Here is a 288,358-nt window from a genome sequence, read left to right as displayed (position 1 = left end):
CTATGCCCTCCTAGAGTCTGCAGTCCTCTCAGAAACAAACCTTTGTTCTACCCACCCAAAAGTGGGCTTATCTTCAAAGGTCAACTTCTTCCAGGATTTAAGATAGGGTAGAGCAAACAGTACTTAGAGTAGCCAGCTTTCCAGTTTGCTTTAGAGCTGAGCAAAGAAATGACTGAGAGTACAATCCCAGGGCCCAGGCAAGTCTTGCTGAAGAATCCAACCTTAGGCCAAGGTACAGGGGCAAGGGAGAAGAGAGAGAGAGTACCAACATTTCTTCATGAACTTCATGAACTGGAATCCCAATTGTTAATCAACAGCAGCTATAAGCTCTAAGATGTAAGATTCCAGAGAATAGTAAGGAGGGATAAAAAGATTTTCTTAAAGGAGCACTGCAATGAGCAAAGAAATAGAATAAAACAATAGAATGGGGAAGACAGGAGATCTCTTCAAGATAATTGGAGATATCAAGGAAATATTTCATGGAAAACTAGGCATGATAAAAGAAAAAATGGTAGGGACTTAACAGAAATAGAAGAAATTAAGAAAAGGTGGCAAGAATATACAGAAGAAATTATACAAGAAAGATCTTAATATTACTGATAACCATATAGTGTGGTTACTGACTTAGAGTCATACATCCTAGAGATTGAAGTCAACCGGGCCTTAGGAAGCATCACTAACAATAAGCCTAGTGAAAATGACAGAATTCCAGTTGAACTATTTAAAATTCTAGAATATGATGCTTTTATAGTGCTATACTCAATATAACAGCAAATTTGGAATCAATGGTGGCTGCTAGATTGGAAAAGGTCAATTTCTGTTCCAATCTCAAAGAAGGGCAATGCCAATGAATGTTCAGACTATTGAACAATTGTGCTCACTTCCCACACCAGCAAGGTTATTCTTAAGATTCTGTAAACTAGGCTTCAGCAACATGTGAACTGAGAATTACCAGAAGAGCAGGCTGATTTTCAAAGAGGCAGAGCAACTAGAGACCAAATTGCCAACATTTGCTGAATTATCAAGAAAGCAAGGGAGTTCCATAAAAACATCTATTTCTGCTATGCTGATTATGCTAAAGCTTTTGACTGTGTGGAAAACAAAAAAAAAATCTGACAAGTTCTCAAAGAGATGGGAGAGCTAGATCATTTTATTTGTCTCCTGAGGAATACATATGTGGATCAAAAAGCAAGTTAGAATCAAATATGGAACAACTGATTGGTTCAGGATGGGGAAAAGAGTATAACAAGGCTGTATAGTGTCATCTTATTTAATTCATATGCAGAGTACTTCATGCAAAATGCCAGGCTGGATGAATCAAAAAGTGGAATTAAGATTGCTGGGAGACACAGCAGCAATTTCAGATATGCAGATGATACCGCTCTGGAGGAAGAAAGTGAAGAATTAAGAAATCTCTTGATGAGGATAAAAGAGGAAAGTATAAAAGCTGGCCTGAAGCTAATATTAAAAGAACTAAGATCATGGTATCTGGTTTCATTACTTCCTGGCAAATAGAGGGAGGAGAAATGGAAACTGTCAGATTTTATATTCTTAGGCTCAAAGATTACTACATATAGCAACTGCAGCCATGAAATTAGAAGACACTTGTTCAGTGGAAGGAAAGCAATGGCAAATCTGGACAGCATACTAAAAAGCAGAGACATCACCTTGCCAAAAAAAGTCCCTATAGTCAAAGCTATGATTTTTCCAGTAGTAATGTATGGCTTTGAAAGTTGGGCTACAAGGAAAGCTGAGCACTGTAGAATCAATGCATTAGAAATGTGGTGCTGGAGAAGACTCTTGAGAGTCCCTTGGATAGCAAGGAGATCAAATCAGTCAACATTTAAAGAAATTAATTCAGACTACTTATTGAAAGGACAAATACTGAAGCTGAAGTTTAAGTACTTTTGCCACATAAAGAGAAGACAGGACTTATTGGAAAAGACTCTGAGGGGGCAGGTAGGTGGTACAATGGATAGAGCACAGGCTCTGGAGTCAGGAGAACCTCAGTTCAAATCTGATCTCAGATACTTACTAGTTGTGTTGACCCTGGGCAAATCACTTAACCCCAATTACCTCTGACAAAAATAAAAGACTGATGTTTAAAAAGATTGAAGGTAAAAGGAGAAGGGGATAGCAGAGAATGGGATGTATAGATAGTGTCCTGGAAACAAGGAACATGAACTTGGGCAGACTCCAAGAGATAGTAGAGGACAGAGTTAGGCATGACTGAACAAAATATAAGCTCTAAGACTTTGGGGGATCTCTTTCAGAAGGTAATCAGTAGATTTTTTCAATTTCTATTTTACCCTCTGATTCTAGGATATCCAGGAAGTTTTCATTGATAATTTCTCAAAATATGATGTCTATGTTCTTTTTTTGATCATGGTTTTCAGGTTGTCCAATAATCCTCATATTATCTCTCCTTGATCTGTGTTTCATGTCAGTTCTTTTTCCAATAAAATATTTCATGTTTTCTTTAATTTTTTTCATTCTTTTGATTTTGCTTTACTTTTTCTTGACATCTCAATGGGGTCATGAGCTTCCATTTACCCAGTTCTAATTTTTAAGAAATTATTTTCTTTAGTAAATTTTTATGCTTTCCCCCCATTTGGCTGATTCTGTTTTTTAAGGAATTCTTTTCGTCAGTGGATTTTTGTGCCTCTTTTACCATTTGGTCTATTCTGTTTTTCAAGGTATTATTTTCTTCATTATTTCTTGTGCCTCTTTTTAAAATTTTTTTTAAAATTTATTTATTTAACTTTTAACATTTATTTCCACAAAATTTTGGGTTCCAAATTTTCTCCTCATTTGTCCCCTCCCCCCCACCCCAAAACACCGAGCATTCTAATTGCCCCTATCACCAATCTGCCCTCTCTTCTATCATCCCTCCCTTCCCTTGTCCCCATCTTCTCTTTTGTCCTGTAGGGCCAGATAACTTTCTATACCCCATTGCCTGTATTTTTTATTTCCTAGTAGCAAGAACAGTACTCGACAGTTGTTCCTAAAACTTTGAGCTGCAACTTCTCTTCATCCCTCCCTCCCTACCCATTTCCTTTGGAAGGCAAGCAATTCAATATAGGCCATATCTGTGTAGTTTTGCAAATGACTTCCATAATAGTCATGTTGTGTAAGACTAGCTATATTTCCCTCCATCCTATCTTGCCCCCCATTGCTTCTATTCTCTCTTTCGATCCTGTCCCTCTCCAAGTGTTGACTTCAAATTGCTCCCTCCTCCCTGTGCCCTCCCTTCCATCATCCCCCCCACCCTGCTTATCCCCTTCTCCCCCACTTTCTTGTATTGTAAGATAGGTTTTCATACCAAAATGAGTATGCATTTTACTCCTTCCTTTAGCGGAATGTGATGAGAGTAAACTTCATGTTTTTCTCTCACCTCCCCTCTTTTTCCCTCCACTAAAAAGTCTTTTGCTTGCCTCTTTTATGAGAGATAATTTGCCCCATTCCATTTCTCCCTTTCTCCTCCCAAAATATTTCTCTCTCACTGCTTGATTTCATTTTTTTAAGATATGATCCCATCCTCTTCAATTCACTCTGTGCACTCTGTCTCTATGTGTGTGTGCGTGTGCGTGTGCATGTGTGTGTGTAATCCCACCCAGTACCCAGATACTGAAATGTTTCAAGAGTTACAAATATTGTCTTTCCATGTAGGAATGTAAACAGTTTAACTTTAGTAAGTCCCTTATGACTTCTCTTTGCTGTTACCTTTTCATGGTTCTCTTCATTCTTGTGTTTGAAAGTCAAATTTTCTTTTCAGCTCTGGTCTTTTCATCAAGAATGCTTGAAAGTCCTCTATTTCATTGAAAGGCCATTTTTTCCCCTGAAGTATTATACTCAGTTTTGATGGATAGGTGATTCTTGGTTTTAGTCCTAGTCCCTTTGACTTCTGGAATATCGTATTCCATTCCCTTTGATCCCTTAATGTAGAACCTGTGCTAGATCTTGTGTTATCCTGATTGTATTCCACAATACTTGAATTGTTTCTTTATAGCTGCTTGCAATATTTTCTCCTTGACCAGGGAACTCTGGAATTTGGCCACAATGTTCCTAGGAGTTTCTCTTTTTGGATCTCTTTCATGCGGTGTTCTGTGGATTCCTTGAATATTTATTTTGCCCTCTGGTTCTAGAATCTCAGGGCAGTTTTCCTTGATAATTTCATGGAAGATGATGTCTAGGCTCTTATTTTGGTCATGGCTTTCAGGTAGTCCCATAATTTTTAAATTGTCTCTCTTGGATCTATTTTCCAGGTCAGTTGTTTTTCCAATGAGATATTTCACATTATCTTCCATTTTTTCATTCTTTTGGTTTTGTTTTGTGATTTCTTGGTTTCTCATAAAGTTATTAGCCTCCATCTGTTTCATTCTAATTTTTAAAGAACTATTTTCTTCAGTGAGCTTTTGGACTTCCTTTTCCATTTGGCTAATTCTGCTTTTTAAAGCATTCTTCTCCTCGCTGGCTTTTTGAACCTCTTTTGCCAATTGAGTTAGCTTATTTTTCAAGGTGTCATTTTCTTCAGCATTTTTTTGGGTCTCCTTTAGCAAGGTGTTAACCTGCTTTTCATACTTTTCTTGCATCTCTTTCATTTCTCTTCCCAGTTTTTCCTCCACCTCTCTAACTTGATTTTCAAAATCCTTTTGAGCTCTTCCATGCCCTGAGCCCATTGAATATTTATTTTGGATGTTTGGGATACAGAAGCCTTGATTTCTATGTCTTTCCCTTTTGCCTTGTTATTCCTTATCGAAAAGGAAGGGACGAGATATCTGTTCACCAAGAAAGTAACCTTCTATGGTCTTATTTTTTTTCCCCCTTTTCTGGGCATTTTCCCAGCCAGTTACTTGACTTCTGAGTATCCTCTCCACACCCACCTCACCTCCAGATCTGCCCAGCCAGCACTTGGGGTCTGATATTCAAATACTGCTTCCCAGCCTTAGGGCTTTGGCGGGGGTGGGGCTGTTATTCAGTGTGGGATTAAGTTCAGCTGCTCAGGTTGGGGCAGGGCTGCCACACAGGGCTCAGTTCCCTCAGGGGATTTATGTGGAGACCTTCAACAATGGATCCGGGCTCCTGCCTGCTTTGGGAGCCCCTGTCTGCTGCTGCCTCCACTGCTGCCTCCCGAGGGGGCCTGAGTTATGGGGACACCCCACTCCCTTCTCTGTGAACTGAAAAGACCCTCTCACTGACCTTTGGCACCTGTGGGTGGAGGGACCTGCGCTGCTGCTGGAGATTCTGTCCCTGAAGCCTGCTCAGATCTGCTCCTCTCAGTGCCCTGTGGCCAAGGCAGGGCTGGGCTGTGCTCCAGGTCCAGCGCAACGGACCTTTGGTGTTAGTTTTTCAGGTCTCTCTGGAATAGAAATCTCCTCTGCTCCGTTGTTCTGTGGCTTCTGCTGCTCCCGAATTTGTTGGGAGTTCTTCTTTACAGGTATTTTATCCGCTGTGGGTTAGGAGCTAGCATGTGTGTGTCTTTCTACTCTGCCATCTTGGCTCCTCCCCTCTTGTGCCTCTTTTACCAAGCTATTAATTGTCTTTCATGATTTTCTTGCATCACATTTCTTTTCTCAATTTTTCCTCTATCTCTTATTTGATTTTTAAAATTCTTTCTGAGTTCTTCTAGAGTATAAGAACAATTCACATTTTTTCTTTGAGGTTTTGCATGTAGCCGTTTTGACATTGTTGTCCTGTTCTGAGTCTGCATTTTGATCTTTCCTGTCACTCTAGTGACTTTCTATCATCAGTGGGTTTTTGTTGTTGTTGTTGTTATTTGCTCATTTCCCCAGCCTATTTCTTGACGTTTAACTTTATGTTAAAGTTGGACTCTGATTTTGGAATGGAGGTTGCACTGTTCCAAACTGCAGTCTTTTTTGTGCTACTGTTTTCAGAGCTAGTTCTGGGGGTCTGTAAGTTTTTAGTTCTTACAAGTGCTGTGATCTAAGGAGAGGTGTGGTCACTGCTCACCTGGCTTCTGCTCTGATCTGTTGGTGACCACAAGTGCTCTTTTCCCTCTGGTACTCTGTGATGAGGGTCCCTGTTCCTGCTGATGTTTCTCCTTACCCTGGGACTGTAACCTAGAACCACATATAAACAGTGCAACAGAGTCCTGTTCCCAGCGTCAGCCCGTGTTGGACTGTGTTCCACTCTCTCCCTAGTGAGAGAGACCTTCCTGCCAATCTTCAAAGTTGGAAAATTGCTTCACCCCATCCTTTTGTTGGTTCTGCTATTCTAGAAGTCATTTTGTTAAAGTTTCTTGGAGGGGAATTTGCAAGAGCTCAGGCAAGTCCCTGCCATTACTGTGTCATTTTGGCTCCACCTTGATAACTCACTTTTAAAAAGCATTTAAAAGTTTTTTTAATTTCTTTTTTTTATCATAACCTCCACAAACGTGAATATTTTTATATACAAAGGTAAGAAAAAAAGAATTATGTGTATGAAACCATGAATCTATATTGTGCTTATTTTTACACATATATTAAATTTAATGTGGTAATATTGATATTGCCCTGCTTTTTGCTCCCTTCTGAACTTTCTTCTCTTTCTTTCTGTGTATTTTAAAAATATTTCATTGATACCCTTTCTTTCCTACTTGAAGTCTCACAGAGCACTTTATATCCTTCATCTCATTTGGTTCTTATGACAAGTGAGGTAGGTACTATTAGCCTCATTTTATAGATGTGGAAACTGATTCTCAGAAAACTTAAATGATTTGCTCAAGGTCAGGATTTTAACCCAGGCATGTTTTCCTGACTTGAAGAACAGTGTTCTGTTCACTATGGTACACTGCCTTTTATTTGTGTCAAAATGAAAGATATAGCCACAACATATGGGCCCTTCTGTGACATCCCCTTCTGGGCCCCCTTTGTCTAGATTGGAAAACATGCCATAGAATACATTAAGTCCAAAAAAGAGTGGTCAGCTCTAGCAAGGCTCCATAGTGACCTCATGGACTCCTGAGCACAACCCTCTATACTCATGAAGACACCAATTAAAAATCTTTGTCATCTGAAGACATTTTCTTTGGTGCAATTGCTTTGCATAACAGTTACACCTATGAATTGGTGTGGTTTAGACTCATGCCCACCCTGGGACAGCAAAAACTGTTGTGGTTTCGTGATGTGTTGTGGTGAAACTGTTTCAAAGAATTCAGAGTCAGACCACCTCTAATCCAAGTATACGCATTTATTGAGATTGACGCCACTCATAAGGCAGGCTAAGTTCCAAGAGAAACCAGCAACATCAGAGAAAACAAGATGGATTTTTATAGGGCAAAGACATAATTACATAGCAGAAATTATGAATATTAGAAAGGCAGGAGGAGTTTGTTAAGAGGTTAGGTAATAGGGGAGGAGTTCTGGCCTCAGTGAAACTTGCATGTGATTATCCATGATGCATACAGAAAAATCCATTTAGAGGGGTATATTTGTATGATAACGCTATTATAATAAGCCTCTCTACATCATAAGTTCATTGTAGGTTAGTTCTTTACTATTACTGCACAGGTGCCTACTTGGGGAAAATCCCTTCTATTATTTTGGGGTCTACATCCTGCTCTGGCATCCTGCTAGTGCTGTTTTCCTATTGGCTGACTATTGTGGTCCTGTCTGAGGCAGATGGATGTGGCTGTGGTTGAGTGCATGGACACATTGACTGTTTCTGTGGGAAATATGAGGAATGGGTCTGGGGGCAGTGGCAGTGGCTAGGATCCCATCACATGGACATGCCTGCTGTTCTGTGAGAAATATGAGCTCCTGGACACACTTGTTCTAGTGAGCAGTGAGGCATATATGAAGAAATTAGAATATTGAATGGGGGAAGGGGGTGAGTGACTAGAAAGGGGCCTGCTGTTCAGCGGGGCCTATAAGGAAGTTAGAATATTGGGGCTGTGGGCAGCTTTATTAAGATTCCATCAGATTCACAGTAGACAACACACAAAAATATAAGTTTTAGAAGCACTTCTAAAAAAGTTTGTGTGCCACAATCTACTCTCTTATAAAGGTTTCTAGATTTAAAGCATCTCAGTCTACCCAGGACTGGATAAATCTTATCTTGTTTTCACCCACTGACAGTTTTATTCATCATCCATTCTAGCTATTTCTGGTTACAAATCCATTTACCCCCACCTTTGGCCTCCTCTCCCAGAGGGGAAAGGGGCCAGGTCTTACTAGATTTGTCTCTTTCTAGGTTAAGTATTTCAAGAGACATACTCCTTGCTCCTGGAAAAGACACAGTCCACTATTTGAGTTAAATGATTACAGAAGCTAAGAGGGAGGTTGATATACAAACTGTGTACTGGTTACATTTCAGAAATTGTCCCTATTTTTCTCACTGTTCCCTAAGCCCTTGTTCTTGAGGGAGCTTGAGAAGGACCACTCATTATAAATGGACTATCAAAATGGGTGACTAGAAGACTACCAGATCTCATCCCTAAGACCTTCTTTTAATTATAGAGCTGGAAGGAAGATGCTAGGCCAGTCCCCTAAGATGTGGGATCTGAGACCCAGAGATATGAAGAGATTTGCCCAAAGTTACACATTCAGTTAGTGGTGAAGACATGACTATCAACATGTTCAAAACTGAACTCATTATCTTTCCTTCAAAACCCATCCCCTTTCCAAGTTTCCCTATTATTGTCAGGGGTAATACCATCTTCCCAGTCACCCAGACTCAAAACCCAGGTGTCATCCTTGACTCCTCATTCTCTCTCACCCTGACCCTACCCCCACCAGCCAATCTCTTGCCAGTCTATTGCTTTTGCCTTTGTTATGTCTCTGAAATATGCCTCCTTTTTTCCTTTGACATGGCCATCGTCTACTATAGGCCCTTATCACCTCCGCTTCATATGCGTCAATAGACTGCTGATTGTTCTACCCCAAATCTCTCCCCACTCCAGTCTAACGACCATTCAGCTATCAAAGTGATCTTCCTCAAGTGTAGGTCTGAGTCCCTCTCCCCACCATTGAATAAACTCCATTGGCTCGCTATCACCTCCACAATCAAATTATTATCTCGAGGAGCAAGTGCCACCTTTATTCTACAGGAAGTTTTATTTAGTCCCCCCATTTGCTAGTAGCTTCCCCTTTAAGATTATCTTATGTTGCTGAACAATTTATAAATAAACAAGAGAGAACAGTGTGAAATGTAAAATGGATAATTTTAATTACATTAAATTAGAAAGGATTTGTACAAATAAACTGATGTAGCTAAGATCAGAAAGAAAGCAGAAAATTGGGGGGAGCAGGATTTTTTATGGACAGATTCTCAGATAAAGGCTTCATATCTCAAATATATAAATAACTTTGTCAAATCTATAAAAATACAAGTTGTTCCCTAATTGAGAAATGGTCAAAGGATATGAGAAATCAGTTTTCCAATGAAGAAATCAAAATAATTTATAGTCATGTGAAAAAAATGCTCTAAATCATTATTGATTAGAGAAATGCAAATTGAAACAATTTTGAGATATCATTTTACTCCTATCAAATTGACTAAAATGATTGAAGGGGAAAGTGACAAATGTCAGAGGGAATGTGGAAAAATTGGGGGGCTAATTCACTGTTGTTGGAACTGTGAACTAATTTAAATATTTTAGAGAACAGTCTGGAATTATGGCCAAAGAGTTATTAAACTGCCTATACCCTTTGACCTAGCAATACCACCACTAGGTCTGTTTCCCAAGATAATTAAGCAAAAAGGAAAAGAGCCTATATGTTCTAAAATATTTATAGCAGCTCTCTTTGTGGTAGGAAAGAACTGGAAATTGTGAGGATGCCCATCAGTTGGGGAATAACAGAACAAGTTGTGGTATGTGATTGTGATGGAATATTACTGTACTATAAGAAATGATGAGTTAGATGATCTTAGAAAAACATTGGATAGATTTGCATGAATAATGAAGAGTAAAATGAACTGAATCTTGTATATAGTAATAACAATATTGTTTTAAGAACAACTTTGAGTGACTAAGATATTTTGTTATTATAAACACCCAAATTAACTACAAAGGACATACAAAGGAAGGTGCTATGTGCATTCAGAGAAAGAATTGGTAGATGGAAGTATTTATAGAATGGTTTTACATATATATGTATATAAATATATGTAAATATACATATATATTTGTGTCTAATGGTAGCCATCTCTAGGGTAAGGAGGGAGGAAAGGGAAGAGAAAAATTAAAAAATGAAAGTTACATGATAACTTTATTATATATTTTAAAAGAATAAGGGCAGATAGGTGAAGTGGATAGAGCTCTGGCCCTAGAGTTAGGAGGACCTGAGTTCAAATCTGACCTCAGATACTTGATACTTACTAGCTATGTGGTCCTGGACAAGTCACTTAACCCCATTGTCTAGCCAAAAAAAAAATAGTAAATTGTACATAATAGATTTGCAGTTTCATAAGCAATCATCTTTTAAAAACTTTTACTATGTTATGGGAACGCTTGTTTTATTTTTTAAGTTCAGAATGAAATTAATAAAATGAAAAAAAGATGACCTTATATTTACCTTGTATTTATCTACTGTGCACCTACGTATGTATGTGCTGTGCTTCCTGTTTGAACACAAAGTCTTTGAAAGCAGTGACCTCAGTTTGGCATTCAAAGTCCTTCTGCTCTCATCCATGTCTCTTGTCTTTTTACACCTTGCACCCCTCTCACCTTCCCCCCACCCTCACCCTTCCATCCAGTGATATTGGTCTCGTTGTTCCTCCACCAGGCATTTTCACTGGCTATCTCCCTCTCCTGGAATGTTCTCCCTATTCCCCTGCCCCCCATCTTCCTTGACTTCCACTTAAAATCCCATCTACTACAGGAAGCCTTCCCCATCCCCTTAGTTCTAGTGCCTTCCCTCTGTTGATTACTTACAATTTACTTGATCTATAGCTTGTTGGTAAATTGTTGTTTGCATATTGTCTCTCCCATTAGATTATGAGCTCCTCCAGGGCTAGAACTATCTTACTTTCTTTGTATCCCCAGTGCTTAGCCCAGTGCCTGGCACATAATCGGTATTTAATAAATGTTATCCGCTGACTGAAACTTGGGTCTCCTAGTTCCACATACTTTCTGCTGCACCACACCAAAGACTACCCTAAAGTAGGAGAATTTAAGCCTTCAGCTTCTGGAAGAGGTTCAGAAGCAGATTTCAAAATTGGATTTTAAATAGTATTGTTTTATCTATAAGAATGAACACAGAATAGGTTTTTGGGCTTGCTTGCCAAAGTCTGCTCTTTTTTAAAAGAAAATTTCCAAGTACAAATCACCTTAGGCTATTAGAAACTGGATAATTCTTACCATCATTCCCAAAACATTGCAAGTTTTATCCTTCTTCCCTTTATTGAGCACCAGGCTTCCAAGGTCTCTACCAAACTCATTCTACTGATTGCCTTCTCCCGTGCACCCTCCTAGCCCAGTTTTTGAACTCGAGAGTTTTAAGAGCACAAAGCATAGTGTTCTCAATCACTGTTGCCTTAGGCCATAATATTTCCTCTAAGGAACAAAGACTATAACTTTTTTTCTCTTATTTTTCTCACATATTATGCACTTTCCCTTTAGTCATCCTGGTTTCTTTGCTATTCCTCAGACATGATGCTCCATCTCTCCTTTCTGTATGCTTGCTGTCCCCCATGTCTAGAGTACCCATCTTCTTCAACTCTGCTTTTTGGAAATTTCCATTGTCTTTCAAGATTCAGCTCAAGTGCCATCTGATTCTGAAAGCGACTTTCCTTGGTTTCCCCCATTTGCTAGTACCTTCCCCTCCAAGATTATCTTATATTTACCTTTGTAAGTATCTTGGACTTACCTATCTGACACACATTGTCTCCCTTGTGAGAACAGGTCCTAGAAAGTAGGAACTATTCTATTACTATTATTAGCTGGACAGACCCTTGCCCAAATTTTATCACCCATCTTCTCTCCTACTCCTAATTCACTGTTAAAGCTGGAAGAAACTTTGGAGATCAAGTCAACACCTTCATTTTATAGATGAGGAAAGAGAGATAGAGAGAAATAAAGTGACTTGTCCAAAATCAGTTAGTAAGTGGTAGATTTCAGACTTGACAGCAAATATCTTCCAAAGTATTCGTTTCACTCAGGATCTTCTTGGGTCCCAATGCCTAGTGGGTGGGAATGAGGAGAAATATATTAATACTTCTGTTTTTGCTTTATCTTTACAGTAAATATCCATATGAATTAGCATTAATTAATTATTACAAGGGCAGTTATCAGTACCAATTCATATTAAGAGAAAAATCAGAAAAATCTACAATGGGGGCTTGAGCCAATAACATTAGGGAAAACCCCATAACCTCTTAGGATTATTCTTTGGCCCTGAGGGGGAAATGTAGCCAGCCATAGTCTGCTAGTACCCTGCCTGTTAGTACTGTGGGTTGGAAGAGTAAGTCATCTAAAGACTTACCTCTAAACTCCAGATATCCAGCTACCATGATAGATAAGACAGATAAACTTCCTGACAAATATTTCCATTCCTATTTGAGCCAACAATTAGGCTGCTTCCATTGGTCAATGACTGTCCTTCTGTAAAATGCCTTCGTAGTGCCCAGAAATTTGGGAAAACTTGTAGGAAGTAATGTAGACTGCAAAGGTAAGCAGAGCCTGGAGAACAGTTTAGAAAATGGAAAACAGTTTGGAAAGATCGCATGACTCCCATCCATGCTGTGACCAGCCATGATTTAGAGGACTGCCATGAAAGCTGTGTTCTGTTCTGGGCAGACAGGTGTAAGAGGGTAGTCACAGAATAAGGCACCCATTGTCAGACAAGCCAGTGGACTGATTTTTTTGACTTAATTGTACATCTTTGTTATAAGCGAGGCGGTCTATGTGAGAGGACAGTTGAGGGAAGTGACAGTATTGGGGTGGGGTGGGGAGGGGAAACATATCAATAAAACATTTATTTCTTTAAAAACTGCCTAGTCTAATAGAAGCTACATAAATTACCATAGAGTCCAAAGGCTCTTGGATATATATTTCTCCAGGGGGGTCAGCAAATGGGTATTGGGTCTAGGATTCAGGCCTTAAATTTAATAATAAAAATGATAACATTTATATAGGCCTTCAAGATTTACAAGGCACTTTACCTGTTATATCCTTCAGTCTTCACAATAGCCTTGTGAGGGATCTTAATTTTTATCCCCCTTTTACATACAAGGAAACTGAGGCTAAGAGGTTAAGTGACCTGCCCAGGGTCACACAGCTAGTAATCTGAGGCAGGATTCAGAATGGGATCTTTCTTGAGTCCAAGTCTAGGGTTCTATGCACATCATCATGTAGCTGACTAATTTATAGGGTATTACATTTTGTAATGTAATACAAAATACATTCTTTCAAGGAAAGAAAATAATAGAAGAGGAAAAAAAGGGCAACATTGTCATAGGGCACTGTTTCCCAGCTTCATGCTACAACTCCAATTAAATCGCCAGCATTCTGCAGAAGATTCTAAAGGATCCTTAGGAAAGATTCAAAGACACAAGTAATTTAAGTCATTCACCTCTATGTGTCTCAGTTTTTTCATATGTAAAAAGGAGGAGGTTAGATTTAACCATCTCTACCTACTATTCTAGAATCCTATGAAACCAGAGGCTGAGTATGCCTGGACAGGGTACTTCCTGGCAAATCACGAGGTAGGGAGAAACCCTGCTGGTGTCTCTCTCTTCCTGTTTCACCTTTCTCTTTATCCCAACCATCTAGCCCACCCCCTATCTTAGAGCAATTGCGTGATATCTAAAGACAAAAATGGTGCCAGGTGAGTCTTCTTTCCTACTCCCCCATCCTAAGTCACTGGTCCTTGAACTTACTTTCAAATTACCTAAATAATATAATTCTAGTTTTCAAAAGGAGGAAAAAACAGTGTACTTCTGTAAGTTTGGTTAAATTCACAAGGAAAGGAGAAAGCAGCCACAGTGAGAGTACTAAGTGATTTGGACTGGACTTAGTTGTCAAGGCCTGTGTTATCCCAAGAACTGCTTAAAAGTGTCCTAAGACACTTTTGTGTGTGTGGATATCACTCTGTAAGATTTATGTTTAAAAACTGAAGTGAAGGAATTTGGTACTCACCTTTCGTCTTCCAGTTTTTGCTATTATAGATGCAACTAGGGTAGGTTTTACCTCCAAAGAATTTGTTGTAGGCCTCCAGCAAAAGAAATAACAGAACTTAGCATCTAGTTAGCAAGAAAAATGTTAAAATGGAAAACTGAAAGATGATCTGCTTGCGGATACCATTTTCAAATGAGATAATATAGATTAAGCACTTTGCAAACTTTTGAGTACTATATATAACTTCTGCTATTAGTGTACTTTTCTACTCCTCCCCCAACATAGCCAAATCCCAGGTGAACACCTCCCTCAATTTACCCTTCCCTGCTTTTCCACACCAATGTGGCTTCCTCAAGTAGTAGCTACATAATTCCTCATGGTCCCTGAGCTGCAAGAAATGATGAAGACGATGAATACAGAGCAGTATGGAAAGACATATACAAACTGATGCAAAGAGAAGCAAGCAGAGCCAAGAAAACAATATACATAATGATTATCACAATGCAAATAGAAAGAATGAGTACAAAACAATTGAAATAAATGTTGTAGTTCTCAAGAGAAGAATTGCAAAGGATTCACAACCACATGAAAGAATGCTCCAGATTTCTAATAAGAGAAATGGAAGCCAAAACTGAGGTTTTATCTCATACCCTGCAAACTGGCAAAGATGACAAAAATGTTTATAGTCACTGGTAGACAGGGTTGTGAGATAGAAAGCATACTCATAGATCATTTGTGGGTCTGTGAAATGACATGACCATTTTGGTACAAATGGTACAACATTCCAAAAGCAATTTGGAATTATGCAAATAAAGTGAATAAAATGTCCATACCCTTTGAACCAAAGACTCCATTTACTGGACTTATACCCCAAGGAAACTATTGATAAAAAAACGGAAAGTTTCCTTATACACCAGAATATTTATAACAGCAATTTTTGTGATGGCAAAGACTTGGAAACAAATTCAGTGCCTATAAATTGGGGAATGGCTAAATAAATTGTGGTGTGTTAATGTAATGAAATATTACCATGCTATAGAAAATGTGTGTGAGGAATACAAAGAAGCATGGAAAGATTTATATGAACTGCTGAAGAGTGAAGTAAGCAGAGCCAAGAAAACAACAGACACAGTGTCTACAATAATGTAAATGAAACAAGAAAATGCATGTAAAACAAAGATGAATATTACAAAATTATTGCAATATTGCAATAATGTATTATAAAATTATAAAGTAAAACTCACATCAAGAACTGAGACACCCCTAATCCTCACCTTCATGAAAGTAGGAGGTCCACAGGTATTGCATACGGCACTTTTTCAGTGTATTGATCAATTGTGTTGGCTTTTTTCCTTCTTATTCTTTATAGAATGCTATTTGTTATATAGGCTAGCAATCTGAGAGGAGTAGGAATAGAGAAGCTGGGAGAAACTATGATGATATACAAAACAAGATATCAATAAAAGCTCATTTGTTTTTTTAAACAATAAATATTGCAAAATTACAAAGAGCAAGCTTAGCCGCAAAGAAGGGATTGAGGGGAGATGTCTCCCCATTCCTTTGTAGAGGTAGAGGGTTAACAGGTGTGAAGCACTGTACATAATGTCAGATTTTTTCAATGTGTTGATCTGTTTTGATGATTCTTTTTTTCTTCCAATTTTTCTTTAAAAAATTTAATTTGTTATAAAGGATAACTTTCTAGGAAGGAGGAATATAGCGGCAAAGTTAGATGACATTAAAACAAAAGATATCACTAAAAAAAATTTTTTTTTTGAGGAAAGAAAAGTATGGCTACGGTCTAATGGTATTTCCTGGGATAATGTTGTACAAAGCACCTTGAGAAGAGCCAGGGGGCTGGAATTAACTGGAATCACCAAAACAAAAAAAATTATGAGGTGGTTCTGAGTTGGAGGGAAGATGACTGATTCTGTTTTGCACAAGTAAAATGTGAGATAATGGCAATCAGGTAGGCAATATCCAGCCAGCAGTTTTCCAACTTTAAGTGGTCCCATAGTTCAAGGAAGGCTGTGTGTTTGGGGGGAAAGTGTGCTAGATTTGAATGAGAGGGCTGATGTTCAGTTTTCGCCTTTGTATTTATTGCCTGTATGACCTTGAGCAAATCACTTAAGTTCTTTAGACCTCAGATTCCTCATCTGTGAAATGAGGTTAGATTAGAAGATACCTGAAGGTACTTCTAATTCTAAATCTAACACCTTAGTCTCAGGTCTTTCCAGGCAATCCATGGACTCCAATTCTTCTGGAGGACCACAACCCATCTCCCTCCACCTACAAAGGTCTAGAACAGTGGTTGCCTCTTCCATGAAGCTTTCTCTGATCTCTGTTTTCCTTTGACTTGCCTTAAATTTATTTTTCATGACATTCTGTCTGGACCTCTCCTTTGCACTCATCACATTTCTCCCTGTCCTCATCATATTTTAAGTTCTTGCCCTTTATCTTTCCATTCCCATGACTGGCACACATTTTTGTGTAGAGAGCTTCCAGTGAGGAATTCCTTCTGCCAAAAACAGATTAGCAACTGTTCTGCAATTTATAGTCTTAAGAGAGTTGCCCAAGGTCGCATACCAGAGAAGGGACTTGAACCCAGGTCTCCTGAACTCCCAGGGCAACCCCCAACTATTTTATGGTGCTTCTCCCCTAATACAGGTGCTTAAGGATCTTTGGAAGTGTGAGAAAATGAAACTTTTTTTATTTGATCATGTACTGGGCCTAGAACAGTGTGATGTGCACTTTAGACTTAAATAAACTATGAGTCTAGTCCTCTCTCTACACCCAGGGCATCATTTAAAAAAAAAAAAAAAAAGGATCATAGCTATTCCATGAGCCTTCTAACTTAGAGAAGGGAAATTGTCCTTACCTTTCTATTTTTTTTTGTTTGCTGACCAAGGTGAACTAGACCCATGTATATTATAAAAGAGCCATGGTCTAAGACTGGGGGGTGGCAGAGAATAGAAGGAGAGCAGGAGAACCAAGCAGTACTACAAGGCTACAATTGTCTAGGGCTGGTTCAAGGACAGATTGTGTCAATGGTAATGTTTGTCCCTGATGCCCCTTCATCCTTCCTACCACCCACCCCTCCAGTATCTCTCCTGCTTCTAGTATTTCTTTCAGGCAGCAGAGTCCTGGGGGCAAGCTATAAATTGTCACTCAAAATTCTGAGATTTAACAGGTCATGGCTTTCAGGGGTAATCTATCCAGAAAAGTTTTCTATCCAGAAAACAAAATAACTCAAAGGAAGGAATTCCCTAAAAATGATCGAATTTCAGGTAAACAATAGGCGTAACATTTGGGGAGCAGAAGAGTTTTCTCCCATCCCCCTAGTCATACTAGGTCACCTACATTGAAGTTGAGCCTGTCTGGAAAATGGGACTTTCTAGCTGCAGGTTGTATGCAGCATGATGCTGGCTGCTTGGCTCCTTTCTCCCAACCCTGTAGAGACCTGGGACCATTACAACAGAAGTACAGTCCCCAACCAGGCTTGAGAGGAGAAAGAAAGGCTTGGAGGACACACAGACTGGTTGACCAATAATCAAGAGTTGTTCATGGTCACTCCCAAAGTATCTTTGGGTAAGGAATGATCTTGTTTTCCTAGTCTATAGAGAAAGGGGTAGGGAGGGATGCAGGCTACCCCAGGCAAAGCAAAACAAAATAAAACAAAACAAGACACCTGAGACTTGGTTTTCAGCACTAAGAGATATTTAATCCTATGATTCAAAGTCACCATGAAAAAGGTGTTGGGTCTTAAGTCTTTAGATGAAGGTGGAACACCACTCCCTCAAGCATATGCAGATCTTTTGGGCTTCTCGTCGAGTGGCACCAAATGCCAGCATGAGCCACATCTGGAAGTCATCTTCTTTCTTGTGCATGAGGAGGAACTGGCCCAACAGTACGTATGCCTGAGAAGAAGCAGAAGGATGAGACAAGGCAAGAAGGAAGGAGCTGGACAGCATCATTTGAAGGAGAATCAGCCTGATTATTAATAGATGGAGGGTAGCTCTCAGAAACAGCTGAGTCCCAACTCTGAAAAATGCTGTGTGACTTTGGGTGAATCATTTAATCATTTAACTTACATCCTAAGACTATAATTTGGAGAGCAGATGCCAATATTATTGATAGAAAAGTATCCTTACTAGGCTTTTTCTGTGCTAATGAAATCATAGGTCTCATGCACGAAACAGACAAACATCAAAATTATTATTCTCTTTCTTCCCCAGAACATGAGACCATGGGTGTAAGTAGAAACCAGCAGGGTACAGTGATTAAACCCTGATATGGTTTATGGGGGGGATTGTGCCCTCTGCTTCTCTGGTGGTGTTAAGAACTGGTTAGAAGCCCTCTTTTTCAGGGATATGACCATCATTGCATTTTGGGTGACTTCCAGATGTGTCTCTCAGGCATGGGATGAGATGTTTCTATAAACTAAAATACCAAGACAAACACAGAGGTAATTAGATGCCTACCTTTTCCATCCCTTTCCTGTCCAGGAGGTGATCCTATTTGACTGGAAACATGATATAGCAGAAAAGAATACTAGACTGAGAAGAGACTTGGGTTCTAGAGCTACCTTTGCCACCAATAAGAATCACTAATATTTATATGGTACCTTAAGGTCTGCAAAGCACTTTACGTATGTTATCTCATATGATCCTCACTCACAACAGCCTAGGAGGCAGGTGCAATTATTAGCCCCATTTTCCAGTGGAGGAAATTGAGGCAGACAGAGGTTACATGACTTGCCCAACTAAGGGACTGAGGCTGGATTTAAACTCAGGTCTTCTTGACTTCTAAGTCCAACATTCTATGAGCCTCTCAGCTGTCATGTGATACTAACTAGTTGTATGACTTTGGACCAGTCATTGTACCTAACTGTTCCTCTGTTTCTTGGTCATCTGTAAATGGAACCAATATAACCTGTCCTTGTCCCTCTGCCCTCTGTTATCTCCCTAGTATTGTAAGGATCAAGTGAGTGTACATGAAACCTCTTTGGAAGCAGAAGACCCTATTAAAATAAAAGATATCAGTATTTTTCAATCTTTCTTTTCCTTTCTCATTTTCTACATCCTGGAGTGAGTTTGTTTCTTTTAGTCAAATGAGATAGAATATTTGAAGCTACTTCCATCTCTCCATAAAGAGTCTCTACTAAACTAAAACCAAATATAAAATTAAAGTTTGACATATGAAGTATTGGTCTCTTAGGTTGCCTGTTGCTTACTTAGGACCTAGGGATTGTGGTTTCTAATGTTACTCCAAAGGATACATTATCATCTTTTACATGTCTTTCTGCCCCGCTAAAGATCATGCACAATTTAGAAAAGAAAATCTCCCACCAAATTATATACCCCACTCCTGTCTGGCAAAAGTTAAGCTTAAGGGCATATGTTATACAAAGGCTATATTCAGCCACTTTTTTGATAGAAGGCATATTTCCTATGGTGTTGCATGGCATAATTACAAAATTATGCATGCTTATGTGGTTTTTAAATTATCTTATCAATGTCTACCATATTTTCTATGGTGCACTTTATTGAGACACTTTGTCAATATTCATGTAATTCCCTGCCTCCCATTCATCCTAACCACTGGCAACCTTATCTGCTCATTAAAAGGTTCCTACCCAAATAACTAATGCTGCAAATGCCTGGTGGTACAGACAATGCATTTCACCTCTTCATTCTGTAGCTGGGGAAGGAATCTGAAGTCCAGTCCCCTGAATCTACAATGCTCTGGCTGCTACAATCAGTTGGACATTACAAGTTGAAGCCTCAACCAGACTGACTCTTGGGGAAGCCAGGGAATGTTTGGCATGTGAGACAAGAGGAAAACTTTCCAGGAATGTCACAGGAAGAAGGCATTCATCTTGTAGGCTCTGTAGCCAATCTGCAACCTAAGACTGTATTTTTTTTCTTTTTCTTGTTTCAATCTGCATAACCAATCAAATAAGCTGAAAAGAAAAGTTAACTTGCATTCTCAAAAGGGGTTTAAGGAAGATGAAGTCTGTTTCTATCTATGGCTCTTGGCAGTTAAACAGACTCCCTCCAATTCTGATCCTGCAACCAGGAGATGAATAAGCAAGTCTTTCTCTCTATGGGATAGGAAGGCCAAATCCAGCCACAGGAAGTTTGAGGTTTTACACATATGTCTTTCAATGGAGTTACCAAACGTTTGCTTACAACATAGCTCCTTGGCGGGACTGGTTCAACTTCTACAAAACAAGTCACACAGTGGCCCAAGATTCCAGGCAGATTTTCCAGACTCTTATCTCCTCTCTAATTCCCAGAGGAGTTCAAGGAGGATGGGTCACCCTAGAGACTCTGGACAAATTCCCCATGGATTAGAAGGAATGAATTGAAGATTGTTAGAGCTAGGACTGTGCTATACACTATAGTGAGATTCAGAAGAAATATTAGGATATAGTGTCTGCCTGCAAGAAGCTTATAGTCTACTTAGGGAAATCTGATAGGTATAAGGATTACTGTAAAATAATGAGACAGATTTCCATAGATAAAACATGAAAATCAAATGAAAAATTAACTAACAGTACAAGTGCTTTGTACCATCCACCTTCATTATGGAGCTAAGGGAACTAAGGCTCTGTACTTTTCTTATTGGTTAATTTGATTATATCAACAATGCGTTTTAGGCCCTGTGCCAAAGACCTTTCCCTCTAGAAATTTATATTCCTCCCACCACTCTCCCTGAGTCGCTGCCCCAAGTCAGATATGGAATAAAAGTCCAAACTTCTTAGCCTGGCATTTAAGACTTTCTACTACCTGGATTCAACTTACCTTTTCAGCCTTATCTCTCATTTCTATCCTTCCATGAGCCCTCCCCTCCCCTCCAACCTCATTGATCTGCTCTTTTCTCCCTAAATACATTGCGATTCAGAGTCTTTGTTCTCACCCTACCTTCTCCTCTCCATTTAGCCCACTCTTACCCAAGTTCTTTAATGTTTTCCAAAATCATTCCAGTCCATGATGTCTCCCCCTTTTTTGACCTGTGATACTTATTGCCTGCATCACTTAATGCTGAGATTGTTGATTATCTTTTCATATTTGACTTGGGGAATTTGCCTCATGACTTTGTCATCATAATCTATATGTTTCCTTTCTCCTCAACTAGACTGAAAATTCTTCAAGGAAGGGACCATATCAAAATACATCTTCAGCACTGTGTAGTTCAGTGACCTACATAGTAAGTGCTCAAGAATTATGTGCGGAAAGAGTGATTCTAAAGAGTTACAAAGAAGGAAGAAGGTTCTTATGGTTGAATCTATACTCTACAATAAAAACAATTGTGGTATTTACTCAAAGTAGCTTGAAAGTAGATGTAACCCACCCCAAATCTGAACTTCTAGGTGGTGCAGTGGATAGAGGACTGGGCTTAGAATCAAGAAGGCTCATCTTCATGAGTTCAAATCTGGCCATAGACACTTACTAGGTGTGTGACTTTGATCAAGAAACTTAACTCTGTTTGCCTCAGTTCCTCATTTGTAAAATGAGCTGGAGAAGGACATGGCAAACCACTCCAGTATCTTTGCCAAGGAAACTACAAAATGGGGTGACAGAGAGTCACACATAACTGAAAAACAACAAGAACTCTGAAGTAATGGGGGAAGTTCAGAATCTCAGTGTTGTTAGAAGAGACATGAGAGGTCACCTAGTCTGACCCATACCTGAACAAGAATCCTTCCCTACATACCCAACAAGAGGTCATCCTATTTCTGCTTGAAGACCTCCAGTGAAGGAGAACACACCATCTCAGCAGGGCACCTTTACTAGTCAAGAAATTTTTTCCTTGCCTAATTTTGCCCAGACTTCATCTGCAGCTTTTACCCATTGCTCCTAATTCTGTACTCTGGAGAACAAACAGAACCTTCTTGTATGTGACAGACCTTCAAATACTTGAAGAGTGATCATTGTACCATCTTTCTAAATTCAGCTTTTTGCAGATGTTATTAACAGTGGTCCTGAACCCAGATATTCATGCCAAGATATACTAAAAACATTTCAGCTTTCCCCAAGACTATCCAAGGAGCAAAGGAGAGAAAATCCTCTCTCTTCTGCCTATCTCCAGAATTCTCTTTAATAGAAAGATCAGATTTTAAGAATATCTCAAAGAACCAAGTGCTTCAATTGACATTTTGCTAGGATATATGTATATGTGTGTATATATACATATATATGCATAAAGAAAGTAGAGATACTAGAAGATATTGGAGAAAGTAGAGATAAAAGTTTTATTTCAAAGTTAAAATCTATGCCTTAGTTGACATGTCTGGCCCTTTTAGTGTTAAAGTGGGAATGTGAAAAGGACTGCATCGCTTATGGCCAGTAGTCTCACGCCAATCAGTAAAGCCATTTCTTTCTATGGTCTTTAGCAATATATAATGGGGGATACAGTGAGGGGTGAAAAGTTATAACTGCAGCATGTCCACAGGTGAAATAAATATTTGCCTGTGTGGTATAATTTAAACGTCTGTGAAGGCCCCATTAAATAATATCTTCCCTTCTGGTGCCTGAAATTCCACTTTCTTTATTCTTTCACTTTAAGAATGATCTTCTGTCAGACTTCTGTAAGATAGCTACTCGTAACACTGAAAGTATGGAAAAGGGGAGAGAAATAAGAGGATGGGTTCATGCCAAGGTAAAACTTTACCTGCTTCATAATTTTGCTTAAGGTTAGAAAAAGAATCATCATCAATTTCAAGTCAGACACACTCAAGGGTCATTGATATACTAAATGACAGAGGTTAAATTCATTTTCAGTGACTTCCATCTTGGTTCATGGTAATTTTGTATTGAAGCACTTGTTTATCCCAGGAACTCTATGGCCTATTATTTGCTTTTACAAACCAAATGAATTAATACTAATTTTGTTCTAAGAATTTTAGGTACAACTTGAAAGTAACGACCATTTTCAGGAGTAGAGAATTCCAAACTCCTTGGAACCAAGACACTTTATTTTTGATTCATTTCCCAATCTGCCAATTTTCCCCTACTCTTAACCCAATTATCTCTCCCTCACTTCTCCCCCAAAAGATCCTATTAAAATGCTATATGACATCTTTTTTTCTTTAATACTTGAGATATCTGTGATTTCACTGGTACAGTTACTCCCTCTTTGTGGGCAAGCAAATTGATTACCTGGTGGCCAGCCTTTTAGTAATAAGCACCAACTAATTTATCTGGCTGTCTTTCCAGCTTTGTGGGATCTTCCAGAGCCTATACACCACTGGTATAGCCTCTGAAAATACTGGATCATCTCTTTACCACAGTAAGGTATTGGGATCAGACATGAAGGGAGGATATTTTATAAAGAGAATGGAAATCAACTTTGTTTTGATGTTTTCATGTTATCTCACCTTGAAATAACAAAATTATCCTGAGGGAATGGTAAAATCCAGTTGGTGATGGCTACTTGCCCAGAGTCTTGGCAAACTCCCTATTATACTGTTTGGATATTATTCTCTTTTGTTATGTCCTTTCTGTAAGGACGCAAGAGTCTAACAAATGAGTAAACAGCCTCTAGGTTAGATATATAACGGCCAGTGTTGTTTAATTGTCTGCCTTAACGTATCTGAATACTAAATGCATCTGCTTAAGTATTTATGTATTGATTCCTCCATTAGAATTCGGGAGGACACAAGGCATGTTTTTTGCTTTTCTTTATAATACAGGCATTTTGCATAATGCCTGGCACATATAATGCCTGGCACATAGTAAGCACTTAAGAAATGCTTGTTGATTGACTAATACAAACCCAGGCTGAAATACTCCTAGGCAAACCATCATTTAAATAGACCCTTAGAGATAGTGCAGCAAATCAGTAAAATAGACTAGAAGCAAGGTTTCTCTGCTAATATAATTTCTAATATATAAAAACAGCAAAGGCTGCCATTAGGAGAGGGTGGATAGAGAGGAGGAGAAAGAAAAATAAACTGAATGAGTGATGAGTTAGAGGAAGAGAGACAATTACCTTCTCAAAACCACTTTCTATCAATCTGACTGCTAGGTCTTTATCAACTCCATCCACAAAGGCAACGCATTTCTCTCCTATAGGCTCTCCGAGAAAGGTTCTTAGTTTGGTTGATATGCAGCTGGTCATTCTCTGTAACAGTGAAGACATTAGAAGGAAGGGGGAAAAAGTATAAGCCCATGCGCAAATCTCCACAGTATTACTAAAAATTGCTGATCTAGAGTTTGGTAAAATAGCAGACAGGTTGTATTATCCATAGACACTGAAAATGAATAAAGGAAGGGAATACAGTTATCTGCTCTGCATCGTGACTTTCTCCATTGCAGTTTCAATATATTGTGGGTTGGTATAAGAAATTAAATGAGAATTTTGGGGGAGCTTTGCAGAAGCCTCAGATGACACACGAAGGCCAGCAGAAGTTTAGAAACTCAGGAATGCATAAAATATATGTATCATCTTGTATAATATCAACATATTTTACCTTTTAATACCATAATAATTCAGACTTCTTCTATGGTACAAAGGGAGAGTCAAAAAATTTTATGCGAAATTTTCCAGATGACTGGTACATGGCCAAGTCCCTAAACACATATCCCCCCCATGTTGAAGGGATAACTGTAATTGCTTCTTTATTATTCTTCCCATTAAGACACAGGGGACTTGGAGGCCATGGACTTGTTGCTGTTTTTTTTAATACTATCAGTGATTGTATTTTAGTGCAATTGGTTTCCTTTGTGTAATCCTACAGATTTAATTTTGTGTAGTTGAAGACATCATTCTGAGAGAAGTTAGTCTAGTGACTGCCAAAAGGGTCTATGACACAATAAATAAATACTCCAGTGTTCTCAGCTAACATCATACCCTCCCCTCTTTGCCTCTTACTTTCAAATCCCTTTCTTTTCTGTGTCCATGTAATTCACCATCACCTACACAACACCCCCACACATAGCCTGTCTCTTCTCTCCCATCCCTAAATTTCCACATAAAACTCTTTAATTTAGTGAGAGTTTCATAGTGCTTCTCACTGAAGGTATGCACAAAACCCATTAGGAAGAGGTGGGGTTTTCTCAACTATTTGATTTTAGAAGCTAAGGCATCTAAAAGAGGAAACATCCTCTACATAAACTAGCCACCAAGGTGTTATAAATGATTATAGACAGATCATCATATGGCAGCAAAGCTTAAGTAATCAAGATAAATTGTGTATCCCTAAGAGAAACATTCCCAAGTTGAGTCCATTTCATATATCTCTTTAGCTCCCATATAGGAATATCTATAATTGTATCCTGGACATCATTTTACCTAAATGAAAAGAAACATCAGCACCAGATATCCAATGTGGATTGTAATACAGACAGACATCCACAAAGATAAATATACATACCTATACACATACACACCTATACACATTAACACCACACAACATTTTGTGGAAACAAGATGTATGTATGTATGCACATGTATGTGTTTGTGTGTAAAAATCGTTCTGAAAAAAATGAGAGAGAAGCAAGATGGCGGAGTAGAAAGACACACATACACATAGCTCCGAACCCACAACCCATAGAATGGCTACAGGGAAGTAACTCACGGCGAATTCTGCACCCAGAGGCCACGGAACATTGGAGCGAGGGAGATTTCTGTTCCAGAGAGACCTGCAAACCTCTCGCGGGGGGTCCTTCGCACTGCGGACTGGGCGCCGGGACTGGGAGCTGAGTGCAGCCCTGCCCCGGCCGCGGCACCAAGAGGAAAAGATCCGGCCAGACTTCAGGGAGGAGATCTCCAGCGGCCGCACAAGTCCCTCCACCCACAGGTGACGGGGGTCAGTGAGAGAGTCTCTTTGGCGGGTTGAGAGGGGAGTGGGGTGCCCCCATGGCTCGGGCCCCCCCCCGGGAGGTAGAAGCTGAGAGGCGGCTGCAGACAGGGGCTCCCCAAGCGGGCAGGAGCCTGAATCCATTGTGGAAGGTCTGTGCATAAACCCCCTGAGGGAAATGAGCCTGAGAGGCGGCCCTGCCCCAACCTGACCACCTGAACTTAATCTCACACTGAATAGCAGCCCTGCCCCCGCCAAAAGCCCTAAGGCTGGAAGCAGCATTTGAATCTCAGACCCCAATCGCTGGCTGGGAGGATCAGGAGGCTAGGTGGGTGTGAGGAGAATATTCAGAGGTCAAGTCGCTGGCTGGGAAAATGCCCAGAAAAGGGAAAAGAAATAAGACTATAGAAGGTTACTTTCTTGGTGAACAGGCATTTCCTCCCTTCCTTTCTGATGAGGAAGAACAATGCTTACCATCAGGCAAAGACACAGAAATCAAGGCTTCTGTGTCCCAGCCCACCCAATGGGCTCAGGCCATGGAAGAGCTCAAAAAGAATTTTGAAAATCAAGTTAGAGAGGTAGAGGAAAAGCTGGGAAGAGAAATGAGAGACATGAAGTCAAAGCATGAACAGCAGATCAGCTCCCTGCTAAAGGAGACCCAAAAAAATGTTGAAGAAAATAACACCTTGAAAACTAGCCTAACTCAATTGTCAAAAGAGGTTCAAAAAGCCAATGAGGAGAAGAATGCTTTCAAAAGCAGAATTAGCCAAATGGAAAAGGAGATTCAAAAGCTCACTGAAGAAACTAGTTCTTTCAAAATTAGAATGGCACAGATGGAGGCTAAGGACTTTATGAGAAAGCAAGAAATCACAGAACAAAGCCAGAAGAATGGAAAAATGGAAGATAATGTGAAATATCTCATTGGAAAAACAACTGACCTGGAAAATAGATCCAGGAGAGACAATTTAAAAATTATGGGACTACCTGAAAGCCATGATCAAAAGAAGAGCCTAGACATCATCTTTCATGAAATTATCAAGGAAAACTGCCCTGAGATTCTAGAACCAGAGGGCAAAATAAATATTCAAGGAATCCACAGAACACCGCCTGAAAGAGATCCAAAAAGAGAAACTCCTAGGAACATTGTGGCCAAATTCCAGAGTTCCCAGGTCAAGGAGAAAATATTGCAAGCAGCTATAAAGAAACAATTCAAGTATTGTGGAAATACAATCAGGATAACACAAGATCTAGCACCCTCTACATTAAGGGATCGAAGGGCATGGAATAGGATATTCCAGAAGTCAAAGGAACTAGGACTAAAACCAAGAATCACCTACCCAGCAAAACTGAGTATAATACTTCAGGGGAAAAATTGGTCTTTCAATGAAATAGAGGATTTTCAAGCATTCTTGATGAAAAGAACAGAGCTGAAAAGAAAATTTGACTTTCAAACACAAGAATGAAGAGAACCATGAAAAGGTGAACAGCAAAGAGAAGTCATAAGGGACTTACTAAAGTTGAACTGTTTACATTCCTACATGGAAAGACAATATTTGTAACTCTTGAAACTTTTCAGTATCTGGGTACTGGGTGGGATTACACACACACACATGCACACACGCACACATACATAGAGACAGAGTGCACAGAGTGAATTGAAGAGGATGGGATCATATCTTAAAAAAAAATGAAATCAAGCAGTGAGAGAGAAATATTTTGGGAGGAGAAAGGGAGAAATGGAATGGGGCAAATTATCTCTCATAAAAGAGGCAAGCAAAAGACTCATTAGTGGAGGGATAAAGAGGGGAGGTGAGAGAAAAACATGAAGTCTACTCTCATCACATTCCACTAAAGGAAAGAATAAAATGCACACTCATTTTGGTAGGAAAACCTATCTCACAATACAGGAAAGTGGGGGATAAGGGGACAAGCAGGGTGGGGGGGATGATAGAAGGGAGGGCATGGGGAGGAGAGTGCAATTTGAGGTCGACACTCATGGGGAGGGATAGGATCAAAAGAGAATAGAAGTAATGGGGGACAGGATAGGATGGAGGGAAATATAGTTAGTCCTATACAACACAACTATTATGGAAGTCATTTGCAAAACTACACAGATTTGGCCTATATTGAATTGCTTGCCTTCCAAAGGGAAGGGGTGGAGAGGGAGGGAGGTAAAGAAGTTGGAACTCAAAGTGTTAGGATCAACTGTTGAGTAATGTTCTTGCCACTAGGAAATAAGAAATACAGGTAAAGAGGTATAGAAAGCTATCTGGCCCTACAGGACAAAAGAGAAGACGGAGACAAGGGCAGAGAGGGATGATAGAAGAGAGAGCAGATTGGTCATAGGGGCAATTAGAATGCTTGGTGTTTGGGGGGGAGAGGAGATAAAAGGGGAGAAAATCTGTAACCCAAAATTTTGTGAAAATGAATGTTAAAAGTTAAATAAATAAATTTAATTATAAAAAAATAAAATAAAATAAAAATCATTCTGTGTTGTTAGAGTATGTGACTGCTTACATAATGCAAATGAAGACCATCAAAAGGTCTTCTGAGAAGACCAACCTCTACCATCCATTTCCCTGAGTGTCTGAAATGCCCACCATTAGAAATTATTCTTTGTGTGAGGACATTATGTCTCCAGAAGGAATCTTGTTAAAATATACCTATGAACTGGTAAGAGTAGCACACTGACGTTAGCTCTCATGATGACATTATATCATAGCATGGAGCAGGACCTTTAAGGGGATAGGGCATAGGATAGATACATTATGATATCGGGAAAGGTACCAAGCATAGGACTTTGCAGGGAAGACTTTTGCCCAAGAGATGCCTCTTGGATGCCCAAGAAGGCCAAGAGGCAGCATGAAGAGCCCTGGATTCTGAGGCAAATGCCAATATCAGAGAGCAGAAGACTGATGAAAGAATACCAAAATTTTCTTCCTCCATCATAATTTTCACAGAATTACAGAATTTGGGGGAAGGATGTCAATGGAAATCCAGTCCAACTTGTATCTGAAAGAAATCTTCATTGTGACATTTTTGACAAGTGGTAATCCAGTCTATGCTTGAAGACATCTAACAGGGAGGAATCCACTGGCTCCCAAGGTCTCTCTGGTAATTACCCAGGGATCTATGCTTGACCTTGTACCATATGAAATTTTTATGGGTAAAGGCATAGATGGCATACTCATCATCAAGTTTGCAAATGACACAGTTTGGAGGGACAGCTAACACACTGCATGACAAAGCCAGGATCCAAAAAGACCTTGGGTGGACTGGGGCATGGGACTGAATCTAATAAGCTGAAATTCAGTAGGGATGAGGGAAGAGGGATGAGTCTTACACTAGGATGTAACAAATCACCTTCACCAGTATGATTATGGTTAGATTGTGGTTTGTCTAAAAAAGATTGGAAATTTTCTGGATTAAAAATTCAGAATGAATCAAACAAGGTGATGCTGGAGTAAAAAATGTTAATGCAACCTTAGTCAGCATTAAAGAGACACAGTTTCCAGCCATAAGGAGGTGATAGATAAAGTCTCAATACTCTGCCCTGATCAAACCACATCTAAAGTATTATGCAATGTTCTGGACACCACAATTTAAGAAGGATATGGAAAAAAATAAAAGGATGTCCCAAAAAGTACAGCCAGGATGAGGAAGGGCCTTGAATCAGTATTATGTGGAGGATCGACTGAAGAAACAGACTGTTTAGTCAAGAGAAAACTCAGAGGGGACATGATTATCATTGCCAAGTATCTGAGAACCAATTACACATCAACCACCCTTGAAACAGCCACCAAAGTGATTTTCCTAAAATACAGGTTTGACCACGTCATTATTTCTACTCAATGAACTCTAGTCGATCCATTATTCCTCTGGCTAATTAAAAACTCTTCACGACTTTGATTCACCCTACCTTTTCAGACTTATTGCAAATTACTTCCTTCCATGAATTCTATAGTTCAGCTAAAGTGGCTTCATAGAATTCTACTTTTTGACTCCGTGTTCTTGCATTGGGTGTTCCCATGCCTGGAATGCATCCACTTCTGCCTCTTGAAATCCCTGACTTCCTTTGACACTCAACTCAAGCACTGTTTTCAACTGTAGGGACTTTCCTGATACCACTCTCCCCCCTTGCCTGCTGCTAGTTAGTACCTCCTCTGCCAAGGTTACTTTGAATTGGTTTTATATGTGATATGGAGTATGGCACTTGACCTCACTCTTCTCTTTCCCCTCAGCTGGCTCATTCACCCAATCTGTATTCATCCTAGTGGATTAGAAATCCCTACAGGGGATTGCCATGCTGCTATGCTGGTACTGGTAGGGATAACCCTGGTAGGTGGAATACTCTCCTGCTCTCCACAGTTCCAGGTCACCCCCTCCACCAAATTTGCTCCTATATGACAAATTGTCCAAGATGACATCATTAACCCTTTATTAGAAATATTTACTAAAGAGAAGGCAAAGCAAGAACAGTTCCAAACATAACACTCCACAAAGCTTGGTCATAGTCTCTTATCAATGCGCATAGCATCCAGGAAAGAGAGTGGGCACAAATTTACAAAACCATACTATCAAGGCACATGAGTAGAGAACACATTTGTCTAGGGCAAATGACCGCTCTAGACCACATGCCTTCATGCTGTTAGTGTTCCTCAGAGGTGGTCTGCACCACAATTCACTGATGGTCAGTCATCTTCTCAATTTTTTGTTCTCTTACTTGTCAGGGTTGTTTCTCCGTTGAGTGCTACACTCTCAAGCCTCCTCTCTTTTGGTCTGCCTATCTTTTCCAGCCACAACAGAAACTCTAATCTTCGGAACTGCACAGTTTTTCAAAGTTTGCTCCAATGGATGGACTCTGATACAATATTATATTCTTTCAGCAAAAGTTCCCCTAAGTCAGAGATCTCTAGAACTTTTCAGGTTCACTCCCTTGACTTGGCTCTGCTGGATTTCTACCTGCAAAGTAGTAGATGGCACTGTGGGGAGAGGGCAAGGTAGAGCATTTTCCCTTCTACTCAGCCTTTTTTTTTCCCATGAAATAACACTTTTTCCCAAATTTCAAAGTCTTTCCTTCAATAGGCAATTTCCAAGCAGCAAAGATCTGGGCATAACATAAGTCTTAGGTTGCTTCTCAGACTGAGATGAGGATTCTTCTCAGATCAACTGAGTCATTTGTTATTGTCCCCTGTGGGATTTGGTATGGACCAATCTATTGCTTCAGAGCAGGGTCTCTTGGGTGAAATGACTCATCTTTATCTCATAGCGAAAAATTAAAATCCACATTTCTGTCAGCCAAGCCACAAAGAAGCAATATAGTTATCCCATAGTCATGAAATAACTCTAAGTGTCATTGTTTCTCAACTTTAACCTCAGAGTCCTCCCACCAGTTACTTGTAAGTTGGACTTTGAGAAACAAGACACTTCCACCATTCTTTACTAGATGAATGTCTTTTCTCTGCAGGGCTGTTGTTTTTTTTCCCCAATGTTTCTCATATAGCTGTTTTACTAGTTTATACCTCTCTCTTTCAATCAATAAGATTATCCCAATCAGAAAAGAGAATTACCTTACAGTCATACTTACATACGTGCAAATTTTCTCTTGATAGAATGTGGGGTACTTGAGGTTAGGAACTATTTCAAATTTGTCTTTGAAACCTCCAGCAATAAGATTAGCCCTGCGCAGCTTAATATATGTTTGCCAATGATAGATTGGTTGGTTTGTGTGAAGGAGGATAGACTCATTCTGTTTGGCCACAGGGGGCAGAAACAGGGGCAAAGCATAGAAACTGATGAGGCAAATTTAAGTTTGATATCAGGAAGATCTCACCAACAATTAATGCTATTCAGAAGTGGAAAGGGCTATCTCAAGAGGCTGAAGAAACACTTGTGTATATGATATTGAGCATTCCTTTCAATGGGTCAGACCAGATGATGGTGAGACCATTTCCAAGTGTCAGATTCTATGATTCTGTGCTCTACTTTTGGACAACTCTAATTGTGAGGAAGTTTTTTCCTTCTTGATGTCAAGTTGAAATTTGCTTTCTGCAATTTTTTCCTATTTGTTCCTGGTTCTGCTCTTTGAGGTCCAACCAGAATAAACCTAATTCCTCTTCCATATAACAACCCTTCAAATACTTGAAGATGGTTGTCAAGTTCCTCCTGAGTCTGCCTTCTCCAAACTAAACTAACTTAGTTCCTTAAATTGATTCTTATATGACATAAGATTGAAAGCCTTTCACCTGGTTGCCCTCTCCTAAATATTCTCCAGTTTATCAACATCTTTTCTTTATCTGTGGTGTCCAGAACTGAACACAATAATTCAGATGTGTTCTGACTATAACAGAGTATAGTGGGACAATCACCTCCCTATTCCTGGAAGCTGGGTACCTGTCTCCTTTTAATGCAAACCAAGATTGCATTAGCATTTTTTTTCTACCACATCACTCTTACTCATACTGAATATGTAGTCCACTAAAACCCCCAAATCTTTTTCAGGCAAACTGCTGCCTGATCATTAATTGTACGGGTAAAGCTAATTTTTTTTTTTTTGCACATAAGGATGAGGCTTTATATTTATTTCTACTGTATTTCATCTCATTAGACTCAGTCCACACAGCTCTAACCTAGAGAAATCTTTTGTTTAGATATTATTCTAGTTAATGCCAATGTAAGTTATCTGTCTTCTGACCTCATCATTATGTCAGTTGCTGGGTGTAATGAAACTGTTCTCTCCAAGGTTAATTACTAAGATCTCTCTTAACTATCAAACCTAATGGCTTTCTTCACAGTCCTTTCATGTGAAATCTTTCACGATACCACAGGAATTTTATAATGTTGACACCGCCCCCTCCTAATCACTCCTTTCCTCCTCCCTTGGTTTTTATGACATTGCTTTCTTCTGGTTCTCCTCCCACCTGTCTAGCTAAACCTCAGTCTCCTTTGCTGGATCATTTTCTATGCATACGTTTATCTCAGGGCTTTGTCCTGGCCACTCTTTTCTTCTCTCCATTCTCATGAACTTTCATGAATTCAGTCATTATTTCTATGCAGATAACTCTATATATCCAGCCCTAGTCTCTCTCCTGAACACATCTATTGGTTATTTCAAACTGGATGTGTCTCATAAGCATCTCAAACTCAGTATGTCCAAAACTGAATTCATTATGTCTTCCCCTAAATCTTTTCTTCCTTCTGAACTTATGTATTTCTATTGAGGTAGAGCCCTCACCATTCTAATTACTCAGAATCACAACATTGGAATCATCTTTAACGCCTTGCATGAGGGGTGATTCCTCATGTGCAACCAGTTGCCAAGACTCAGCCTCCAAATCTCCTGCATCCTTCTCTTTTCTCTTCACACAGTCACTACTTTAATTGACCCCCTCACCTAAAGTATTACCAAATCATTTAGCTTCTCTGAATCTGTTTGCTTGTCCGTAAAATAGTTTATAATATGTATACCACCTACCTCAGAAGGCTTAAAGGAAAATGTGTTGCAAAGTCAAACTGCTACAAAAATATGTTATTTTTAAGTATGAGAAAGTACTTTGAAAAATGTTATTCACTATGAAAATGTGGGCTGTTTTTATGCTCCATTGAAGTGCCTTAGGAGTCAGGAAAACCCTAGGTTTGAGACCGGCATCTTTTTACATACAGGCCATGTGATCATGGAAATGTGGTTTAACTTGCAAGAGTTTCAGGAAACTCTCAAAGACCAAATGGCAAAGTAGGAAAAGTGGGAGCTCTCTACATATCCTGGAAAAAAAAATTGGTTTTTATATCATGGCTAGATCATAGCATATAAACAAGTCTCAGGAGATATCAAACTGGTAAAAGAAACAAATAAACAACAACGCTGATGCTATATTCCTAAACCTAGTCTACTCATCTTACAAATAGATATGACTTCAAGAATCTCTTCTTACACTTAATAGTTGTATGGACATGAACAAGTCACTTAACTGTCCTCAGCCTCAGTTTCCTCATCTCCAAAATGAGGGTAATAATAGGCATAGTACTTAACTCACAGGATTGCTGTGAAGCTCCGTGGAAATTATGTCTGTATAGGGCTTTTAAAAAAGTCTTAGTGGGTGCAGCTAGGTGGCACAGTGAATACAGTACCAGCCCTGGAGTAAGGAGGACCTCAGTTCAAATCTGGCCTCAGACACTTGACATTTACTAGCTGTGTGACCTTGGACAAGTCACTTAACCCCAATTGCCTCACCTCCCCCACCAAAACAAAAATCTTAGAGCCCTATGTCAGCTGTCATACTGGTGTTATTGCTTCCTAACCCAAGCATTTGTAGTCTTTGTACATCCTCTGCAATAGCTCTGACAGGCACCTGATGCCCTTGCTGTGTTCGTCCTTCATTTTCAAAGAGGACCATGACATCAGAGAAATGATGACTCCAAAGGAGGTCCACCACTAGGTTGCTTCAGCTAGACCAGGTAATATCCCTATTTTATGATCATTGTTTTCTTTTACAAAGGGGTATTTATGGCAAGGATACAGCAAGAATAAAATTATAAACATCACCCCCTATTGCATCTGGAAGCACACTTTCCTCCCTCATCACATCTTAGTCTCTGGAGAGTGGGTTCAAACTTAGCTTAGTTCTATCATAACATTAGTCCCACCCAAGTTCATATTCAATGGAGGCATCCCTAAGGTCACTCCTTGCTGCTTGAGGCATTGCGGGTTACCTGTAAAATCAAGATTTTGGGATGCCAAGATACTGTGACAATATCCCCATTAGAATTTACCTGAGTTCCCACTTTTCAATCCTATATCTTCCCTGCAGAGCTCCATTCTTTAAATGAATAAGGATTAATCTTAACAAACCAGTCTATGTTAATAGATCATAACACATTAATATTATCATAGAAAAGGGAAGGAAATAAGCATTTATTGAATGCCTACTATGTGCTAGGTACTGTCCTAGGTACTTTAATAACATTATCTAGTTGGTCCTCACATCAACCCTATGAGGGAGGTGCTATTATTATTCCCAGTTTACAACCTAGGAAACTGAGGCAGGTAGAGGTTGAATGATTTGCCCAGGGTCACACAAGTAGTAAGTATCTGAAACCAGATTTGAACCCTTCTACTCCAGGCCCAATACTCTATGCATTGTGCCACCTAACTACCTCAAGATAAGATTTTTTCCTATTTTAACAGTGACCTTCCAAGGCTATACCTTAACCAAACACAACAAAAACAGCCGCAGCTAGCATTTATATACAGTTTTTAGATTTGCAATATGCTTTACATGTACAGGTGGATCTCACTTTACACAAGTGGGCCATTCTTCAGACCTCTACTTAAAGTAATTTTTAAGCAATATAAATTGGCCCCTACCCATCCAACTTCACTTAGTCTATATAACAAAGGGAAACACTAAAGAATACCCTTTATGTAAGTCATAAAATGTACTAAAATGCAGGCAAATGTTTAACATTTGTTTAACAAGACAAATTTAACAAATATTAAATACTATAGCATGATAATAGAATTATGAAATGGAAGGTAAAGATAATGGCAAAGTATGCACAAAATTGTAAAGGACATCTATGTGACTGAGTGCATAGAGTGCTTGGAGTCAGAAAGTCTGTTCCTGAGTTCAAATCTGGCCTTATTAGTCGTGTCACCTTGAGCAAGTCACTGAACCGGGTTTGTCTCTCAGTTTCCTCATCTGTAAAATGAGTTGAGAGAAGGAAATGGCAAACCACTCCAGTATCTCTGCCAAGGAAATTCCAAATGGGGGCATGGAGAATTGGTGACTGAATAACAATAAAAATGCACAGTACCGCCCAGTGAAGTTAACATAGGTGTGCTGCTGCTTCTCCAGCCACTGCACTCAGCCTTCATCCCTGGGGCTTAGCTGTACAACATTTTTTACAAAGACATGGAGAGAATTTTGGACAATGGCTCTCTTTTTTTCCCTCATATATCTGACAATAACAAGCAACAGTATCCTCAACTATTTGGATTCATCTTTTCAATATAAGAAAATAGAAATTTGCTTAAATGATGGAACGCTTCTGCCAGCTGTTTTGTTGTGAACATTTTGACCTTGATTCTGAAGCTCCCTCTTTTTCTGCAATCTCTGCCACTTGCTAGCAGCTCAATCAACTCCTGTTTCCATAGTTCTCCATGAGACTCAATCACCTCCCCCATCATTCTCATTTTTTTGAAATGTGGATTTCTTTCAGAATTCTTTACATAAAGTGGAATTTGAGTAATGCAAATTTACATAAAGCTAGAACCATCCATATTATTTCATTTGGGGAATTTCCTGGACGATGGCAGATGGATGAGGAGATGATTTGAAGGGACAGTGGTGTAGTTTTCATTGTGCTTCCAGTCATACCATTAGGTGGAGGTGACTATCTATTGCCATCTTGCTGTTTTGGTTTTTTTTCTCCTATTTGACTGTACTGCTGCATGGGCAGTAGGAGGTCTAAGAAGCTAAACCCAACTGGATAAATGAACTAATTCCAGCTTCACATTCAGATCGTCTGACTCAGCAGAAGTAAGGTCCTGCCCACACTGCAAGGGGCTGCTAAATGAGCAGAAGCCATCTCAGGGCTCCGGGCCTGTTATGATTTCTCTTGGCCTCCTTCAGATTTATTCTTTCCTTCCTATTTGATTAAAGCAAGGAAAGCGCTAAGCGTGGCATTAAAGATTAAGCAAGGAGATCATGTACAACAGAGGAATTAATTGTGGAGAAAACAAGCCACTCAGAAGCTGATTTGGAGGAAAACTGGTTTGGTTCTTGGCATGTCTGAGTTCATCTGCAAAGGATGAGCAGTGAAAGCTGGGACTCACACAGGCTAAGAACTTAATTAAGGAGCCCACCAAGCAGCGCAGATTAAGGAAACAAAAAATCAGCAGTCTATTGCTACCAGACTAAAATGCTTAATGAAGATTCCTCTCCATTCTTCCTGTCCCCTCTCCCCACTACTCCTCTCCTCCTCCCTATTTTCCCCAATATCCAGGAAAGGAAACTTAAATTTCTAGGTTATTTTTTTCATTATTCTCCTGTTCTGGTCTTCCTTGCTTTCCTAAGAGGAAAATGCAAAGCTGGGGGTGGTGTCTACCAAGGTCAACGTGGCTCTTCCAGATGTCTGCAAAGAAGGATTTTTTGTTGTGAAGGTATAATTGGATAGTTATTTCATTTATTCATTCAGCAAACATTGTTTTCTGTTTATTGGAGAGAGAGTTCAGTTTCAGTTTTTCTTTTCAGGGTTAAAATACACAATATAAACTTCCTACTTTTCTTGCTGATTCACAGCATGGCAGCTTGGTGAATTCTCAGTAGCGGGAGGAGCTAAATAGTTCCTTCTTTCTGACTAAATGTATGCAGGGGGAGCCTATGTGCATGGGATGGGGGAGTGAGGTTGGCAAGGAGTACAAGCAAGCTGTGGCCCTGGTGCAGGTGCTAGACCATTTGTGGGCAAGGTATCCCTCTAAATTCAGGAAGTAGTAGGTCTTTCGAAACCATTAGGATGGCTGACTGGCTGGCTTCAGAGAAACATGATCAACCACAGGGAACAGCCCGAAGAAGACGTAGTTCAGTTGTCATCCCCAGAATTCTGCTGTATGGGAGCCAAGTTCTCAAAGCCACTCTAATGGGTGACAACAGATATTTCATCTCTCACTTTGGGCCATTTTCCTGGAATTCCTGTATTCCTCATTTCCCTCTTAACTTCCAGCTAAAACCCACCTTCTATGGGAAGCCATTCCTTGGTTCTCTTAATTCTAGTTCCTGCCTTGTGCTGGTTATTTGTCATTTATCCTGTGTATAGTTTGTCTGTATATAGCTATTTGCATGTTTTCTTCTCCATTAGATTAGGAGCTCCTTGAAAGCAGGAACTATCTTTTACCCTTTCTTTCTATCCCCAGCATAGTGCTTATTGTATACACTATAAAATAAACATTTATTAAACACCTACTATGTGCCAGGCACTGCTAAGCATGGGCACATAGTAGACTAGCACCGTGCCTGGCACTTGGTGGGCGTGTCTGATAAACATGTGATGCAAATTTAAAAAAATACACTGTTAAAATGTTAAAGAAAGTAGATTTCCAGGAAGGCAGTGAGCAATTATTTTTTTAAAGTGGGAGGTAGGTCAAATAAATTTGGGAACCTTTGACATACATGATCCCAGCAATGCTTTAAATTGGGTATTACACTGAACAAGTCACTTAACTTCCTTGAACCTTAGTTCCCTCAACTATAACATGAAATATTTAGGCTAGATGGACTCTGAGGTCCTTTCCAATTCTAGATCTGTGATGCTATGATCCCATTTTGCAGATAAGAAAACTGAACCTCGGAGATATCTCAAGGAACTTTCCTGTGGCCACACATTAAGTGTCATAGTGGGATTTGAACGTGTTTCTTTCTGACTCTGAGTGTAGCATTTTAGAGTACCAGACTTGTGACTACACAAAGATGTGAGTTCAAACACTGTTGCCTCAGGCTAACTGGGTAACGCTGGGTTATTCACTTGCCTTCTCAACCTCTGTTTCCTCATCTGTAAAATGAGGCTATCAGTGGCTGCTACCTCATAGGGTTGTTGTGAAAATCACATAAGGTAAAGTACTAAAACAAGCTTTATAAACCTTAAAATACTGTATCATCTTAGGGAGTAAACATTTATTAAGCACCTACTATGTGTTAAATATTGGGGATACAAATAAAAATAAAGATATTCCCCCTACATTCTAGAAGAATATAGTCTAATGGGGAAAGGTAATGCACCAAAGGAAGCTAAAAAGTGGAGGAGGTGGGGGGAAGGAACCCAGCTGGGTGGGGCATGTTGGAGAGTTCCAAAGCATACTTGGCCCAGCCTGGGAGTGCAGCCTTACTCCCAGACCTTATCTCACTCCTGATCTGCAGGGTAGACTTGCTGCTCTGTCTCTGATCTGCTCTGTTTCTGACCTGCTCTGTTTCTGATCTGGTTCTCTCCTAGGCACCCTGATGCCGACTCCCCTCTCCTTGGGAGTGGCCACATTGAGGCAAACATTGGAGGATCAGCTTCACCAGCTGCAGCTCAGAACTCCTGAGCTCAGATGAGTCAGCCCCTGGCTTAAAGGCAGCAGGGATTACAGGCATTTGCCAAAAAGCCCCTTAGTAACTTCTTTCAAAGTGTCTGATTTTCTAATAACCTTTAGCGATTTTTTGCATTACAGCAGACCTAATCTACCCGTTCTAATATATGTCCATCTTTAAGCAAACAAGCCAATGCTCATGCATGGGGGAAAAAACCTTATGCAAATAGAAAGATGATTATATGACCTGATCTAAGCAGAGCTGCTGCTGTCACTCAGTGAGACTTCCATTGGGTGTCCATTCTTTTTTCATCTAAGTCTTCTGACTTCAAGTCCAATCCTCTTTCCTAATTCTCTGTCTTGTTTTTCTGCCAGTTTCTCATTAATTCAAAAATTCATAGTTTTACAGTTAGAATGGAAAATAAAATCCTTGGAGCAGTTAGGTGTTACAGCAGATAGAATGCTGGGCTTAAAGGCAAGAAAATTCTTCATGAGTTCAAATCAGGCCTCAGATGCTTACTAGCTGCTTACCCTTGGTAATCATTTAATCCTGTTTGCTTCCGTTTCCTCATCAGTAATATGAGCCAGAGAAGAAAATGGCAAACCACTTCAGAATCTTTCTCAAGAAAACCCCAAATGGGGTTTTGGACATGGCTGAATATGAGTAGACAACAACATAAAATCCTTAGATTACAGACTGGTCATATCTAATCCAAGTTAGGCCAAGGTGGGCAACCTGTGACCCTCTAGGTCCTCAAGTGTAGCCCTTTGACTGAATCTAAACTTCACAGAACAAATCCCCTTAATAAAAGGATTTGTTCTGTAAAACCTAGACTCAGTCAAAAAGCCAAACCCAAGGACCTAGAAGGCCATGTGTGGCCTTGAGACCACAAGTACCCCATCCCTGTGCTAGGCACTGTGCTAAGCACAGAGACATGAAAACAAAAATGAAATGATCCTTGTCCATAAGCAGCTTACATGGGCACCATCTGAGTCAGCACAATCTGCCTATTGACAAATATTTTCCAGCTACTGACCTTCAAACCACAAAGGCCCAATGCAAATGGCTTTCCTATGTGTAAAATGGACACTTGGTTGTACAGGTTGTTTTGGTTTGGTCTGGAGTTTTGTTTTTTTTTAAGAGACTATGTCCACCATCCTTTTCTGACTGGGCACTGTCAATGATTCCTCTAATTTTGGAAACAATAATCAAAATCCCCTTCTTTTTACAGAATCTTAAGAGTTGGAAGAGGCTTCAAAGACTAATTAGTCTAATTAGAGATCACAGAGATCAGCAAATCCAACCTTATTTAATGAAAAGAATTAGAACCAGTAGGTGAAAGAAGTAGAGAGATCAGTTTCAATTTTAAAAAGAAAAACTTTCTAATAATTGAAAGGTACCCAAAGTGAAATGGGCTACCTCAGGAGGTGGCAAATTCTCCAACACTGAAGGGCTTCAGGCAGAAGCTGCATAGTATAGAGACAGCATAGAAGGAATACCCATTCAGGTATGGGTTGGACTAGGTGACCTTGGAGGTCCCTCCTATCTCCAAGATTCTATGATTCCAGTTCCTACCTCAAGCATAACTCCTGTTTAAGGAAGAGCATGTTGTATGTTAAAGAGAATACTCAATTTGGATGGAAGAGACTTGGTTTCATAACCCTGCTCTGCCCCTTAATAGCTACACAATACTGGGCAAGACACTCCTGACAAGCGATCACCACATAGCTTCCACTTTATGGGCCTGCAGTGGTGAGAAACTTTTTTCCCCCAAAGGCAACCCATTTATTTTTAGAGATCTCTAATTGTTTAGGACATTTTTCTTTATGTTGGACAGAAATCTGTCTTCTTTTTCCTATTTATTGGTCCCAGATCTGACCCGAGGCTAAGCAGAAAAAAGTACAATCTCTCTTCTGCATGAAAATCTTTTGAAGATAGTTAATAGGTTCCCTCTCTCTTAATCCTTTTCTAAGTCAATAATGACCATGTATCTCTTGACCAAGTACTTTCCCCATAACAACTTTGTAAAGTAGGTAGTTATGATTTTCCCATTTTATGAGTGAGATAATTCCAGAGGAAGGAAGTAACTTGTCCAAGGTTGTGTAGCTTGTAAAGGCCTGGGAAAGGTTATGAAACCAGGTCTCTTCTGTGGGTCTCAAGCTGGCTACTCTCTAATAGATAACATGCCCACTCTTTAATTCCTTCAACCAATTCTTGGATGACATGTTTATAGTCCTCTCATCATCATGTTTGTCTTTATTTAGATTACTTCAAGCTCATCAAACGCCTTCCTAAAATGGCCCTCAGAACTCCCAATGTTGTCTAATCAGCAAAATGAGATGACCACTATCTTTGCTCTACACACTTCATTTCTATCAACGTAGCTTAATGTTTGCTTTTTCTCATTGCGCTGTTGACTGGTACATATTAATTCTGTGGTCAGGAAAACGAACTGGGCCTTATCCACAACATTTTGAATTCTCCTGTATTTATTCTGTGACCCAATGACACCAGCCTCTTTGTTTTTCCTCAAATAGAACCCTCTGAATCCTGACTCTAGGTATTTTCTTTGGTTGTCCCCTATGCCTGGGGCTCTCTCCATTTTTATCTTTGCCTCTTGACTTCCCTAGATACCTTCAAATCTCAGCTAAAATCCTACCTTCTGCAAGAAGCTTTTCTAGTCAGTCCTCCCTAACTTCCAGTTTTTCCTATATAGATTTTGTTTGTACATAATTGTTTGCATGTTGTCTGTCCCATTAGACTTTGAGCTCCTTGAGATCAGGGACTGTGCTAAAAAAGCCTTTCATTGTGCCCACAGACCTTAGCACAGTGCCATGCACACACCAGGCATGATATAAAATACTAGTTGGATAACTGGCTGAACTCATATTCATTCTTACTACATATTTAGTAGGCTACAACATGATACAATGAAGGAAGAGCAGAGTGAAGATGTGACCAAAGAAATACGAGTGAAGAAAATGGGGTTGCCATGTGTTGAACTTGTGCCCTCCAGTGATAGCCTCACAATGTCAAGATAGAAGCAGGGACTTCAAGAATGGAAGGGAATATGCAGTTATATAGCACTTACAGGCACTGTGTAAATGCTTTATAATTGTGATCTCATTGGATCCTGGGAGGTAGGTGCTTGTATTATGTCTATTTTACAGTTGAAGAAACTAAGGCAAAGATTAAGTGACTTTCCCAGTATCACACAGCTAGTAAGTATCTGAGACCAGATTCAGTATCTGGCCTTCCTGATTCCAGGCCCAGCTGCTGCCACTAAGAAAAAGGACGTGGACAGTGGGTGCCTAGGACTATAGTCATGAATGGATCATGAGCTACATGCTTGGGGGAAACATCTATAGGCATGAGATAATAATCTATAGGCATGAGTATATCTGAATAAACAATTAGAGTGGTCTTTTCTTTCCACCCTGTTAATATCTTCTTAAATCATTATTTAGTCATCCAAATATAAGCTGTCTTTCTTAGCATGCATCACAGACACATCTGATAAATATCTGTCTTTTGACATGTGTTGTCTTCCAATGCATTGATAAAAATATTGAATATAACCATGTCCAAAGACAGAAACTTGCGGGCATTCTACTAAAGAGATTCCTCCAGATTGACTGGGTATATTAATCAATATTATTTAAGCAATCAGATGAGATAATATTTGTAAAGTACTTACACACAGTGCCAGGAGAATCATATGTGCCTTTTCAATTTTAATACAATAAGCATTTATTTTTATTTATTTATATTTAATAATATTATTTATTTATTATTGCTATGTGTCGGGTACTATGCTAAGGGCTGGGGGCACAGAAAAGAAAAAGACTGTCTCAGTCCTCTGGGAGCTTAAAATTGAATGGGGGAGGGGGGTGGAGGTGGTGGCAGAGATAAAGGAAAGGAAGCTGAAAAGAAGGGAAGGGACACTGGTATGAAGTTCCCTGAAGTGGAAACCAAGCAGATCTCCTGATGGAAAATGAAGAGTGACTTGAAACATGCTAAGCCCTCCATAAAGGAAGGCCTTGGGGAAAGTTTATTGCTCCACCCTCCAACTCTCCAATCAGAGGGAAGAAGCAACAGAGGAAGCTGAGGTGCTGAGTATCAAATCTGAATCAATCAGCACGGTAATGAGATTTCAGGTGATGATCTTAGTAGGGAGTGGGGAGAGAGTGGGGCATGAAATTCTGTAGAGTCAAAACCAAGGAAAGCCAATGATGGAAGATAAAATGTTTAACAAATATTTATTCCCTCCCTCTTCCCTTTCCAAATTGGTTTTGGTACGTTAATTAACTTTGAGCCCAGTTACAAGTATAGATTTTTAAAGGTAGAAGTGATGTTAGAGGTCCAACATACTTTGCCTAAAAAGGCAGCATGAGACAGAAAAAAGAATACTGAATTTGAAGTCAGAGGACCTGGGAAAATCTCCTAGTTCTCCCTATTTGATCTCTCAGAGTTTCATTTTCTTATCTGTAAAATGAAGGGTCTATATTGTTTCTTTCTAGTCTTAAACCTGATCCTTTAAAGTTACATGTTTTGCCTGAGAGCTCATCCAGTCCACATTTCTTCAACTTGTCTGCAAAGATACTGGCAAAATTTTGAAGGAAAAAAAAACCTACCTTACTGAAATTCATCTATGCTATACCTATGGCATTTCTTCCTCCCATTAGTTAGTAACCCTGTCAAAAAAGAGCAAGGTCTTTTTGATTGCCTGACTGAGAGATTGACTGATTAAGCTTTGGAGTGATTGTATTTCATAGGCAAGGCCCCAGGTAGTTTGATCAGGTAGATAATTTTTCAAAAGCCCAGGGATAATGGCCAAATTTTGTCTGCTTGATAAGTCTTTCCTTTACTGTCCCCAGGAGAAACATCTTCAAGAACAGGTAATGAGTGAGTGAACCTGGGCACATAGATTTTAATAGAAACAATTCACAGAATTATCTTCTTACCTTCCACTGTGAGACACTGGAGAGAAAGATGATTATTGTTTGGAATAGGCTGGGTTCAAGATTAACCAGGGTGTGCCTGGAACCAGAAGGAGGGGGCAAAGTAGGACCAACAGGTGTTAGGACCACACACTTTTGAAAAAAAATGTCTAATACCTTTTATTTTTACCAGTCATTTCTGGAAATGCTCCCCTCCTTCCAAGAACTGAGCCTTTTTAAAGTAAAAGAGAAAAACAGTTAAGTAAAAATACCCTATTATGTAGTGATCACTTGGATAACCTTTATTACATTTTGCCCTGGAAAGATCTGCTTTTGTGTTAAGAGGGAAGCAGTTATGTTTCATTTATCTGTTTCTCATTATCATTTTTATAGTTACTCAAAACTTGGCTTCCTTTTAGTGACTTTCATTTACATTATTTTAGTCATCATGAAAATGATACTGTTCTCCTGGTTGTTTTTTTGTTTTGGGGGGGTTTTTTTGCTTTGCATCAGTTCATATAAATCTCCCATGTTTATCTGAATTCCTCATATTCCATTACAGTCATACCACATTTCCCTATTGGTGAGTACCCACTTTACTTTCAATTCTCTTCACTGCCACAAAAAGTGCCAGAATGAATATTTTGACATACCTATTGTCAAGATGACAAGATGAAGGGAGTGGGATAGAACAGATCTTGCTGGTAGATGTTGTGTCTCCTGCATGAGCAGCAGGAGGAAAAGAGGATAGATGGGATAAAAGAACTTATGCAATCAAAGGTTTGTCTTTAGGGAATGAGAGCAACTGCCCAGCAAGAGATACGATCAATTCAATCAGGATAAATTGGGGCATATTTGCTACAATTTTAAGTTCCTTGAAGTGAGAAATTTGATGTGAGGTTCAGACCAAAAGAGAAATTGGATTCACTTGGAAATGTATGGGGTGGGAGGGGGAGACATTTGTGGTAATTCCCCAGAGTTGTCCTAGGTTAAAGATTCCATTCATTCTCTACAGAGTAGATACAGAAAGCATTATACCTTGGTTAAAAAGACTTAGTGAGGTGTGGACAGTTCAGGTAAAAGTGTTAGGTCTATTTGAAGTTTGAGCTGGAGAATTTGGATAAAGCAGATCTGTGGCCAGGGAGTCAAACAGATTTCCAGTTCTTTTTAGGAACAGAGAAGAATAACTGCTGGGCTGGGAGACAGTGAAGGCATGTAGTAGATGTGGTTCAAGAAACCATGAGAGTGAGGAAATGCTCAGTCAAGAACAATGTGTCTGGGCTGGGAGGATAAGAAAGGGCTTTCTGAAAGACAGGAATTCTGTATAACCTGGTCAGGAAGCATAAACTGTTCAAGATCACAACAGGGCTAAGGGGATGTAAAACAAAGCTGGAGATGTAAAACAAAGCTGGACCAGTTTTGAAGGACCAGAATAATATGCAAAGAGAAACGAAAGAACTAAACTTGGGAACACTTGCTCAAATAAATACTAGGAAGTTAACTGGGGTGGTCAGAGAGGGGAAAGGTAATAAAATACAATTAAAGGGAGAAGGTGGAGAGGAAGACAAATAAGGTGGAATTGATATTTTACATCCTATGGAATAAAGCTCTTTGAGGTCAGGGGCTGTTTTATTTTTAAGTCTTTGCATTCCCCATGCCTAGCAGCACTGTACCCAGTTCCTATTAGATACTTTATAAATTCTTGTTGATTGATGATGGTAGTAGAAAAATTAAAAGAAAAGTGGAAGGTAGCTGGAGAAGCTATCTCCTTTTTAAGGAAGGAAACGTGCACTTTGCTAAGCCTATTGTAAATATTATCTTGTTTGATCCTCGTTTGGTCATGGGAGGTAGCGCTATCATTTTCATCATTTTATAGCCGAGGAAACTGAGGTAGACAGAAGTTAACTGATTTCTTCAGAGTCATACACAGCTAGTAAGAGTCTGAGGCCAGATTTGAATTCAGGTCTTCCTTGTCTCTAGGTCTGGCTCTCCATCCACTGTACCAGTTAGCTAACTTTTCTCAGAAGGAACTTGAGTGAGCCCTCCTACTGAGGTTCTCCTAGCTGAGGGAAAAAGAGGAAAGATAACCTTTAGGGAAATTCTAGGAGATAAACAGCAAAGGGGGGAACTGAGGACAACTATCCCAGTAGAGAATGATCCCAAGAAGACTTTTCCCAGTACTCCAATGGATCTATATTCTTACTGAGATGGACATTATCTCCAGGGATGCAGACAGAAACCTATCCACGCCTAGTGCCTCCACTATGGGACTCTTATACATGTCTTTCCATAAATCTATCACATAGTGGATCCATTTAAAGTACTTGAGACCTTCCTCTAGTACTCTTTGAGGTGAATGCCAATGGCTATTACATGCTATTGTGACTGGCCCATCTCTTTTTTTTCCTCTGGCAGTGCAATAGATGGCTCTAGAGTCAGGAAGACATGGATTCAAATCTGGCCTCAGATACTTACTGGTTGAGTGACCCTGGATAAGTCATTTCAACTATTTTTGTCTTGTTTTCCTCAACTGTAAAATGAGTATAAAAATAGTGCTTATCTTACAGGGTTATTGTGAAGATCAGATGAGATATTTGTAAAGTGCCAAGTGCAGAGTAAGCTCTATACAACATGCTTACTGATTCCAAGGTCCCATTCAGCTCAAAGCCTATAAATCTCTGAATCCTATGAACTTTTCCTTCAGAATACCTCACTTATAATGTGTTGCAGTCAGTTCACAACTACCATGTTACCCCTCCATAGCCCTTTGGGTAATTCTTCATTTCCTCACCTGGGATTCTTTGATGCAAGAAACTTTCAGTAACTTTAGGTGACTCCAAAAGAAGGAAACTCTCACAACCAAAAAGAGACAAAAAAGAGTCTCTCTCCTCAAGGAGCTTGTAATTCAGCAACTCATCTTTTCTTGAGTTCAAATCTGGCCTCAGACACTTATTAGCTGTGTGGCCCTGGGCAAGTCATTTTACCCTGTTTGCCTCAGAGTTTCCTCATCTGTAAAATGAACTGGAGAAGGAAATGTCAAATCACTCCAATATTTTTGCCAAGGAAACCCCAAAAGGGGTCATGAAGAGTCAGACAAGACTGAAAGGACTGGCGAACAACAAGTAAAAACAGAAACATAGAATCATATCACAAAAGGCTAGAAGCATAGTCTAGTGGGATCTAAAGGAAGATGAACTGGAGAAACAACAGCACAGATTTCAGACCTGAAAGATTAATTTAGTACAGGCCTCTCATTTTTCAGATGGGGAAACTGAAGCCCAGAGGTGCCAAGTAAGTAGTCACTTCACTTGGGCATTTGCCCAAGGTCTCACAATGCTTAGAACCAGAATTTGAATGAATGTTTCTGACCCCAAATAGACCTCAGTCTTTCCAGCATACTACCATGCTGCCTTCCAAGGGAACAAGAAGTTGAGTTTGTGTTCTTTATCAGGAACTGGGTAGAAATTGAATATGGGCTTTGGTTTTGTTTTTTTTCTTTTTTTTTTTTTTGGTGGCAGGTGAGGGAAGAATTATAAACCTGCAACAGACCAAAAACAAAAAACATAACAGACAGTCTATGTATGAAGATCAATAAACTCCAGTTCAATAAACTCCTGAGTTCAATGAACTCCAGTGGTTCCCTATTGCCTCCAGGATCAAACACAAAATCCTCTCTTTGCCATTCAAAGTCTTCTATAACCTACCCCCACTCCTACCTTTCCAATCTTCATGAGAATGTACTTTGAAAGACACCTTAGAGTCATATATATGGAGCTAGAAGGCTCAAAGGCCACATCTAGTCCAACCTTCATATTTTACAGATAAGGAAACTGAGGTTCAGGCAGGTTAAGTGACTTACCCACAGTTACTGCAGGAGTATGCCTGAGTCAAGATTTGAAACCAGAGCCTTTGACTCCAGATCTCACTAGCTCTCATTTTTTCCACTGAACTACATTCAAGCTATATAAATATGAAATGTTTATTTTGCATTTTATATGTGGATCAAGATGTTGTCTCATTTTCCAAACATGGCTAGTTGGAGATTCTCCTGTCCCCCTGCATGAAGAAACTTGGTATGGAGGACAGGAAGGTTTCCTGAAGAGCAAAAACAGAAAGTGCTGTGTGGACCTGGATTTTGTCAAGACAAAGCATGCTTCTCTCCCTGGGTTTCCCTTAGAAATCAAAATTTTAAAATTTCCCATTGCTCAGTTCCCTGTCAGTTTTCACTTACTATCTACTTCTTCAAAGGATTTTATGGTCTAGTTGGGAGAAGGCATTTGGGAAATGTGAGGCTTTCTCGAGCACTGCCATCATTTGGTCATAAGATCACTCACTACACTGCTATGGGCTCCTGAGATTAGATTTGTTCTAAGGTCCTTCTGCCTCTGACATTCTATCTCATGCCTGAGTAGTAACCTCAGTGTTAGGGTGACCAAACATCCTTTTCTGCAGAAAGATTATCTTACCTTTGGGGACTTTGGTAGTACAAAAGAAATTCCACTTTAGAGTTGATGAGCCTGATTCCTCCTCCAGCAAGAGCCAGACAGGCGTGGCTATAAGAATATGTACCTTCACATTGAGGTTTCAGGGCTGCCTCTGGGCAAAGAGATTTATGATTTATCCAAAGGTGACTTTGACAAAGTACAGTCTCTCCCTCTTCCCCCAAGTCCCTAAGTGGGTTCTTTCTGCCTCTGGCCACTTAGGGAAGAAAGAGATAAGATTAGTCTTTCTGGTGAAGAAGACTTAAAAATATTGCTTCTACAAGGGATATTTGAATTTTAAATGAGGGTCAAGTGGCTGCATACGAGATAAGGAAGAAGTGGGTTCTAGTTCCATCTCTGACAGCTGCTGGGGTGTGACCCTTAGCATGTCACTTAACTTTTCAGTTTCCCAGGCCCTGAGACTATAATGTTGCATAGCAGATGCTGGTGTACATTGGTACAAGGAGTTTTCTCATCAGGAATTCCCTATAGCAATGAAATTATAGGTCCGGTCCCCTCCCCAAAGAGGCCAAAGGGGGGGCTATGCTTAAGTGAAACGATGCAATTCTGGGCACAGGGCACCTGGGTGAGGAAGACATATGAGAAGACGGGGCAGGGAGACTTCCTAACGTCCTTCAAGTCAGAACAGTTGGGTCACTTGCCCATGTACATCTTTTTTTTTTTTTAAATAGTGGAGGGCAGTCAGCCCCAAGAGGTTGTTCTCTGGGGAGGTGTTCCTAACAAATGTCTTGAGAGAGCTTTCTCCATCCTCTTTAAAGACAGATAAAATGGCACAAAGTTAGAGAATAGTGGAGAGGAACAAAGGTGAGACTCTGGATAAGACCAGAAGAAAGAAGAGTGGTTAACTTTTCCTTTACTATTCCAGTTGAGTTAATAGTGTGCGGGTCACACTAGAAGAAACCCTGAGGACTTTTTTTCTGTGCAAGATGGAAAAGGGAAAGCACTATATTTAGTAGAAGTTGTTTTCAATTCATGTACTTCCTCATTTGGTTGGTATCAGCTGCTGATGTGGGAAACAATCCTACCTTCTGGTCTTCACAAAGGAGAGAAAAGAGCTTTGAGAAGGCCTACAGTGCATATAAGAGACCTGCTGACTTTTCCCAGCATTTCTCTGCTTTAGATTTGGTGCATCAATCAATCAAAAAGCATTTATTAAGGATTTACTATGTGCCAGGCTCTGTGCTATTTGCATTTTATATCCCTGAGGATACACATACACACACACACACACACACACACACACAGAGTAAAAAACAATCTTTTGCCTCAAGGATCATACATCCACGTGGGGGGGGGGGGGGGTGGAGGGCTGAAGGAGAAGAGACAATATGTAAACAGGTAGATGCAAGATATAGAGAGATAAAATGAAGGGTAGTCTGAGAAAGTAAAAGTCGTAGAAAATCCAAAAGTATTCTGGAAAAAACCTCTGAAAGGTTGCTTGAAATCCTGTGTTTGGTAATCCTGGAACTAGAATAAGGTCTAGATTTATTTTTTCCTGAAAGGAAGATATCTCTATCTCCAATTCAGTCTATTTTTGTAACAGAATCTTTTCTCCAAGGAAGAGATTCAGCATCTCTTCTGAGAGCATTGTGGCACTATATTGAAGTGTGACCCACAGCAAATTGAATTAATATGGTCATTACCCTCCAGCAGCTTACATTTTCAGGTGTAAAGACCAGACCAAACTCAGTCACCTCTGCAGAACTTTGGGCAAGTATCTTCCTTTCTCTGCACCTCAGTTTCTCTACTTAAAAAATGCAAGGTTGGACTAGGTCTTTAAGGTGCCACTCAGCAATCTTAATCCAAGAATTCAATGGATACTTTCCTTATGAGGTGGTTCAGAATTCTTAGGTAGTAACTGAGGAGGCAGCTACAAGGTTCAGTGGATAGAGCACTGGGGTCTAGAGTCAGGAAGACATGAGTTCAGTGACCCTGGGCAAGTCACTTAAACCCATTTGCCTTAATCCACTGGAGAAGGAAATGGCAATTCACTCCAAGAAAACCCCATAGATAGTGTTGGTGTCCTATGGTCCATGGAGTCATGAAGAATTGGACATGAGTAAACAACTAAGGGTGGAGGATGAGGGGGGCTAGAATTTTATGGAAACATGGGTCCATTTTCAAGAAGGGGCAAAGAGAAGGGAATAAAACAAAAACTGCGTTCATCTAAAGGATAAAGGGTGTCACATATCTTGGACTTTTTTTTTTTACATTTTTGTCTCTATTTTCCCAGTTATTCTGGGTGAGCATTTTGGACAAAGTGACACCAATTAAGTCATCTTTCTGGTGAAAGTCTCCATCTGCAGAAGAAAGCCCTCTAAGATGCGCTCATCAATTGTCTGATAGTTTTTCATTCCTTTCTCATTGTCTACAATTCTCTTCTCTTTGTGCTGTAGGCTATTTTAGGAATTAATTTCAAGAACAGCCATTTTAATGGCGGTATGTCTGTTAGGATCACACCATTTTTGAAAGACAGACTGAAGGTGTAGACTGCACTCACAGTCAGAGGATCTGGTTCAAAATCCAGTTCTGTTGCTTATAAACACTGTGACTAAGGTCAAGTCACCTGGCCTCTCTCAACAGCCAGCTTAACATCTGTGTAAAATGATGCCTTTGGACTAGCATTTGGTCCAGCATTTTGGAGTCGTAGCATTGCTTTTCCATGGCCCAGTTTCTCTGATTCTAAGAGGATAAGTGCCACTATGTGCAAGACGCTACTCCTGGTATAAATATCAAGACCTCTTGCTCAATGTTCTGAGTGACCTTCTTAAAGGCTAATGTATCATACAGACTTTCATTACTCTTCCATATTCTTGAATTACAGGCTAGTTCTCAGCTTAACATATTTGTAGGATATTTGTTTTCTGCCCATTCTAAGACAAAGGAGGGAAGGAAAAGCCTGGTGAAAATATTTCCATTATGTTTTTCTACTTGTTTGGTCAAATATAGATAAAATTGTCAAAAAAAAAAAAATCAAGAGGGAGGGAGTACAGCATGGAAAGAGCCTAGGAAGGCAGTGGCAGATCTGTGTTATTATCCTTTATTTTAAAAATCATAGAATTTTAGAGATGGATAAGATCTTGTGGTTTTTTGTTTATTCGTATCTGACTCTTCCTGACCCCATTTGGGGTTTTCTTTTCAAAAGTATTAGAATGGTTTGTCATTTCCTTCTCTAGTTCATTTTACAGAGGAGGAAACTGAGGCAAACAGGGTTAAATGACTTGTTCAGGGTCATATAGCTAGTAAGTGTCCAAGGCTTGATCTGAACTCAGATCTTCCTGACTTCAGGCCTGATGCTCTATCTTCTTTGCCACCTAGTTGCCCTATGAGACCTTATAGATCATATATTCCAATATCTGTCAATGAATAAACATTTGTTCAGTGCCTATTATGTACCAGGTACTATGTTAAGCACCAGGGATACAAAAAAAGGCAGAAGACAATCCTGCCCTCAAGGAGCTTATAATCTAATGAGGGAGACAAAAAACAAATACGTACAAAGTAAACTATCTACAGAGAATAGGAAATAATTGACAGAGGAAAACACTAAAATTAAGAGAGGATGGGGAATCCTTACTGTTGAAGGTGGACTTAAAAGAAGCCAAGGGGGTCAGTAGTTGAATCAGAGGGAAAACGGGAGAGCATTCCAGGCATGGGGAACATTGAGAGAAAATACCCAGAGCTAAGAGATGGAATATCTTGTTTGTGGAACAGCCAGGAAGGCAATGTCACTAAAGAGTATCAGTTGAACGTACAAAGATAGATGAAGACTGGAAGGATAGGGATTTTGAATGTCAAACAGAGAATTTGTATTTGATCCTAGGTACAATTTTGGATCCTGGAGTTTATTGAGTATAGGGGTATCATGACTGGACTTGTGTTTTAGGAAAATTACTTTAGTGACTGACTGGAGGATGGATAGGAGTGGGGAGAGCCTTGAAGCAGGCAGATCCACTAGCAGGCTATTTGAATAATACAGGCATGAGGAGATTGAGATCATGATCATGCACTAGAGTGGTTTCAATGTCAGAGGAGAAAAGGGGGCATATTTAGAAGATGATGCAAAGTTGAAATCTACAGACTTTGGCAACAGACTGGATATGGTAGTGAGGTGTAGTGAAAAATCTAGAATGACTCCTAGATTTTGAGCCTCAATGATGGGAGGATGATGTTGCCCTCCACAGTAATAAGGAAGGTGGGAGGGGGGAAAATATAGTGAGTTTTGTTTTGGACATAATGAGTTTAAGATGTATGAGGGAAATCCCGTTTGAGATATCTGAAAGGCAGTTGAAGATGTGAGATTGGAGGTCAGCAGATCTGACCTGAGGGTAGATCTGAGAATCATCACCATAGAGATGGTAATTAAATCTATATGAACTGATGAGATCACCCAAGAACCCTGAGGGATACCTACCGTTAGAAGGCATGATCTGGAGGAGGATCCAGCTAAGACGATTGAGAAGGAGCAGTCAGATAGGTAAGAGGAGAACCAGGAGAGGGAGGTGTTCTGAAAATCATTCTGAAGATGAGGAAACCCAAGCCCAGAGAAATCAAGCGATTTGCCAAGAGCAAATAACAACTTAATAACATAACAGATTGAGAACTAGAACCCCATTCTCTTACACTATGAGGTATTAGAAAGTATAATCTCAGCTATAGCTCAGTCTCAGTTCTGTTTCTAACTAAACTGATAGGTTTTTTTGACTGAGTTTCCTCATTTGTTAAATGGAAGGGAGATGAACAAAATAAATCCCCAACAGCTCTCACTCAGAAAAGCTTCCCAATTCCTGAATGTAGGAGCTAAATTATGGTTGATCAATGACAATGAAGGACAATCAAAGTTTTTGGAAGGTAGCTTGGTCTAAGTATGAACTGGGTTTCAGTCTTGTTACTAATTCACTCTTGTCTGATGTTGGGGTAAATCAGTTAATTTCTCAGAGTCTCAGGAAACTCTAAGACTATAAATTTCAGAACATTTGCATATCTGCATTTGTTAGATTAACTGAACCTAATTTATAGGTACATGTGAGTTCCCTATAATAATGAAATCAGAAGTCTAGGTTCTCCCCCCGCAAAAAAATGAATTTGAAGATGATGATGGGAGAGATGAAGCTCCAATTGTAATGTTTACTAAGAAGATTAAAATAGAGTCAAAACAATACAACTGTAAGATGGATGTAAGAACTGAAAGGGACCTTAGAGATGATTAGTTCAATAGATAGATAGATAATAGATAGATAATGAAAGTGTAGCCCAAAGTATAACTAACTGGCCTTGGCCAAGGTCACACAGCTAATTAGTGGTAAAACCAAGATTCAGGGCTCCTGGCTCCTAACCCAATCTGCTATTCTAATGTGCCATCCTTCCTCAGCTAATAGCTCAAACCATCTCTAAACTGTTTATTGTAGACCATTGGTATCTCACTCAAAGGGAGAATGGGATAAGACCTTAGCCTGAAAGGACCAGGGTCTCATATTGCATGCTGGGCCATCTTCAGCCATCCTGATGAATATCAGGCCACTGGACCCAGATGACTCAGGAGAAGAAAGTGAGGCTGGTGACCTTGCACAGACCTCCATCACTAAAATCAAAGTCAACTGCAAGTCATGTCATCATCTTGATGTCATGATCCTCTTCGAGAATGAAGGACAAACACACACAACAATTGTAGACCATTAGACCTGAACCAAACTCTGAGAGTGCAAGCTTCCCTTTACTCAAGGCTTGGTCTAGACAAAATTTATGAAGTAGGTAAAGTTTATCCTCCATATGCCACCAATTCCTCCTTCCCTAACGTCTCTTTATCCTCCAACTCTATTTGTAGCAGACATCTAGTGTTTTCTTATAACATATTGCTCTTCCCAGGAAATGTGTCTGGCAGATTTATTCAGACCCCAAGCTACCTAGAGACCTGATATATTATTCTTCCCAGGGGTATTTGCATCTTGAAAGAGGAAAGGACAAAGGCAATATTTAATACAGAAGAATGAATTATGATAAGACAAGTATGGGGGTAGAGATATATATGAGGCAGAGGCAGCTTCTCTCCAGTCACACCACACATATATATGGTTGATCTCGTCCATACTAAGAGGTTGTTGGCTCTTTGGATTTTGATAGTTCAGAGTGAGTGTAAATAGCAATTGTTTCTGTTCTGACCAGAAACTCTGTGAAGGTCTTCCCCTCCCAGGCTGATTCTTCTGTGAAGGCAAACTAGACCATCTTTTTCCTCAATTCTTACCTAGCCTTGAGCTACTGAATGGAATCTGGGAATGACCTTAACTGAAAGAGACCAAGGTCTCCCACTGCGTCTGTGGTCATCACAAGTCATTTTAACCTATGTTTTACCATTGGACTCCAATGACTCTAGAGGAGAGAGGCTAATGACTTTCCATAGTCCTGCTTCACTTAAATCCAATTCACTTGCAAGTCAAGACATCACCTTTGAGAATGAAGGACGAACAACAATAATGGTTGTCATTTGGATTATTGATTCTAAACTCTTTTGTAATGTGGAATAAATTTGAAAACTGCCCATTCTTCAAGATCTAGCTAAACTGACACCTCCTCCATGAAGTCCCTTCTGATTCCCACCCCTTCTCCCAAGAAATCTTGCCCTCCTCTGAAGTATGTCACCATATCTCTTCACATTCTAAATTATATCAAAATTATTTGCACTTGTGTCATTTCTTTTATTACATAGTAAGCAAAGTGAGGGCAAGGACTCCATCTTAGTCTATTTATTCCTTGCTAGACTGTTGGATCATTTATAACTTGCTCTCAGAAAGTTGTATCTGGTATCTCTGAGATTTTCCTTTTTTTTTTTCCACTTAAATTTTTTTTAGAAATTACAATGCAGGTGGTTTTTATGTGGGGGTGGGTTAAGATGGCCAGAAGTTTAGAACTATACTTTCAATTTGGAGATAATAATGGCACCTACGTAAGGGGATACTTTGTGAGAAACTCATAATATCTTCAGATCTATTGAGCCTCCCCACTCCTCAACCTTGGATGCTGAATGTGTTCCAACCCACCCTGGATCCTGGCCACTAGTAGTCAAATACCACATTAGATACGAGATCAGAATTCCAGATAAAAGAACCAAACAGGCTGGTTCATCAGCCTCCTGACAGGAGAGTATAGAAATGATAATGGATACTCACCGGAGTAGATGGGCTTTCCACAGGAGGGCTCTGGTGACTTAGTTACATTAACTTAGTTATTAAAGATTGAGACTACTAAAGACTACAACATATTTGACCAAGACAGCAAGGATTTCTCTATAAGTACTCAAAAGCTGGCATTATGATGTCATTACCCGGGGTGTGGTCCCTGTATGTGTATGTGCGTGTGTAACAGTTACTAGTTCATAGAGTAATATATCATGCTCAGGAAGCTCTCTGATAGGAGCACTGTGTGTCCCGGCTCATACCAGCTCAGCTGGATCAAGAGCCAATTATGATCTGTTTGAATGTAAAGGCCTTTAAAATTATGATAATGCTAACTACTATCATGAATTTTTTTCTCTCTGCTTTGCCCCACAGCTACTGCCTTCTGTCTCATCATGGCCTATTTAGAATCTATTCATGTTTAAGTCTAATAACATCCATATTTTATAAAGATGTTTATAAATATTCCTTAATTAACTTTTACATATATGTATTAACTATTATAAGTATGTTTATATATCCAACTTACCACCTCCCATTTATCCACTTTGTAGATTAGCAAGTTATATCTAATTTAAAATTCAAGGATAGCTTCCTCATCTGCCTGGATCATAGTAGGCTGTTCTCTCCATAAGCATGTCAATGAAGCTCAAGCTCATACATGAAGCCTTTCCTAAGTGTCTAGCACGTAGGAGGTTCCTTAATTATTGACTGATTGATTGGTTGATTCCTAGGACTCCTAATTACTAGTGTCCTAAAATATATATATGTATATATATATATGTATATATGTATATTTATTCCAATGCCTAATCATGTCATGGAAGTGACCTGAATTCTCAAAGGCTATCCTCACAGAGTAGAAATTTGGGCAGGTTTTATCACACTGGAAAGGCTTTTAGTATGGTCTTGGGAAGAAAATGAATAAATCTATCTTCTGAGGACCAGCCTACCTAATTACTAATGGGTTATCTACCCAGTGATGAAACTATTTTGGAAATGGCTACCCATGAAATGGAAAATTTGTAAATGATTATTCTCCATCTCATACAGTGCCTTTTTACTTCTGCTATGATGATGTGTTGCTCAGTTGTTTTTTAGTTGGGTCCAGTTCTTTATGACCTCATTTGGGGTCTTCTAGGCAGAGACACTAGAGATAAGGAAACTGAGGCAAATAGGGTTTAAATGACTTGCCCAGCTAGTATATGTCTTAGGTCAGATTTGAACTCAGGGAGATGAATTTTCCTGACTCTTGGTTTGGCATTCTAACCACTGTGCCATCCAGACTATGATGGTAACAGAGTAGCAAGAAATAGGGCAGAGGATACTAAGAATCATGCAGTTTTCAGACTGCCCACAAAATTTAAGTTGGCTATGGATATTTTAAATGTGAGATCCTTGATCAATGACAAATAAATGCACATGTTGCTGAAGTAGCTTTACATATATATGTACATATATACATTTATATATTACATATAATAATATAAATCACATATAATAATATCAATCTTGACATTTTTACTCTAAATAAAATCAAAAGAATGAAGAAATTCAGTGGAAGGATAGCTCATAGATACTTCTTAAAGAGGCAAAGAAAAAAGTTGATGGAGTAGGAATTATCATTCTATTAATGGTAAATATTTATAAAATGACCACTATGAAAATAATTGAAGTTTTGGTACCAAAATCAGTTTATATGGACAAAGTGATAGAGAAATCCAAAGATAAAAACCCTCCATGTCAAATCAATATACATTCTGATACCTATGACTTTAGTACAAAAGCAAGAAAAGGAGAAGAAAGACAAAAATATATGGGGATCGGTTCAGAAAAAGTAAAGGAGATAGCCTACAGACATAGATAATATAAAAGCCTCATGCCCTTATGTTATGAACACTCTTTTCAAATAAAAAAAGAAAGAAAGAAAGAATTGGTAAGAGGCAAATGCCAAACAGCATTACATAGAATGAAATCGACTGCATTTTAATGACAATAAAAGACATGGACAGAGGAGTTATCAGTCAGCTGTCTGTATACAGCCAAACCATCAATCATCAGAGCTAAGATCAGCATTTGTAATAAACCAGAAAGAATAGTAATGAAAAATATGTAATACAATAAGATTGTTTAACACTGAATTATTTAAACAAGCTATTGAAAATTTAATATAGGAAATAAACAACAGAAATGACATTGAAACAAACTGTGGTTTCATCCACAAGTTAAACTGATATAAATTAAGTATCGCAACAAGGAAACCAAAATGACCCAGAAAACATCATAGTCAGCAATATTTGGCTGACTTGCTGGAAAGATGACTGTCAAAGGCAACACTGGGTAAGGATATAAATTTATCTATAAAATCTTATGATGAATGATTATGAGCCATCTCCTAAAGTGGGGAAAGGTAAAAACAATCTAAAGAAACTTTGGCAAGATATTAAACTAAACAAAGTCATCCCAATGGCATAAAATGAAAGAGGACTACAAATGAAAAATGAAAAAAAATTGCAACATTATTACTAAAAAAACTTTTTTTCCCATCAAGGATAGAGGAATCACCACATTGGGACTCGAATATCATAGTCCCTGAGGTGCCTACAGAAAAATTGATAACATTGTCAAGGTATTAAGGAACTGATTTTCGAGTTATCTAAAGGAAGGTAATGTACCAAAGACATGAAATGAAATAAAACTCAGACTTTGTTGATTCTTTAAAAAAAAAAAAGTAACCAAGAAAACATCAGCAACTACTGACCTATGTGCCCACTCTGCCATGTATAAAATATATGAGGGTAATCTATACACAAATTCAGCATATCCTCAGTGATGATACTTTATTAAGAGGAAACAAGTAGCTTTTTCAAAGAATATTTAACCACAGACCATATCTTTACTATCTTACAATTTACTGAAAGATGTAGAGAGTATATGATCCCATTATGCTTATTTTTTGTTGATGACAAAAAAGTATTCAATTGGGTAGAACCTCTATATCTTAGGTTCTTTCATAACAAAACATCTCCCATCCGCATATTGATCACTCAAGATCCCTTTGAAGATGTGACAATAAGAGAACCCTGTTTAATGACATTTTAATAACATTACATGAGGAACACAACAGGGAGATGTACATTCCACAAAAGCATTTGCCATTGTGATGGAAGAGATCCAGTACAAAGTTCAAGTTAGGGGAGATTCCTTATGGATTGTGCGGTCCCTCACATGCTCCTGTTTGTGAATGACTGCTTCAGGAGTGTGCTGAAACTTCATTCAAACTGGCTAATGAGAGCTTATTGTTAAATTTTCAGTGTCAATATTTACACCTCAGAAATAGACAAATGCTACAAGTCAGGGTTTGATTGGTTGTTTTGTTGATTGTCTAGATCAGAGGTATCAAACATGTGGCCTGCAATACTTCTGAAATGTCACCCAAACCAGATTAATTGGAAATTAATTGGAAAAAATTTAACAAAACAAAAATACCATAAGACATAGATGATATTATATTTTAAAACTAAGTCAATATGTAGTCAAGAGGGATCCTTATGAATGGATTAGTGGTCTGCTTATGAGTTTGACACCACTGGTCTAGATTTAAGAAAGTAATAAAAAAAAATGTTAATATTGCAGATTAAACAATCTATAGAGTGTCCTTTTTTTTGGAGAACTAGTTGTTAAACATTTACTAGTACACCACCAGTAAGGCTTAAGACATTGAAGAAACTCCTGGAAGAGATTTATAATAAGATATCTGTAACTTTCACTATGATCACTGTACTATATTTGTATCACTTTCACTATATCTGTAACTTTTCACTGGCTCACTGCACTAGACACTGGGACAGATTAAAAAAAAAATTAGTTAAGACACAGTCCCTGGTCCTAGACTTCATAAAGTTCACTTGCAGTTTAATAGGGAGATTGGTCACTAACATAAATATTACATAGTATTATATAACTCTAGTGCATTATAAAATAGCTAAGGCTATGTGAGGTCTAAGATGGGAAATCCTCCCTGATTAGGAAGAGATCAAACTGAGCAGAGGCAATGCTTTAAAGTGTCAGGTATTGAAGCTTAGGGACTTGGTGAACAGGACTTGCACAGGGAGTACCACTCACTCAACAAGCATTATTAAGCTCCTGCTATGTGCCAGGGCACCTTAAACATTTACCAGCATACAATTGGATACAGTCCAATAGTCAAAAGTGCTAGACACTACTTTAATGTATGCATTCAGGTAAACTTTACCCTTTACCCCTTACTCCATTTGCTGAACTATTCCTGGTACCCAGATAACCCTCCTCCCCACCCCACCCCACCCCCTTTATCCCCTGAACAGTTGAATTCTTCCTTGTCCATCAACCTGTGGTGTTCTCTGCTCCCCTACCCATCTATGTGCCTTGACACACAGTAGAAGCTCCAGTAATGGAGAGCCCACTAAATCTGGAGTGGGCGCAGAGATATTCCACTTGTGAATAACCACAAATGTTAGAGAGTTTTTCTTTATAGCAAGTTGAGATCTGCCTCATTGAAACTTTCACCCATTACTCCATTGTGTCACTAAGACTTTTTACAAGAAGAATCTCCATTGGACTTCCAAACTCTACTTTCTCATCCTGGAATTTCCTTTAGTGCTCCTCCTCATCCTGCAATATCCAACCACCCTATGGCTTTCTAAATATGGAACATCTCTCTGCAGGGCACAACCCCTTCTTCTCAGTTGTGAGTTTCTCTTGGAGTCCCTATTTTATGATAAGGCCCAGGCTGGACTTCCATCTTCAACCACCTCTTCAGTTGCTTTTATGTGTTATTTTCCCTTATGAGAATGTAAGTTTCTTGAGGACAGGGACTATTTTTCTTTTGGTTTGTAATTGTGTTCCTAATGCTTGGCACAATACCTAATAGACACACTTAATAAATGCTTGTTTCCTTCCTGCCTACCTTCTTCTCTTCTTTCCTTCTATCTACTTTAGAGCTTACAGGCACTTTCCTTAGAACAATGCAGTGGGTTAGATAGTGTAATATTAATATCTCCATTTTATAAATGAGGAAACAACCTCAGAGACAGGAAGTGATTTGACTGGAGCTGACAGCCTCATTCTTGGAGACTCAGGCCCCAAGGGCAAAAAACAACTATGACTAGTAGGCTGTAAACCTCAAGGAAAGTTCTGTTGTATGTCATGCCACAGGGAAGATGATTTAGGACCCATGAGATTTCTACATTTGTCATATGGTTTAATAAGTAAGTATTAGTTAACACTGATAGGCCAAGACTGATACAGAGAAGGGGAACTTCATAACACCTCAGTTGTCAGGGCCTTTCCTTCTTCTTTTTTAAATTTTATTTTTTCAATTAGTAAAAAATATCTTTTTTTCCCTCTCCTACTCTCTCCCCTCCCACCACCACCACACGCAGTAAGAGAAAAACAAACCCTTTTAACAAAAATGTATAGTCAAGCAAAACAAATTTAAACATTGTCCATGCCATTAAAGTAAAAAAATATATCTCATTTTGGAGCCTGAGATTTTTACCTCTCTATCAGGAGATGGGTAGTACGCTTCATCATTAGCCTTCTGGAATTATGGTCCATCAATATGTTGATCAGGGTTTCTAAGTCTTTCAAAGTTGTTTGACTTTAGAATATTGTTGTCCTTGTACATATTGTTCTCCTGGTTCTGCTCACTTCACCCTTCATTATTTCATGCAAGTCTTTCATTGTTTTTTCTAAAACATTATCATATCTTACAGCATAATAGTTTTCCATCACATCCATACAGCATAATTTGTCCAGCAATCCCCCAATTCATGGGGGCCCCTTCATTTTCCAATTCTTTGTTACCACAAATAGAAATTTTGTACATCCTTGAATAGAGTTTGTTTTACTTAGAACAAATCCCTCCCTTAAACTACTCTTCCTCCCGTTCTTCCTTCTGCTCTTTTCCTCCTATTTCCTTATTGTGTGAAATGTTATTTCTGTAACCAATTGTGTGTGTGTGTGTGTACACATGCATGCATGTGTGTATTCTTTCTTTCCATGACCAATTCAGATGCGAGTAAGGTTAAACTGTCAGCCACTCCACCTACCTCCTTTTTTGTGTTCATAGATTTCTACTTTCACACTGATTATTTGAGATAATTTCCCCTAACCTTCCCTTCCCTTTCCCCCTATTGTATTCTACTTCCCCTCTCTTCCAATCCTTCTTTGAAGATTATCAAGATAACAGAACTACTTTCAAGCTTTCTCTCTAATTAAGCTCTCTCTGTGACACTTAAGGATAATAGGTTTCAGAGGGGACACATGTATCATCTTTCCATAGTAGAAGGTAAGCATTTATCCTTGTTTAGTCACTTGGTTCGCTTGTGTTTTCTTTTTTATGTCTATCTTGACTCCTGTGTTTGCACTTCAAAGTTTCTGTGTAGCTCTGGTCTTTTTTATCAGGAATGCTTGGAAGTCTTCTATTTCATTAGAAGTCTGTTTTTCCCCTACAGGGTTACATTTAGGTTTTCTGATTATTTTCGGTCACATGCATATATCTTTTGCCTTCTAAAATATTGTATTCCAACTTCTCTATTTCTTTTAATTGGTTGCTGTTAAATCATGTATGACCCTTACTGGGCTACCTCTTTCTTTCTGACAGTTTTCAGTATTTTAAAAATTTAACCTGGAAGCTTTGGATTTGGGCTATAATGTTCCTAGGAGCTTTCATTTTGGGGTTCCTTTCAGGAGGTGACTAGTCAATTATTTTTATTTCTACTTTACCCTCTGATTCTAAGAGGTCTGAGCAGTTTTCTTTTCTGATTTCTTGAAATATGATGTCCAGGTTCTTCAATGGCCTTTAACTTTTGTCTTCTCAACCTGTTTTTTTTTTCTTTTCTTTTGATTTTAATATTTCTTGTTGCCTCTTAAAGTCATTGGCTTCCATTTGGTCCACTCTAATTTTCAGGAAGTTTATTGCTTGGGTAAGGTTTTGTACTTGTTCCAAGCTGTTAAATTCCATTCCAATTCTTCCTTCATAACTCATTTCTTTCCAAATTGTTTTTCCTCATATGTTCTCATTCCATTTATGAAAAAAAAACCACCTCTTTTTTCATCCTTTCCAGGACTTCTAGATGAACTTGTACCCAAGTTGTGTTTTTCTGTTGAGACTTTGCTTGTAGAAGTTCAAGAGTCCTTCTCTTCTTCTGGGTTTGTGTTTCAGACATCGGTGACACCATAATAGCTCTCTATGGTGGCATTCTTCTCATTTGTTTGTTTGCTCATTCTTCCAGCTTACTTTCCAACTTCAGCCTTTATATTAGAGCTAGATTCTGTCCACTTCTGCTTTCTTGGGGCATTGGCTATTATGTTATACCAGGATCACATAGACAGCTGTAAGCTTTCAGTGCTCCCAAAATGTCTCGATACAAGGCAAGACTGATTGCTGCTCTCCATACCACCACGACCCCATACTCCCTTCTCTGTCTAAGTTGTACAAGTTCCCAACCTGGGTTTCGCTCTATGTGGCAGACCTAAGGGCTTGTCTCCTTTAGATTGCTGCTGAACTCAGTCACTATCAACCAGCTGGAAAACCCTGCCAGTTCAGAGCCACACTACTGGGGTCTTCCCTTTGGGCTGGAAGTCCTCCTCAAACTTCAGACTGGGCTAGGAGCTGGAACTGAGACCTTGCTCTGTTCCTGGGGTCAGAGCCACATAGCTCAGCTTGCTTCTGAACTTGTTATCACTCATTACACAGCCAAGGCCCTGTGATACCTACGCTTGAGCATTGGTCCCCTTCTAAGTCTGCCCTGGATCTGTGGACTGGAACTGAGTAATGAGCTATAAAGCTGCCAGTTGGCATCTGTTCCTATGTCCTGCACTGAGGTCATGGTGTCCCAGTATGGCTCTAGGACTTTATCTTGCACAGCCTCAATCCTCTTTCAATGTCCCCTGGACACTAGAATGCTATGTTTGGCATCCCTGACTAGACCCTTTCTCCAGTATCCACTGACCTCTCTATCATTCTCTCTGTGCTGACCTGGGCTGGGGAAATGACTCACTGAGACTTTTTCTTGGCTATCCTGATCTGGATTTGGTCCAGTGCATTTTCTAGATCTGTTTAAAGGGTTTTTATTTGTTGTTTTTGGTGGGAAGAAGTGATATAGGGGTAGAATATTTCTTCCTGCTATTCTGTCTCTGGGCCTTTCCTTCTACAGAGGACATCCAGCTCACCCCTTAAGATGCTAGAGGGAATGAGCCTGGCTCATCCCAATTCATGTTCCAAAGAGAACTTTGAGAGGCATATACTGATAATGTAGCAACCATCTTTTTCTATGTCCAACTGTGAGCTTCATGTGCACCTGACAGTTCTATAGTGTCTTAACACTCATAAACTATTTTCCTTACAACAGTCCTGCAGGTTAGGTAGTAGGGGCTTTATTATGTCCGTTTTATGGCTGACAAAACAAATTCAGAAAAGAGAAGTGACTTGCAACAGTAACTAGCTAGTACATGCTAAATCTGGGATTTTAGTTCAATTTAACAAATATCTATTAGGTTAGGCCACTGGAGATACAAAGACAAAAATATAAAATTCCTGTTTATTATTTAAAGCCCTTTATAATTCACTTCCATACACTCATTCTGAAGTGATTTTCTATAACTCCCCACTCATGTATTTTAGGTAATAGACAAACTGATCTGCTTGATATTCTCTCTAAATGATATTTCACCTCCTATCTCCACACCTTTGCACAAGCTATATCCTATTCTAGAAGTGCCCTCCCTTTTCTCAGACCTCTAAGAATCTCTAGCTCTCTTTAGATCTCATCTCAAATGCCACCACCTAAATGAGTTCTTTTCTGATTTCCCTCAGTTGTTGGTGCTACATCATCCCAAATTACTTCATGTGCATTTTGTATAAATCTTATATTTATCTATCAGTATACTTATTTCTCCATAATAAAATATAAGACCTTAGAGGATAGGAGCTTCTGGTTTTTACCTTTGCATCCTGATATTCTGGCAGTAGGGCTTAATAAAAGCTTATTGAATATTATTTCCTGACCTCAAAGAGCTTACATTTTACTGGGAGGGATAGAAAACGGAACAAGTAACTGCAAAGTAATTTGATGAGAGAGAGCACATTAACATTTTAAGGGAACAATGGGAAGCTTCTTATAGAAATGGGTACCCAAGTTTTGAATAGGACAAAGGTCTTAAGAGAAAAAGGTAAGGAGGAGGCAGCACATTTCAGGTATGGGTGGACACCTGCACAAAGTGTTCTGTCTACCATAGCACCCTGTCTCTTGAGTTGTGCTAGACCTTAAAAGGATGTTTCCTTTTTGTTTCTGTCAGCTTCTCTCCTGATTCTTCTCTTTTCTATCCATAATTCCAGATCTGTAAGTTATGATGCTGGGGAAATTAGTTAATCTTTTGAGATCTCAGTTCCTTGATTTGCAAAAGAAGAGAGCTGGACTATCTTATTTCTAAGGCATCTTTTGATCTCTACTTCCTATGATCCACCTTGTAGCTTGGCAAGTGACCCTTCTCACTGAATTGACATCTCAGTTTCCCTCTCCAGTCCCCTGTCTCTGGACTCAAATAACCATAGACTTAGGCCTGGGAGAAGCATTTGAGATGATCTAGTCCAGGCCTCTCATTTTATAGACTTTAAGCTGGAGAAGTAACCTGCTTAGGGTCACCCTGCTGGCGATGGGACTATGTAGTTAACCCTCCCCATCTTATGTCTTTGTTGCCAAGGTTTCTTCTGCTAGTTAATAGGCTGAGTCAACCATCCTGTTCTTAGAATGCTTGGAATAAGGACAGCATTGTCTTTTTAACAAAGATAGATGCAATACCAGAACTGTTTGGGAAAGTACCTTGCCTCAGTCAGACACACCTTTCACCATCCTTTTTCTTTGTTTACTTCATCCTCTTACCTCTTCTTTTCCTTGGTGTGGACAATGAAATCAGGTCAATCAATTTCATCTTTGTTCCTAGCACTCTTTAGTGGTTTGAGGTTGATTTTTCCCCTTCAGTTTTTATGCCAGGGTTAGTCCTGCCAACACCATAGTGGAATTTTCTAATCCATGCCAAAGATGGATCTTGTCAATTTTTCCCCCTAAAAGAATGAGAACATTTCTTTAGGAATTGGCCTTTTTACAGATCTGGAATATGAAGGTGAGACTTGCAGGAAAGTTTCATTTACTTGTAAGTCTTTCAAGAAAACTAGCCTTCCCAAATTTTGATAGGCCTATAAGTTCCCCAGGTTTTCTCCATCAGTCAGCATTACAGATGTTTTTAGGGGTGGGGGAAGAAAAGAAGGCAGTTAGGGTTAAGTGACTTGTCCAGGATCATACAGCTATGTCTGAGGCTAGATTTGAATTCAGGTCCTCCAGATTCCAGGGCCAGTGCTCTATCCTTTGCACCACCTAGCTGCCCCAGAGATCACAGAATTTGAGAGTCACTGGCCCAGCTAGTCCAGTCCATACACCAAAGAGTCCCTACTATAATATACATAGAAAGTGACCATCTACCCTCTGCTCAAAGACCTCCACTCTTGCACAGTTCTAATGGAAGGTTTTTTTTTTCTTCTTGAAATCATGCCTACTTTTGGCTCTTTGAAACTTCTACCCATTGCTCTTGGTTCTGTTCTCTTGGGTCAGAAAGAACAAGTTTAATCCTTCCCTGAAATGACAGTCCCTCAAACACTTGAAGGGAGCAGCCATGTGCCACTCAAGTCTTCTCTTCTTCAGGCTAACTAACCATGCTAACTTCCTTCAACTGATCCTCTTCCTATGTCATGCACTCAAGGCCCTTCACTATTCTGATTACTCTCCTCTGCCTACATACCTGCTTATTCAGGTATGCCCCCAAACTGAGGATAATACTCCAGAAGATGTCTGGGGAGGGCAGAGTGTGGCAAGCTGTCACCTCCTGTCAATACAGCCCAAGATGGCATTAACTTTTTTGGCTTCCATGTCACAGTGTTGATTCATATTGAGGTGCAATCCACTAAAACACCAAGGTCTTTTTCAGAACAACTGTCACTCATGCCTCTCCTATCTTATACTCATGAATTTGATATTTTTGCAGCCAAGTGAAAGACTTTATTCTTATTCCTATGGAATTTAATCTTATTAGATTTAGCCCAAATGCTCTAGCTTTCCAAGTTCCTTTTGAATGAAATAAAGCATTTATTAAGTGCTTATTGTGCACAAAGCACTGTGCTAAGCACTGGGGATACAAACACAAAAGTCAAACAATCTCTGTTCTCAAATACCTTACACTCTAATAGGAGAGAAAACATATATGGAAATATGCAAATCAGACAGAAAGAGCCCATGGTCCCTAGGATGCATTGGGAAGGCAAATATGAATGTTTCTTCCTTATAAAGTCATTTCTGTGACATAATAAGATCATGTCAGCTTCTGATATTGAACCATTTGACACTGGACTGGAAATAATACAATTCCAGGAGCTTTTAGGTTTAGGGTCCTGGGCTATTTCTATCAGAAATATTTATTTCTGATAGGGGAAGGGGAGATGGTAGCCAAGGTGATGGTGTTTGGTCTGCCTGGCTCATGCTGCTTGCTGGTACCTTAATGCTTCAGCTAGGCTGTCTTGTTGAGAGCAAGGACTGTCTTTTGTTTTTCTGTGTATCCCCAACTCTTAGTACAATACCTCCCATGAAGTAGGTGCTTGATAAATGTTTAGTGATCATCTGATTGTGGGTTGCAGGTGGTTGGTAGTGGGTGGGGACAACTGGCCCCTTCTTCACAGGAGATGACTTCCCAGATAATGGTTATGAGAATTGGGCCAGCTCTTCATTCCCTCCTTCCTTTGCAAATGCTTCCCTACAAATACTCCAAGGAGGGGTAAGTTTATTATACCAAATCAATAATATGTTATTATGAATTAGTTTATCTAATTACTTTCCTTCTCTTAATGGAGCAACTTTGAGCACAAAGATAACAATGACCATTTAAGATCAAAGAATGCTAGAAATGGAAGATCATTTAGTTCAATCCACTCATTTTACAGATACAGAAACCCAAACTTGGGAGAAATGACATGACTTCTTGCCTTATGATTATAGTGCTAGTAAATAGTAGTAATATAACTAGGTAGTGCAGTGGGTAGGACTCTGAGCCTGGAATCAGGACAGACCTGAGTTCAAATTCAGTTTCAGATACTTAATAGCTATAAGATCCTGGGAGGGTCATTTAACTTGTCAGAGCTTGAAGCATATCCTTCGACAAGAAGGTACCTGCATTGGTCAAAGAAGTTTCTTTACCTAAGAATTCATTGTACCAATGAAGTCACCAGCCTAGTCCCTATCTCTGCTTAGCTACTAATGAACTAAATGACATCTAAGATATCATCCATCCTCTTAAGAATCTTTGATTTTTTTAGGCTACTATGAATCTTCTTCAATGCTGTAGTTCCCACACCTAATAATAAAAGAGTATTTAACTGACAAAGTTTTGAGAGAAGGGGCAAAATTATTGAAGGACTAGAAAAAAGATCTTCAAGGAAAAGTTGGGTGACCATTTGTGGGATATTTTGTAGGGAGGATTCTTATTCAGGTGTGAGTTGGACTTGATGACCTCTGAGGTCCCTTGCAACTATGAATATTCTGTATTTTGAAAGATTTAGTTATCCAGAGAGTTATTTATGTTAGAACACTGATGAGTTGGATGATTTTTAATAATTTTCTTTATATATTTCAATGACAGTGATTTCAAGCATGTTTTCATATGGCCAGTGATAATTGTTATTTTGACATCTGTCTACACCCACGACCATTTATTTTGGTGTTCTTTCTACTATACCTGATTGGGAGAGGAGATGGTAACAGAAAAGTAGGAGAATGACAACTAGGGTTATGTATAGCAGGGACTTCATGTGCCCTGAGATCATTACAAAAGCTGTAAAGGCTAACAGGAATCCTTAAATTCTGGTAAATTGGACTCTGACAATCCCCCTGACTGGTTAGTACCATAGGCATTATGATAAAACGGCTCTTAAGAGTCAAAGAAATAGATAAGGCAGCATCGGGTTGAAGGCTGATCCTACTTGAAATCATCATGATGCTAAGTTTGTCATAGAGAACAATAGAACAAATGGTATTTCTTAATGTTTTGGTACCACAAGAAGGTTAGATAACTTAAAATAAATGAGAAATAACCCCACTGGATTGAAATGTTTTAGTACATTTGGTGCTGGCCATTCAAGTGGAAAAACCATGAGTACATGCCAGATTAAAGATTTGGATAGCTTCATTATATGTCAATATGATATTACCACAAAACGGGAAACAAATCTCACCATTTGTGGGCAAGGATTTCATGCTGTTTTTTGTCAATCACAGCTTTTGTTCCACATTACACAATATTATTGCTGACCAGTTCATAACTTCATTTCTAAGTCTAGATTATCTATAAAGGAAGAGATGAAATTAAACCATTAATAAAATTTGAAGTGAGAAAGCAGAAGAACCTGAGATCATTAAAAATCTTTACTGAATACAAACTCCAGAAATGCTACCTAAAAACAATACAGATAACAAAAATAATAATGGTGTCTCAAATGATTTTGAAAGAAAATGAGCATTATATGGCTTGGGATTTTGAAAAGTCCCCTTTGAGTGTGATAATAGTAATTCAGCTAGCAAAATAATTATCCCAAAATTGAGTAATTTTTTTAAAAGTTGGCATTTGCTATAACCACTATAAATGAATACATTCATCCATCATATTTTGCAAAAAGTATAAAAACACTTCAGTATTTGTACCATGTATGCAGTAACTATTGTCAGGGCAAGAACCATGGGAGGAAAGGTGAGGTCAGTCAGCCAACTATCATTTATTGAGTGCCTGCTATGGGCAGATCGTACAGGCAAGGGAAACACAGAAATGGAAATGACTGTCTCTGCTCTCAAGGAGCTCACAGTCTAGTGAGGGAGCCAACATGCAAATGATTACATACAAGATAAATTGGAACTAATTAACAGAGGGGAGGCACAGCATTAAGAGAGATCAGGAAGGACTTCTTTTAGAAGGTGAGACATTAGGTGGCACTTGAAGGAGACCAGGGGAGTCAGGAGGCAGAGAGGAGGAAGGAAAGAGTTCTAGACATGGAGGACACCAGTGAAAATAACTGTAGGCAACAGATGGAATGTCCTGTTTGAGGAACAGCAAGGAAGCCACTATCACTGGATCACAGCATACATGGGGGTATAGAAGGTATAAAGTTATGGAAGGCTTTAAAAGTCAAACATTTACATTTGATCCTATAGGCAACAGGGAGCCATTGGAGTTGATTGAACACAGGAGTGATGTGGTTAGACCTGCACTTTAGGAAGATCAATCTGAAAGCTGAGTGAAGGGCGGACCAGAGTGGGTAAAGACTGGAGGAAGTGACACTAACCAGCAGGCTATTGTAATAGTCCAGTTGTGAGGTGGTGAGCGCCTTCACTGGAGCTGTGGCAGTATCAGAGGAGAGAAGGGGGTGTATATAAGAGATGTGGTGAAGGTAGAAATGACAGGATTTAACAGCTAATTGGATATGAGAACCCAGATTTAGTGATCAGTGATGACTGGCAAGGAATCAGTAGGAACTGGGTGACTTTGGGCAAGTAACATAACCTCAGTATGCTTCCATTTCCTCATCTGTAAAATGGGAGGATTGGACTAAATGGCCTTTGAGGTCCCTTCCATTCTAAATCAATGATCCTACAAAAATGAATGTCACTACAAGTTGCAAAAATTTTGTACCTATAATAATTAGCAAGCAAATACTTAAGAAGATGTGACCTAGTGGCTAGACTTACACATCAGAAACTGAGTGATTTCATAGATTGTCATATGGCAGTCTACACATATAGACTTCAATATGTCCATGAGAACTCAAATAAACTACAGTAGATATGGAGCATTATCAGAGATGGCACTATCGCTTACAACCATCTGGATATAACAATGATGGCTGGTTGGTTGTTGTCCTTTGTCTTCAAAGAGGACCAAAATGGCATCACCATGATAAAGTGAAATTTCAGCGTGTCCAGCTATGGCTGATCAGACCAATACGAATTCAGAATGCTCTACCACAGGTTGGGCACAGATAGTCCGTTGTGAATATGTGGGGTGGATATCCCAAATTTGTGCATCCTGTGTTTACTTTGTGCAGTCTCAATTCTGCTGTGCTCAAAGAGCACAGCACCCTTTTTGGTGTGAGCATGCCATGCTGAGCAGTCCTGTGCCAGCATCTCCCATGTTGCACAGTCAAACCCAAAGTTCTTGAGAAAGACCTTGAAAGCGTCCTTGTATTGCTTCTTCTGACCACCCTGTGATCGCCTGCCCCATGTGAGTTCTCCATAAAATAGTCTTTCTGGCAAGCGTACATTTTACACTCGAACAACGTGGTCAGCCCACCAGAGTTGCACTCTCTGAAGCATAGTTTGATTATTTGGCAGTTCAGCTCGAGCAAGGACTCCAGAGTCTGGTACCTTATCCTGCCAGGTGATCCTCAAAATCTCAGAATCTGATGAAGCCACATTGATTAGTGATAAGGACATGATCCTAGAGAGATGGGCTGAATACCAACGATATAATAATGTAAGAATGATGTTACTAATGGCTATCACCATGTCAAACACTCACAATCTCCAAACTATGTGGAACAAAACATTCAAAACTTAGAGACCTAGTAAAAGATATCCAAATCATACAGAAGTATAAAGAATTGACTTATCTGCTTCTAGAGTTATACCATCAACTTTAGCAAGTCCACAAAAGATGAGTATACATCCTACTACTAGCATTTATATAACACTTTATTTTAATTCACTTATAAAAATAATTTTATCCACTTATGCAATAGTCCATATAACATGAAATATAAAAGAACAGGAATATGATAGCTACCTTTTCTGCACCGTTTCTATCTGAATGCCATTGTAAAGATAAGAACTTTCATCAAAATATAGTACTTTCAGGAGCAGGTAGGTGGTATACTGAATACAGCACTTGAAGTCAGGAGAATCTGAGTTCAAATCTAGCTTCAGACATTTGACACTCATTAGCTGTGTGATCTTGTACAAGTCACTTAACCCCAATTGCCTTGCCTTCTCTCTCCAAAAACAAAAAACACAGTGCTTCCTTTTTTTGTGACTGGAAACAAATTAGAGGTCCATCAGTTGGAAAATGGCTAAACAAATTGTGGCACATGCATGTACTGGAATATTGCTGTAGTTAAAGAAAAGATAGATATGATAAATACAGAGAAGCTTGGGAAAAGCTCCATGAATTGATGAAGAAGTAAGCAGAGCCAAGAAAACAATGCACACAGTAAATACAACAATGTAAATGGAAAGAACAATTATAAACAAAAAATGAAAAGTGAATATAACAAAATTATAAAGATCAAAGGACCTAAATAAAGAGATATGAGAGGATACCTCTAATTTATCCCTTCCTGGAGCTGGGAAGTCCACAGGTGTTACACACTGCCCATGTTTTCAGGCTTTTTCAATGTATCAATCAGTTGTGATTTTGTTTCCTCTCTAAAAAATACTATTTGGTAAAAGGGAGGGCTCTCTGGAAGGGGAAGGAAAAGAGGGAGACATATTTGGGATAACTATGATGATATAAGAAACAGAAGATATCAATAAAAACTTTTAAAAATGTAGTGTTTTAAATTTACATGAGTGCTTTTAGGGAGAGTAGAAAGATAGAACATTAATTAAATACTAAGTATGTTCCAGCCACCTATGTTAAGTGGTAGGGATACAAATATAAGTAATCAAGATGGTACCTACCCTCAAGTAAAAAGGGAAAGAAAACACATAATGGGAAGTTGGAGAGTGAGAGGAAAGGCATGTGTGTAGTAGCATGGTTGGGACATGTTAATTTGGAAGTGACATGGTGACATGGTTTGGGGAAAGATAACGCTATAAGAACCTATGGTGGTTCCAGGGGTGGAATCTAAGCTTCCAGTGGTGGGAAGTAGATGAGTATAATGACTGAACTGTAGGCAATAGGGTTTGAAAAATCAAGGAATGATGTGGAAGCTTGGTTGCATGAAGAATAAGATGGCAACTCACTTATGTGAGCCTAGACCAGATAAATCTAGACTCTGTATATTATGACCAGGAATAATCTTGGCCAGCTTTATAAGAATGTAATAGTAACTTTGATTACATCTTTCTATTGAACATAGGAACATATCCAATTAACATGATTTGTGACACTTCCTTGGTGACTCATGGGAAATTCTTTGGCCTTTGGGCAGTACTTGGTTCATCATTAAGGACTCATTCATTGACTCATTTTCATTCAGTCCTAGCATGGGAGTGGGAAGGGTAGGAAATGATTTATTTGGGTCAGGCTATTTTAGATCTCAGCTGTAGCCTATCAACTGAAACTGTGGAAAGGACTAAAGCTGAGGAAAGAAGGGAGAGAACTTAAGGGATCTGGAAATTGACAGAACCAGAGTGAAGAAAATGAATAAATAGGGTGTCCTTGGATGGCAGTGACAGGGTGGAAAATGAGCATCTGCATAGTCTGTCCTTACTCACCACCCCTCCCCCCTTTCGGGGACTTGCTAAGGGAAGTGCTGGAAGGGCAGCAGAACAGCCTTCTCAACAACAAGACAGCCGAAGAGGAAGTAGCCTTGTGGCCCCAAGCAATGATGGAAGCCAAGAAGAAAGGTCAAAGAGTTCTAACTGATTTCCTCTCTGGCAAATTCCACCTTCCTCCAAAGGATCTATATAATACCGTTGTTTAGACTTAATGTGTAAATTTAGACTTAACTTTAGTCCTATGTTGAGGGTTTGGGGCATTTCTGGAAAGATATTTATTACTTGGGATTGCCATAAAGACAATAACTTTCTCATTGGACCCTCACTGAAGTAAAAAGTGGCCCAATATGAAAAAAAGATTATCAACAAAGTAGTAAGTACTTTGGGATCACATTTTTTTCTCAACAGTATACAAGGGGTTATTGGAGATTAAATTGAAAAAAAAAAAAAGACAGTCTTTACCCTCAAGGACTTTGCAGCCTCATTGCGGGGAGACAGGTTTAATAGACAGGAAACTATTAGAGAATGATTAAGGGCAAATGACTGTATAGACTACATCTTTGATAGCTGTTGAGAGGGATCAACTTGAGATAGAGAAGGTAAGGTTTCATGGAGGTGCTAGCACCCATACTGGACTTTATTGAATGTATGCTTTTTGATGGATGTTGGAAGAGAGGGAAGACTTCCAGATGGAACAATTTAAGACAAGAAAAACTATGGCATATGTGGAGACCAGTGAATAGAGTGGAGAAGAAGCACTAGTTTGGAGAAGTAGGAAGGAACGATAAAACTCTAGGCAGAAGCATTTGGATTTTCTGCCATAGACTGTAGGGAGCCATCATAGATTCTTCAACAGAGCATTTGTACCCCAATATGTATAATCAAGGGCCATGCCTTGATAATTCTCCCTCCACAATATATCTCCCAACTACAATCTTCTCTCCACTCACAGGACTTCTACCCTCATCCAATCTCTCATCAACTCTTACCTTGACAATTACAATAGTCTCATTATTGGTTTTCCTGCTTTCAAGCCCATCTCTTCTCCAAGTCATCCTACAGACAGCTGCCAAATTCATCTTCCTAAAGCATGTCTGACCATGTCACTCCCTTCCTTCAGACTTCACTGACTCCCTAGTGCCTATTCATAGGTTCCCACAGTGAGTGATACTGCCACCTGGGGGGCTCTGGAATGATCCAGTGGGGGGTGGTAGTAATCTGAGGTGCAATTGGGGGGGGGGGGAGGTTGAATAAAAATAAAGGAGTGGTGGAAGCATAAGGAAAGAAAAGAAAACAAGAAAATTTTGAAAAACTATGTTTCATCTGTTGTGTAACAGAGATAAAATTGTAGTGGTTACATTATTTTCCAAGTAAACACACAAAATCCAAGTTATAACCCATCAGCCCACTGACAGGTCTTAACAAGCAAGTGTTGGCAGGTGAGTGTGTTGTGCTTTGTTGCATGCATTGGCAGGAATACGTGTATGTAATGACTTGTTTACAGTATGATACTATATGGTTACTATTGTGTCATCAAATTTTCAATGCAGGAAAAAACCAAAATTACAATAAATCACTAAGTTTAAGAAGTATAATTTTAAAAATACATATTTTTTGAAATGATGCAAATTTTTAAAAAACATTAAAGCATTAAAGAAAGTAGATTTCTAGGGCAGGTGCTGAAGTGAAGGTGCTGAAAGTTATTTTGAAAAGGAGGCAATAGGTCAAATAAATTTGGGAACCTCAGGTCTATAGGATAAAATGGTTGGTTATGGTTATTGTCCTTCATTCTTGAAGAGGACCAAAATGACATCACTGTGGTAGAGTCAAGTTTTAATGTGTCTGACAGTGACTGGAATGCTCTACCACAGGTAGAACACATATAATCTGTGTGGACATTTGGGGTGGATACTCTAAGTTTCTGCATCCTGAGTTTCCTTTGAGCTATTTTAATTCTGCTTCGCTCACAGAGCGTAGTACTTTCTCTGATGTGGGCACGCCAGGCTGAGCAGTCCTGTGCCAGTGTCTCCCATGTTACACAATTCCAAAGTTCTTAAGCAAGACCTTGAGAGTGTCCTTGTATTCCTTCTTCTGATCACCATGTGAACACTTGCCCTGGGTGAATTCTCCATAAAAGTGTTTTTGGCAAGTGTACATTTTGCATTTGAACAACACGGCCAGTCCATCAGTCATGCTCTCTGAAGCAGAGTGTGAATGCTTGGCATTTTAGTTTGCATAAGGACCTCGGTGTCTGGTCCCTTATCCTCCCAGGTGATCTTCAGAATCTTCCTAAGACAATTTAAATGGAAGCAATTCAGTTTCCTGGCATGGCACTGGTAGACTGTCCGGGTTTCACAGGAATACAACAATGAGGTCAGCACAACATCTCTGTAGCCCTTCTCTCCTACACTTTCCTTCAGAGTCTCCCAAACACTGAGCTAGCTTGGGTAACGCATGTGTCAACCTCATTATCAGTGTGTACATCCATGGAAAGTACACTACCAAGGTAACTGAATTTATCCACAGCATTCAAAACTTCATTTGCTGTAACTGATAGTTAGTTCCACATATGGATGGTGTGGTGGTGGCTGATGGAGCACCTGTGTTTTCTTGCTGTTAATTGTTAGGCCAAAATTAGCACAAACAGTAGAGAATTGATCAACATTTTGTTGCATCTCAGCTTCAGAGGCTGCATTGAGTGTAAAATCATCTGCAAACAGAAAATCATGCATTTCTGATCATTAATTAGGAAAAAATAACAATTGCTTGCATTTTATATAACTTTAGAAGCATTTTTACAAATATCTCATTTGATTCCCACAACAACAACCCTGTGAGGTAGGTGCTATTACTATTATGCCCATTTTACAGAGGAGGAAGCTGAGGAATACAAAAGTTTCGACTCACCCAGGATCACACAGAGCTAACAAGGTCTGAGTGTGGCTTTTAATTTAGGTCTTCCTGACTCTACATCCAGTACTCTATCTACCATGCCTCCTACCTGCCTATAAAATAGAGTTTAGCATTTAAGATCCTTCATGGTGTGACACCAGCCTATCTTTCCAGACTTATTTCACGTTACTTCTTGCTGTTCTATAAACTCAGCCATATCTAATATTTGTCTCCCATATCTAGAATGTCCTTTTCTCCCCTCCCCTTCAAATCATTAACCTCCCAGTGCTGCCTTCTAAAGCCTTTTCTGATCCATTAGATGTTAGTTCATTTTCTCCTAAAATTCTCTTGCATTTATGTGTCTACTTATCTTGTATCCTTCCAGAAGAATATAAGATTCTTGAAGACTTAATAAATGATTGTTAAATTAAATTGAGTTGTTGAATGAAGAAAGCAGAATCGGGGGGAAATTAGTTTGTTAATGATAGGATGGATAGGAGGGGAAGAGCTTTTTAGAACAGAGATCCAGTTAGGAAGCTCTGCTGAAACAATGCAGAGGTGAGATTATGAGAACCTGGAATAGGCCAATAATTCTCAGACTTTTGGTCTTAGGACACTTTTACATTCTTTTAAAAAAATATATTTATTTTCATCATTCTTTTCTTTTAAAATTCTGAGTTCCAGATCCTCTCCCTCCCTCCCACTCCTCCCCCACCCACTAAGAAGGCAGCAATCTGATAGCAATTATATATGTGAAATCATGCAAAACATACTTCCATATTAGCCATATTGCAAAAAAAGGAGGGGATTATACTTCAGTTTTTACTCAGAGTTCATTGGTTCTCTTCCTGGAGGTGGACAGCAGTCTTTTTTTTCATTATGAGTCCTTTGGAATTGTCTTGATTTGTATTGATCAGAGTAGCCAACTCTTTCACATTTGATTATTACTACAATATTGTTGTTACTGTGCATAATGATCTCCTGGTTCTTCACACTTCACTTTGCATCAGTTCATATAGGTCTTACCATGTTTTTCTGAAATCACCCCCTCATCCTCTCTTATAGCACAATAAATAGTACTCCAACACAATCACATGCCACAACTTATTCAACCATTCCCCAAATGACAAGCATCTCTTCAATTTCCTAATCTTTGCCACCACAAAAAGAGCTGCTATAAATAATTTCATACATCCTATTACTTTTTATTTGATCTCTTTGAGGTGCAGACTAGTAATGTTATTGCTTGACCAAAGGGCATGCACAATTTTATAGTCTTTCTGGTATGGTATCAGATTATTCTCCACAATAGCTGGACCGATTGACTACTCCACCAACAGTTCATTAGTGTATTTATTTTTCCTCATCCCCTCCAACATTTGTCATTTCTTGATAGGTGTGAGGTGGTATGTTAGAGTTGTTTTAATTTGCTATCTCTAATCAATAATGATTGAGAGCATTTTTTCATGTGACCTTAGCTCTGATTTCTTCTTGTGAAAACTTGCTATTTGACCTTTTGTTAACTAGGGGATGGCTCATTTTTATGAATTTAACATAGTTCCCTACATATTTGAGGAATGTGGCCTTTATCAGAGAAACTTGCTGTAAAATATTTTTATATTACTTCATTGTGTGTGGTACCTTTTAGCAAAATATAGTTTCCCTGATTCTCTTTTTAATTAGGTCTATTTTTGCTTTTGCTTTGTCTGAGATCATGATTACTACTCCTTCCCCCCTTTTATTTACTTTAGTTGAAGCATAATGGATTTTCCTCCAGTTCTTTATTTTAATTCTGTGTGTGTCTTTCTACTTTAAATATGTCTCTTGTAAGTAACATATTATTGGATTCTGGTTTCTTATCCATTCTGCCATCTGCTTCCATTTTATGGGTAAGCTCATCCCATTCTCAGTTATGGTAACTGTGTATTTCCCTGCATCCTATTTTCTTGAATTTATTCTTCTCTTTTCACCCTGTCCTCCCTCGAAAGTTTGTTTTGCTTCTGACCACTGCCTCCCTTAATTCACTTTACCTTTTATCACCATGTCACCACTTTTATCCACTTTCCCTCCCATTTCCATGCTGGGTAAGACAGATTTCTATACCCAACTGACAATGTACATCTATTCCTGCCTCTTTGAATCAATTCTGATGAGAATAAGATTTAATCATTGCACTGCCACTCCCATCCTCACTTGCTCAGCCCCATCTTTTTCTTCTTCAAAATAAAAGCTCTTCCTTATGAGCCTCTTTTATGAGAGGAAAATTTTCCATTATACCTCTCTCTTCCCCTTTCTCCCAATGCATTCCTCTTTCTCACCCCTTCATTTTCTTTTTTGAGATCATTCCAATATAAGCAATTCATATTAGGACCCTCTGTCTCTATAGATTCCTTCTAACTGCTTGCATGATAAAGCTTTTTTTAGTTATATGCATCATCTTCCCACATATGAATGTAAACAATTTAACTTCATTGAGTTTCTTATGATTACTCTTCCATGTCTACCTTTTTATTCTTCTCTTGAGTCTTGTGTTTGAATGTCATATGTTTTATTCAGCACTGATTTTTACATTATGACTGTTTGAAAGTCCTCTATTTCATTAAATATCCATTTCCACCTGAGGGATTATACTCAATTTTGCCAAGTAGGTTATTCTTGGTTATAATTCTCCTTTGCCTTCAGGAATATCATATTCCAGGTCCTCCACTTCTTTAATGTGTTGTTGTTCAGTCATTCAATCATGTCTGACTCTTCATGACCCTTTGGACCATAGCACATCAAGACCTTCTATTCTCCACTGTCTCTTGGAGTTTGCCCAAGCTTATGTTCATTGTTTCTGTAACATTATCTGTCCACTCATCCTCTGCCATTCCCTTTCCCCTTTTCCTTCAATCTTTCCAAACATGAGTGTCTTTTCCAATGAGTCTCATCTTCTCATTATGTGACCAAAGTATTTAAGCTTCAGTATTTGACCTTCCAGTGTATAGCCTGAATTAATCCAAGTACTGACTGTTTTGACTTCCTTGTTATCCAAGGAACTATCAAAAGTCTTCTTCAACACCACAACTTGAAAGCATTGATTCTGTGATGCTTAGATTTCCTTATAGTCCAATTCTCACAGACATACCTTGCTACTGGCAAAACTACAGCTTTGACTATATGGGCCTTTGTCAGCAAGGTAATGTCTTTGCTTTTTAGTATGCTGTTCAGATTTGCTACAGCTTTTCTTCCAGGGAGCAAGTGTCTTTTAATTTCATGGCTACAATCATTGCAATGATCTTTGAGCCCAAGAATATAAAATCTGATACTGTTTCCATTTCTTCTCCCTCTATCTGTCTGAAGTAATGGGCCAGTTGCCAAGATCCTAGGTTTTTTTTTTTTTAATGTTAAGCTTCAAGCCAGCTTTTACCCCCTCCTTTTCCACCTTCATCAAGAGACTTCTTAATTCTTCTTGATTTTCTGCCAACAGAGTGGTATCATATGCATATATGAGACTGCTGATATTTCTCCTAGCAACTTTAAAACTCCAGCCTTTGATTCATCCAGCTTTGCATTTTGTATGAAGTACTCTGTATATAAGTTAAATAAATAAGGTGACAATATACAGCTTTTTTGTATTCTATTTCCAATCTTAAACCAATGAGTTGTTCCATGTTTGGTTCAAACTGTTGTGTTTTGGCCCACATACAATTTTCTCAGGAGACATGTAAGATGATCTGGTACTGCCATCTCTTTAAGGATTTGCCACATTTTATTATGATCCACACAAAGATTTTAATGTAGTTAATGCAGTAGAAGTAGATGTTTTCCTGGAACTCCCTTGCTTTCTCTACTAGTCAGTGAATGTTGGCAATTTGGTCTCTAGTTCTTCTGCCTCTTTGAAAACCAGCCTGCTCTTCTGGTAATTTTCAGTTAAGGTATTGCCGAAACCTAGCTTGCAGAATCTTAAGCATAACCTTGTTGGTGCATGAAATGAATACAACTGTTCAGTGATTTAAACATGTTTTGCCTTGCCCATCTTTAGGATTGAGACATAAACCAATCTTTTCCAATCCAGTGGCCATTGTGTTTTCCAAATTTTCTGGCTGGCATACTGAATGCAGCAGTTTAACAGCATCATCTTTTAGGGTTTTAAATAGCTCAGCTGGAATTCCATCATCTCCTCTAGCATCATAGTTAGCAATGCTTCTAAAGGTATCCCTTTAATGTGGAAGTTGCTAAATCTTGTGTGGTCCTGATTGTGGCTCCATCATATCTGAATTGTTTCTTTCTTGCTGCTTGCAATATTTTCTCCTTGTTGTGGAAGCTCTACAATTTGGCTCTAGTATTTCTGGGAGTTTTCATTTTGGGATCTCTGAAAGAGGTGACTGGTGGATTTTTTAAATTTCTATTTTACCCTCTGGATCTAAGTTTTTGCAGTGGTTATCCTTTACAATTTCTTGAAATACGATGTATAGGCTCTTTTATTCTACCATGCCATTTAGGTAGTCCAATTCTCTCTCTTAAATTCTTTCTCCTTGGTCTATTTTCCAGATCAGTTGTTTTTCTGCTATTTTTTCATTCTTTTGACTTTGTTTAATTGTTTCTTGATATCTCATGGAGTCATAGGCTTCCAGTTGCAATTTTAATTTTTGTGAAATTACTTTATTCAGTGATCTTTTATACCTCTTTTTTCATTTGGCCAATTCTACTTTTTAAGACATTCTTTTCTTCATTGAATTTTGTGCCACTTTTACCATTAGGCCAATTCTGTGTTTTAAAGTGTGATTTTCTTCAGCATTTTTTGTACCTCTTTTACCAAACTGTTCATTCTTTTTTCATAATTTTTTTGTATCACTCATTTCTTTTCCTAATTTTTTCTCTACCACTCTTACCAGGAATTCTTGCTGGCCCTGGATCCAATTAGCATTTTTTCTTTGAGGTTTTGCTTACAGTTTTGTCACATTGTTGTCTTCTTCTAAGTTTGTCTTGATCTTCCCTGCCACCTTAGTCACTTTTTATGGTCAAGTACTTTTTTTGTTGTTTGCTCCTTTTCCCAGCCTATTTCTTTATTTTGAATTTTATGTTAAACTTGAGCTCTGCTCATCTGGGGGTGGAGAGGCACTGTTCCAAGTTTTAGGCTTTTTTTGTGATGCTGTTTTAAGAGTGAGTTCTGGGGGGGTCTGTAAGTTTCTAAGGTGTTGTTATTCGGGAAAAGGTGCGGTCACTGCTCTCCTGGTCTATGCTCTGGTCTTTTTGCAAGAAGGTCCTTTTTTCCCAGGCTTCCTCTTAGCGCTGGAACTGCGACCAGGGTCCCAGTTCCCTTGTGACAGATTACAAGTGCTCCTCTCTGCCCTGGAACTGTGTCCCAGAACTGTTTATGGGCAATGAAGTTCTCAATCAGTGCCAGCAAAGGATCCCCTGTAATCTCTTTCTGATCCATTGTCCAAACCTCTTACCATCCCTGGATTATGAGATCCTGAGGCTGCTGCTATTGCTGTTGCTGTGGGTGTCCTGGCTGCCTCCAGGGCCCACTACTGGTATTCCTGCTGTTTGGAGGGGAATGTTGGGAGAGTTCACTTAGGTCCCAGCTGTACTCTGCTACCTTGGCTCCCCCTTTTCATACTCTTAAAAATTATTGGGGACTCCCCAAAGAGATTTTGTTTATGTGGGTTAAAACTACTGGTGATTACTGTATTAGACATTAAAATATCTAATTTTTTAATCAAAATAGTTTTGACCTTATAGACCACCTCTAAAGAGTTTCAGTGACTCTTAGGGATTCCTGGACCACACTTTGAGAACTGGACTAGGACATGGGTGGAAGTCAAGGAAAGGCCGCCTCTGGGATTCTTTTTTAAAAGAAGTTACTAGATATCTATTTGCTTTGGATGGTTTTGGAGCCAGGGACTGGGAATAGATGAAAGCATTTAAAGCTCACAGGCTCTTTAAGATTATCTGGCCAAACTCCATTTTACAGATGAGGAAAATGAGGGTCAGAGAAATTAAATGACTGGCCCAAAGCTGTATTGGCAATAAATAAAGGGCCTGTTTTGAATTCAGACCATTTGACTCCAAGTCTAATGCCCTTTCACAACATAGTGAACTCAAGATTTTATTCCAGCTTGGAAACTAAAATGAAATAAAGGTGTGGCCATTAGGGCATCTAGTCCTGTTTTGAGGCCTTACGTCAAGTAGGATTCTCTGGAGCTATTCTTCTACTTTGAAATACAACTCATTCCCTGTGGACTTGCCCACAGGATGAAAAAGAGGAATGTTGTATAGGCACAGGGGAAACAGAGGGAGACAGAAAGGTTTTTTCACCTAGAGTAAGAAATCTTTTGTAAATGTTCATTTCTTCATAGGTATGTCTTCCTTTTCTTCTGGGACTTCATTTGCCATATGTAATGTCAACAGGTGAGTCAATAATCATGTCAGTAATGGTCTACAATTGTGCAAGTCTTTGCCCTAAGCCTGGCCTCTATATCTATCCTACATTGCAATCCAAACACTCCCAACCAAAGCTAACTTCTTTTTGCTAAGGCCATCTGCCACATAAACTAATAATTCCAGAATTCAGGTTTACTAAATAGCCAGGTGTTTCCCAGCCCAAACTGCAGTTGGAATTCTCCAAACTCTATACTCTCTACCATGAAACATTTTGCTCTCTCTAGCCTTCTTGTAGTCAAGCTCTCGAATGAAACAATGCATTTGAAATGCCTTGCAAACTTAAAGTACTATACAAGCATCAATTATTATTATTGTTAATATGAATCAATCAAGAAGCGCCTATTGTGTGACAGGTTTGGGCAAAAGGAAGGCACAACGGGACAATCCCTGCTCTCAAAGGGCTTCCCTTTTATCAGGGACAGCAGTAAGTATTCAAGTAAGTGTATACAGAATCAGTAGAAGGCCTTTGGGGGATAAGGCACTAGCTGCTGGGGATCAAGAAAAGCTTCATGCTAGGTAACTGAATTTTGAAGTAAACACGGGACTCTAAAAGATTGGGGTGAGGAGGGATATCATTAGAGCCATGAGGGATAACTAATACAAAGGAATAGAGAGAGGAGATGAGTGCCATGTGCGAGCAACAGCAAGAAGGTCAATGGGACTGGACTTTGGAGTGTGTGGAATGGATGTGTAATAAAGTAGCAAAAGTAGTTTTGGGCCTGATTGTGAAGGATTTTAAATGCCAAACAGAAGTCTTTATATTTGATCCTAGACCTAAACGAAACAAAGAGCCACTGGAATTTATTGAGCAGGGAAGGGACACAGGCAGACCTGTAAATATTGAGAAATAGTGATTTGTCAACTGTATGGAGCATGAATTGGAACCAGGAGAGATTGGATACAGGGAGACTAGTTAGGAGGCAATTGTAATAGTCCAGGTAAGAGAAAATGGGACAGAAATGGGATGGTTGACATGTGTACTTAAAGGAAATAGATGTGAGAAAGTTCACAAAAATAGACATGACAAGATTTGGCAACTGATTGCATATATGGAGTAAGGAATGATTTGGAGGTTGCAAATCTAGATGCCTGGAAAGATGGTACTTGACATGAGACCAGGAAGTTTGGAAGAGAGGCAGGGATGGGGAGAAAGATAACAGGTTTTGTTTTAGGTATATTAAATTTGGGATGTCTCTAGTTCAAAATCTAATAGGCAATTGGTGATATAGTACAATAGCTAAGCAAAGTGATGAGGGCTGTATAGAACTGGGAATCATATGCAAAGAGTTGAGAATGAAATCCATGCTAACCAACAAGGTCACAAAGGGAGAGAAGAAAAAGTATCTTATGGGCAACTAGGTGGTATAGTGGGTAGAGTGCCAGGCTTGGAGTTAGGAAGACCCATCTTCCTGAGAGCAAATCTAGCCTCAGACACTTACTAGCTGAGTGAGCCTGGGCAAGTCACTTAACCCTGTTGACCTCAGTTTCCTTATGTGTAAAATGAGCTGGAAAAGGAAATGGCAAACTACTCTAGTATCTTTGCCAAGAAAACCCCAAATGGGGTCATGAAGAATCTGAAAAAATTCAGCAACAACAGTCTTGGAATATAGCCACATTTGGGTGTTGGGATATGGAGGATGATTCAGTAAAAGAAACTATAACTGTTTTTATTATTCTTATTTTTATAGATGTGTAAGAAGCCAGGGTCAGGAAAGGAGGTATAATAGAAGTGAAGATCCAGATGGGAAGACTTTGAAGAAAGGGAGAATACTTTTTTTTTTAAGCTTGCAGGTTTTAAGAACTAAGGACTTTTGGTGAAAGTAATAATAATAATAGAGATAACTGGCATTTGTACACTGTATATCACTGAGCTTTGCAAAGAGTTTTCCATATATCCTTTCATTTGAGCTTTACAAAAATCCTGTGAGGTATGTACTACAATTACTATCATTTCTACTTTGCAGATGAAGAAAACTGACACAGCAAGTGTCTGAGAATTAAAATTCAGTTCTTCCTAACTCCAAGTCTAGCACTCTCTCCAGATTTGCAGACCAATAAAATGTTGCCCTGGATAGGTCACTGGGAAATGTTACACTAGACTTACCTTCTCTGTATGTTTTCTTTTTGGCTTGGGTGGCTGCTGTATTAAACATAGGGCATATATAAGGCATTTAGTAAATGCTTGTGGAGGGACTGAAAACTTTTTAACTTGTTTATAATGAGACCTTAGTCTTGAGTAATATGTTTCCTGAATTCATATCTGGTAGAGTTTCATGGGGGCAGCTACATGGTGTAGGGGATAGAGTGCCAAGTCTCTAGTCGAGGAAGACCTAAGTTCAAATCCCACCTCAGACATTTAAACATTTATTTTTATAGATGTGCAGGAAGCCAGGATGTGAAAGGGAGGTATGATAGAAGTGAAAGTCAGGATGGGAGAAGAAGAAAGGGAGAAAGTCACTTACCCTTATTTGCCTTAGTTTCCTTATTTGTAAAACGAGCTGGAGAAGGAAATGGCAAACCACTCCAGTATCCTAGCCAAGAAAACCTCATATGGGGTCATGAAGGACTGGACATGACTGAGCAACAGCAAGAGTTTCATGGGGTCTTAGGATTTTGATTTGTCTGGCTTGGAAGTCTTAAATTAACATGACAATTTGGCATTCACTCCTGTGGTTGATAAAGTGTATAACTTGTTTTTCTCATTTAAGCAGTTCACCAAATTTAAGTACAGAGGATGACTTGCCCAAATTCCTACAAAGTGCTACAAAGATTGGCTTCTAGTGATGGACCTACCCTGTCTCCTCTTTTGGGGGGAGGGGAAGGGATGGGGCAAAGAGAACTGAAAACTAATGATTAATCAGTAAGAACTAGCTGGAATTAATGCTGATTAAAATTAAATTAAATTTTCAACTCTACCCTCTTTTTACTTCCCTACTGTCAGTTATATTTTCCACCTAGGGCTGACCACTGAAAGAGCAGTGATTCTGAAAAAACACTTCAATATTCCAGAAAAGGGAAGAGGTGTAGAGAAGCTAGAGGCAGGTACCTCTGGCTTGATGGTCTTTGCATAATGAACTGTTTCTGAATGTTGTGGGTTACTAAGTAGCCAGTGGCTAAAGTTTAGCCTCTTAGTTTAAGGACCCAACTGATAAAGATTTTAAGACTTAAAAATCTGAAGAGGCCAGTTCTGCTTTAGACTTAAAAGCCTATGATTAAACAATGATCAAATATCGATGATATTTATTAAGTGCTAAGTTGCCTCAGCACTGTGCTAGAGAGGATGGAAAATATGAAAACATAAAAACACTCTCTCTTCTCTCACTTATGGAAAGTAGGCTGCCTTCTGGTCCGTGTGCGGCCACCTTAGCCACTCGGCACTGACCTTAAATAAGCACTTTACCTTCTGCCTCGGTTTACCTCTCTCTAAAATGGGGACCCTATGACTCGGCCGGGACCCTCGGGGGCAGCCACTCGCGTCTGTCCTAGGCGTGCTCGAATTCCCCCAACTGCTCCAGGGGAACCCTTCGCAAGCCCCTGGCAGGCGGGGGACTCCCTCCGGACGTCAGCCTCCCCGGTGGGCTGAGGAGGCTGAGGGGAGGGGACGCCACTTTTCAGGGAAGTTTGGTCTCGTTGAGTAAACTCGCTCTCCGTGCTGGGGATGGGTTTGAGCAAGGGGAGGGCCCCCCCGGAAACCTCAGCCTTGCCAGGTCGGGGCGCATCGGCCGTCGGTCCGCCAGCAGCTCCCGTCCCGGCTCCGCACCAGGGCTGGCCCAAGAGCCGGGAGGTCGGCAGCTGATGCGGGGCTGGGGGCGAGGAGAGAACACGGTAGGTTTCCGAAGGCCCCCGGATCCATTCACTGGCTAAACGGGTCCCAGGCCTTGGGCTGGGAGAAGGTGGCCGATCCTTGCGTCCCGGAGGGCGAGGGGGACGCCGGACGCAGGCACTCGGCTCCCACCCCGCCACCCTTGCCCTCTGCGCCTTTGCACCCGCAGCCCTTCGGCCCTGGGTGGCTCGGCCCCCTCCAGCTCCCCTCCCACTTCGCCTCTCCCTCTTCTCCTCTTCTCGCGGCTCTTCCCCGCTCCCATTGGCCGCCGGGGAAACCCTCCCCTCCGTCCAATAGCCGTGGCCTGCGGCCCGTTCGGCTCCAGCTGCCGGCTCTCTGAGTGGCCGGCGGCCGGCGGAGTGGCGGGCCGGCGGCCAATGGGCGCGGGCCGGCCGAGGAATGGCTGGTCTTGGTGGAGGGGAGGGGGCGGAACGCAAGAGGCGGCGATCCCGGCGGCGGCGGCGACGGCGGCGGAGGAGGAGGGGGAGGAGGAGGAGGGGGAGGGGTGGCGGGGGGCGTTCGCCAGCTCGGAGGCAGAAAGTGCCACGACTCCACACTCACACACACACAGACACGCACACAGCGCCCGGACGGACGGACGGGCGTGCAGCTGGGGAGGCGGCGGCGGCGGCGGCAGGCGTGCGGCGGGCACTGCGGGGCGCTCGAGCGGCAGGCGGAGCTGCCTTCCTTCTCTGGGGCTGGGGCGAGTGGCCGGCGCCGGCTCCTCCTCGTCGGGGCTTATTTTCCCGTGACCGGCAGCGTTAAGCGGCGGTGTCTCTTCCTAATTCCGGCTTCTCCCAGCGCAGGTAGGAAACTTCACCCGGGGCTCCGGCAGCCAGCCCCTGGGGGAGCTGCCCCGGCCTCTGGGAGGGGCGGGCTGGGCTCCTCGGGCTTCTCTGACCTGACTGGACCGATCCTCCCTCCTCTTCCTCCCCACCCCCCGGAGCGTCTGGCAGCGGTCGTGCCCCTCCTCACCAGCCTGTGGGGAGGGGGCGCCCCGCCTGGCAGTGGCCGTGCCCCTCCTCACTAGCCTGTGGGGAGGGGGCGCCCCGCCTGGCAGTGGCCGTGCCCCTCCTCACCAGCCTGTGGGGAGGGGGCGCCCCGCCTGGCAGTGGCCGTGCCCCTCCTCACTAGCCTGTGGGGAGGGGGCGCCCCGTCTGGCTGCGGTCGTGCCCCTCCTCACTAGCCTGTGGGGAGGGGGCGCCCCGTCTGGCAGCGGCCGTGCCCCTCCTCACTAGCCTGTGGGGAGGGGGCGCCCCGTCTGGCTGCGGTCGTGCCCCTCCTCACTAGCCTGTGGGGAGGGGGCGCCCCGTCTGGCTGCGGTCGTGCCCCTCCTCACTAGCCTGTGGGGAGGGGGCGCCCCGTCTGGCAGCGGCCGTGCCCCTCCTCACTAGCCTGTGAGGATTTGGCGTTTCCCCCTCCCTGGGGTACGAGGAGGGGGCTATCAGTCTCAGGCCCTTGGGGAGGGGGCGCCCCGTCTAGGAGCAGTGTGCCCTCCCCAGCCTGTGGGGAGGGGGCATTCCCTCCTCCCTAGCCTTTGGGCAGGGCGAGCTGAGTTTGCCTCGACGGGGTGGTCCTCTGGCTGTGCCCCAGGAAGGACCTGAGGGAGCGGGCAGGGGGCACTGCCCCGCCGGCTGCCTCGCAGACCGCCCGGAGTGACACGTCTCCCTCCGGCCCCTCCTCCCCCCGCCCTTTCCCGGCGGTGCTCGGGATGGACCCAGCGCTTGAGAGTCGGGGGATCCCTTTCCGCCTTCTCCAGCTCCCGGTCTCCCTACCCCCCTTCCCCGGGCTCCCTCGGAGGGAAGGATGGGGGGGAGGGTCCCCCCGGGCCGGGGCTAGGAGAGGCGAGAGCTGATTCCCCCCAGGCCCGGCAGAGGGTGAGACCTTTAGCCCCGGCCCAGGCCTTTGCCCCGCATGCTGCCATGGGGCTGGCTGGGCTTCTTGGCTCTGAAGTTGGGGAGGAAAAGTTGGCCGGGGCTCGATGGGGCGGCCCCCGAGCGGGCCACGTTCACTGGACGAGGAAAGAGTTAAATTTTGGGAGGCTGTAAAGGTGACGTTGCCTGACTCCGGAGTCCTGGGACAGGATGGGGGGTGGGGGCGGAGGGGCTGGGGTTGGGATGAGGTGGGGACTGGGGCGGAAGGAGGGAGGGATCGGCTTTGAATGGGAGCCTCGGCCCACAACCCGTTAATTCCTATGGCAATTTTCTTTTCGAAGAGTTGGGGAGCTGGGGGCGGGGCAACTGTAACCGGATCGGCCTGTGGGGGGCGGGGGTTCCCTAGAAGCAAAAGAGCAGAGTTAGAAATCACAGCCTTGGCTCCTGCTGTACCGCTTTAATCTCTTTCAAGTATCCCCCCTCCCGGCCCCCCATTGGCCCGGGGCATCTTAATACTGCTCCCCCTGGTGGCAGGGGTCGCAGCATCCTATGGAGGGAACACTATCTCAAGTCCTTCACCCACTGTAGCCCCTAGAAAAAAAGTGAGTAAGTGTGTGTTTGTAGGAACAGCAGAGAAAGTTGGAGATAACGTTTTGGCTTTTGGTTAAAGCCTAGGAAACAAGCATTTATGCGTTCGCTGTGTGCCAGGAACTGTGCTAATCCCTGGAAAGTCTATCCTCCTGCCCTAAAACTTTTTAATGCCCTATAAATAAATGATAATAATAGAGTAAAAGTTACGATTTGGGGCGGTCATCCCAGTGTTAAAACTTTATGGGACTAGAAATCTCTCCTCAAGCTCCCCCAGCCCTGATCTGGGCTCCAATGAATGGGCATCTTTATTCCAGCACTTTAGTCAGACTATTGGATTCAGGGTATCATGCAACGATACAGAGACAGGAAGCCTTGGGTTCAAATTGGCTCTGTTGCTTGCTACAGGTGTGACCTTGAGCAAATCACTGCCTTTCTGGACCTCAGTTTTCTAACCAGTACCCTAAGGGGGAGGGGGGGTGTTACTAGATATTTTCTATTGCCCCTTCCAAATATGAATATGTGATAACTGCTTACTTCTGCCTTGGGCAATTTCCCTTTTCTATTCTAGGACTTTTAAAGATGGGGAGAAGGGAGATGAATACCTGAGATCAATGATTCTTAAATCATTCTTGATCACCCAGTCTGGGAAGTAGTTTGCCTTTTTTTTGTAGTTAGTACCTTGGACTTGCTGATTCTGACTGCCTCTAGATGGAGTGTCTGAAGGGACTTCTCTTGCAGAATATCATACCCAAAATTTATTCTAAACTTTCCAGTTTGAGGCAGAGCTGTCCCTGATGTTGGCTGCTTCATTTAGGTTAAGCTGGCACTGAAAAGAGCACTGCTATGACCTTGAGCAAGTAATTAAACCTCAGTTTCCTCAGTTGTAATATGGAAGTGATAACATCTACCCTGCCTACCTCATAGTGTTGTTATGTGGATCAGATGACAATGTATGTGAAAGCTTTGAAAATTCATAAAATGCTATGTAATAAAGTATTATAACTTGGAGAATATCCAAGAAGGCTTGTGCAGTTTCTAGGAAATGAAACTGAATATATTCTCTCTTGGATCAAATCCAGTCACCTTTCCTTACTTTACTTTCCAGTTTTTCTCTTTATTCCTTTCTCTTGGAAGAGAGGAGAAGAGAAAAGGGGAGCTCCCAAGTTATCTGCTGTCCATCCCCAGGCTATATGTGAGCACATAGTCCAGCCAGAAGTCTGGAGAACCTCTTGGTCTGAGGCCATCTTCCTCCTCCCCCTCCCTCTGCTTTGAAATTTTGAGTCAGGCCTAGGCTTAAATTTGAAGTTCTGCAAGAAGTTTCAGCAATCTTCAGAGGTGCAGATGTTTCTACAAACTGCAAACTATGGCAAGGGACTCTAGAGATGAAAATTTAAGATCTTTAAAATATACAAAAGGCAGTGTAGTGAATAGAAAGCTGACCTCAGACTTAGGAAGACTTGGATTCGAGTTCTGCTTCTGACATGTATTTTGACTGTGTGTTCCAGGACAGGTTACTTAACTTCTCAGTGCCCCAGGCAACTCTCTAAAACTATCCTGTGCCAGTCTGTGTTGGTGGAAGAAGCTCTTCTGATGAGAGTTCCCTAAAGGGAAGAAATTGAAAATCTGGTCCAAATATACACAACATACTGAAAGTATATTTGTGTCTCAGAACTTCCTGACTTCTCTCCCTTCTCTACAGTATCTGAGTAGGTTTGCCTAAACTTTGGCCCCATGCCTACCCCAGGAAGGATGATACCAGGTTGCACAGAGGAGAGGCTGTGTGTGTGTGTGTGTGTGTGTGTGTGTGTGTGTGTGTGTGTGTGTGTGTGTGTGTGTTTTAGCAGGAAGGAGAGTGGGGTCTGAGCTGTCTCTCAGTAACTGCAAGGATTCTTTGGAAGTCCTTATACTTGAGCCAGTTCCTTCTCCGTAGCTGGAACTAATGATCTGAAATTCTTTGAACAAAGTGAACAGTTGCAGTGACAAGTGTCATGCTAGGATTGTTTTAGGGGGAGAGGGGTGTTGTTTTTTATAAACCTCAGCATTAAGTCACATTTGAGCAACTTCGTCTTTTGAAATGAGCCATGTCTGGTCAGCCTGCAACAATTATAAAATTAAACTTAAATTGTTGAATGTAAATTACCTAGTTGGAATATTGGTTTACTCTGCTTAATGAGATTCCTTTAAAACTTTTCAGGACTCTGAATAATTTTTTTTAAAACTTTGATCTAAATCAGCAGTTCTCAAACTTTTTTGTCTTAGGACCTTTTTATGTTCTTAAAAATTATTGAGAATCTCTCCCCTTCAAGAGCTTTTGTTTATGTGAGTTATGTCTGTTAATATTTATGATACTAGAAATGAAAATATCTTAGTATCGTTATGAAAATAATTTTTACATTCAAGCCCCTAACGGTCTTAGGGACACCCACCCTAGACCACACTTTGAGAACTGCTGATCTGAAACATTTAGGCTAAATGATCTGGACATGTGGATTCAGGATATGGTGATTCCAAGACTGCACAGTATTTTTATCAAATAACTTCTTTTGAGGTTGGGAACTGGAAGGGGAATGTTAACAACTAATGATGGTATGAATATAGCACCTGGCCATTGTCAGGAAGACTCATTCAGTTAGGCCTCACTTAGCAGTTGTTTGTCCCTGGGCAAGTTACTTAATCTTTATCTTCCCTAGTTTCTTCAACTTTAAAAAAAAATGGGAATAACAGTAGCTCCTACCTCACAGGGTTGTTGTGCGAATGAAATAAAATGATATTTGTAAAAAGCATTTAGCACAATGACTGGCACTAGGCACTATATAAATGGTTACTTTCTCTTTTCCTCCTTTCCCAGGTCAGAATTATAATTCAGAATTGAATTAATATCATTAATTCATAATTAATAGAATAATAGATAATTATTATCTATAGATTATAGAATCCTTTAAGGTGGCCAGTTACCTTGCTTTCTTTTTGAAAACCTTCTGTTTGAAGGTAGCCCCATTAGTATAACCAAGTAGTCTATTTGTCAGTTGGACTAATCAGCCTGATTGTTAATATGCAATAACATGTTCTCAGACAGACTAATAGTTTTACCTGCTTTTGCAAAGGCCCTGAGCATAAATCAATCAACTAGAATATATTAAGCTCCTACTGTGTGCCAAACACTAATCTAGGTGCTTGGGATGCAGATTAAAAGAGGAAGCAAACCAGGCAAGCACAATGAAAAGCAAAGGGGGTAAGAGTGTGATTTTTAGATGACATTCTTTTTTTGGGGCAGGGAGGAGTCCAGTGATTTTATTGGTATAAGGAGTTCCCTATGAGAAAATTCCATCTGCTAATGCAGAGTGACACCTATTCTACAATTTTATAGTCTTAAAGCCTGGGCACTGACAGGTTAGGTTATTTGCCTGGCATCACACAGCCATATGTGCCATATGTGGGACTTGAACTCAGGTCTTCTACTTCTTGATTACATCTCAATGACTCTTATCTTTATATATTTCATATCTTTGGATAGAGTTTTCTTGACAGTTTTGGAGTATAGCATTACTGCCTTAAAAAGAAAAAAAAGCATTTTATTAATTACCTGTCTAGTGCCACTGAGGCAGTGCAGATTAATGGAAAGAATGCTTCTGTATTTTGATTTTGGAAAACTTTGGTTCTGGTGCCACTTCACATGCTCACTAGCTGTGTGAGTCTGGGCCAATCATTTAACCTTTTTGAACCTCAGTTTCCTCATCTATAAAGTGAAGGTAATAACTGTAGAACTTAACTTACTGGTAGTTAAAAAAATCAAATGAGATAATGCATATAAAGTACCTTTGCAAAACTTGAAATCATTGTATACGTTATCAGTTATTGTTACTTATTGGTCTCAGTTTCCACCTCTGTGAAAAGAGGAGGTTAGAATACGTGTTTTATAAGTCCCCTCCAGGTCTCTGTAGATATACATTCCTACTGATGGTAGGTCATTTAACCCCTGAATTGTTTCCACCTCAGAACAAAAGTGAATAAATTTAATTGTACTAGCTACTTCATTGAGTAATTGTGAAGTATTTGCCATCATATAGTGCTATATAAATACTTCAGTTCTTGAAGGACAACACTTAAAGATGAATACTCTTCTGGGATGCAGGTCCCAGCCTCTCATCTTGTAGATCTGTTGAAGCCCAATGGACTCATCCCCTGGTGACAGTGGGCCACACCAGACTTAACTAGGCTGGTTCTCAAATAACATAGAGTTAGTTCACATCCTACTTTTGAAGCCTTTCTAGCTTCTTCAGATTTGGCAAAGCTTCTGTTCTTTTGTCATATTTTCTCATGATGTTGCTCAGTACTGCTATGCCTGGAATGAGCCACTTCCTTACCTCCAGCTCATAGAGTCCCTCTCTTCCTTTAACACAGCTCACACAGTGTTTTCTGCATCTGCCCTTATCCCCTGAAATGTTAGTGTCCTCCATCCCTATCTGCCTTTTAATGGTATTTAATGGCTTTGTATATATTTGTCTTTATTCACTTACTATTTGTGCTGTATATTTTTTCATATGTTCTTGTTTCTCCCACTAGAATGTAAGCCTTTTGTAAATAGTGATTGTTTCATTTTTTTGTACTTATATCAGTGCGTAACATAATGTCTGGTGCATAGGACATGCTTAATAAATTTTTGTTGATTGGTGAGGACCTTAGTAGCTTTAGAAATGTGAGTTAGTACCATTCTAGGGGCTTACGATTGAAAACAAGCACCACTGATGTGGACCAACATAGAAGACATACAGATGAAGAATAAATACAGATAATAGACGGCTGACATGTGGCTTGTGCAGAATATAAATGTCCAGCAAATATTTATTTGATGTCCAGCTCTGTGCAAGGTACCGTGAGGAATACAACAAAGAATGTTTACCGACTTTGTGAATGACACAAAGCAGGGAGGGAAGGCTAGCCCACTGGCTGACAGTCAAGATTCAGAAAGATCTTGATAAGCTAGAACATTGAACTGAATCTAATGAGATGAAATTTAATAGGGATAAATGTGAAGTCTTAGACTTGCACCTGTGAAGTTGATTTTTTTAAAATCCAAGATGGGGAAGACCTAGAGAACAGTCTTGTCTGTAAAAAATCTGGCATTTTCAGTGAACTGCAAGGTCAGTGTGAGTCAACAGCCAAGAAAACAAAGCAATTTCAGGCCACATTATGACAGACATCCTGTCCAGGTGATAGTCTTGTTGACTCTGGGCATGCCACATCTGGTGTAACTTGGGTTCAGTTCTAAGCACCTTGTCTTTTATGAAGGACGTTTTGCTCGGGCAGCAAGCATTTGTTAAGCATTGACTGTGTATCAACTACTATATCAAGTTCTGGGAATACAAAAAGGGTTAACCCTAGTACCTTTTCTCTAGCAGCTAATCTAATGAGGAAACAGCATCTGCATAAATGTGTATATACCAGATGCCTACTGAGCAGAAGAAGGAGTCCTTAGAGGGAAAAGTACTAGGAGGTGCAAGAATTAGAACAGACCTCCTTAGAAGGTGGCATTGGAGCTGAGTCTTGAAGCGTTGTAAGAGGCACAAGTGAGGACGATAAACATTCCAGGTGTGGGGGTCAGACAGGATAAAGACAGAGAAAAGGAAGGTGGCATGTGTTGTATAAGAACAATAAGTAGCCCAGGATGTCTCCATCATAAAGGATATGAAGGGAGCAATTATTATTTATAAGTTCACTCTACTCCCTAGAAGGTACACAAGATATTTTCTAAGATCATAAAACATTCAAGCACCTTGCTCTCAAGAAAAGGGTTTTTTTTAATTGTAAGGAAATAAAATAATAAAATGTTTATTTCATTGTTTTAAAATCTCTTTGTGTTTTATAATGGACATATTAGTAGAATGTTACATTCATGTAATTTATTGTTATATTGTTATAATTAAATTTATTACATTTATTATTTAGCTTTTACTGCTAGGGGCTCACAGTAAAAAAAGGGTTGAAGACTCCTGATTTTACATGACTCATCCCAGAAGAAATTTGATGATTGATGGAGAATATGCAGATGCAGTGTTGGGAAAGGCAATCAGAATGGTAAAGGCCTTGAGAGCTTGGCACTATCAAAATCTGTTAAGAAAACTAGGGATGTTATGCCTGGAGATGAAAAGATTTGATGGTAGGCTTTCTCAACTATTGTCATGTATTTGAAGGCTGTTGTCTTGGCTCAACCACAGAGGACGTGATCAAGAGCAAAAGGTTCAAGTTGACAGGAAGAAATTCCAGGCATGGTATAATAAAAAGCTTGTTAACAGAAAGGAGTTATCCAAAAGTAGAATTGGCCTTTTTTTGCATCATGGACCCTTTTGACATTCTGATGAAGTCTATGGATCCCTTCTCAAAATAGATTTTTTTTTAACATTCATAATTGAAGGAAATAGTAAATTTCAGTTATGGGTAGTGAAAATAAAGATGTAATTATCTTTTCCATTCATTTTCATGAATTCCTTCAAATCTGTTCATGGACCCCTTGGAAGTCTACGTACTCCATATAAAGAAACCCTGTCCTAGATGTAATGAACCATTGAAGTTTCTTGAACAGGATAGTGAAGTGATTGGACCTGAATTTTAGGTAGATGATTTTGGCAGCCACCTAAATGGAGCTACTGTGAAGGAGGGTGAATTGGAGAGGGGAATAGACTGGAAGCAGAGAGACCAATTAGGAAGCTATTGCAATCTCAGGTAAGACTTGATAAAGGCTGGAACCACGGTGCTGTCTGTGCAAGTGGAGAAGAGATGTATCGGAAGAATTGGTAAGACTTGGTCTCTTATTTTTAATGGGGACGGAAGAAAAAGAAAGAGCTGAGGATGATTTTCAGATTATGAACCTCAGTGATTATAAGGAAGGTGATGTCTCCAATGGAAACAGGGAAGTTTGGAAACAGTGAGTTTGGAGGAAGTTAATGAGTTCTGTTTTGGACATACTGAGATCCCTGTGGAAACATCTGGTTGAAGGTGTCCAGCAGGCAGTTTATATGGGACTGGAGTTCCATTAGGGCTGGATCCCTGGATCCCAAGGTATAGGAGTCATTTACTTAGATGCTATAAAAGAGTTAGTGGGTTCTCTGTTACTGGAAGACTTCAAGCAATGGCCATATGACCATTTGTAGTTATATTGTTGAGGGCATTCTTGTTCAATTATGAGTTAGCCTAGAACCTAGCCTTAATAAAAGGATTTGTTCTGTGAAGTTCGGATTCTGTCAGAGGGCCACACTTGAGGACCTAGAGGATCACATGTGGCCTTGAGGCCACAAGTTCCTTATCTCTGGCCTAGATCATGTCGGAGATTTTTTCCCAACACTGTGTGTTATGAATCTCTAACTAAGACGTAGTCCCTGCATAGTCAGATTAGCAGGGTATATATAACATGCCTGCACAAATAATTGGAATATGAAGTAGGGTGTGAATATACAGTAAGGAGGGAGAAATTTACTTTTGGGATGAAGAAGAGGGTGGCAGAAAAAAGACAACTTGATAAAGATGACTTTTATGCCAGTTCTTGCAGGATGGGTAAGAAGTGGACAGATTGTCTCTCTCCTGAAGTGAGGAGGACATTCCAGAGGGATCATTTGGAGCAGAGGTGTGGAGGGAGGAAAGAACAGGGCAGGTTCAGGGATTAGATGGTAGGTCTATTTGATGGAAGAAGAGAAGCATACCCACAGAGAGGTGTAGGAGATGAGGCTGGAGAAGTATCTGAATGTTGTGGAGTATTTTCAATGAAATGAGGGAGTTTGAATTTTATCGTAGTATCTAGAGCAGAAAGGGACCTCTGAGGCCATCCAGTCCAACCCTCTCCATTTATAGGCGAGAAAACTAAGTGCCAGAGAAGTTGAGTGATGGGTCATGTAAGTAGTGAGTGTTAAAATGGAGGAGAGGCAGGAAACAGGCCCGTACTCTTTACCCTGCACGATGTTGCTTCTTATCATGCTGTCTTATGTCCAAGTAAGTGAATGATCCCCATAGAGTCAGTGAAAGAACAGTGGGAAAAAGAAGAATGGAGTTAGAAAATCAGAGTTTGAGTTCAGCTCTTCCAGCTGTTAACCATATAGGCAAGTCACCAGTTCAGTGTCTGTTTCTTGGCCTGTTAATTGAGGATAACCTTCCAGACTTTATAGCTCACAAGCTGCTGTTTTGAAGTAACATATGTGAAGTTAAGTATAAAGCATTCTATAAGCCTTGATTCTTTACTGTCTGTGTTGTTCTCAGACATACACTGAATATTTGAACGGGTGCATCAACCCAATTCATCTTACATCTGCTTTAAAAAAACTAAATGATATATTAAAACAATATTGAATATCAGTATAATTTATTCAAGCTTATCTCCCTCAAAAACTTTGGACTTGATTGTACAACATGGGAGACACTGGCACAGGACCTCTCAGCATGGGGTGCCCACATCAGAAAAGGTGCTGTGTTCTGTGAGCAAAGCAGAATTGAAACAGGTCAAAGAAAACATAGGATGTGCAAATTTTAAGTAACCATCCTAAATGTTCACATGGACTATCTGTGCCCAATCTGTGGGAGAGCATTCCAAGCTTGTTTTGGTCTGATCAGTCGGACAAATTGAAACTTCACTTTATCATGGTGATATCATTTTGGTCTCTTCAAGAACAGACATCGATCAACCAACTTAGTAAATCACTGTTTTAATACATAATTATCATGCAGGTCACTCCCTTTGCATGACTACCAACATTTTTTGTTTGTCCATTCATTCTAGCTTCCTTGTAATAGGAATATAGTGTATGTTCTCTTCTTTTATTTCTTCTTTTTTTCACTTTGTATTATTTTATGAAGGTCTTTCCTGATTTCTTTGTATTCCCTGTACTTAGAATTCTTGCCACATCCAAAATGGAATCCATTATTCCCCCTCCCTCAAAAAAAAATTGCCCATCTCCCTAACTTCCTTATTTCTGTCAAGGTCACTACCATTTTTCAGTCCCCCCAGATCTGGGCCACAGCCTCAGAATCATTCTTGATTCTTCCACTTCCTTCCACTCTCCACATTCAACAAACTCAAAATTAGTCAGTTCTGTGTCCATGAAATATCTAGACTCTGTCCCTTTCTCTCTGTTCAAGTCATCACTCAGTTTCAAGCACTCACCACTTCTTGCTTAACTATTAAAATTGCCCCATATATCTAGAAATCTATCTTTGGATACGTAGTCTTCATGTCACCGTTCTCTTTGATCTTCAGTCCGTCTTTCACGTGACTATTAAGTTGAACTTCCTAAAGTTCAGGTCTGACCATGCCACTCTCCTGTGAAAGAAACTTCAGTGGCTCCCTGTTGCTGTAGGATCAAATATAAACTCCTTTAATTCGCATGGTGTAGTGGATAGAGGGCTGTATTTGGAGTCAGAAAGGCCCTAGGTTTAAGTCCTGCCTCAATTTTCTTGTCTCTAAAATGAGGATAATAATAGTACCAACTTCATAGGATTGTTGAAGATCAAATGAGAAGAAATTAGATAATATAAGTAAAGCACTTTAAAAGCCTTAAAGTGCTATGTAAATATTAGAACTAATCTATCTTTACAGACTTATTTCCCATTACTCCCTCTCCACCTGTGGTGTTCCATCCAGACTGGTGTACTTGTTATTCTCTGTATTCAATCTAATTTATCTGACTCCATCCCTGGAGTCCCTCACCTAAGTCTTACTTTCTCTTGGAATTTTTAGTAGCATATCAAACTCTGCTCTACTCTACAAAAGTGTAACTACCTGTGTAACAAAGAGGTCTCTACTAATCTTTGCCCTTATACAACTAGTGTTAATCTGATAATATGTGTTAATACTCTGCTCCCATAAAAAATACTTTGAATTGCTTATTTGTATATATTGTTTCCCTCAATAGAATGTAAGCTCTTTGAGAGTAGTAACCATTTAAATTTTTTTTTCTTTTTTTCTGGCATATTGCCTGGTACGTAGTAGGTGCTTATTGAATTAAATTGTAATAATTCCTTCTGTACCTTAGAAATTGAGTCAATGACTTGCCCCAAATCACATGTATAGATAAGTAGCTGAGGTCTTCTGACTCCAAGATTAGTGTCATTTCCACTGTATTATGCTGTCTTTAATATTAAGATTTTGGGAAATAAAAAGTAGATCCTAGAATCAGAATTTAGAGTAGGCATGGACCATAGCATTTATCTTGTCCAACTTCCTCATTTTGGGGATAAAATGGTTGAGAATTACTGGCAGTGTTTACTAATTTGTATATATTTCTGACATCTTAAAATACAAATGTACAAGTCTGTACAATATTTCTACCCCTTCTGCATCTCCATTGCCATGAATTTTGAATAACCATCACTGGGCACACATTTATTTTAGCTAAACATGTTTTTGAATTCCTGGTGGTACTGAATATTTTAAATTAAAAAATGTAAAGCAAAAAAATTTAAACATAACATTCATAACTGAAAAAAATAATTTGTAAAAATCAGTGAAAAGTCTCCCAGTGGTGTTTTTTTTTTAAATAACTTTTACTTTTTGAGGTAGGTGGCAGAGCTTTACAAAGATCCTTTATACTAAGCTGCCAAACCCCTCACATTTTTCTATCAAAGGATTCCTTTGAATTTTGAGTGTTATGAAAAGGTCAGTGACAAAAGCAGCTCAGAGTTGACAAGGTCACATGATTGGAGTAAAGGTATGTTATTAAGATACTTTGCTAATTCTCTTCCTCATTCAATTTAACTTCTTATAGTCCCCTGATAAAGTCCTAAGTCAAGCATCTTAGGTACTTTCTGGACACAGAGTTACCACCTCCCCTTATGTGGGGCTAAAAAGAATAATGCACGTGAAAACATTTTGTCCAAAGGAGATGCTGGGGAGACTTGTTTCCATTTAACAGATACTACAGACTTTAACAATATTGACTATTCTAGATCCATGTAACAGGGTTTTCTTTGACTTATGACATATACTGATTATAACTAAGTAATTAAAGTAAATCTTGATAATTCATAAATTGATGCTAAAGTTCTATTTAGGAAGGAACAGTTTTGTCAGTGAGATTTACTCATCAAAGAGGAGTTTTTGAGAAGAGTCAAATGAAATAGGATATGTGAATCTGATCTTTAAGAATCAACTCCATGTTTTCTCTTGACCATAAAAAAACCAATATCTTGTAGTTAGATAATGGCAAAAATTTAGTAAAGTGCACTCACAAGTGATTCTGTTCGTCATTAGAAACTCTTAGAGAAACATTTGCCAGTTTTTTTCCCCAAAATTAGTTGATTTAAACTCCTCACTCTCACTTCATGTTATCTATTCCATTGCCAAGGGTTGTCATTTCTACATACACAATATCTCTTGTATGCATCCCCTTATTGCTACTCACAGAGTCACTACCCTTGTTCAGACCTTCCTCCTCCTCCTCCTCTTGCCTGGACTGTTAGGATAGTTTTCTAAATGGTTTCCCTGCCTCAGTTCTTTTACATCTCCTATACATCTTCCCATGCACCTGACAAAGTGATTTTACTGAAGCGCAGGGCTTGTCCATGTCATTCATTACTTTACTCGTTAAACTCCAGTGGCTTCCTGTTACCTCTAGAATAAAATATAAAAAGTCTTCTCTGAAATAAAGCTCTTTAAAACTTGGCCCCTCCCTACTTTAATAGTCTTCTAACACTTGCCTTCCCTTCCAACACACTGCCCTTCCCATACAATACTGCAGCGCCTGTTTCTGCTTTCATACTGAGTCTACCATGACTGGAATGCTCTTCTTCACCTCCATCTCTTAGTTTCTTTGGTGTCCGCCAAATAGCAACTCAGAACCCATCTTTGCAGAAGATCTTTTTGGTTGTCCCCTCTGTTGTTGGCTCCATCTGTTTTCTATGTGCCCTTGTAAGTACCTAATTAGAATGTGAACTTCTTGAGAACAGGGCCAGTAGCAGGTGTCAGGCATATTTATTGTTCAGTCATGTCCAACTCTTTTGACCCAATTTGAAGTTTTCTTGGCAGAGATAGTGGAGTAGTTTTTTCCATTTCCTTCTCTAGCTCATTTTACAGATGGGGAAATGGAGGCAAACAGAATTAAGTGACTTGCCCAGGATTGCACAGCTAGTAAATGTCCAAGGCTGCATTTGAACTCAGGAGGATATCTTTCCTGACTTCAAACCCAGGGCTCTGTATACCGTACTGTCTAGCTACCCTGCCTGCCATACAGCAAGCTCCTACTTAAGGCCTTTTGACTGACTGATTTCTTTCTTTTTTTTTTTTAACCAATATAGACTATTTATTAATAGTACAACTTTATAATTTTTGCAAACAATAGCCAAGTAATGTACCAGATAAATCCTGATTTATTTCTTATACTCAGCCATGCCAACTTTTTTTTCCCCCACCTTAAATTTAATAATTTGCTATTTGGAAATATCATACCTATAGTTGAAAGCTTGAGATTCATAATGGGTCTTCTGAGTATCCTGAATCACTAGGCTTGTCGTAAACCATGATTATCACCTTTCTTTTTAGATTTGTAGTTCTCTATTTTAGGTTATAAAGCTGTTTAAATACAGTTCAGACATTTTCAGCTTTGTCTTGTTTAAATATTGACTTTGAAGAATAGAAGTTTCTAATTAGTTGAAGCTAGTACCTGAAAAATAAAGAAACATGCAGGTGTTCTTATTGTAAGATATTGATAGTTTTTTGGGGGGTCCTTTTGGAACTTGTCAAACTAGATTACCTTAAGTGGGTTTATTCTCTACTTCCCTGTTCATTTCCCTGAAATGTCTACTTTTTTTTTTTGCTCAGGGTGGGTCATTATTGTGATTTAAATATGACAGCATGCTTTAGTGGCAAGAATCTCAGTCAGGAAATGAGGATTTGAATTCTGGCAACAATATACAACTTACTATATGACTATGAACCGGCCACTTAACCTCTTCATTTTGTCGTCTGTCAGCTGTAAATACTTACACTGTCTGTGCACGTTGCAGGGGCCTAATGAGGAAAATGCTTTACAGATGAAAAATGTGAATAAATGAAAAAGTCTTTAGTAAGCACTCAGGGCTAGGGATATAAATAGAAAGATCAGACAAGTCTTTGCTCTCAAAAAACTCTTGTTTTAATTGGGCGACAAGACACACGAGAGTTCTGGTGTAAGTTGTATGGAAATGTCCAAAAGTCTTAAAGGTGGTACAATTGGGCTGATAGAACGTTAGATGCTTGATACATCTCATTATGTTCCAGTGGCAGGTCAAGTGACAAAGGGTGGAAGTTCATCATTTCACTGGAATGATTGTAGTTGGTGACTCCTTGCTCGTCTGTGTGGTATGAAGAGCATTGTTTGTTGGGAGGTGGTAAAGAATGACTTGAAGGGATCCCATGTACCATCTTTGGGAAGGGAGGAGTGAGTTTGAGGGTTTAGGAATTCTAAGTTCTGTCCCAGAGGGATGTAGATGGAAGATGGGGAAATCAGTGTTGAGCCATGAGAGTTGGCGAAAAGTCTGCTATGATGTCTGCCATGTTGCCCACAGGGTTCTTGGTGGGGTTGGGGGATGGGGAATAAGTAAAAAGAATAGCTCCCCATTTTACCTTCTGTTGTTTTTAGGGAAGGTTTATAAATTAGGCCAGAGAAACTGCTTTCAGGCTTAGGCTGAGGCTGAGGAGGCTGGAGAGAGAGAGAGATCTAGTACTTTATTGATTGTCATTCATTACATTATGCATTATGGAACTTCTACCAAACCCTTATGATCTACAAATCTGTTTAAAAACTATTGGGATACTGATTTTCATCCAACTTTGGTTGCTTCTTTAATGAAACTAAACTTAAAAAATAATAAAGGGAGGGGCCTTTTGTTTTATGTTCTTTTACAAGGGATAGACCTGTGTGACTGCCTTGGACCATCATTTTTCCTGGTTATTATGAAGCAATATAACCTCTTTCAGGAGAGTAATCAAGGGAGTTCATCCTTTTAACAAATAATTAATGAATTTCCACTCTGTACATGGGACTGTGCTAGGTAATAATAACTAAAGCTATCATGTGTATAGCACCTTAAGGTTTGCAAAGTGCTTTTATGTGTGTTTTTCTTATTTGATCCTCACAGCAGGACTTCTAGCTAGGTATCTGCAATTAGGAAACCAAATCTGAGAGAGTTTAAGTCTTTTGCTCATTGTTCACACAAGTGTCAGACAAAGGATTTGAACTCAAATCTTCCTAACTCCTAAGTCCAACTCTCTATTTGCTACTCCACCTAACTTTCTAGACTAACTTGGGACAGAGCTGATGGGGAGGGGTTATGCTAAAATAGCTACATGTAAGTCTTCTTCTCAAAGGGAGATAAGAATATCCTTCCTACCTAAGACACTCATGGACAGGCCATTTGGTATTTCTTGTCTGCTTTATCTGTGAAAGTAGCAATGATGATTTGTGACCCTAATTTCCAGGGGGTGTTATTTAGATTATTGGGATTATAATGATTCGAGAACATTTTTAGTTATTTCAGAAGACCCAGTCTACTACAGCAAACATTTTAAAAGACTCAGCTACAAGGTACCTTATAGATGATGGGCATACAAAAAGAAAAACCAGGCCCTGCCCTCACAGAGCTTTTAGTCTAGTGGAAGGGTAGGTGGAATTTCATAACATGTACTCAGGTAAGTATACCTACCAAGACCTGAGCAGAGAGAGAGCACTAACAACTGGTTGGTTAGTTGTTGTCCTTCATTCTGGAAGAGGACCAAAATGACATCACTATGCTGGAATAATGTTTCAGTGTGTCTGACTGGTTGATCAGACCAGTATGAGCTCAGAATGCTCTACCACAGGTTGAACACAGGTCTGTGTGAACATTTGGGGTGGCAACTCTAAATCTGCGCATCCTGTGTTTCCTTTGAAATTCTGCTTTTCTCATAGAGCAGAGCACCTTCTCTGGGGGTGCACTGTGCTGAGTAGTCTTGTGCCAGTGTCTCCCATGTCACACCATCAATTCCAGAGAGACCTTGAGAATGTTCTTGTATCTTCTTCTGACTACCATGTGAACCCCTGCCCTGTGTGAGTTCTCCATAAAATAGTCTTTTTGACAAGCTTACCTTTTGCATTCAAACAATGTGACCAGCGCATTGGAGTTGCACTCTCTGAAGCAGAGTTTGATAACAACTAAGGGTATCAGGAAAGGCTTCTAAAGAAGATGGTACATAGGCTGAGTCTTGACAGAACTATAGTTTATAAGAGGAGGGCTGTTTCCCAGGCTTGTGCAGAGGAGTCTGGAGGACAGCAAGTCTGGATGTTTGGAATGAAAGGAACATATTTTGAAGGGCTTCACATGGTAAGCTGAAGAGCTTGTATTTTATTCTAGCAAAGATAGGGGACCGCTGGGACTTCTTGAATAGGGGAATGACAGACTTGTACTTTGGGAAGATTTACTCTACTTGCTACGTATAGGATAGATGGGAGAGAAGAGCTGGGAAGCCAGGAGTCCAATTAGGAGCTCCTTCTAATAAATACTTCAGGTGACAGGTGATAAGAACCTGAACTAGCATTCTGTATCCGGTGCAGTGGATCCCTCAGAGCCCAAGAATTCAAACAACCTTTTTTACTAAAACTGTATTCTAATTTCTTCCCCTCCCTCTCTACGAAGTTTGAAAACAGTTAAGGGGATAAAACCAAACAAAAGCTGGGGCAAGATGGTTAAAATGCAAGCCAGCAAGCTTGAGGGTTCCCCTGAATACCTCACCAAACTCTTAAGAGCTACTTTTATATTCCTTGCTGAGAAGGGCCCACAGATGGGGGTCCCAGATCAATCCACCCTACGTGAATTGCTTTAACCCTATGTGCCCCAGGGCACAACTTCCCTTGCTTCCAAGGTCCAGAGCTGGCAGTATATGAGAGTAGCTCCTCAGTTTCATCAGTATGTTGGCCCACAGCAACCACAGTCATAAATGTTCAAGTGGAGAAAGGAACAGATTTGAGAAATGTCGTCTTGGTAGAATGGATAGTACTTGGCTAGGGATGAGGTGTTGGAGAGTCAGGAGAGAGGGAAGTGTAGCCTGAGATTTTCAAGTATGGACTTGTGACACCATTACTCTTGAAAAGTTTTAGTTATTTGAAATATTGCAACATAAATAATTTTTGTTGATGTTTTATTTCTCTGAATCTAAAATGATCCAGGAAATGCTATTATGGATTCATTATTTATAGTGTTTTAATACTTGTTTAAAATGGGAAGTAGAATTGTTCCTTTAATGTAGGAAGATTTACTGTATTTTCATTTTTATTTTTAAATTTAGAAAAAGTCATTTTAGTCATTTTTCTCGTTGTTTTTCTTCAGGAAAAGCCACAGATCATGACTTTCGAGATCTTCTTGTTTCCTTAGTCTTTCTGTTCTCCCAAGACCCAAAAACTATTTTTGGATTTTAATAAAGGGCCTTTCTGTTTTATTTTTATGACATTTTTCTAGTAGCATCAGGCTCTGACTAAGAAACAGTTGGAACTTGTGGCCAAATATTCTTTGATCCCAGCTGTCACTTTATGGAGTATCCCAAATTTGTTCTCTTAGAAAACAGTCAGTGATGAGAGCTGGCCCCATGATGCCACCTTAAGCTTCCTCCTCACCTAACTTCTTCTATGCATATTACTCTATGCTTTGCTTTTCCTCTCTAAAGTAGAAATTTGGGTTTTCTGGGGGGAAAGTATTGGAGATTTCTTTTGAATATTTCACTTCAGTTAAGAACCCTAGGGTTCCAGTAAGCTATTGCTAAGTGGAGCTATTTTATTTTATCTTTATTTCCCTAATCTCTAGCTTTGGGTGGGTGGGTAGGGGGTGTCTTACATAGTAGGCACTTTGTAAGTATTTATTTGAATTTAAATTGAATTAACTCTGATTTCGTATGTAGTAACTATATAATTTCTTAAGTTGTGATCTTAAATGGTCCACAAATTTTTTTTAGCACTTTCATTTTTCCACTCATCCCTGCTGTGTCTTTTATGTCTCCGCCTTCTGTAGTACAATTATTTATTTCAGAAGAAAGGCTGTCACAGCATTACAGAATTTCATTAGCCATTTAGTTCAACCCATAGATGAATCAGTTAATATAATCAACAAGTATTAACTAAGCACTTAGGATATGCCAGGCACTATGAAGAAAAAACAAACCAACAGTTCTTGCCCTCAGAATTCACATTCAAGAAAGCTATAATGGAAGATGGCACCAAGGTTAAAAGCTGGGAATGTAGTCATGTCCTTGACCACCATGGGAATGCTGAGAAGAGGGTAGGCTTTGGAGGGAAACATAATGAGTTCTTTTTTGTTTTTGTTGGGTTTGAGGACATCTAAAAGGCAATTGGTGATGTGGGACTGAAACTTAGGAGAGTGATTAGGACTGGATATGGGAATCATCTCCTTAGAGAAGACATTTGGAACCCCATGGGAGCTAATGAGATCACCAAGGGAAAGTTTAGCAGGGCTTCTTACCCTGGCATCTGTTAACTTATAATTTAAAAATATTTTGGTGACTATCAATTCCTTTTAATTGCTTTCTTTTTGTGTAATGCTTTATATTTTTCTGTATCTATTTAAAAACATTATTCTGAGAAGAGTTCCATAGGCTTTACCAGACTACCATGACACAGAAAAGGTTAAGAACTGTAGCTATAGAGAAGAAATAAAAGAGGATCCTCCCTGATATGAGTGGAGGGACTGTTTTTCCTTTTTTCCCTTCATTATATCCCTACGCACAGCACATAGTCATCTCTTTATAAATCCTTGTTGACGGACTGACTCATTATTGCTCCTTGTTCTGCCCTCTGAGAAGAACAAGTAACTCTTCCTCAGGAGAGCAATAATTTTGTATAATTTTAAATTTCAAATTTGAAGCATTTTTATAAATATGTTTTATTTAGTTGTATACAACTTTACCTTCCAATATGTATCCATTTTTCATTTGTGATTATTTTAATACCTGGAGAAGGCCCTTGGGAAAACCCTAGTGGAATCTGTTGTGCCATTAACTTATGATGACAAGTGGGGATGTATTGAAAGTGCTCATTTGCAAAGTTTAACCAGTTTAATCTTATGGTGATTCAAGACCCAAGCAGTGTATCCAGGGCAAAAGGAGACATTTAAATAATTTTGTAAGTAAGTTGTCGTGTATAATTTTGGTAAGGATACTTTATTTTGAACTTAACTTTAAAGAATAACAAAAGCAGTTACATTTACAACTCATTTTTCTTTAAAAACTGATATTTAGCATACAGCTAGGTATAACAATTTATCGGTTACTGTTTCCTTTTCAAGTTCCCTTCCGTTGTCTTTGGCCATTCACCTTGTATTTGCGTATATAATTTCTTTTATTATTGTTATCTTCTGGTTCTGCCTTCTGCACTTTGCTTTACTTCATGAATTTAAGCATATTTCTTTGTACACCTTTCTTAATTGTGTTACATCATCCTATTATATCCACATGTAATAGTTTGTCCAGTCATCCACCAAATTATTTGACATTTAGATTGTGGCAAAGGCTACTTTTCATTCAGAATTTTAAAAAAAATTGATGTTCTTATTTCAATGTATTATTTTTTATGACTAGGCGTTTAGTTTTCTTGGGAAGTATAGAATAAGAAGTAGTAGGGAAAAGATTTCTTTTTAAAGTAATTCTTCATGTTGAAGTCAGATATATCCATTTGTGTTGCTGTGCAGTATAAATTTGCATGGAAATAATTCTGTCTAAATTTCTTCCCCACAGATAACATATTTTAGATCCCCTCTCTTTTTTGGGTGGTATCTCTATTTCATTTATGTAGGGAGTTACCTAGAAACCCTTCAACTTAAAATTTTAGTTTTAAAAAATTAAAAATTTTTAATAAAAATGAACATTTTTAGTATTTGGTTGTCTGTGAAATTTGGAGCATAAAGGACTTGATTTGCCAGGGTCTCACAGCCAGCTTGTGATGTATCAAGAGTAGAACTTTTGAATCCAGTTTTTCCTGATACCTGATAGGTGCTAACCTACTTCTTCTTTAGTATCTTTATAGTAGCATTTGTTTACATTAAAATGAATTAAAATTAAGTGGAAATTTTCTAAGCTTCACTTTTATGCACAGGTTTATGTTTATGCGTTGTAAACTGGGAAGATAAACAAAACTCTGTAGTATTGTGTGATAGACACAGTGTGTCCACTGCAAAGAGTACCAATTCTGGGCCAGAGGACCTATGTTATAATCCCACCTTGCATATTGAATAACTGTGTGACTATGGGCAAGTCACTTGCTCTTCTAAAACATCATTTTTCTCATCTATAAGGAGATTGGACTTGATGGCTTAAAAAACTCTTTTTGTGTCTGTATCTACTCTCTGGGCTTCAGTTTCTCCAGCTCAGCAAAATGAGAGGGTTTCTCTAAAAGCCGGCCAACAGCCCTGATGTTTCTGATCTTTGGTCCTATGAAATTCTTAAGACATGGTTACTGTTCAGTTTCTTGGACCTTTTTTTTTTTGTGTGGGAATGTGAATATACCTCCAAAGCTTATTAGAAAAAAAAAGTTGGTTTATTTCTGATGGCTTGATGATTGGTGGTACAAGAGCTAGAAAGTATATATAAAGTAGTTTGCAAACTTTAAAGTGCTATGTGAATGTCCGTAAATTATTGTTGTTATTAGTGTTGTTTTTAACTTAGATTAATAGTCTTACGTCTTTTAAGCGTAATATCTAACTCTAATTCTGTGATCCTAATATCTGTTGGAGAAAACAAAGGGAAAGACTTTGGAGGACTTTTTTTTTTGGAGGGGGGAAGGCAAAGCAATTGGGGTTAAGTGACTTGGCCAAGGTCACACACCTAGTAAGTGTCAAGTGTCTGAGTCGAAGGCCAAATTTGAACTTGGGTCTTCCTGACTTCAGGACTGGTGCTCTATTCACTGCTCTACCTACCTCCCCTAAGAGTCCGAGGACTTTTAAATTTCAGTGGAATTCTCATTTCTGTCACACTCTGATATGTTGATGTATTGTGATTTCCTTTTTGATAGCTGAAAATAAAGGTACTTTGAGAGGTGTTTTTTAAGATCTCATAAAATAAGTTTATCCGAAAGAATGTATAGGGTCACTTAGCCTCTGAAAATAGACAATAGGAAGGTCAATCCCCTCCTCCCCCATCTTTTCCCCTGTCCTGCTCATTTGTTTATTCTAAGAATGAGCAACGCACTAGTTTGATTTTCTAATTTCTGACTTGCATATTTTATTTGTAGAAAGGCAAATTTATGACAACTTGGTTTGATTACTATTAACTAGGGAACCCTTGATAGGAAACATGCTGTCAGTAGAATCATGGACAAAGTTCCAAATTCATTTAAGAACATGAGTGCTCCCTGCCGTATTCCCTCTCCAGAATACATTTGCAGTTATTATAGTTGGGGTGAAGGCTTGGACTTGATATTTCTAGACTGATAGATTATAGTATATATAGGGAAAAGTAAACATGCAACTCCATCAGACTAGAAAGCATGTGTTAAAAGCATATATTCCAAAGGCTTTGAAACAACTTTGTCAGCCCTTCCTCTTTTCTATCTTTTTTTGAAATTAAGAGAAAAATGGTGTTTTTATAGTGTATAAGGGGGTTTTGGGGGGTACGTAAATGTAGAATCATTTTGGTGTACTAAAAATAATACAGTATTGATACATTTAAAAGCTTCTGGAAATTGTTGACCCAAAAATCATGTATTTTGACAATTCCTTTATGTTGAAGTTTGGATATTAGGTCTGTTGCTTAGAAATGTATGATTTTGTTTGAGCCAATGTATCTGTGCAATGAATGCCATTGTAACATAGTGATGTGTGTATGTGTGTGTGTGTGTGTGTGTGTGTGTGTGTGTGTATGTATGTATGGTAAAAGTACTTAGGCTTCCTTAGAAACAGTGATTTATTGATCTGGTGAAAATCAGTTCACTATATTTGTGAAGTGTTCTTTTGGTTCTTGTTTACATAGCAGAAGCTAGAAAGTATTTGATTCCATGCTGAGAGTGGTCAAGCCCTTCCTTCACCAGTTACTCTTCAGATCATTCCTACCTCAAGCTGTTGAATGTTGCACAGGCATTATGATAACCATCCCACAGCCAATGAGAATGTGATACACAGATGCAGGATCTTGGGAGGTAGAAAACTTAGATGTGATATCTTCCTCGTGCCTCTAATGAGTTCAGCATCTCTCATACTTTACAGTTCACTACTGTAAAGTTGGGCTCAGTTTCTGTTTTGCACCCTGACTTCTGCACACCAGGAATGCAGTAACAAGCAGTGTACTCATCATACTGAAAGTCTGTCACCTGAAGAAAAACTGTAGGATACTGAATAGAACCATGGAGTTCAGCGTAATTGCTCGTGTGTAATTGGTGGAAGTTATCTCAGTTTATGAGCTAAAATGATGGTATTGACTTTTTTAGTGCCTTCTAGTGTAACTGCCACATACGCTATGCTAGGCAACAGTTAATACATAACTTAGACCTTGTCTTGAGGTATTGTTATTTGAAGTTTTTGCCAGTCTTAGAGTACAGTGTAATTGCCATCTACATCTACTAGTGCTGCTGCTGCTATTGTGATGACTTCTTGTAATCATAGAATCAGAATATTAGCACTAGAAAGGGCCCTAGTGTTCATGTGGTTCAGTGCTGTGAGAAACGTGCTCACCTTAAACAAAGATCAATACTGGTTGTGAAATCTGGAAAGCTTGTATTAATTTTTATGTTCATTTCCCCCAAATGAGTGGGTAGTTCCCGAGGAAGGCTACAGGAAGATGTAGCTGAACTACAGTTTGTTCAGACCAGTGCAAGCCCTTTATACTGTTACAAGTTTGAACTTCCTGCCTCATCATCTATTGGCTAGAATCCTCTTGAACACCTCACTTCATGCTCTCCTCTCTGATAAGCTTCCCGTCAAACAGCTCATCAAGCCTACACACAAGTTTCTGACCTTTTACCTGATCATGCTAGGTCATAACTCTGCTTTCACTTAAAGCTGAGAGGAGTTTTAGCCCTGTGAAAACAAAATTCCTTCTTTTGTTTTCCACAAGTACCCTCATTTTATATATCAGGAACCTGGGCCTTAGACAGGTAGAGTGATTTTTTTTTATTAATATTTTATTTTTTCCCAATTACATGTAAAGACAATTTTTAACACTAAATTTTTAAAATCTTGAGTTTCAAATTTTCTCCCTCCCTCTCTCACCACTTCCCTACGTAAGATGATAAGCAGTTTGATATAGGTTTTACATATATGTATACACACACTTATATGCAGTCATGTAAAGCATATTTCCATATTAGTCATGTTGTAAAAGAAGAAACAGAGGAAAAGAAAAAAAAGGACATAAAAAAATAAAGTGAAAAATAATGTACTTCAATCTGCATTCAGACTCCATCAGTTCTTTCTCTGGAGGTGGATAGCATTTTTCATCATGAGTCCTTTGGGATTAGCTTCGATCATTATATCACTGAGAATAGCTAAGTCATTCAGTGTTGATCCTTGTACAGTATTGCTGCTACTGTGTACAATGTACTCCTGGTTCTACTCACTTCACTTTGCATCAGTTCATGCAAGTCTCTGCAGGTTTTTCTGAAATCATTCTGCTTGTCTTTTCTTATAGCACATGATTTCTTTTAGATTACATATTTGGTCCCTATGATAGAAATGAGGCCCTTGGTTTTGGTAAGATAGTATATATTTTTACAATTACATTGAAAAAGGCTTCTGTCTTGACTTAGGGGGACAGGTGTTATGTTGCCCATTTTTTGAGTTGCAAGAAGTAGAGGTAAAGAAAACATACTTAGACAGGGCTATGCTGTAAGTCAAGGACTACACCAAGGACTGACATTTAGAATTTTAGCCTTCCCTGGCTATCGGATGCTATTGTTGGTGTCCTGAACAGTACTTTGAACATCCTTGCTTTAGCAGTATGTCTTCCAAATTTTCCTTAAGAATTTTCTAACTTTTGGGTCCAGGCTCTATTTTATAAAGAGGAATAATGTGGATGTTATTCTGAATTTGCTTTCTTTACTTCTCTTTTTATTAGTCTGAAGCTACCACTGGCATGAACTCAATAGGGAGGGCGAAACTTTGCGTCTCATCTCTGAATTAAGCTTTTTTGTATGTATGTGTTTGACAGGTAAAAGAAAGTCAAGCCGTGATGGATATCTATGACCCCCAGACCTTGGGAGTTATGGTGTTTGGTGGATTCATGGTCATTTCAGCCATTGGAATCTTCTTGGTATCTACCTTCTCCATGAAGGAGACATCCTATGAAGAAGCCCTAGCCAATCAGCGTAAAGAAATGGCGAAAACTCACTATCAGAAAGTGGAAAAGAAAAAGAAGGAGAAACCTGTGGAGAAGAAGGGACGGGCAAAGAAAAAGGAGGAGAAACCCAATGGGAAAATACCTGAACCAGAATTACTTCCCAATGTAACTGTCATCTCCAAAGACCTCATACCTGAGAGAGGTGTGTTGGTGGCTCCCATTGTGGTAGAACCGATCAATATCAAGCCTTCTAAATCTCCAGTGACATCAGCAGCAGTACCACCACCAAAAGCAGGAGCAGCATTACCTCCATCAACAAAAGGAGGAGCAGCAATGCAGCCAGCTAAAGGAGCAGCAGTGCAGCCAACCAAAGGAGGAGCAATAGCACAGCCAAGTAAAGGAGCAGCAGCAGTGCAACCAAACAAAGAAGCAACAGTGCAGCCAAGTAAAGGAGCAGCAACGCAGCCAAGTAAAGGAGCAGCAATGCAGCCAAGTAAAGGAGCAGCAATGCAGCCAAGTAAAGGAGCAGCAACACAGCCAAGTAAAGGAGCAGCAGCACAGCCAAGTAAAGGAGCAGCAGCAGTACACACAAACAAAGAAGTAGCAGTGCAGCCAACAAAAGGAGGAGCAGCAGCGCAGCCAAGTAAAGGAGCAGCAGCGCAGCCAAGTAAAGGAGCAGCAGTGCAGCCAAGTAAAGGAGCAGCAGTGCAGCCAAGTAAAGGAGCAGCAGCAGCGCAGCCAGCAAAAGGAGGAGCAGCAGCGCAGCCAACCAAAGGAGGAGCAGCAGCGCAGCCAACAAAAGGAGGAGCAGCAGCGCAGCCAACCAAAGGAGGAGCAGCAGCACAGCCAAGTAAAGGAGCAGCAGCACAGCCAAGTAAAGGAGCAGCAGTGCAGCAAACAAAAGGAGGCACAGCAGCAGTGCAGCCAAACAAGGCACAACCATCGAAAGGAGCAGCCGCAGCATCACAACCAACCAAAGCAGTGCCACCACAAACAAAAGGAGCAGCAGTACCACCAGGAAAAGCTGCAGCTGTGGCCGTGGTGCCATCACCTCTAGTGGAGCAAGGGGCAGCAGCACCACTAGGGAAGCGGGCAGCACGGGCAGCAAGAGCGGCAGCAGCCCAGGCAGCAGCAGTGCAGACAGTACTGGTACCACCAACCTCACCAGAAGGGGAAGGGGCAACAGCACCAGCACCATTAGGGAAGCGGGCAGCGCGGGCAGCGAGAGCAGCAGCAGCAGCCCAGGTGGCAGAGGCAGCCATGGCAGCATCACCAGAAGGGGAAGGGGCAGCAGCACCAGCACCTCTGGGGAAGCGGGCAGCACGGGCAGCTCGGGCAGCAGCAGCAACAGCAGCAGCAGAGGCAGGAGCGCAGACAGCACCAGCAGCACCAATGGGGCAAGAGGCAGCACCAGCACCACTGGGGAAGCGGGCAGCACGGGCAGCTCGGGCAGCAGCAGCAGCAGCAGCAGAGGCAGCAGTGCCAGCAATACCAGCTTCACCAGCGGGGCAAGGGGCAGCAGGACCAGTGGCATCTGGAGGACGGGCTGCAGCAAAGGCAGCTCAAGCAACAGCAGCAGCCCAGGCAGTACCAGTGGTGCCATCATCACCAGTAGGGCAAGGTTCATCAGCCCCAGCAGCCTCAGGGGGTCGGGCAGCAGCAAAGGCAGCTCGAGCAGCAGCAGCAGCAGTGCAGGCAGTACCAGTAGCGGCAGTGCAAGTAGCACCAGTAGCAGCTGTGGTAGCAAGTGCCCCTGCACCCTTGCAAGGTCAGCCTGCTTCCTCTCCTAAGGAAAAGAGGAAGAAGGAAAAGAAGGTGGCAAAGGTTGAACCGGCACCCAGCCCTGTGGTGAGTTCCATGCATGTCCTTTCCTCCAAGTCCTCAGTGCTTGAAGCTGCTCCCAAAGAAGTCCCTGTGGTTGCTGTTCCTCCTGTTGGCACAAAGACCAGTGCCCCAAAAGCAGAAGTTATTGTCAACCATGAGGAGCCAAAGCATGAAGCCCCGTCAAAGAAGAAATCTTCCAAGAAAAAGAGTGAGCCAAGTAAGCCTCTGATTTCTTTATCAGACTGGATTAGTAAACCATCCTAGTGAGTAGAGGGATGTCTTCTAGGTTTTCTATTCATTATGGCTCTTTATAAAAGCCCTAGTCAAAGGATGAGGATTAGTGGTATATTTTCTTGCATTTAGTGTTGAAAATGCACAATCCCTCAAATGGTGTTTGATTATAGATTTACTTGTTGGGGGTCAGGAAAGGAAAGTACTTTTAAGTTTTTAAAGGAGAAAGTTTGTACAGATTTATTTGGTTAAGTTTTCTCCCTAATAATTTAGTGGGAGGGGAGAGAGGGTAGTAATTTGACTTCACTTGTTGTTTTATTGTGTTTTTATACAGAGATATGTCCAGAGTGTTCTTGTTTCATATTCTCTAAGTTGATTCAGTAGCTACTTTACTTGAAGTATTTTGAGAGCCATTTGTTGTCATGTTTAACTTTTGTTTGAAATGAGATTCTTATAAGGAATATGAAATATTTGGAAAAGCAGCAAGTAGTTTAGGATGTCTTTGTCAGCTAAATTTACCTGATACTTTTGTCTGCGTTATTTATGTTCACAGCCCCCACTTTTGAGGTTTCCAACATCATAGTTGACAGTCACATCACAGACACAGTCACATTTCATTTATACTATTGGATCTGTTTGCATTGTGGGTAAAAATTGTAGATTTTTCAGAGTTGAAAAGGACCTCACAGGTCAGACCAAAGAATGAATCCTATCTAGTTAGTGTTCCAGACAATCCATCCTCTGCTTGAAGACCTCTGGACTAACAGGAAACTGAGATGGCCTGTATGATTTTTTGGACATCTCAAAATTTAGCCAATATTTTCCTCCCTATAGCTTCTTCCCATTGTCCAAGATTTCTTCTAAAGCCAGTCTGATACTCCTTCTTTATGACAGCCCTTCAGATATTTAGAAATAAATTTTTTTGCCTCTGCCAAGTCTTCTGTTCTTCATGCTTAATGTCTTCAGTTTGTTCAACCAGTACTTTGTATGATTAGTTTTTAGTTCCTTCATCATGGGAGATACATCACCTTCTCTACGTGCTTCCTCTATATTACTTTCATTCTGTACTTGTGTAGTTTTTTTTTTAACATAAGTCTTGAAATTTAGTATGAATCTTACTGTCTTTTTACCTTTAGTTTACTCTGTCATCTTTTGGAACTCTTTTGGAACCCTGATTCTATCAACAAGTGGATTAACTAACCTTCCTAGCTTCATGTCTTCCATAGACTTGATAAATAGATCATTTATGCTTTCATCCAAGTCATGAATTAAATCTCTGCAGTGAGTTTAAAAATGAATGACAGGGGACCCCAGAGTCTTCTGGTATTCCACTAACGACTCCCTCTAGGCTGACATTACTCCATCAGTCAGTATCACAGGCACAGAATCATAGAATCATAGAATGTCAGACCTGGAAGAGACCTCAGAGAATATCTTGCCCAGCCCTGTCATTTTACTGATCAGGAAACTAAGACTGAGAATGGTTGATCTGCTCATGGTTATGGAAATAGTTAGTAAAAGGCAAAGTTGGCACTTTGTCTCAAGTCTTCTTAACCCCCCATCTAGTGCTTTTTCTCCTTCTTATTTTTTAAAATACAAACTTTATTGATGTTTCCCAGGTTTTCTCCTTTCCCCCCCCAAAAAACTTCAGAACAAAGCTAAGCAAGAAAAATAAACTCATTGACTGAATCTGGCAACAGCATATATCTCTTTTCATCATTTTAGTCCATCACCTGTCAAGAAGAGGGAGGCATCAGTTCTCTGAAGTCAAGGATGATTATAGTTCTGATGTCTTTAACTGCTCCTTTCCTTATATTATTGTAGGTAGTCATCTAGATTATTCTCCTGGCAGTTCTCCTTGGCATTAGATCATCCCTTACTAAATTCACCTAACAGTATTATTCAGTCCACATTGCTCTTTCTGGTCCATAAGGATACTATGAGAGCCTTTGTTCAGTAACTGGCCAAGATCAATGAATCGACCATCATTTATTAAGCACTTACTCTGCGATAGCTACCCTACTAGGTGCTAGGGAAACAAGTACAAGGAATGAAACATTTAATCACATTTAATGGGGTGGGGGGAGAATTAGTGGGTATTTGCAATATAAATAAAAACAAAATAGATAAGCATGAAGTATTCTTAGAGGGAGGACACTAGCAATTACAAGGATGAAGAAAGGCCTCATCTAGATGGTGGTAACTGAGCTGACTCTGAGGCAGAGGGAGAGAGGGAATACATTCCAGGCTTGAGGAGGAAGGTATGGTGATGAGAGATGTAGTTTTGTTTGTGAGGAACACAGATGAGGCCAGTTTGGTTGGATCAGGATGGGGAGGGAGGTTGGAAAGATAGGTTGGGGCCAGGCTATAAAAGACTTGAAAATGTAAGTAGAAGGGTTTGTATTTTATCCTGGTGACAATAGAGTTCCTGGAGTTAACAGTAGAAGGATTTATAATGGTCATATCTGCACTAAAGGAAAAATCACTCTAGAAGTTATATATAGGATGACCTGCAATGGAGAATTCTTGAGGTCAGCCATTTAGGAGACTTTTGAAATAATCTGGGAAAGAGTTGATGAAGATCTGAACTGAGGTGCTAGCTGTGGGAGCAGAGAGAAAGGGGTTGGTTGCAAGAGATACTGTGAATGTAGAAACCAGCAGGATTTTGCAATTTTTTGGATATGTCTCCTGAGGGAGTGAGAAGTTTATTGAGAAGTCTAGAATAATGCTAGGATTATGAACTTGTGACTGGAAAAATGTTGGTGCCTTCAGTAAAAATAGGGAATTTTAGAAGAGTGGAGAATTTGGGGGAAAGATGAGTTCAGTGTTGACATTTTGACTGGGACTAGATATGTAGAGCTAGGAGACATCTGCGTAGAGATATGGCAGTTGATGAAACTATTAAGATTTGCAGAGGAAAAGAATAAAAATGACTGAGGGGTAACGGAATTGGAAGTCTTGATGAGGGTGAAGAGTAGGTTTAGGAGGCATAGGAGGAGGGTGTGGAGTGGTAGGAGATTATGGTCAGGTAGGGCAATGTCAGAGTTTCTAAAAAAGTGTGGGTGATGATGAGATTTAGTGTGTTATCATTCCTGTGTGTGACTGAGGCTGCGTGAAGTAGGTCATGGGATTTAAAGAGGTTAAGGGAGTATCTATGTAAATATTAAAGTTTTTTAGTATAAGAGCAGAAATTTGTGAGGAAAGGAAAATGATGAGGTCTAGGTACCAAACTCCTTGAGGAAGGAGGGAGAATGATTTGGGGGCATTTGTGATATACTGCTGCCACCATAATTTATGCTTGATTGATTGGATTTAATGGAGTAAAGTGGCTGAGTGAAGGAGTTAGAGGGAGAGTCTGTAAGTGATAGTGAGAAGTAAGGAGTAGTCAAGTCCCACTCTCCAACCCCAGTGTATGTTGGGAGTGTGTGAGAGAAGTTAGTGTTGAAGAGGAGAGTCAGAGATGCAGCATCATCAGAATGGAGTCAGGTCTCAGTGAGGCCTACCAGATGAAAAGAATGTAAAATTAAGAGACCCAGGATGAAGGGGAATTTGTTCACTATGGAATAAGGATTCCAGAGGAAAATCAAGATATGTTGTATTCACACTATTCTCCAGGTTTAGTAGTCTAGCAGCTGAGTAGAAAAAAAGGAAATGATGGTTAGTTTGGAATGACTTGTTCTTAATGAATCTCTGTGGGCTCATAGTGATCACTTCTTTCTTTCCCAAATGTTCAGAGACCATTTATTTTAGAATTTTAACAGGAATTTACATTATGATCACTGGCCTATTATCTACTTTCTTCCTCCTTCTGAAAATCAGGATGATGTTTGCATGTGTTCAGTCTTGTGGCAAGGTTCCTGTTTGTCATGAGTCTTCCGAGATCACCAACAACATTTCAGCAGTCAGTCACAATCTGCAATTTCTTTTTAATACCTAGGGATGAAGCAAGTGACATGAGTTAATTGGAAGTATCTAAATGCTTTCTTATGATCTCTTTATCTTGGATTTTAATTCCTTGTTGACCATTTTAAGAAAATGCTTTCTGGCTTGAAGATCATTCTCCTTAAAAAAGAAAATAGAAGCAAAATAAAATTGAGTAGTTTAGTCTTCTTTCTGTTGTCTGTCAATCGTTATCATGTCATCTGATGAAATTCTGTTTGTAAAGTGCTTTGAAAACCTTAAAAATGCTATGCAAATGTCTTATCTTCCCATCCTTCCCCTTCCCTTGTTTTTGTCTTTACCATTTATCACTCTTAGGTCATATTTGGCATTCTGAACACTCTTCTTGTCAGGATCTTGCAGTAGGTATTTTAGGATATTTGTACATATGCCCTTTCAAAATGCAAGTTTATCAGCACACACATAATGTCTCTGTGTCTCCACACTGGTCTTTTTAGACACCTCTCCCCACCCCCTCTTCTTCCTCATCTGAATCTGTTGTACCTATGTTGCCAGAATATTGTTCCTGAGATTCTCCTGTCCTTCCTGAACAAACTATGAATTTTTGAGTTATCGGCTCTTTTCTCTTCTTTTGATCCCTTTGATATCATTTTCTTATTATCCAATGAGATTCCAGTAGCTTTTACTTACTGACCTTCAGGACTTGACCCTTTTTCCTTAGAGTTTGGTCTCTGGCTAAGTCTTTCCCATCTCCCAACCCTAGTCCCTAATACTGGAGGATTTCAACATAAACATTGATGCTGCCTTAAACACCTTAGCCTCCCAGTTCCTCCACATAATCATTTCCTATGACCTCTTCCTGCACCCCACATTAGGTACACACAAGAGATAGGTCCAGACCTTTGATCTTGCCATCGCCCACAAGTCTTTCCTGAGTTTCAGAGTTCATGAACTTGCAGATTCCTTTATCTGGTCATAATCTATTGTCATGACACTTCCCCTTCTGCCTAGTAACTCTTGACTTTGTTCTTTAAGCCTCACAATCCTTTAACCTCCAATCCTTCCATCCTTCAGCACTTTCCCAGGCTATCATGCCTCTACCTAATATTTTCTCTTCCCTTCTCCATCTTGATGATTTGGTCAACCGGTTATTCTCTAAACTTTCCTCTTTTCTTTATTCACATACCCCTTTATTGTATTGCTGATCTTGCTCTGCCAAACCTCATCTTTGGATCATCCCCACCCTCTACTGCCTTCGTTGATACTCACATGCTGCCAAATAAAGCTAGTGAAAATCACCAGTATCTACAGAATACCCTACAAATTTATGTCACATAATCCCAACTGAGTCCTCACTGAAACAAGGCAATCCTTTTATATTTCGGTGACTGACTCACTATCCCATTCCCTACAGTGGGTTTTCCAAACCTTTTCATCCCTCCTGAAGCTTCCCATGGCTTCCCCTCCCTCACCTTCTCTGAGGGTGAGTACTTTCTTATTTCATTGAAAAAAAAAAAAAAGAGCCTTTCACTAAGAAGTCACTTTTATTCTCTCCTCTCCACATCACTCACTTGCCTTCTGCCACTATCTACTCCTTCACCCATCTTAAATGAAGAGATGACTCTTGGCCTGACCAAGGCACCCTCCCTCAGCGTGCACAAGTCATCCGGTCCCTTCCCATCTTCTTTAACAGATTTCTCCCCTCCTATGTTCCTACTCTCTGACTAGTCTTCAGTTTTCCTCCCTGTCTCCTGTCTACTTCCTTACTGCCTACAGGCACTACTATCAACATACTCTATCTATCCCCAATAGCTATTTCTCTCCTCTTCTTTTTTAAAAATTTAATTTAAAGTATTTTTTAGTTTCAGTTCCAAACTCTCCTGTCCTTCCCTCACCCACTGAGAAGACAAGAAATGTGATGCCTGTTGTACATATGAAGTCATGCAGAACATTTCCACTTTAGCCATGTTGTAAAAGGGTGGGGGGGGGGAGCAAGAAAAATAAAGTAAACACACTTCATTCTGCACTCAGTTCATCAGCTCTCTCTAGAGGTCTCTCCTCCCTTTTGTGATTAAACTCTTTGAAAAGGCTGTCTCTACGGTCAGTGTCTCCACTTCCTTTCCTCTCATTCTCTTTTTGACTCTACAGTCTGGCTTCCGACCTCATCATTCAAATGACAGTGCTCTCTCCAAAGTTACCAGTGGTCTCTTGATTGCCAAATGAACTTTTCTAAAGCCTCATCCTTGCTGCAGCCTTTTACACTGTTGATCACCCTCTTTTCTTTAATACTCTCTTCTCTCTAGGTTTTCGTGACACTACTCTCTCCTGGTTCTCCTCCTACCTGTCTGACTGCTCCTTCTCAGTCTTCTTTGCTGAGTCTTCATCCTGGTCACTCCTGCTAACTGTGAGTGTCTCCCAAGACTGTCCTGGGTCTGTCCTCTCTTTTCCCTCTGTACTGTTGCACTTGGTGATCTCATCAGATCCCTTGGATTCAATTATCATCTCTGTGCTGATGTTTTATTTAGTCCTAACCTCTCTCTTGACCTCTAATCTCACATTAACATGTATATGAGACATCCAGTTTGAGATGTCCAGTAGGTAGCTGGTGCCTATTGGCTATGCTGATTGGATGTCCCATAGACATTTTAAACTTAGCATGTTCAAAACTGAACTCATTAACCACCTCCTTATTTTTACATGTACAAGACACTCCCTGTAAACCTATGCTTTTTCACTGGCTATCCCCCCATGCTTGGAATGCTTTCTCTATTCATCTCTGCCTCCTGGCTTACCTGGCTTCTTTCAAGTCCCAGCTAAAACCTCACCTTCTACAAGAATCCTTTTGGTATCCCTCTTAATGTGAATGTCTTCCTCTGATTTTTTCCAATTTGTCCTCCATATAAGTTCCTGGAAAGTAGAGACTTCTTTTGTTTTTCTTTGTGTCCCAGTATTTAACACAATGCCTAGGACATTGTAGGCACTTAATAAATGCTTGTTCATTTAACTTGTAAGGATAAGCTTTGTAATTTGGATGTGGAACTCATATATTTTCCCTAGCTGGATTCATGGCTTTTACCCTAAAGTTCCATCTATTTTCATTCTTAATATCCTCATGCAAATTTTTATGTTTCTCCTCAGATTTTTGGATCACTATATAGGAATATTTATTGTATATAGTGCATTCCCCTATCCCTTCTCTTCTTTCATTGCCATGTCTGTTTCTGTTAATTTCATTCCATTTAATATCATTGATGCCTGTAAAGTGTTTAGAGCCTTCTTTTTCCTGCGAGTGTCTCCATGATCCCTGGGGATCTTTCCTTAGGGGGTTCCCTAGAACATCTTAAATTCATGCCTTGTGAGATGGTATTCCTCCCTATTTTTTATATCAAGTTATCCTCTATACTTGTTAATTGGAAAGTGTGAGAACTAACTCCTTCAGCCAGTGACCAATAAATATTGTTGTTTTTGGAAATGTCTTCCAGATATGGAACCTGAGAAGCACCTTTTTCTGAAGAAGATCCAAATGCATTTTCTTTAGGAAGACTTTTATATGCATCCTTTATCTCTGAAGTTTGCATGTCCTTCCCTTCTTGAGCCACCCATTTCCACCTCATAGCCTCTTGACATTGATGTTGGCAGTTTGGATTCTCTCATCTTTTTCTTTGTTTTAACTTTTTATTTTTTTCTTATCCTTTGTTAGTTCTTCCTGCTGGGGAGTGCTTTGCATGATGGGATACATGCTTATTGTTTGTCTGTGGCAGAAGCACCAATGTGATCCAACCTTTGCATGTCACTAAAATCGTTCGCTGCATTTCTATTCTTATCAGACTAAAGATCTTTGCAGCTTCTCCCAGGCAGGCTTAGGAGCCCTTGCTCTACCTCTCTTAGTCTCCCAGGGCAAACATTAGTAATTGGTAGATCCCTGCCTAAGCCCTAATTAATTAGCTTCATGCAAGCTGTAACTTCAGAGAGCAGAAATCTTTCAGTAGCCCCTCCAGAAAAATTCCAGATTCTCTTCCTCATTCCCTCTATTTGTTCTGTCTTCTGGTGCCTGTCTGCTCTATACCCCAGATTCAGGAACCCTGGGTTTTATAGACTTCCTTGATTATTCTCTTGCCCTTCATCTCCCCATCTCCCAGATGTGAAGCAAGCCATTCTTTGAAGCCTTTTGATTGTCCACTACTATACTATACCCTTGTTTGGTTGACATTTTAACCCTTTGCCTCTAGAAAAGCCCTGTGATATCTAAACTCTCTGCTGTCTCCTGTTGCAGGTAACATCCGGAGTGAGATCACCATGTGCTTTTTTTTCTTTTTTCTCGAATTTCAGAGGAGTTGAGCAAGGGAAGCTTCTGAGTCAGATCTTCTTAGTGCATCTTAATGATTTTTTTCTGATATAACTTCCCAAGACATCAGATAGACCCACATTCAGATTTAAATACAGTAGTCCCTTCGGGTTCACAGCAGGGTTATGTGTTCCTGGAAAATAACATGAATATAAAATCCATGAATATGGACACTAAAAGTGTATGAGAAAAAACAAATCTTAAGAATGAACACATGTTTGAACTGGTAGCTAGCAGTAGTCTCACATCTGTTCTTGCAACCTAAAGATCAGATTTGCATTTATAAGAACTGCATTTATAAGCTTCACATTTTGGTAAGCCAAGAATGGTTAAAAAAAAGTCTTCTCACAGAACTTCATCACCTCTCCTATAAACAGTAAATGACTTTGTTTTAAATATTTGTTTTGGAGTAAATTTTTAGTAGTCTTTTTAAAAAAAAAGGCTCTAGACTTCTTGGAGAATGATATGTTTTGTCTTGAAGAGGCATTTGTGAACATTTGATTGTTCTGTTTTGACTCGTTTTATGTATATACTGCCCTTTAATTCACTTAACCTGGTGGCATCTATAAAATATCATAACCACCAAAGCAAACATACTTAGCCTATTGAAATCATGGATGACTAATCTGAGTATAGATAAGTGTATTCTTCCTCTTTTGAACTCCTGTAGTTCTCTGATGTACTGTCTTACATGATAGTTATTGGTGGATGTTGATACTGATTTGAATAATTATAATCTAATGGGGAGTATTGATTTTAATGTCCTCCATCAAGCTACTTTAGGGCAAAGACCTTGTCTTATACATTTTTATGTCTCCTTTAGTATTTAACCTAGGACTGGGGTGGGGAAATTGTGACCTCAAGGACACATGTGTCCCCAAGGCCACAGATTCTCCACCACTGACCTAGAACATTTGTGTATTAATAAATAAATATCTGTCAAGTGAAGCAGTCAGAATTTAAGAAGCCTTTAAGACAAAGGCTATTTTATATTATTCTTTTATTTTGTTTTATTGATATCTTTTGTTTTTATATCATTGTTATCGCTTTCTTATCCAGTGAACCCATTCTTTGTAACAAAGAATAAAAAAGAAAGGGGAAAAAAAGCAGTTCACCCACACTGACCTAATATATCACCTGAGTCTAAGGGTTTTGTGCCTTTTTGATTCCACACTTGTACTATTGTGGGCTTCCCCTTCCCCACCTCCACCTGTCCAAGAGAGGGAGACACAGGTTCTTTTGTTTGGGGGCAAGCTTGGTGCTAGAATTACTCCCTTTTCAGGTTGATACATGTACACACACATATTATATACATAGTGTATATATATATATACGTACACACATACATATACATATTTACATATATAAATGTAAATAATACATAACTAGTCTACATAAATTATTTTATGTATTATGCATAACAATATATAACTAAAGTATGTATGCTATATATTAGTTAAAACATGTCTAGATTGTCAATATAGAAGTTATATATATAAACTGTAACGGTAGCATATATACTGTGTGTTAGTTATAGACATCATGTATAATATACCTATATATTATAAATATGTAAATTATGTATATAAGTAGTATCTACTATAATAGCTATAGTATATATGCTATATACAAATACCCTACAATTATATCTATATACAGTTTTATGTAATTATATATAAATGTATAGTTATATGCAGTATAACCCTCTATACATAGAGTTAGTTTTGCTTCTTCAAATTTACATTGTGCATATTGTTTTCCTGATTCTGCTTACTTTGCATCATTTTACATAAATTTTCACACAGATGCTATTTAAAAAGAAATGCACCCTCATGGTACAGAGGCATTGTTTTTATATGGATAGAGAAATGATTTAAAGGTCGGAACCCTAGGAGAGAGATAAAGGAACACTTGTCTGGATGGAGAATTGTAAAGAGTGAGGTTCTCTGGGGGTTGGTCCTGGGATTTGTCTTACTTGAATATATCTGAGATGTCCGTGGTTTGGGTCTTAATCTCTATTTGTGTAGCTGGCAATGTATCCATGCCTTCTCCTGTCCCCTTCTTGTGCACTGTATGGTCCCCTCAGAAGATTTATTCAGTGTATTATTAGATGCCTTTCACTTGGTCACTTTACATTGCATGAGTTTTAGGACAGCATATGGGTAATCCATCTGTATCCTAGTGCAGTGGTAGGGAACTTCTGGCCTTGAAGTCGTATGTGGCCTTCTAGATCATTAAGTGCTGCCGTTTGACAGAATCCAAATGAAAGGATTCCATTCAAAGACCATACTTAAGGATCTAGAAGGCCACATGTTGGTCTCAAGGCCACAGGTTCCCCTCCCCTGACATAGTGGAATAATATCCTAGATGTAATGTATTTTGGGAGGAGGGACCAGGGAGACTGGCTTTCTCCATATCTTGCCCAGGAGGGAAATGCAGTGGTCACTCACAGGCCCAGTCTCAAAACTTTAATACTTCATTATCAACCTGGGCTGATTCACTCCTTCTTAAACAGTCCGTGAGCCTCTTGCTTTCAGGACCTCACTCTATTGGTGCTCAACTTAGTGTAGACACTAAATTAGCTTAGTTCTCTGCAGCCCAGGAGATGCACTAGCCTCAGCCTCTCCAGCAGCCATGATTATAGAAGTGCACCTCCATGTACCCAGGTCTCCTCCATCCTGAAACCCTTACTAGATCCTGTCATTCTCTCTAGATGTTTTATCATCCTATATTTCCACCTATTCTCAGCCACTCTTTGAAAGAAGCAGTCTAAGCTTCTCCAGTTCTTTCCCATCACTCAGTTAAAACTGCCCTCTTGAATTACCAGTGATCCTGGCATTGTCAAATCCTGATTCCGTTTTTAGTCCTCGTCCCTTTTAGCTGGTCTGCTATATTATACTGTTGATCACCATGTTTTCCTGCGTATTATCTTCTCTGGGTTTTTGTGGCCCTGCTTACTTGTGGTTTCCTCTACTTGTCCCGCTGCTGCTTCTCTCTTGCTGGATCATAATCCTCATTCCCCCCACTTGCTGAGATTTTTACCCCAAGTCTCCTTCCTAGGCCTTCTCTTTTCTCTTCACACATTCTCACTTGGTGACCTCATTAGCTCCCAAGGGTTCAGTTATCATCTATATGCAAATGAATCAAATCTATTTATCTCTACCTGGTCTCTCCTGAATTTAAGTTCCATCTCATCAACTGCCTATTGGATATTTCAAATTGGATGTTCCTGGGGGTATCTTCAACTCCACAAATCCAAAACAACTCCTTTATCTTTACCCCCCAGCCCACCCCTCTTCAGAACTTTCCTTTTACTGTCAAGGGCACTACCATCCTGTCAGTAACCAAGACTTCAGTCATATTTGTCATGTTGGATTTTCTGTTCTCACTATACATGTTCAGTCAGTTGCTAAATCCTGTAATTTCTTTTTGCATAGCATTTCTTGCGTAGGTCTCCTGTCCACTTGCACAAATCACTATGTAGTTTAGAGCTTCTTCATCTTTTGCCTAGACTATTTTAATAGTCCTGTTTGACCTCCTGTCCTCTAGTCTTTCCCTGCCAAAGTGATTTTCCTGAAGTGTAGGAGTGACCATGTCACTCCCTCTGGTCGGTAAACTCTAGTGACCTGTTCCCTCTAGTATCAACTATGAACTTCTCTGTTTGGCATTTAAAGCTCTTTACCACCTAATGCCTTCTGGCTTCTACTCTGTCCCATGTACTCACTCTTGAGTCAAACCATATTGGCAGCCTGCTTGGTCTTCCCTCCCACATAACCCTCACTTCCCTCTGAGCCTTGACATTGTCTGCTCCCTCACATCCCCTTTTTGGAATCCCTGATTTCCCACAGGATTCAGCTCAAGTCCTACTATATAAGAAGTCTTTCCTAGATACCTCCACCCCCAAGTTCCTTAGGGCCTTTCTTCTAATGTTGCTTTGTATCTGCTTTGTGTATGTGTGTGTGTGTATGTGTGTGTATTGTATGTATGAATGAATGTATGTAGCTTATCTCCTCATTAGACTTTAATCTCCTTGAAGTCAGGGACTCCTTTGGTTTTGCTTGTTTTGCAATGTATGCTACTCTACTGTATACTATGCCTAGCACATAGTAGATACTAAATAAATCCTTGCTGATTGATTGCTTTCACTCTTCCTGGGTGACCATCCCCTCTTTTGTGATATATGTTTCTTGAATGATATCCCTCATGCTACTTCTTCCACATAAGTCATTATTTGAAATATCCTCTATCCTACATGCAACCACCATGTATCTCTCCATTGCTTTGCATATCACTCTGAACTTTAGTTGTTGGGGGACCATAATGTTCTAAAATTTGTACCATATAGCAATACTAGGAGACTATTTGAATTGAAAAGATGAGCTTTGACAGTGAGACAGTTTTAAATCATTTAAAGCACTACAGTTACCCAAATGCAATCGAGTCTAGCCCATTCTTTTCCACCATTTTAATTCCAGGCCCAAATCATTGTCCCTCTGTGGTTTCTGTCATACCCACACACATACACACATAATACATACATACATGCTTGTCTGTGTGTATATATACAGTATATGTATGTGTTCTTAATAGACTGACCTTCCAAGTACATGTCATAGTTTGGACATTTTTCATCTATTTAGTTATTTCTGTATATATTGTTAGGTCAGTTCTTTTTTGGATAACTAAATAGATAACTATGGTTCTAACTAGAGAGGTCCTATTATATTCTACAGCTTGATGCATTTAGCATATTAACTACAAGTAGAAGCCTCTAGAAGACACTATGATATAAAGGGAAACCCTTTTCCCTTGCTAGGACATCTTCCTTGATAGTTGTGAGTACCTTTATGAAGGCTTACTTCTGTGGATGTTAACAGTGAGCCTCTCCCCAAGCTTCTGTAGAGTTATTTTTAACCTTTTGTTTTATAAGTCAACACTACTGTTAATCTCCACTATCTTCCTCTCTGTTTTTTACAAATAGGATTGTATTTTAAGGTGGTGCTGCCCTTGGCAACCATACATGGAGATAACATCCTTGCTGACTAAAGAGATTTCTGGGATCTTTTAGCCTCCCCATTATTGTGATTGTTTTATATCTGTTGAATATTTGCAGGAAACAGTGACACTCTTACCATTTTCAGTTTCTCAATTTGGATGTCAGGTTGAAATTGTGTCTTTTTCTCATTATTATCTTTCTAATTTGTTGCTAATTTTGACCTTTGCTTAGTTTATATCTTGAATAACTCCTGCATGAGCTACCAGTGACTTCCTGTCTGTAACCAGTTTAATTTTGGTGGATCACAGAATCACAGAGTGGGATATATGAATGAGAATTCTCTTTACAACATACTTGAGAGGTTGTGTAGTCTTTGCTTTAACTTTTGCTGTCTTTTTTATCTTCTCACTCTCTTACTGAAGAAAATATTCAAAGGCATGAGTCAATGAGCCTTTGGCCACTTTTCATTTCTTAAACCTGAACCATATTTTACATCATTCTTTTTCCTGTCTTTCCTTGTGCCCACCTTGTGTTTAAAGTTCACTAAGTGGCAAAACATATTGACTTGGTTTAGAGGGTCCTTTCAAATTGTTGGTAAAACTTCTCTACTTTTTCCTTTGCAGCAGATGTATTTAAGAAGCGGTTATTTTCATGGTATTGTTGAACTCATCATGGTATTGAAGATAAAATTTCCCTTGAAATGTTACTTACAGCTCTTGGGTGCAAGGTGAAAGAAACTAAAGCTACAGTTCCTTTGTTTACATCTCCAATGTGAACCTACGAGTATCTTCCCATTTAGCTACAACTTCTCTTTCTGTCTTCTGACTTCATTTATTTCAAGAATGTCAGTAGTGGTATGATTCATTTCTTATAATAAGTTGATTTATTGGAAGTAAATAACTGGAAATCTCATTCAGAATATCAACCACTAGGTTAATAAATTATTTTAAAATGGTTTGATTCTTAGAATTCTATATTTGTTCTCCTTTCACTCTTCCATTGTTGCTTCAGAAGTGGAAGGTGGTTTCATAGGGCTGAAGGTCTCCTCACATTATTTATTTATTTGTCTGTTTGTTTGTTACATGAGTTGCCATGGCCAAAAATTCATCCAGTGGTCAGTTCAATTCAGTAACCATTCATATATTCCTATAATATGCCAGGACCTCTACTAAGTGCTTGGGATGGAAAAATAAAAATGAAACAATTTGTGCTCTCAAAGAGCTTACCTTCCACTGTACATATAAGTAGATATGTAAATATAAGGTAGATTAAAACAAATAATTTAAGGTAGGCAGGGCAGGGCCCTAACAACTGGGCTGGTCAAATGGTGGCTTGTAGAGGATATTACTTGGGATGCTAGGATCTTAGATTTAGTTATAAAAGACCTGAGGCGATTGAGTCCAACTCCCTCATTTTACAAATGAGGAAACTGAGGTAGAGGAGTTAAGTGATTTGCTCAGAGCAACATGGCTAGTAAGAATTTGAACTTGGGGCTTCCTAGCGCCAATTCCAGCACTCTGTCTCCCACACCAGAGGTATCAAACACACAGTCTACAACACTCACAAGTTTGGCACCCAAACCAGATTAAAATGTAACTGTGAAATATTTAACAAAATAAACAAAAATACAATAAACACAAATAACCTGAATATGTGGTTTTCTAAGTCAGTATGTGCCCACAGGGATCCTTATTAGTTTAGTGGTCCTGGTTTCTATTTGAATTTGACACTATTGCCTTACATCACTTTGCCTCATCAAGAAAGGTATTGGAAATTTAAAAAGAAAAATGACCCTATAATTAAGTAGAGATATACAATTCCAAAACCATGATAAGGTGGAAAAAGGTTCCTCCCCATTTTCAATTTTGTTTTTGGAAGAGAATTTTGCTCACTTACAAACATGTAATATATATTTTTTTTAATGAATGAAAAATTTTTAAATTTAAATGAATGAAAAGCCTTTATTAAGTGTCAAGCATTGTGCTACGCACCAGGGATTAAATACAAAGTCCATGACTTTGAAGACCTTACATTCTAATGGGTGTAGACACTGCTCATATGAGATTATATATCTAGCTTACTATGCGCAAGCCGCTGTATGAAGTACTTTGGAGAATAAAAAGGTGGGTAAAACATGGTCTATTCTCTCAAAACTAATAGTCCAGTAAAGGTTCCAGATTGTGAAGAGGGATTGAATTTTGCTCAACACCTCATAGAGAGCCTTCACAGGTTTTGGGCAAAGTAGTGATGTGATTAGGTGAATACCTAAACAAAAAAGAAGTCTAGCAAAGGAACTTGGAGTTAGAGAAAAGGAAGTTGAGATGGAAAGACAACAGTATAGGATATTTACTTTGTCTGTTGATAGCTGATATTTATATAACACTTTGAGATTTTCCCAGAGCTTTATGTGTCTTCTTTTTGCTTGGGTGGTAATGAGGGCTGGTGCCAGAGTGATATCAGGGGGAATGGAGAAGAGATGGGTAGGGGGAAGATTGCAACTATTTAATTTAATTAATACAACAAACATTTAGTAAGCACCTGTAGTGTGTAAGTTGCAGTTTTGTTAACATCTTTCCTTGAGGGTTCCTATTAGAGACAGGATTTTGGATTGGATGGAATGTGACTTTGACAGTTTTCATAAGAAGGAAATCTTGTAGCCTTGGCTTTCGGTGGGTTTATAAGAGTGAACTGAACACTGAGTTGTGGAGGTGGAAAGTAAAACTTCTTTTTTCCATTCCCTCTGTTTCTCCATGATTCAAAACTTTCCATGATAATTTTTGTGAAGATTAACAGAATGCAAACATGAAATCCATAAGAAAGATACTCTACAACTCTGCCAGTAATCTTTGGATTATCCACCATTCTTTTCACCTACCTCTTGGTTTTATGCTAATCATGGCTCAGTTGCTTGAGTTCTGTATTGACCAGTGTCTTCTCTGCTAGCCTTTCCTCACTTTTTTTTTAAGCATTCAGCTTCATTGATGCCTGAGTATTATGGAAACTGAACTGGAGACTGAACGTATAATGAGGGACTAATAATAAGTTAACATTTATATAATGCTTTCAGTTTTGCAAAGTACTTAATACTGGGAGGCAGGTGCTATTGTTACACTCATTTTAGAGGTAATGAAACTGAGGCTTGGAAAGGATAAATGATTTTGCCCTAGTAGGTGTCTTAGGTGGAATTTTAACCTCTAGTTCTTTCTGACATTAAGTGCAGTGATCTGCCCACTATGGTAGGGTCAAACTCAAATAGAAACCAAGCCACTAAATTGTAAGTAAGGATTGGATCCTTGCTGTTACATATTGACTTAGAAAAGTACATATTAGCACTTTTTATGTTCTTTGTATTTTTATTTCTTCTGTGAAATATTTCTCAATTACATTTTAATCTGGCTCCAGAAGCACTCTGTAGTCTGTGCTGCTTCCTATTTTTAAAAACATTTTATAAATGGTAAAGCCCTATGTAAATGTGACTTGCTATTATTTTAATGCTACTGATAATAATTACTCCTGTTATTATAATTATTAAGTAATGACTGAATTATATGTGTGGCTTGTGTGACCCGTCCATTACTTTTAGTCATACCTTGCGCAAGTGTAGAATTTACTGTTAAAATCAAGTAAAACTACAAAATTAAAGTGGCATGTTTTTAATGACCCATAGTTGTTGTTGTGCTACAGACTGGTAATTTGGCAACAATGGTAAGCAGTTCACAATAATGACTGTAATTTGTATTATTTTAGAATAACCAATTTTTTTTCCTCTTCTCATTTTGTTAATTCTTTATTATCAATAATCAGTGCCAGTGTCTGGTCCATAATTTTCCTCATTACTCCTCACACATATATTCATTTCTTGATACTTGAATCCTTAAAAGACAAAAGTCTTGGATCTGGCTCCCACCAAGTATTTGCTGTGTTCTTTTCCCCCATTCCCTCTCAATCTGATGAGGCATTGAATAGCATATCCAATTACTTATTGCTTCTGGGTGTCCTGAGTCCCAGAATACTCAAGATCACAGATCCTTTGAACTTGGGTACCTATGGATAGCATGCCTTGATGAGGAAACTGCATGACAAGACAGAAAGAACTCAAATTGGGGGGTGGCGTGGCACCTGACATGGAACTGGGTACAGTGAGGATAGAGAAGAGTATAGGAATATGGTGTGATTTGGTCTGAAGACAAAATTGTTGTGAGTCTCTAATGAGAATGGTAACTAACAAAACTCCACATCAGTGTGTTTTGCTGTTGGTGGTTTATTTTTATCTGGATCTGTGATTTCACTGATTTAGAAACTGGTGTAGACCTGCAGCTGTTCCTAGCCATGGATAGTCTTAGAGAGTTGTTTGAGACACCAGAGGGTTCACAAGTGTGTGTCACAGGTGTGGGGTATGAACTCAGGGCTTTCTGACAGAGGCTTGCTTTATCTTTCCACTAAATCACACAATCTTTATGAGGGTGCATCTTTATATTTCTGCATCTAGCCACAATCCATATTCATGCCAAATACCCCAAATCTTGCAAATTTTATGTTATTAAAGCTTAAAATGTCACTAAGACTCTTAGGGGACACCCTTATTTAGTGTTACAGTATATGAATTTTTGAGTAGATTATTTCTCTTGATTAATTTTTTGGCTGTTGTGAATTTTTCTGCTTATTTAATATCACTTTTCTTTTTGCTCCAAATAAATATCAAGCTTATTGGTATTCAGTATTCTTAAATGACTGCAATATTTGGTTTTTATCCTGAATTAGCCTCCTTATAGCCAAACAGGATTTGAAGTTCCTATCAGCACTATGCCTTTATTGTTCTCTGTTGTGGAAAAGTTGTAAAATTAAAGGAAAGCAAGTTATAATTTCCCCCTCGCTATTTAGATGTCATTGGTGTAAATTAGAAACTATACCCCTGACAAGAAACAATTCCTTGTTTGTTAGCACCAAAACTGAAAGCCAAGAGGCTTAAAATCATGATTAAAAAGGGGGTAACTGACCAAGGACAGAATTCAGCTCTTAACCAATATTAACTAGACTAATTTTACAGTCTCCAGGTGTCCAAGGTTTATTAGGATCTTGACTTAAGGAAATTATCTCCTTTTTCTAGGAAAGCTTATTGTTTTGCTAATTACCCATTTGTTCTGAATTCCCTGTTCCTCGGTTCTAAAATTCACTCATAAATGGCAATACAAATAATAGGTTTTATTTATAGTCCGTCCCTACAGTTTGGAAATAAAATGCAATATGTGGATAGTCAATTTTCTAGTGCCCGTTGGCCTGGCAGTAAGCACAGAGTCTAGTGAATGTCCCCAAACAAATATGAGATCATAGATCTAGAGTAAGAAGGGACCCAGAGCTCATTTGACCAAATCCTTCATTTCACAGTTGAGAAAACTGAGGCCCAAGGACATTAAGTGAGTTGTTCATCTCAAAACCCACCCTTATCTGTTTCTATGGTAGGCACCACCATTCTTCCCAGGTTCATAACTGCAGCATTACTTTTGATTTCTCGCTCACATATATAGTCAGATGCCAAATCTTGCCATTTCTACCTGTACAACATTTCTCTCATCTTTCTCCTCATTTCTCATGCCACCACTGCCCAAGTTAAGGGCCTTGTTGCCTCTTGCCTGGACTGTTGCAGTGGCCTCTTAATTGGTCCTCTAGCCTGTCAAGTCTCTTCTCACTCCAATTCATCCTCTGCGCTGTAGCCAAAGTGATTTTCCTTAAAGATATAATCATGTCTGTCCCCTACTCAATTCAGTTCTAGTTCCCTATTGCCTTAAAACCCTTCATTCATGTCTTGGTCCCCACATCCCTTTTTGGCCTGATTATACATACACTGACTCTCCTTGCACTTTATAGTCTAAGTAAACTGGCTTTCCTCTGTTTCTTGCACAGAAGTCTCCTTTTGTCTCCTTGCTTTTGAACTTGATATACTTCCTATGCTGCTGACACATTTCTTCCTCATCTCTGCCGTTGGAGAATCCTCCACTTCCTTTAACACTCAGTTGAAGTACCACTGATGTGCAGGAGACCTTTCCTAATTCCCCATGTGCTAGTATTGTCCCTCCCTAATTACTTTGGGGTAAGGGAGGGTTCTACATATTTTCTACATATATATTTTTTCTATTCTTTATTCAGGATTCATTTATATATGTATGCATGTTCCAATCCAGACAGAACCTTACATTTAACAGAAGGACATTTACCAAATACTAGCATGGAAAGGACACTCAGTGAGACTTCAGCATTGGCTGAGGTAGACACAACTCCTTTGGTCTCTATAGATGCTTCTGGTCCAGAAGGTCTATTGATAGAGACAGCAGCCTTCTCAGGACCTCCAGCTACTTGTAAGCTGGGCTTTTTTTTTTTTGATATCTAAGATGATTGTGAAGCCGTATCAATGGCTCGAGCCTTAATCCCCTGGACCAATTGAGCCTTGATTGCCATTTTAGGAAAAAACCTGGGGACTTTAGCTAATATTGTTCCCCCTGTACTCAGGGACAATTTCATCTTTTGTCTTTCTGTTATGCCCAATGCCTAGTGTGGTGCTTCATGTATTTTAAGCACTCAATAAATGCTTGTTTATTGATTGCCCAGGATGACACAAGTAAATAACTGTCAGAGGCAGGATTTGAATCATACACCAGTGCTCTTTCCACTGTACCATACTGTCTATCAAAGGGAAACAGAAACCAAGGGATGTATAAATATGAAAAAAAAAAAACAGTTGGTGTAATAGACATACACATCCAAGAAGTTCCACAAGTACTCCAAAAACCATAGTGATAAGGATTTGGTAGGCACATTTTAGAGAGCATACCATACAGTCTTCCAAGATTTGTCTCCTATAGCTGAGAACTTGATCTGAGGTTGAGGTTGTAGTTAACATGGTCTCTGGATATAGCAGACAGTGGTTTCTTAGTGCGTTAATCACCCTGCTGTCCTTTTACCTGATCCTTGCAGCTATGACAATTTCCATTAGCCACCAAATGGCTTGATTTTTTTTTTTTGTCCTGTCTCTCAGAACCCAGCCTTAACAGATGAGCACCAGGGCTTTATGAGCCCCTGACTGTCCTTCACTCCCCTTTCCCACTTTCAACCTTAACTTCTATCTAACCCAATCCAGTATTTACATGAGACAGTTTAAACCAAATCCACTTGAGTCAGCTATCTTTGTTCCCCGTATGGGGCTTGTACTGCTTGCTGTTTACAAGCCTGTGTTTTCTTATATCATCTCAATAAGTGTGCTGCTAAGGAATTTTTATTTTTGTAGCTTTTAAACTACCTTTTTGACATTGTGTTCTGAAAATATCTACATTGAAGTCCTCCTCTGACGCTGCACCACAAAGTGAAGGCTGTAAGTTCTGCTGGGGCCTACTAGTCTAGAAGGTTTTGAGTTTAAAGGATCAACCTATCTAAGTTCAGATGGGCTAATTACTAGGTATATCCCCATGGTGACACTTTTTTTTTTCTGTCAGCAACTCAGAAAGAGGTGGTAATGGCTTTCATTGATGTTCCAGATCATCCAAACCAAAAGCAATCACAGATTGCTTGAATTCTTGAAGTGGAATCTCGTGCCTCTCAGTACTTTTCAGATCTGTTATCTCATTTCGTGGCAACCCTGTGATAAAATGCAGGTGATAGTTATACCATTTCATAGATGGTCACAGTGGAGAAGAGACTAGGAGCATGATGGCTATCTTTAAATGTTTGAAGTGCCCTTCTGTGGAAAAGGGATTAGATTTCATTTGTGAGAAATGTGCAGAGGCAGATCCAGTTTACAGATTTTGTATTTGAATAGGAACAGTTATGTGATCAGTTTAGGTGGATTATAGGGTACCAAAAAAAGAGGGACGTAGAAGAAGACTAAAAAAGGTAGATTGGCACTTGGTTGTAGAGGTCTAGATGACTGGTGGAGGGGAATCTGAGACTGATTTCCTACCACCTATGGGGTGCAGTGTGTGTGTGTGTGTGTGTGTGTGTGTGTTGTGTGGCGTTCTTTTTTAATATTTTTGTTTTTAGCCATTTTCATAGATCATAGATTTAGAGCTGGAAGGAATTGTAGAGGCCTTTGACACCAATGCCTTTGTTTTGCAGATGAGGAAACGGGTGGATGTTAAGTAACTTGCCTAAGGTCACATAGATAACAAGTATCTGCTGCACAGTTTGAACTCTGAACTCTTATCCTCTTTGCCATCCACCTGCCCTGTTTTTAACGATTTAGTGTTCAGTCAACTTTGGAAGACCCTTAAAGGAGTTTTAAGAAATGATAACTGTAGTAGGTTGGACAGACCTTTTTTTTTTTCAACCAAAATACTTTTCTCATAATGAGTCAATGAAATAAAGTAGCATAAATATTGTTATGCCCATTTACAAATGAGGAAATTATGTGTTATCTAGATTCTAAAGTGATTTAGGATTTCGAGCTGGAAGAGGCCTTAGAGATGATATAGTCCAAGTTCCTCATAGGTGAGAAAACTTAGACCCAAAGAAGTTTTGATGGGGATGATACACTCTGGACTCTAAATATATCCCTTTCCCCCTTAATCCATTCTATGTTTCTGCTTGTCAGCTATCATGTAGCCAGGAAATATTGAAGCCAGCATTTGAACGTGGTCTTCTGACTCATTGCCTTTTTTTCTTACTACCTGAGCTCTTTTAATTGATTTGTTTTTGAGTGGGCATCTGTTCAATACATTTTTTTGGTGATGAATTAACATTGAAGTAAATGTTAAAGGACTAAGTTTTCCCAAATGACATTTGTAGCAGTCTCCTTGGTTCTGCTAAAAATACTCTGAGCATTTTCTTCCTTGCTTTATTAGGATTAAGCTATTATTTATAATGTTACTACTGTTTTAATGGGGAAGTGCTTTTAGGCATTGAATAAAATTCTAAGTGATTAGCTTATGTTCTGTTACCCTTAAATAAGCAAACATTTGGATAACTTGGCTTCAGCAAATGACAGCCCTTCAGACTTCTGAGAATCATACCAATTGGAGAATTTAGCTGGACATCAATTACTGTAGTTGTTTTCTCAACAGTAAATAAATTCCAGTGAGCCCCCTCACTTTAGCCAGTTCTACTGCATTGGCCAAATTTTATTTAGAGGATTCAATAGATTGGGGGAGAGGAGAATGGTTTTTTTAGTACTTATAGTGCATGAGCCAGACCAATATACTTCTCTTGATTATGATAGCAGTTAGCCAGCCAGACTCATTTAGCTTTAGAAATGAGTATTTACTAAGGTGATAAAGTAAGAACAGTTGCTGTTGCAACATGCCCTCAAACAATGGCATGCCCTCCTACACACGCATACAGAATCTAGTAGAAAGTCTAATAGCAAATGTGGTAAAGATGTAATTCATAGTTCTTGGCTTCTGGAAGTTTTTTTCTCCCTCCCTGCAGTCCCTATGCAGTTCCCCTTCAGCAACATTTCTGCTAGGCTTAGAATCCTGCTGCCTTTCCTCAGGGGTTCTAGCTTGTCCCCAGTTCCTAATACATACTACCATCAGCTGTTCTGGGGACACTTTTAAGAAACGTTTCAGAGTTGACAAGGCAATCCTTTGGTCAAGGGGAAGGGGCTGATGGATATAGAATTTCTTTTCCTTGTCATCCCCCAAGTGATACCTTCTTTAGAGTTTAGCTGCACTGTTCTCTAGGCTGCTACCCAGTACTTCAGTGATGGGTTCCAAATGGCTTACTTTTTTACTCAAGTTCCAAATGGTGTGGCGGAATCTCTTCAATAATATCAGTATGTGTCCTTGTAACTTCATTGCATTTCATCTGTTGGTTTTGACTCCTTTCAAACTGATGAAGGATTTTTCTTACTTAGTTTAATTCTTTTAAAGAACTGATTGATTTATTAGAAGTGTTCTCACCTGATAAAAATATTAAAGTATAACATCTTGTTTATTATTTTTAAGGGAGAAGTGAGGTCACTGAATGGACCCTCCCTCAACTTTATGCAAACATTTGCAAACAAGCTTGCAAAGGATTTTGTCTTAGGAAATTAAGCTTTTTTATTTACAAAAAAAAAAATTACTAATTAGAATTGTGGCCAGGTAGAAATACCAGTTTGTAGCCAGGGGGATAAGCATTCATATTCTGCCCCTGACAGTACTTGTACGTTTCTGAACCTAAGATAACTTCTTAGGAGTTAATTACTAAGTGGTAAAAGGAGTTCCCCTTAAACTGAAATTATAGATTACTAATATACTAATTACAAGAGTTCATTTAATTAGGCACTCTTGTGATTAGCGTAGAACTAATTATATTATTATTTTTTGCAAAGGGCATTTAATGAAAAATATATGATTGAATCTCTGTCTATTAATACTGGTCTTTCCCTTCTATTCTTTTAAATTAATAAAGATTATAAATGTATTTAAAATGTTTTGTCAGAATTGAAGAATGTGTTGATATTGCCCATTTTTGTTCTCTGGCATACAGACTGCTGATAGCATTTTTGTCAAAAAGCACTTAAAGTTTGTATTTTTGTAGTGTTATGCTAATAGTTTTATAAAAAGTTTCATAGGTATTGACCTAGCCTTCTGGGATTGAACAGATGAAAAACTGTGAACATGAAGAGCAGTATTCAGAATGTTCACAATAGCAAAGAGGAAAGGAAACCTTTTGATTTTACTGTCTTGAATGATATAAGCAGTTTTAAATATGTCTAACTGGGTATCTTAGTGGAGTTACAGAATTAATTGGGGGTAATGTAGTGGAAAGAGTATTGGATTTTAAAATGAGAGCAATAGAGTTTGGGTCCCAGCTCTACCACTTAATACCATTAACCTTAGGCTTATCTTCTCCAACCTCAGTTTCCTCATCTGTAAAATGAGATTACTGTTTATGATAATGACCTCACTGGGTTATTGGGAGGGAAGTGGTATATGAAGTTAAGCTGTTACTTTTGTACTAACAATAATGTTGGTAACAGTGACAGTGGCATTTTAGTGTAGTCCATAGACAGTAGACCTCCAAACGACAAAGATCTGGTTTCAGGTTCTGTCTCTGATACGTACTTTGTGACCCTGGGTAAAATACTTAATCTCTCAGTACCTCAGGCAACTTTGTAAGACTATATATTACATAGAAGGTAGAGGAATTTCCTTTTTTGAGAATTCTCTGTATTACTAATTTTCAGTCTTTTTGCTGCCAAGATCCCTTTATATTCTCAAAAATTATTGAAGACTCCAAAGAACTTATGTATGTGTTTTATCTATTGATATTTTACTATATTGGAAATTAAAACATAATTTTTAAAAAATATTAATTTGTTTAAAATAAGAATAATAAACCCATTGCATGTTAACATAAATAAAATTTTGTTTGTGATAAATAGCCATACCTTCCCAAACAAAATAAATTAGTGAGAAGAGTTGGCATTATTTTGCATATTTTTGCAAATCTCTTTACTATTTGGCTTAATTGAAGGTAGCTGGATTCTCTTCTGTGTCTGCATTCACAGTCTGTTGTGGTAGGTTTTGGTTGAAATTTATGAAGAAAATCTGGCCTGACACAGAAATGTATTTGGAAAAGGGAGCTCTATTTGAATATGCAAATAATATCTTAGTATAATGGAAATAATTTTGACCTTGTAGACTTCCTGAAAGGGTTTTGTAGACTCCCACTTTGAGAACCACTGCATTCTGTCAGTGAAATCACAGGTCCAGCCCCACCTTTCCTTATGGAGTATACTGTCTAGGGTCCTTTAATATAAAAGGTTAGGAAGACAGTAGAGATTTTTGAAAATAAAACTAACTTTCATGGACTGGTGTGGTGGGTATACAGCCATTTCAGGGAAGAGTTTATCATGGTCCTTTAGAGCAAAGACTGTCTTATCTTCTTGTTTTTCTTTGTATCTCAGTGCTTAGCACATTGCCAGGCACATAGTAAGGGCTTAATAAATGTTTATTGACTGACTTTCAAAGCTAACTTCTCTATTCTCTGGGAGTACAGAGTGATAAAAACATGGAGAACTTGGGGCTACCCAAAGGTTCTCCAGAAAACAGCAGCAGAGATACAGCTGATCGATAGCAGCAGGGTTTGGATCTGTTCCTTTAGTCCATGGAGAACTTTAGGGGTTGAGGAAATGTTTCCAGGGTGAATTCTGATGCCCATATACTTTGGAAATCAGCTGGTAAAATGTATACTGACAGGTAGCTACATTAAGTTGCAATGGATGCTGGAAGACAATTAATTTTGCCAGCCTGGGAGGTAGTTCTAGGCAAACTTGAATTTGCATAGTCATTAGGGATCAATCCCTCTTGTTTCTTTCCCCATGGAGAAATGCTCTTTACAGTATATTTTCCACACTGGGGTGCAGGGTCAAAGCTTCATGCTGCATTTCTGCTGATGGTGCACTTCCTATTCACCTTTATTTCCCAGGTTCATTTTGTCTTCTCTAGCCCCTCATGGCTCTCTTTTGACATCTGGTCATGTGGTCGTGTCATGAAGCAGCTTTAACTGTGGGGAGAAGCTGTGTTTGCTTTAGATGAGAGAATTATAAATGCAGGTGTAAAACAAGCAGGAAATGCTGTCTGGGGAAACAAAAGATGCTGATTTTTATCTAAATATTTGAAAGAGGGAAGACAAGAGGAGGGGGAAATATTTCCTGAAGAAAACTGCTTTTCCTCCCCCAGCATGCTCCCCAAATCATCCCTGTCTTTTGTTGTTTCTTTCTCAAGTAGTTAAAGCAGAAGAATGTGTATTTGGTGGTTATTGAGGAAGGTTAAATTTCTTACACAGGAAGCCAGAGTATATGTGGTGATGTTTTTTTAAAAAAAAATCTATTTTTGATCCCTGATTAGTAGTCTTTACTCAAGTAATTGTGTTGGTTTGCCTTTTCTAGCTCCATTTCCCTTCTTGAAAAACTAAGCTGCATTGACAAGGTAATAATCAGCATCATAGTTTTAAATTTTCAAAAGCTATTCTAGTCCTGCAACTGGAATTTAGTTCAGCTGTACATTATTTGGACCTCTGTGCTCTCTGTAAACCAAAGCTTTAGCCGGTTTTTAAAAGTACAGTATGTACATTCCAGAGGCTCCAAATTGAGTGTGACTAGAACATTGACCTTTGGGCCAACATGAATCCTAAGTTGCTTGGTTTGCTTTGTATAGCCCTTGGTTGCCTGCTGAGGAGAGCCAGGCCTCACTCCTTTAATCTCTAACTCTGCCATTGATTGAGGTAAGAGGAGGACAGAGGATAAGAGTGCCTGTTCTACACTTGGGTAAGCCCAAGCTGACCCATGCTGATTTTAGGCTTTATTGTTGAGCCTTTTAAGAGAAGAATAGAGATACCTGAGCACAAATTCTGGACAGTGTTGTGTTTTTTTTTTATTCAGGGAGATGTCATGTGCAATACGTGATAATCCTTGAGGATGACTGAGGAGCAGAGATAGTGATGGATAATTCAGAAGTCATTTTTTTGGGGCTTTAGGATATCTTCAGCCACTCACCGTTTATTTTTATTTAGTTGTTGCTTTTGTTGTGGGGTGTTGTTTTTTTTTTTTAAGCGTGTCTCCCTATCTCACTGGAAGTCCCTCACACCTCATCAGTCAGCTCATCTCACCACTGATTGGCATGGGAGCCTTTGACCTGTTACATTTCCAAACTGGACCCATTTAACCCTTCTAAGCAGCCTAGTGGTTCCATTTAACTCTCAGACTCACTGTATTGATGCCAGACTTAGTGAGGATACCAAGGGACTTAACACACTACAACTCAGAGCTCCTGACCTCAATCAATCCACCAGCCTCAGCATCCCCAGTAGTAAGGATTTCAAGCCTGCCCCACTTCTATTCTCTGCCATCTTACCTTCTGTGTAATTTAATCAAGTACCTGACTCTTTTTTGATCCAGTCAGAAGACTGATATTCAACTAAACGTGTAGAAGAAGCCATACAAATAGTCCTCCAAAGAAAATTCCATTTACATAGAATCAAGAATGGTCTGTGCTAAATAAAACCAAGTAAAGCACCCTTTGTCATTTTTGTGTCTTTTAAGTGTGGCCAGAAAGGAAGGATTTTATGGCCTACTTGTATTAAAGAGGGCAGAGGTAATTCATTATTTGTTGATTTTATTAAAGTTCAAGGTACTTTACCAATATCTAAGAGAGCCACTTTCGTAAATGAATCCGTTTCACCCCTACTAGATGTTGAACACACATTACTCTTACCATATAATGTCTCAGTTGGACAATGGACTTCTCATCTTAGCTTTGTCCAGATTCAGTGGACATGCAATGAAAATACTCATGCCCTAAGCATCCAGTCTTGTAATCAAGGGCAGTGGTTTCCAACCTTTTTGATTATGAGAACCCTCTTTTCACATTTAATATTATGAACTTTCCTCTCTCACATGATAGGAATTATGCTTCAAATATATGTAGATTGCACAATACATAGTGACAAAAAGTTATTATGAATTTAGTAACACCTATAAATGAACTTGTGTTTTATTAGTCATAACAACATCTATATACCTTCCAAAAGACATTTTGTCTTTGTCAGAAAAAATTTGTGAAAATAGTTTGTCAGAGATTAATAAACATGTAAATGACAATGCTTAGTGTGCCAGTGGTTTCAAAGCCAATCCAACAAGCGTTAGGTACCTGCTGTGTGCATGGCACTGCCAAGTCAAAATGAGGAAGTTTTTTTCCTTAAAGCACTTGCATTCTGTTGGGAGAGGAAAGAGGTAAAGGTTCGTTCCCCTTTACAATAAATCTGTTCTCCAGGAGCTTATAGACTGGTCTAAAGTGTTAATGTGAGGGGGGTAATGTCCAAAATAATAGAAAATATGTTTCTTTGTTGGAACCAAGTATTTGTTTTGCAAAAGAATTGATAGTGCTCAAGAAAGCACTTTTCCTTGTTCTCAACCTTTGTGTAAAGTATAGACATATATACTGGTGAATGGAGGTTAAGGAAGAAAAATTCTGAGTATTTTTTTGAGGTGAAAGGAAAGGAGGAATGGTTAGGAACTAGTCCCCTTCAGTTCTAAACCTTACAGAATTCTACTCTCTTAATTCATTTAAACCTTTAAAATAAGAATGTTGGTTACATACTTTAGATTTCCCAAACCCAGTTTTTTAACTAAAAAGATAAGAGGGCAATGTTAAAGTAGCATTTCTAACCCTAACCATAAATGTGCTTTTTGCAACTGGAGAAGGGAGTCTGAAGAGTGGAATGATCACTGGAAATAGAGTTGGAAATAGAGGGTTACTCTGTGGCCTTGGACAAGTCACTTCACTTCTCTTTGCCTCAGTTCCTTCATCTTTAAAATGTGAGTGTAGGATAAGATGGCTTCTAAGGTTCTTTCTAGCTTTTTGGTCTATTAGCCTGTATATAGCTCCTGCTAACCTTGACGTTTGATACTGAAGCTTAAATCATTAATACAGGCAGCCAGAATAGCTTTGCTGTTTCAGCCTTAGCTTTTACTTCCCCCTCTCCTCCTTTTCCTGACTTTCTCTCATAAAGTAGATATTTCAGGTTGGAAGAAGCTACTGGTCCAGTTGTTTGTTTTCCTAGTTCCCTTTTTTTAAGAGGTCTCTGACTTTCCTCAATTACTAGGTATAATCTTGTTCATTAATGAAAAAGTTCTGTCCCTGGAAACTTCACTGTGCATGAAAGAAAACAAAAATTAGGTGGGAGGATAGAGATCTTCAAAGGACAGATCAAAACCATCTGTCCCAAATCCGAAATTCCTCACCAAACCCACCCTCTCATATTGGGAACCAAAAAAAGACTCACAGTAAATTGGAGTCTATATTTAACTCTTTTGCACTTCTGTTAGGTGGTTGGATTCATATATTTAGGGTTGTAAGGGAACTCCCTTGTTGTAAGGCTCAGCTTCCTTATTATACCAATGTTATAAATGTAGCCAAGCAAGGTTAAATGGCTTGTCCAGAGTCACCCAGGGAGTGAGTGGTAAAATGGGATTTGAAGTCAGATTCTGATTCCTGTTTGAAATCCACACTGAATTTGGCTCAGAAGTAGAGAAGTTTCATTAGGGTGGGTTGTATAAATAAGCCAATGGCTTGAGTCCAGGTCATTGGACCCTGGTGCATGTTATTTCCTAACCACATGTCTGAGGTGGCATTTGTACAAGATTTGGGATTAAGCAGAAAGCAAGTTGAGATGTCAAGACCCTGGATTCGGCTCTGCTTTGTGACTTATTTTTATTATTACAACTCAGGACTGTTCTGATAATCCTCCTTCCATTAAGGAACAACTATCAGCACACACTCCAAGAAGCAATTCCTGCAACATTTTACATTTTATTCCTATAGGGTAAACCCAGCGTCAGCCAGAGGAAAATATTACAGCCATCCAGACCCATGCACACCCATGCTTTGGTTGGTTTGTTGAGGAAAGATGATCAATAAATGAATGAGAAGGGAGGATGTGGTAGAGCATTTTAGTTTACTTGATTGTTGAGTACTTCTTCCTCATGTGACCCTTTGGAAACTCCTTAATTCCAACAGTGTTAAGAACATTCTCTATGGAATACTGTGGTTAACAGTGAGATGAGAAGATATCCAGAATGATTTTTGCTAATGATTATAACTCTTGAGTCCAGTCCAGAAAGTGGTTTGAAATTGAATGGAATTAATAATATTTGAGGTGCCCTGTATACTATGTTCCCACAGCATCAACCATCCTGTGGCTGCTTTGGCAGAGCCTTCCTCCCCAGGCAGGTATTTTTCCCTGGAAGCTGAAGTGGTTTTGAAACTTCCTTTTGTCCAAGCTGGGCCTTGGATGGGAGATTTGGGTGGGGGTGGAAATGCTTGGAAGGGGCAGTTCCAGGAAATTGCTAAAGGGTTCCTTAAATTAATACTTCTTTATCTAATCTAGTATGTCCTTTAAATACTGGTTCTATAGATAGGTTGGCTAAGCACCATCTTGGCATAATTTTAATTTCTTTGGTGGGAGTAGAATAAAGGGCAAGTTTGTTTTAACTACCTGTGGACTTTGCTTCTTTCTTTCTAAGCCTTTCTTAGGGACACTATACTTCAACAATAAGTTCAAGGTTTGGCCTGCATTTCATAATTTGAAATTCTGTTTCCTTAAAGGAAACGGGTTAATCCTTTTCTCCTCCTAGCACAATTCTATATGTAGCAAAGGTCTTTGACAAAATCTGCAAAAAATTAAAAAAAATAAAATGGATAAACATTGAGTAGACTATAAATAAGAACTCAAATTTGTACAGGAACATTGCAACATGACTTCCTTACAATAAAGCTTTTGGGTAAACAGTGCAGATGTTTTTAGTTCCATTTTATAGATTACTAATTGAGGCTCTGTGAGACTTCTCCATGCTCTCAAAGCTAAGTGTTGGAGGTAGAATTTGAACCCAGGTCTTGTGGCTGCAAGTCCAGTACTCTTTATAATATTCTCTTACACCACTTTGATACTGCCTTGTATAATGCCTTTCAAGTCTAAATCTACCTGATAAACTATAAATATCTCCTAAAACAGCTATTAGAGGTTAGAGTGTGAAGGCAGTGGTGGAATCCTAAATAAGGTATATTTGGCTTTTGAGGAAGGGGAAGGGAATGTTGGAGGGCTTTCTGCTTTTTCAGGAACCTTCTTCTGAGAGCTAGAATAATTCTGTGTCTGTGCTCAAGAAGGGAACTATGTGTTTGTTATTGCCTTTAGCCTTCTTGCTCTCTCCCATTTCCTTTATCCACATGGGCCAACCATTATTTGTAACTTAGCAAGCAAGGGACAGGAAGAAGCTTCATACTCCCATCTTGACTCTTGTGGAAGCATAGTTAATTGTCTTGTGAGTTTTGCACCTAAAAGCAATTTTACTTGGGGAAAAAAGGCTTTAAAATATTATGGCCAGTTTTGGGAGCTTTCAGCCCAGAGATGGTAAGGAGGTCAGGCAACTGGTCAGAAAGAGATTACAGTGAACCCTTTACTGACACTGGGTGCAGGACTGGAGATGTGGCAGCTACATTACCTATACAGAGTTCTGGGTCACAGTTCCAAAGCAGAGAGGAACACCAACACTTTTGGCTTTGGGGGAATAGGGGTCCTTCCTGGATAAAGACTAGAGGACAGCTGTGACCACACCTCTCCCTGGATAACACTACCTTGGAAGCATTGAAAACTTGCAGACCCTCCAGCCCCCCAGAAGTATCTCCAAAAATAGCAGCACAACAAAGCCTGAAGCTTGGGACAGTCTTCCCACTCCCCAGGTGAGCAGAGCCCAAGTTCAAGTCAAGAAATATGTTGGAAAAATGAACTAACAACAACAAAAAACTTGACCATGAAAAGCTACTATGGTGGCAAAGGAAGACCAAGATACAAACTCAGAAGAAAACACCTACAGCCAAAGCCTGAAAGAAAAATACTAATTTGACACAAGCCTACCAAGAATTCCTGGAAGAATTAAAGATAGGAATGCTTGACAAAAAATATGGGAAAAGAAATGGGAATGATACAGGACAATTATGAAAAGAGAATTAACAGCTTGGTAAAAGAAGCACAAGAAAAATACTGAGGAAAATAATATAAAAAAACACAACAGAATTGGCATAATGGTAAAGGAGGCACAAAAATTTACTGAAGAAAAGAACTTCTTAAAAAACAGAATTGGCCAAATGGAAAAAGAGGTACAAAAGCTCATTGAAAACAATTCCTTAAAACTTAAAATTGGACAAGTGGAAGCTAATGACTTCATGAAACATAAAAGAAAAAATAAAACAGTAAAAAAAATGAAAACCTAGAAGAAAATGTGAAATATCTCATCTGATATTTTGGACCTGGAAAATAGATCAAGGAGAGATAATTTAAGAATTATTAGACTATCTGAAAGCCATGATAAAACAAGGTGTATGTGTATGGGGGTGGGGAGAGGGCTTAGACATCCTATTTCAATAAATAATCAAAGAAAACTGCCCTGATACCTTAGACCCAGAGGGCAAAATAGAAATTGAAAGATTCTACCAGAGACAACTGGTCCTGGAGTCAGGAAGACCTGAGTTCAAATGTGACCTCAGACACCAGCAGTGTAACCCTGGACAAGTCACTTAAACCCAATTGCCTTCCTCCAGCCCCGCAGAAAAGGAATCTACAAATCACCTCCTGAAAAAGATCTCAAAATGAAATCTCCCAGGAACATTATAGCAAAATTCCAGAGCTCCCAGATCAAAGAGAAAATACTTCAAGCAGCCAGAAAGAAACAACTCAGATGTTATGGAACCAGGATCAGAATCACACAAGATTTAGCATCTTCCATGTTAAATCACTGGAGGGCTTAGAATAGGATATTCTTGAAAGCAAAGGTGCTAGGATTATAACCAAGAGTAACCTACTCAACAAAACTCAGTATAAATTCTTCAGGGCGAAAATGGATATTAATGATATAGAGGTCTTTCAAGCATTCCTGATGAAAAGACCAGAACTGAATAAAAAATTTGACATTCAAACACAGGACTCAAGAGAAGCATTAAAAAAAAGAAGAATCATAAGGGACTCAATCAGGTTAAACTATTTGCATTCCTATGTGGGAAAATGGTACATAAAACTCTTAAGAACTTTATCATTATTAGAATAGTTAGAAGGAGTCCTACCTAGTTGCCTTTTCACCTAAGAGTCATTGATTTATGTATATTTTATCCCCCCATTAGAAGATAAGTTCCTTGATGGTGGGGACTGTTTTGCTCTGTCTGTGCATCTCTAGGCATACAGAGCTGTGCCTGACACTGAATACAGGGCTTGTTGATTGATTCCAGTCTCTTCTGTGCTGTGAGGACCTCAGTTTCCTTTCTCATTATTTCTAATCAAGGTATTAGAAATTGCTTATTTCTGATAACATGACAACGGGGAGTTGAATATTTTCTCTTTTTTTGGTGTTTGGATCTGGCAGTATTAGCTGCTCTCAATGGGGGAAAATACTGATTAAGATGCAGATGATCAGAATTCTAGAATCAGCATCCTTCCCTCCTGTATCCTGGGGGCATCCTTCTTTGGATCCCTTGTAGGAAAAAGGAGAAAAACAGATCTCACCTGGAGACTCTTCCAACTTCTAGAGAAGGAATGTGTTTATGAATTTTCAAGTATTAGGGAAGGAGAATGAGTAGCAAGAACGGTAGCCTGAACAGTCTTAGGGAACTTCCTGAGTGCTTGCTTGTTCCCTGAGGTTGTAAGAGTCCCCATTTTTGCCCTAAAGAACACTGTGATTGTGTGTACAGGGATAGAAAGGACACGAAAGTTCAAGGCCCAGCTCAGGCATAACCTTCCTTGCCTACTCTAGCCCATTGTAATCTCTCCTTCCTCTAAATTCCACCCACCCTCTGTGCCATTCAGTAGGTTTATGGCTAAGATACTGCCCTGTAATATTAAATTTTTTTAAAACTATAAATCATCTTTTAACCAGATTATCAATTCCTTGAGGACCAGTAATATAGTAGACATTAGTGTTTAAAATTTTATATAGCTGACTACTATGTAAATGTAGCTGAAGCAAAGTCTTATTATAAATAAAACTAAATTAATCCAGCACATTTAAGGATAGACTGAGAAATAGAGGCCAGATAGGTAGGAATAAAAATGAGAGAGAAGTGTCACAAAACTCAAGACAGGAGAGAATATCCAAGAGGAGAAGGTAGTCAGCAGATCATTGAAATATTTCTGCACAACAGGCTACTTGCCGAAGTCTTGCATCAGGCTCAGTTTATTGAAATGCCTGAAGATTTCAAAAGTCTGAAAAATGAGAAAGTTTAGGAATAAGTTTTTATATAATGTTTTTCCAAATTCACTAGTCACTTGTGAAGTGGCTGAACTTGAAGAATCAGTTGATAAAAACATGTTGCTAGAAAGTTGTTTCCTATTTTGAAGCCATGTGTTTGGGCCCTACTTCATATCATTTGGGAAATTGGAAATAGTATAATTGTTTGCTTAGCTGTTCATTGAAGTATGAAGGAGCTCCTCTTCTGCCCCACTCTCCTCCCTCTCAGAAAAAGTTTACTTTATGGACTTGTTTTGTGGAAAAGCCAAAAGATTCATTAGAATAACTGATACTGGAATACATAAAGGATCTTTGAGTATATCAGGATATGGAAATTCTAGTATGGGAACTCCTTCCACCAATACCTCTCAGAAGCCTGGCAGAATTGTGACTCTAGGCTCTGGAGGGCTCTGTCAATGAAGCATGAGCTGTAACAGGTGCCATCATGCTGAAAGACTTGAGTGTGGTGTTGGCAGCAGATTGGGCCTGCTTTCTAAGTGTTAGTCAGCCTAGCTAAGTGCAAGGAGGCTTATAACCAGTAGGCTAGCAAATTTGTGACTAATTCTTGAATTCTTTGCCATGGCAACAAATGAAATCACAAATACATACTTAAAATCACCAATACATACTTAAAATCACCTCACCTCTAGCTTAAATTTGAGTATCCATTTACTAGTGATTTTAGATTTCTCTCCTTAGTCCTAGAAACTCCATGGCCTAGTGGAGAGAGTTGGAGTCTGGAAGCTGTGAGTTCAAATACAGTTTCTCATAATTTACTAGGTGCATGACCATGGGCAAAAAGTCACTTTTCTATTTCCTGGTGTGCAAAATGGACACTATAATACCTGTAATATTTGTCTCATAAAGTTGTTGTGAGGCCAGATGAGATAAAGTGCCTTGTATACTCTCAAGTACTACAGAAGTAAGAGTTATTATTCCTAACTTGAGACAGTGTGTAGAATATTTGGGATAGCAAATTGAAATGAAAGACACAGTTCTCTAGTGAGACATCTGCAGGCTTCATTATGTAGGTTTCTTTTAATGAATTACACATTTAGTTAGTGCTGTGTATGCTTGAACAGAAGATTTCTCTACTTTTCTAGGAGTAGTCTCCTAGACTGACTCATGAGAGGACAATCTCATTCAATATCTGGGGGTGAGTAGAGAGTGCAGGATGCAATAATCAGTCAGTCTTTCTGGAGGCATATTAGCATCCACTGTTTTGAGGGAAAATTTAATGCTTGAAAAGCAAGGATCTTCCCTTTTTCATGGAACTAGGGAGGTGGGGAAGGATGGAGGAGAGGGTGAGAAAGGCAGATCTTTTGAGATATTAGGTTGTGAAGTTTATTTCAAAGCATAAGTGCATGTAGTGAATCTAGCAAGTTGGATCTTGCTCCTTCCCTCTGCCCCTTCGCCCTTACTTCCTGAATACCTATTTTGCTACTAAGAGATCATTGCTCCCAAGTATGGAGATGCAGGGGGTTTCACAGAGCCCACCATGTCTTAGACCATTAACGCAATGCTTGGCTATTTAACTTATTTATGGTTCTACAGGACAGATGTGCAAATTGAAGGTATTCATAAGAACCGGAATTTCACCTACCGCTCCCATTCCACTTATTAAAGTATCACAGTGAATGTTCTGACTTGTAATGAAAATAATGGGGCTAGTAAGTGAAAATATTGTGACAAGTAGAGAATTGAGTGTTACTAAGGAAATCTTTGTCCCTCTATGCCCTCCCTCCAGCTTTCTTTCGTTTGGGCTCAGCAGTCCAGCAATATACCAGGTATTTATAAAATGCCTGTGTTTATTTAAATCATTCAACTGCAGTACAGATTTGAAGTATGTCAAGAGAAAACTGCTAGCAAGTACTTTAACTGGGTCTTCTCTCATGAGTCAGGACTCCTCAGTTCATTTTTTGTGCTAATTCCTGAAGTGAATGGAGGACTTTTTGAGCTCATGAGTCTTGAGAAAGAGCATTTGAGGAAGTGAATAAAAAAAACCTCTAATAAACAAACAAACCAAAAAATACCTGTTAGGTGTTTTGAGGATTTTTTAGAGATGACTAGTTATTGGGAGGATATAGGGTAAGAAGAATAGGTGCTGCTGGATTGGGGGTCAGAGTGCCTGGGCTCCAATCTGGCTTTGCCTCTTATGACCTGTGTGACCTTGGGCAATTCACTTAATGTCTCTGAAGCTCAGTGTCCCCATTTATAAAATGAAGGATTTAGACTAGATGGTCTCCAAGGCCCCTTTTAGCTCTAAATTTATGATCCTTTGAGACATTTGATAATTTCTTTGAAGACTGTCTTTAGTGAGCTATTGACTAAGGTAAAAATACCGAGGTAGTTTGTCCTTTCCTTCTTCAGCTCTTTATACAAATAAGGAAACTAAGGCAAACAAAGTTAAGTGATTTGCCCAGGGTCACACCGCTAGTAAGTGTCTGGGGCTGGATTTGAACTCAAAAGGATGAATTTTTATGACTCCAGGCCCAGTGCTCTATCCACTGCGCCACCTAACTGCCCATACTGCCACCTAACTGCCCATACTGAGACCTAGAGAGGGCAAATGACTTTGCAGAATCACACAGGAAGTTGATGGCCGAGCTAGGTTTCAGACCTACTCTTTTGACTCCATGATCTTAACACTATACCTTTTGTCTGTTTTAGAGAGAGACCAGGGGAGACAAAAGCAATGAATGTTACAGTTATTTTGAGGTAAATCCCATCATTTTATGGGAGTAATGTTAAGGCAATGAGAGGTCAGTTTCCTCTCTTCACTTTTCTCACTTCTTTTTTTTGAATTGCTCTTAAAAGGGAAGAAACTTTACCTTTATTAGCTAGTTTCTTGGCATTTTGAATAATCTTAAAGTAGGTTAGCTTTCACTTTCCCCTCTTTATTCACTTCGGAAATTGTGGGGGAGTTTGTTTTCTCTTCTGATAACTAGAATATAAGCTCTAACAGGGCTTTCAGCAATCTTGTCTTAACTAAATCTTCTGTAGTCTAACACATGGTGTTCCAGACTTGGTAGGTGCTTAATAAGTGTTTTATGCTAAATGGGTTCTGATTAGAAACTTCCCCCAACTGCTTCATTTATGTGTGTGTGTGTGTGTGTGTGTGTGTGAAATAATAGCTGCCATTGAGATCTGTATGTATTATTTAACATGATCCTCAATAAATACTTTTTCTCTCCTTATAGCACCAACAGATTCTGATGGCCCCCTCTATCTGCCCTACAAGACTCTGGTCTCTACCCTCCGAAGTACAGTTTTCAATGAAGGGGAAGCCCATTGTCTCATCGAAATCTTATCAGAGAAAGCTGGAATTGTTCAGGATACCTGGCATAAGGTAAGGAGTTCTGACACTTGACAGAAATTTTAATTGTGTGTGTGTGTATGTGTGTGTGTACTCACACATGTACATATTTCCCTCCCCCACATGAATGAAAACAAACAGAAATTGTTATGTAGCCCTGTACCACATACAGCCACTGTAGCAAGATGCAGCTGTGCTCATGGTGATGTATTCCCAGATGTGAATGTATAGCACTGATGAACTCATGCTGGAGTTGTTAAGCTGGAAAGAAAATGCTTATAAAACAATCTGGTCTTTTAAAATTGTCCTTCACTTTTCTTTTCAGAGAAGCATACTGTCTTATCCCCTTCATCCCAAGCTGGGTTTAATCACAGTACAAGTATATTTTGTCTTCTGCTACATTCTGATCACCACTGAGCTGCCAATACATCAGTCCTGACCATTAGCAGCTGCAAATCCTCACTTTAAAGTGATGATGTTGATAGCTAGCATTTACATAGCACCTTAAGATTTGCAAAGCACTTTATGTGTATTATTTGGTCCTTACAACCTCATGAGGTAGAAGCTATTATGCTTACCCCCATTTTGCAGATTATAGATTTTGCAAATTAGGGTCCTTGCTCAAACTGAACTGCCAAGCGTTCAAACTATGCTTCAGAGAGCGAAACTCCAATGGGCTGGCCATGATGTTCGAAAGCAAAATATACTCTTGCCTGTTTTTTAGAGAACTCATATGGGGCAGGTGATCACATGGCGATCAAAGGAAGCAATACAAGGACACTCTCAAGGTCTCTCTCAAGAACTTTGGATTTGACTGTGCAACATGGGAAACACTGGCACAGGACTGCTTAGCATGGCATGCCCACATCAGAAAGGGTGCTGTGCTCTCTGAGCAAAGCAGAATTGAGACAGCACAAAGTAAATGCAGGATGTGCACATTTGGAGTATCCACCTCAAATGTTCACACGGACTATCTGTGCCTAGCCTGTGGTAGAGCATTCTGAGCCCATATTGGTCTGATCAGCCACAGTGGGATACACTGAAACTTCACTTTATCATGGTATGTCATTTTGGTCCTCTTCAAGAATGAAGGATGACAACCAAGCAACAGATTAGATTACTGAGTTTGAGAGAGAGTAAGTGACTTGCCCAAGGCCACACAGCTTGAGTTTGAGCCTGGATTTGAACTCAGATGTTCCTTACTGTAAGTTCTATACTTAATGTGGTTCAATGCACTGAATTTGGAGTTGGAGGACCTAGGTTTAAATCTTGATTCTCCTACTTGCTACCACTGTGACATTGGCTTGTCCTCTAAATATCTGAGACTTACTTATTTTTCTTATCTGTATAGTGAGGGAGTTGGATGAGAAGACCTCCAAGGTCCCCTCTTTCCCTATATATGATCCTATAATCTGGTAGTGAAAGGTATTCTCTTCTTCCCAGTAGAGAGATGGGAAATCTACAAGTAGAATGTTGCTTCCAGGGTCCAGTCAGACATTGTATCACTTTATTACAGGGGATTGTGCTTGGGCAGGGATCGAGATGGTGGGCTTATCTTGCATAAACAAATGTTGATAAAATGTATTCTAAATTAGATATAATTCCATTGAACCTATGGGGAGGAGAGAGGAGTGATCTCGTAAGGAAGATAGAATTGTAGCTTGAAAACCAAGAACAAGGGTGGAACATAGCAGAATATTTCATATTTGACACTCGGAATGATCCAAAAGCTCAGATCCTTACATTCTAGTGGACTGGAAGCACCTTGAAGGCAGAAGCTAGTTTTTGTTTTGTTTTGTTTGAACTCTTCTATTTCTTTCCCTAGTATCTAACAAGCACTTAATAATCCTTTTTGAATTTAACACTCTCCTATTTCTGGCACAAGTCCCAACAGTGGTGACTTCTAGTGCTTTTGTATCACCCATATTTATCTTTGTAAATTAAAAGTGAATGAAAATTAATTTTGCTTGGGGGATTTTTCATCATTTCTGAACATAATTAGAGATATTCTGGGATGTGCCAACCCTAGGCTGGCACTCAGTGCTTGAGAGATACCCAAACAATTGCTCCAGAGCTAAGTGTCCTTGCATCTGGCTCCTTACTGAAATTTGTCAAATGGCATTTGCTGCCCTAGAGTTTCTTGTGGTTGTACATGGGGAAGGCTGTGCAGGGGATATCTGGGGGGGAATGACTGTCAGCACCCCCAAGAAGTAATGCTGGCTCCTTCCTCCCTCTTTCCTCCTTCTGCTGATTCTGAACCATAGAACAATAGAGATGGTCTTAGACACCAAGGGGGCAGCTGCCTGTCACTGGCACAAGGTAGGACTAGTGGAGATGAATCTCCCAAAGACAAGAGCCCCTTCCAAACTATTTCCAGTGTGGATAGGTGGTGCCTCCCCTCCTGGAGGCGGAACTGAGGACATGTGGCTGGGCATGTGATGTAATCTGACCAGAAGTTGTAGGTGGGATTTCTGGAATCTTTGCTTTGGACTTAGCTGCATGTCCATTTCTTGCTGTCCAGCAGTAAGGGGAGCAGGAATCTGGCTGCTCTGCCTTTGCTTTTGCTGCCTTTCTTTTTGGTAGCTCTGGGAAAACCATGAGTCTGCATCCCTCTTAGCCTTGCCTGCTGCCCTAGATCTGCTCTGACATAGAGCCGAGCTGCAGCCCCTTTCTCCCCTCTCCCTTCCCCTCCCCCTTTCTCTCTTCCTTTCTCTCTCTGCTAAGAAAGTCCACAGGGATGCAGTCCAGATTTGCTCAATTGAGCCTATAAGTAATATGGTGCCATCCTCTTTTTAGGAAAATTTGTTTGCTTTAAATGTTTAGAATTATTGTTGAATAACCTATCTTTCGTACATAGAAGTTGTTCATAAGCATTTATATAGAACTTTAAGGTTTGTAAAGTGTTTTACATATTTTAACTCATTTGAGCCTCATGACAACACTATGAGGTAGGTGGTGTTGTTATCCCCATTTTACAGTAGTCAAGTTTGTGTGTTATTGAGGTAATGATTCCTCTCTTAGTCCATGTGCTTGGTAGTTCAACTTAGACTAGCTTGTTAGGTTTCTTATAGATTGAGCTAAGAATTCTCCTTGTAGTTTGCAGTCTGAGAGTTCCAATTAAGTTCTTTCTAGAACAAAACTGAGTGACTATTTTGGGGGTGGAGAGAATGGTGATGTGTATAGTATCTTTACAGATGGATTCGGACCAAGGCCAAGAGCTCAAAGGAGCCCCAGCTGCTCCCCTCTACTTAGATTTGGGGATGAGCAGACTCCATACCTTGTGGTAGGTGGGAGAGACTCATCTTCTACCCCAGAGATCTTCAGCCTTCTTAACAGTACAGTTCAGTTCAGAAGCCATTTATTGGACATTAACTATATGCCAGGCTCTATGTTCTTGGTACTTGTGGAGTGAGAGAAAAAATGAAACTCTCTCCTCAAGGAATTTACATTCTCTTGAGCAGAGTGGGGTGACTTAAGGAATAACCTGTACCCTAAGTGACTATAAAATATATTTTTTGAAAGTATAAATAATTTGATGGTTGAGGAGAGAATTATGGTGGGGAAAGGTGGGACAGATAAGGGAAGGCCTATAGGAAGTGATAGTTGCCCTGAGTCTTGAAGGGAACTGCGATTTCCAAGAGGCAGAGGTCAGAGCTAGACTGTGAAAGCCCGTTATGTACCAAACAGAAGAGTTTAGAGTTTATCCTAAAGGCGAAAGGGGGTCACTGAAGCTTCTTGAGTTGGGGAGTGACATGGTCATACCTGCAACTTTTGGAATATCCAGTTTGTAACTAGAGGATAGATTAGGGCAGAGATTCGATTCAGGAAGCTGTTGTAATAGTCTAGGAAAGAACTGATGAGGGGCTGAGTTAGAGTATGGCTGTATGTGTGCAGTAAAGGGAGCTGTGGAGGCAGAATCCACAAAATGTGGCAACTGGTGGCGTGGGGACGCAGAGGGCGGTGTAGCCATGAGCACTGATAAAAGACCTTTCTCCCTTTACAAAGCTACTTAGAACGTAAGTTTCTTTTCTTGCTGTGAATCTGAGCCTGGCCAAATATTTCATACAATTTCCTCTTCTTGTCATGTGAATGTCTTACACAAAAGTCATGTAGTTTATTTTTCTATTTGAGACAGCGTAGTTTGATGAGAAGAGCAGTAACCTCAGAGTGAGGAGACACAGGTTTGCACACTGATACTCACAGTCCCAACTGTGTGACTGTGAGCCTATCACTTGACTTTTCTGCCCCTCAGTTTCCTCATCTTAAAATGGAGAGGAGAGTAACCCTCTTATTACGTGTCACACAGGTGAAAGCAGTTTCAGAAGATGTTCCTCTGCCTCACTCCCTACTGTACTGGAATGGTTTTCAAATACCACTGGTAACCTAGTGGTGACCTTTTTTTTGGAATTCTCATCCTTGACCTTTTCTGAAACTCTTAGTAGTGTTAACTACTTGTTTATTCTAGCTCTCACCTCCTTTGGGATCAGAGATCTTTGGTTCTTCTCCTATCTCTCTTTCTCCCCCATTGGACCCTTCCTGTCCCTTTAATGTGGGTGTTTTCCTGAGGTCTGTCCTTGGTCCTCTTTTCTCTTTCTTTGTATAGTAGTTTTTCTGTTGGCAGCTTACTGGCTAGAGTTCCTCCCAGCTATTCACTCCTTATTTACATGCCGCCAGTCCTATACTGGCCCCCTTCATCTGCAGCCTCACTCTGGAACATCCCTCATCCCCTGAGACCTTCTTACGCTGGGACGCCTCTGCTATGCCAACCCCCTTCTCCTGTTGGTGAGTTCTTTCATTTTGTAGAGGGACCCAGGCCAGCCAATCTTCATTTCCCTCCTGTCTGTACTGTTTTTCCAGACTTCGGCAACATGCTCCTGTGTCAGATACCTACACTACCTTTCTCTTCCCTCTCCCGCCTTCCTCCCCAGCACTTTCCAACTCTTTCATCTATGGTCTTCTCCTATTAGATTATAAATTCCTTGAGGGCAGGGATTCTTTTTCCTTGTGTTTGTATCTCCAGTGATGAGCACAGTGCCTGGAACACAGCAAGTGCTCACCAAGTATATCTGCTCAGATGACTGTCATGCCTCCAACAAATACTTCTCTTCTGTGCACTAGAGCCCCATTGATGGGTGTCTGTGGAGCATTCAGTTCAGTTCAGACAGGCGTTTACTTAGCATTTAGTATGTGCCAAATGCCATACTATTTGCTGAGGAAACAGACCCTACCTTCAGGAAGTTTACGTGCTACCGAGGGGAACAACTAGTACGTACACGTAAGTGAATGAAAAGTGAAGTGTGTGTGTGTGTGTGTGTGTGTGTGTGTGTGCAAAGCATTAACACGGTGGGGGGAGTGCTGTGTTGTGTGGCCTGAGCCTGGACAGGAGCCGGGGGAGACAGGGTGTCACGTGTGGTGAATGGCAAGTGGGCTGCTTTGACTGAAGTGGAGAGAGCAGCAGGAAGAGGGGAGGGTAATGTGAAATCAGATTGGAAAGATAGGTTGAGGCCAGGTGAACCTAGAGGCAGTAGGGACTCATTGAAATGTCTTGTGGGTGGTAGTGACATGATCAGACCTATGCTTTGGGAGTATTAGTTTGGCAGCTCTTTGGAGATGAATTGGAGAGGGAAGAGGCTAGAGGGCCAGAGAGGTCAGTTAGGGCAATCAGGTGATGGCTGAATGCACAAGCCTCAGCAACAGATTAAATGTGAATATCTCAGACTCAGTGTCCCCAACCAAAGTTTCTTCTTAAACATACTCCTGCTGACTTCATTCATGTCAGGAGCACCACCATTCTCACTTGGCGATCCTTGTTTTACCTTCCTCCCCATTCGCTTCTCCTACCCAGGTATGTTTATTCCATCTCTTGCTCACATCTCCTGCGCTGTCTTTTCAGCTGCTACCATCCTAATCCAGATCCTTCTCCTGAGCAGTTTCAGTAACCTTAGAATCTTTCTGTTCTATTCTCTGCCTCTTCCAGTTCATCCTTCATGCCACTGTCATTCATGGGATATATTATAATGCAGAGAAAGTTGTTCGGGATTTTTGGAAATAATTAACACATCTACTAGTGCTGTTGACTCTAATGTCCTTGGTTCTTAACGAGAAAAGAAGTGGTTGGCTTGGACAATATTGTTTTCATACATGGCCTGCAGGCAGAGAACTGAACCAAATGACCTCTTGTAATGGCCTCCCCTCCATAATTGTGAGCTGATTTAGTGTGGTGGAGAGACAACTAGATGTGGAGTCAGGAGGTGTTTCCACCTCTGATGACTCCAAGCTGTGTGACCATAAGCCTCTGTTTCCCTGTCTATAAAATGGGCATAACAGTACATGTAGCACTTACCTCTCAGGGTTGTTGAGAGGAAGAAATGAGATAAATGTCTGGCAGCTTAATTTTTAAATAAACCCTAAAGCCTACAAACCTATAAGCTAGCCTATAAACCTATAAGCTGTTAGTACTGCCCTTTGAAACTTGAAGGGTATAAACTATTCTCTTTGGCAATCTGGTCCTTGTAGGACTACAGTGCCTCCTACTGTTGTGTCCGGGAAACTAGTAGAATGTGCAGCCACCAGGCATTTCTTAGATATTAATTTGAATCTGTTGTGCATTGATAGGCTACTCAGAAAGGTGATCCGGTGGCCGTTTTAAAGAGACAACTGGAAGAGAAGGAAAAGCTGCTGGCTACTGAGCAACAGGATGCTGCTGCCGCCAAAAACAGACTGAGGGAGCTTAATAAGGTAAATTCCATGTAGTCTATCTATAAACACATCCTTCCTTCTATGCTGTTTAATGAGAAGAAATATAAAGAGCCATAATGTGACTTGTTGAATCAGGAAACTGGTGGGCGGTCCATATACTCAATTGGTGACCGCGTAAAGAGACCCAGATGAAAGCACTTACATGTCTGTTGAGGTGTCCTCTCTTGATAGGAGAGCCTGGACAAGAATTCTTGGGTAGTGAACTTTGGCAGTAGTGCTTAGGGAGAAGATCCCACATCCACTGAAAAATATCTAATCTGTCACCAACACTTCATATTCCTTTCTTCTTAGGTTAGGGTTAGCCCAGCAGATTCTTGGACTAGGTTGCTAGCCTTTAATGCCCACCTCTCTGAGGACCTTAGAAGAAACCCAGAGTTGAATGAGGTCTCTGGTTTTCTTCTGTTTCATTTTCTCAGGCATGTGAGGCTTACTCTACCTGTTCTTGGTGCCTTGTTTGGGAGCTGGGTTCTGCAGCGTCACTGATTTTATGTGTCTGACTTAAACCAAATGGTGGAGTTTTTGTGAAATAGAGCAGATTATCTTAATTTCAATTCCATTGGTTCTCCTTTTCCTTCCTTCTCCCCTCTCTTCCCACTTTTTGTTCATTTTAGTGCTTGTTTAGGAGGCTATTGGATTGTGGTGGATAGACTACTGGCCTGGAGGTCAGGAAAATAACTTAACCTCTCAGTGCCCTAAGCAACTCTTTCTAAGACTATAAGCTGCAGAAATGGTGCCAACTTGCATTGGTAGAGAATTTCCTTGCTTGGGAGTTAAATGTACCAGTGAATTGAGAAGTTTAGTCATCATCTCCCATCCTGCTAGTTAGCATCTCTCTACCAGGAGGATCAGTCAGGAAACTTGAGAGGGTGAGAGTAATCTAGTCTTATACCTTGTGAATTATAGGTGAAATAAATTCAGAAGTGAATTCTACATCTCTTCCTTCCCCAGCCAATTTTATTATAATTGATAAGGAATTGATAAGTACAGTGTCTTACATGTAGTAGGCTAGTATTTGTTGATTGAAGACTTTCAATCAGGGTATGTCCTTGTGAACATATTCATCTGGGCGTTGTCTCAGATCTGTCAGTTTAGGTGAGTACAGAGATGTTAATGCCATAATACTAAACTGATACAGACACCAAAAGGTCTAAGATGATCTCCTCAGAGGGATGTTTTCTACTTATCTCTAGCTTTCCTGTCCAAAGGAATATAAAATGAGTCAGGCTTATATCAGTTCCATTATCATTTCCTATGACCACTGTAGGGGAAATTAAGCAGAGGTGGGTGGGAGTCAAAGGACTATTTGGAAAGTTATATCTCTGTCTGTTTGATGTTAAAGGGCAAGCCTTCAGAGACCTTTTCTAAATCTCATTAACCTTTTGCTCATGCACATTTCTGGGCAACTATCGAAAGATGACACACCCATGAAAGGTGTGGATCAACCATTTGCTTTCTTTCCCACCTTGATTTGGTGGTAGAAAGTCCCCATTGTTTAAGGATACATTTGCTCTCTTAAAAAATTTGTTCAAAATTACAAACTTTACAGCAATCTCCGCAAATGATGACCAAGTATCAAATGAACAAAAAAAGGAAGAATGAAATCACAAGGAAGACTTTGAATGGAAAAATACTGTCATTACTCTATTGCTTATAAACTTACATAAAACTTTTACAAAAAGCAATTTTTGTGTTCTGTCCCCTTCACATTGTAATGTAGTCATGACTTCTGGGTAGTCATAAAGTTTTGTTGCTATAGTTCCTTTTTTTAGACCTAATTTATGTGTTTTCTTACAAAATTAGCTTTTGTCACTCTATATCACTTTGTAAAAGTCTTTGCCTCTTTCTTTGTAATTCCCCACCCCCATTTATCACCCTTTCTGGGGCTATAATACTCCATTACGTTAATATTTTATTATTTTCCTAGACCTTCTTAGGGGCATGTCCTCATATGCCATATTTTTAAAGTATCACAGTGATAGAGTCATTGAAAATTTCATCCTAAGGAATAAGTGAGTAGTTGAGGCAAGGCTTTGGTTCTAGTATTAGTAGAAGACAGGAAATTTTGGTAAATGGAGGAAAGGAGATTTCTAATAGATAAATTGAGTTTATAGCGCATTTTCATTTCAGTCTAGTAAACATTTATTAAGCTGTGAATTAAAGTTAAGCTCATCCTAGCTGTACCATTTGCTACCTAGGTAATCATAAGCAACTCACTTAATTTTTCTGGGCCTCATTCCTTCAGCTTTCAGATGAGGAGGTTCCAGGATTACAGGTATCAGAAGGGGCTTCAGTAGACGTTATAGAGATGTAAATAGTTTTAACCCTTCTAGGAGCATACACTCTGAGACAAACAGCATTAACATGAAATCATGTAAAAAAACATACAGATGAGGAATAAGATGCAAGATAAATACAGATAATGAACAGATAACACGTGGCTTGTACAGAGCATTTGTTCATTCAGCAAATATTTATTCAGCTACGTGCAAGGCACTGTAGGGAATACAATGAAGGATGTTTATCAGATCTGCAGATGGCACAACACCAGGAGGAGCAGGTTTAGGATCTAAAAAGTTCTTGATGGGTTAGAGTGATGGAACCTAACAAGATGAAATTTGGTGTAGGGGTAAATATGAAGTTATAACATTTAGGTTCAAATAAGTCAGCTTCACAAGTATAAAATTCTAGAGGTGCAGCTAGCTAGTTAGCAGTTTAAAAATGATTTGGGATTTTAGTGAATTACAGACCTCATGAGACAATTGTGTGACATGAAAATATGTGACAACAGACTAAGGTTATATTGAGAGTCCTAGAATCCAGGGCTAAGGAAATGAGATTGTCCTGATCTAGAATACCTGTCACCACTGGGGGTATCCTTCCCCCTTTGCCTAGACTGTTTTGACTGCTCCCATGACTTGGATAGGTTGTCCACAACTTTATTCCTTCTGATGAGATGGAGGACCTCCAGGCCTTAGCCTTCCATTGCCTCCTAAAGCCCTTCCTCTGTCTTGAAGTCCCTTGGCTCAATTATCTGACCTACTTACATAAGCCAAGGACCCCTAAACCTTGCCATTGGCCCTGGAGCTGAACTCCCTTAGGAACTTCCTGTCTCCTCAACTGCCCTGTAGTTCACCTTTCTTTTACTTGTTATCTCCACCAATTAGACTATGAGCTGCTTGAGAGTGGGATCCATCATAGCCTTTTCTATTTGTACTCCCAGTGCATAGTGTTGACATGTAGGAAGCACTTATCAATGCTTTTTCATACTTTCTTTTTTCATTATTGGAAAGCATGGGGTGGAGCCAAGATGGCAGAGTAGAAAGACACACATACGCTAGCTCTGAACCCACAGCCCATAAAATATCTGTAAAAAAGAACTCCCAACAAATTCTGGAGCAGCAGAAGCCACAGAACAACGAAGCAGACGAGATTTCTGTTCCAGAGGGCCCTGAAAACAGACACCAAAGGTCCTCGTGCTGCAGACCCAGAGCCGAGCCCAGCCCTGCCTTGGCCGCGCGGCACCAAGAGGAGCAGATCCGAGCAGGCTTCAGGGACAGAATCTCCAGCCGCCGCGCAGGTCCTTCCACCCACGGGCTCCAAAGGTTGATGAGAGGGTCTTCTCGGTGTACTGAGAGGGGAGTGGGGTGCCTCTGTAACTCAGGCCCCTTTGGGAGGCAGCAGCGGAGGCGGGAGCAGACCAGGGCTCCCCAAACAGGCAGGAGCCTGGATCCATTGTTGAAGGTCTCTGCATAAAGCCCCTGAGGGAACTGAGCCCTGTGAGGAGGCCCTGCCCCCACCTGAGCACCTGAACTTAATCTCACACTGAATGGCAGCCCCACTCCCGCCAAAAGACCTGAGGCTGGGAAGCAGCATTTGAATCTCAGACCCCAAGCACTGGCTGGGTGGATCTGGAGGCGAAGTGGGTGTGAAGAGAATATTCAGAAGTCAAGTCACTGGCTGGGAAAATGCCCAGAAAAGGGAAAAAAATAAGACTATAGAAGGTTACTTTCTTGGTGAACAGGTATTTCCCCCCTTCCTTTCTGATGAGGAAGAACAATGCTTACCATCAGGGAAAGACACAGAAGTCAAGGCTTCTGTATCCCAGCCCACTCAATGGGCTCAGGCCATGGAAGAGCTCAAAAAGGATTTTGAAAATCAAGTTAGAGAGGTGGAGGAAAAACTGGGAAGAGAAATGAGAGACATGCAAGTAAAGCATGAAAAACAAGTAAACACCCTGCTAAAGGAGACCCAAAAAAATGCTGAAGAAAATAACACCTTGAAAAATAGGCTAACTCAATTGGCAAAAGAGGTTCAAAAAGCCAGTGAGGAGAAGAATGCTTTCAAAAGCAGAATTAGCCAAATGGAAAAGGAGATTCAAAAGCTCACTGAAGAAAATAGTTCTTTCAAAATTAGAGTGGAACAGATGGAGGCCAATGACTTTATGAGAAACCAAGAAATCACAAAACAAAACCAAAAGAATGAAAAAATGAAAGATAATGTGAAATATCTCATTGGAAAGCGTGACCTGCATCAAGGGTAATGAAAGGATCGTTCTAACCAAGGGCTTAAAGGAATTGGTGATGTATAGGTTAGAGAAGAGAAGATTTTGGGGAACTGGGGTACACCTGTGGACATATGAAGAGTTATCCCCTGGAAGAGTTATTAGACTGGTCCTGTTGCAATCCTGATCTAGAAGCAAAGGTTGCTTCTCAGGAGCTGCATGTTGGCAGGGAAAAAGCTGCCTGGTTCACTTCTTGGGGATGTCATAAGGAGGTTTCTTGTTCAGGTATAGATTGGACTCAGTGGTTTGGCTCTAAAGTCCTGTGATTCTCTGGCTTCTAATATTCTTTCCAGCTTTAAATCTATGATAATCTGAAAACTCTATAAACATTTTTTTTTACCAGTCCTAGAATACTTGTAATTCTTCCTATGTGTTACAGTAATGTTGCCTCTACTAATTAATGGTGATCAATAGTGGCCTGAAGAAATGTGCAACTAGTCCCTTAGTGACGTAGTTGGATGATAGAAGTTTGCGTAGAGGATTGGGTTTTGGTTTTTTTGTTTGTTTGTTTGTTTTTTGTTCTTTTGTGTGTGCTTGGGGTTTTTTTGTTTGTTTGGTTGGTTTTTAGGTTTGAAAAGGTAGTATTCGTGAGGGGAGCTGTAGCTCATCTCTTGGCCAGAAATTCAGTTAGTACTTCACATTTGCTTCTGGTTGCCTGGGTGCCTCCTTTGAAAAACAAAAATGTTTCATCTGGTCACTGTACTGCAGTGGTTTATGTAAAATAATAAGTCTTGCATACCCCAAGTACAGTGCTCAGCTGTGTAGAGACAGTTGTTTGGGAGGGGAAATAATTTGGGTTACAGTAAGTGCTTAAGTTTTCTCTTATGATATTTCTTCCTATAATACTGTCAAGTTTAAGAAGGGAGCTGGATTTAGAGTACAAAGACTTGGGTTCAGATCCTGATTCTGCCACTTTTACCTGTGTGATCTTAAACAGGTTATTTAACCTTTCTTGGCCTCCATTTCATCATCTGCAAAATGAGGTTGTTAGACTACATTAGATGACATAGAAGGTACATTTTAGCTCTATAATTTCTGTTTTTCATTAAAGTGCTCTCCCTGTTGGCTTTTGGTATTTGGTTTATTGAGAATTGTCTTAAAGAGGACTTTTCTAGGGACTTATCTTTTGTATATTAGGTAGTATGTCCTTGCGAGACTATCTGGTATCTGTCTAGGATAGGCCTCCCTGTTCTATGCTATGTTTCATATTAATAGAAACGATCATTTAATAAATCTCTCTCTCTCTCTCTCTCTCTCTCTCTCTCTCTCTCTCTCTCTCTCGTTGCCTCTATGGAGGAATTTTTTTTAACATACACATGGCAAACCTTGGTGGAAGAGGATAGCATGGCTCTACTGAGTCAATTTCATTTTGTGGAATCAACAGACAACAAACCTAAGGATCTTCTATTATCTTCCCCTTTCAGTTAGTTATGCAACAGGATGATAATGGACTGCTGCAGAAAATTATCTGCCAAAGCCTGCCTTTGTTCCCTTCTTTACTTATGGAAAAAATAAAATCAGATAAATTTAAACCAAAGCTTTGGGTTAAAAAAGATTCTTCTTATACCATGCTTACATTGGAAGTCAGCTGGCTCAGATTCTTGGTTCCTGAAAGCTCATTTTTAAGTCTCCGATGAGGGAGGAAGACAGAGTGAGACAGACAGATAGATGCTACTCTTAATGCCAGGGAGACAGAGCCTGGCAGCTTCTTTTTCCTGGACATTAGGACTGAGTATCATACCCTCAAGTACTAGGGTCACTAAGAACATCCACTTTCAAATTTAGGAGAGCCAGAGCCTCCTGAGTCAGGTGTTGAATATTTAGCTGTTCAAAGTGGGTTGGTTTCTTTTGTGTGTAGTTCCCTTCTGTCATCTCCATGACAAGCAAGAAAGGCAGGGTTCCTTCTGAAGCCAGAGCTGACTTTCTGAATGCAGAAGCTGTCTTCCCTTGCTGGCCCTCTGCCCTTTCTGAATCTGGGATCAGAGACCTTTTGGTGATAAGCCTGGGTGCAATCACGCTCTGACTTAAAGTGAGCACAAAAGGTCAGACTCTCATCTGAAGTTGCAGATCGAAGACCAAACCAGTCTGGCTCTGGGTTCATTTAACTGCAGATTTCACTGGTGTTCTGCTATCGGGAACTGATTCTGCCCTTTAGACTGTTGTCCTGAAAAGTTCTCCTAGACACAACCCAGAGCCAGAGCAAAGTTTCTGTTTTCTGATAAATGGCATTCTATACCCAGATCTCTCTTTGGGTGAAAATCAAAGAAAACTAGGCTTGGAACAGAAGTCCTGACAGTATTGGCAATGATCTTGGGGTTATAACAGTTTAAGAAAAGATCATTATCTCTTTGTACCCAAATCATGTTGGCAGAGGATTCGACAGTTCCTCAAGATCTGATAGTCCTTAGGAAAAGGAATTTAAAGGGGGCTGTGTAAATTAATTCAAATAAAGCAGGTTTTTCTTAGATCTGGAAAACCTTTAAAGATAGAAAATATTTCCTGGTTACTGGGCTTTGGGATGGATGTACCATTAAATCCCAGGTAGAGTCATGATTTAGTCAATCCACAAGGATTTACTTAGGCATTTATGTGCCATGCACTGGACTGAGCACTGAGGGATACAAGTACCTAGAATTAATAATGCCCCCTTGCCAAGAGCTTATATTATAATGGGAAAGACAGCAAGGAAATATAAAATTGTCAACAGGATAAATGTAAAATTTGTAAAGTTAATACACACAAATAGGGGCAAAGTATGTACTACTGACCTGGCCCTCTGGGTGCTTGGGTATACATACTTTAGAGAAGAGCAACCTGGTAAGATTCGGCATACCTGCCACACGTGTGGGCTGCTGAGATGTCTGGTAGTCCTTTGTGGCTTGTTAGGGGGCATTTTCCTGATTCACCCTTGTGTCAGCCATGGGACATTAGAAATTAGAGAAGAGTATGGCATGGCATATGTGTATGTTGTGGGGGGAATGGATGCAGAGGGTTTGTGAAACTCATATTAAAGAGATAAGTGTTCTTGGTGGCAAGACCAAGGGCTGATGCTTTAGAGTGATATTTCCTTTCAGAGAATTAAGGGGAATGCATTACTGATATATTATGTAAAAGAGACCAATGGAAGGCATTCTGTATCAAAACACTCATTTACCCCATAGTATGTTCAGCTCCCTAGGGCCCAGGAACACAAAGTCAAGAGGGGAAATTCCAGTGTACTGGAGTCTTCAGTTCTTCTGAGGGTGTAATTTTTCCATTTCCTGTCCTGGAAGAGGGGAAGCCCTATCAGAGGAGAAGTTTGCTTCCTGTTCCTTAGGCATCAAGAATTGTTGTTTCTTTTTTTAAAAAGTTGTTATTTCTCTTCTTGCTTGGATAGGAGATTAGGGAGAGTATCAGATTCTAAACTGGGTAGATTTTGAGGGAAATGTGAGTAACCCTTGTTCCTCACAATTCTTAATAGTAGGAAGGCTTGCTTTTTGTGCTTTTGAATCCCCATTCTCCCTATTCTGATTTTTTTGGGGGGTGGGGGTGGCATGCTGTATCAAACTGTGAATGTTATTTCCTCCCTCACTTACCTCTGTAAAATTTGAGAAATGGATTCCTAGACCTGACTTCACAGACTCCTGCCCAGCTTTAGAGAATCTTTTGACCTTCCTTGGATATGGGGGTTAAGAGGTCAGTGAATAGGGAATGACATCAGTGAGAATACCCATAGAACAGCTAGGTCCTCTTTACTTCTCATAGTATGTGACCCATTCTGCCCTTTAGTTGCCCCATGTAGAACAACAGTGGCATCCAGTGGCCACTTTGGTCAGCAGTGACCTTGCTTCCTTTCTGGGTGTCTCCCCTTCTCCCTCTCCCACCCCCCAACCCCCCCATCATCACCCTCCTCTCTTCTGCTCTAGGAGAAAGTTTAGTCCTTTGGTTTTCTCTAATCTGAAAACCAAGTGAATCATGCCCCTGGGTGGAAAAGGATTGTGTAAGATTTCTTAGTTTTGGTTTTGGGGCATCTAGGATCTAGTATGAACTATAAAGAGATGAGAAAAGTCAGAGAAGAAAAGGGAGTGGTAGAGGTTGGAGTAAGGAGGAGTTCATGACCCTAGAGTTGGCCCAGGAGAGCCAGTATGGGAGCTACCACTCCTGCTGCTCTTCCTGATTCCTGGTTCTTAGTCTTCGAGTGGGTGAGAATAGGGGACCTGTCTGTTCTCTCTACCCCTATTAAAGCCCCATTGATTATTCCCCTTAATAAATAGTGACAATTTAAGGGGAAGTAGCTCAGGCCCTGGAATTTTTGCAGAATTTTAAATATCCTGCTGTTTATCTAAGTCTCTTATACATGTCAAAATCAGAGTGATTTGATGAAGCTTACACAGAGACACATCCTTGTGTTCTCTTTTTACTTTATGGTTGCCAAGTAATAAGCCTAGTTTTCTACATGGGGGTTGCCCCTTGTGAATGCAAAATTACTCTGTTGTTTCTGTTTTCCCTAGAATCCCGCATAGGGCTCTTAGAACAGACTTGGTTACATTGCAGAAGTTACCACATGTGAAGATTCTTAGGAAAGTTTGAGCTAGCATGACCTCACAGCCTCTTCAAGATGCCTCCCTGACATCATCAGTTCGGAGAGGCTCTTGGGTCCCTCTGATGAGCTTCTTCCAGCTGTAACGGGAACTAAACCAATGTTCTTCCCTTCCCTTCCCTTCCCCCCTTTCTCTAGGAGCTTGCATCCGAGAAGTCAAAGGCGGCTGCTGGGGAAGCCAATGTGAAAAAACAGCTCTTGGCCAGGGAGCAAGAGATTTTGGCTGTACAAGCCCGCATGAAAGCTAGTTACCGGGACCACGTGAATGAAGTGCAGCAGCTGCAGGGGAAGGTGAGGCATTTGTCAGGTTGCAGGGCAAAGAGCCTTGGGCCCTAGGGGGTTTGAGTGATCCTGGGTTCAGACTAGGACCAAAAATCCATTTTTGCTGGGATGGTTTTTGTTATGGCCCAAATACCAGGGTCTCTTCTAAAAAAGGTAGGAGAATGGGGTGTAGGGGAGAATTGGAAGGATTTGGATGATTGCATTCATTTTACAGAAAGGGAAAGTGGGGCTAAAGGAATATAGGATCTGAAAACTTTCCTGGAAAAAAGGTGAGGCTGTCACCTTGGGAAGCATCAGGGAGTCACACTCTGTCACTAATTTGCTATATGACCTTGAACCAATCACTGAATAAATCTGAGCTAGTTCCCTCCTTTCAGAAATGGGGACAATAATCCCTGTGTACCTATCCCACATAGTGTTGTGGAGAAAATCAGCTGAGGTAATGGATATATAAGTGCTTTGGGAAATGGAAAGCATTCTGATCTTTGTGGAGAGAGGGTGAGGTTCAGCAGTGCCTCTTTCAAGTTCAGGAGTTGTTAGAAGATGAACTAAGAAGGGCCGAAAGTCCTATCTGTTCTGTTCCATTCTTGACACTACTATCAGCTATAGATGTTTTCTTTCAGCTGGATCTCTTGCAGTGATAATGGGTCAGGAAAAGGAGAGAGAAATTTGTCTTCCTTTTGAGCAAAGTTTTATTGGTTTGTGGTAACTTGTTTTATCTCCTATAATACAAATTTCAAACTGTAAACCACAGAAGGAGTGAAGCAAGGAGTGTTTCTGAGGCTCTAGCCTGAATTTTTTCTAATAGCCTGAGAGGGCTATGGTGAAAAAGTTTGGAAGTAATGAGGAATGAGAAATAAATAGATTTTTTTAAAAAGTCTAATTTAAGGACTCTTAAGAGAGCTGTATTCTGTGGCCCAGATTCCATAGTGCAGAAAGCAAGTTTTGGTGTGAGTTTGGGGGCCATATCCTCCCTCAGGCATTGTTGACTGATGCTCTTCCACCTGCTAAAATTCATTTTCAGATTCGAAGTCTTCAAGAGCAATTGGAGAATGGACCAAACACGCAGTTGGCTCGATTACAGCAAGAGAACTCAATTCTGAGGGATGCTTTGAACCAAGCCACCAGTCAGACTGAGAGCAAGTAAGCTTCGGTGTTCACTGATAAGAAGTAGAAACTTGAATACACTTGCTGAGTGTCCATGTGATCACACTAAACCAGGGGTTCTTAACCTTTTCTGTGTATTGGCACACTTTGGCAGCTTGGTGAAAGCCTACTGACCCCTTTTCAGAGCAGTATTTAAAAAAAAACAACAACTCATAATTGCAGGATATGTTAAGTTTCAATTAGAGAATAGTGGAAACAAAGGTGTGATTTTTTTTTTCCCATAAAAATTCAGACTCCCTAAAATCTATGGACCTTTGTACCTCAAGAACCTCTGCACTGTGTAAAAAATGAATCCCTTCCTTGGAGGTCAAGAGAGGGAAGGAGAGCGTTTAGTAGATCTTGTGTACATTAGCTTTTTCTTGTGAGGGCACTCACTATTCCTGTACTAGTGATCATGGACATGAGCTGTGCATAGGGTCAGCTTTTCTGTTTCTTCCCCATCAAGTTTACTCTTAGTGTGAATTCCTTCTCCTAGCTCTTTATGTATGTGGCAAAGCTTTGATAATGTTACAAATGAAGGCTGGAAGAGGGAGATCATGTCATTTCCTGTGGCCTAAAAGTTGAGTTTTTGGACCTTGATCTCTTTTCACACCATGGATAACAGTTTGTTAGGTGCCCTCTGTGTTGCTAGGAGACACTGACATCTTATAGAGATTTTTCCCCATGGCAAATAAAGGACTTTTCCCATATGTAACTAGATAAGATCCTCATAATAGTAAACTTTATTAATGTCCCCATTTAATAGAATGAAATTCATCAAAGCAGAAATAAAAAGTTAAGCTACATTTTTTCATTTTCTCTTAACTTAAAAAAATTTTTTTTTCAGTGAACAAAATCTATATCTCTTTTTCCTCTCATTAGGAAAAAGAAAAGAAAAAACCCTTGTAATATATGCATAGTAAAACAAAACAAATTAAACATGTTCAAAAAACAAGTGCCACATTTTGAAACCCAAGTTCATCTCCTCTCTGTCAGCAAGTGAATAGCTTTCTTCATCATCACTCTTGGAATTGGGGTTGGTCATTGTGAATCAGAGTTCTTAAGTCTTTCAAAGTTGTTTTTCTTTATAATTTTGTTCCAGATTGTGTTCATTTCATTCTGTATCAGTTCATACAAATTTTCCCAGGATTCTCTAAAACTGTCCCTTTTATCATTTCTTACAGCACAATAATTATTCCACTACAAGAAGTTAAAACCTCTTTAGAAAAACTACACATATGTAGCCTATATTAAATTGCTTGCCTTCTCAGTGGGGATGGGTGGGGAGGGAGGAAGGGAGAGAAGTTGGAACTCAAAGTTTTAGGAATGAATGTTGAGAATTGTTTTTGCATGCAACTGGGAAATAAGAAGTACAAGGTAAGGGGGCATAGAAATACAAGGTAAGGTAAGGGGTTATAAAAGTCTGTCTTGCCCTACAAGAAAAGAGAGAAGATGGGGATAAAGGAAGGGAAGGGTGTGATAGAAAGAAGGGTAGATTGGGGGAAGACATAATCAGAATGCATGGTGTTTTGAGGTGGGGGAAGGGGAGAGATGGGGAGAAAATTTGAAACTCAAAATCTTATGGAAATGAATGTTGCAAACTAAAAATAAATAAACAAATTTGGGGGCGGGGGGGGAGAGAAAAAGAAGTTAAAACCAGGACTGAAAATACATTCATTTGCATAATTTGTTGTTATTTTTCAAATAGGGGCCCTTCTCCTTTAGGGTCTAATTCTTTACCACCACAAAAAGATCTGCTTTAAGTATTTTTGTACATATAGGTTTTTTCCCCTCTGTCTTTCATCTCTTTGGGGTATAGGCCTAGCATTGATACTACTGTGTCAGTAGATATGCACAGTTTCGTAAATTTGAGGACATGGTTTCAAATTGGTTAAGCAGCTTTTCAAAGGCCTTAGTTAATGATTAATGCTGTAGAAGGTCTGAACTCTCTGTCCAACTAGCTTCCTGACAGTGAGTTTTCCAGCATAATCCTCAGCTCAAATAATTCGATTTTCATCTTTATTTGTGGATAATTGAACTCAGAGGTGGACACAGTACTTACTCAATGTATTATTTTCTTAGCCATGCAAGTTATATCTTCTTATCTGTTACCAAGCACTGTAATAGAAAAGAAGATGTAACTTGCCAAGCAGTTATTTTTTTCCCTATAAGTTGTATGGCTAAGAAAATAACACATTGCATGCCTCTGAGTTCAGCATTTAACTTTGTTGTGGTAAATGGCAATTTTATTAAACCAGTATATGTTTGCCTGAGCAATATCTGCACTTCTATTCAGAGACATTTTAAGGTAAAGTACTTTGTAGTGATTGATTCTGAGATACTGACACTTGCTCCCATTTACTTAGCTGTCTTTATGGGTCCAAGGAGTGTGACAAAACTAGTAGAAGACTGACATATTTGAACATGAAATGGGAGGGAGAAATCCCTCAAAATGTCCTTCTTTGTGCTTAGAGAGAGTGGCTATGTTAGATGATGAGCTGCTGGGCTTAGTTCACTCCTTGGTGTTCCTCATGGTGAGGAGGGCCCTTGTAAAGCTGTTTCTATCTTGAGTTCCTCTGTGTATGTCATTCTCTTCTTCCATGTTTTACTTGTTGATCTTGAATCTTTATGCTTGCCATTTCCTGAATAATGACAAATAGAAGATAAGAGTTTTAGGCAGAGGAACTCTGGTTCTTCTCCCATGCCTTGAATGTTACCTCTGTTTCTCTCTATGCTTATGCTTCAAAGCAGAGAGGAAAGTATGTCACTCAATTTTCCACTTTGGGTCAGATGCCTTTGTGTGGGGCAGTGGTTCTTAACCTGAGGCTCATGAATTTTCTTTTTAAAATATATATATTATGTATCACATTATACATTATAATATATAATGTTTATATGTAATTATAGTATACAATATAATATTCTATTACTTATACTATGTTATTCATATATTTAATATATAGCTATTTTAAAATAACTGTTTCAGTAGAATTGGTTTCCTTTTTAATTCAGTGTTTTTTTATTTTATGCTGGTAAAACCATTCTTTTTTCTCCTTCTTTTGTTTTGAGACTTGGTCTTCCTATCTCACCAAGATGAAAATTGAATGGATAGTCATAGGTCTGATGACAATACTGATTTGCATGGAATCCTCTACCTATAACATTTTTCAGATCTGGATTGATTTGCTCCTTTTTTAATCCTCTACTGGTTGGGTCTTACGATATTGACACTGGCCTTAGTGTAAACAGCTGATTGGCTTTAGCCCTTTTGCAACTCAGAACTCCTAAACTCAAGCAGTCTACCACCTTCAGCAAGAACTTCAGGCATGGGTTATCATTGCTAGACCTAAAAATATCATCCTAAGAAGGGTCTAATTGTCTACTCTGGTTGATGATTTTTCCTTAAAGTTTGTCAGATGTCAGGTTTGGGGGAATTTTTTCCCTTGGCTATAATTTTCTATGGAGAGGGAAAACCTTAGGAAGAGAGCTACACATGGCCTCAAGGCTGCAAGGTCCCCTTCCCAGACTACCAAAGATGTCCATGACACAAAAATGTTAACACCTAGTCCAGGTAGTCACAGAACCCTGTGTTTAGAAAAGATGCCAAGATGGTGTTTACTCCAGTGTCTGGCTTTCTCCAACTTATTCCAGTTGGCTAATTCTAGAGCCTAATCTGAAAGAGCTCCAGGGTATTCTATCACCTGGAATCACAGAATACTAGAGCTAAAAGGATCTCAGCAATCGGTCTAATCTGTGATGTAATGGGAACAGTACTAGACTCTTTGAGCTTGATTCTTCTAGTTTTCTTGGGCAGGTTATTTCCTTTGCCGAAAGCTTCATTTATCCTTATGTAAAATGGAGGAGTTGGACAAGACCAACCCAAGGGTACCCTCTCCACGTCTTAGAACCCTATGATTCACTGGTTCTAGGCTAACTAGCCTTATTCAGTCATTTATTTATTTACTTATCATTAGGAAGTTCTTCCCTCTGTTTAATTTTCCTATTTAGGGCTGAATTTAAGGGCAAATTTAAGTTTTATCTGTAAAGTGTGATATTTCAAAAGTATAAACAAAAATGTTACCAATTTGATATTGCAGATATTTTGATTATAACATGCCTTTCTAGCAATAAGGGTATGTAATAATGCATCCATTATAGGTAAATAATAATATCCATGAAATGTGTCTACTCTAGTTATTGATTTTTCCTTAAAGCTTGTCAGATGTCACCTTTGGGGGGATTTTTTCCCTTGGCTTCTGTGGAAAGGGAAAACCTTAGGAAGAGAACCAGTTTCTTCATTTTAATTTCATATAGGAGAATGCAGTCTTTTAAGTTTTTTCCCCTGTTTCCTCTAGTTTAAAACGCATTCTTTAACTTTTCCTTTTGGGTTTTCAGTGGATAATCCATCCTGATGAACTGTATGTTGTTGAGTTGGGCTTTTAAATTTTTCCTTTTTTATTATGAACTTAATTTTTAATAAACAAACATTTCAGTATGCGAAGATGAAGAAGACAGAAGCTCGTATAAGAAATTAGAGACTTCTATAAAATGTTTTTTTAAGATATGCTTATATGTAACTTTAACTTTTTTCAGCTATTTTTCTTCCCTCTCTCCATTTTATTGATATCTTTTTATTTCACACTATCTTCATTTTTCAATATATCCCTACCCTTCATCCTTGTAATCTAGCCATTATTTAAATAAGGACAAAAAAGGTAGGAAAACAACCAGTTTAACAAAACTAATATGTCATCCTTGGCCCCACAACCTCTTCAAAGAAAGGAGAGAGGTGCCTTTCCCCCCCAGCACCCAACTATTCTCTGGGACGAAGTTTGATGGTTATAAGGACACAGCATTGAGTTTGAGTTTCGCCCCCCCCCCCCCCCCCAGCCTCCTTTCCATTTATGGTATTCTAGTCGTGTTTGTTTTCCTGGAAACTGTATGTTGTGTAGATGGTCTGGTGACCTCTTTGGGAGTCAGTATTTGGGTTTTGATCCCAATTCTGCGATTGAATGTTTGTATGACCTTGGACAGTTCATTTTTCTGCTTTTCTCTCTTTTCTGTCTTCCCTGGTATTCCCCCTGCTCTTCCCCAACCTCTTTCCTCATCTGGAAAATCAGAAGATCTAACAGAGATAATCTTTAAGGTCCTTTCCAGCTTTCAAGTTCTGTGATTCTATGAGTATTTCATGAGACCCTTCATTAGTCCTCTTTTCTTCAGCTCAGAAAATTAGCTGAGGAAGTGGGAGATGTGGAGTAACAAAGTACATTCTGCATTAATGCCTAAGTGCTTTACAATTCAGGAAAATACATCCCTGATTGCAGAGGTTGTTTGCACAGTGAGGAAAAATGAGAACATGAAGGCTTTGTCACTTCTCTCCCCTCTGAATGTTTAGAAAATCCCAGGATAGCTCTCATGGAATTGAGCCTTACTGATGAACACACATTTTGGATTTTTTTTTGTTTTGTTTTGCTTTGTGTTCCCCCATGGTGAAAAGTTTTTTTTTTTTTCCTAAACTTAGAGAATTCTAAAATATAGTCCATTTGTCACAAAAAAATCTTTTTAGATTTAACTTTTAAAAAGCTTTATCAGTACTTTTTGTTTTTCTGTTACATTTACACTCTTTCTTAACATCAGTGTCACTTCTTAATTATTTCCTCCTCCCAATAAAACCCTCCTTATACGTAAAAAAGTACAGTGAGGTAAACAAACTGACATTTTGATTCACCATCTACTATGTTTGACAAGAGTAAGCCTCCATCTCCTTTACCACCTTTCTATTGAGAAGTGGGAGGTATTTGATAACCAGACTTTTGGAATCTAGATCAGTCATTGCATTGATTTGAGCTTTGATATCTTCTAGTGTTTTCCATTACATCATTGTTGCCATTGAATTACACTGTTTTGTACAGTGCTACATGTTTCATTTGAGAGAACTGGCTTTTGTAAGTTTCCTATAGCATAGTGAAAGTTAGCTGGCTCATAGAAGTATTCACTTTTTAAAATTAATTTATTTTTCAGTGAACAAAAATAGATTCCCCTCCCCAATTGAAGGAGTGGAAAATCCATGTAAAATATGTGTAGTCAAGCAGAAAAAATTTCTGCATTGACTGTGTCCAAAACAATATGTCTCATTCTGTATTTTTGAGTCCATCACCCTGTATTTAGGAGGTCTTAACAGTATTCACCATCAGTCCTTAGGTAATCATGGTTGATCATATCAGAATTCTTGTAGCTTTCAAAGTTGTTTGTTCTTACAGTGGTTTAGTTGTTATATAAATTTTTCTCCTGGTTTTGTCACTTCACTCTGAATCAGTTCCTATAAGTCTCCCCAGATCTCCCTGAAACTATCCCCCTTATGCCACAATAGTCTTCCATTACAGGACTCTTCGCTTAACGAGCTAGTCAGTGTCTTGGAGAAAAATCATGAGAGGCTGAGTCAGGTATGGACCACTTTACATTTTCCAACCAAGCCCTTCATGTTTCACTGGAATTCTGTTTTGTTGTTATTGTTTTGTGGTGGGGGGAAGAAGAATTGGTTTTATTAGCCTAGGAGTTTCAAGCAGCTTGGCTTGTAATGACGCACTGAACTCTCCTTCTGATCCAAGATCATAATTGTCTTTCAGGCAGAATGCCGAACTGGCCAAGCTCAGGCAAGAGTGCAGTAAGCTCACAAAAGAAGTGGCTGAAAAGTCCGAGGCTGTGCAGCAGGAGGAACAGCAGAAGAAGAGTTTGGAGAGCAAAGCCACAACGTTAGAGAAACAGGTCCACCAGCTACAGGTGAGGCATGGGCCAGGTGCCTCCCATGGGTTGGTTTGGGGGCCCCTACTCAGCGAGTGGTGAGGAGCAATGTTGTGGCCTTTCTGCGCTTGGGACCACTGATTCTTTTTCCAGGAACCCTGTTGGAATTGATCCAGTCTGTTCACCCTGACTCAGCCCTTCTCCTTTGTGATGAATGAAGTGCACACAATGGCTGGAGGCATAGCTGGACAGTATTAAAAAATTAGCATATTAAATTAATTAATATTATTAAAATATTAGCATATTGGCCACCTCTTTTTAGGCATGGGACCCTGGACAATGCCTACTTAGGCCCAGATTCTCTTTGGGGACTAATTGGCTGTGGAGGCATGACTTCTTTTTTGAAGAACCTGGCTTATTTTCACCCACTTGAGTAAGCCCTATTTTTGTGGGGGCAGATTGCTTCAGAATACAGTCCTTTCCAGCTCAGAAGTATTTGACCATTTGACCATTCAGAAAAATGACAAGAATAATGCCAGTCACTTCCTCCTGAATTTGATATGATCTCATCCACATTAATTAGGATACTTCCCTTCTGAAGACTTGTATCTGAAAAGTAGAAGCCCCATATGCAACTTGGAGGTGGAAACAGATAATATTTAGAGTATTAACTCAGGTGTGGAGAAAACCTTTCTGATATGCCAGTTTTTTTGCTTGGGTTTTTAGACAAAATTAAATTGCTATCTGCAGTGCTTTTGGTCCTCTTTATGTGGGATCATCAAAGCATGAGTGACAGAAGGTGCTTACAGCAGCTAGGTGTATTTGGGAGAACTTACTTCTGGTATTCTGCTGCCTAATTAACTAGGTGACCTTGGGCAAGTCACTTAACCTCCTTGGGCTTATTTTTTCCTTATCTATTTTCCTTTTCCTTATCCTTATGTAAAATGAAAGGGTTTGACCAAGATTTCTTCTAGCTCTGACATTTTGTGAGCCTGCCTGGTGTATTTGAAGTTTTCCTTTTTCTAATTTTTTTTCCCTGAAGAGAAGAGTGTCATTTGTCATGGTTTTTTGTTCCTGGTAGTATGTGTTTCCTTCTTCCTAAATTTAAATCTGAGGTTGGGGTAGTTTACCCTTTGGGCATGACTCTGTCTTTAGTAGCTTAGGGTACTAATTTCAGGGATCATCCATTTGCCTACTTGAATGTAAAACTTTTGCTTTTCCTATTTGGAAACCATTTCCTTCCTCAATTAAAGCTTCCTGCTATGGAGACTTAAGTTTCCTGGGATCTGAGTAGATATGAGCTCTCCATGGCTGGAGTTTTTTTTACATTTTCAGCATCTCTAGTAATCTCATCATATTATATCTTCCTCCTTCCTGGCAAGAATACAGATCTCTGAGAGGGAAGGAGGCTGCCTCTGAAACCTGACTCTGTCTCTGACTGCCAGTACTGTGGAATCTATTGAGAAGAAAGCTTTTAGTCGATGAACTGAAGTTTTGGAAGCATGAGGATTTTTTTCAGTATCTGAGAGGCTTCTTGCATGCCTGTCTCACTGAATTATCTTACTATTATAAGGCATCTCATGGTCTAACAACATTTATATTTGAATCCATATCTCATCAAGGATTTATTAAGTGCCTCTTTATTCCAGGCACTGAGGATTCATAGACAAAAATTAAACAGTCCTTTACAGCCCCTATGTCCCTCTTTTTCCCAAAATGAAGACATTTGCCCCACTCCTTTAGGCTTCCTGTACTATTCTCAGTGCCTGGTCTTTCCTAGAGTGTAACTCATCAGTTGCACCTTCCAGGATTCTGGGATGAAGCTTGCCTGGGACTAGTGACTTGAGCTCACTGAAGGTAGAGAGGTATCCTTTTACAATCACCTTATCTCGTCTAAGCGAGAGAATGATTATCCTCTCACTCTTAAGAGATGTCCCAACATTTTTCTTTGGATTTTGAAAAAATACTCTTGTTTTTAATGTTGATTTGCTCACCGGACCAGATGTTCTATTTAAAGTTAGCGCTGAATGAGTAAAAAGGCTTGGCAGCAGCTCAGAACCTCAGTAATGAAAGAATCTGATTACATTAGACTCATTTTTTAAAAAATTCCTCAGTAGTTGTGCTCAGAATAGTTGCTTCTATCTGATGTTGCCTGGGAGCATATTGTTGGGAGAGAGGTTTTCCTTGTTCCCTTCCAGGTCATCTGATGAAGAGCAGAAAAATCAACTTGTTCAGGAATTCTCAGGAAAGTCACATCACCACGTTCCTTCCTCATTTATTCCTTTGGAATTTGAGTGAAACTGTTGCACTGTCATGTTTTTATTATGAAAAATGTTTTTCATTCTAAAGTTGCACACAAACTTCCACTGTGCAGAATACATTCAGGATATAGTTTTTAAAAAATCTCTGAGGATGGTTTTGCTTATTTCCAGCCCTGCTTTTAACTCCTTGTCATTCATTGTAGAGGTCAATGTCTATTCCTGTAGTTGTGAGTGGCATTCGATTGTTTTCTTTGTGCAAGTCAGCCTTTGTCCCCTGGAATCATTTTATATAGAAAGGGAATAGAGGCTGGATTTGAGCAATACTGATTAAAAGAAAGCCTGTCATTCCATTTTAGCTCAGAATGCCTTCTTAACAAGCAGTTACTCTTTTTTTTTTTTTAAAATGTGCCTGTGATTTTATTGGTGAGACAGCCTGGGGCCTCTCAGTTTTTTGTTTTTGAGAACTGGTATATTTAGAGTTTGTTCAAACAATTGCTTTGGCTTCTTTGCCTCCTGTACTCACTCCCCTTGGCTTATTGCAAAGTTCAAGATATTATTCCAGAGATATTTACTGAGGAAACCAAGGCTCCCAACACAATTTTTTTTAATGGATGAGGCTCCCAACGCAATTTGTTTTAATGGGTACTGGGGTAAGGTGAAAGAAAATCATATTGCATGCTTTCCAAAGTTTGGAAATTTAACTTCTCCTTCGCTTTTTTTTTCTGCCCTCCATCTTCCAGGTCTCTCAAAAAGAAAAAGAAGATGCCCTCCAGAAGAGACTAGATGAAGTGAGCGGAGAGCTTCGCAAATCCCAGTCCAGCTACAAAAATCTTTTGGCAGACTTGGAGAAAGCAAAGGGAGATCAGCAGAATATTGCTGGTTAGATAATTCTATCATCTCTCTCTCCTTATATGTTAGAAAACTGAGTAGCAAAGGCAAATCAAGCTCTGTACCATTTTCCTAAGAGCAGTGTTTCCTGCTTGTTTCCAATGCCATTCAATCTATTGCCCCCATAACTTTATTTGTAATGCACACCATGCTTCCTCCCTCCAGTTCCAGCCAACTCCTTCTATGATGTAAAACTTCCAACTGGCTTTGGGATATTTTATGACTGAGAAAAATTAATCTCTCGAGTTTAGGTGTGGTCTTGACTGTTCATAATGTTCCTATTGTTACTTCTTGGCCCTATCTCAAGTTGGGAGTGGGAAAGGATGGTTCCCTCTAAAGTCAAAGAATCATAGGACTGCCATCCCAAGTGGTGAAAAAGTTCAAAGTCAGTGAGAATAGAGGGGAAGGAACTGGACTTGAAGTAGAAGCCCTGGATTTGAATCATACCTCTGTCACCTGCTATCCCTATGACTTTAGGCAAATCCCTTCAGCTCTCTCAGCTTCTGTTTCATAGGATTATCTGTTTAGAGTGGGAGGGTACCTCAAAGGCCATCTAGTTCAACACCCTCATTTTTCAGCTGAGGACCAGGGAGATTAAATAACTTTCTATTATTCAATGAAATAACGTATTTGAAATACCCCACACCTACCCTTTAACCAGCTGCATGAACTCTGATAAGATGCCTTTGAATGAGAATTCTTTCCTGAGAAGGCACAGGAAATTGATGGGACCTAAGCACTCCATTTAAACTTGACTTCAGAAGATGAACTTTTCTCAGGTCACCACCTTGAGACATCCAGTAAACTAGTGCAGAGCTCACAAATGTACGGACTTGATGAGGTTCCCACTTTCCTGATGTGAACTCTTCACATCACCGCTCCCAAGGATTCGGTATAATTTCATCAGCTTGACCTCTGCTTTGTGTGAGTGGGTGAGGATAAGAGAGTAGTTATAAATTCAGAACATTTTAGTGGGTGCTGCGGTAAGACAAGAAAATCCTATTGCATGCTTTCCTAAGTTTGGGAATTCAACTTCAATATAAAGACTACAGGGGAAAGGAGAAATCATCGAAATAAAAAATAACTTGAACTTGGAAACATTTTCACTTTCTACAGAATAAACTCAGTCATATCATCCCAGTTTGGTTTTTCTTCTCATGTGAGTGTGAATTTACCAAAGTGAAATAAGTTCTCCTGTGCCATTCTTCCAAACCAAATCAATTGCCATCCTCATTTTATATTGTATGAGTAATGGTCTGAAGCTTTTCCCCCTTCCCTTATAATTATGAAAGATAATTCCATCTATTTTCAGGGAAAAATTCAGATTAATGTTCTTCCCTGTCTGCTTATTGGCTGTAGTTTTTTGAGCAGTCAATAATAAAATCATCATCCTTTTCTCATTAGGTAGCATAGTGTAGTGGATAAAGGAGAAAGTCTGGATTCAAGAAACCTTGCCTCAGATGCTTTTACTGTGTGATTCAGGACAAGTAATTCAACCTTTCTTGGCTTTAGTTTCCTCATTTTTAAATTAGGGATAATAATGGCTCCTGCCTGACAGAGTTCTCATGAGAATCAAATTAGATAAACTATGAAAAGCAGTATTTGTAAACCTTTAAAGACTATCTAACTGCAAGTAATTATTGTATTTAAACCTCCCTATTTAAAACCTAAGCGTTTTCACTCCTTTAACTTTAACTTTAAGAATGCAGAACAGGCAAGGTGTTACAGTAGCAGATACTATATAAATTCTGGAGAGAACAGATTGGGAGTCCTTTCTTGACTATCCGACTTAATTTTCTACCCTCCTCCCTTTTTTTTCTTCTGTAGAGCTGCGTAGCAAATTACAGTCCTCTGAAACAGAGGTGAAAAGCAAGTCTGAAGAGTTGAGTAAACTCAAAGGAAAGCTATCGGAGTCCAATACGGAAAATGCAAAGCTCACAGAAAGAATTCAATCCATCGAGGCTCTTTTGGAAGCTGGCCAGGCCAAGGAAGCCCAGGTGAGGACTCAGCATCCTTTCTGTCAAGTCGACCTCCATTCATGAAAATTCAGCAAGGACTTTGGGAACCTCCTGATCGTAGATGCTCTTTCCCACTTTGGGGTTCATCATTGACATGAATTGTAGAAACCAATCTAATTTCTGCTCTCTGAGCTAGGCCCATAATAAAGAGCGCGGTGGGGGGGAATAGATTTGAGTCTTTATTAAAAGCAAAGGAAAAAAAATCTGTGTTAATGTTAATGAGTATCCATTTTGTCTTTTCACTGTAGGCTAGCCAAGCAGAGGTGGATCAGTTGCAAGCAAGGTAAGACTGAAGAGTTGAATGGTTATATGCTATCCTTCACTGATATTTTTAGGCTTCAAGTAGGGTAATCTGAGTTGAGGTAAATTTGAAATGAGGAAGGCCTCAGATTTTCAGAGTAAGTCCATTTTTAGAGGCTCCTTTTCTGTCTTCTCTGCATTGACTATCATGCTGAGGATAAATATAGGCTAAGGCTACTATGAGGATGGTGATGGGTGGATACAATTGTTTCTTCTTTCTATATAGACTGTCATGTTAGGAACAGGATTTGTTGTTACTCATACATCCCCTGGGAGGGAGAGCAGGGTAACTTAAAATTGTGTGTGTATGTGGGGGGCAATGTGGACACACACATAGGAGTAAAGCTGTACAATACTGGGTACTTGGGAGAGTTGATGAAAATTTAGGGTTATTGCAAAACTTACTTCGAGAAAAAATGTTTCAGTGATGATTTGCTCACTGGTCTACACATTTGGTACTTGGGTTTAGCCAAAGCTTGCTGGAGTGCATGATTATTTGTTTTTGTTAAGGAGATGACTTTAGTCTGGCCCAAATCAGGTGTTTTTGGTATGATCAGACCCACGGTGCTGCATTCTTTCAATACTGCCTGTCCTGCCCAAAGCATCATTCATTTAGTGTTTGTTTGGTGTTGCTAAGGGCTGGGAATGACTACACAGTAGGGCCCCCCAAGTTAATGTAACCCCAGAGTTCTTGGGGCTCATTATCTCCAGAAGCACACTCACAGGAGGTTTGACTTGGCTGGGAGAGCAGAGAGCTCCCATAGCCATATAAGTCAGTAGTGGACATCGCATATTTTCTCCATCTGTATAACACAGATGTGTCCATCAAGATTCTCTTGCTCTGACCATGACCTCTAGATGAGTCACTATCCTTCCATCTTAAATGAAGCTCACTATGTGGCCAATTTCTCCTGGCAGCCAATGTCATGAGCTATCAAAAAAACTCCCCAGAAGGCAGTGCATCTCTAACAGGAAGACATGGGACCAATCGCTTTACATTTTCCTGTCCCAGTATGTCTTATTTCAAGACACTTGGGCAAATTAGTTGAGGGGCATTTTTTGGATACTGTTTTGTGTTCAGGTTGGAATTTTGGGGCACAATGAATGTTGCTATAGAAATTATTGTTGTTTTAAAGAAGATGGATAAGGATTTTTAGGGCCATTCAGATAGAGCTGGCACAAATTTTTATCTTCAAAAAATAATTTTCCTGAAACACTTGTTTTGAGATCATTTAGGTCTGCGATTATATTAACAAATCATTGCTTATTTAGAACCTTAGGGAAAGCAAGGAAGAAGACTGAAAAGTAATCTACATTTCCTTTTGGTTTGGTTTCTATCATATTTTGTCTTTGCTGAAGAACTTTTGAGTATATATTTGCAGCAGGCAGATTTTTGTATCCTCTTCATCTAATGATATAGAGCTGATGAGGAAGGAAAAAGTGTGTGGGAGTACTGCTAACTAAGTACAGGTGAATCTAGTGTAAATTTGTGGGATATATTAAAAATATTTTTAAAGGACTGATGATAGATTTTTATGGAAAAACAACTTTAAGTTCATGCTGCTACTGTTTTTAGGAAAGAAAGACATAGATATTGTAACTGCCAGGCTGTATTAACTATATAAATTGGTAATCAGAAGTTCAGTAGATACATACTTGTGTTTTCAGTTCCAATGTCTGTTCTCCTTAGGAAGAGATACGGCTTAAATCAAAACAGCAGCTAACATAGATATAAACCAATATCAGCATTTCGCTTATGTAGAGAATAAATGTTTTTCCTGCAACATTTTCAGTCTTATTCTATTATTTTGGTTAAAAATGTCAGTATTGGCCAATTCTAGACACCATATTATACATTATTGTGTAGTGAGCATTTGTGAATTACCTTTGTTCATTGCATATTTCAAAGGCTAAATTCAAGAGTTGTTATATTAGAGTATCTATCTGTGCTTGGTTCCTCAATGTCAAGTATGTAAGATTTGTGAAATTCAAATCCAAGTTATCAAGAGGCTTTTATTTGAGAACAGACTAATGGAAATTTTGAGTATAGGGAAAGTAAAGTCTGTGAGCATATGTGATTGAAGTCTACACAAGTATAAAGACAGGGATGGTTCATCTTTGGGTGTAGTCAACAAGTCTCAGAATACAAGAACCTTTATCACATGGAAGAGTTAAGTTTGGGATGATACATACATGATGAATTTTTAAGAGACACTAGAGGTGTTTGAGCTCCGTCCTGAACCATTTAAGACTGACATCATAGAAAACATCTATGTCCTTCTACCAAAGATCCTTTGTCAAAAATAGAAATTGAAATTTATGTCCATTTTTAGATTCTTCCTCACTCCCCTCCCCAACCCCCTAACTTACTGTGTAACTGAGGAAGTCACAACCTCTCTTAGCCTTTGTTTTCTTATCTGTAAAATGGGGGTAATAATAAAACCTACTGAGCAGAGTTGTTGAAAGGGTCAAATGAGATCATATATATGCAAAGCACATTGTAAACCATAAAGAACATCAGGCATTCTCATTTGAGTTGCTGCCCATTTGGAGAGTGGTCTACAGAGAAGTGACTGTTTTGGAAAAAAAGAAAATAATACTGTCTTATTCCCTTTAGGCTCAAAGAGCATGAAGCCCAAGTCACATCATTAGAAAAGGAAGCTACAGAGCTAAAGGAGGCCATCGAGCAGCAAAAACTAAAAAATAATGTAAGGGTCTACTCTGGAGGGAATTACAGGGTATGAGGGGTTGGGCTCAGGTGGCATGAGGTGAAGAGCCTGGACAAGTATTCCATACATATCTGCTCCTTGTTTTTTCAGAAATGCCCCCAACCAGCAGCCCCCAAGGGAGGAGATTTAACTCAAGGGAGTTATTTTAGCTTTTCTTGTGCATTAACCCTTACGGACTTCATGCCTCCCTAACCCTGTTCACCTTATGATTCCACCAGAATTGTTCTTCCTCTCATGTTCCTTTTCTCTTTTATGATGTAGCAGGGGGAGGTGAAGAAGAGTAGTCCTGGTTGTTAGTATCCCTTCTGGGTTTTTTCTCCACCTCATTTATCTTTAGTCCTAGTGGCAAGATTTACTGAGAATTTCTTATCAATGTCTTCATAAATCCTAGGTTCCAACCTTGGATTTATTTTTCCTTAAGAGTGTTTTGAGCCCTGATTAAAGAAGCCCTTAGGCCAGAGACAGCAGAGTGTGTGAGGTGAGCACCTACTGACAGTTTATAGTTCACTCATTAAGTATATATTCAGTGCTCACAAAGTCCCAACCACTGTTGGTCTCTGGACTTAAAAAGTCAAAAACAAAACTCTCTCTGCCCTTAAGAAACTTTCTTCTACTAGCGGAAACATGAACTCCAGGATTCCTTAACCTAAAAAATATATATTTTGGCAATTATAATTCACTACGATTGGTTCTCTTTTATAAACTTATGGTATTTTGTGCACTTTTAAAAAACATGATTCCAAGAAGGAGGACAAGAACAGAGCCTAATGCCTGATAAACACAAATGCCAAACGTATTCAAAGTAATTACAAAGTTACCCCGCAGTGAGGAGATGGTAATAATGGAGAAGGTCAGGAAAACCCCTTGTAACTAGATTGGAACTGAGCCTTGAAGGAAGGTCAGAGTTGGAAGATGTGGCCACAAGGAACCGGGTGACTTGTGCATGGCAGGGAAAACAGAAAGCAGGCATGTTCAGGAAAGCCCAGTGCGTGTTTGGGGAACGGAGCTTACAGCCTTGTGACTAGCAGTACCAGAAGAGACGTTGGGCAAAGAAGGGTGTTGCCGGATCTTGGAGGAGGGCCTTGAGAATCAGTCAGAAAATGTGGCGTTTACTTGATAGGCAGTAGAAGAGTGACCTGACCAGAACCATGTGGTACAAAGAGTAGAGGTGGGAAGAGCCAGGAGGCAGCTATTGAAATAGTCCAAGTGAGTGGGCTAGCACTGGGCTGGAGAGAGGCCCTGCTTCTTTGCCCCAACACAGCTCTGCTCTCCTGGTACCCTAACTGCATCCGTCTGTGCTGAACTTTCTTGGCATGGGGATGTTTAGAGCCACGCATTCATCTCCAGGATCTTTGTGTACGTAAGTCTGTGTCTTCAGAGAGAATGTGCCCCCAAATGCCCATTCGTTGCTAGAACGTAGCTGGAACTTGAAGCATTGTTAGACTAGAAGTCATTGGTTCTTTATGTTAGAACAAACAGCTTTATCACCTCCCTATGTCCCTGTCCTCTCTCACTCCACCCCTGCCCCTCACCAAGTGTCATTTAATGGCAGGCTCAAGCTATTAATTTATTGCAGGAGTTCTCAGCCCTATTTATGTCATGGACTCTGGCAGTTTGGTGAAAGCTATGAACTCTTCAGAATTATTTTTTTAATGCATAAAATAAAATGCATCTGCTTACAAATGCATTGCAATATAAGTGCAAAATACAGTTACCTGAATATTAAAAAACGGCATATGGGCCCCAGGTTATAAATTCTTGACATAGTACAATCTGTCATCATAATATGAAAATTTATATCTACAAGGAGAGGTGATGGAAAATCATGACAGTCATTTGAGAGGGGAGGAAAAAAATCCTTAAGCTACACTGTCTCATCCTTTTATTCCTTATACCAATATGTATTGACTATAAAAAGAATATTCTGTGTCCTGATGGCAGGCTTGGACTGTCCCTGTAATGTGTTAAGAGGCACGGTAACCATATGTTTAAGGGCTCCAACACAAGTTAAAAATGGATGGACCATAACAATGGGAAATTAGATACCCTGTCTCCTGGATGCTGCATTCCATTCCTGGGGGAAAGTAGCCTACCTAGTATCCTCTATGAGCTCATCTAGGGATCTGAAGTTGTACTTCCTGCATGTCATGGGGGTATGCCCATGGTATAAATGTGATGGAATGGCTACATTGGTCCTGACCATTGTTTCATCTCCTAGGACCTCCGAGAAAAAAACTGGAGAGCCATGGAAGCTTTGGCATCTGCTGAAAAAGGATGTGAGGAGAAACTGAGTTCTTTAACCAAAGCAAAGGTTAGATGAGTTTCATGTTCAGTTTCTGTCTACATTAATAATATCAAGTCTAGTTGAGCCAAATGCATTCAAAATATGTGAGATACATGCTGCCGTGGACTGGGGCTTGGAGCATCTGCTAAATTGAGTCTGTCTGAGATTATCAGAGAAATTGGTACATAAAATAGTTGAGTCTTCTTCTGTTCTCTTTTGAATGGGGAGAAAAGAGGCCTACTCTTAATTTTTCTGCCTTCCCCCGTACATGTTTATTAATGCAGGGCTCCAGTTAATTTCAGGTTCATTGGTGTGTTACAGCTAATGTTTTTAGCAAGTTATTTTGGCCCATTAAATTTACTTCCTTTGCTTACCCAAACATCCAGCAGATGCCTTTCTGTAGATTTTTTGAATTAGTCTTTTAAAAATAAGATACAAATGACTAGTGACACTTTAGGAGAAATAAAAACCAAGTCATTTCCAACCACATAGGCTTGAGTTTTATCATTTATTAATTAAACCTAATTTAATGGTATTTTCCTATAGTAACTGTTGACATACTTTTTTTGATCTTCCATTCACCAGGTCCAAGAAACTACTTTCAGAAATGAGAACTGAACTGTTGGCTTCAAATGCATTTGACTTTAAAATTTCTTGTTATCTTTTTTCCTGTGCTAAATGTTAAGGTAGTTAGGTGGCACCTGAAGTCAGGTAGACCTGAGTTAAAATTCAGCCTCAGATATTTCATAGCTATTTGTTACTTAATCTCTGTCTGCCTCAGTTTCCTCATCTGTAAAATGGAGATAATAATAATTCCCAGCTTTGTTATGATGATAAAATAAGATCATATTTATAAAGTGCTTTACAAACCTTAAAGTACCATATAAAAATGCTAGTTATTGTTGTTATTATTTTTATGTTAAAGTATTTTTCAAGAAAAAGATCTTGGGAAGATTGTTCAGAAGGTGTCTTTGTTTGCCTCAGAAAGTGAAACAGTGATTCTTAATGTCTTTTATTTTGAGCTAGAAGGGACCTTAGAGGTTATCAAATCCAAACCCCTCATTTTATAGATGAAGAATTGAGTGCCATTGATGAAGGGACTTGTCTAAGATCATACGACCAATAAGTGTCTAGGCTGGAATTTGTCCTCAGATCTTCGCAATTCCAAGTCTGGCATTTTATCTGCTAAACCCCATATGTGCTGCACCATGTTGCCATAAATCCAGGACTCTTACTGAAATACATAAAACTGCCTCAGAGGGCCTCCTATGTCTGTTTACAAACAGATCTGTGCTTCAGGCTCAGCATATGCCAGTTTTCAGTCCAACTCAAACATTTATCAAATTTATTTTAAGTACTAGGAACTGTGCTGGATTCTGGGGGTACGTACAAAGATAAAGAAACAGTTTTTGCCCTCAAGAAGTTTATCTTCTACTGGATATGTAGAAGTGTGTATACAAACCAATATGTCTGTCTACATCATGCTGCATAAATCTTTGAATGCGTCATTTAAATAGTATCCCTTCTGGGTGTATTGCAAATATTCTTATTAACCCTTTAACAAACCTTAGAATCCCAGGATGTTAGAACTAGAAAGGACCTAGGAGGTCATCTGGTCCAGAGGTGTCAATCAGATAGATGGCCTGCAACACCTCCACCAAACCATTTTAAAATGTAAATGGGAAATATTCAACAAAATAAATTTTAAAATACAGTAGAATATAGATAATGTTAAAATGTGATTTTCCAAGTTAATATTTCCCATAGGGATTGATAGGTACAGTATAGTGGTCCCTCTTTCTATTTGATTTTGACACTGCTGATCTAATCCATCCCCCTCATTTTATGGATGAAAAAATGAGGCTAGAGAAGTTGACATATTCAAGATTGCCTGATGAGTCAAGGTCCAGAGTAGGGACAGGCCTCTCTTGAGGCCTTCTGTTGAGAAGTTTAAAATGTATAGTCAGTCCTTGATTAAGTGTTTGCCAGTTATCAGTGTAAAGTTTTTGTTTTTCATGTCAAGTCAACATACAATCACATGTCTGTCCTGCTACAAAGCTAGTGTGTTGTGTACTTATGAAATAAAAGCTGATTTTGACATGCACCTGAGTAAAGCCATTGCAAGCATCATGAAGAGTTGAAACATCTGGGGTTTGGAGTTACTCCTGTCACTTCTCTTTCCACGAGTGTTTCTGTTGTAATTGTACAGGCACACATTGGCTCATATGGAGCCGCATTTAGAACCTCAGGTGTTTTCTGAACCTTGTCCTCTTCATTCATTCTTTTCACCTCAAGTATCAAGGATGTATTCTCTATGACAAAGTTTTGAGCAAAAAACCCATTAATGTAGACACTACATGCTCTCTTTGAGCCACGTTTTCTGCTTTCACCTCTAAACTCAGCCTTACTCTTTCTCTTTCAGGAAGAAGTAGAGAAGCAGTTCAACCTCACCCAGACAAAAACAAAAGAAACTCTCCTCTCCCTCTTCCCAGACATCTCGATAGCCACACAACAGGTATAGGCCTCACGAGGCTGGAGTTAGGGAGACCTGGGTCAGATCTGCGTTGACTTTACTTCTGACCTTCAGTTTTCTCATGTATAAAATGGGGATGGTAATATCTAGCATTTTCTGCACAGGAGGTTATAGGGTTCCCATGACAATCATGTATACAGAGTGATTTGCCAGCTCCAAAACACTATATCAAAGCCAGCTGTTATCATTGTTAATTATTATTATTGCCTAAAGAGAAGAGAGGCGGTTTGACTCCCGTGGTGACACTCTTGCCCAGCTCAAAATGAAAGGGAATCCCCAAACTTATTTCTTTGATGGTTTGTTTCAGAGTTATGATGAGTGGCTACAGGAGTTCAAAGAGAAGGGCACAGAAGCTATAAAGCAGAAAGCACCTGCTGAAGTATCTTTGGTAAGAAGGTCCTAGAAATACAGACCCTGGGCATAGCATCCTTATTGTCAGAATAGAGCTTATGGACTCCTTTCGTTTTGTTTTTTTAATTTGGGGATTGGGGGTGGTTTTTGTTTGTTTTTTAGTCAGCAGTTTGTATTTTGTGGCTAACATGCAATCAATTCTTCTTGGGTTCTTTCAGGACTTAACCTCCAAGTTAAAAGAAGCTGAGGAAGCCCAAAGCACTTTACAGTCAGAATGTGACCAGTACCGAACCATCCTCGCAGAAACAGTAGGTTTGATATCTTTAGCAGTTCAAGGATTTTGTCTTTGTAGGTCCTTCCACTGGTACACAGTTGATGACTTAAGGAAATGATCTCTGAGAGTTGCTAGGGCTTGCAAATTCATCATCCTGTGGGCAGTCTGAGGATAGGCCTCTCCTGACTGTGGTCCTTGGACCTCACACATTACCTGTCACCGTACTTGAAGCCTTTCCTACTTGGGATAGGGTCTCCCAAGTTTGTATTCCACAGGCATATCCTTTCAGAACACCAGATCATCTTCCCACCATGATGGAGGGATCAGAATAGGATTTTGGTGCCAAATTATGCATGTATGCTGTAGTCACATGGGAGTTCTTTATGTCTGCAATTTCTCAAAGTATTTGCATTTCATCTGTGATTCTGCAGAGGATTCCCCAGGAAGGTGCCTAAGTTCTAGAAGGGGGAAAGAGATGGAGGTTCAGGAACAGCACTTCACAGGATATTCTAAATGGGGTATACATGAAGTCCCATTTCCTTGATGAGACATTTAGCATAGCAGAAGGGGAAGATAGCGCATCCTAGTGCCAACTGTATGACATGACAAGTCATATATGTATCCTCTTTGAGTCTTTGCTTCATTTTTCAAAATGACGGTGTTGAACTAGATAACCTTTCAAATCTCTTCTGAGTCTAAGTCACCAAAAGGGCAGGCATAAAGATTTTACAAAATATTGGCAGTCAGGGTGAGGAAGGAAGACTTTGAGGTACCAGATCTCTAAGCATTTAGCAGAGGAGGTCTTCAAAGGGGAAACAGAGCATACATGTGGCCAGTCCACTTTTTTCTCCTTTGAAACTGTAGAAGTCATCTTCTGGACAAGGAAATGATCTCTGTTTTGTTTGATATCCCTTCTGCCAGCTTGTCTCCATGTTCTACATTCTGAGAGGACATAACAAATCACAACAATTCTTCAGGTTCTAATTATATCATAGAGCTCAAATCCAGTGATCAAATTTTGTATTTCAACCAAAATGTGTGGCCTACCTTAAAATTAGGAGGCAGAATTAGATAAAAACAAAATCCTCATACCAAAAAAAAAAAAAAAAAAAGAATTTAGATTCTACCTCTGGAATTTCTCATAATTCCTGTAGCCCTGTGGTCTATGAGGTAAATGGAGGAGAATGGGTATGGGGGGGGAATGGGTAAGTGAGGAGAATGGGTATGGGGGGGAATGGGTAAGTGAGGAGAATGGGTATGGGGGGGGATGGGTAAGTGAGGAGAATGGGTATGGGGGGGAATGGGTAAGTGAGGAGAATGGGTATGGGGGGGAAATGGGTAAGTGAGGAGAATGGGTATGGGGGGGGAAATGGGTAAGTGAGGAGAATGGGTATGGGGGGGGAAATGGGTAAGTGAGAAGAATGGGTATGGGGGGGAATGGGTAAGTGAGGAGAATGGGTATGGGAGGGGAAATGGGGAAGTGAGGGGAAGTGAAAACCAGGAGAACGTTGTCTGCAGTAACGGCAATGTTGTTCAAAAAGTTACTGTGAATGACTGTACTATTTTGAGTAACGTGATCATTTAGATCAACTACAAAGGACTTGGGAAGGAAGATGCTATCCACCTCCAGAGAAAGAGCACATATATCTGCATTAATGATTGGCCTTCTCTAATGTGGGATTGGGAGGAAGGGAGGATGATAACTCAGAACTCACAATATAACCCAAAAAGCAAAGAAAAAGTTTTGAAGAAGAAAGGGGAAGTGACTGCCATCTTACAGCTTTATACTTCCTGCCTTCCTTTGTGCTCCCAGTTTTCTGCACGCATAGTCAGTACTTAATAAATACTTATTGGCCGATCCTAGTGACATTAGAATGATCAGATAGGATTTTTGTTCTTGCATAGTTTGTTTTCTTGAACCACTGAAACATCTTATTATCCCCTCTGTGGTCAATCTCTTAGGAAGGCATGTTGAAAGACCTCCAGAAGAGCGTGGAGGAAGAGGAGCGGGTATGGAAAGCCAAGCTCTTAGTATCAGAAGAAGAACTACAGAAGGTAAGCACTACCTTTGGCGCTCAGGCCACTTTGCTATCATTCCGCCCTTCCTTCCTTTCTCTTTCCTGCACCTGGGATAGGAAATTGGGGAAAGATAGATTGGGAAAAGGGAAAATTGGGGAGCTGAACTTGGAGTGAGGGGTCCTTAAATCTGCCCTACAAGAATCAGTCTTCCAGAGGGGACATCCAAGTCAGAGCAAGAACAATTCTCAACGTTTCTTCCTGCATTCCTGAGACAGTATTGGTCTTGTTTCATAGTCACAAATCAAAGTGAAACATCTCGAAGAAACCATGGAGAAGTTAAAAGGAGACCTACAGAACACAGCTCAGGTAAGAGGTTTCTTCGCTTTGGTGAAGAAGAATTTCTAATCTTAACAGACCCCAGATCTTCACAGTGAAAGCCTGGAAAAAGGGTGTTCGTGGGTTGGTTGCAGGATGTCAGCCGTCTTCATAGATAGGTTATAAAAGCAACCATCTACCCACCAACCATTTTTTTGTTTTTATTTCTATTGTTTTAGAGGTAGTTGGATTTTCTTTAATCAACCCATAAATTTTGTCATCCTTTCCTGTTTTTCAGTGTCAGAAAGGTGCTGACACAGCCCTTATAAATCTGGCTTCTCTACATATCTCTATGCTGACAGAACTTTCTCCAGGGTCTCTAACCAACCATGTTATCATATGGACCGTGTTTGTATTTTTGTCTTTATTTCTCTTTACTTTTCCGCAGTGTTTGGCATGGTAGAACACCTCTTTTCTCCTCCACCTTCCATGACACTCCTCCCACGGCTCTCATCCTGCCTCACTAATAGTGCCTTCTTTTGTCTTTCTGCTGGCTCATCTCTTCTGCTCAGGTTCTGCCTAAGACCCTCTCTTCTTTTCTCTCTATACTCTCCCTTGGTGATCTTATCTGCTCCCATGGCTTCAGTTGTCACCTCTGTGCAGGTAACCTCCAAATCTGTATCTGTGCTTCTAATACCTTCCCACAAGTCCAGACCCATATTATCAGCAGCCTGCTGACTGTCCCTCTGAATGCCTCACCAGCACCTCCAGTACCACATATCTAAAACTTCCCTTCTCTACCTGTTCCTCCTCCCAATTTCTCCCTCCATTTCTGTGCATGGCATAGCTTTGTCTCCCAGATTCATGAATCTAATTGGTTCCTGAGTTCCCTCTTACTGACCTTTCCTCTCCACTTTCACTCAGGCCTTCATGTCTTCTCACCAAACTGATAAAGCCTCTCACCTGGCTTTCTGCCTTTGGTCTATACTGTCTCTAGTCTACCTTCCCTACTACTGCCCACGTAATTTCCCTAGTGAGACTACTCTGACTCTTCTACCCAGGTACTCCCTCCTCACTACTTACACTGCCACTGTTCTAGGTCAGGCCCTCATCACCTCTCACCTAAAGTATTGCAAGGGCCTTTTAAGTGGTTTCTCCCTATTCCAGTGTATCCTGTACACTAAAATGGTGATGTGATCATATTATGCTCCTGTAAAATTCTAGTGGCTCCTTGTGAACTCTGGGCTCCACTAATAAACCCCTCAGTCCGGCATGGAAAACCTGTCACTACCTGGCCTCAGCCTTTCCAACTTTATTCCATAGGATTCCCCTTTGTGCATTCTGTGGACCAGCTAGATTGCCCTCCATGCAGTGTTCTAGGGCCTTCTGTGATTAGGCTCACTATTAATCCAGTCTTATCTCATATGACTCATCTTCACATATTCTAGTTCTCAACTCATACTCATCCTGCCCTTTCCTGTCTCTATGCTTTTGTCATGCTTCCCCAAATCCTGAACGAGACTCCTCCTTTCCACCTGCTCCCGGCCCATGTCTGGTTCCTGAAGTCCCTGTCTTCTTTGAAGGGCCCACTCAGATATCACCTCTGCCTTAACACCCCCACTACCCTCCTAGATGTGAGGGATTTCTCACATTTCTCATAGCACTGCTCTTGAATCTCTCCTTTGTACTTATCTTGCCCTCCTTTGTATAGTAGTTTTTTGGGTACCTTCATACTCTTCTTTAGATTATAAACTCTTTGAAAGCAGGGCCTGTGTGGTAGCCAATTTTACACCCCAGCGATCAGCACTGCACTTGAAGGCATTTATGTTTGCTGAATTTGTTTAATTGAATCAAATAACTGAGGAGAGCTTCAAGAAACTAGAGAATTAGGGTGCTGGTGGGTGATACTTTCTTTTACACCTGACTTGATTTCTCCCAAGCCAAAAGCAATGGGTTTTTTTTGTTTGTCTTTATTTGTTTTTTGGAATTTCCCCCCCTAATTCCAGTAATGCCATGACAGTCCATGGAGTTCTTCTTGGTTATCCTTAAGTTCAACAATTCCCATTCACCTAAGGCTGGTGTGATTTAATGCCACCGTGACATCCCGGGTTGTTGTCTCACTTGTGTAATGATGTGTGTTTGTGTCAAGGTCAAAGAATATGTGACTCTCTTGGAGGCACGGCTAGAAGAGCACATGTCAATATCCAGTGCAGAATGTCAGAAGTATGCAAAAGAAGTGGAGTCGGTAAGGAGTAGTGCCCTCAGCAGGCTCTGGGTCTGCACTGAGCCCTCTCTCCCCCATCCTTCTTGCACAAATGTTAGCAGGGTGCTAGAAGGGAGGCTTTTGCTCACAAGTTTAAGGTCCCAGCTAAGTTTCCGTCAGTATTGACTGGGCTGACTTTCTTTTCAAGGGCAGCTTGGCCATCTGGGACAATGAGGAAGTAATCGTTCATCTCTGTATTTGTCAAAATATGGAGTCCCATTGCTTGAAATTTCTCTGAGTTGAAGGTCTTTCCTTCCTGGAGACTAGGAGAGAATCAGAATAGTCCTGTTTGGGGGATGAGAGGTACTGACCCATCTTGTCTACCATACAGTGCTAGAGCTGCTGCTTTAGTTCCAAGCCACTGGGTCACTTCCCATCCCACTGGATGACTTTTGGGAAGGAGGGACAGACCCCAGAATGTGCTGATTGATGACTGATTTAAGGCTGTTTTTTTTTTCATAATTATAAGGCAGAAAAGGAAAACTTGGAATTTCTGATTGGACTTGAATCTTAAATTCTAGTCATGCATGGGAGCTGCCTTATAATCTTTCATCAAAGACTTGGAAAGCATTATAGCTTCCTTTCCATCTCTTAAAAGTGAGACCTTAGATTCAAAGAATCTAGTAAACTCATTTCCCTTGAGTTGTCCCTACTAATACCTTATTTTTCTAGTTGGTATTTAGATATTGTGCCTATTGGCTCATACTCAACTGTTTTGTTTTGTTTTCTCTCTTCTCTGCCCCTATTAACTCTTCCTCTTCCTTGTTTTATAAACAAAGTTGAGGGACCTTTTAGCAGAAGTCCAAGAGCAGGCAGATGCAACGAACAGAGAAGCACAGAAGAAAAGCCAGGAGCTCTCACTGGTAACTAAGCTTTGGTAGCAATAGATGGGGAGAAAGTGTGTGAAAGAAGACATGTTGAGTTTGCATTAAAAAGTGCTAACTTTTTTTAATCCCACTTGATAGATATGAAAGGCCAGAACTGAGCTTTAATGTATAGATGCAATTTCTTCCAGTGTCAGTGTGAAGGAATTTTAATTTGAGGATTTGGGCTCTTCTGTCTCTCCCTTGTCCACAGTCATTTGCCCTGCTCTTAAATGAACTTAGGTTTCTCACATTCTCCTATACAGAAGCACTAGTGCTCTGAAACCATATAGATTCAGGCATCCCCTTGGGACTGAAGTGGTAAATGCCTTTCTCTACCCTGGGTCCAGCTCTAGAGTTTGACTGACTGGGCTTTGATATCCCATGGTGGAATTAGTAGGGCTTAACTTGTTTAAAGTTATTGACTTAAACAGAGCAATAACATTGAGATTTCATTGGATGCCCCATTTTGAGTTAGTGGAAAGAACACCAGATCAGGAATTAGGAGAGACATTGCCACTAATTCGTAGAGGGCACCAAGACCTCTATTTCATCATCTATAAAATGAGGAGACTAAACTTGATCCCTGAGGTCTCCTCCAGTTTGAAAATGTTGTGATTCTAAGTCATACTTTTTATAAATTTCACCTTAATCCTCATGGTCTTTGTCAGATTTTGGAGGGGAGGGTTCATGGTAAATTTGAAATGTAAAAATTTACTCCTCTTTTGAGGAAAGAATTCCAGAGTCTTTCCATTGTGTGAATTGTGCTAAATAGGTTCTGGGGAGACCAGACTTTACACTGTCCTTGGGCCTTGGAGTCAGTCTGTGAATAATCAAAATGGCCATGGAGTCCCCAACAGTGTGATAAAACCCTATTCCTTCCTAATCACCAACCAGAACCAGGATAGCCCCAAAGTATGTAGCTTATACGTCCGGGAAAAATATCTTGGGTCCATAACATTCATATAATTTTGGAAAGGGTTCCCTATTCTTTGCTCATGGAGGGGGTCTTATGTACCACAGAACATGTGCTCTAATTTTGAATATGTTGGAATGGGTTTTTGGTTTTACTTTTAGGAAGAAATCAGTTATTCTTCTGTATCAGCATGTTTTAAAATATCATATCAGTTAACTGTGAATTCTATGCCTCACCAGTTTCAATAAGCCTATAGACTCATTAGGGCATGACTACACCCTAAGCATAGTCATCTTAGGGCAGTTGTTTCCCCAGTCCCCACTCCCACCCCATTAAGTGGTTTTATACCTTAGATTATCCTAGATGGTGGTGCTCTCATTCATTTAGGCATCCATTTATTTATTCATTCACTCATTTAGCCATCCATTTATTTTAAGAGCTCTTACCTCAGGTCTCTGTGTACCACATTCACCTACCTGAGGCCTGTCTTGCCAACTGCATCAGACAGTCAAGGAAGTACATGGCTATAGCGACTGTATATGAGTGTGTGTGCATATGAGGGGTGTATTTGAGAAAAACTCATCCATTCTTATTTCAGGTCAGGCAGCAGTTGAGTGAAATGAAGAACTATGTACAAGATGGTGAAGTTGTTGGGTCAAAGGCTTACCTAACTGAGCAGGAACCTATCGAGGTTAGGGTGGTGAGACTGATCCCCTGATTACCCATCTCTAACCCTGCTATGCTCATCTTCCCTCTTCTCACCCTCTTCTCCCCTTTCTTCCTGCCTCCTGACTGTGCTCTGACTCCATTTGCTAGTGATAACTGCATGAACTTGGTGTGTTGTGTTTTAGCCCTGTGTGTCAGACTGTTTTTTCTGTATTTGCTTTTACATGGGTTAGATGAGATCAACTCTTGAAGCTTTTCCAGATTATTTACTCATTCTCAGTTTCACTCAAATACATCAAAGAGTTGGTATGGTTTGTTTAGTGTTAGGTTCTCTGGGATGGTTGGGAAATGAGGGAAAGAAGGGGAAGACAGTCTCTCAGTGGGTGTTGTCAACACTTGTTTGGGGTTGGAGGTACGGGAGGGGGACCTCACATGGAAATAAATAGAAGCTTAATCTTTGTGAAAGGTCACCTAGTACAACTAAAAGTTTTGATTCTTGACTTGGCCTTGAGCCACCTGACTTCTGGAATTCAGTGTCCTTATCTATAAAATGGATGGAATTGTACTTGGGAGACCTGTTTCACAGGGTAGTTTCAAGACAAGTACTTTGAAAAGTACTGTATAAACAAGCTGTTATTATATGTTAGAATTAATGAGGGCACAAAGCAGTTGAAATAGAGCAAAGAGGCTTTTGTTCCAAGTATGTCACTAAATAGAAGTGGTGGTGGTGGTGGTTCTGGTGGGGAGGTCTCTCTTTGTCTCTTTATCTTTCTCTGTCTTTGAGTTCTTGTAATATAATTTATGTAAGGGGAAAAATGGTGTTTCTTATCCTTTAGCTCTGAAGTCTGAAGCTAAGTAAATCTATCTCAAAGGAGCCTAACCTGAGGCAAACAATTAATCAACATTTATTAAGTGCCTACTGTGTTCCAGACACTGCTCTAAGTGCTAGGGATACAGAAGACAAGCCCTGCCCTCAGGGCTTACAATCTTTTCATACAATTGTAAGAGAAAAAAACCCTGCCCAGCCTTCACCTGAAGCTGACCTAGAACCAAGAGAGACATAAATTAAATTGATGGCTCTCTGCTCTGATGCTGTGCAGTTTTATTCATACAGATGAAAAGATGCTTACAGTGAGCAAAGGTTGTGTGGTCGTCTCTTACCTTCCCCCAGTCGCCCAAAGTGTTTCTCTGTCCTGTTGGAGCATGCCCACCATTATGCTTCTGGACTTCCTCCCTGCCTATCCATTACTGCTTCTGTGCCCCCAACACTTGGGTTCAGCCCAAGGTAAATCTGATGGTAAAATCTTTTCCTCAGGCTAGTGAAGGGGAAATCACCCCGTTGCCTGACTTAAATCTATTGTTCCCCAGACAAGTGTAAGTGGAGGGCAAGATCTGTCTAGAGAGCTGGGATCATAGTATGACTTCATTGTCTTCTGACAGATTCCAATTGCATGTGTGTTTGTGTGTTTCCGTGTAGCTGAAGACACAACTGGAGCAGACAGAAACCCTCCTAGAGAGGGAAGAGATCCAGCGGCAGAAGCTTATAGCTGAATTTGAGGAGGTAAATTCTTTAATCTGGGTGCTGTGGGCCTGAAAAGGATTGGGTAGATGAGAAGTGAGAAGTTGTATTAGTCCTCAGATGTCATAATCCTGTCCCCACTTTCTGTCTGATCCTATACTGTCCTTCACACCTTTCCCATCCTTAATAGGACACCCTTCACCTTGATAAGAACAGGGAGAATTGGGTGAAATTTTGTAACATTAGGTGAGAATTTTGATCCATTTGATAGCTTACGGAAGAAATCTAAGGATGAGGTTAGTGGAGCAAGCTAGAAGTATGGTGGTTGGATCTGAACCTGCTGAGGTTGTATAGAGGGAGGCAAGGCAGAAACATCAGGGCGATGAGCTAGAATTCTTGCCGACCTCTTGAGGTGCCCTAGTTTGAGCAGATGAATCAGTGAGTGTCCTGACCCACATTAAGGTGGCAGTGCTGTGCTGCTTAGCCTTTGAACTTGGTGGCTAAGCTCAGATGATTCAGTGATGCAGGCCTGTAAGTGTTAGAGATGTCAAGAGTGAGCCTCCTTCCTCTATTGATAGATTACCTCTGAGTAGCTCAGGAGTTCTGAACCCTGGGGTTTTGAACTTTGTTTTAAAAATCTTTTGAAGAATGCATTTCAGTACAATTGTTTTCCTTTGTAAGCCAGCCTTTGTATTTTATTTTGTACGTTTAAAAGGTTATTCTGAGAACGGTCCCACAGGCTTCACCAGATGACCAGAGGGATCCATGACACCAAAAACGTTAAGAACCCCAGGTGTAGGTGGTTTCATGGATTTCGGGGGCCATAAAAAGACCTCACCTGATGGCACACCTTTTTGCAAATAAGCCCTTCCAAACTTTGCTAAGGCTGATTCTGGGGCAACAGGCATACAATCTGTCACCATACTAGAATGGAAGCCCTCCTTGCTTTCATAGGACCTGCCAGATCATAGCCTTTGAGACCACAGGGACATATCTATGCCAGAAGAACACAGCAGAGACCAAGTTGAGTTGAAGGCTGACTTGATGTGAATTTCAAACAATAACAACCTAACAAGTTGTCCCCTGAAATTTGCAGTAGCCTAATCTTTGTCTTCGTCCTCAAATAGAGTCTGTCTGAAGCCAATGCTTGAAGAATCCCAGCAAAACAAATCCAGCACTCTGGGGAAGGCAGGATGCTTGTGTGGCTTTCAGGCCCAGTTTCCCTGGCTCATTTTAAGACTCAGCTCAAATTTCACCCTCTCTAGGAGGTTTTTCCTGGTCCCTGCCAGCTGCTAGCACCTTCTTCTTTCAGATTGCCTTCACGTATTCTGTGCATGTCTAGTATGTGTCTTGGTATTTACACGCTGTCTCCCCCATTGCAATGTATGCTTCTTAATGAATGCTTGTTGACTAATGAGATGAATATTACAGGTGAGGGGGGCAGTTATGCGCAGAAACACAGAAATGCCTGTCCGTAGGAACTCAGTAACCACCTTTATTTGGCGCTCAGTCAGTGCTTGTGGGTGGCCTTTGAGGCAGCACAGCTGGATTTGGGGTCATGGCTCTGCCATTTAGGGGACGGACAGCAGTGACCATAACTGCCAATCTCTTGACCTCAGTGCCCTGAGATTATAATCTATCAAAGGGTAAAAAGATTTCCAGGGTCTGCCTGCCTGCGTTGTTGCAAAGAAAGAAAGCCCTTTGTCAGTGTTCCACAAGTCTGAATTGCCATCGTTATCATAAGTGCCAGATAATGACTGATTGTTGGCATCAGAATTTGATGCCTATGCTCTTAGGGCCCTTTCTTGGACCTTTCACATTTCCTCACCTGGTTATCTTTGATTTTGACTGTTTGGATGTTCTAGATGGAATATCTAACCTGGCCCATCTTTCTTCTTGATTTCCCTGAAACTCTCTAACAAGGCCCAGAATTCAGTGTGTAACTTACAAGCAGAACTGGAGAAGCTTCGAGCGTCCACCAATATAGAGTCTTCAGAAATGGAGGAAGCTGTTGAGCTGAAGGTAAATGTCTTAACTCCTCCTTTAGCCCTACTCTACCAGAGGTCTGGGGACAGTGCCATCCCAGGGGATGGTCTGGCTGAGGTTGTTGGTAGGTAGAGACGCTTTGGGGAAGTAGAGAAGGATAGAAAGTTCATTGGCACCATTCTCCTTAACATCTCCCAGTCATTTACTTAACCATTTTAGCCCCTAGGCTCTGCAGAGGAACAGGGAGAGTCAGGAGAACCAATTTTTATCCCTTAACTAGTTCCCTTAAACCTCTGACTTTGTCAAAAGGTACAAATTGTGAGAACACTGAGGTTTATATATCAGTGTCCATATTTTTGTTTCTATCATAAGTTAATGCTTTAGGACAACAGTGGGAAAAAGGACTGGACTTGGGATTTCATTACAGTAGAGTCATCTCAGACAAGGAAATTCTCTCTACTCATGCAGGCTGGCTCCTTTAATGCAATTTATAGCCTTAGAGCAGGGGTTATGAATATGAGATCTGTGAACTTAAAAAAATTTTATTTGATAACCATTTCAGTATAATTAGTTTTCTTTGTAACCCTAAGTATTTTATTTTTTACTTCATTTTAAGAAACATTTTCAAAATTGCATTTTAGTATAATTGATTTCCTTTGTAATCCTGTCTTTTATTTTGTGCATTTAGAACATTATTCTGAAAGGGCATCCACAGGTCTATGACACAGAAACATTTATTACATTGTTTTGAGAAGGGGTCCATAGGCTTTACAAGGCTGCCAAAAGGATCCATACAGGAAACCCTGTTAGAGGGTAGTGGAGGAGGTGGCAGGGAAGGGAAGGTGTCATATGGCCAGCATGGTCAGAAGCAGGATCAAGCCCAACTTCCTGATTCAGAGCCCTTCTCTTTCCCCACTGGGCCACAGAACCTCTGTAGATTACATAGGATATTTAATAAAATCGACATCACCTCACTGGCACCCTTCTCATTAGAAGTAGCTTTTTTTATCTGTCTGTTGGGATGAGTGTTTGGTTTTGCTTTCTTTGTGGTGATGCCATTCTGGGCTGGTGATCTGGGATTAAGGTGGTTGTTACCCACCTACCCCCTCTCGCCCCCCAGGCTTAAGACTCCTTGGTACAGAGCAGTGTATGCTGTCTTTCCTGAGAATTTGGCACAAGACTGTGCTTCCCTGTGCCAGGGTAAAACCCTGGGAGGCACTTAAAAGACTAGAAATGTAACTGGTCCTGACTAATTCCTTGACTTGGTGACCTCCAGGAAAGGCTGGAAAAAGAGAAGAAGCTGACAAAGGGCTTGGGCCAGGCCACTGCCAAGCTCCAGGGGCTCCTGAAGATAAGTCAGGAGCAGTTAACCAAGGAGAAAGAAACAGTAAAGAAGATGCACGAAAAGCTTGAGAAAACGGTACGGGAATTTTCCTTTTCTTCTCCTCTGGCTGGGGAGGAGAGGGGAACAAGAATAAGCACTGATTAAATGCCTACTGTGTACCAGGTGCTTCACATAGCATCTCGTTTGAGGCTTTACAACAACCCTGGTAGGTCGATGCTGTTATTATCCGTTTTACAAATGAGGAGGATGAGGCAAATGAGTTAAGTGACTGCCCAGGTCACTGACTACTGTTGCTACTACTAATATAGCACTTATGTGCTGAGCACTTGATAGCTCTTACCTCGTTTGATTCTCACAACCCTGGGAGGGAGGTGCTGTTATCTCCATTTTACTAAAGCAGACAGGAGTTGAAGAACCTGTCCAGGGTGACAGAATTAATAATGATTAATAATGCCAGGCCCTGAACTAAGTGCGTTATAATTGTTGCCTCGTTTGAGTCTCACACTTAACTCTGAGAGATGTTTTTCTCTTTTGAGGTTACTGGATACTAACAGCTTTTACCGTGCTCCCCCTCCCTCCCCCACCCATTGATTAGCTTGTTTGAGCAACCTGAGATCCTCCCTTGGAGAGCCAAGGTTTGGGAACAGCTCACATCCAGCAGGGAAGAAGGCATCCCAAAAAGTGGGACTGGGCTATTTTGGGCTTACTCAAGGGCCAGGTTTGGGGGAATGGTTCAGTTACTAGCTATCCACACTGTAGGGCTTCTTGTAGTCACTTAGGAAGGGCTTCCTACCTATAGAATGGCTATTTGAAGGATTTCCTTCCTGATGTAGCAACCCCTTGCCTAACTCTGTACCCTCTTCTTCCACAGGAGGATGCTGGTAGTACAAAGGAAGGGACCTCTGTCTGAAACACCTCTGGAATTAAAAGTTCCTTGTTCAACTTTACCAAAATGCCTTACACATTCCTTAAAAACAAACCAACCTGAAAAAAATACACGTTCCACATCCTGTAGCTATGAGACAGAAGCCATTAGTGAACCAGAACCTTTAAGATTCACCAAAAACAAAACAAAAACAAAAACATACTACAGGCACCACCTTTGTAAAGGAATCTTTGTAACGCTTTCTAAAACGGTATTCCCTGGGGCAAGCCCTGGACTGTCAGGAAGCGGACTCCAAAGCCTTTATTAACTCTTCTGTATGAACAGAACCCATGAATGTGTGAAACAGGGGAGGGGAATGGGGGGGGGCAGTGGGAGGGAGAAAGTCTATGTATCCGTACATCAATCAGTGCAATTGTTTTTTGGTGGGGGTGGGAGTGCAGAGTTGTTGAGAATGGGGAGAAAGAGGAGGCTTGAGAGAGAACCGTCATGGAAGTGGGCCATGCAGTTGCCAACAAGACCTGATTGTGAATTTCTGGATGTTACTGCTATTAAAACTAATGTTGTAGCCATCACGGGCATTCCTGGTTTTCTTTTCCCATTGGGGTTTGCTCTCCTAGGCCAGGGTCCCCAGGCTTCCCAGAACTCCAAAGGCACAGGTGTGGAGGTTGGGGCAAGAAGTTCTCAGTTGAATTGGAAGGATCAAAATGTTCATTTTCTTCCCCAGACAAGTCAACAGCATTTGTGTGGTGTCCCTCATAGGCACAATGATGGTAGAGGGAATAGAAGGCACCTTGTCTACCCACCTCCAGGCCCCCCCAGGTTTAACATTAACAGGCCAAGCACAGGCAATAATCCTACCCAATTGGGCCACTGCTGACACCTGAGCTCCAAGGCTTCCATTAAAGGAAAAAAATCTAATGATATGCTGTTTTTTCCTTTGTTATTCCCATCAGAGAATTAGGGGAAGGTAACCATTATAACACCTGGCAAGCAGATGGAATTTGTTATTCTTCACTCTCCCCACCCTTAGCCTTTCGGTCTGAATTTGCTAGTAATTGGGTTGTGGGTGGCCTTGTGCACAGCAAGGACGAGACTGTGGGAATAAACAAGGTATCTCTATCCTAGGCTTGGAAAACTATTTATTCCCTGACAGCAGCCAGCTCTGGTCGTAACTGCCCGAGTGACTGAAACATTCAGAAGTTCCTTGGCAGTGGTTGGAGTATAGTGATTGTAGCTTACCAAGCAGATGGGATGTCATGCAGCTGGTATAGATCCATAATACTTAGAAGAGTCCATGCCACCCCCTCAAAATCCAGACAGTGGATGTGGTCCACTGGAGAGTACCTTTTGTCACTGCTAAGAATTGGCGGGGTGAGAGCCTAGACCTGAGTCTACTGTGTGAGTTTTAGAATATTTAACCGTCCATCTACCTATTTGCCATTTTTCTGAAAATCCTGGTCTCCCAGGATGATAGTTTCAAACAGAAAGCAAAAAACAAACCTTTGGTCCCTTTGAAAGGAAGGTACTTTGTGCAAATACAAGATAGTTTTATTACTCTGTTTAAATTGATCTTTGTGTACTCTGTGGGTGTTAGCAAAGTCCATTTAATCATCTACTGACAAGGGCGAACTCCCCTGGTTATGTTACAGCAGTCCAAAAAAACCTATTTCCCTGAAGCACAGTGCTGAAGAAAGGGCACTAGATTTGCAGTCTGAAGATATGGATCCAAATCCCAGCTTGGCAGCTTACAGTGTGACCTGAGCAGCTCACTTCCCTGGGACTCAGTGTCATCATCTATAAAATGAGTAGGTTGTGCTGGGAGCTCAGGGGAATATCTGATTTATGTTCTAGAAGTTTCCCTCACATCTACACACCACCATGCAAAGTACCTTCCTCATCACAACCCTGAGTCCAAGTACAGGTAATGAGGGTTTCCATCTTATGGACCGTACATCTAGAGTTGGGAGGGAACTAATTCCATGGCCAACTTGCTTGTTTTACAAATGAGCAAACTGAGGCCCAGGGACAAAGTTAATGACATACCTAAAGTTACTCAAGTAGTAAAAATGAGAGGTGACATTTGAGCTGGGGCCTCCAATTCCAGAGCAAGTGCCTCTTGAAGGGAAAGCAAGGGGCTTGTCTGAAGTCACATAGGGGGAGCACTGCGTTTTGAACTTGGGTCTTCTAAGTCTTATTCCCATTACATGACACTGCCTTCCTAAGATCTAAACAGAAGGTTAAGAAAGTGTAAGGGAGTTGAGACCTGTGTTTCTTTTCTCAGTCTATACTATTAACTTATTTTGTCTGCAGAAATCACTCATGTCTCCAGACCTGTTTTAGCCTCATCTGTATGAGACAGGTAGGTGAGATAGTGGGTAGAGTGTTGGGTCTGGAGTCAGGAAGACATCTTCCTGAGTTCAAATCTAGCCTCAGATACTAGCTTTATGTATATATGCCTCGGTGAAGCACTTAACCCTATTGGCCTTGTTTTCCTCATCTGTAAAATGACCTGGAGAAGGAAATGGCAAACTACTCCAGTATCTTTGCTAACAAAACCCCAAATGGGGTCACAGAGTTGGACATGACTGAAAAATGATTTAAAAAAAAAATCATGTTATTATTCAGGAAACTGCATTGAGGTTGGAGCTTAACTCTGCTTGCCTTGGAGGTGTTATAAGATTTAGTGGCAAAGATGGGACTTATAACAGTACAAGGAAGTATGTGGCTTCTGTCATCTGTCAGTGAATAATAAGGGAGCTCAGAGCGAGTAGTTGGGCCAGATAGTCAGGGAAGGCTTCATAGATTATGTGAGATTTGAGCTGGACCTTGAATAAGTAATTTGGGCATGGGGAGATAATTATAGAATTCCTTCATTCTTTAGCTATCATCTCATTGTGTTAGTCACCCTCTTGCTCTACAGATCCACTACAACCGTTTTTTGTTTGGTTTGTCAGTATTTCCCACATTTAGGTTGTAGTTTTGGTGCCTAATTATGGCAGATCCCATCAGCCGCTGGCTCTGGGCAGGCTTTTCTGGGTGAATTCACTGCGTATGCCCTCTGGCTGTCCTCATTTCACTCAGGGCCACCCTACTGCCTTCCTAGGTCAAATGTCACCGCCTTGGCGACACTGGGATTGTAAGCTTCTTGAGAGCTTGGATCCCCAGCACCTACCACAATGCCTACCACATGGCAGCTACTGAATAAATGTTTGTCAGTGGGTTAACCAGGAACCAAGTACCAGCCTCATGTACATCATTAGTGTAAGAGAAGATCCCCATGACACCCTTTATCTGTGTCATGTAAAAACTGTGCAAACTGAGCTAGAAACAGAAAACTAGGGAAGTGCTCAGGCACCTAAGACTCAGAAATTGAGTGAAGGGGGCAGCTATGGTGATGGACATTGGGAAAGTCCCATTATTTCCAAGTAATATCCTAAATTGTGGTTCTGTGCTTTTCCTCTCATATAGTAAATAGCACCAGGATTTCCTCATCAGAGCAGCCATGAGGGCCTAAGGGACCATTGAAACAATGAAGTTGGCCTGAGCTGAGAGGAGCTCTTTCTCAATCCTTTACTCCTCTCTCTAGTGGGCTTGTAAGTTTAGGCCTGTCCCAAATTATAACACTTAATACAGTCTTCCTGCCTTACAAATTCAGGGAGAAACTCCCCAAAGTTGTTCCCCCCACCACTTTTGCCAGTCTAGATGCTGATGCTCATGCCCTTTCTGCCAGCAGAGGGCACTTCAGTTGCCTTCCACCCTGTAAAACTTGTTTTGGATTTCGTACTGATCCATGAGAATAAGCCATTGATTTCCAACTGCTGTATTCACTGCTTCATGGTAACCTACTTAAGGGGGAATGGATATTCTTAATGTGTTTCAAGTTTTGCAACCCTGTGAAGTAGATGTAATAAAAGTATTGTGATCCCCATTTTTTATATGAAGAAATGGGCTCAGAGTGGATTAAATGGAACTATTGTGGTCCAGAATGCTAGAATTGAAATCAGTGGACTTGCATTCATATCCCACCGTTGCTCTCTTGCTACCTACCGGACCTTGGATTTCTGTGCACCTTTGACCCTTTGCTTAAAATGAGAGGGCAGGATTAGATGATTCTTCAGGTCCCTTCTAGCTTTAAATCTATGATCCTATAACATGTCCATTAACTTGAACCTGAACCTCATGAACACTGACTTTGGAGACAAGACCTAGTTTCAAAGCCTGGCTGCGTGTGACCTTGGGTCACTTCTCTGGGTCTGTTTCATTTTTTTTCATCTGCAATAAAAGGTATTGATCTCTGAGGTAGGTCTGTTACACCATTAAGTCTTATAAACCTGGCACTCTGGGTTTTGTGTTGGATCCTTTTTGTATTTGGCTCTTGCTAAATTATCAGGCTGATCATTGGGCATTAGCAGTTTCCTTGATCTGGCATTAATGTAAAATTATTACCTACAAATATGACCATGTTGAGTGTCCAGGAATCTACTGGATTTTATAAAACGATAAATACATTCCAGTGTAGGCACCTCTCCATCTGGCCCTTGCAGGGTGGTTTACTATGAGCTATCCAGAGTTCATGATGTAAGTTGTCTAGGTAGCGCTAGGTCACAGCTCTAAGAGATCCCTCCCCTAGTTCCAATAACTCTCCTTTGGTGAAATGATCCACTTTCTTAGTGATAATAATCTCCTATTTCTATAATGATGTAAGGTTTGCAAAGTGCTTTATGTACATTGTATCAGTGGAGGCAGGTGCTATTCTCATACAGACGAGAAAACTGGCTCAGGCTATATGAACTTGCTGCATTGTCTGAGGAAGGATTTGAAAGTCTTCCAGACACTAATACTTCATCTTCTGTACCATGATGTCACTTGCATGGTTTCAGTGGTCAATAACTCTGTTTACTTATAAAACAAAGGGATTGTACGAAATGATGCCTAAGGCTCTTGACATTTTTAAGGGGGAGAATGGCACCTACTATGGGCAAGGTGCTAGGCTAAACACTTCGTAAATATCACATTTGATCCTCACAACCACTTTGGGAGGTAAGTGCTGTTATCCCCATTTCCATTTGAAGAAACTTAAGGCAAACAGGTTAAGTGACTTTCACAGTCACACAGCTATTAAGTGTCTGAGGCTGGATTTGAACTCAGGGTTTCCTAGTGTATCAACTCTTAACAGGTTTGTACCATCTCAAGGGCCAGGAAAGTAATACATTGCTTACTGTATTTTATTATTAAGTCTAACAAGGATTCTTTGAGAAATACTTTGACCTAAAAGAGACCCTATTGGTAAACCAATCCATTCTCTCACTTGACAGAAGATGAAGCTATGGTCCAGAGTTAGCTAATAACAAACCCAAATTTGGATTTTTTCCCCCATCTTCCTTGTCTCAGACCAGTTTTCTCTTATCACATTAGACTGACTTAAAATTATCCATGTTTTATGGAGAAAAACCTCATATCAAAGTCTCAGCTAATAAAACATCTAGACCTACCCAAGTCCCTAGGCTCTGGGGACCCTTGAGCTTTAGGACCCTTCTGGATAAGACATTTTGCTGGTGACTCTTCTCATCAAAATTCCCAATCCAGGAAGTGAGTCTCAATAGTGGCCAAATTGGCCATGTTGTATCTACTGTTTTCCAGCTGCAGCCTGACTGGAATTCCCTTTGGAACCAGTTTAGTATAGTTATATAAATGGCTAAAAATATGTGGTATCTTTCCTCTAATATTTCCACCCCTGGTGGTCCAGAAGCTGATGAAAAAAGGCAAGAAACAGCACTGTGTCAGCACAGAATGTTACTGCTATGGTCACGCAGTAGCTCAGTGATTTTAAGACAAGCTGGATTTTATTACTTTTGAGTCACTGGTCTTAATGTAGGTATACCTTGCTTAATGTATTTCTGAAAAGTGTAAATGCAAATCATTTTCCCAACGATTCTTGTTTTTTGAAATTATAGTCTTCAGCCCCCATTGTTGATCAGGCTTCATTTAACACTGGCTTTTAAGTTTTTCTGCCAGTAGCACCTTGGTTAAGCAATAAAATCGCAAGGGAACCCCTAAATCTAGAAGGAATTCTGTATTTAAAGGCACCTGTGTTTGGCTGTTCACATAGACTTTTCTTGCATTAACCTGCGTAGCTATAATTTTAATTGGCAACAAGGAGCAAGGCTTAGAGAACAAAGTGATGGACCCAAAGGGTACAATTCCTCTCATTTTACAGGTCATTTATTTCAACTACATTCATTTTGGAAATGAGAAAATTCGTTGTGTCAAATTTGCCACAAGTGTTAAGTAGAGGGGAGACTCCCTCTCTGCCATGCTCCTCAGAAATGAAGAAAGACAACATTTAAGTGCAAATATTTTTTTAAGTATAGGAATGTCTGCAGATATTGCCAGACCCAAATCTAGCTGTCATCTAGCTACCTGAGTTTAGTCTTAGTCTGGTGCTGTTTGTATTCCCATTTGGATTCCTCATGTACCAAACCAAACTCTTTTTGTTACTCACATACCAGCACATGCCCTTTAAAAGCCCTCTTCCCATGGACACAAAGATTCTTGCTACTTACTACCAAAGACTTGCTTCCTATGCTGGGGCTTGTTCACTTTGCAGCACGATGACAGAAAAGAGGAGCAGCCCCTCCCTTTCTGTACATTGCCTGAACAAAGCCAGGTGACTCAGCGGATAGCATGCTGAGTCAGGAAGACCTAAAGTTCAAATCTTACCCAAGACTGGCTGTGACCTTGGGAAAGTCACCACCTCTGCCTGTTCCTTTAACTGCACCATCAATCACCAAACTTAGTTACAAAGCATTGTGCTTGACACAAAGGCTTGTTCTCTACACCACCACACCACCCCCCTCCCCAAATGTTCTGTCCCAGAGCCAAAGAGCTGGCTGTGATGGGAGTGATCTTAAAACTGGCACTCCTTGCTACATGATGGTAGCTGCCAATGGGACAGAATGTACTTAGTAGCATAAACCTGACTTTTCCCTCCTTGAGGCAAAAAAGCTTTTTCTGGTGGAGAGATAGCAAGCTAGACTCCCTTGTTATGAGAGCTGCTAGCACTTAAAACAGCATTTTAAGGTTTGCAAAGCACTCTACATGTATCATGTCAATTGATCCTCACAATGCTGGGAAGTAGGTGCTCTTATCCCCATTTTATAGTTGAGGAAATCTGAGTCAGAGTTTAACTGACTTGCATAGAGTTGAAGAGCTAGTGTCTGAAGCCCAAACTGACTCAGGCCTTCTTCAGTGCTTTGTCCGTGATGCCACCTAGCTACCCAATTAGACAAAAATAGGATGAGAACTTGCCCTCAGTAACAACCTGTCTGAAGCAGGACTTAAATCCAGCCTTTCTGATCCCAAACCTAGCATTCTATCTTGGTTGTATGAAATTTTAATTTAATTAAAAAAAAAGAATTCAGGGCATTCTTTTCTTTTTGATGTGATTCCTTCAAAAAAGAACAATTAGATGAATTAGGTTTTAATACTTCAATATCCCATGACTTCAGAAGTAGGCACATGACTCCCTCTCCTTGACTTAGGCAGGTTGTAATCCCTCCACACCTTGATTGATCATGTCATGAGTAGCTGTGGCTGAAACATTTCATGACCAAACCTCTGGCACTGACCTCTCCAAATGTAGCTAGAATAGGTAGCAAATAATAGACAATCCAACACCAATTCTGGACCATCTACATTCATGAATCATCTTCCTTTCCTACCTAGCCTACTAAATAAAAGACAACACTATATCCACTTGGTCCATTAACAGGGTATCTAATCTCAACTGGGACCTCCTTGCTGCACAGTCCCCATGGCAAATAACCCAAAGTTCTTCTCTCTTCAAGCTCGTACCACCACTTCCTCTATGTTCCCTTTCTGCTAATTTGCCTTAAGATGAGGTGAACTCCTTTACCCTGACCCCACACCTCAAAATTACTCTAGTGATGGCCATTCTTTTCATCAAGGAGGTAGCCCTTTTCCATCCCATCCCTCCAGGGGGTTCCTACCAACATGTCTGCATCTCCCATTATTAAAACTTTCACATAGCCCTTCCACTCCGTGTTATGCCTCTCCACAGCCAAATCCCTGAGTCCATTTCACTACCCACTCTAAACCCTCACAAGAATCCACTTCCTGACAAACTGCTCTCTCCAAGATTATCATCTGAACTATGAAACATGATGCTTTTTTCTACTTGCCTTCTCTGCGTCTTTTGACATGACCAACCACAACTTGGATACTCTCTTTCCCTTGGGTTGTACAATACTGCTGCTGTCTCCTCCTACCTGCTAAATCACTTACATCCCATCACCAATTGCCAATGTACCACGAACCCTTCTTCTTTATGTGCTCTGGGTATCTCACCAGCTTCTATTGGCTCTATTATATGGAGATGAATTCCCATATCTACATTATCAGCCCTTATTTTTTCTTAACTCCAGGTTCCAATACAAACATCTTCTTAATAGTTCTACCTTCATATCACCTTACCACAAATTAAACTCACTTCCCACCTCCCATAAACCCACCATTTCCAATTTTACACTTTCCCCCTGCACTTTGGTCAAAAACATCCAGTTGCCTAGTCCTATGAAAAGAGTACTGACATCTCAAATCCATCCTTTTTCTTATTAACACCCTGGGTTCAGGACTTCATTACCTCTCCTAAAACAATAGCATCCTAATTTGTTTCCTTGCTTCTAAATTTTTTCCCCTCTCCAATCCATCCTCCTTATTTTTAAGACATAAATATAACTACACCACTCTCCGGCTCTACAATCTTTAGTGTCTCCCTAACACATAATGAACAAACCTCATGTTGGCAGTCAAATCCCTCTACAATCTGATTCCCACCTAAGTTTTCAGACTTTCCCCTTTTCTCAATTCCCACACTCTATGTCATTCCAAGTAAACTTGAAAACTAGCTAGCTGTTCAAATTTGCATCTCTGTTCTTTTGCCCAGCCTGTTATGTTTTTCCTTTCTACCTCTGACTCTTAGAATCCCTACTTTCCTTTCAAGACTCAACTCAGGTGCCACCCCTTATGAAAAGTCATGGCTAATGCCCCCAAGTGGGCATTTTTTCCCATCTTGAATTTTCTTGTACTTGCTAATCTGTTTAATTTTATAACCTGACAGGTTCCCTTGGATTAGTTTGTTCTGGCATCAGGATTGTGTAAGTCATGAACATTTCATATCCCAGAAAGACTAATTACTAGCAGAGGACATTTACTCAGTACTTTAAAGTCTGCAAAGTGCTTTACGTATATCATCTCAACTGGTCCTCAGAACAACTGTTAAGTCCTCTGTCCTCAACGGAACCCATGAAGAAATTACACAGGAGACTAGTTAAAAATGCTTCCTTTATTAAATAAAGCCAATCTGCTACCGCTAGATTTGTTTTGTGCATCTCTACACTGTCCAAAAGTGTTATGCCCATGGTGTTAAGACAATCACTGAAAGCTTTCGTAAAGTAGATGATTAAAGTGAGTATTATGTTTCATACCTGTTACCCATTTCACATACAATCAACATATCTCTATAGGAAATTAAGAAGTCTCCCCACATCCCAAAGTAAACATCTGCTTAATGATCTTCCGTAGCTTACAGTACTAGAAGCAGGATAGTTCTGAAGGATACATGATTCAAGATCTCACAAGCCTCCTAGCTTGTCAACACAACATTCTGTTGTCTTCACTGACAAACCAAGTTACTGTAGAACTAGAATTTGTTTTGTGTCATAATTTGGTGTAAGATAAAGGTATTCCACAATCACTCCAGAATGCACTGTAATTTCCAGAATGAGAGATTACTTCATCAGAACAAAGTCTCACAGCCAGTGAATAGAAGAGCTTTACCACAGGTTCGAGGAGTTGCTTCCTGTGTTCTATGTGCTTTAAATAGTGCTTTGAAAGATTAGCATTCACTACTTGTGTACACAAATTTAAGGCAGTCTTTATCACACATTAACTGTTAAAGTGAAGACAGCCTGGCTTGACTTACTACTGTATTTAGTGGATTAGTACTGGTTTAGAATTTGAGGAGAAAGGCTTCCCATTCATTCAAACCTATTTAGCTCAAGGAAGGTTTTTTTTAAAAAAAGGGGGGGGGGGCTAAATTGCCATCAAATTATGAACAATATGGTAATCAAAGGAGAGACAGTAACTATACAAGTTACAAAAATACCTATTAATTCTCCATTCTATCCTTATGGCCACTTTTTTCTTTTAATTGCATAATTAAAAACCCTGAGCTTAAAACAATAATTTTAAATCCAACTTGCCAAATAGACTATCAGACAGCAAAAATTTAATTTACAACCAATGAAACTTTAGATTTTAGATTTATTTAGGGTTATTTTATACAGGTTTATATAATATCTCATTTAATCTAGAACAAGACAGCTCCCCCTCAGTGAAACCCTGGCCTAAGTATATTTGTTTTACATATTTAGCAAGAAGATACATTAAACATGGAAGCTTTTCAGCCTTGTGGCACTGACATGACCATCTACACAGGACATCCTTCAAAAGCTACAATTAAGGACCCTCCTAGTTTCTCAGCAATAGAAGCTCGGTTGAGATCTTCTGGTCCATTTGCTTGACATTCATGTTTAATGCCTGTAGCAGAAAAGAAAAACAAACCACAATTCACTTAATGAAGCAATTTATAATTTCTCTTTACATCTAATTGCTACATTTTTCAGATCAATATGAGGATGTTCCAACAATCGTGTTTTGGAGCATCAATGAAATACCAATTTTAATTGAGAATTACTAAAACCAAAATTTCTATCAAGAATCTTGATAGCTATAAAAACCAGTTACTTCACCTCAATATAGAAATTTAACAGTTAAAACAATTGTCCACAACCTGGTTTGCTTTGTTTCTTTCATTCCAATCAAGCACGAGAGTTCTACAATATGATAGCTTTTCTATGACATGAACTAAAAATCATTAAATTCTTGGGGAATGACTAAGCAAATTGTGGTACATGATTGTGATGGATTATGATGCTATAATATACTGGTTATTCATATAGTTATTCCTCAGTTTTCTACATAACTGGCCCACCTCCTTTTTGGTCATTTATCTTCCTTATGATATTCTTTATTTTTATATTCCTGAATAATTTTTGTTGGTTGTATATCTGCTTGTCCCAGCGATGCCTCTTTCCAGTGCCTTTTAGGTGAATGACTATTTAATTCTTTCATGATACACAGACAACAGCATCAACAGAAATATATACTGAATTAAAAAAAAATAAGATGCATCTTTGTTTTGGGAAGAACTCAGATGTCACTGAAAGCACTCATTCTCTTCATTCTCCTGTTGTGGCTGCTGTTCAATTATGTCCAAATCCAGGTGACCACGGACTCTATTCATGGGGTTTTCTTGGCAAAAATACTGAAGCAAACAAGGGGCTAAGTGAAGTGACTACAGCTGAATTGGAACTCAGATGTTCCTGATTACATTCTTCATATGCTTATTTTTTTACCTATGTAACAGGAAATAATAGTTCAGCTAAAGTCTTTTGCTGAGTAATCATATATTTTCATTTCATTGTAGAATATACTTAATATAAATATTAAAGGGCTTGTTGCAATCAACACAATATAATTTACGAACAAATGCACCTGAAAGTCCTCACCAAAGAAAATTCCCCTTCCATGTGGACTAAGTGGGACATTATTTCACGCCAGTGGCAAACATCTTTGGCTAGCATATGTCTTATTTTGATATTAATAATCAGGACATAGAATCAAATTCTTGGTTTGTTTTTTTTCAAGGAATCTTGTTTGACTTTAACATATGAAGAGAGGCATCTTTTTGGAGGAAAATCTTTAAAATGGTGTTTCACTCTAATATCAAATGTTTTTTTAAATAATTAATGAACAAAACACAGGAGGACCTTGGATTTTCTGCATCTTTCAGTCAATGGCATATGTATCAAACTATCTTGTATTTCTTTTGTTATTTACTTATATTTGTACATTTGTCCTTGATAAAATGGAAGCTCCTTGAGGATAGTGACTGGTACAATAGGTGCTTAATTACTGATTAAAAAGATATGATCTGGTATAGAATATCATTTGTGAAAGCCTGTCTCTCAAATCTAAATCAAGAATGTCTTATATGTAAAAAAAGCATTGAGTCAGTAGTTACTGACAATTTCTTGGTTGTTTTTTTCCCAAGTTGGAAGAAACAGAAGCCATCTAGTTCAAGCATATACAAAACCATCTTCTCTACAATAATCACAACAAATGGTTATCAAACCTTTGCTTAAGACCACTAATGAGGAAGAACTCAGTGCCCATTTCTACTCTGGGATAATTCCAATTCTTAGGAAATTTTTTTTTTTTTGGAGGGGAGGATATCAAGCCTAAATGTACTTATTTACTTGTAACTTCTACCCAGTGCTTCCAGTTCTGTTATCGAGGGTGAAATACAACAAGTTTAATTTCTTTTCTACACGATAGCCTCCTAAGTTCTTAAAAGGCAGCTAATTATATGCCTGATGTTGTAGCCATCATCTGCCACCCCTCTGCGCAGAGGCACAAAACCATGTTTCACAATCAGAGAATTAATTCACCATTAATTGGTCTCTGCATTGACACAAGGATCTTTCTTCAAATGCTTATCATAAGCACTGTAATATGAGACGTTCAAGTGTCCTGGGAAATGTTCTTATTGCTTTTTAGCTACATAATAAAAAACAACTCCTTTATTTATAGTATGTCAATATTTATATTCCATTCTTCTAGTTAATACAACAATGCCCTAGTCACTAGAAGAATTTCCTCTTTTTAAAAATTCCAAAAATTAAGTTAGTGTTTATAGCCCCCTCCCCCAAAATCTGGGTGATTATTAGGACCCTCTGACCATATCATTGCAGAAAAAGAAATAGGCCATATAGCAATAAGCTGTCAATTCCCTGCTGGCTTAAATTATCTAAAATCACAGCATTCAAGTCCCCTTTGTTCCAAAGTCAAGGATATACTATTCCATTTGTGCTAAATTCTTTTTGTAATTCAATTTCATTAAGTTCCAAGTCAATATAGTTTATTACTTAGAAGATACAAAAGTATAAGAACTGCTAACTAACCAATTAAATCACACATTTAGAAACAAAATGAAGGGACTATGTACATAGCCAAGAAAATTAAGTAGTCGGCACAACTAGCATATGGCATCAATTGTGGTTAGCAGAGGATGCTTCCACCTCTGTACTTAGTCTCTATTTTAACTTTTGAAACAAAGGAAACACTGATAAGCATCTCTTTTGGACAATAGGTTTCCAAAAATAAAACTTTGCACTTCTGAAAAAGGGGGAAGGGGGGAGGACAGAGGGATAGTCTTTGATGAGCTTCCCCTAGAATTTGAGTGGGAAGGGACCATCTAGCTCAAAGCACATCCAGCTTTTGCTTTTACACCTCTGGTGAGGTGGAATCTGCTTAACCTCAAGGTAGTCCATTTCACTTTAGGATAACTCAAATGATGAGAAAGTTTTTCTTCACATCAAGTCTAAAGTTGTCGTTTTTCAACTTCTACCCATTGTTCCCATGACCTGAATCTATCAGGAAGTTAATTCATACCTGGAAATTTCTTTTTGATTGCGTCCTTGGAGCTTGCATAGATCATTTTACTTTTGAGAGGTGCTAGTTCTGGTGCCCTGGATAAACATACAAAAAGCTTGTTAAAAATAATAATTCAACATTAAGAGAGTCTAGGGAGCATACTTCATTTCACAAATATGAAATATAATAATCCCTTCATTCAAGGTCCTGACAATCTAACAGAAATGTTAAAGCATGTATGCGTAAGTACCTATGGCATAAGCATGGATTCGAGAACTACGAGTTTGATTTCGGGTTAAGTACCGGGAAAACTCTGTAAGAAGATGACCCCTGACTCGAGTCTAGAAGGAAAGGATTTCCACAAGCAGATATAGGAAAGGTGAGAAAGGGGAGTAGTCATCTAGAATAGCTGAGACAAATTTATGGATTGTACTCTCAGAGTTGGAAGGGATATCAGTACATCCTAAGATATGCAGGATAAAAATACAAATGAAGACAGTAATCAGAGAATGATTTCTTTTATAAGCCAAACCTAGCATTCAGCAACAATGTCCATTCACAAGCTGTCAATTTATTGTCAATATGACTTTACATAAAGATAAATTTCATGTCTTCTGCTCCTGAAGGAATACTGAAAATTTTAAACTTCACTTTTATCTTGGCAAAAATGTCCTGAAAAATATAGTTGCTGAATGCAAACTCTTCTTTCCTCCTCAACCTAATCCAACCTTTCTCATTGCTTTCCAAGTTTTAGATCCACCCCCACATTATACTACTATTGCAATCAAATAAAAGAGTTAAATAGTGCTAGCCCTTCTTTAGAATCAGTTAACTATTTCTAAACATGTGGTCAAAGCAAAGACTTTGACTTATCAATAAGGGTCAAGTCAAGAAAAAAAAATGCTGACAGAGATTTCACCTAATATACTTCCTAACTTTCAGAGAAGAATGTACAAATGAAAATGTGATCAGTTTATCCTTGAGTTGCTAAGAAAGGAAATTATCCACCCTTCTAAATATCTTGTTTACCCCAACTCAAACATTTAAATGAAATGAGATACAATAAGAATCTCAGATTTTGTCCTTTATAATTTTGAAGAACTAGAGATATCTTCCTAAAGGGTACATAGAACCTCAATTCAAATATAGAATCCCTAGCTTCCTTGAGGTGGCTAACATTCAATCATTAGATCTGGATTTCCAATAACTCTCCATTGTCAAGTTGCAGGATACAAGAATGAAACTAGAATACTACTCCCATAAGGAACTCATAGATGTTTCTGTTATGAACAGATCCTCTTCCCTTTACCCAAAATACAACAAAAATGTATTACATTATGATACAATTACTAGGATATAAAAGCTATGCCTTCTTTGAACTCATGCTGAAATATATACTCACTCGATAGAAAACTGGAGAATATTAACAGATAGATCTACATTTTCCTTCTTGAAAGGAAAACTATACTGAAATTTTATATATCACTTTAATAAAAAACATGTCACTTTAGTAATAAGAACAGATTAAAATTAAAAGGCAAGTAATACAATCCTATCCTGGGGAAAATTTTTTTTTAAATTATCAAAAGCCTGTTTATCAATATTATTAAATTTGAACACAAATCTACAATCTTTAAATTTGTGTTTCTATTTCTTTAAATAAAGCACCTGAGAAAACAAAGTTTCCATTTTGATTTTTTCTGCTACCTTCCTGTCGCCTTTTTACTTTTTGCTAATACTGTATTATTGTAAAAAAAAAAAAAAGTTATGGTGGATTTATTTTTAGAGTGAAAACCTAAACGCTATCTATCTATCTATCTAACAGCTACATTGAGAAATACTATTTTACTACTGCGGAAAGAAAGAATCACTAATGATGTTGATTTGTACAAATCTCAAGGTATAGTTACAAAATTAAGTTTTGCTGGACTTTCTGGACTTGTTATTTCAATAGTGTAAGGCAGAAGCATAAAAACCACCCCACACTTGAGTACTAAACCAGATTAAGATATAATTGGTAAATATTTAACAAAATAAATAATACAATAGAACATAAATAATTTTAATTAATATGTGTGATTTTCTAAGGCAACATATGTTCCCTGCTACCCTCTGAAGGGGAGTATGCCTGAAGAATAAATTTCCTCTACCAAAACAGATCAGAATTCAGCAACTTATAATCTTAGATAGCTGCCTGAAAAACTGACAGGGTAGATGGCTTACCTTAGTAATGTCACACAACCAATGTGTGACAGAGGTGGAGTTTAAACCAAGGTCTTTGTGATTCTGAAGCTACTTTCTATTTTCTATACCACAATACATTTCTAGTGCTTATTACCACCACAAAAGCTCAGAGGGCACAGTCTAAAATGAGCAGGAGTTGTGTAGTTATGCTCTCCCTTTTCAAGGAGGAGTTCCCCACCAAGCCATCCATCTTGCCCCCCTATCCCAACCCCACATGCACACTGCCAAGGGACCACAAAAAGTCTCTTTTTTCCTTGCATAACCAGGTATTTTTCACATGCCAGAGCCACTACAATGGAAAAAATATGCATTGGGAGTCAAAGGACCTGGATCTAATTCAAGTCTGCATAACATACTATCTTGTGTGTCCCTCAAAGGATTTCATAGTAGGTAGGGTTGCCACTGTGGACTCTCTCCTGTTTGTCACATGACTCATCCATCTCTAGTCTACCCTACCTGTGACTAAAGAAATTTACAAGTCTTGCAGATCTGTTCTAATCCTAACTCTGCCATTTATTAGCTATGGGATCTTGGGCAATTCAGTTAAATCTCTTGGGGTCCTCAAATATTTATCTATAATACTCATCTATGAAGGAACAGATTAGGATTTTTAACCTTTTTTGTCATGTTCCCTCCTTTGGCAATCTTGGGTAGCTTATGGACCCATTTTAAGAATTTTTTCAATGCATAAAATATACAGGATTAAAAAGAAACCAATTCTACTGAAACAATTATCAAAATATTCACAGATCCTAGGTTAAAAACCCTCTGATTCAATGACCTCTAAGGTCCCTTCCAACATTCCATGATCTTGCCTTTGTTTTTTAGCTATCTTTTTAACTTAGGATTTTCTAGAAACATCAAATTGAATGACTGATGGTAGACTCAATCTTAAAAGGCAGCATGTGTATTTTTAAGTATATAAATAAGCTAGTGGTGATTATGCAATTTTTTCAGATTTATTAAATTCAGGATCACAGAACATATAAAGAGAAAAGGTCTTAAAGACATCTAATCAAATTCTTTTGTTTTACAGCTGGGAAAACAGAACCAGAAAGGTTAGGCGACTTGCCCAAGAAAAGTTCAGAACGAGAAAGCTGATAGAATCTAATCTTACAAATTACCTGGAAGTCAGGAAATCAGTCATCTTAATTTGAGCAGAATGAAACAGGTAGAATAAGGAATCTGGTTTCAGAGTTCTCTACCTTTGCCTCAATAGCTATAATTCATATTCTCTACAATGATACAGGTCACAGTCTACTTATAGCTTGGTAGAATGACTCGAAGAGCTGTCATGGCTGAAAAATTACCCTGAGACCAACCTCAAAAGTCTCTAAATTTAGCTAGACTAATCCTCAAGACAGTGAACATATACAGTCCACTGTTGAACCTATATTTAATCTTTCTATCTTGACAGAACCTGTCAGAGATGCTTTCCAATGGTATAGCCTTCAAGAATCCCAGGTCATTTCAATACCACAGAAAGGTATTGAAATAGAATTGTCTAGTAAGTACTAGTGTGGTTAATGAATAAATGTAATTCGTAAATTACTACACCCAGCTCTCAAAGCTAAGAGGTACAGGAAAATTAATCAGGGTATACCTCCCTGTATGTGTATTTCTGAGACAGGATGTAATGGAAAAGCAGTTGCATATTTGAACAAATATTTGAACAAACTACCATTTTCCTTTTGCTTATGGAAGATGGGAAAAGATTGTGCCTTATAATTAGTAAGTACAAAAGCAATATATAAGGTTATCCAAATTTCCAAATGGTATCTCACACAACTCAGGTCCAATCGTAAGGACAATATGAAGTAATGCTAGGTTGTACAACTAAAATTAAGCATGCCAATGATTATATAAAGCTCTCAGTACAAAAATTAAACGAGTTTAGTCCCAGAATGATATAAGAAAATACTATCATCTCAAATCAATTGAATTCCATATTTTGGTGATGCTTACCATAGAAAAAACATCAACTCTTCTTTTCTTGATTCCTTTGTTTCAAAGCTTGCATCATATAAAGCATAGCGACAATCCTTTTCAGGAAGCATTCCCACAAAATGCTTGAAAGGATCAGTAATGGTCACGCCAACATCTCCCACTAAGATCTCTTTGCCTTCTTCCACAATGATGCATTTTTTGTCAGCACTGAGACAAAAGATAACTGCCTTCTTTCTTTTCTTGATTTCTTCTGGTGTGGAACATTTCCGAACCTTCATATCATAGAAAATGCGGCATACTTCATCAGCTACTTGCACTCCTGAGGCCTGTTACCATAGACACAGAAGACAAAGTTCACTTCAGTATTCTGCAAATAATTAAAACACTTAACATTGCCTAATAACAATAACAGAAAATGGGAGCGACATATATTTTCCAAATTGCAAACACCTGACTTGCAAATTCCAAACTGCCGGGATTGTTCTTGTGCACGCCCTGAGCTTCTTATGGTGCTCCTTATGGTGCCCTCTCTTCCCAGCTAACACTTGGACCTAAGGTAGAGCACAGAAGTATTTCTAGAGTTTTCTCTTCTCATAGTGAAGCAAGAAGCCAGAAGTTGCTGTGATGGAAAGCAATGTTCCTGCTGCTGTTTTATTCCCTTCTCATCAAAAGTCATGCAGTTGGCATGGCTGTGCCTGGGAACATCAGCATTTTCCAGCCACTACATTCTCTTCTCACCACGGAATGCATTTGCCCAAAGAAGCAATGCCATAAATGTTAATTAGATTCTCAGCTATGTTCCAGGTTAAACAGAATTTTGTGGGATAGCCTGGGAACCTAACCACTATGTGTAATAGCATTTCTATAGAAAATTGCATTTTAATTTCCAAACAAAGTTATTATGGCCAATAAAATCATCATCCTGGTGCCAATTTCACTAAATTTAGCTAGGGAACTTTGGGAATACACTTGTTTCTAAGCTGGAGTTATCCTATATTATGAATTCCAAAATACACATTTCCCTTCAAATATAAATCAAATTCGTTTTGCTGCAACAAAGGCAGTAAGATTCTATTAGGAAAATCAAAGTAGAGGAAGACTATGTAGATATTTACCATCATAAGCAAATCAGACAGGTATTTACAACTTTGAGAACTCATCTGATATAACATGAACCTTGGCACTGCACTAATTTTCAGGGTAAAATAAATCATATGTGAAATAATTCTTTGTAGGAGAAAATAAGACTGTTGCTGGTCAGTTGTTAAGTCATGTCTAACTCTACGTGATCCTAAGGACAAAGTCCCTGGAATTTTCTTGGCAAAGCTACTGGAGTGGTTTGCCACATCCTTCTCTAATATGCCCCAGTTTTTTGAGGAACTAAGCCAAATAGGGGTTAAGTGATATGCCTAGGGTTACAAAGCTAGTAAGTGTCTAAGGTCAGATTTCACTTCAGATCTTCCTTACTCCAGGTTCAGTGTTCTATCCACTGCACCACTTAGTTGCCCAAATCTCTGTAATCTCTGGGTCCTCAATGACACAGTCAGGAATCTCCAAACCCAGTAAAAATTGTGGGGGGGTATATCACAATGTCCTTTGTGAAATCAAAGGGTTGGTTATCACTAAAAGTGGAATATATTTCTGATTTTTATTATAAAAACCACCAAAAAAATACCCCACTATCATTATGGACAAGTCCTAGAATGCACCCATTGCAAAGACTATGATTAATCTCTATAAGGCAAAACAATTTATATATTTTGCCATGTCAAAACATACCATATTGAAAAGTTCCCAAACAAGACATGAAAAGTACTAACTATATTGCTAATTAGATTAAGCATATGAAATTACAACTGGTTAGAATAATCAAAACTTTTAAACCAGTAAAAATGACTATCAGTTTAATGAGAACAACTTTAAAAATTTTAAAATACATTATAGTACTAACACTCAACTCACTCAAATGTAAAGAGCACTAACTTTTCTTCTGACAGATTCTATCTTTGCTATTTTGTAGAATAACAGAACAGCAAGAAAAAAATTTACTGACAAGAGGCAACTACAATGAACAAATCCATATACTATTTATTATGATCCATCTAGAAATAACTTGGCTATAATGGTTATAAAGACTACCAAAATTATTTAAGAAAATACATATGGAATTATGAATGCCACAAATTCTTCACATAGTTTTTTAATATTAAAATTAATTAAATTAATTTAAAACTATTAACACCAGTGTTTTTCTACACCATTCTTAATTTCATCTACTCAAAATAAATGACAGATTTTGGAAACTATGTATCAGTGAGGTTGTCATAATACCTTGCAAAATTCTCAAATAGATTATTAAATGTATGAATTAAAAAGAAAATAGTGAATATTGAGAGTCCACATGGATTCACTTAAGAACAAATCATTCTAATTAAGTACATGAAGAGGATTAATGTATAATAAGGCCAGAAAAGTAGGTTGAAGCCAGGGTGTGAAAGGTTTTAAATACCAATCAGAGAAGTTTGCATGTGATTGTAGAAATAACTGGGAGCCACTATAGTTTATATAATGGAAATGATGTGGTCAGATGTTGAACTGTCTGTGAGAATGCACTGAAGAGAGAACTGAGAAGTAAGACTGATTTACAGTTAAGATACTGTAAAGTACAGTAAGATGTAATACAGTAAGATATTATAGTAAGATATTGTTAAGAGCCTGAATTAAACAGCAGCAGTATAAGAATAAAATGAGGGAAATCTGGCCTGAAAGAAGCATCATGTGATTATAATTGCAATATTACTTTGTATTAATACAAGAAGTGTCCAACTCAAAAGAAATAGTTTCACCGTACCTTTCCTTAGCTCAGACTACATCTGATATATCTTGTTGATTTCTCTAAGTGCTATACCTTAAGAGAGATACTAATAAGCTAGGATGTACTTAAACTTAAAAGTTATCAGAATGGGAAATGAAACAAAAACCAAGTGTCAGAAGGGAAAGTTTAGCCTTAAATAAGTGAAGGCAATCATGTTTGCTAACTATTAAAAACAGCATTAAAAGCCTTAAAGCTTCCCCTCAAAGTTTTATTCCATGAAAATATCAAGATCATACAAAATTCCTTACAAAAAAAAGCAACAGAGAAAACTGTTTCATGACCCTCTGATGATTAATATTAAGAGTCAAAAGACAGGGAGATATATCCTCACCAAAGTGATTACCACTCTCATAAATGATGTTTACCACTGAGGCCAAATGGAAGGATTCCCTATAGATGGTGAGGTACTGAAGATACTCCTATTTGCAAATGATACTGACCTGAACAGACTGAATTCTAGAACACTGCACTCTCCCAAAGAAATACACCATCAGTCAATATTTAGGCCTTATTACCCACATAGGAAAAACCAAATGGATAAAGAATAATTAGTAGGTTCACTATTTTATAAGAATTAAATTTCACTTTATATTTGTAACAATTATCAAGTTGAAATAATCAATTTTACTGTCAAATCATAATCCTATATTTTAATACTATCAATCTGGGGGGAGGGGAAGGAGGAAGGAAGGATTGCCCATAAGCAAAATGAAAATCAAGATGAGGTAAAATATCATCACCTCAATGTGTGACTTTGAAGAAACATGACTTGGGTCTGGGGTTGTTTACCAATCAGTGATTGAGACAGGGGTTAGATTAGATTATCCTCTAAGATCCTTTCCATTTCTAATACTCTCTACATTGAGAAAGTATAGAGGCCTATATGCCAGTGTTGATAAAGGGTACTCATAGTGGGCAAAAATACACACGGCAATTTGGCACTTAAGGGGATTGTAGAGATTTAACTTGAAGTTATTTGTGTCTTACAATCATACATATTGGGAGTTGGGAGGAACCTTAGGGTCATCTGGTCCAACCCCTTTCTTTTTCTAGTTGTTTCTCTTTCAAAAGAGGAAGTTGCATTCCAGAGATCAAACGACTTGCCAAAGGCAACACAGGCATAATAATGGGCAGGGTTAGGATTTGAACTGCGGCCCCCAAACTCCAAACCTAGCATCCTTTTTACTGGACCAGTAAAAGACTAAAGGAAGGAAAACATAAGCAGAAAGAACAAATGGAGGTTAAATGTAGGTCAGGGGAGATTCCAAAGAGATTAAGGCAGAAGCATCAAAAAGACTTTAAAATATAAAATATATACATGCTTGAACCTTTCCGAATGGAAAATATTCATATAAATCTATAAGTAGGCATTTACTAAACACTTCCTGTGTGCCAGGCACTGTGCTAGGTGATAGAGATAAAAAAAAAAGAGCTACCATTCTATTTGGGGGGAAAAGAGGGAATTCCTTCCAGGTACTGGGGATGGTCAGTGCAAAGGAGATGGAACAGTCATGAAGAACATAGGAGGGTAGTATGGCTGGACCATAGCATGGTCAGATCTGCCTTAAAGGATAACTTTGTTATCAAGTATATGGAAGATGGTTTGGAGTAGGGAGACACTTGAAGTAGGCAGACCACTTAGGAGGCAATGGCAATAGTCTAGAAATAGGTAATGCACGTTTGAACTGTGGTACCAATTGAACACAGAGAAAGAAGGGGTTGGATACAGAGATGCTGTCAAGTACTGTTAACAGTAAAATTTGGTAACTGATTTGATATAGGGGGTGAAGAGAAGAACCAGAGGTAGGTATAATGCTGAGGTTACAAGTCTGAGTGACTAGAAGAATGGTGGCACCTACTGAAAAGCTGTGTAGTATTTTAAACAGAATATTTTCCCTGCTACTAACAATCACATTCAAATCGACAGTTCTTGCCATGTGTCTACTTTATGCCAACATCCCAGGTGACCAGGAAATATATAAACTTTTGGCCTACTTTTAAAGCCATTTGTAATGAACTCAAATTTCTGATGTTTCCTTTGAACCTTAGAAGTACTAAACCCTGGGTGGTAGCATATACTATCTTAATTTCTTTCCAAGAAAGTTTCTTCACATGTGTGACTATGAAAAGCAATTCAAATAACATGTATTATGCATACTACTATGTTCAATGCACTGTACTAGGTATGGCACTTTAATATTTACCAAGTACAAAGAACACTATGCTCTTGGCCCTCTATGAGCCTTTTCCATCAAGAGTGAAATACAAAAGAGAATACTTTTAAGTATGTGGGAGAATTCAAAAGACTTAAGTGGTCCAAAAAATCTGAGGAGGAACAGATGACTTATGGCTCTATGGCGGTTGGGTACCTAGTGAGAATGCTAAACTATGATTAACTGGTGCAAACTAAACAGTTAATGAATGTCTGTTGAACTGAATTTCAGAGCTGTTCTCCCACCACTGCCATGCTTACTATAAAAGGATTAAGTCCTCACACCTTTTAAGCAGCACTTCCAACCATGTAATGATTTTTAATTTTGTACCTATGTACTTTCTAATGTCACCATATCAACATGTCCTGATGAAATGACTCAATTTTCAGAAATGAGATCTGGATAAGGACCAATGTGGAGCTACAACACTGTCCCCTTTGTTTAAATAAAGGAGTTTTATTACCTGATACACAAAAACACTTAGAATTGTACTGATTCCAATTTGAGAAATCTGAAGGAAAAAATAAAATATCACACACTTAATGTTTACATGTTTGAATGCTGGGTATTTATGAGAGGCTATATTTATAATTTTAAAATATATTTATATTGTGTTTACTATGTGCCAGGCACTGCATTTTATAATTATCTCATTTGATCCTCATAGCAACCCTTGGAAGTAGGTAATATTATTATTAACCCTTTTTTACAGATGAGGAAACTAAGGCAAACAGAGATTAAGTGATTTACCTAGCTAAGAGTATCAGAGGGAGGACAGATTTACCTGACTCCAAGTTTGGTATGCTACCCACTATACCATAATCCCCCTCCCATTACAAACTGAACTTAATGCTTCCCCAAGGATTAAATAGCACCCAAATAAAGTCATATTAAAAAAAGAAAGCTATCAGAAGGAGAGGGGAAGAACAGATGGACAGTAAGGAAAGAAGTAAAAACCCATCAATAAACTCCGGTGACTTCCTATTGACTCCAGGCTCAGATGTAAGCTCCTCTGCTTACAGACATTTAAAACCCATTCCAGCCTGGCCCAACCCACTTTTCCAGGAGTATTATACATCACTTCCTTTCCCCTACTCTAAGCTTGAGACAAAGTGGGCCTCTTGCTATTTGGCCCACACAAGGCTTGATCTGCAATTTACAGTAAGGAGTTCCCAGAGAGAGCTCCCTTTACCAAGGCAAACTGGCAACTGGTTCTTGCTATTAATAACATCCAAGTAGACCAACAAGAACCACCAAAATGTGGTGGAAAAAAAAAGCAATAGATTAAGAGTCAAGAGACCTGGAGGTCGTCCTATAGATGTAAACCTGTCACTTGGAGCAACAAAAATAAATCACTTAACTAGTTCTCAATTGCATAATTACCAAGTGCCTACTTAGTAACCAAGGTACTCAGCTTGGTGCTAGGAATACAAAAGTTGAAAAAAAGAAAAAAGTCTGTGCCCTCAAGGATATTACATTCTTCTGTAAGATGTAAATTTTACTTATAAGACACATAGATGGAGTCTAATAAATAAATGTTTATTAAGGATCAAATGAGAAAACAAAAAAACACTAATAAGGGCATTATAATTTTTACTTTTCAAAAATAGATTTTCATTAACTTTTTTTTATATCACCTTGATTTCCCTCTATATCTATTTTCCTCCCTCTCTGAGAGCCATGTCTTAAATTCATTTAGAAATTTTGAGTTCCAAATTCTCTCCCTCCTTTCAGTCCCTCCCCCAATCACTGAAAAGGTAAGCAATATGATACCCAATATACATGTGAGGTCACTGAAACGTTATTTTTCAATATTGACTATACTGCAAAAAAAAAAAAGGGGGGGGGGAGAAGTCAAGATAAATAAAGATCTTAAAAATACGCTTTAATCTATACTCAGAGTTCATTAGTTCTCTCTTTGGAAGTGGACAGAATTTTTCCTTGGGAATTGTCATGGATCATCATATTGACTGGTGTAGCTAAGTCTTCCACAGTTGATTATAGTTACAATATTACTATTACTGTGTATGATGATTCTACTCACATTACTTTGCATCAGTTCATAAAAATTTTCCCATATTTTTCTATAACAATTCCCTTCGCTATTTCTTAAAACACAGTTTAACATTCCATCAGTCACAGACCATTACCGAACTGATGGGCATCCCTTCAATTTTCAATTCTTTGCCATCACAAAAAGAGCTGTTATAAGTAGGTTTGTATATATGGATCCTATTCTAAAGGCATCATTACTGAGAAGAACATACAATTATACAGTGCTTTTAGGTTTACAAAATGACTTCCATGAAACAATCCTCTAAGAAAGGTGGTACAAAGACTCTCCCCATCTAAGGGCCTACAAACTGGGGGCACAAAGAGAACTGAATTGAAGTCACAGAACTAGATTAAAACTCCCTAATGTCATTAGGTCAGCTTCCTAGGATCTGACACAGTCTCTTTACTGTTTGTAGTTTGTACTGTTTCCCCGTCCCTTCTTTCTAGCTCAGTTTAGCTTTGTTCCCATGAAGCTAATAACTGTAGCAAGGCATCATGCTTTTCAAGGAACCAAGTAGTGGCATTAGGTAAGATATACCTGCATAAATATGTCTTAGTGTTATTTGTTATTATTTCCATTGCTGCCTATAATTTAACTTTCATAGAAAACAGTAATGATTAAATTCTCTGCAAATACAGATATGGACTAGAGAAAGACATTTATTTATTGAAGTATTTATTATACAGAATTCATTATCACCAGAACAAGCCCCTTTGCTCAGTATCATAAAGTTTTTTTTTTAATTTATTTCCTTTATTCTTAATCATTGTAACAATGGCTTTACTAATAGGAAAATATCATGACTTCCTCCTCCCACCAATCTCATATATCCTGGAAAAATTCTATAGTTTATGGGAACTAATTTAGCTCAAAACAATCAAGACTGAAGCTGTTCTTCACCAAATACAGATTAAAAGTGAGGGAAGGAAGAAATAAATATGTACTAAAAGCAAGAGTTTTTGTCACACCAAAGACCAAACTCTGTGTAAGGAGCCATCTGCAGAAACTTAGGCTAAAACTATGGTCCTCTGAACACAGAACAAACATTTTATGCTCTGTAGGAAAGAAAATCTTGAGAGCAAAAATAGACTGCTATTAAAACAAGACTTCTGAGATTACCTTAAAAAGATATGTTATCCACAACTTCGGTTTCTCAGTGACCACGGGAAAACGGCAGTCTCCCAGAACACCACCTCCCCATTTAAAAATAGTTGTGGCTAAAGCATGACTTAACAGAGTACCAACTCAAGTGGCTATTTGTTTTTCATTTGTTTCAGGTGGAGCCTACATAATGGCTGGACCAAGAAACAAAACTTTATATTAAAGACCTACTTAACATACGAACCAAGGAAAAAAGTTATTTACACACAAAAAAAGGAATGCAAATGCTGCCATAAAAATGAAAAGCTAGGTATTTTAAAATCCATAAACATAAAACAGATCCAGTTTCCTATACCATTATATTTCAACACTGACAGTTAATAACAGTCTTGAAAACTATCTTTCTTGTTTAATCACTTCATAATTCTGACAGTCTCAAACTCAAATGTAATGATTTAAATTGCTAGTTCCAAAGAGTTAAGAGACTTAAGGTAGCCACTAAACTAAGGTACACCACGTGATCTCAGCTTACCAAAAAAAAAAAAAAAATCTTCCAACTACCCTAGTCTTTCACAAGGTTAAATGGGAGATGAAAGCTAAGTTTTCTATTTCCAAGGTGGAATTTATATACATACATGTACATTTGTAAGAATATACATATATATAGGACAGTATGTATACACCCACATAAATTTTTCCCCATGCTTATTGCAACTCAAACATTAACCACCATACAACGTATAAGGCCGTATGTTAGGAACTAGGCGACAAAGAAAAATAGAAATTTTTTTTATTCAAGTTTTCATTATATTTGGGCAGATATAACAGTTTACATAAATGTCATTTATCATTACCATTATTATGACTGAGATAGTTAGTGGGGGCATGGAGATAGGGAAGGCTTTATTAAAGAACTCTGAGCTTTTGAAAGAACAACCGTATAAGGTAAAGATGAAATATATGTAGTATATTAACTGAACTTCGTGACTTCATTGGTGTAAAAATTTGCTAAAGGAGGTCGGCTCCTTTTCTGCCACTTACAATCATAAGAGTTGAATGAAAGTCACCTTAGACTGCAGGGTAACTTGAAAGTTAAATACTGTGCCCAGTATCACAAAGCCAGTATACCTCAGAAGCTGGACTTGAACCCAGGTCATTCTGGTTCTGAGGCCAAGTCTGTCCCCTATGTTACACTGGCTTCTCATATTGAGAGGAGCAACTCATGTGAAATGAGGCCAGAAAAACAGATGTGGAGGGTTTAAACACCAGGCTGAAGAAATGTATTCTATCCTAGAGGTGATAGGAAACCACAAATGGTTTCTGAATAGCAGAATAATATAGAATAACCTGTCCCTTAGGTTTTGACAGAAGGAAAGTGTTTAATAATAAGACTAGTATAATCCAAGTGAGAAATTATGAGTACTGGAGTTAAGACTGTGGCAGGACGAATGCAGAGAAGACAGATGCAAAAGTTGTCATAGGGTAGATTCAACAGGATTTGGCAACTGACTAAACATAGGGAGTGGGGGAGAAATGAGAGTCAAGGGTGGAGAGGAGGTCATGAATGAATCTGGTTGACTGGGAGGATCCCTCCACAAAAACAGGAAAATTTAAAAGGATGGAAATCCATTCCAGTGATGTCAAAGGAATTAGGAGACTTGAAAAATTATCCTCAATGGCTGGTATAAGAAGAGGACTACTGAAAAAGATACAGGTATTTATTTTGAAATGAACCAGAGATTCCTTTCTTTTTCCTTGGAAATACTTATGATCTAAGAATTCATCAGAGGAGTAAGATAATCCCCAGAGTATTAGTACATCTGGCAGATATTTACAAGAATTTTAAAATCAAAATAGAAAAAAAATTAAATATACTTCTAGAAAGAAGTGTCTCAGAATCAAGTATAATAAATGCCCCATATTTACTTAGCATCAATCATCTAAACAATTGAGTGTTCCACATAACTTGTTTAACCCTTTTAAAAGCCCTGTAACATTAGAAAGCATTCTTGATATAAATATGTCTAAATTGTCATTGCTAAGTATGCTTCCAGGGTCTGTACTCTCCAGGAGTGAAGATCACAACCTACCATCGTGAGCTGCCCAAAAAGAAAACAGATTGCTTCAAATGTTCTGCACTGGAGGTCTACCAAGCAGAGACTGGGTGATCATTTGCTGGGAATGCTATACTGGGGATTCTTCCATATGGGTTGGACTTTCATGTATAGCCTCCATATTCCCTTCAAACTCTTGACTGTGTTTTCATGTTCAAAGAAACCTTGGCATGTTATGACCCTATGTTATCTGAAACAATTTCTATCTATATCTTTCCATAAACTTCCACAGAAAAAGCACCATTGGGTGTGTGTTAAAAGTCATTATAGATTTCAATTACTCAAGTATTAGACAAGAATGTCATTATACCCATTTGTAATATACCAGACTGTTTGTTTCTATTGGTGTTAACCAAATCTCGAATGATGCTAAAACCCAGTAACTTTTAAAACTACCTAGAGTAAGTAGATTAGTGGAATAGTCTAAACTGAGATTCTTAGCCTGGAGTCTGTTTATTTTTTAAAATGTCTTGATAGCTGTCTTTCAATATGATTGGTTTCCTTTGTAATCCTGTATTTTATTTTATGAATTTAAAAATCTCCCACTTTATACTATAATACATTCCAAATGGAGAAATGATCCAAATATACAGTCACAACATAAAACAGCAGGGCAGAATGGAAGATCTGGCTTTCATAAATTCTCAAAATTTCCAAGAGGAAAAATTCTTAACTAGACTAGGCAAAAAAAAATCACAAAAGACAAAGTTTTAAAATCTAAATTTTATGAAAAGACTTTTGTGCAAATAAAATTAATGCAGTCAGGAAAGATAGAGGGGAAAATCTTTACACTAAGTATCTGATAAAAGTCTGATACTCAAAAGCTATACAGAATCAACACATATATACAAGATTAACAGCCATGCTCAAACAGACTATAGTCTAAGGACATAATTTTCAAAAGAAGAAATACAAACTATTAATAACTGCCTAAAATGTTCAAAGTTGTTAATGAGAAATGAAATTTTAAATAACCATGGGGTAAAAAACCTTATACCCATCATATTACAAATTTGGTTTTAAAAAACTGGGAAAACTCATTGTAGGCGCTATGAGAAGACAGATGGACAAGCTAATTAAATGCTGGTGAAGCTATAAATTGATTTAACAACCATAGAAAATAATGTGAATTTATACAAGGTATTATATTGTTCAAGTACTATTACTCAGAGATGTCACTACTATGACTATAACTCAGGTAAGTGACCAGTAAGCAAAAAAGAAAAACTCACTTGCATAAAATTTTTTATAGCAGTGTTACTTCTGATTTGAAAAGACTGGAAACAAAAGTCTAACAATTAGGGGAAAGTTTCCACAAATAAGGAATAAGCAAATACTACACTGTAATAAATGACAAATACAAGAATTCAGAGAAACAAAGGAAGATATATAAAATGTTGTAGAGCTAAAAGAAAGCAAAGCCAAAAGAACAGCATACACAACAGCAACAACAAAGCCAAAACAGAGAAGCAACAATGCTCTTCATAACATACTTGTGGAATAGGTAGTACATTATATTCATTTTACCAATCAATTAAGGAAGGTTAATTGACTTGCCAAAGGTAACAAAGCTTAAGTGTCAGGGAGAGGTCTTGAATCTAGGTCTGACTCTAAATGTAGTGCTCTTTGAACTATAACCTTGTTTTTTAACAGCACTTTTTACAAGCAAGAAAGGATTCGATAGGTTTGGGGTTCCTTCTGTGGCTAAGGTCCCATGATCTAAGGGGACTTAGTCTATGATCCCAAGGCATCAATGACTATATCTAGTCACTGGAAAAAGTAAAACTCAAGATGAAGTAATTAACATCACAGGCATACTTTCTATTTCTAATCTTAACAGACTGACATATTCCTTTAGATATTAAGACGATTCCCCTAATTAAACATACAAATAATGTAGGAAGCCCCACATTCAACTCCTGATAGGTAGCAAGATATAGATAAGAATAATAACAGCTAGCATTTATATAGCACTTTAAGTTTTGCAAAATGCTTTACAAATATCTCATTTTATCCTCAATTCTGGGAGGCACATGCTAGTATGATTCCCATTCACAGATATGAAAACAGGCAGACTGAGGTTAAGTGACTTGCCCACATATAGGTAGTACCACATGTAAGGTGGATTTGAACTAGGGTAGTCCTCATTCTTGGTCTAGCACATCTAGCAGCCTCTACAAATAATGTCCTGAAGACAGTCTATTAACAGTCCGATAGATCTATGTTCCTTTCCAGTTATATATATTTCTGGTAATTTCCCTAGTAACTAACTCTTTGGATTAAAAATAATCATACAATACCTCACTTCTCAGATAGCCTGGAATAGCAAAGCAAAAATTGCCTGTCTAGCTTATGCAGGCATTACTAAATCTCAAGCACTAAAATTTTATGCATCATAAAAGCCCCCCAAGTCCTCACTAAAAACTTACTTCCTCTATTTTACAGCCATTATCTGGTATTCTGGCCTACAAGAGATGAGAAGAAAGGAGCTGCTAAAAACAGCACTGACAGCAGTAAGACAATGTTGACTCACATCAAAGGAAAAAAGAGTAAAACTATGAGGAGTCATCATGAGAACACAAAAGGTGTCAGCAGATTTTGACCATTTCATATGTCAAACTGCATTATATATCTAAATAACCTCTGAAGGCATCATTTTATTACAGCACATTACAATAAGTGACAAAAGAAGTAGTAAGACACCCTGGATAGGAAAATCATGAAGATCCTCATAATATTATACACTGAGCAGGGGATAAAACTCTGCTCCAGCAGCTCTAAGTTGTAGAAAAGGTAGTAACCTGATTTAGTAAAGGGGCTTTCTTCATCTGGGAGTTCCCTCCACAAACGAAATATGGGTTTACTCCTTATTCCTATTTACAATAGAGAGGCATCAAAAAAGGTTATTTTCTGTACACTCTGTTTAAAGAAACAGGGAAATATGAAAACACTTTAGAAAGATTTCTAGAAAAAATTTATTAAAATTTTAAAATGTTTTGCTGCTACAAAGCGTAATCTTTAGTTTCCTGACAATGCTGGATAACTGAGATATTACTGTATCTTAATTAATTTTCTTCCAATATGCAGGTATCCTACATGAAAAGTCCACCTCCTTCTGTGGTCAGACATAAATTTCTGATAATATTCATCATACCACTTCTCCCATCTCTTCCTTAGGAATACTCACACCTCTCGTGCACCTTCCATTTTCCTTTGAGTAATCCACAACGTTAATTCTGTGTGGTTCATTATTTGTAGCCATATAGTATCACCAAAGAAAACTGATGTTAAAAAGATGAGTAAGTTTCAAGAAGAAGCTTGCAATTAAAAGTATGGAACTTTCCAAAGGCAATCTAGTACCACCTCCACCAATCCAATTTAAGCCCACCTCCCAATCTATTCAAGATAGAAGTACAGGATGCTCATGCCCAGGGTTGTCTATGTAAGTGCAAATCAAAGTCTACACAGTAGAAATTCAAAATCCATTCTTGTACAGTTACACTTCCTGCCTAATTCAGGAGTGTCTATGGTTCCGCAATAAGTTAGCTATTAGCATGATACAACTGGCATGTCATCTACAAAAAGGATGATCTGGACCACCTCACCATTATTCCTTTTCCTTTTGGACTTCTGTACCAAATGCTATCAGCATGCTTTATGCCTCACTTGACATTAATAATCATAAAGCAGTTTCAGTCTTTCTGCCATTACATCTTTTGAGAAATCTTGAAAACTGATGGACTGTCTGGGTGTTCCACATAATGTCAAGAGATTTAAAGAACTTCTGCCAGCATGTTGAATGGACCCTTGCAGAGAGTTTACGGGAAGTCATAGACAAAATAAGAAGGCACAAGATTAGTTGTAATTTGAAACAAGTATCCAAATCAATGAGATCATAGATCCAAAGTAATGAAGTATGTAGCAGGCACAAATTACTTTTTAAATGAACATCTCACAACATGTTTGCATTCATGTTAACCCCCAAACTGAACATTCTACTTACAAAGCCAAGGATGAGTGGGTGGAAAAGGAGATGTTACTGTGACACTAAATGGAATCCCTCTCATTACTGATAGCAATCTCAAGCCTGGGCTAATAATTCCCGTCAATCTTCTGCTGGTAACACTTCCTCTCTTTGGATAGTGTTGCCTCAAATCCCTAGCTCCTTTCTAATGGTAAAACATATAAGCCATTTCCTCGGATCCTATTATAAAATATATATATAATAATACCCAACAATATATAAAGTAAAAATAAAGTATTAATAAATAAAATCCTACTCTATTTCTTCCAAATAAAACATCTCTCCGACTCAAAAGTTTTAAATATTCAGTACAAAGTGCTAAAGGAGAATTAAGAAGCAATTGCCTATTTCATCCCCCAACTGTGCTGTCAATGGATCTAGGAGTTCAATAACCTCATCTCCTGACTTCCTAGATGAAAATCTTTTCCCTACTTACCCTCTGAAGCTATACCCTCCTATCCTAATACTTTAGGACTCTTGCCTCTTACCCTATGGTCTAGCATACTAAAAAGAAGAAAGATCTGACCACTGGGAAGATGGGGAGAGTGGATTTGGGGAAATATACATTTCCTCCACTGTTCTCTATTAAGTCTGCATGACCTTCAAATATGTTAGGGGCTGATACTCTATTCCAATAGGCCAGTAATTGCTTGAAGTCAAGTCTGCAAGCCAAATAGAGCTGGCCTAGTAGTGAAACTGTCCCTTTCATCAACTGCCCTGGAATGGTATCACACCCTATAACCCAAGCCAAGGCGCTTTCCTGAACCCAGCACCCTCATGCTGCTCACACCATTGGCTTTCCTTCCTATGACATAGTCTTAGTGGCAAAGTATGAGAGAATAGGTGATACAGCCATATGCCTAAATGTATTTAATAATTAAAATTTTTAGTAATTTTAAATTTAAATTTTTAGTAATTTAAAAGCATGTCTATAAGATTCACTGCCAAATGGAGGAGTTTAGTGTAAAACTCCTTAAAATAAGGAGACAGATCCAGTGCCTGAAAGAATGGATATATGGCGGGTATTCAATGACCCTTGAGTGAATCTATTACCTCAGCCAATTAAAGAGGAGATACATGGTTTGAGTTATAGGCATAAGGTCCCTCTATATAGTTCTAGGAACAGTAAAACAAACCACTAACTACAATTACACTAAACTATTTTAAATCTTTGAAGACAATGGAATGAATAGTAAGTCATAGCTATGCTTTACTGTGTTATTTCTTGAGAAACAATGGCATACAGTGGAAAAAGCAGTGGAACAAAATCAACAGACCTAGATAATAGTCTGGGCTCACCTACTGCGCCTAGCAATGACTCTGGGCAAGTCACATTAGCGTCACTTTCCTTAGTTGTGTCAATCAACCAGCATTTTAATAAGCATCTACTATGTGCTAGGCACTAGGTTAAGAACTGGGGATACAAAAAAAGTGAAACAGTCCCTATCCTCAAACAAATTATATTCTAATGAAGGAGATAAAATACAAATACGTATATTCAAAACATGTACAAATCAAATAGAGGTAACCTTGAAAGGTAATGGACTAGCAGCTGGGAGAATTCAGAAAGGTGTCCTACAGAAGGTAGAACATAAACTGAATCTAGTAGGAAACTTAAGGATTCCAAAAACTAGAGGTGAGGAGGAGCAGTTCACAGCTCCATGGGGAACACCCAATGAAAAGGTAGAGAGATGAGATACTGTCGTGTGTGAGAAACACTAAGTAGAACAGTATAGTTGTATTGTAGAGAGTACAGCAGAAAGTAATGTCTAAGGTGGATTAGAAGGTGCCAGTTTATTAAGACAAACAAGGAAATTTGTATTTGATACTGCAGAAAACAAGGAATTTGATAAAATTTAGAGGTTTGAGGGAATAAGGCATCAATATATGTCTTGTGCTTTAACCACTTTGGTGGATGAAAAATCTTGAAACAAGGAGATCAAAAAGAAATCTATTGCAACAGACCATGAGAAGTGATGAGGGGCAGTGACTGTGTGGAGAGAAAGGCCTTTATATACACACAGATGTGCCACACAAACAAGCACGTGCACACACAGGCACACGCAAAAGTTGTTGTAAAGAAAGATACAGCAAGATCTGGCAACTGGATAAATGGGAGTGATGGACATTGAGGATGACACTGAGGTCTTGAATTTGGGTGCCTAGAAAGACAGTAGTGCCCCCAACAATAACACCAAAGTTCAGAAGGAGAAAGATAAAAGAATTCTATTTTGGATACTGAATTTGAGATGCTCCTGCGCCATTTAGTTCAAAACTTCTAACAGGCAGTTGGTAATGCTGAACTGAGTAAGAATACAGCTGCATACGTAGTTCTGGCTGTTAACTGCTTAGAGGATATCAAACCAATGAAGCAGATGAGGTCATCAAGTAGAGAAATGAAATGCAATAAGCTTCAGATATCTGTAAGTTCCCTTTCATTTCTAAAATAACTGGATTCTCATTTTTTAATTTCTTCAAGAAAAATAAAATCCATGAGTGGAGAACCACTGGTTTAAGGGTTTTAAGAACCTAGTAATGTGAAATTCAGCTTCTCCATTCTCCAAGGACAATAATGGGAAGGAAAAGATTTAGAACTGATCCTCACCTGCTAAAGATTCCTTGTCAAAATGCAAATGAGTTTAACTTTCTTCATTCACACGTCATGTGTTATATGTTCAATATAACTCATTAAGTATCTACTTTATGCAAAGCAAGAAAGTGTTGTGGTGGATTCAAGGGCAGACCAATCCAGGAAAATCTGGGTTCAAGACTGTTTTCTAACACATACTACATTTGTGACCTTGGATAAGTCACAATCTCTCATTGCTTATCAGTAGTACTGAAGGCAGTTCTTCAAGTCTCTGAAAACATTTGTTCAATTGTTTCAGTTATGTCTGACTCTTCATGACCCCATTTGGAGTTTTTTTTTGCAAGATACTAGGGTGGTTTGCCATTTCCTTCTCCAGCTTATTTTACATATAAGTAAATGGAGGCAGTTAAGCGACTTACCTAAGATCACCCAGCTAGTTAATGTATAAAGTCACATTTGAACTCAGGTCTTCCTGACTCCAGACCTGGTGCTCTATCCACTACACCACCTAGCTGCCCCATGAAATCACAGGTCCAGACAAAAAAGAAGGGGAGGAGGGGTTTGTGTTTGAGTGACAAGACACTGCTAAGTAAACCCTATTATCATGGAGCTTACAAGACATACAATATATGGGTACAAGTAAGTCACTGTAAAGTTATTTCAAGAGGAAGAGAAAAGGTTAACTACTAGAAAAGTAAGAGTAAGAAAGTTTCCTGGAGGAAGAAGGTGATACCTAAGCAATGTTTTGAAGGAAGCTAGACATTGTAAGAGGCAGGAGTTAAGAAGGGGGACCACTTGACAGACCTAGAACATAGAATGCCAAGTACAAAGAACACCAAGGAGGTCAGTGGATCTGTAGTATGAAGAGAAGTAAAATAATGTTACGGTAGGTGGAAGCCAGATTATAGAAGACTTTAAATGCTAGGTGGAAGATTTTGTATTTTATCCCAGAGTCACTGAAGACTGGGGAGGGGGAAGAGGGTTAACAGCCAGATCTTTGTTTTTTAAAATATCAATGTGGCAGATGTCTGAAAAGATTGGAGAAAAAAGAATCTGAAGTAGAGAGGTGACAGAACAGAACTGGTTAAAACCTGGCAGAATGGATATGAGGGAAGAGAAAAGCCAAGGATAATTCCAAAGTGTTAACCAAGTGACAGAAAAGATAATAGTACTATCAAAAGAATTAGAGAAGTCTGGAGGAGGGTTGGGTTAAGGGAAATGTAGTAAATTCTTCTGAATATGTTGAGTTTAAGATGGCCACAGAACTATTAAATTCACTTTGCTCATTTAAATATTTAATATTTCTTGACAACTTTAAAAACTAATTCAAAATTGTTTTTCCACTTTGAAGGAATTCAGGACACCTCTACCAACAAGCATCTAAAGGCACTTCATTTTATCAATAGGACTGTGGTAAAAACCAAAGTTAACAAGTTAAAAGTAAATTTTGTAAAACTAGTACTAGCATGCACACAGTAAAAAGCAATGCTATCAACTATAGTTAAATTATGCCTAAGTGGCATAACTGTATTTAATCTTGCAATTTCCTGGTTTTACTTTTGTTTATTCGGTTTAAGGCCACAGCTTCTTTAACAGTAAAACAAAGAGGTTTGACTATCATTCTGTAAATAGGATAATATGATACATGCTAATGTTGACTTATAAACACTTAAATGAAGGCCCTCACAGAGGTGAGATCCAGTAAGAGAATGAATGGTACTGATGAGAAAGGAATTAATGATCACAGTAACAAATCTCTAAAATATTTTAATAGTTTCCTCTACTTCTCTACTTGTGAGACTAGACAAAGTAGTTCTGCCAAAAAAAATAACCCAAAACCCCAACACTAAACATATTCACGGTAAATGCTTCTCATAAAAAGCTACTTTTAAGTTGAACATGTCTAAGTATGTAAAATCATTATTCAATGAATTTATCATGCATAATCTAAAAACAAAAGCACATTCTCAGTTATGTATTATTTATCAGCAATATAAAAATTTACTTTTATGTATTTTTGTGAGAGGAAGACAGCACAATGCACTTGGAGTAGAGTAGACCAATTCTACCACAACAAGTCACCCTCTTGGGGCTCTTGTTTTCCTCATTTGTAAGATAAAGACAATAATACACTACCTACTTCATAGGAGTTACATGGAAAGACAAATGTGAGCTATTACAGTCTAATCTCTTAAACTAAGATTTAAAACAACAAAAAAAAATGTTTCAAGTTAAGGTTTCGAGTGACCCTGTATTTTTTCTCAGTCCTGAGCATCTAGTCTAGTGAAAACTGGCACAGCTAGGTGGCGCAGTGGAGGGGGTAGGGCCTGGAGTTAGGTAGACTCCGGAGTTCAAATATGGCCTCAGACATTTATTAGCTGTGTGACTCTAGACAAGTCACTTAACCTTGTCTGCTTGTTTCCTCAACTGTAAAATGAGCTGGAGAAGGAAATGGCAAATCACTCCAGTATCTTTACTGAGAAAATTCCAAATGAGGCCACAAGGACAAACTACTGAACAACAAAAGTGAAATCTGAAAGACCATCTGTCAGCAGTATCACAGAGAGGAGTGCTTAAACTGACTGGGAAGCTAGATTAGATGACCTCTATGGTTCCTTCTAACTCTAGATTTTATGATTCTATGATACATTGTGATGTTTCCTAGAGTTTTCGAACTAATTTTTTTCAAGGGCTGAACTGAGTGGGAAGAAGAATCTTTCATTGCCATCTCCTTTCAGCAAGTATCCTATCACAGACCTCCTATTCGTCAAAGTATGACTCCATTCTTCCATGATCATAAACCAATAAACTGTTAGCTGGATGGTAAAGTACAGCCAATTGTTGAAACCCTTTAACAAAGAAAGTAATGCCAACAGTGGGAGCAACTACATAGAAAAGAAATGTTATGGCCAGGAACAAAGCAACACTAATCTGTAGCATCACATTATTAATGCCTTTTTCAAGTTGGATCTCCTTTCACATTACGTATATCTAAAGATATGGTTAATATCTATACACAATGTAGTCTACTGTAAAATTTATAATAAGTGGGTACAGGGCCAGTTAACTCATTTGATTACAGAACAGGGGGACTTTCACGGGGACTTGGATGTACATTGTAGCTCCAAAGAGAAAAATCAGAGACTTTATGCCTAACTAAACTCCTTGCTAGTCGCCCTGCAAATGCATACACATAGCACTGAGGACTAGGTAAGACAGTCCATCCCTTTATGTGCATACTCACAAACATCATTAGACAAGAACTGGAATACTGAATAATGACGTATCTTTTTGATCAAGATGATTAAAAAAAACTATTGAAACTGATAAATTTTAAAACATTGCATCTTAAGCTCAAAAATTCAGTGTTATTTTGAAGCAGTTTATTATTAATTGCAATTGACATTTATATAGCGTTTTAAAGTTTTCTACATCTACATTATTTCCTCTGATCCTCACACCAAGCCAGGTAGTCTTCCCATTTTACAGATGAGGAAAACGAAGTTTAGCTATGGCAGATTTGCTTCTGGCCATATAGCTACTAGATATCAGAGGCAAATTCTTTTGTCTCCAAGTCCAGGTCTTTCCATTATACCATCCTGCAGCTCCCCATTCCCACTGGAGATGTTTTCATAAGATCTGAGGAGTACTGGGCAGTGATTTTAAAGGACAGTTTATTTAGGTCCACCAGGTCAAAATTAACAGTTCAAGTTTCATTTTAAAACCTAAAGATTTGAAATCAAAATCTGCCTTAGTTGAACTGAACACACCCAATGAAACTGACAGAGCCACAATTTATAAAAGGCAGAGAAGAGGCACCAAATTCTGCCTCAGGAATTAAAGGGTTTTTTTTACCCTACAGCCAAGACACCTTTAAGTTTGTACCTTCACTTCAATGGCCTGGAACAATCAAGGAATAGAAACAAATTAAGAAATAATGCCTCACTGATTATGACTAATGTTGTTTCCTGCTCTAAAACTGTATGAATTTCAGGTAGGAGTAATGATTAAACACAAAGTGTCAAGTTCGGTTTACCATTTATATTGTACAAGCTAATATACTAGAGAATAGCATCTGATTAAGTCTTCTGAACTACACAACAAAATTCTAAATTGTAGATATCTGAAATCACTGACTAGTTAAGGAGCAACCTTAAAACTTATTAATTCATTACCCATTTAAGTCAGAGCACCCCAAATAAATGTACTCACCGTACGCTCAACATATTCAATGAATTTAAAAACAATGGACAAATTGGGAAAATTATTTTTGTGTCAGCAATAACAAATATCACTATTAAAGCATTCAAAGAATCTCATAAAAGCAAGTTTAACAACTTTTACAAAATGAAGCGCAGGAGCCATCTTGGACATGTGGGCAAACCACTTTTTAAGCCTGTTGCAAATGGTCTAAACAAAACTAATAGCTAAAAAAATCAGATGAGTCTGACTTTTCAGACTCCACACTTCCATGTAGTCATATAGAAATATAAAAAGCAAACAAAAAACCTTTTCCACATTATACTTGAATGCGCAGCAGAAATCCATTTGAGGGCTATGAACAAAATTAAGTGGGTACTCCCCAGTCTATAGGCATTCTGAGATAAAATATGTACTATCTTCTTGACATTACTGGGACAGATTTGAAATGTATTTTTCACTATCACTACCTCAAATTTCCTTTTACCTTTCTTTCCCAGACAAAACATCTCACTCCTACATTTCATTTATGCTAATCTTTATAGACTTGAGTTACATAAAGTATAAAACACACATCACCTTTCCAGAAGTGTATGGAAACACTTTGGTAAAATTTTATGAACAGTCTAAGAGGCAAGAAGCTTGATCCTATTTATGAGAACAAATATAGTTTTCCATCCCACTTCAAAGCATCTTAATCTAGTGGTGAGAGTCTTTACCTATAAAAAGAGCCCAAAGTCTAGCCTGTGCTATAAAAATACTATGGTGCTGCAAAGGTGTTAATATGCATATCATTTCTGGGGAAGTATCACAAAACCGAATACTATTGTATGCTGAATAAAGTGACTGATTAACTGGGGGTTTTTTTGTACAATTTAAAGTATCAGTGTCAAAGAGTACCTTTGAAAGTCAACAAGCATGGAAATGTGAGTTGGTTTGGTGTTTTTTTTTTTATTCAACTAAGCATTATGTATTCTGACACACTAATCTCAACACCTATATTGGGAGGCTTTATATGTAGAGAAAACATTTCTATCAAAGTCTGGTAAGCCTTAGCCTGCAAATCATTGACCAAAAATGGTAATGGTGTGGTGTAGTCTAAAGCAGAACAGAAATGTTTTACCTAATCTTCAAGTTCCCTATTCTGTTCTCCCCAAAACTAGGCTGATAATTTAGCAAAAAAAAAAACCAATTTAAGAAGTACAGTTTTCTTCCCTAAAATTCTTAGATCTGTGAATGTTTTTAAACTCACCAGTGTTATTAGGGCTTCTCCTTTTTTTATTAACAAATGAGCACCAGGCCAGCACCTGACACGGCAAATTTTCACCTAGCAAAACTATCTACTACCAAACAAAATATTCTAACCATACAGGCATGAATCAGGCAGGGAGGGGTTAAAACAGACCCTGCCAAGCTTGACTAGCACTACAAGACTGCTGCTGAAAGCTGATTTACAGATATGACAAACAAAGAGGTAGCCAAGCTAGTGTTCTTAATCGTGCTGCTTAGTGACCACTTCTTGTACGGCTGGACCTTCCCTTCCTAAAAGGTTATTCCCTCCACTCAAAAAACCCCAAATATCAAATCAACGATTATCCAGTCACAGTTTGTCGAAAACCTGTATTTAAGAAAAAACAATGGAAAGGTGTTTTGACCACAATCCAGGGCTACAAGGAGCTCTATCGCCAGTCTTCTTTTACACCACGTACGCCTGGGGTTGTCTATGTGTAAACCGACCACAACCACACAAACGTATGGATTTGCTTGAGAAAATTTTTTTTTAGCCAACTAAGCACTATGTATGGACACAAGGATGCCCACCCCTACGCGGGGAAGCTCTGGGCGAAGGGAGAGGGGTTTACTGGAGCAGTGAACGTGCCCGGGGGTCTGCTAAGCCTTTCTCTGCATGTCCGTACCTGTGTCGGTCCCCGTAACTCGGGAGGTGCGCGCGCACACACACACACACACACACACACACACACACACACACACACACACACACACACATACACACACACTCTCAGACACACACAGCAGGAAGCCCTCGGCCGCCCTTTCACAACAGCCTGAAGCAAAGCCGCAGCCCGAGCCCCACCTCAGAGCAAAGGACACGCACCCAGGCTGGGGGAGGGGAGGGCAGGGACAACCGCGGAGGGGGGTGGCGCCCCTCGGATACGGAGGGGATCCCTAGGCGGTGGAGGGGCGGAGAACAAAGCTGCCGCTCGCCCCCTCGAGCCACCCTGCGGAGGAGCGGAGGGGGACGCCGGGCATCCGGGGAGGGAGCCGGGGATGAGGGGCCTCGAGCCGCCCGGGAACGTCCCCTCCCCCCATCAGCACGGAACCCTCCAGGTCGGCGGGCCTGGGCGCGCCAGGTGCCGGGGAAGCCGCGCGGCCGGGCGGGGCCCCCCAGAGGCCCGGGCCGCTCCGGCCTCCCACCCGCTCACCATCTTTCCAAAGCGGACGATCCGGAGCGCGGTGTGGTCCCTGGGCGGGCGGGAGCGGGGAGTAGGGCGAGTCGAGCAGCTGGGCGCTGCTGCGATCTAGAGCGCGGAGGAGGGTCTTCCTCCCGGGAGCCGGAGCGAGGGAGAGAGGCGACGGCGCGCGAGGCTGTCGGGGAGAGCGGGCGGGCGAGCGAGTGAGCGAGGGAGGGAAAGAGGAAGGGAGCGGCCGAGCGCGAGCCGGGCGGAAACGCTGCACACGTCACGCTCCAGGCCGCGCTCCGCGGGCCGGCCGCCGTTGTTAAGGAAGGAGGCTGCGGGACAACGGCCCGCCCCTCCGCGCCGCGCCCTCCGGAAGCCGGCGTCGAGCGGACTCCTAGGGGCGGGGTCCCTTCTCCCTCACCTAGGGGGAGCCTAGAGCCGAGGGTGTCTACGGGCACCTGCGCGTCAGTCGGGGGAGGGGGAGAGGAACTGGGAGGGTTGTCTCAGGCCCCAGCCAGGGGAGGGGGGGGGGGGGGAGTAGTCACGTGACCCCTGGGGCTGGCGGCGAGGCCCTTTTCCTTACATGGAATTAACTACCTGGCCCAGGTGTGCGCAGGCGGAGAGGGGTGGGGCGAGAGAAGCCTCGGGAGAGCGGAGTGACTCAGGAGTAGGGGAGCCGAGCAGAGGAGGGGTGCGAAGGAGGAGGAGAAGAGGGAAGAGAGAGCCCCGGCCGGGAGGCCGAAGGAGCGGGGGGAGGGGAGAAGGAGGGAAGGATGGAGTGGGGGAGGGGACGGAGGCCTCCTTTTTACCTACTTTGGTGCGATCGCGGCCGCCCGCCTCTGATTGGCTCCGAGCGGCGCATTTGGTGCTTGAGCGATGGGAAACTGCACATTTTTCCCCTGCCTTCCAGAGGCGGCGGCAGCGGCGGGGCACGCTCATGCGTGAGTCACACGGATTTCAGGTTTTTAAAACAAGGACTGATTTATCTGAGAAACAGGCTGGAGAAGGAGTCATGGCTGCCCAGAAGGGCGTGCCTGGAAACAACTGGGACACAATTTGCCATGAATTGTGCCTCCTCTGAAAATTGCACTCTGTTCTGATTTGGGTTTTCCCCCATTTTTTTTTTGGAATAACTGTGGTTGCCCCAGAAATGCAGTTTTCAGGAGGGTTTTTCTTTTTCTGCCAGTATTTTGGGTGGGAAGCATAGGGAAGACATGGACTTTTAATGTGGAATGGAGAGTTTTCCCACCTCCCTGATTGAGGCTATCAGGATATTCCAGCTCTAAGGCTGGGATGCCTGAGCACTTGACTAGTTGTAGTGTTTTCTGAGCCCCACGGAATAGTCCAAGCTGCTGAGAAGGGTGTCATCCCAGAAGGACTCCCCTGCACCCCTGCTGGGAGCTGGACGTTGAAATGGATTGTCAGACCCCAGAAAATCATCTTCCTACCCCGCCAAAGAACTGGGAGAGCTGTCCTTGCTCCTTTGCCAATCTCATCTTGAGCGCTTGTTATATGGTTTAAGAGTAACGTGATTCCATCGTGTCTTTTACAGGTTTAGATTCATTGTTACCTCCATCTATGCGTAGATTTAGTTCCTTAAAACCTGTGACAAGCCTCATTTTTCCTTCTGAGTAATTGAAGTTTAGTATCCCTCTGTGGGGAAATGCTCCCATCCCAGGCAAAAGAAAAAAAAAAGGATTAGGGATAAGAATCTAATCCTTCCTCTAGAGGTGTACTTTGATGTACGTGGTGGCACGGAACATCACTGGGTTTTTCAAGGCTACGCCAAGAGAACACAAGCTCTGGCAGGTCATATATCAAGTTGGTAAGACTTTGAATGTGGGCCCAGCAATGGATTGTGTGTCTGTTTTAGGAGGGCTAGCTGAGCCAAGCTTAAAAAAGGCTCATTGCCAGAAAGTTGGCCACCAAGTGATGGATTTTCATTTCGTTTCGTTTTCTTTTTTTTTTTGGAAAACTATACTAAGCATGAGGGAGAAAAGGTTGAAATCTGCATTTGCAGGAGAAATATAAGCCAGTGAAATCATAAGATATTTTGAGGTATTAAGTATATGAATGTGTGTATATGTGTATATATTTGTTATAACTTCACTTATATTAACTCTGATCTCTTTCTCCTCAGTGACTATTTCACAACTTTATGTTATCAGTGGGTCAATAAGCCCCAAGTACCTATGTTTTGCCAGGCATAGTGCTAAGTTTCAAAGATACAAAGGCAAAAGACAGTTCTTGCTCTCAAGAAGCTCCCAGTCTGATGGGGGAGACAACTTGCCAACAACTTATGTAGGAACAAGACATAAACAGGATAAGTTGAAGATGATCAACAGGGAGGAGGCGCTAGAATTAAGTGGAATTGGGAAAGGTTTCTAGTCCAAGGTGGGATTTTAGTTGGGATTTGAAGGAAGTTAGGCAAGCCAAGAGACAAAGACTGAGAAGGGATTGAATTCCAGCCAGTGAAAATATATAGAGTGTCTTTTTAAGAATAGGTTGATGTCACTTGATCAAAGAATATATAGATAAAATATAAGAAAACTAGAAAGATGGTGGGCCAGGTTTTGAGGGGTATAAGAAACAATGTGATAAGAGCTCTCTCAACTTCACTCATATTTTTTTCAGGATCACCATCACCAGTTCTTCACTTCTGTCTCACAAAATTTAACCCTACTTCTAAGGCTAATCCTCTCCCCACCGTGACCTTGATTCCATCTTCTCTTACCTTCTAGACCTTGCTCCAACTATCATCCTCTTTTCCTTACAGATAATCACTATATCATTCTGAATTGGCTCCTCATCTGCCAAGTTTTCCCAGTCCTAAAGTAGCCTTACTTCAATTCTTGTATATCTTACAAGGGTGTCCTCTCCCATTCTTCTCCCATTTGTGTCCATGCTTCTGCTTCCCTCAGCACCCACTTCCTCTTAACTTGCAATCCGACTTCTGTCCCTATTACTCTACTGAAACTCTGTTCTTTTTTTAAAAATTATTTTATTTATTAAACTTATCAAGCATTCTTTTTTCCTCACCATCTCACCAACCCACTGAAAAGAAAGAAAAAAGGAAGGAAGGGAAGAGGAGGAAAGAGGGAGAAGAGGAAGGGAAGGAAGAAACAGGAGGGAAGAAAGGGAATGAAGGAAGGAGGGAAAAATGGAATGAAGGAGGAAGGAAGGAAGACTATAAAATCCCTACGTCGCATATGCAGTCAGAACATTCTCATATTTGTCATATCCAAAAATGAATTTCTTACTCTACATTATCAGTCCATTTCTCCATCAAGAGGTGGGTAGCAGTCTTCTAAAACTCCTTGCTCAAATCCTTGACATTTTTATAACCAAATCCAAATGCTTTTGGTTTTGTTTTTGTTTTTGTTTTTTTGGCAACTCTTATGTAAACTTCCAAGATACTATTCCAAAACTCTCTGAAATAACCCTTGGAGACTATGAGCTTCACTGTTCATCTGCCACCCGTATTATCCCTATGTCTCCTAGTTCTTTGCTGCTGGCAGGTCTGGGGTGGTTACGGGGCTCATAGAGCGAGAATGAAAAGATAGATGGGACACAGCAGTCTGACCAAGTTGAGTTTATTCTGGACGTACTGAGCCAATAAATAAGGGGATCGGGAAGTTTAAATAGTAAAAAACCATAAAGGTAGCAATTGAAGCATGAAACAGAGCAGATTGTGATAAGTAGAAAGGGAGGCCTCAAGGCCTCTATATCGGAATGTTATCCTGTATAGCAGGGCCCTTGTCTCCTGGAACTTCAACACCCAAATTCAAGGATGAACACCTGAGAACAATATATCACTTAACTTCTTAAGTCAGCTATTATTCTCCCTTGGAGGAGGGGAACTCTTGATAAGGGGTTCTTTCAAACCCCTCAAGGTTCTCTACAGTTCTTGGGGCAGCTAGGCGGCATTGTGGATGGAGTGCCAGGCCCAAAGTCAGAAAGACTTCTCTTCCTGAGTTCAAATCCAGCCTCAGATATTTATTAGTTGTGTGAGCCTGGGCAAGGCACTCAACCTTATTTGCCTCAGTTCCCTCCTCAAAAGCAACTGGAGAAGGAAATGACAAATTGATCTAGTATCTTTGCCAAGAAAACCTCAAATGGAGTCACAAAGTATCGGACGTGACTGAACAACAAAAACTTATGGTTCTCTTCCTGTTGTGGAAGCATATTAAAAAACCTTTCAGTTTTTCCAGAAATATTAAGAGACTTCTTTAGCCTAAAACTTTACAGACTTTCCCCTTAAGGAAAGTGAATAATACAAAAGCTAAGGCCTTAAGGAAATGGATTAATCGTGATTAGGAGATGTAACTTGTCTTGATAAAATCATTGGCTCCTCATTCACCTGAACTGATTGGCTCTCAGGCCCACCTAAGAGCAATATCTTTTGAAGTCAAGATTAAGATATTTGTCACAGGGGAATGGTCCAGGAAGAAAATGAATGACAGTGATTTTGAAATGTCAGCCTCCAAACTGTATTTTAAGGTGATCTTTACCTTGTTCAAATTTCCTGTAAATGTTACCTCCTCCTTTTAGAAGGCACTTTGGGCCATGCACTATGCTAGGCGCTTTGCAAATATCTCATTTGGTCCTCATGACAACTCTGAGAAGTAGGTGTTTTTATTATCCCCATTTTACAGTTGAGGAAACTGAGGCAAACAGAGGTTAAAAGACTTGCCCAGGACCACAGAGCTAGTTAGCATATGTTGTTATGTTTGTCCTTCATTCTTTTTCTCCAAGAGGACCATGATGTCAAGATGATGAAATGACTTGCACTTGACTTTGATTTGAGTGAGGGAGGGCTGTGCAACGTCACCAGCCTCACTGTCTCCTCCAGAAGTTAGCATATGAGACCGGAGTTAAAATCAGGTCTTCGAGGCCCAGATCTTTATTCACCATCACTCAGCTGCCTCTTGGTAGGGCAGGAGAAGGGCAGAGGTGTAGTCTATTCCAATTTGGACACTCAAGATAGAAATGGTTTAGTACAGATTAAATTGTTTCTGGAAGACAAGCCTAAATTGAAGGGTACAGTTGGCATTTTTTTCTTCAACACTATCTCTTGTTAATCACTAAGAAAAAAAAAAAACATTCCCACCCCCCGCTTCCTCCCAATGGCAATCTTTCTATGTCCCACCACAGCGTTGCCATTCCCTTCTACTGTGCCTTCTGAAATTCCCATTGCATAGTGAACAAGCTTTCCTTGCTTATATTCCTTACACCGACTAGCTTTCTTTGGGACCTGACTCCACCCTCTTCCCCCAAACAAAACAAAACAGAACAAAACACTGTTCCCCTGGCTATCCTTTCTAACCCTTTTAACTCCCTTACAGGAAGGAGAGTTTGAATATTCCTTACTCCTCACTGCAATTTCCCTTTCCTCCATCACTCTGTAACTTTGAATTCTATTCAGTCAACGTTTTCCATGTAATTCAAGTTAGAGCAGTTATAGTATACTGCCCTCCAAAGATTGTTCTCCCTCCTTCCTCAAGAAATTTACATAACTAACTTTCTCTTTTTCCCAACTTTTGACATTATGCTAAAGAACTTTAATAGTCACATAATGCTCCCTCAAATTCCCTAACTTCCTAATCCCTTCATCTGTCTTAAATCCCATGTCCTAAACTAAACTGTGCATAACTCTTTGATCCAGCAATATCTGTACCCAAAGAAATCAAAGAAAGGAAAAAAGGACTCGTATGTACAAAAAATACAGCATCCCTTCTTATCGTGGCAAAGAATTGGAAACGTAGTATCCATCAATTAAGTAATGGCTGACCAAATTATGTTAGTTGAATGCAGTGGAATATTATTGTGCTATTAGAAATGACAAACTGACAGTTTCACTGACACCTAGGAAGGCTTTTATGAATTGAAGCAGAGTTAAGTGAGCAGAACTAGGAAAAAAAATTATACAACAACTTTGTAAAGGCAAACAACTTTGAAAGACTTAAGAACCCTGATTGGTGCATTGACCATGATTCCAGTAGACAGATGATGAAGCATGCTGCTCTTCTGACAGGTAATGGAATAAAGATACAGAAGATACACATCTCTGAATGTAGATTATACAGGAATTTGTTTTACTTTATTATACATATTTGTTACAAGAGGTTTTTTTTTTCTTATTTTCAATGTCAGTTGTAGGAGGGAGAGAAAATAAATGCAGTTAAGTGTCTTCGGCAGTGGATATAGCACTGGACCTGGAGTCAGCAAGGTCTGATTTCAGCTTTGGGCTAAGACAACTCACTAGCCATGTGGCACTGGGCAAATCACTTAAACTCTATTTGCCTCAGTTTTTTCACCCATAAGATGAGGATAGTAGCATCTACTTCCCAGGGTTGTTGTGAGGATCAAATAACATAATATTTGTAAAGCACTTAGCACAGTCCCAGGCACATAATAGGCACTTTAGAAATGGTTATTCCCTTCTCTTGTTAATTGAAAAATAAAATTTAATTTAAGAAATCCTGAGTCTTGATCTTTCCACCTCAGCTTCACAAAGAAAGTCACAGATTAGATCTCATCGTTTCCCACAAATGGTCTGTTTTGCTGATTAGAAACTTTGTTGTTCCCCTATTTGACCATAACTATCATTCTATCTCTCCCTTAGACTCCTAAACCCATTCTTTGCCATCAAGACCTCCAATCCTTCCACCCCTTGCTACTTTTCTCAGTCTATAATAACTTCGGCTTTTATTCATTTTCCTCCCTCTCCAATCCCAACCTAATAGTTAGCCATTTCAACTCTGTACCATCCTCTGCTTTCAAATACCTTGCCCCTTTGTCCTTTCACCCATCTTTTGCCAAACCTCAGCCCTGGATTATTCACAGCATTTGTCTCTTACTCTTACCCACTGACTGCTGAACACAAATAGAGAAAGTCACCAAACATGCTGAGTACATTACAAATTCATATTATCCAACCTCAACTAGACCCTCAGTACAACCATGCAGTCCTTTTATTCCTCTCTAATTGATTTCCTATCTCACCACAGAAGCCTTTCCTTCCTCAGACCTCCCTCTTCCCACTCCTTTTCAGCTGAAGACCTTGTCTCTCTATTGAGAAAACTAAGGCCATTCAACTGAACTTCCTCTTTTCCTATACTCAATTTCAGAACCATTTGACATCACTCCCACTCTCTCCTTTCCCCCAGTGTCTGACAAAGAATGGATTTGTAATGACTAAAAAGATTCAAGAGACAAAGTTTCTGAGTAATTTAATCATTTTATTAATGAGGACAGCACATTTATTTAAAAAAGGATGGTCATTTTGCCATCTGTCTTACACCAAAGACTCCTAATGGCTTAGGTTCAGTTTATATGACCATCGAAGAATTCAGTCTTCCTGAGGGGTGCCAATCAACTCCAACTGGTTAACACCATGGCAGATGGGTGTAGTGCCAATGCAATATTCACAGTGCCTACAGCAGCCATGAATATGCCAGCACAATTCTGAATCATGAAATACAACAGTCTTTCCACATGGAAGACAGAACCAAAACATTTATTCAGACACCAGAAAGGCAAATCCATCATAGTAACAAAAATCTATACACAATGACAATGCAGAGAGTAACACCAGACCCAAGCCTTCCCCATGCTAGGTCCTTCCCACAAACACTCATAAACCTAGCTATCTATCTCCTTTCTCTCCCTCAGGTCTGACTAACTCTGACCAATTTCCTCTCAGCTCTGCTCTAGCTCCACCTCTTCCTATTCCACCCTTCCTGCTCCACCCCTTCCTTATGCCAGGCTTCCATGTGACTTAAGCAGATCGTATGAGCCTATTAATGAATGGGAAAGATCTTCACATTTAAATTACCATTACAAACAACCACAGTGTGTGAGAGTTTTTTCTGGTAGACTTAGATTTTTGTAATAACACAAGAACTTCTTACCAAAAAAAAAAAAATCCCAATGGAGGATCTCAAGGCAAAATGCCTGCCACACTCAGAGAGAGAAATATGGAAGTCACTCACATATTGTAGCAGATCATGTTTGTGTATGCGTATGTGTTTGTGTATCATGTTCTGATTTGTTATACGATTTCTTTTATTTATCTTAGTCTGACTACATAGCATGACTATAGTGAAAATATACTCAATAGGAAAGTATATGTAGAATCTATACAGAATTGTATGCAGTCGTGGGGAGGGAGGGGGGGAGTGGGGAGTAGGTGGGGAGGGATAAAATCGCAATTGTATGGCAGTGATTGTTAAACATTACAAAATAAAAAAAAAAAATTACCATTACAGTGAGCTGTATTAAAATGAAGGTCTTTGGGTACATGACTTAGGTCACACAAATCTTGGTCAAAAAGTCATCAATTTCCATGTCATCTGTCTTGACAAAAGAGAATCAACATTTTCCCAGACCTGTCTGAGCAAATACAACGAGCAGGAAAGCACCCAGTAGCCCAAACTTAGAATTTCTTTTAGTATCTGATTAGATCTTGGTCTGGGTAAATCTTTAAGAGAAATTTCCCACACTGGTTGGTTTCTGGATGAGGAAGTAGAAAAGGGAAAATCTTTGGTGTTAATATAATAATTGGTTATTAAATACAAGAGCAAAATATATGTTTCTCACAAATCATTATCCTTGTCAAGGCTAACCCCTCTATGTATGTTCTTGATCCCATCCTTTCCCATATTCTCCAGAAGGCTGCATTTTAATCATGCCTCCAGCCTTCAAATCTTCAATGTCTCCCTACTTACAAGTTCCTTCCCTTCTGCCTTCAAATGCCTCCAAATCTCCTTTCCTTAGAAAATCAGACCCCTGAACCTGTCATCCTATGTCACTCCCTTTCTTAGCTCAATTCCTTGAAAAAACTGTCTATTCTCACTGCAACACTTCCTATCCTTTCACTCAGTTTTCAACCCTTTGCAATCTACATTCTGACAGGGCACAGCCTATGGAAATCCCCTTGAACTCCCCTTGAATCTTCACACTTGATCTGGCATTCACCTCAAGGTCAATTATGGTAAGTTCTTCAATTTGAAAAGACTTCAAGCCAAGACTAAAGTGGAGGGAGTGTTGGTGTATGATTTCCTGTTTGCAGATGATTCTGACTCAATACAGCCTCTGAAGCTGAGATGCAACAAAGTATGGATCAATTCCCTGCTTCCTGTACTAATTTTGGCCTAATAATTAACACCAAGAAAACACAGGTGTTCCATCAGCCACCACCACACCATCCATACGTGGCACCATCGATTACAACAAATGGGGAAGTTTTGAATGCTGTGGATAAGTTCACTTACCTTGGAAGTGTACTTTCCAGGGATGTACACATTGACAATGGGGCTGACACATGCATTGCCAGAGCTAGTTCAGTGTTTGGGAGGCTCCAAAGAAAATTCTGGGAGAGAAGAGGTATTAAACTGACTACCAAAATGAAGGTCTACAGAGCCATTATGCTGACCTCATTGTTGTATGCCTGTAAAACATGGACAGTCCATCAACGCCATGCCAGGAAACTGAATCACTTCCATTTGAACTGCCTTAGGAAGATTCTGAGGATCACCTGGTAGGATAAGATACCAGACACTAAAGTCCTTGCTTGAATTAAACTGTCAAGCATTCAAACTATGCTTCAGAGAATGCAACTCCGATTGGCTGGCCATGTTGTTTGAATGCAAAATGTATGCTTGCCAAAAAGACTATTTTGTGGAGAACTCTCATGAGTCAGGTGATCACATGGTGGTCAGAAGAAGTGATACAAGAACACTCTCAAGGTCTCTCTCAAGAACTTTGAATTTGACTGTGAAACATGGGAGACACTGGCATGGGACGTCTCAGCATGGTGTGCCCACATCAGAAAAGGTGCTGTGCTCTATGAGCAAAGCAGAATTGAGACAGCAGGATGCGCAAATTTGGAGTAAGCACCTCAAATGTTCACGTGGACTCTCTGTGCCCAACCTGTGGTAGAGCAATCCAAGCTTGTATTGATCTGATCAGCCACAGTTGTACACACTGAAACTTCACTTTATCGTGGTGATGTCATATTGGTCCTCTTCGCAAATGAAGGACAACAACCAACCAACCAATCTCTATGCCCAATTCTCCGTTACCCTTAACCTAGCCCAGCCTTCATTGTCCCTATTATCTCTGGATTGCCTCTGGCTACTTCCCACCCTAGATCCTATCTAAACCCCCTTCTCTTGGTTCCTGGTCTCACACCTTTAGTCACCCTAGCCTACTGTCCACTCCCATCAAGATCCTTGCTAGACTCCTCCTCCAATCACCCCAGAATACTTGGCCAACCCTAGATCCCTCCCACAGTCTTTTTGTATATAAGATACATCTTGTTTCCATGAAAGTGCTCAGATTCAATCGGACCCATTTGCATACACATACTTAGATTCCTTAAGAGTCTGGTCAATGTGGTGGATCTTTAATAAACATTGTTTTTCTTTAAATGAAAGAAGGCTTTGGTTGAATTCATTTGGGCAGAACCCACATGCGGATATTTCAGGGTCCCAGTACCCCTAACCCCCAACAATTCCAGCCTCCTTATTCAACTAAAATAGCTTTCTCCAAAGTTACCAATGATCTCTTAATTCCCAGATCTGAAGGTCTTTTATCAGTACTCAGTCTTCTCAATCTGCCCGCTTCATTTGATACTGCTGACCATTTTCTCTTAGAGAGTGTCATCTTTCTGGGCTTTTGTGACATTCCTCTCTTCTTGTTCATCTCTTACTGTCTAACCAATCCTTCTCAATTTCCTTTGCCAGATTATCATCCACAGCATGCTCTCTTACTGTGAATGTCCTTCAGGGTTTTGTCTTAGGTTCTTTTTTTTTCTCCCTTTACATTTTCTCTCTTGGTAACCTCATCAACCATCCTGGGTTTCTAGCATCTTCATGTAAGTGGCTTCTAGGTCCATAAATCCAGACTTTCTCTGATCAGCTTCAAACTTGCATCATCTCTTGCCTATTGGATATTTCAAGCTGGATGTCCCAGAGACAAATTCATCATGTCCCAAACTAAACTTACCTATTTTTCCTCAAACTCTTCTCTTCTAAATTTTCTCATTTCTGTTCATGGTCCTGCTATCCTTCCAGGTTCTCAATTTTGTTACCTTAATATTATCCTAGATTCCTCACTCTAAATTTATAGCTTATTGGTTGCCAAATCTTGCCATTTCTGTCCCTACAACATCTGTTGCATCCAGCTTCTCCTCTCTGTTCACCCAGCTACCATCTTAGTTTAGGCCCTGTCATCTGCCACCTAATTTGACTCTCTGACTTAAATCTCTTCCCATTCTAATTCCACCCTTTACAATGCTGCCAAAGTGATTTTTTTCTTAAGTATTGATCTGACCAAATATTAGTCAGCTCCAGTGGCATACTTTTGTCTCTAGGATAAAATATAAACTCCTCTGTTTAAATATTAAAGTGCTTTACAACTTGACTACAGCCTATCTTTATAGCATCATTGGGGATTATTCTTCACTACACACACTCTTAGCCAGCTAAACTGACCTCCTTGTTCCTTAAAAACAGCACTTCATGTACCATTCCTGTGCCTTTACATCAGCAGTCCCTAGAATGAACTTTTTCTTATTTCCAATCACTCAACCAGTCAGTCAGCACCTACTATGTACTAGGCACTGTGCTACGCACTGGGGATAAAAAGAAAGGCAAAAAAGAATCCCGCTCTCAAGCTCACAGTCTAATGGAGACACACGCAAACAAATGTGCACCTTTTAGAATACCTCTTTTTAAGTACAGCTCAAGTACTATCTTTTGGATACAACCTTTTGTTATCTTTTCCATTATCCTGTTAGTACCTTCTCTCCCAAACTGTCTTGTATTTAATTACTTTGTACATATAGTTATTAATTTTACATTTATGCCATATATGTATATATGTACTTGTCTCCCTCATTACAATGAAAGTTCTTTGTGAGTAGGGATTATTTCCTTCTTTTTACTTGCATCTCCAGCATCTAGCACAATACCTGATATAAAGTAGTTGTTTCACAAATACTTACTGATTGGTTAACTCTCTTACCTCTTCAAGCATCCCTTCATTGTTCTTACTGGCTCCTCATCTTCTTTTCAGTGCATTAAGATTCGTGTTCTCCAAGCTCTGTATTGGATCCTGTATTCTGCTGTCTCTATGTTATCTCCCTTGGCAATGTCACTTGGTCCCATGCTTGAGCTATCACATTTAGGCAGGTGACAGCCAAATCTATATCTCTTGTTCTGACTTCCCTCTTGAGCTCCAGACCCATATCTTTAGTTGCCCTGAACTGAACAAACTCAATATGTCATAAACTATCATTAGATTGCTATGAATATATGTATGTATATATACATACATATGTAAGTGGACTTATACATCTCCAAAACCTTGTTCTTACTTTACTGTTTCTGTTAGTGTCACTACTGTTCACCTAGTCTTCCGTATTTAAAGCTTGAGTATTATCTCTCTACTCTCATATCCTATGTTACTGAATTCTTTTCATTTTCTCTTTATAACATTGATACATTTATTCAGCTCTTACTATGTTCCAGGCATTGTGCTAAGCACTAGGCACACAAATATGAGCAAGCAAGATAGTTTCTGTCTTCAAGGACCTTATATTCTAACAGTATTGTAGGAAGGGGCATAATTTGGAGCTAGGAGACATGAGGTATAAGCAGAGGTGTGCTAATAAATGTTTAATAACCATCTCTTTGGAAGAAAAAAATGCATGCATAGTGCACTTTTAAATTTAATCTGCATTATTAACATCTTCTCTGTTACTTTCTTAAGTTAGACAGTTAACAGAACAATAAATCAAGCCCTGCTTTGTAGCATTTACTGATTTCTGGGGTATAAATGCTCAGACTAAAAATTTTAAAATCTACTTTTGTAAGTAGGTAGAAGCTGGCTCCAGCACACCCTGGAGGCATGCCTGAGTTTGGGTAAGATAAGGCAAAAGCTTACAAGGTAGATCTAGGGGTGGAGTCCAAGCTTCTTTCTGGGAGAAGGTGGAGATAATAACCAAGTAGAAGCAATGTGGCTTGGGGCTCATTTGCCCAGAAATGAAATGGAGGCCTGGTTCTGGCCAAGATAAGACAAAAACTCTGATGAGCCAAGGCTTGAATTTGTTTTTTCTTCTGTAGTTCTAATGGCCTCATCCTGGTGAACAGGCTTTCATCACTGTCTGCTTGGACAATCGTAGTTGCCTCCAAATTGTTCTTCTTGTCTCATGCTTTCTCTTATTTCAACTTATCCTTTACATCTATTCCAGAGTAGTCTTCTTCATGCATAGATACTGCTGTGTCATTCCTCTGTTCAAAACCCTGAAATGACTTCCAAATATTTACCCTGTATAGTTTGGTATTCAAGATCATCCACAATCTGGTATCATCTTATATTTTTTCAACCTTATCTCATATTCTTTTTCTCTATGCTTTAAGTAAACTAAACTACTTCGATTGCTTATATATGTGCTGAACTTCTCACCTTCTTACCTTTGCTAAAGCTTTTGTTTAAAGTTGTGTGTGGGGTACAAGACCCTTACCCAAAATTTTAAATAAATTAAGAGGCTTCTGGAGGTAAGAACAGAAAGTGTTTTATTAAATTCTCTCAAGAAAGGGGTGTCCCTCCACCAGGACGGGGCTAATGGGAGGAGGCAGCTTACAGAGGATAAAGCACCATCATATACCTTAACGCTGAGAATCCCACCCCCTTACTATCTCACCTCTGCATTGGCTGGGAGGTGGACTTACAGTCTAAGTGTGAAAAACTAGACAAGACCTGGGAAATCAGGTAACTAGGGTTCACCTATCCAAACACACTTCCTTATTTAATACCTAACTAACTGCTGATGTGACTATTCTACAACTAAAGTAAAAAGGAGGGGGGGGAGGGGAGAAGAGAGAGCTTAGCTGATGTGGTCATAGTATCAAACGAAGAGAGATTTGATTAACTTCTAAGTTTCAGCTGCAGTCCATTATGTCCTTATTTGGTAAAAATACCAGTGCTCAGGTAGCACTCTCATGGGCAAGGGAGGGAAAGAGCCCTAACTGCACACAAGCCCTAGATTCCTGGAAATCAGGCATCCAGAGAGAGAGGCCTTATGGACAAGACATTTTATTTAGAAAATACAATATTCCCCATATTTTATTATGAAAAGTCTTCACAGTGTCCTTATTTCACTCAGTTGGAATGTCTTCCCCTCAATCCTCCTCATCTATCTATCCTTTAAAGTCCAATTAAAAAGAAAAACCTTTTCCCACAAGGACTCCACTGCTTGTCCTAGTCAATGACAACTTTTCTCCCCTTGGATTTCATGTAGTACTTTACTTGCACATCTCATGCCCGTATTATGCATTGTTTTGTTCTATAGCTCTTTTGTATGTTACACCTCCCCACTTAACTGAAAGTTTCATGAAATGACTGCTAGTTAGATAAATCATAGGTCCTAATACTTCATATACACACCCATACTCACACACTAAGGGAACCTAACAGAGCATTCTACCTACAGTAGATTTAATACAGATTTTTTTTGTATTTGTATATGTTTATTTGTATATGTTTTACATATTTTATTGATATCTATTATTTTTATATAATTTTAATTTCCAAATGTTTCATGTTATCCCCTGTAAGAAAGATTAAAAGGATATAAAAATAATACTGACTAGAAAGAACAAGGAAGATGTAGTATTTGAGTTGTACCTCAAAAAGAAGTTCACCAACACAGCATTTCATAATGTATGCAGTATTCTACCTGAATGACCTGTCTCCCTTCTCTCCTACCCACTTTCCCTTCTCCATCTCTACAAAGAGGGCAGGAATATGAATCTCACATCTTATTCAGGGCCAAACCTGATCATTATAATTACACAGCTGACCTGTTTGGATTTTTTTGTTCTTTCTATTTACATTAGTGTTGTCCAGTGGTTCTCAAAGGATACATTTACCAAGGCAGTTTTGGCTACATGTGCCATGAATTATATGGAATATGCACTTGCAATCACACATGTATGTGTGAGTGTCCTTGCTTTGCCACATGTGCCAATGATTACTTATGGCAAAAAAAAAAATTAAATACTGTGCTATGAGAAAAAAGAAGTTGGAGAACCCACTGTGTAGTCATTATGTATTGTTTTCCTGGTTCTCCTAACTTTGCTCTGCATCAGTTCACATCTTTGAATTTTTCACATTTATTGTTTCTTATAGTACAGTAATATTCCATTGTATTCGTGTATTGTACTTTGTTTAGCAATTCCCCTACTGATGTGCATCTGTTCTGTTTCTAGTCTGGGCTACCAGATGTGTTGTTATGCATATTTTGGCAGGTATGAGAGCATTGGTCATATCTCTGTCCTACTTCAGGTGTCATATATAGTAGTGGGACCTCTGGGTCAAAGGGTGTGGATATATTAGTCACTTTTTAATATTAGCATTAGTTGCAATTAGTATGATTCTAAATTGTTTTCCAGAAAGGTTTAACCAATCCATATTTTCACCAAAAGTTTATTACTTTACCTATCTTTCTGCAGACTCCAACACTGATTATTTTCAACCTTTGTCATCCTTACCAGTTTGCTAGGTATGAGATGAAAACCTCAGAGTAATTTTGGTTTTCTTATTATTAGTGTTTTGGAAATAAATATGTATTGGTGGGCTTAATAACTGTTTATTATTATTAATAACTGTTTATTATTTAATAATTGTTTATTGAATCAACTATGCATATATACACATACATATATATATTTATATATAAATGTACCCATTTACAGACAGACATACCTTTCCATAAGTAAGAATAGGGACCCCTTTATATAGCACTTTAAAGTGGAGAAATTATCTACATTATCTCATTTGATCTTCACTACAGCAACAATAACTATAGTGTAACTATGAGTATATTCTTATCTCACACATGAGGAAATTGAAACTCATAGAGGGTGAGTGACTTGCCCTTAGTAATAGAGATAGTGATCACCCAGAGGCCATTCAAATTTAGGTAGACTTTTCTTCACTTACAGACCAGCATTTGTTTCACATGACTTTGCCTGACTCATTTATGTATTAATTTTAATTCAACTTGGCAAATAATTTTGCAAAAAATTATTGAACTTACTATTTGCAAAGCACTAAGCTTTAGAGATATAAAGACAAAAATCGAATAGTCTCTGACCTCAATGAGCTTATATTAAAAAAATGTTATTTTTCCCACCTCTCTACTCTAAAATTAACCTATTTCCTATTTCCTTATTCCCATGCTTTCATTTCTAGCCACTGGATTCTCATTAAAAGCTTAGGGGAAGTGTGACAAGATCTCTCAAAGTCTGAGCTGGGCAGGAAGTTTAATTGCCCATTTGCTTCGTTGACATGGTGGAGATAGTCCACTACAAAGTTTGTAATTATCCTTGGCCTCCAGCCAGGGGACTGTGGGGCTTAAATAAATTGCCTATTTCCTTGAAGGCTTAGTGAGACTTAGTCCCACCAGTACCATAGGATCTTCTGCTGCTGGAATTAGCCAGTCTATGTAAAATCTGTGGTCTAGTCAGCAAAAGTGCCCTCTTCCACTAAAAGGACCCTGGTTCTAGGTTCATGTGGAACAGGTACATGTCCTGGGGTAGCATGGTCCCTATAGTGAGTGGAAGCAGATTCTTTTCTTCTCTGGCTCATTTTTCTCCCAGTCCAGAATCTGGGAAAAATCTCTGAAACAAAGTTCAGTGCTTGGCTTTCTGGGTTCTCGTTAAAGGTACTTAATACAATCTCTTCTTATAAAAGGACTTAAGGTACAAAGTAGATCAGGCTTAAGACATTTTTTTCATGATGGAAAAAAATGCTTAAAACGAGACTGATGAGTGAGCATTGACAAATATTTAAAACATGATACATTAATCCATCACTCCTATTATTACTCACCCAGAGGTTTGTAGTTAAAACATTAATGAATCACTTTGTGGGAGTACTGAACTAGCATTTCACCTTTACCTCAGCCCTGCACTGTCTAAACAGTTCAAGGTCCATTTTTTCAGGCAGATCAGGTTACATGGTTAGGTCTTAGCTATCCAGCAGTGGTCATCTTCCCTGAGACATTGTTTCAGAGATCATTTGACAGGCACCGAGACCCAGGATCTCCCAACCTCTTGAACTCATGAGGTTTCCACCAAGGCTAAGAATACTCATCTCAGGATCTTTGGTTATCTTTCTTCAGGGGCACAAAAGACAGTAGAAAAGTCATCTAGGGATTGAGAGCCAGCCTCTGCCCTCTCTAGTCCAGGACATATTCTCACTGCTATATGAGCAGATACTGGCTTGATAGGTAAGGGGATGTGAGATAGGGAAGGAAAAAAGAAGAGAAATAGCTGCTCCCCCCTTCAATAAAATTCTGAGGCTCAAAGTCCCAACATTCTCTACAAATGGGATGAGAGTGGGATTTGGGGCAAGGACACGTGGGAAATAACTAGAAGCCTATGGTTGTTCATGTCTTTATAAAGGAGACCACTGGGAAGGATGCAGAGCAAGTATGGCAATGGAAAAGTCCCAGACTTTAAAAAGAAATTTATTTTTAGATCCAGTCTAGGGATTACAAAGTTCTTTATTGACAAGGAGTTGGTTTTTTTTTCTAAGTACAAGACATAAGAATGGAAGTTCTTCCCCAAGAGTGGGAGATAGATTACTGGGTATCCCCTAGGAGAAACAATCCCTCTAAAGATACAACTGCCTGCCAAGAGAGGAGTGGCAGAGAGGGCTGCAGAAAGGTGAGAAGAGGAAAAAGGACAGAAAGGAGGGAGACCTGACCTCACATGGAGGGGAAGGAGAGAGATTATGCAATGACCTTTACCTTGAGGTGGGGCATAAGCTTGTCAAGGTTTAAGGCCTCCCAGTGAAGTGATTCTTAGCACCATGATTCTGGTTTGTGGGCACATACTTGTGTCTGCATACCTTCATAGGAAAGGCACAAATGAGCGTGGTACTCTAGGCATGCTCTCCAAAAGGGATGGCCATTGTTAGATATATTTAAATAAAGCCATGGGAATAATGGATTTAGTCCAAGAGATGCAGTGCAGTGAGTATTGAACCTGGGGAGAGAGCATATAGCTTCAAGTTCTAACCCTACCTTTTAATAGCAGTGTGAGCTTGGGAATCAGTTATTTAGCCTCTCAACTCCTTTCCTCAACTAAAAGTGGAATTGATCATTCTTGTACTACCTTTCTTCTTATTGGGAAATTCATTGTCATCATCCTCGTGCCAAAGCATTTATTAAACACATTGTTTGTCAGGCACTGTTCTAGGCACTAGGAATCTCATATTCTAGTGGGGGATAAAACATGTAAATAACAAAGGAATGTAAAGTGCATGTGTAACCAGCAGTTCTTGGTTGATCTCTTGGTCCCAATGCAGGGGAGGGATAATTGACAATCAACCCAGGAAAAGATGCACACTCAGTAGGTTTTGCAAAAGTTAAAGTCTCCATCCATTTCTCTCTCTCTCTCTCTCTGTCTCTCTCTCTCTCTCTCTGTCTCTGTCTCTGTCTCTGTCTCTGTCTCTCTCTCTCTCTCTCCCCATCCTTCTCTCCCCACCCCTTCCTACTTGTGACTGAGTTTTGCTTGGAACTCTGTCAGATTTCTCTTGGAATTCCCAAAACAAATGAAAGGGAATTCTTTCTTTCCTCTCCCCATCAGCATCTATAGTGGTTGCATGAACATTGACAGAAAGAGCTTGTGCTTGCTGGGCTAGACCTGAGATTGAACCTTCTATCCCTAGCTACCTCTTCCGCTTTGGGTTTCTTTCTCTGATACAGGTGATCAAAAAATAGTCCTGAGAGGTCAGCATTTTTAGCCCTGGTGCCTACTTCATGAGTTCAAGAAGTCAGGAGCTCCTGGGTGCTAATTAGCAGTGGGAAGTGCTTCCTGCAACTGTACTGCTTACAACAGAGCAGATGGTCATGGACAAGATCAGTCTGGAATTTGAAGCCCCTACTGTTGACCTGTCTACCCAGAAGAACTGGACCTGGTCTGGGTTGCTGCTAAGACAGTCTAGACTTGTGAAAGTGAAAACTGTTCAAAAGTCACACAAGTTTCCCAGAAGTCTCTACCTTCCAGGAGAATGTAATAGAAGTGATGAGGACTGTTTCGTGTTTAAAGTATATGTCAATATGTGCTTATGAATAATTTTAAGCTTTAAGCATTTCTTTTGCGGTGGAGGGACCAAGTAGGAAGATAACTTTGCACAATTACCTAGCTACCCATCTAGAAGGTGTTTTATTAATCCCTTAGGGGAGGGAGACTTTGGACATGAGCCATACCTAAATTTTACTGAAGAATTTTTCCCCTGAAACTCTGGGGAAGGGGGCACAATGAAAAAAGGAAGGAAATAAGTAGTTATTAAGTGCCTACTATGTGCCAGGCACTGTATTAAGTGCTTTATTACTTCATTTAATCCAGGGCAGCTAGGTGGTCCAGTGGATAGAGTACCAGTGCAGGAGTCAGGAGGACCTGAGTTCAAATCTCACTTCAGACACTTGACACTCACTAGCTGTGTGACCTTGGGCAAGTCACTTAACCCCAATTGCCTTATCCTGGGTCATCTCCAGTCATCCTGAGCACAGCCCTCCCTCACTCAAAACAAAGTCAAGTGCAAGTCATGTCATTATTTCTCTGATGGCATGGTCTTCTTTGGCAACAAAGGATGAACACACACTTCTTTTAATCCACCCATAAACCCTGGGAGTTAGGAGCTATTTTTGTCTCTTTTTGGTAGTTAGGAAATCTGAGGAAGACAAAGAATCACACCTTTACTAAGTGTTTGAGGCTGGATTTGAACTCAGATTTCTGATTCTGGGCTGAGTGCTCTATCCACTGTACCACCTAGTTGCCCCTATAGTGAGCCTAAGAGCTTGAGAAAAGCCTTATCTCTTTTGGGGGTGAACCTCCCCAGGGTCTATGAGTCTAGAGCTGAAGATTTTTTGTGGCAGGGTGCCCCCAAAAGTTGACATCAACTTTTGATGACTAAGTATCATTGTAATGAAGTTTTTGTGCTGGGTGGCAGAGGGAGAATGTCCTTGTGGTCTCTTGAGGTATGTAGAAGGTTATATTTCTAAACTAAATGGCCCCATATGAATCCTGTGCTTTTTGAATTATCACCATGTGTCATATATCACACTGTATGAGTGTTCTACTGTCACTCTATTAAGTGATTAACTGTTACTTCTGTGTGTGTCATGTTGTAATGGCTCCTCTCATTTCTTTTAACTGTTCTTAATCTACAGTGGACTTAGAAATAAAATAACCACATTTGTTGTTACTATATAACACAGTTCAATAACTGATGTTTGTAATAATGACTCTGAGTCATCAAAAAAAGTTGAACTTTAAGTACATTCTGTTTATGAAGGGAGAGAGTGTACATTTGCCGGAATGTTCCATCTAGAGTAAATGAAGTAAGAGTGTGTCAAAAATTGGAGTTAATAGGCACTGAATGAAAGTCTGAAAGACCTGCCTGTAGATAAAGTGCATGGATTTGGTGAATGGGTTCATGCCATATCGTTCAGAAATTTTTACTTATGTCCTCTATGCTTTTGCCCAAATAATCTTTCTAATAAATTGACATAGACTTCTAGGTCATATGAGCAACAAGAGAGCAGACTAGATAGTGTCCCTGATCTCAATAACTTCTCAAAGCTCTCCAAAGCAAGAATTGTGCACCAAAGATAAACTAAGTTGTTTCCATGGTCTAATCCAAAAGAAGGTTAAAAAAAAATCCTACCACCACCCCTAAACCCAGGAAACTCACTGACCCTGAACTCACTCAGCACCCCTCCCTCAACTTCCACATTATTGGCAGTGAGGTTGCATTAGCAGATTCAAGGACATGATAAAGGCTTACATCAGTACCCACTCCTGCATCCTGGTACCCCTTCCCTCTTACCACTGCCATAGAGACTCTAGTTCTAGGCTGTGAAAGTTTGCTTGGGCTTTGACAAAAAGCTTATTCACAGCCCTTCTGTCAGGCACTGCAACCTGGAGGCACTAGTACAGGGAAAAGCAAACTCTGAGCTCAGGTGCTGGGCAAGACAACTGAGAAATGGAGTGAGACTGGTCCCCAAGACAGGACACCCAGAATGTAAGGAGTTGTACAGAACTCAAGCCTGAGGAAAAGAGCACAAAATCTAGCTGGAGCTAGTTCTGACCATGCAAATGTCACTTGGGACAGAGACCTAGGCTAATGAACCACGAAATTGTGGGAGGAGGCTGAGACTTTGAGATCTAGCCTCCAAGGAAACCATAGTATGAGGGGGAGGAGTCAGGAAGGGAATGATAAGGAAAATGGGGCGGTGGATGGGTGGGGTAGGACTGAAAGTACCACAGATATTAGGAAGAAGAAAACTTGAAGACCTCAACCATAAATAGATGAATCAACAGGAAAAATGGTAACAACAGAAGGAAATATGGCCTCCAGATCTAGTAAATTAATTCAGTCATCTGTGAATAAATGCTGCAAAATAAAGAAAAATGATCCAATACTTGATGAGGCAGAGGACTCTATAGAATTGGAGAATATGGTACCACAACATCCTGTACCTGGGTTTAAAAGAGAAATGAAAAATTTTAGTGTACAATTTATGGCTTGCACAACAAAAATAATGAACAGAATAGAAAAACTTGAATCTGTAATAGCAAGCCTAATCAAAGAAATAAAAGAGAACAACAGATTGGGGATGTAAATACAAAGAACTTAAGGACAACCTAGAAGAAGAGAGGCAAAAAAAAAATAACATTAAGGAAAATAGGTTCACTATGCAATCAAAAGCATATTGAACTCAAATACAGGATGTACAGAGACAACCTAAGGATCATAGGTTTCCCAGAAGAACACAGCTGGAGGAAAAAAAAACTCTTAATATCATAATGAAGGAAATAATAGAAGAGAACTGCCCAGAACTTCCAATGATCAAAAATGTAATTCCAATGGAAAGAATTCACAGATCACCTTCAAGAAAAAAAGCCAAGGCTGCAAACTGCAAGACACATAGTGGTTAATTTTAAAAATTCGATTCAGAAACAATTTCAGTAATACAGAAACAATGGAGAAAGACCTTTAAATACAAAGGAAAGGATATTCACATAATGCTAAACTGTTTTTTTACCCACTAGAAAAAGGAGGGAATAGAACATGTTCTGAAGACCAGGATGCAACCCAGTATGACACATCCTGCAAGTCTGATCTTAACCACATAGGACAAAAGATGAATATTCAGTTATAAGAGTTGGAAATATTTTTAGAAAGAAAATCAGAACTGAAGTGACTGTTTACCTTTTAAACACCTCCAATAGACAAGTTCTCTGAGAAAAGACCCTCAGATTTGATAATTAAGAAAGCAGTTGATTGATGAGGTAAGAAGCTGAATTGCAAGAAGTGGTGTACTGCCTTTTGTGCTCAAGGTCATACCTATTTTAAATGGCAAAACCAGAATCTGATTCCAGTCTGGCATGCTTAGTTCCAGATTACTTTATTGGAGGTTGTGCCTGTTGTCTGAAAGCTGTTCAGAACACTTTTACGTTAGACATCTCGATTCTATTTGATAGTCAAGTTAGCCACAGTGACTAGGAGTATCAGGTAGAAGTTATAAAGAGGGAAATTTAGACTTGATACAAGGGGAATTTCCTAATAACTTGAACTGCCCAAAGGTGGAATGGACTGACAGACAGTTTCTCCTCCTTGGAGGTATTTAATTTTTTTAAATGTTATATTTTTTTGTTACATTTTACATTCCAAGCTGTCTCCTTCCCTCTTTCCCTACCTTGTATTAAAGAAGGCCACCATATATATTTTTGTATATGTAAAATCATTTTATGTATACTTCTATTTGTAAGTCCTTTCTCTGGATGTGGATAGCATCTTCCTTCATAGATCCTTTATAACTTATTTGAATATTTATAATCCTCAGAATATCTTAGTCATTCACTGTTTTTCTCTGAACAACATTGCTGTTACTGTGTCCAGTGGTCTTGTGGTTCTGCTCATTTCACTCTTCATTATTTCATGCAAGTCTAAAAGCAACCTGCTCATCATTTTCTACAGCACAGTAGTATTATGTCACAATCATGTATCACAACTTGCTAAGCCATTCCCCAACTGATGGGCATCCCCTCAGTTTCCAGTTGTTTGCTACCACAAAGACAGCTGCTATAAATATTTTGAACATATAGGCTATTTCCCTTTTTCCTGATCACCTTCGGAAACAGATCTAATAGTGGTATTGCTGGATCAAAGGGTACACACAGTTTTATAACTTTTGGGGAGGTTTAGGGAGGTTTAATCATCTTTGTCCTCAGTCCTCTGCAGGGTGCACTAACAGCCCCATCTCTTCATTCAGAAGCCTCACTCAGGCCCTGGAATTCATGTTCTGGAAGCACCCTCTGCTCTTGCAGCTTCTCCTTTTGATTAAATGGCTTCTCCTGCAACTTTTAGTTCCAGATTGCTCTCCAAAATGATTGGAGCGGTTCACAGTTCCACCAATAGTGTATTAATGCCTCATTTTTTTCATATTCCCTCCAACATTTGTTATTTTCCCTTCTGTCATTCTAGCAAATTTAATAGGTATGAAATGATATGTCAAAGTTGTTTTTAATTTGCATTTCTCTAATCAGTACTGATTTAGAGTATTTTTTCATGTGACTATATATAACTTTGATTTCTTCCTCTAAAAACTGCCTGTTTATTTCCTTTTGCCATTTATCATTTGGGGAATGACTCATATTCTTATAAGGTCGATGAAGTTCTCTGTGTATTTGAGATATGAGACCTTTATCTAAGAAACTGTCTATAAAAATTTCCCCCCAATTTTCTGCTTTCCTTCTAATCTTGGCTACATTAGTTTGATTTGTACAAAATCATTTTAATTTAATATAAACACTGGAAATATTTTCAGACAAAAGTTGGATAAATATTTGTCAGATGTGTGATAGAGGGATTCAGATATAGGTTGGATTAAATGGCCACCAAGATCCCTTTCAATTTTGAAATTCTATGATTCAGTGATAAATGTATTATTTATTTTAAGGCCCAGACAGGATTCCTGGGTAGGATATTATAAATCCATCCCTAAAATTTAAAATGTTCCCTTAAGCCTATTAACCTTTACATGGCTGTCATATACTCCAGTAAGAACTGTATTCTTCTGCCCTACCACTGAAGAAGGTGGAGTTGCTTTACCCTGGCAGAGCTGAAACCTATTCTGGAAAGAGAAACTAAGAACAGTTTTCTGCTAAGCAATAGGAAGGGAAGGGAAATGAACACCCTTGGAAAAAACTTCTCATAACTTGTGGCATGGTTGGAATATACAAATAGACTATTTTTCTTTTAGGAAAAAAGCAGTAAAAGAAAAATAATAGAAAAATAAAACTTCTCTTCCCTGTTTTTCCTACTTGCAGTCTAAAAAAAATGTACTTCATTATACTTCATAGGCTGGAAAATGTGCCAAGTTTTTGAAATGAAATTTAAGGGAAAATAGCTCTCCTTTCCCTCCACTGTCAATAATCTCAATCTATGCCCATACACTTAGGCAGTCTCTTACACATATCTACCCCATCCCCATTTCCAATGATTATAGTCTTTCTGATATGTAAACAATAAGATAAAAACAATGTGAGAGCCAAAACAACAAGACATGAAATTGTGAAGCCCTGAGTTTTTTCTTCACAATCATTCAACTTGCATTTATTAAGTATTTACTATGTACCAAGCACTGGGAATATAAATATGAGTAATAATATATCATCTGTTATGTGCCTGGCCCTGTTGCTAAGCACTTTACAATTATTATCTTGTCTGATTCTCACAACAACCCTGAGAGGTAGGTGTTATTGTAAAATTACTATCATTTTCCAGATGAGCAAACTAAGGTAAAATGATTTGTCCAGGGTCATCCAACTAGTTGGGACACAGGTCTTCCGGACTCCAGGCCCAGCACTCTGTCTACTGTACCAAGTGGCTGTTTGCTAACAGAAAGTCTTTGACTTCAAAGGAGCTTATGTTTTAATGGGGAGAGGACACCACATAAAAGAAAGGGTGGAGGTATCCAGTGAGGGGGCATGGTAGCGGAAGTACCAAGTATAACCTGGAGGGGAATGAGACATGGCTGACCTGGGTAATTTCCTTATCTAGAGATTCCAGGAGAAGCCATTTAATCAAAGAAAGAAGCTGCAAGAACAGAAGGTGCTTCTAGAACATGAATTCCAGGGCCTGAGTGAGACTTCTGAATGAAGAGATGGAGTATGGAGGTTGTTAATGCACCCTGCAGAGGACTGAGGACAAAGATGATTAAACCTCCCTAAAGCAGACTCACTGGGCTGAGGGATTGAACTAGTGAATTAGAGAATATTTTATTTATTTATTTATCTTTTATTTTTTTAATAATTGTTTTATTTGTTTTCGGTGTTCTATAATCACTTCCATATATCCTAGATTTTTTCCCCTCCTTCGTCCTCCTTTTCCCTTCCTTCCCCCCTCCCTCCCCAAGGCAGCTGGCAATCTTATATAGGTTCTACACATACATCCCTATTAAATACAATTTCACCATAGTCAGGTTGAATAGAAGAATTAAAATGAATGAGAGAAACTATAAAACAAAACAAAACATAACACGAGAAAATGATCTGTTTCAATCTGCAGTCCAATTCCATAATTCTTTCTCTGGATGTGGAATGCATTTTGCCTCAAGTGTCCACTGGGAATTTTTTAGGTCCTTGCATGGCTATGAAGGACTAAGTCTACCAGAAAAAATCCTTGTACACTGTGGTTGTTGCTGTGTACAAAGTTCTCCTGGTTCTGCTCCTTTCACTCAGCATCAGTTCATAGAAGTGTTTTCAGGCCTCTCTGAAGTCTTCCTGTTCATCATTTCTTATAGCACAATGGTATTCCATTACATTCATGTACCACAACTTGTTTAGCCATTCCCCAATTGATGGGCATCCCCTTGGTTTCCAGTTCTTGGGTATCACAAAGGATACATGTGGAACCCTTTCCCATTTTTATGATCTCTTTGACATACAGTTGTAGAAACGATATTGCTGGGTCAAAGGGTATACACATTTTTGTAACTCTTTGGGCATAGTTTCAAATTGCTCTCCAGAATGGTTGGATCAGTTCACAGCTCCATCAACAATGAATTAGTGTTCCCACTCTCCCACATCTTCTCCAACATTTATCATCTTCCTGTTTTGTCATGTTAGCCAATCTGATAGGTGTGATGTGGTGCTAGAGAATATTTTAAAAGAAATAATTGTATTACTTTCAGTTTCACATAGTAATATTCAGGAATGGTTAATAAGAATGGCCTGGTAGGATTCCTACAAGGTCTATTTGAAAGGACTTATTGTATAGCTTATTTTCAATTATCACCCTAAAGGACTGTAGGAAAATGATTCTAAGTTAAGAATATAGTTTTAGATAATAAACTCTCTTATTAACATTTTAAAACAATCTATATTTTTAAAATGAACTTGTACAAAGCCCTTCTGAATTGTCAGAGTTTCATATGGAGATTGGGTGGCAGATATCATGCCCCAATGATGTGATATAGCTGGTGATAGAATGTGCTTGAATTGCATTTTAAAATTGTTAGTATGATAGAGACTTATTGTTCAATAGTTAAGTAGAACTTAGTATGTAAAGGAGGAAGAGTAGCACACCCCCCCAAAAAAATCTCCTTAAAATATTATGATTAACATATGTGGATTTTAAAGTGTGAATTTGAATTTTAAAAAAATTTATAGAGGCTGTTATGGTTTGTATCCTAGCTTTACTTTCAAATTGAGGAAGGAGGAAGAAGAAACTGAGCTATTTATGGTGGGTGGATCCAGAGTACAGTGGGACAAGGCCTCATTAAGAATAGATGGCCAGGTGGCATTCAGCTTCATGTTTATTTCCAGGAATCTTTGGTATAGAAATTTTTAATCATATCTCTAATAGTCATAGAATTTCTACAGTCATTCAATGAAAAATGTAGCATACCTAAATTTTATTTCCAGGTCTGCCATTTATTAGTTCTTTAGTAACTTGACCTTGGACAATCAATCAATCATTATTAGGAATTTACAGGGCCAAGCATTGTATAAGTCACTTAACCTCTCTAGGCATCATCTGAAAAATCAGGGATTGTACTAGCCAATATAAGCTCTGTCCTTACAGCGTGTTTGGTCCTGCCTTTCTCCAAGATCCAGATAGGAATTCATGGACATGGGTGTTAAGAGAAATCTTGATCTGGGCCTTGCCCTCATCAATGAGGCATATTCAAGAAATAAATCAAAGGTGGCTTGTTAGCACACTAAGGGAGCAAGCAGTTGGGGTGCAGTCGGCACCAATTTAAAACCTCCCATGGATTTTATATACAGGAGTAAATGCCTTCATTTAAGGGGAAAAAAAGAAAGAAAAGAAAAAAAAAAGCAGATTGGTAAATGTATGAGGAAATGGATTTTATGCCATCTCAGATTTTCCTCAAGTCTAAATACACATGCACAAGGGTATTTTTGGACCCCAATCTTCTGCAAGCTGACTACACACATACCCAAAAGTTAAGCAGAATATGTACAAACAATTCCTGCCTGGTTCCAGTCTACCCATAGAACTTGGAGGAACTTATCTCTGGCATGTGTGAGAGAGGGATTAGTGCTGGGCCATGATTAACTAGCTACGGAATTGGAAAGATCATTCTACTCATGAGTTTCACAGTAGAAAGTGAGTATACATACAAAAAGAGAGATCTGCCCTTCAGCTGACCCCTTTTGGCCTTTTTGACTAGCTGGTGACAAGGAAGTAACAACTGGAAGAGCAGCTGCCTTGTTTCCCACCTGGTTGTTACATATTTGTGAGTCCATGCCACCTCTGGCTTTGTGTTTATTCTTTCCTGATCTTTGGTAACTTGGAATTCTAAGAAGGGATGACCAAGTGACCAGGCAGTCCACTAGAGACCTCAGAGGTCTCCTGGGGCTGACCAGATTCCCAGCAGAGAATACAGAGAATCTCATAAGAACTCCATGAAGGGAGACAAGGACTTCCAAAGCCTGGAATCTGAAAGTAGCACTTAGCTACCCATGTTCTCTTTACTACCATTTTACTTCAAGTTTGAATCCACTCTCCCCAAGGACTTTTTGCGTACAAAAGGACAGTTAGCCCTGTACTGGGGGAATGGTTTTTGTCACCACAATTCTTACTATACTTTCTCAGTAAATCCCATTTCTGGAATTCAACAAAGTGCTGGGTGATTCTCAATAACATTCAAGATAGGGGTTGGTGAGTGACGGTACTAGAAATCCAACCCCTCCAGGTTACTCCTAGAATTCTGAGTGGACTAATAGTCAGTTGCCCTCTGGGTACTTAACTTACTAGTGTGTGAGAGAGTCCAGAGAGGATGCTGCTAGAAAACATAATAATTTACTTTGAAAAATGATTTACAAATTGCTTTGCAAACTTACAAATTGCTTTCAGATAGAATATGTCATTTGATTCTTACAACAACCTTGTGGTGTAGGTAAACAGTTATTATTATCCCTGTTTTACAGATAAGGAAATTAAGAATCACAGAGGCAAAGTGATTTCTCCAAGGACACATTAAAGATAAACGATATAGCCAACACTTGGATCCAAGCCTTCTGACGTTAAATCCAGTGTTATTTCCATTATTTCCTGCTACTACACAATTCCTTCTGTCATGAAAATTCCATGATTCTAGATTTTATTTTATTATTGCTGGGAGGTCCAGCTTCTGAGGTACTGAAACAGGTGCTGAAATCGAAGTTTAGAAGACCTTATGAGGTTTAAACATGCATACATACTCACACATTCTCCATGCGGCTGTCAAACTGAAGTTCCTAAGGTGCAGGTCTGTTTGACCGCGTCATGGCCCTATTCGCTGAACTCCAAGATAAAATTAAAAATTCTTTGGTGTTCAAAGTCCTTCATAACTTGGCTCCTCCTGCCTTTCTAATCTTATATTTTACTCTTAGTCCATTCCCACTCCCTTGATGTTCCTCATACAAGACACTATCTTCTGACACCAGGTATTTTCTCTGCTTGTCTCCTGTACTTGGAATCCTGGAATCCTCTCCCTCTTCATCTTTGCCTCTTCGCTTTTCTGGCTTCTTTCAAGTCCTAGCTAAAATCCCACCTTCTCTAAGTAGCCCTTCCTGATTCCCCTAAATGCTAGTGCCTTCCTTATGTTATTTCTCTCCAATTTATTGTGTATGTATTCTGTTTGCACATATTTGTATGTTGTTTACCTTAGACTTCATTGAGAGCTCCCTGAGAACAAGGACTCTCTTTTTTCTTTTCCTTTTTCTTTTCTTTTTTTTTTTTTTTTGGTATCCCTGGCTCCTAACCAGGGCTTGGAACATAGTCAGCACTTCATAAATGTCTATTTACTTGTTTTGACATACATAAATATCCTCTCCACCTACAAGCGTGCGCGCACACATACACACACACACACACACACACACACACACACACACACACACACACATATCCCTAGTGGGCTTTTTCCTGCAAGGTTACTGTTCCCCTAAAAGAATCAGCCTCTGCTGCTCTGGAGCGACAAACCCTAACATAAGTACTAAAGGTAAACATTCCACCTGGCTATAATTTCCCTACTGCTTACTTTTGTGACGCCCCTTGTTCCCCTTTAAATTCATCTCCTGCCTGGTGACTTTCCTTTGCTGGAGGTGGAAGCTTATTCATTTATATTGCCCCTTTCATGTGGAAAACTCCCTCCCACCCTCAGAGCTAGTGAGTCACTTCCTCCTTTTAAATATGACATTAAAGCTTTCCTTTCCTTTATAACTAAAGACTGACTCACCTAAAGAGTTCTGGGATATTTTGTGGGAAGGATACTTCATGCAGCTACTTAGTGAACCACGATTTGGTTTTGCATGCTTTTTGAAAAATAGTTTAAATGTGGAATAGGATGTGTTGCAATCTCATAAACTGTAATAATTTCATTTCCCCAGTTGTCAGTGAACCAAGAAAAGAAATGTACATAAAGGTGCGACCAGTTACTTTGTACAGTTACATTATGACTTGTGGCTCTTTCTCAAGTGACAAATATGGCTCAACAATCTTCCTTATAAGAAACACTCAATCAAAATATACAGTATAGTTTCAATCACAAGACTAAGCTATAATACAACAGTGAATGAATTTAAATGTGATATATCTGTATTTCTATGTTGTCACCATAGTTGAAATCAGCCTCCCCTATTGAATTTGAGATCTCAGAGGAAATTTCTAACCAAATTTGTACTTGTTTACCTTTAGGCAGAAACTTTTTCTGTGATTGCTGAAGAATCCTACTAGATAAAGAAATTTATTTAATAGGTCTGATCTCATATTTTATTTTAGCAATCGTGGTGAGTGCTTTTATGTTGTAAATAGTAGCAATTATTTAGATTGAAGGTTTTCTTCAAGTTGGAAGCTTTAGCCCCTTTAAAAATATGGAAACCAAACGTTGTGATTCCACCTTTCCATGTGGAGTTCCTTTACTGAAATTGTTTGTGCTAAAACAAAGTTAGGGTCAGAAAAATCCATCCAACATTCTTAGGAGGAAATGATCTATTTCAAAAAATGTTTAAATAGGAATGAATATAAATCTTTTTAAATGGAATTTGAGAAAATATAATAACATAGGTTTATTCATAATTTCTATGACATGAGAGACAGACAGACAGAAGGGAGCAATAATTACCATGTAAAGATATATTAGTATTTTTTCCCCTTGAAAGGCAAGGGAACTGTCTCTGACACTTGATTGGTACATGTCATTTATGGGCCTTTCCAGCCAACTACAACATAAAAGGCCAGCCCAATAAGAGTCAGTGTCCTTCAGAATTAGTGGATATTTCACTGTCCTACAGATCATCATGCACAATAATCCTGTTCATAAGATGTTTCCATATGGAATTGAGAGTGGCTTCATACATCTGAACTAGTGCTGTGTTCTTGCTAAATATCCTTTTCATGATTTGGTTTAGTAGACCTTCTTTTGTTAACTGAGAGTTTACAAGTGTCTCATTTTTTTCCACTCCATAAACTGAAGCATGCCCTGTCTACAATTCTGCCCAAAGTAGAATTTTTACTTTACGATGGAAAGGCTCCAGAGTAATATAGTCAGGAGGATTGTATAGGTTCCCAGGAAGATAAATACCCACCTGAGGTCAGGAGAGATGACTAGAAACCTGAGTCAGAGATGGGTCCATGTAGAGCAGTTAGAAAGATTTTCCTTGGGGACAATATGATTCACCAGAGAGGAAAATCGTTTGATTCTCTAGCAACTTTAAGTGCTTTCACCTTGACTGGGGGATTTATCCAGGACTGTACTAGAAATCTATGGGACTGTACAGGTTCCTTTGGAGAAAGAAGCCCACCAGGGAGGAAAAGGGCGATGTTTTGACTATTCATGAGCTCAGATGTTAGTCAGTTGTGGGTTGTTTCAGTTTTGGTCAAATAAAATAAAGATTGTTCTGTATTAAATGCCTTGTTTGTCTGATGGCTTACATAGGTATTAGAACCCTTTCCTTTTTTTATGAAGACCTAGGTATGAGCCAAATTCTGGTCTTCTCAGGGTAAACTGTGGATGATAGCCTCAGCCACTTAATACTGTTATTGAGAGTTCCTTAACAATGAACCAGATCCATGTGAGTCCAGAGCTGCTTTTCCACAACAATGTGCATCTTATTTTACACTCAGATCTTAAAAGCATCATATGAATATCAGCATTTTTATTATTATCCCAGGACTTGCCAAACCAGTGTGGGAGATTGCAATAAAAAGTAGACATTTCTAGAATTCAAAAAATGCACATTTAGAAAAAAAATTTTAAATTATACGTCAACGTCATTATAACATCAGGATAACCTTAAGTTCTTATGCTGGGGTCCACTGATTTTTAAAAATATGTTGATAACTATATTTCAATTTAATTTAGTTTCCTTTGAAATCCTATGTATTTTATGCATTTAAAAGCATTATTGTGAAATGAGATCCTTAGGATTCACTAGATTGCCAAAGGGAGCCGTGACATGAAGCAGGTTGAGACTCCTGCTCTGTATCTTTAAAAACTGTGCTAGTTCTGTGCAAACTCTTGGCAGGTCCCACCAAGCTGAAAAGGAGGGAATGAAGGACACAGGTATGATGAAGTGCCTACTGTAGGCCAGGTTCTGTGCTAAGCACTTTACAAATATTATCTCACAATAACCATGGGAGGTAGATGCTATACTTATGTCCATTTTACAGATGGGACTAAATGATTTGCCCAGGGTCACACAGCTAGTAGGTGTCTGAGGTCATATTTGAACTCAGGTCTTCCTTACTCTAGGTCAGGGGTGGGGAACCTGCAGCCTCAAGACCACATGTGGCTTTCTAGGTCCTTGGGCGCGACTTTTTGACTGAGTCCAAGTTTTATAGAACAAATCTTTTAATGAAGGGGATTTGTTCTGTGAAGTTTGGATTCAAAAGGCTATATACTTGAGGACATAGAATGCCACACAAGGCCTAGCTGCCTTGATTGAGGTTGCAGGTGCCCCACTCCTGCTCTAGGCCAACTACTCTAACTATTGCTCTACTTTGCTGCCTCTACTATGCAGGCTTTTAGTAAATTGTCTGTTATTTGAAGAATAGCGCAGCTTAGTTCAGAGAGGTTTGCCCCTCTGTCCCAGCAGCTCATGAAGACTTTTTACTAAGTCTGAGAGGTTCTGAGCTTCATCTATGCAAGGAGTACAAAAGCTAATGAAAACATGAATCTTTGAAATATCCAAGTGACATTAACAAATGCCCCTTATTGCAGTCTTCTTCCTCCCACCTGAGAGGCCCTCCTCAGCTACATCTATTACCTACCCCTAGACTTGGATTACATCTAAGAGAGGACAATGTGTGTAAAGCATCAAGTTCTGATGATTCAGACACTCTGGCTGAGCAGGCAGGCAGAGAAATATTTCCAAATTTTAATGGATCTGTGATCTAGTTGATGTAGGTATTTCTTTCAGTGGTGCCGATTGTTTTCACATCCTCCTCAGCTCTTGTTCATGTGCTCTGCTAAGTTCTCCATAGTGGATACATTAGGGATATGCTAGACCCAGTTCATACCAGTTCACTGGAGCTGATTGTTAAATTTTCAGTGCAAGTATTTACGCCTAGGAAATGGGCAAATGTTACATATCAAGGTTTGATTGATTGTTTTGTTGTTTGTCTACATTTAAGAAAGTGGTGGAGAAAATGATAATAATGTAGATCAAATTTAAAAGTGTGTTGTGCTGAAAATTTTTATTTTTCTGGAGAGCTACTGGTTAAACATTTACCAGCACACTCTTAGGATCTACCCAAAACACTGTGGGTCTTCTATTGACATCACACAGATCTGCATCCACTTATCATGCAGCTATATCTGATATATAGCTTGTAAAGATTTATATTTCATAAACAATTACTCTTCTCCTACCCCAGCCTACCTTCTCAGCTGAAGACCTCACCTCTTACTTTATTGAGAAAATTGAAGTAATTCAGTGTGAGCTCCTTCCTCTCCCATTCTCTTCATCTTGAAATCCTTTGACTTCCTCTCCCACTCTTAGCCTCATTTCTCTTAGCCCCCAGCAATGAGATGGCCCTTCACCTTGCCAAGGCCAAAGCAAGTGCCCTTAATCTCATCTGCTTCCATTTTCCACGTTAGATTATCTCTCAATTGTCCCCTCTTTCTTTCTTATCTTAAATTCTCCCCATCTACTGGATCTTACCCTACTGCTTTCAAATATGCCCAAGTGTCCCCCTTCCTTAAATAACCTTTGTTAGACCCTGTTGTCCATAGGGTTTTCTTGGCAAGGATATTGGAGTGGTTTACTATTTCCTTCTTCAGTGGATTAAGGCAAACAGAGTTTAAATGACTTGGCCAAGGTCAGCACAGCTAGTAAATGTCTGAGGCTGGATTTGAACTCAGGTCTTCCTGACGCCAGACCCAGTACTCTATCCACTGAGCCATCTACCTGCCCCTTTTTAAGACTTTATCATGCCTGAGGAGTATCATCCTATATTTCTTCATCATTTCTTCACCAAATTCCTATGGTTATTGTCTTTACTTTCTCTCCTCTCACTCACTCCTCAGCCCTTTGCAGTCTGGTTTCCTGCCTCATCACTTAACTGTGCAATTCATTCAGAATTACCAAAGATCCCTTAATTGCAGAATGAATAATCTTTTTTCCAGTCTTCAACCTTTCTGATTTCTCTGCTGAATTTGACACTTAATTATCCTCTTCTTCTAGAACTTTCTTCTCTTTGGGCTTTTATAATACCACTCTCTGCCTGGTTCTCCTACCTATCTGATTGCTCCTTTTCAGTATTTTTTTGCTTGCTCCTCATCCGTAACACATCCTTGGACCAGAGGAGTTCCCCAAGACTGTCCTGGAACCACTCAACTCCCATTACCAACTGCATATTGAGCACTTGAAACTGAATGTTCTAGGGCAGCGAGATGGTATAGTGGATAGAGTACTGGCCCTGGAAACAGGAAGACCTGAGTTCAGATGTTGGCCTCAGGCACTTACTAGCTGTGTGACCCTGGACAAGCTGCTTAACCCTGATTACCCTCCCCTCTCCAACAAGAAACCAAATATTCCAGCGATATCTTAAACACATGTCCAGAACTGAACTCATCTTTTCCCCTAGACTGATCCTTCTTATAAACATCTGTATTTCTATCAAAGACTCTATCATCATTCCAGTCTCTCGGGTTCACAACTTTGGCATATTTCTCAATTCTCCCTCTCTCTCACCCCATATATCCAATTGTACTAAGTTTTTGTTTTTCACTCCCATAGTATCCCTCACATCTCAACCCCTTCTATCTGTTCATACAGTTACCAACTTAATTCAGCCCAGCATTATGTTTTCTTCAGATTACTGTGAGAGCCAATATCCTTCCTCCTCTGAGTCTCTCTTCCTCAGTTTTCTTCCCATTCAATCCATCTTACCTAGTTACCAAAGTGATTTTTCCTTCCATGCAGATCTGACCATGTCACTCCCTTACTCAGTCAGCCCCTGTGACTCCTTATTGCCTCTACAATCGGTATAAGCTCTTCTATTTAGCTGTAAGAGCTCTTTACAACCTGAACCCAACCCACATTTTCAGCATCATGATACATTCCTATCTTTCGCGCACTCTTCAATCCAGCTAACTTCTGTTTCTCTCACACAACATTCTGTTTCCTGCCTCCAAGCCTTTTCATTGCCTTCCCCCACTCACCCAAGCCTCTAGAAGGCCTTCTTCACCACTCTTCCTTTGGGGAGAAGAAACTCAAGAACTCCCTCCTATATGAAGCTTTTCCTGATCCCTGATTTTGCTTGTACTTTACTACTTTAAATATATTTATATTTATTCTGTATGTATTAATATATGGACTTTACCTCCTCTATTTGTAGCCTCCTAGGGATTGTTTAATTCTTTCTATTTTTATCCCTAGGGCCTAGCATAGTGCCTGCTCTATAATGGGTACTTAATACATATTTGTTGATTGATTGGTTTGAGAGTAGGAATTGTCTCACTTTCTACTTGTATTCTTGGCACAATGCTTGGTGCATAGTAGGTTCTTAATAAATTCTTTTCCATTCTATGTAGTAAACATGGTATATCTTATGATAAGATTCGTAAATACAGGTACCTGTGAACTGAATGCACAGTGTTTACTGTATATAGTATGTAATCTTATTTCCAGATAAGGTAGGCTTTTAAAAATACGATTTTCTCATCTAGAAGTGATTTTTAGAGAGGATATTTTAAATCTTTTGTTTGATTTTTAACTGGCACTCAAAATTCTTTTTGGAAGAAATTGTTTGTTTTATAAATTAAGTTTTGCTACATATGTGGAATAGATGTTTCTAATAATTTATGTGGTTGATTCCACTTTTCAAATTTTCAAATGACATTTGTTAAAAGTCTACTTATTCAAAGTATTGGAGATGTAATGTTGCCCTCAAAAAACTTACCTTCAGTGACATGGGAAAGAAAGAATGGATTTAGATTTCTGGACTATGGTACTTATATCATTAGAATGACAAGATTCTGTCCAGGGATAGATTATACCTAATAAGGCTTGGGAAGAATGTACTTGCTTGGCATCTTCCACTCCAATAAAAAAAGACTTTAAACTGAAAAAGAAGGAAGAAAAAAAGGAAAACTGTCTATGTATCCACAAAGCTTGATCCCATAGTTATGATTTAGGAAGAAGAATGGAATCAATGAGATACCTAGAGGTTTATAGGAGACAAAATCCAAAATAGAAGTTTGTAGTAAAATGTCCATGTGCAAATGCACAAAGTAGAGGAAAAAAAGCAAAATGAACTTGAAGTCCTAACTCAAAGAGGCAAATGTGACTACACAGGTATCACTGACTGGAATATATCATGATTATACCTTATTCAAAAGCAACTGGAAAATGAGAGTAAGAGTTATACTTTAAGAATATATACTTGTGAAGTAATTCAAGAGTCAGAGGGGGAAGTATGGTAGGAAAAAAACATTTGGGTGAAGTTAAGGTCAGCAAAAAGGTTTTTTCTTTAAGTTGTCTTGGGAAAAACAGACACATGGGAATGCTGACTGGAAAGGTTGGTACAATGACAACTAATGAAGGAAGGAAGATGGAGCTACTCAATTCCAATTTTGATTCTTTTTTCACTAACAGGGAGAATGATCTTTATACTGGAAACAATAGAATAAAAATGGCTCATTGGAAATTGATACCAGAGATAAATAAAAGCACAGTAGGAGCATATAACTGCCTTGTTAGAATTCAAGTCATTTGACCCAGATGAACTACATTCTCAACTACTGGATGAACTGGTTGATGCGATTGTTGAGTCATTCATTATCAGTGATATCTGAAAGATCATAGAGAATGGGAAGGGTACTAAATTGGCAAGGACAGACTCCCACTCACTCCCCCTAAAAAGAAAGAAAAATAGATGCTACAAACTATAGATTAATGAGATTGGCTTTGATTCTTGGCAAAGTTTTAAAATGTATTATTAAAAAAATAGTTAGCTTAGAACTAAAAAAAAAAAAAAAGAAGCCATGATCATAAAAAAGCTAACCGGATAAGAAAATATTTATTAAAAGTAACCTTTCCCCTCATTTTTTTGGTCAGAATTATTGAGCCAATATCTTTTCCCAAAGATACAAACTCTTTAGATTTTAGCAAAGCATGTGACATAGTATTTCATACTATTCTTGTGAAAAAGATGGGAAGTTGCAGTCTAGAAGATAGCACGATTAGAGGTCTTTGCAACTGGTTGCAAAATCAAGTTGGCAGGAAGTCTTTAGTGGTGTCACAAGAATCTGGGTTTCTTATTCTGTTTAATATTTTTATCAATTATTTTGATAAAGGATTTGATGGCATGCTTATCGTATTTGAAAATGATATGAAGCTGAGACAGATGACTAAAACATTGGATGCCTGACATAGGATCCCAAAAGATTTCAGCCGTCTGGAACACAGGGCTGAATCAAATGAGATGATACTTGACAGGAACAAATGTGAAGTCATACACTTAGGTTCAAAGAAAGGGGACTCCACAAATGTGCACTGTGGGAGTCATGGCTAAATAGCAGTTTATCTGAAAGAGATCTTTTAGTTTGGGGGTCTGCAAGCTCAGCATGAGCCAACAGTGTGATAACAATCAATCAAATCAACAGATATTTATTAAGCATCCACTATATACCAAGGACAATGCTTGTGTTGGAACACAAAGACAAAAATGAAATAACCCCTCTCCTCCAGCAGTTTCACCATCAGAAGAGACATCTACATATATAAGTACACAACTGGAGCTCAAATGTCACCTCTGCTACCTGCTAGCTTTGTGACATTGAGTAAATCACTTAAACTCTCAAACTCTAGGCAGCTCTTTTGAGATGATGAGTTGCAGAGAAGGTGCTGAGCTATTGATAAAAGGAATTTCCTTACCTGAAGTTGTCATTACCAGTGAAACCATAGGTGCTTTCCTGACCCTCCTAAATGCAAAACAGAAACTTTAGAGAGGGCCGAAGGGACTGGCAGTTGGAGGAATCAAGAAGGACTTTATGTATATGCATCATGGTGTTGAACTGAGTCTTAAAGGAAGTTAGAGAGAGGGCATTCTAGGCCTGGTGGGGTGGCCAGTGTAAAACCATGGGGATGGAGGACTACATTTGAGAAAAAGCATGAAGACCAGTTATGCTAGTTCTGGAGTGTAATATATAATTCTACTGGAAGAGTAGTTTGGGGCCAGATTGTGAATATTTTTAAAAACTAGAGGAGTTTACATACGATCCAAGAGGCAGTGGGGAATCATCTAATTTTACTGAATAGGGGTGTGACGCAGTTAAGCATTTAAGAAAAATTATTTTAACTAGTTAGGTGGAGGACGAACTGTAGTGAGGAGAAGACCACGCCACTTAGGAAGATGTTGCTGCTGTTTAGACAAGAGGTGACGGGGGGCCTGAATTAAGTAAGTAACTATATGAGTGTTGAGAATGGCCAAAATTAAAGTGACACTGTGTATGTAGAAATGTCAATATATGTTAACTGATGGGCCACATAGGGTGAGCGAGAATTGGGAGTTGAGAATTATACTGAGGTTATAAACTTGGGAGACTGGAAGGCTATTGGAACCCTTGACAGAAAATGGGAAGAGGGGTAGGTTTTTGGAAAAAGGTAATGAAACTCAGTTTTGTATATATTAAGTTTGAGCTGCCCGTGGTAAGTAGACATAAATCGGACAATCAATAAATGAGATCTTTGGGTACCTCAAGAACGGCAAAACTTCTTAGGAATATGGTGGTGATGGTCTACCTGTCCCCTGCCCTGATCAGACCACACCTGAAATATATGTTTAATTTTGGGTGACAAGTTTTAGAAAAGATATTGATAAGCTGGCTGGCATTCAGAAGAATGCAACTTCTAGTGCACACAATGGCAGAAGACTTCAAGTTTATGTCATATGGGGATTGCTTGAAGAAATTGGGGATGTTAAGCCTGGTGAAGAGAGGCATTGAAACATGATGGCTATCTAGGTATCTGAAGGACTGTCACATGGAAGAGGGATTAGACTGGTGAGAGGACAGCCAGAAGGCTCAATGAGTAGAATTTGCAAAGAAGTAAGTTTAGGATTGATTTGAAGAAAAATCTCAACACTACCAAAAGTAGAAGAATATCTTGTGAGAGTCAGGGAAGGTGGACTTTCTCTCCTTTGAGGGCTTCAAGAAAAGTATGATGAGGCATCTGAGGGGAGAGGGATCCCGTCTAGGTCTGTGGTTCAGGGGAACCATCAGTCATTCAAAAAACCCTAAATGATTAGAATATGTAGCAAATATAATTCAGGACTTTTTGATGGGCTTATTAGAGTTTACTTATGTTTGGGGTTTTGCCACCTGACTAGATGTATGAGAATGTCTTGAACTTACCAGTTTTGTCCTAAACCTGTGCTATTTCTGAACTCTGATGTATTCCCTTCATGAAGCTTCCATTTCTGGGGGGCTATGCATCCCTTAGTACAATAAAGAGATGTGTGATGGTTGTCTAATTTCAAAGAAACCTATTATCAAATGGAGGGATAGTAGTTATTAGCTCTGCAATGTAATTTTTTATTTCCTTGCCAATTCTGCTTTTAGTTTAATTCATGCTTAGTAATAGTTTCAAAGTCGCTTGCTTTATTACTTGCCTCATTTTCTCTATATGGAAAATAGAAATACTTCAATGAGCACTATTCTTTGCTTTTTCATTATAAAATATGTAGGCTACTTTCATTATGAAATATGTAGCTTAGGTTACCTAGGTTCATGACCTGAAAAATTGATGGGCAGGGTCTAAAAGAAATTAGGTCACAAGGAAGCACAAATACATTTTATTGAAATTATGACCTGAGGCATTTATACTTACTTCAAACATCTTCAGTAGACTAATGATAAGAATTGGTAAAAATTTTATTCATCTGCTAAAATGTGGGTGGGCAGCTGGAGTCACTGGAATCTATCAACAGAAGTTATAGTTGAGTCCTGTGTCAACCTGACAGAAACTTCAGTCACATGAGAGACTTTGCTTTTTTCCCTGACCACATCAAGAATTTAAGCTGTGTTCTCTTCTCTCTGGCTCCTCCAACACTCAAGTCCATTTTTACACAGTAAACCACTATTCCTGCTGTTCCTGGCAGAACCAGCTGTGCTTATAACTAATAGCTTATTGTACAGCCAGAAATGGCAATGATTTCTCTCTTTATAACCACTATAGTAAATTAAAAAAATTCAATGCTATGTGAGGTACATTTCTTACTGATTTAATTTTGGGTCAACATTATATGGAGTAAAATAATTCCTCTGGTCTATGACCTTGTTATGTATTTGTTCAGATTTTTAAAAAAATATTTCTTTCCTTTTTGTACTGAGCAAAATAAAAGCCACGTTTTGTGGTCTCTAGAAAATATTTTAAAAATTTGCTTTCCAAGGTAGGCAGGCCATGGCCTTTGAAAATTTTTTTTTTAAACTTTAAACTTTGGTAGGAGAATTTTTCTAAACATTACACAGGCAGTTGGCACTGTGGAAATGAATGTTTTGAGATTTAGCTAAAGATGGTAGCTTACATATTCCTCACAATTCAGTTTGCATAGGAACAGAGAATGTGATGCTTTTTAAAGCAATGCTTTCTTTAAAAGAATATAAATTTATTAACCAGACCTCTGATATTTTGAAACATTGCTATGAAAACGTGGGGGACTTTTAAGACTTTACCTAAAACCAGGCTTCAAGCTGCTGAGGACCCTGAACTTGGTAGATTGCTTGAGCTTGAACATCTGGGCTACAATATTGCTAAGTCTGGTCAGGCATCTCTGCCAAGACTGGCAGCATACGAGGAGCCCTCAGGAGCAGAGGGCCACCAGGTTGTCTAAGGAGAGATGAACCAGCCCAGACCGGAAATAATGGGCCAAGTTAAAGCTTCCCAGTCAATCACTTTTGGGATTGTCTATCAGAGTCTGCTCTACTCAGCCTGGGTGAGAAAGGGAGGGAGATTCAGCCTGCTTCCTCATTTTCCTGGCGTCCTTCAGGTTTCAGATACAACCCTACCTTCTGCAAGAAGTCTTTCTCAGTCCCACTTAATCTTAGTGCCTTCCCTCTGAGACTAGCCCCAATTTATCCTGTATACATCTTGGTGCATATTCTTTGCATATTTTCTTCTCCATTATACTGTGAGCTCCCTCAAAGTAGAGACTGGTTTTTTTTTGTCTTTCTTTGTATCCCCAATTCTTGGCATGTAGTAGGAGTGTAATAAATGTTTGTTGACTCAAATAACAATAATGATGATGAACTTTACCCAGGATAATTAGCATAAATGATTTTTAAAACTCTGGAGATGACTTTCAGACAAAGAGGACCATGTTTTCTTTCTATATACTTCTCAGAAATTGCTAAGGATGCCACTTAGCCTCAACAAGTTTAAAGAGAACTTATTTCTACTGACAGAACTTGATTCTCACTTTTGATTTGGAGGGCATAAGGCGGGGAGGAAGGGAGCAAAAGAAATGAATCCTCTTGAGAGGGGTGATGGAGTTATCTGCTTTCATTCCTTTCTCAGCAGCCAGACTCATCAGCTACATCAGAAATTGGGTCAGATTACCTCACAATAGATTCAGACAATTGATGCTCACATTGATTGTGGAGTTGGCCCAATTGCCAACTTGTCATGGTGTTCCTTGTTTATTAGGTCTTTGTGGTTTGCTCATTAATTACAATTAGCTAGACTCTTGGAGAGGATGACAACTTCTATAAGCCAGCAAATTACTACTTGGAAAATAATAATTGCATTCAATTCAATTTGACAAATATTTAGAAAGCACCTACTCTGTGTGTGTGTATATGTGTGTGTGTGTGTGTGTGTGTGTGTGTGTGTGTGTGTGTGTGTGAAGGAGGAGTGAAGTATAGTGTTGTGGCAAAAATATTGAGTTTGGAACCAGAGCATTGAGGTATCAATCCCAGCTCTGCCACAGGTCAGGCATAAATAGTCTGAACATTTGGGTTGGAGATGTCTCTAGATTTGCCCATCTCACATTGCCTTTAAACTACTGAAGTTCTGTTTTGCTCATACAGCACAGCACTTTCTTTGATGTGGGTACACCATGCTGAGTGGTTCTGTACCAATGTCTCCCATGTCTCCCAATCAATACTAAAGTTCTTCAGAGAGACCTTGAGCGTGTCATTGTATTGTTTCTTCTGACCTCTATGTGTGAGTTCTTCATAAAATACTCTTTTAGGTAAATGTACGTTTGGCATTTGGGCCATGTGCAGTAGAGTTCAAATGCTTGTCAGTTCAGCTTGAGAAAGGACCTTAGTGTCTGGTACCTTATCTTGCCTGGTGATCTTCAGACTGTTCCTAAGCCATTGTAGCTATTGTGCCGGCTTCATTGTTGTATGCCTTTGAAACCTGGACAGTTGACCAGCACCATGCCAGGAAATGGAATCTCTTCCATCTGAATTGTTTTAGGAAGACAGGGCTGGACCAGATAACCTCTGAGATCTTTTCTAGCTCTTAGTCTATGCTAGGTACTGGGGATACAAAGGCGAAAAATGGGAAACAATTCCTGCAGATCAATGAATAGAAGGAATTTAAGGAGTGAGACCAGAGAAATAATGAAAAAGATCTGAGAAAGTTTCACAGAGAAAGTAGCAGCTGAAACTGAGGCTTCAAGGAAGCCAGAGATTCTAAGAGGTAGAGTTGAGAACGGAATGCATTTCAGGCATAGACAGATAAGATGAAGTCCTGAGTTTGGGAAATAATAAGTAAGCTATGACTGGAACATGAAGGATAATAATATAAAAGAATATGGAAATATAATCTATAGTCAGGTTGGTAAAGGATTTAAATTCTAAGCTAACAAGTTTGCATTTATCTTAGAGATAAAAGAGAACCACTTAGTGTATACTGCGGAGCTAGCTCTAATTGCAGAGAGCTGATTGTTAAATTTTCAGCGTGAGCATTTATATGTCAAAATCAGTGAACCCTACCAATCAGGGCTTGTTTTATTGTTATATTGATTTTTAGAATTTAAAAAGGGATGGGGGGGGAATGTTAATAATAATGCAGATTAAACTTCAAAGTATGTCCAGTTGGCAGATAGTTAAACATTCACCACACCCCTGGAGGAATTCTTAAGTAGGAAAATGGCATGGTTAAATTAGAGCCTTGGACAAATTATTTTGGCAGCAGGAAGTAAGGACATCAATTAAGAAGCTGTTAGGAGTCAGCCTAATACAGGCTGGTAACTTGTTAGTTCAGATTTGATAATGGGATGAAATAAGGCACCTTTGAGTTATTGAACAGTTAACAAAAGGTGTTTTACTTTGTCCTAACATAGAGGGGATATTTAACAAATATAGTTTCACTTAGCTGAGGACTAGAGGTAGGGGGTGGAGGAAGGGTCCCTTTCTCCTCTGTGCATGACTGGTCAACAGGTCAGGGTGTGGTGACTCATGTAGTCTTAGGACATAAACCAAATTTATAGGACACTAATTCTACTTGGACAACTTTTTTTATGTGCTAAAGTAATAAGGAAGTCATATTAATATAGTGAGAGGCTTCCAGGAAGCTCTATCTGGTGAGGTATAGCTTGAGCTTTGTCCCACCCCCTGGAGGTGGATCAAGCTCTAGTTTTGTTGCCTTCTAGGGAAAAACTAGACTAACCCATGTTGCAGAAAAGGAGCTGCTGATACATATTGGTCTTATCACAGATGATACTTCAATAGTCCAGAAAAGGAGTGAAAATTCCTGAACTAGGTTTGTAGCTGTATGAATGGAGAGAACAGGCATATATTCTGGACATGAAACTGACAAGACTAGGCAATTGATTAGACATGAAAAGTAAGGGGGGAATGAAAAGAGAGAGAGAGAGAAAGAGAGAAAGACAGAGAGAGACAGAGACAGAGAGACAGAGAGAAAGACAGAGAGTAAAGGATGACTTTAAAGTTGTGAATCACGTGACTAAAAATAATGGTGATGTCCACTTGGCACAGTGGATAGAGTACCCTGCATGAAGTCAAGAAGACTCATCTTCTTGAGTTTAAATCTGGTTTCAGACACTTATTAGCTGTGTGACCCTGGGCATGTCACCTAGCCCTTTTTTGCCTCAGTTGACTCATCTGTAAAATGAGCTGGAGAAGGAAATGGCTAGTCACTCCAGTATTTTTACCAAGAAAACCCCAAATGGGGTCATGAAGACTAGGACATGACTGAAGTGATTGAACAACAATTTCAAGAGAAATAGGGAAGTTGAAGTGGATTTCACAGGGAAAATCATTGGTTCCATTTTGAGGAACCAATGAAAACATCCATTGGCCAGTTGACAATATAGGACTAGAGTTGGCTAAGGCTAGGTAGATTTAGAATTCATGTGGATAGAGACAATAATAGAAACTATGGGAACTGAGGAATTCACTTACAGAGAAGGTCTTAGAAGACTCTTAGTAGGTGGAAACTGGAGGATGATCGAGAAAAGGAGACTGTGGACTAGTCAACTGGGTAGGAGAGCCAAGGGAGTGCAGTGTCATGAAAACCAAGGGAGATAATGGGAGAAAACTATTTTGAAAGACTTTGGAGATCTGGTCAATATAGTAAATAGTTGTGATTTCAGAGGGTTGATGATGAAGCATGGCTCGTTCCTCTTGGTGGGGAGGTAGTAGACTATTGGTGTAGGATGAGGCATTTTTGTACATTTATACATGGATTTCATACATTTTATACATGTATACATATTTTATATATGTATGCACATTTTTGTGTAAGAACCCTTTCTAGATCTTTCTTAATGCTAGTGCCTTCCCTCTGTTGGTTATTTCCAGTTTATCCTTATATATGTTGTTTGTTGCCTCCCTCGTCAGACTGAGAACTTCTTGAGAGCAGGGACTGCCTTTTGCTTGTCTCTGTTTATAGTATTTAGCACAGTATCTGGTGTATAGTCGGTACTTAATATGTGCCTCTTAACTGTTGAATGACATAGTCAAAGTATTATTTGTTTTGGTTGATGGTATTTGTTTGGGTTCTGTGGTGGGGAAGGGAAGTGACAGTGATGTACCTCGAGATCTTCTCTCTCTCTCTCTCCCCCTCCCTCCTTTCTTCCCTGTCCTCTGTCTCTGTCTCTGTTTTGTCTC

General features: G+C 39.5%; 3 protein-coding genes and 1 long non-coding RNA gene across 10 annotated transcripts; 1 reads left to right on the top strand and 3 right to left on the bottom strand.

Moving 5' to 3' along the window:
• Positions 1–17,752: 17,752 nt before the first annotated feature.
• Positions 17,753–55,637, bottom strand: BANF2 (BANF family member 2). Of its 3 annotated transcripts, XM_072634523.1 has the most exons (4): positions 55,529–55,622; positions 48,330–48,459; positions 24,050–24,181; positions 17,753–17,970 (listed from the first exon to the last, which is right to left on the bottom strand). In XM_072634523.1, exons 3-4 carry the CDS (start codon positions 24,176–24,178, stop codon positions 17,824–17,826), a joined length of 276 nt encoding a protein of 91 aa, XP_072490624.1. In that variant the 5' UTR covers positions 24,179–24,181; positions 48,330–48,459; positions 55,529–55,622; the 3' UTR covers positions 17,753–17,823. The 3 variants fall into 3 exon arrangements, with proteins under 3 accessions (XP_072490624.1, XP_072490623.1, XP_072490625.1); XM_072634522.1 differs by lacking the exon at positions 48,330–48,459 and having other exon boundaries at positions 55,529–55,637; XM_072634524.1 differs by lacking the exons at positions 48,330–48,459; positions 55,529–55,622 and adding an exon at positions 35,673–35,746.
• A 19,044-nt stretch (positions 55,638–74,681) lies between these two features.
• Positions 74,682–85,717, bottom strand: LOC140520539 (uncharacterized). The gene is made up of 2 exons (XR_011972567.1): positions 84,888–85,717; positions 74,682–75,814 (listed from the first exon to the last, which is right to left on the bottom strand). It is a non-coding gene; the product is annotated as an uncharacterized lncRNA (long non-coding RNA).
• Positions 85,718–86,671: 954 nt separating this feature from the next.
• RRBP1 (ribosome binding protein 1) lies at positions 86,672–202,382 on the top strand. 4 transcript variants are annotated; one of them, XM_072634518.1, is made up of 24 exons: positions 86,672–87,054; positions 111,845–114,014; positions 151,213–151,361; positions 157,944–158,066; positions 167,366–167,518; positions 168,534–168,652; positions 175,282–175,435; positions 178,398–178,536; positions 180,373–180,542; positions 180,812–180,846; positions 183,481–183,571; positions 185,811–185,903; positions 188,299–188,391; positions 188,717–188,797; positions 188,979–189,068; positions 190,997–191,089; positions 191,348–191,419; positions 193,518–193,613; positions 194,411–194,494; positions 196,009–196,110; positions 197,554–197,637; positions 199,519–199,617; positions 200,858–201,001; positions 201,798–202,382. In XM_072634518.1, the coding sequence occupies exons 2-24, from the start codon at positions 111,866–111,868 to the stop codon at positions 201,834–201,836; spliced, it is 4,452 nt and encodes a 1,483-aa protein (XP_072490619.1). In that variant the 5' UTR covers positions 86,672–87,054; positions 111,845–111,865; the 3' UTR covers positions 201,837–202,382. The 4 variants fall into 4 exon arrangements, with proteins under 4 accessions (XP_072490619.1, XP_072490618.1, XP_072490617.1 ...); XM_072634517.1 differs by lacking the exon at positions 86,672–87,054 and adding an exon at positions 87,939–88,298 and having other exon boundaries at positions 196,009–196,101; XM_072634516.1 differs by lacking the exon at positions 86,672–87,054 and adding an exon at positions 87,939–88,298.
• Positions 202,383–211,161: 8,779 nt separating this feature from the next.
• On the bottom strand, positions 211,162–243,982 carry DSTN (destrin, actin depolymerizing factor). Of its 2 annotated transcripts, none has more exons than XM_072634520.1 (4): positions 243,772–243,982; positions 219,600–219,907; positions 215,409–215,485; positions 211,162–212,432 (listed from the first exon to the last, which is right to left on the bottom strand). In XM_072634520.1, exons 2-4 carry the CDS (start codon positions 219,857–219,859, stop codon positions 212,323–212,325), a joined length of 447 nt encoding a protein of 148 aa, XP_072490621.1. In that variant the 5' UTR covers positions 219,860–219,907; positions 243,772–243,982; the 3' UTR covers positions 211,162–212,322. The 2 variants fall into 2 exon arrangements, with proteins under 2 accessions (XP_072490621.1, XP_072490622.1); XM_072634521.1 differs by lacking the exon at positions 243,772–243,982 and adding an exon at positions 243,199–243,660.
• Positions 243,983–288,358: the final 44,376 nt, after the last annotated feature.

Source organism: Notamacropus eugenii, chromosome 1 (genome assembly GCF_028372415.1).
Source record: "Notamacropus eugenii isolate mMacEug1 chromosome 1, mMacEug1.pri_v2, whole genome shotgun sequence".
NCBI classification, from domain to species: Eukaryota; Metazoa; Chordata; class Mammalia; order Diprotodontia; family Macropodidae; genus Notamacropus; species Notamacropus eugenii.
The sequence above is the reverse complement of the archived record's forward strand: the minus strand, read 5'-3'. Positions and strand labels throughout refer to the sequence as shown.

Bases quoted from the DNA above. Each gene is read 5' to 3' on its own strand.
- BANF2 (XM_072634522.1), bottom strand. From the start codon at position 24,178: ATGACCAGCTGCATATCAACCAAACTAAGAACCTTTCTCGGAGAGCCT. The intron at 17,971-24,049 runs GTAATTGTCTCT...GCTTCTTCTCAG, and splicing joins TAGAAAGTGGTTTTGAGAAG to GCATACGTACTGTTGGGCCA.
- RRBP1 (XM_072634516.1), top strand. From the start codon at position 88,230: ATGGGGCGGCCCCCGAGCGGGCCACGTTCACTGGACGAGGAAAGAGTT. The intron at 188,798-188,978 runs GTAAGAAGGTCC...GGGTTCTTTCAG, and splicing joins CACCTGCTGAAGTATCTTTG to GACTTAACCTCCAAGTTAAA. The intron at 191,420-193,517 runs GTAAGAGGTTTC...GTTTGTGTCAAG, and splicing joins ACCTACAGAACACAGCTCAG to GTCAAAGAATATGTGACTCT.
- DSTN (XM_072634521.1), bottom strand. The intron at 215,486-219,599 runs GTAAGCATCACC...ATGTTTATCCAG, and splicing joins GAGTTGATGTTTTTTCTATG to GGCACCAGAACTAGCACCTC. The intron at 212,433-215,408 runs GTATGAATTAAC...TTTCTGCTACAG, and splicing joins AATCAAAAAGAAATTTCCAG to GCATTAAACATGAATGTCAA.